A 243,793-nucleotide genomic window follows, 5' to 3' on the forward strand; every position below is an offset into this window, starting at 1 on the left:
AATAACGAGTATGTTCGAAGGGGTTCTGTATAATGGTGTCGGCTCCTTTCTCACTTTTAGTAAATTAAAGAGCCATGTCTCGTGGGTTCTGCAAGAGTTGATCTCTTGCAAAAGATGGACATTTTTTTTTTTGCTGAAATAAGCCTGTGCATTAATTGGTTATGGAAGGAGTTTAAAAATGGTGTCCTTCTGCCCCTCCCTGCTTGGAAGGAGTGCTAAAAGCAGTCTGGAGTCTGGAGAGCCTACTGCTCCAGGGAGTGGTCAAAAGCAGATTTTGTAAAGCAAGGGTTATGGAGCTGTGTTAATTTCCTCAGTGATGGTTTTAGTTTTAGGTGGATGGTTTTACCATGTTTTTCTATTAAATTTGAAATAATTAATTCTTTTTTTTTTTTCCCATGAGCTGCGGTGAGCCTTCCAGAGAAGGAGGCTATAGGGTGTTGTTTGAAATTATTTGTAGCTTCTGATTCATGCCATATTATTTTGAATTTACTAATGATTCACATTTTTAGTTTAAGAACTAGTTCCTGTCTGTTGGGAAAAAAATATCCAGCTAGATTCAAAGGTTGACAGAAAGAATTTTCTTTTTTTGCAAACTAGCCCTTTGTTGGTTTTTTTCCCTCCACTCAAATTTTAGAGAGATTATATGAAGGGTTTATGTCATTTGTTGTTGAAATCAAATCGGAACAAGGTTAGAATAAGTGGCTCTCCTAGAAGAGGATTTCGGAGCCACTTTGTAACTTTAAGTGTGTTACTAGTTCTTGTAGTAAGTTGTCTGCTGTATTTACTTGAGGTTTACCTGTATGTGACCGTTCAGTGAAGTAATGTTATATCTGAAAACTTGGCTTCTTGTGTTTTAGCTTTCATGGTCTCACAGTCTCCTTTTTTTCTTCTTAGAAATGATGGAAGAATTGCATAGCCTGGACCCACGACGGCAGGAATTATTAGAGGCCAGGTTTACTGGAGTTGGTGTTAGTAAGGTGAGTGAAGTCTTGATCATGAATACTGTTCATAGTCTAATTTAAACACATTTGAAAAACAGTTGAGCAATTTGGGTAGACCATACTGATTGATTGCAGAGGAGAAGATCTGGCTCATGGTTCTAGTGAACTTTTAAATCTTACCTGTCATTCCAATTTAACAGCCTATTTGAAGGTTTTCTATGTGGGAGTCTACGCTTCTTTCCCCACACACTTTATTTATTTTAAGATTGATTTATTTATTTATGCACACAAGAGCTGGGGTACAGGCCAGCGATATGGGGGGTGAGAAGATTCACCAGAAACAGAGTGGGGAGCAGAACAGGCAGACTGACTGAAATACACTGCTGAGGGGAGCAGCGGGTAAGACAGGGGAGGTCTGCTGCGCCGTGTGGGTTGCTCCCTGGCTGGCCGGGGATGGAACTCGTGCTGCAGAGGCTATGGATTGCTTCATAGTGCGGTGCTTAACCCCTTGCACCACCAGGGAGGCCCTCCCCACACACTTTAATATGGGAGCGGTTTCCCATGAATCTTGTTGCAAGGATTCTAATGGGATGTCTCTTTAGATTTTATGCCCTGTTTTGTCAAAACTTTCCAGACAGAAGAAGAACTGTTAATTAAAAGATATTGACATAGCTTTATTACACTGGCTATTTTGCATAGGTATAAGGTAGAGTTTTGAAAATATGCCTCTGCTTCGTCTGTTGGTTCTCCTGATCTGTGGCTTGGCAGATTTCTCTTGGTTACACCCCCAGACTGCTTTCTTTATCATATTTTTTCCTTCTTGTGTGTTTATGCTGGGAGCATCAAACAATATCAAGCCCCTATTAATGGGTGGGTGTTGAACACTGTTACAGCTTCCTGTGTGGCCTTCAGTACCTGCTACTCCACTCCTTTACTTATGGGATGATTTTAGTACAGTATGTAAAATATTTATGATTTTATACAATATGTAAAATATAGCCATACTGTTTTATTTAAACATTTTAAAAGGTTGTTGCATTATTTAGGCTTGAGACTTATGAATTATTGATCTTTGACTTCATGTGATATATTTCTTTCTGTACCGTTCAAGAAATCTTACTTCTCGTGGTGACCTAGACGTTAGTCTTAACGTTCTGGTTAATAACTTGTTAGATTTAGTTGAAAAACTGACTTTTTTGACGGGTCTCATAATTTTGGTAAGTTGGAATAACTTTTAGTTTTGTTCATTCAACAAATACTAAGTACCTACTACAGGGTATTAGGGCTGACACCTCTAGCATAGTGCCTCCAAGCCCCCAATGTAGAGTGAGCCAGAGAGAGGACTCTGTCTTGAGAGTTGTATTAGAACTATGACATGGTACTGGTGGAACCCAAAATATGCTACACATTTTGTAGTTCTGGTTTTCTTTTGGCCACCGTCATTAAATTTTGTGGCACTTTGGAGAGGCTCTACTCTACTGACTGATGTTACATATTGAAATTACACGTACAAATGTAAATTCTCTCATCTAGGTGAAGTAGCTGGAAGTGAGCAGTGTATTTGAGTATTAAATTGATGTCTGATTTAATTGATTACCTGATAATGACCTTTGATGTGTCTTTTAACTTGAGAATTCATCAGGCTCAGATCCAAATCTGTTGTTCAAATACTCACTTACGGGGTTAGAATTAAGTTAGTATTCAAATTGTATACAGTTAAACTCCTCAGGTTTCATTGTTAGGATGCTTTTCATTCCGGTTTTAGGTTCTGATCGTACATCCAGTATGTATTTTTGATGGGGTAGCGCATAAGTGATGAGAATGAGTGACATTGTGAAATAGCTGTCTAGACCCCACTTAAAATCATGTAAGTGAGGTGTCAGGAATCTTTACTGCAGTAATCGCTCCGATTAAGAAGAAGTTCTATCTTTTATAAGTACATAGAGAAAGAAATTCATTTACATTTGCATGTCTTTATGCCATTAATTGAATGTTATTCTGATATTTCCAGTTGTGGTAAATACTGATATGTTGGTTATAATGCGTATGGTATTTTAGGGTTAGGAGGAGAGTGTTTTTTTCCTATAATAGAGAAACTTGGGAAGAAAAGCAAGTGAATTATTCTGTAGTTTGTTTGCAGAGTTAGGAAAAAGAAAATCTCCATTTTGTTTTTTTACTTGTAAGACATATCTTCTGGATCACCAATTTGAAATAGGAGTGGGGAGGGACCTTAGCATTAAGAGAAAAGGTGCTTTAGGAAAACCTCCTGTTCCTTGCTTTGAATCCTCATTATGGGTTATAATTTTTCAAGGGGATGGCACTGTGTTGATGACAGCTTTCAGTTTTGCAAAGATCAAGAGAGGTTTCAGCCCTTTGCTGATGGAGTGTGGGAGAGCAGAGTGACTTTCTTGTGATAGTGCCATCTAGTGGGATTGCTGCAGCCTCTTGCACTGTCTCTTGAGTTTCTCCTGACCAGAACATTTTCAGTACTTTTTGATGTCCATAGAAGGAAGAAAGTCATTCCACTGTGGATTCTTTCTTAGTGGACAAGAGTGTTTTAAGTAGCTGCAGTCTTTGAACTTCCTGGTTACTGTAGAGCTCCTGTCACATTTCTTCAAGTTTTTTATAACTGCAAATTAAATATACATCTCAAAATTTGGTCTAAAACAAAATGGCCAGGGCACCACATTTGTTACTTACATTTAATTTGTGCTACTTACATTTAGGTTTTTCTATTTGTAGATTTTTATTTTCTTGCATATTTGTTTATATGCATTGTTTCCCTTTTACTAGCATGTGTTATTTAGAATACCTGGTAGACCAAAAATCATTTATTTTGAATTTTGGGATGCATTGTGTAACTTTTTGTTTAATAGAGTGATGTTTTTCTGTCACTTGTGAATTGATGATAGAGGAAGTAAGTATCCTGATGTGCACTGAGAAGCTGTGGCTTACATTCTTCCTCTAGTTTAGCTGCTCCTTGTTAGGATCTCTAACCAGTCATCTTCTTAGCATTTTTAAGGTGTTAATGTTCAATTGGATTGTGCACTGTCTTCTTTTCTTGTTGACCTGATATGTGAACTATCCCACTTCTTTAAGATCTCTTCAGTTAGCACTGGAGAGTTTGTTCCTAGTAATGTGAAACTGTAGTATCTTTTCGTTTGTTTTCAGTGAGGACCTGTTTCTGTTTAGCTTCCCTTCTCTGCTCTCCCTTAACAATTTAAGTATAGGTTGAGTCTGTGATTCTGGAGACTATGTAAAGTAGGTAAACTTCTACCCTTGCATACACTGTTAGGTGTTCCTAGTTGAATTTTAATGCTATCAATACTATAATAATAATTACTTACAGTGTGTCAGGTATTGTTCCAAGTACAATAAAAGGTGAATTTAGATTTTTTGTATCAAGGATCCTAGTCTTAATAAATCTCCATTCTCTTTTATAAGACATACTGATTGCCCATTGTATTGTTCCTTACCAAGAATTAATTTATGACAACTTGTACTTACAATTATATAAGTTATTACAAAATTGTGTATACCAGTGAAATATGATTGCAAAATAAAATAACTGTTGAGTCTGTGAAGTCTAAGTTAACTGCCTTGGAAAGACTAAATATGAATAAGGAAATTTTTTTTTTTTAATCTGGAAAAAATCATCACTTAGATCCTTGGCAAGTATCTTTTTTTTTTAAGTTCTTGATTCACTTAAAGAAAGCGAAACTGGAAACTAGAGGATGCAGAGTAGGTGTGGTCTGTGAGACTGTGGAGCTGCAGTCAGTGGATCTGTGACTCAAAAGACCAACGACGAAAGACTGATAATATATGTTTATATGTTTAAGTAAAAGAAAATGTTCATGGGGTCATTTTTTCTAGTTTCTCCTCTAAGCTACTGTTCTGATTTTGGTGATACTGAATTAAAAGGATTTTGCAGTATACTGATGGCATTAAAAAGGAGCAAAATGAGAAAAAGTGGGATTGTCTATTTGGGACAATAAGAACCATCATTTTATTACACCTGAGGCGAGACTATATACTTACCTATCTGTTTATCTATGTATCTATCTATCTGTGTGTCTATATACACACATAAATGTCTTCTTTTTTAAAAAAAAAAGATTTATTTTATACAAGAATTGGGGTACAGGCCAGATATGCAGGGGGTGAGAGGATTCACAGGAGACAGAGTAGGGAACAGAACAGGCAGATGGACTGAAGTACACTGCTGAGGGAAGCAGCGGGCAAGACAGGAGAGGTCTGTCCCGCCCTGTGGGTTTCTCCCTGGCTGGCTGGGAATCGAACTCCTGCTGAAGTGGCTGAGGATTGCTTCATAAGTTGCGTCTTAACCCCTGCACCACTAGGGAGGCCCCCCCATGGATGTCTTCTTAGAGACAATGATCTCTTTTCTTTCCTTATAAATTTATAAGTAAAGGGAAGAAATTTGACTCTAAAAAGAAGTTTAACCAACTTATTGCAGCAATTAGGTTTCAGTTATGTATATCTAGTGTAAACTGTTTCATATGCCAGTTCCAGTAGTGGAAAAAAAAAGTTTGGGTATTTTATATTTAATACATAGTTAGACGGTGCTCAGGAAGCATAAATACTGAAAAATAGTCTACACTTTTACTGGTAAAGTTTAAGGCACTATTGATAAATTTATTAGTGTGTTTACCTTTATGTTATGTTCTCCCATTTCATATGTAATCAAATAGTAATTCATGGCTTTTCTTTCTCTGAAATTTCTCAAGCATTTGTGTGTCCCTATTACTCTTGCCTTAATCCAGACCTTTATCACTCATAATTGTCATAGCCAGTCCCTCCTATCCCATTCATCTTTCTCTAAACTGCCATTGGTTATATTGGTAAAAATACCAATATTGTGTTACTCCCTTGCTTTAAAGGCTCCTGCTGCCTACTAGATAAAGTTAAACCTTCCTATTCTAACTTTTGGACTTCATGGCCAGTTGTCTACACCTCTCTGCTTTGCTCTGCTACTTCACATTATGATTAATGCAAACTATCATGGGAGCCTGAGTAGACTTGTGCTGTTTCCTCTAGCTTTCCTCTTTTATTTGCTTTATGCACTTTCAGTTTACTTTTCACAGCGTATCTTCTTTTGGACTTTTCCAGGTACCTTCACCAATCTATCTTATCAGTGCTATCATTTTAACACTTGATAACCTACTTTTACTATAATAGTAACCATGTTTTCCCTGTAGTCTCCTTGAGAACTTGGATGCTCTGTCTCTATTTAAATGTTCAGTACATTGTATAAAGTGAATACATTTTTGTTGAATTAGAAAAGTGTATTGAGAAGATGAAAGCAGAATAAATTAGCCGTCACCCGTGTCAGTTAATCTTGGTAACTAACATTCATTCTATTCTTTTAAAGTGAATCTCAAAACTGTTGTTTTTTTAATTGGAAGATTTAGTTCATTTACATTTAATGCAATGACATAAATTTGGGCTTAAATCTTCCTTACATTTCTTTTTAAGATTTATTAATTCATGCATACAAGAGCTGGGGTGTAGGCTAGAGATGCGAGGGGTGGGGAGGGTGATGAGATTTACCAGAGACAGAGTGGAGAGCAGAACAGGCATATTACTGAAATACACTGCTAAGGGGAGCAGTGGGAGACACTGGAGAGGTCTGCTGTGCCATGTGGGTAGCTTCCTGGCTGGGGATTGAACTCGTGCTGCAGATAGCTTCATAGTGCTGAGACTTAATCCCTTGTGCCACCAGTGAGGTCCTTCCTTGTGTTTCTTTTAAAATTCTCTTACGCTCGTTTTTCCTTCTTTTTTATTTTTAAAGATTTATTTATTTATGCTTATAAGAACTGGGGTACAGGCCAGAGGTGTGGCGGGGTAAGAGGATTCACCAGAGTGGGGAACAGAAAAGTCAGACTGACTGAAATACACCGCTGAGGGGAGAAGCGGGCACGACAGGAGAGGTCTGCTGTGCCATGTGAGCAGATCCCTGGCTGGCCAGGGATGAACTCATGCTGCGGAGGCTGTGGACAGCTTCATAGTGCTGTGCTTAACCCCTTGGGCCACCAGGGAGGCCCTTCTCTTACCTTCTTTTGGATTTTTTTTTTTTTTTTCATTGTTGACTAATTCTCTATGAGAGATAAAGAAACATTTCCATACTTTGTTTTTTTCCTTCCCCTGCCTTCAGAGTTTTGTCAGTTGTTATTTGAAATGGTTATTTTTAACGTGCCATTTCCCCCTCTTCTAGCTTGAAAACTATATACTCTTCCTATTTTGTTTATTACCACAGAAATTATAACATGTATCCTTAACTCATCAAAGAGTAATGTTAGTATCTTTGCCCTCTTTGTCAGTATAAGGGCCTTGAATATTTAAATTCATTTATTCCTTTCCCAATTCACATGCTGTTTTTTTGCTATGTTTAATTGTAATATATATACTTAATTAATAGACTAGTTTTTAGAGTAAAGTTTACAGAAAATTGAGCAGAATATTACAGAGTTCCCCATATGCTTATTACCCCTAAACCCAGTTCCCCCTGCTGTTAACATCTTGCATTAGTGTGGTAGATTTGTTTTAACGGGTGAACCAGTATTGATACATTATTATTAACTAAGATTTAGAGTACAATTTCATGAAATTTGGATAAATGCAAATATTTGTCATGTGTCATCATTTGTGTGGTGTGTGTGTACATTCACACATACATGTTTTTTTATCTTACACCTTTTATTTATTTATTTGTATTTAAATTTTATTTTTATATTTCCTATGCAATTACAACCCCCTTATTTTGACCCCAAGCCCTCCTTTCCCTGCCCCCCACCCCCCATAGAGTGTCTCTGGTTCATAGTTGTTTGTTGATTTTGGTATTTTCTTTCTTATGGTTATTCTTTTTCCTGGTCCCTTATTTAAGTTTTCTAGATTCCTGCTATAAGTGAGACCATCCGGTATTTTTCTTTTTCTTTCTGGCTTATTTCGCTGAGCATGATCCCTTCCAGCGCCATCCATGTTGCTGCAAATGGCATGTGTTTATCTTTTTTGAATGCTGAGTAATATTCCATGGTGTATATGGACCACATCTTCTTGATCCAGTCATCTATTTTTGGGCATTTGGGTTGTTTCCAAAGCTTAGCTATTGTAAATAGTGCTGCTATAAACATAGGGGTGCAATTGCTGGATCATATGGAAGCTCTATGTTTAGTAGGTCAAGAAATCTCCACACAACTTTCCAAAGTGGTTGGACCATTTTGCATCCCACCAACAGTGCAGGAGAGTTCCTTTTTCTCCGCATTCTTGCCAACATTTGTTGTTGCTAGTTTTTTTAATATGTGCCATTCTCACTGGTGTAAGATGGTATCTCATTGTAGTTTTGATTTGCATTTCCCTAATTACAAGTGATGTTGAACATTTTTTCATATGCCTGTTGGCCATTTGCATTTCCTCTTCAGAGAAGTTTTCTTTTTAGCTCTTCTGCCCATTTTTTGACTGGATTATTTTCTTTGTTTTTGTTGAGTCTCATCAGCTCTTTGTAGATTTTTGTGATCAGTCCTTTATCATTAGTGTCACACACACACATATTTTTTAGAGTCTACAGGTTATTACTAGATCAGTATTCATTTAGCGCAACCTACATACTGACCATTTTATTTGTTTTTCACTCCTTTTTGCATTTCTGCCCTTCTATCTAGAATATTCTTTCTTTTGCCTGGAATATATTCTTTGGAATTACTCTATTGTTGGTGTGCCAGTGATTATTGCCCCATTTTATCTGCTTAAAAATCTTATTTAAATTTTTTAAAAAGATTTATTTATTTATTTATTTTTTTATTTATACAAGCACTGGGTACAGTCAGAAGCGCGGGAGGGTGAGAGAATTCACCAGAGCCAGAGCGGGGAGCAGAGCAGGCAGAAGGACCGAAGTACACTGCTGAGGGGAGCAGCGGGCGGCAGGAGAGGTCTGCGCACCATGTGGGACCCTCCTCCGGTGGCCGGGGAGCAGCCGGGGATCGAACTGCGCTGCAGAGGCTGCGGGCAGCTTTGCGACCCAGCGCTCAACCGCTGCGCCACCGGGGAGGCCCTTACTTAAATTTTTTAAAAATGAAATTAACATTGTTTTACAACTATATATGGGTCAGGTATATAGCATTATAGTTGATATTTATGTGTGCTACATTTTGATTGCTACCAAAAGCCTAGTTTCCATTGGGCTTTTTTTCTTGAATGGTATTTTGCTAGGCTTAAAATTTTCAGTTGGCTGTTATTTTCATCTGCACATTGTTCACTGTTGTCCACTAATTTCCTTTATGTCCTTTTTATTTTTAGTCATGTTACCATTCTTTAGAAGGTAATCCATCTTCACCTGTTTTTGAAATTTTCTTTTTGTCCTTGATTTCCTGTACTATAATGCAGGAACAATATGGAGATGGGAGAAATATGTAGATTGGATTGCTTTTTAAAATTTTTTTCTCCACAGGCCTCTCTGATGGTGTAGGAGTTAAGTCTCAGTACTATCACTGCCTGGGTGCCTGAGTTCTTTCCCCAGCCAGGGAACTCATCCACACATGGCTCAGCAGACCTCTCGTCTTGCTTGCTGCTCCCCTCAGCTGTGTATTTCAGTGGATCCGCCTGTTCTGTTCCCCACTGTGTTTCTCTTACCGCTGCCCCCCACCCCCGCACCCATGGCCTACACCCCAGTTCTTCTATGCATAAATAAATAAATCTTTAGAAAATTTTTTCTTTCCTTTTTCTAATTTTACCTTTTTTTTTCTTTTTAATTTACTTTGTGGTTTTTTTTTTCTATTTTTTACTTTTTTATGCTTTATATCTGAATATTTTGGGGGAACTGAACATTTTAAAAATATAGATTTTATTTTTTAGAGCAGTTTTAGGGTCACAGCAAAATTGAGTGGGAGATACAGATACAGACTTTTCCCATGTATCCCCTGCCCCCACAACTGTGTAGCCTGCTCCTTTACCAGCATTCCCCATGAGAATGGTACATTTGGTTACAACTGAATGTTACATTGGTTACAACTGATAAGTCTTCGTTGATACATCATTGTCACCCAAAGTCCATAGTTTACATTAGGGTTCATTCTTGGTTTTGTGCATTCTGTGGGTTTGGTTAAATGCATGATTACTTAATGACTATGTCTATTATAGTATCATACAGAGTAGTCTACTCTACTCAACTGTTCTTCCTCCCTCCCTCCACAGTCTTGATTTTTTTAATTAATCTTTTTATTGTCTCCATAGTTTTGTATTTTCTGGAATGTCATATAGTTAGCATGTAGTGTATAACCTTTCCAGATCGGCTTCTTTCACTTGTAGTTTTTTTCCTTTTCTTTTCATGGCTTGGTAGCTCATCTTTTTTTTTTTTTTTAAAGATTTATTTATTTATGCATACAAGAACTGGGATACAGGCCAGAGGTGGGGGGAGGTAGAGGATTCACCAGAGACAGAGTGGGGTGCAGAACAGGCAGACTGACTGAAACACACTGCTGAGGGGAGCAGCGGGTGAGTCAGGAGAGGTCTGCTGTGCCATGTGGGTTGCTCCCTGACCAGAGATTGAACTCGTGCTGCGGCGGCTGCAGATAGCTTCATAGGTTGCGTCTTTACCCCTTGCGCTGCCAGGGAGGCCCAAGCTCATCTTGTTTTTAACATTGAAAAATATTTCATTGAACGTACCACAATTTATCCATTCACCTGCTTTCAGGTGAAGAACATCTTGGTTGCTTTCAAGTTTTAGCTGCTACAAACATCTGTGTGCAGATTTTTGTGTGGATGATTGGATTACTTGAAATTCACTGGGTTTTTGAATCTGGATTGTTTTTCATCAGTTCTAGAATACTCTGTTGCCTCTGCTCTATTTCTGTCTTCTCCTCTGTCATTCCATTTAACCATGTGTTAGAATTTTTCTAAGAAAGATACTCACTGTGTTTTCTATGCCTCTTATCCTGTTTTCTGTATTACAGGGTTGAATACTGGGTAGTTTCTTCTCATCTATCGTCACCTTTATTAATTGTCTCTTTAAATTTGTCTGATCTATATAAACCCTCTACATTGAGTTTTCATGACAGCTGGTTTATGTTGGGGTCGCTCTTATCTTGAAAAGATAGCCCTTGTGTTCCTTGTATTTAAAATATGGGGTGAGTTTTCCAGATTCTCTGCATTGGGCAGGTCCTGGGCTATGACTTTATTTTCTCTTTGTACTCCCCAGACCTCCTAAATTATAATTAAGTTTCAAAGCTTTTTCTTTAGAATTATATCAGCAGTTGCCTTCTAATAGAAATAATTGTGTGTGCGTGCGTGCGCGCGCGTGCGCTAGACTTACCTTTCTGAGTTCTTGTCGTAAGGATTTTAGTACAGTAGTTCCTTATTTCACTGTTCTTAGGCAGTAATATAAAACTATTTAGCACTTACAAAAAATGCACAAGCTCTTGTGCAGTGCTGGCTAAGGAATTCATATCTAGTTTCCCCCTTGGGATTTTGCACTTCTCATCTGCTTCCTTCCTTCCTATATGTGGTTGGTACTATTGTTGTCTCTTCTCACCATTAGGGTCTTTTATGCTAATTCTTTTTTTTTTTCTTTTTTGGATCAGCCAAATTTTTTTGTTCATTTCTTGCATTTGCAGTGTTCCTCAATGACATCCTTGGCTTGAGATGCTTTGCCATAGTCCTTAACTACCAAGCAACTGCAACCAGGCGCTTTACAGGGAGTCCCTTCTCTGTCGGTGTGACAGAGGCCTACCCATTTGCCTAGTTTTTATTTGTCATCAACCTTAATTAAGTTGATCGGGTGCTCAACAAAAAGGGCCTCCACCAACTTGACAGATGCAGGTTCATCACAGTTGGACATAAGCACACAGAGATGGGCTTGGCGCTTGTCTAAGGCTCTGGCAGCTTCGTGAACTCCACATGCTAGGCCATCATGAGCGAAGACAGTCTTCAGCCCCTCTTGCAAAGCAGTGGTAATGTCCATAATACTTCCAGCAGTAATGCCTTCCTCGGCCGTGGCGGTGGGTTATGGATGGAGCTGAAACTTCAATGTACTAGAGCCTCTACCAGATCTGAGGGCGACTCAGAGGCCTGAGTTGGAAAGAGGATTTATGTTAATTATTTTCTTTGTTTACTTCGGTTAAATAAAGATTCAACTGAAATTTTTTTTAGCTATTTTTTAAACAGTAAGAAGGAAAACAAATAAGGTATATTATTAATGCTTTAATTAATATTAATATCTGAGTCAAGGGGTGATTTGGCTTGATCACTCTTGTCCTTCTCTCCACCTTGTCTGGGTCTTAGTGGTAGGTTTGATTTGGTGCTGATGCTACCATATGTCGTGGAGTGGATGAGTTTAGAATTTGCTTCCTAGTATGTTAACTATGACAAAGTGATCTTGGGCAATTCTCATTTTTTTATGGTGCAGTTACCATGTTTTCCTAATCCAAAAAGAGACTTGGCTTTTTTTCATCCCAGATATTCCTCCCTTAGGCTGTAGGCACATTATAAAGTCATTCCTGGAGAACTTGGTGCCTTTGACCTGCAGAAGGGTTCACCTTTTCATCTCTGTTCTGTTTGGTTCATTGGGAGTAACCTTTTGGCTTTACGTGGGGCCACAGAGTTTCTATTATAGAGTCGTTGGTCCTGATGCCTGACCTGGTCCTGATATTCTGGTCAGCTTTTTTCCCCACATAGGAACTTTCATGGGAAATCTTGTTTTATAATTTGGGGTTTTTTTGCTTCTCTACCCAGGCAACATTCCTTTGCAGATTAGAGCAATCTGAAGGATCCGGAGTGCTAGGGAAAACTGTTCTCAGTTTGGTTTATTAGTTTTACCTGTTCGCTCCTAGTATCTAATTTTCTTTCCACTCCCAATACCTAATCTTCTAGAACTTTATCTTTACTATTTAACAACAGACCATAGTCATTCTACAATAGCCACCAGATATAAGAGGTGCCATTTCCTTAACAGGTAATACCTGTGCTGAGGAATGCTAGTAGTCAAATGGTCATAAGAGAGAATTTTGATTGGTTTTGAAACTTAATTGGTAATTTTCTGTGCAGTTTGGGATGCAGAGCTAAGAATGGATTTTTCATTATAGTTGTATCTTACTCTTTTAACTTGCCGATTTTTTAAAAAGTGCATGTGCTCTAACAATAGATTGAAATTGGAATAATCTGGTTTTGTTACTTGTACCTTTTAAGATGTAACAAGCCAGGGTCTCCCTGGTGATGCAGGGGGTAAAGTCACAGCACTATGATGCTATCAGCAGCCACTGCGCAGTCACTGTGGGACATGAGTTTGATCCCTTGCCAGGGAGCTGATCCACATGGCGCAGCAGACATCCCCTGTCTTGCCCACTACTCCCCTCAGCAGTATATTTCAGTCAGTCTGCCTGTTCTGTAGACTGGTGAATCCTCTCCCCACCCCCCACTTCTGGCCTACACCCCAGCTCTTGTATGCATAAGTAAATAAATCTTTAAAAATAAAAAAGATATTAACTAGCCAGAGCACTTGGAGGTCAGTTCAGCTCTAGGCATGTCCAAATTAAAAATTTATTTTCAATGAGCTACACCAAAAAGGAGAGCCATATTTGAGGTAGGGGATAATAAACTTCCAAAATCCATTTAGACATAAATGAGTACCAAAGAATGAATAGTGGAGTTAAAACCCTCTGGAGCAAATGCTACAATAAAATCTTGCCAAAATTCTTTCCTTGTTAAACCCTTCATTTTATTTGTGTATGCTTTTGGGAATTTGGGTTGCACAGAATAAAATAATGGTGGTGGAAAAAGTACCATAGGAACAAGACAAATGCTTTCCCCAATAAGTGTGCTCTGAAGACAGCAGTGAGGAAAATAGAAGGGGAGCAGTTTTCTAAGAATATTCACAAAGAAAGGGTATCTATTCCTAATCCTAACTAGATGAGGAAGATAAAGAAGTTGGTCATTAAACCTCATTTTTTATTATTGTGGTAAATATACTAACGCAGGGCCTCCCCAGTGGCGCAGCGGTTGAGCGCTGGGTTGCGAAGCTGACCGCAGCCTCTGCAGTGCTGGCTCCATCCCTGGCCGTGGGGGCGGTCCCACATGGCGTGCAGACCTCTCCTGCCGCCCGCTGCTCCCCTCAGCAGTTTATTTCATCAGTCTGCCTGTTCTGTTCCCTGCTCTGTCTCTGGTGAATTCTCTCACCCTCCCGCGCTTCTGACTGTATCCAGTGCTTGTATAAATAAATAAATAAATCTTTAAATATACTAATGCAATTTGTCATTTTAGCCCGTTTTTTAATAGTGACATTAAATATAGTCACGTGGTTGTGCCGCTCTTGTTAGTGGGCAGAATGAGGGGTACTCCTGGACTCCCAAACTTGCGTGCTCTTAATATGTTCTGCCATCTGCTCCTTAAAGACAAAGCATACCCTTTTTAGTGTGAAAGAACTTTAATAGAAGAGAACCTTAATAGGATTAGTGTGCATAGGAAGGAAGAAAGGATAAAGTTTCCTAATGAAACACCCCAAATTACTTATCTTCTTGTGGGTAAATGCCCAGCCAAACAGGACTGGCCCAACGTGGGGCTACTGAGGCCCAAAATCCTGCCATAAATCTAAGGTACCTTCTGGCAGGGAACCATAGGAAAGGGACAGAAGAAGCCAGGCCAGTCAGGGATGAAAAGAGCGAAGTCAGAGTGTAAATCAAGGTAACAGCTGCTATTGTCAGCCTCCCCAGAGATCTCTCAACCAGTTCTCTTCCTAGTGTCTACATGTCTCAACTCCATATGTCTCCTTCCATGTCACCTAAGTACCTGGTATAAGTCCAAGGCCCAGAAACAAGCATTTCTTCACATCTCCGTTCCACATGTCTCCTCCAAGTCTTCATCCAAGTCTCCTTCAGCTCCTCCTCCCCTCTCAGGCAGAATAATAACAAGTGACTATACAAATTTGCTGAATTAGAATTTTTTTTTTGATAATGGTTACACATCACTGTATGTTTTGTACACATGTATTTTGATGTATGAATTTTTGACTCATCTATTAATGAATTTTATTTTATTTATTTTTTTTAAGGATAGATTTGGACTTTTATTTTTATTTATTTTTTTAAATATTAAATTTTATTTTTATATTCCCCCATACAATTGCAAACGCCCCATTCTGACCCCAATCCTTCCCCTCCCGCCCCCCACCCCCCTGAATTAGAATTTTATTTTAACCAGTATTGCCTCCAATGTTAAATCCTATGAAGACTGTTAATGTTGCCCACATAAAGATAACAAGGTGCGATGTCTGTTGTAATGGATGTGACCTGTATTACTGATAAGTTGGCTTCTGCAAAGGATAAATATGTGACTTATCTCATAAATTTCTGCTCCAGTTGGAGTTAATTTTGTTTCCATTTTGCCCGCCTGACTTCTGAGGAATAGCAAGAATTATTTGTGAAATTAAAACGTAATGCGAATGGCCAGTTTATCTCAGGAGATGGTGCCTTCAGTTTAGGATATTTTCTGTTACATTAATTAACCTTAGCAGCCAGATTTAATGTTCACATTTAGCAGAAGCTACTAGCATCAAACCAAACCTAATTTATCCAGTTTCTATTATATTAACAATCGACCAGTTAGAGCCAAGACATAAAATATCCCATCAACTTTTGAACAGCATTTGACCTGCTTATATGGTAATCTGAATAAGATGAAGGGAAAGAGACATAATAGCTATTTGAAATTTCAGTGCTGTGTTTTTTAGCTGTTGAGTTAAACCAACTTTTACTGAGTGTGTACCGTGTCTAGGTATTAGGAAGGATTAAAGAAAATCAGTCCGATACACTAAATACTTTAGAGGCACTTATAATCAGGCACACATGGATCCAGGCGTCTGTGGCACAGAGCTGATGGTAGATACAGTGATGTGAAGTACTTTAGCCAAAAAGAAGACCGTGTAATTTAATTTGCTCAGGGGTCAGATTGTGTGTAGAAGGATGGGACTTTTCTGTGTTGCTGAGAAATACTACTATAGGTAAACAACCTAAGAAAAAATTCTGATAATAATATTATAACAAATAAATCACAGAATGATAATGCAGAATAATTTGCTCCTGAAGCTTCGCAAAAGAGCTTAGTGTCAAGGGCAGAAGTGTTAGTTTTTAATAATTAATTTTGACTAGGTAATATATTCACATCATATAAAATTCAGTAGTCCAAAATATACAGTGAAATATCTCCTGTATGCTTTTTTTATATCTATCTGGTTGCCCTCCCTGTAAACAACTACTATAAGCAGTTTTACTTTTTGTTTATATAGATAATACATATATGTGCTAATATATGTGCACAAATGCATACATATATTTACCCTCCCATTTTTTTTTAAAGATTTCTTTTATTTATGCATGTAAGAACTAGGGTGTAGGCCAGAGGTGCTGTGGGTGAGAGACTCAGCAAAGATGGAATGGGAAGCAGAACTGGCAGATTGACTGAAATACACTTCTGAGGGGAGCAGTGGGTGAGACAGGAGAGGTCTGCTGCACCGTGTGGGTTAGCTCCCTGGCTGGGGATTGAACTGTCGCTTTAGTGGCTGGTGATAACTTGACAGTGCTGAGACTTTAACCCTTGCGCCACCGGGGAGGCCCTACCCCTCATTTTTTTAAAATACAAAGACAAGCATGTTATATAGACACTATTATGTATTTCACTTTTCATGCTTAAAATTGTTTTGCTAATGCATATAGAGCTTCTTTGTTCCTTTTTCAAGGCTGTTTACTATTCCACTGTACAGATGAACCATCATTTAACCAGTGTCCTGTTAATGCATACGTTTTATAGTAACATTTGCTGTAATGGGATTCTGTTTTTACTAACAAATTTTCATTTTTATTAACTTTTCATTGCAATGAATTTTTGACATCAGGCTATGTTATTAATTTCAGTAATCAGATTATTTGAAGGAAGGCAATGATAAGTTAAATATATGTACCACTAAAAAAATAATAAAGATAATAGTAATCCCTTAGTGGAGATGAAATAAAATGCTTAAAAAATATTTTTCAGTCCTAAAGGACAGAAAAGAGGAAAAAGAAACAAAAATAATATGACAAATAGGGAAAAATTAGCAATATGGTATATTTAAACCAAATTATATTAATAATTAAGTAAATTATAGTCTAGCACTCGCGTCGAAAGGAAATAATATTTGTTATACTATCCCGCTATATGCTGTCTACAAGAAATCCATTTTATGCTTAACCTGTATCTTTACATTTTAAAAGAATGTGAAAGATACTATATAAACACTAAGTATGAAAAGAGTGGACTGACTATATTTGTACTAGACAAAGGAAACTTCGGAACAAGGAGACTATTGTAAGAGGTAACAAAGCACATTTCATAATGAAAAGAAGATCAATTAATTGAGAAGACAGCAGCCTTAAATGTGTATGCATCCAATAATAGCAAAGCAAAAACTGACAGTCGAAGGGAGCAATAGACAAATCCACAATTATGGTTGGAAATTGCAACATCCTCTGTCAATAATTGGTAAAATAAGCAGGGAGAAAATCAGCATGGGATATAGATTTGGACAGTACTATCAATAGACTATACCTAATTGACATTTATAGAACATTGTGCTCGCATTCTTTTTACGTGCCCTTGGAACATTTACCAAAATAATTAATATGCTGGGCTATAAAACACGTTTCAACAAATTTAAAAGGATTGAAATCATATGGAGTACTCTGACTGTAATAGAATTAAATAAGAAAAATAAAATTCTCTGGAAGATCTCCAAATATTTGGAAGTTCAATAACATACTTTTAAATAGCCTTTAGGTCATAGAAGATTTTACAAAGGAAATTAGAAAATATTTTGATATTGGCACTTTGGTGGTGGGTGTGGTAACATGTTTGAAGATGTGTGAACCTGTACCCCTAAAACATACACAGTGTTGCAAACCAATGTTACCGCAATGAAAAAAAGAAATAGAAATTTAAAACAAAATATTTTGAACTGAATGAAAATAAAAACACAGAATTTGTGTGATGCCCCTAAAAGTCCTATAGAAAGAAGCAGAGCTTCAAAAAAATCTAAAATAATTGATCTAAGCTCTGCCTTAAGGTAGAAAAACAACAAACTAAATAGAAGGAAAACGCTGAAATAAAGTAGAAAGCAAATCTGACTAACTCCATATTTACTAAAGAAATATGATTTGTAATTAAAAGCTTTACCACAAAGAAAAGACCAGACCCACATGGCTTTATTGGTGAATGCTATGATATATTTATGGATAAGTAAAAGCACGTTTTCCACAAATTTCAGAAAACAATTGTGAGACCAATATTCCTTGATACCAAACCAGACAAAGACTTTAAGAATAAAGAAAACTACAATTCAATATTTCTCATCATATAGATGCAAAAATCATTAACAAAATATTAGCAAATTGAATCTAATGCAGATGTTAAAAGGATAATACATCATGACCAATTGGGTTTTATCCCAATTACAAGGTTCATTTAACATTAAAAGTCAATGTAATTCACTGTATTAATAGAATAAAGGAGAAATGCTAAGTGACCTTGTGATAGATGCATAAAAAACATTTGAACAAAGTTCAACACTAATTTGTGATAAAAGCTCTTAGCTAATTAGGAATAGAGGGAAACTTCCTCAACCTGATAAAAGGAATTTATGAAAATTCTACAGTGAACCTCACACTCGTGAAAGATTGAATGCTTTTAGCCTAATGTTTCTAACTAGTTAAGGAGATTCATTCTCTTCAGTGTGCTCTGTAGGCCCTAGCCTGGTGCAATAAGGCAGGTAAAAGGAGTAAGTTTATAGGTGGGAAAGGAAAAGTAAAACTGTTTATTTTTTAGATGTGTCTTTAGCAATTTTTTTTTTTAAGATCCTGTGTTTATTTATGCATACAATAACTGGGGTGTAGACCAGAGGTGAGGGTGGTAGAGGATTCACCAGAGACAGAGTGGGGAGCAGAACAGGCAGACTGACTGAAATACACTGCTGAGGGGAGCAGCAGATGCGACAGGAGAGGTCTGCTGTGCCATGTGGGTTGCTCCCTGTCCGGGGATCGAACTCATGCTGTAGTGGCTGGTGATAGCTTCATAGCAATGAGACTTTAACCCCTACACCCCTAGGGAGGCCCCGTTAGTAATGTTTTATTTATTTATTTTTTAAAAATTATTTATTTATACAAGCACTGGGTACAGTCAGAAGCGTGGGAGGGTGAGAGAATTCACCAGAGCCAGAGCAGGGAGCAGAACAGGCAGAAGGACCGAAGTACACTGCTGAGGGGAGCAGCGGGTGGCAGGAGAGGTCTACGCGCCATGTGGGACCCTCGCCGGTGGCCGGGGATCGAACCGGCGCTGCAGAGGCTGCGGGCAGCTTCACAACCCAGGGCTCAACCGCTGCGCCACCAGGGAGTCCCCTGTTAGTAATGTTTTACACATACACGTACACACTTATCTGACAAATCGTAAGTAATATATAAAAAACAACTAAAATTTAGCTAGGATACAAAGTCAATTTTTGAAAACTAGTTGTATTTCTGTATAACAACAATGTACAATTAGAAAGTAAAAATTAAAAAGCAGTGCCATTTACAATAGCATTAAAAAGTATAAATATGAAAATATTCCCCCAAAACAGAAGTGTGAGAATATTTCTTTGTTTCTTGTAATAGTAGTTACCTTGTATTCCATTTCATGGATGAGGACATTGAGGTACAAAGGAATAAAGAACATTAATTTTTTTATGAGCACACCTTTATTAAATACTGAGTATGTAATAGATACTGTGTTAAGGTTATAGTAGTATGTGGAAGTGAATAAAAAAGATGATCCCCGCCCTCATGGAGTTTGTAATCTAGTGGAGATTGACGGGTGAAATAGAACTAGAGTGCTGAGTTTCCATCTTGGGCTTAATATTTTTGATTTAGATGAGTCAAAGCCTTTACACTTTAGATTTTCTTTTCTTTCTTTAAGATTTATTTATTTAGGAATAGAGGAACTGGGTTGTAGGACAGAGGTACGGGGTGAGGGGATTCACCAGAGACAGAGTGGGGAGCAGAACAGGCAGACTGAAATACACTGCTGCGGGGAGCAGCAGGCGAGACAGGAGAGGTCCGCTGCACCAAGTGTGGGTTCACTCCCTGGCCGGGATGGAACTCAGGCCACAGTGGTGATGGTGTGGTAGCACTGAGACTTAACCCCTACGCCACCGGTGAGGTCCCCTAGTTAGATTTTAAATGTGACTTGTTGATTAATAGTGTGACCTCTGTGTGGCAAACCTTTTTTTTTCTTTTTCCTTTTTGTAATACGTGCTTGACAGTTTATAGGGTGGTTAAAACTGGTTGGCTTGATTTGTTCAAATTTCATGTTAAGGGGTGGTGGATGCATATCCTTCCATACTTCCGTATGGGGGGAGGAGGTACGAGTTTTCACTGAGCACCAGTTGTATTTTAGGCACTGTTTAACTTCTCTCCCCAATACATCGTATTAACTTACTTAATGTTTGCAATATTCCTAAGGTGGGTGTTTTTTTCTCTTTCATCAAAGATGAGAAGACCAGAGCTCATAGAGCTTAAGTGATTTGATTTGCCCAGTTTAATTCAGTGGTTCAGTCCCACATCTGTCTGACTTAAACTGCCAGTACCAGCAGTACATTTTTCTCTTGGTCAGACCCTTCGGGCATCCCGTTCTTTCCCATACAGGAAATGCAAGTAAGTGAGATTAATTTTTGTAGTGTTCTGAATCTATTCTTTATTTTAAAAGTAAGTCAGTAAGAAGAAAAAACAAACTCTCAGTGACATAACTTATGGTACTCCTCATAGCTGATATGTCAAGACACCAATTTAAAAATGGCTTTAGTGCCTCCTTGCTGGCGCAGGGGTTAAAGTCTCAGTGCTATCAAGCTATCCCCAGCCACTGCAGCATGATTTCGATCCCCTCCCAGGCCAGGGGCTACCCACATGGTGCAGCAGACCCCTCCTGTCTTGCCCGCTGCTCCCCTCAGCAGTGTGTTTCAGTTGATATGCCTTTTCTGCTCCCCACTCTGGTGCCTTTTCTGCTCCCCACTCTCTGGTGAATCCTCGCCTCCTGTAACTCTTGCCTATACCCCAGTTCTTGTATGCATAAATAAAATAAATCTTAAAAAAATAAATAAAAATGGCTTTAATGCACCTTAATCCAAGTCACTGTTTAAATTGCCACTTAGTTTAAGTTTAACCCTGAGCGATATTTTTCTTGGAAAAGGTGCATAAGTAACAGTAATCTGGCTAAGCAACTATTTAGACTATGCCAAATGCACTATTTGGTGATAGATTAGTGGTATAATATTTGGAACTGAGAGTTAAGCATTAGGTATTGCCATGCCTTGGTGGAATATCTCCCAGTCTCACTCTCAGTCCCTGGTAGGTAGAAACTGGAAACACCTAAGATCTGCGTGTAGGAGGTGGAGTCATTGACTATATAAAATTAAAGTTTCTAGCTTAAGTTCTAGCCCTTGAAAGGGCATAAAGAGCAATAGTGATATCTGCCTAACTTTACAGGCAGGAAACTGAGACCCAGAGGGCAATTGATTTGCTGAAGGTTGTGTCACAATCAGTAAGTGGCAGAACTGGAATTTAGATGCCCGCCGCCTGCCTCCTGTCATTAGCCGGTTGGGCTCTACAGTGGGAATTTGTTGTAGTGTTTCTCGTGGGAGATGGCGCTGGGATGTTCCTTACAGATAATTGTTTCACGACAGTAAAAGCCGGAAACCTAAACCTTCTGGTCTTGAACTTTGAGTGTTATGTAATTCTGGGATATTTAAAATCTAGATTATGTTGATCTTTATATTTTTGTTGTTATGACCATATCTTTGTTTTCTTTACTGTGAATGTGTTCTAGGATATTGTATAGTTTCTCTTTTCTACCTGTAAATAAATATTGACTTTGTAGTTTTTAATCTGTAAAGGAGAATTTTTTTTAAAAGGATGAGGAAAAAGCAAATAGCATAAATTATAAGCCTTATAATGAACTAAGTAGTAGTGGATATGTCTAATGCTTCTATATTTAATGAAGTCATTGTCATGTTCCTTAGGATTGTATTTTTTGGTGATTAATATTCACCTATATAAGGGATATGTGTATTTGTAATAATGGGAACTGTAATTGCTCTGAGGAATTTTTATCTATCTAGATTTTAGACTGTACTTATCCATTTGAAGTGCATATTTTACCCATAGAAAAAAATGCAGTGCTGATTTTTTTGTGTATGTTTTTTATAAAAATTGAATCATACATTTATTATCTGCAACTTGTTTATCTTTACTCAGCAGATGATTTTTAAGATCTGTATAGATGTTACAATATGTAAGCTGAGTTTGTAACCCTGTTCTTTAAACAATCATTGTATAAACACATTTTCAGTACAGCATTTTGCCACTAATTTAAGTGAGATAAAGGGTTTGAAAATTAGAGGGGAAAAACACTAACCAAATACTTTCACAGATGAGTCGGAAGCTCTGGATGGCAAGATTATGATTGATACTCTTTTGTACCCACCATAATAGCAATTTAGTATCATGATTGTAAGTACTTCCTGTGTCAATCATTATCTATCAACATGCACTGGATCTTTTCTTTTTAACATCTTGATTGAGATATAATTCATGTACCATGCATTCACTCACATAGTCCAATTCAATGGCTGTTGATTTATTTACAGACTTGTGCAACCATTACCACAGTCTTAGATAATTTTTATCCCCTCGAACTCAGCTCTAGTGAACTGCTAATCTACTTTTGGTCTCTAAATTTGCTTGTTCTGAATATTATGTATATGGAATCTACAGTATGTGGTCTTTGTGACTGACTCCTTTCACTTAGCATCATGTTTTCCAGGTTCAGTCACGTTACAGCGTGCATCAGAACTTCATTTCTTGTTATTACCAAATAATAGTCCATTGTGTAGATAACCACATTTAATTTATCCAAATGCCCATTTGTCCAGCCCAGTAGACATTCGCGTGGTTTGCATTTTTGGTGGTTATCTATACTGCTGTGAGCATTCATGTACATGTTTTTGTGTGCATGCGTTTTTATTTCCCTTTGGTATGTTCCTGGGAGTAGAATTACTGATCCTGGGAGTCTTAATGTTAAGAGATACTCTGTTAAAGACGACCCTAGTATAAAACAAGGATCTTTCTTTTAGTGATTAGTATAACCTTTTGAGGAACTGCCAGACTGTTTGCCAAAGCAGCCTGCCATTTTATATCCCCACCAGCAGTGTAATGAGGGTTAAACTTTTTCCATATCTTTGCCAACACATGTTGATATTTGTCTTTCTGATTATATGTACCAGATCTGGACCAAGTTATGTAAACTTCCATAGGCATGTTTCCAGGAGAGAAGACAGTTAGAGAATGTCTTGTTGTTATTGCTAGACTTGTTTGTTCTCTGGAAATGGATGTTATTAAATTAGATTTGACATGACTGAAATAGTACTAAAAGCCATTCATATTACTTAAGGGTTTTCTTGATAATTTACTGCAATGTTTCTTTGTTGACTAAAACACAAAGTCATTCATTTAAAATCACCCCATTTTTGGTCAAAATTAAATGAAAGTCATAAATGGACTTCATCTTCATATCTATGCCACCCAAATGTGTTTGCTACTGTTACGATTAAAGTTAAGCCAGTGAGTGACTCAATTGAACATTTCTTCTGGTTTTCTAGATTAGTTAACTTCACTTGGTGTCAAGGTTGGTTATAGTAAAAGAACTACTTCAGTTACCTTGGTGCTTGTAGTTGTGAAAGTTGTGTTAGGCTAGAGTGTGGCAGTATGGCCAGCTTTTAAATAAGTCAGATTTCTTTAAAAATTTTTCTCTTTTGAGAGGAGTGTTTCTGAGGATGCTTTCGCAAATTAAACGTTTATCATGGTATCTGTGAAACTGGAAATATTATGGAAGTCATGTGGGGATTCTGCCAGTTACTAAGTTTGCGTCAATTCCAATTATGCAATTTGAAACTGGGGGGAAAATCACAGAATGGGGTCAAGGGCCTAACTGAACCCACAGATGTGCTGAAACTTCATTGATCACCTGACCTTCATGAGCACCTGTTCTGACTGGTGGACCACAGTGATGGCAAAGCAGGCGGGAGGGTGCCTTGGAATTGGTGTTAGTCAGAGTCAGTGTCTGGTTATTCTTGAAAATCTTTGATTATATCCTTTCCCTCAGTGCACAGTTACCCTGGTAAAGGACCATAAGGCCTTTTGGGGAAAGGCTGGGAGAAAGATTTAACTGTAAATTTTTGGTAGCATGATAGCATCCTCAAGGAGATTCATCATTCAGTGGGTTCTAAGCCTTACAATTGATTAAAGGACATTGGCTCTGTTTTTAATTATTCGAGTTAGGCTTTTGTTCACTGGATCTAGAGCTCTCACACAGATGAGCTGAGATTTCATGCACTGTCTATTTCATTGGTAGGAACTAGCCAGTGCCTTGGGTTTCTGTGCATTGGATTGTTCCCAGAGTGCTTATCTGACTTTTGTGGTGGTGTGAAAATGACTGAAAAAAATGTAGAGAGACCCTTAGTTTTAATTTTACATTAGGTCCAACCTTTAATGGAGTGTGTCTTTACTATTTCAGGTAGTTTGACCTCGTTGCCAGCTGTGCGCCTTTTTTTAATATATATATATTTATATATATTTAAACATATTTTAGCTATTTCACTCGTTATATGAATTTTTTTAAAAAGATTTATTTATTTATTTATAGAAGCACTGGGTACAGTCAGAAGCGCGGGAGGGTGAGAGAATTCACCACAGCCACAGCAGGGAGCAGAACAGGCAGAAGGACCGAAGTACACTGCTGAGGGGAGCAGCGGGTGGCAGGAGAGGTCTAGGGAGGCTGCGGGCAGCTTCGCAACCCAGTGTTCAACCGCTGCGCCACCTGGGAGGCCCTGTGCTCCTTTATATTTAATCCATTTTAACTTTTGTGCTATGGTCTCAAGTATAGTGCAAGAAGAAAATGAAGATTTTAGAAAGTCAACAAATGTTGATATGTGAACTTTCTACAAGTGTGAAAGGTTGATATAGGGGTCAAAAGGTTGACCCCTCCTTTTACAAATTTTACTTAGTTTTATAGGAACATTATTCGTGTGCTAGAGGCTTACTGTCAATGCTTATAATCTTAACCTTAGTTTTTTTTTTAAATATACTTTTTTTTTTTAAAGAAGGCCCGTTTATTTTTTTATTTATTATTATTTTTTAAACATGTATTTATTTTTTTATTTATACAAGCACTGGGTACAGTCAGAAGCAAGGGAGGGTGAGAGAATTCACCAGAGCCAGAGCGGGGAGCAGAGCAGGCAGAAGGACCGAAGTACACTGCGGAGGGGAGCAGCGGGCGGCAGGAGAGGTCTGCGCGGCATGTGGGACCCTCCTTCGGTGGCCTGGGTGCCGCAGAGGCCGCGGGCAGCTTCACAACCCAGCGCTCAACCGCTGCGCCACCAGGGAGGCCCTCTTAACCTTAGTTTTCATGTGTTTATACAAAGTTTTCCCTAGGCTTGTCACTGAAGTATTTTTCAACCCTCCCTCCCCCACCCAGTGCATTTTAAATATATTAAAACTGTGTTTTATTTTACTTTTATAAACCATAGTTCTTTAAAAAAAACTTTTTTTTTTTAAATAATTCATTTAGTGTTTTATTTTTAAAAAAGTGATTAGCAGGAGACAGGGTACGTAGTGTAAATGTTCTCAAAAAATGGAACTTTTAGGCCTCCCCGGTGGCGCAGCGGTTGAGCGCTGGGCTACTAAATTGACTGCAGTCTCTGCATTGCCAGTTTGAGCCCTGGCTGCCCCGTTCCCTGGAGGCCCACATGGCGTGCAGATCTCTCCTGCCGTGCCCGCTGCTCCCTCAGCAGTGTACTTAGTCAGTCTGCCTGTTCTGCTCCCCGCTCTGGCTCTGGTGGATTCTCTCACCCTCCCACGCTTCTGACTGTACCCAGTGCTCGTATAAATAAATAAACAAACAAACAAACAAACAAACAAATAAATAAATGCATCTTTAAAAAAGGGGGGAACTTTTACTGAAGACTCTTACACTTCATTTTTTAGAAAGTTATTAGTAGCTTCTCTTGAACCTGAGGCGACTCCTTGAAGCGACAGTTTTCTTCCCCAGTGACTTAGATGCTAGTAAATATTCTCTTAAATAGTGATCGTATATCAGTCAACAGATATCAAGTAACAGGCTGTTATACTTAGGAAATAACATAGATGAAAATGCCTTGTAATTGAACTTACATAATGTAAACAAAGAAGTACTTAACATACAAGAGTATGAGTTTACCATTCAGTTCAGGGTTTTAGAAACAGTAAAAAAGCCAAAAGGGGAAAAGTAATTAAAACAGAAGAAATAAATACTTGCCAAAATAGAACAGGAATTAATTAATTCATAGTTGCAAATCAGGAAACAAAAGGAAAAACAGAGGGGAGTAGATTGACTCTAACAAAAGATGGAGAGGCTCTATGTAGAGAAAAGACTGGAGATGGATGCTGTTACATGATATTAACATGATAGTCTCAGTAGACATATTAAGTTGAAGTAGATAATTTCACTGAAAGATGGATGTTTAAATTCCATTGTAAATACTAATAAATGGCCACAGGAGATAATTCCTTTATTTTGTTTCAAATAGTTAATCTTAAGAAGGCTAGACATTATTTCAAAAATTCATTAATATGATTAGGGGTACACATCTGAAGTCAGATCATGTAGGCCCATATTCTGGCTCTGCTTCTTACCAGCCGTATGACCAGGGAGTTTATTAAACTTGTTTTGCAGCTTTCTCTTCCATAAAAACTAACAGTAGCAGCTATCTTTCAAGGTTGTGTGTTAGTTTGCTAGGATGGTCACAACATACATTATATGACTGACACAACAGAAATTTGTTTTCTCCAAATTCTGGAAGCTAGAAGGCTAAAATCAATGTCAGCAGGTTGTGTTTTTCTGAGGCTTGCAGGTAGCCCTGCCCCTTGCTCTGTTCTCGTGTGGTCTGTCCTCTGTGCTGAGCATATATGTTGTCTTTCTCTGTCCTAATTTCCTCTTTTTGCAAGGTCATTTTAGATTGTGACACACCCTAACAACCTCATTTTAATTCACTTACCCTTGAAAGACCCTGTCTCCAAATACGTTTTGTGTTACGGGGAGGGGGTTAGGGTTTCAGGATATAAATTTTAGGCGTTTACAGTTAAATACATAACAGGTTGTTACCAGGATTAAATATGATACAGAGTACTAAATACTAGTTATCATTATTATTTAACAGTAGCAAGGAAAATACAAAAAATAAAAGATCTCTATACATAAAAAACAAAAGATCTTAAAAAACACAAGATCTTTAATTCAAAGTAATTACAGATTCACAGGAAGTTGCAAAAAATAAAATGTATCCCTCCTCCTCTAGTGTGATCACCTTGATTAATTATAATACTCTATCAAAACCAGGAAATTGGCAGAATTCATTCAAATTTCACATTATACACGTGTGTATATACTTCTGTGCAATTTTCGTCACTTGTGTAGCTTTTACAACCACCACTACATACTAGAAGCAGAATTGCTCTGCCACGTTTGCTCTCTCCTGCTACTCCTTTTAGTTATCCCACCCCCTCACCTGAAACACTAACTGCTGACAACCACTAATTTTTTTCCACTTCTAAATTTGTTAGTTCAACAAATGTACACACACAGAGATAATAATACACTTTATGACCTTTTGAGATTGGCTTTTTCATTTAGCACAATATCCGTGTTGTTCGTATATAAACCGTTCATTTCTTTTCGTTGTGAGCAGAAATCCATGCTATGGATATACCACAGTTTGTTTAACCATCCACCTGTTAAAGGATGTTTTGTTTGTTAAAAGTTTTAAGTTTAATATCTTGATCCATTTTTAGTTTCTTTTTAAATAAGGGTGTGAGGTTTACCTCAAGGTTCATTTTTTCACCTAAGGATGTTTTAATTCCTCAGGAGTCATTTGTTGAAAAGACGATTGTATTGCTTTTGTATCTTTCTCAAAAACCATTTGGGCAAACTTGGGTCTGTTTTTACTAGTTGTGAGAATTAATTACAAGCCTGACTGTTAGTATAATAGCAAGTAAATAAATTAATAATTTAAAAAATGCATTTGAATCAAGTATTCATCCCTATTTTCTAATTGGGGGAAAAAATAGTTTTGAGAAATTTTAATTGTGAGGGCCTCCCTGGTGGAGCAAGGAGTTAAGCACCACTCTATGAAGCAATCTGCAGCCACTGCAGCACGAGTTTGATCCCCGGCCTGCCAGGGCGAGACAGAAGATGTCTGCTGTGCCATGTGGGAATCTCTCTGGCCGGCCGGGAATTGTACCCACGCTGCAGAGGCTGTGGACAGCTTCAAAGCGCTGCGCTCAACCTGCTGTGCCACCGGGGTGGGCCCAGGTTTGCCTTCCTTTTAAAGGCTGGATAATACTCCGTTGTATGATATACCACGTTTCATTTATCCATTCTCCTATTATAAGCATTTGGGTTGCTCCTACTTTTTAGCTGTTATGAATAATGAATACTGCTATAAACATGGGTGTGCAAATAACTCTTTGAGGTCCTACTTTTAGGTCTGTTGGATATATATCCAGAAGTGCATTTGCTATATCATATAGTTATTCTATTTTTAATTTTTTGAGGAACCAACGTAGTTTCCATAGTGGCTGTACTATCTTACATACCAACCAACAGTGCACATGGATTCCAACTCCACATCCTTGCCTGCATTTATTATTTTCTTATATAGTGGCCATCCTAATGGTGTAGGAGGTGGTATGGTATCTCATGGTGATTTTGATTTGCATTCCCCGGTGACTAGTGATGTTGCACCTTTTCATGCACTGCTTGATCATTTGTACATCTTTGGGATAATTTTTAATCAAGGTCATAGCCAATTTTTAAAAATTGGGTTATTTGTTGTTGGTTTCTAGGAATTCTCTGTATATTCTGTTACTAGTTCCTTATAGCTGCATGAAATTTGCAATTATTTCCTGTGATTTCATGAGTTGCCCTTTTTCTTGTGTTTTTCACAGAGTTTTTAAATTTTGATGTAGTCCAGTTTTTTTGTTTTGTTCCCTGTGCCTTTGGTGTCATCCATTTTGAGTTAAATTTTTATATGGTATAAAATAGGGTTCATCTTCATTCTTTTGCATGTGATTATCCAATTTTATCAACATTATTGGTTGAAAAGACTTTCCTTGCCCCTTTAAAAATGTCTTAACAGTGTTATATAAAATCATTTTATGTCAAGTCATTCTGTCACCTTAAGAGAACTGTATGTCAGTTATATCTCAAATAAAACTGATCAGCAAGGAAAAAAAAATTGGAAAAAGAAAAAAAATTTGATCTTTCATATGTACAAATTTATTTCTAGCCTTTCTACTCTATTCGATTGTCTGTATATCTGTCTATATGCCAATGCCACATTGTTTTGTAATGAACTTTAAAATCAGGAGGTGGGAGACCTCCAACTGTTGTTATTTTAAAAGATTGTTTTAGCCATTTGAGGTCTTAATACAGTTTTTAGTGGTAAAACACTAGAGGAGTTAGCATGTAAAAGACTAAAACAGTGTTCTCTACAATGAATGTTTTATTCACTGCAGTAAAATATGAAGCTAATAGATATCAATTGTGGAAAATAAGATGTAAGCTTTTTATTTGCAGTGCTATGATTTTAATAGCTAGGTAACTAAATCAGAAGGAATAAACTGTAAGATGATTAGAAAAAATAACGGTTAAGTGGAATGAGTGACTAAATGAAATACATGAAAGTTCCATAATGTCATCAGAAAAATAAGAAAAAAGTGGAATGGAATCCTAGTTTTATGGCTTCAGGTACATGAAGTTGTCACGTTGCTTAGTAGGAATTTGATTTTGATGGCCCATTGACTCTCATGCCTTGGGGTTTAATTTACACCTGAGGGTAGTAATTGAGGCTGAAGGTCTGAACTACAACTGTATGAAGTTGGGAATTGGGAAGGGGCAACCCTGTTTACAAACTCGGACTAGTAAAACTAGCCACTGGTACAGGATATACGACAGAATCAAGCTATTTAACTTTCTATTGTGGCTGTTAAAAGTCACCTGCAAGAAATGGAAACTCCAACCTTGTATGGAAATCCTGGGCAGGAAAGCTAATATAATGTGTTTGGAACTGAAGAATGTTATAGGCACTGGCAGAGGCAACCATTAAAGTGCCACTGGGACTGCCCTTAAATCCCTGAAATGTGAAGGACTCCCAAAGCTGACAATGAACTCATACAAAATTTACAAAGTACCTCAGTTAAAAAAGATGCAACAAATAGGGAAATTTATAACTGAGAAACTGATAAAAATAGATTTGAAAGAGGACTTGATTATTTAATATACAATCCATATTTAATTTCTGGGTTTATTTTTACAGTGTTCTTTATAACTGTTTGGTTTTGCTATATAGGGTTATATCAAGGATCATATATTGAGTTTATTTATGCCTTTTTACCCTCTTAATTTATTTTAGCATCTTTGTTTTTATGATTGACATTTTTAAAACATAACTTTTTTTTTTCATAACATCTTTTGCTTGGCTCCCTTTTACTCAATAGCATGTTGTTTTGCAACAGGGAATGTATATCATTTATCTTTGCTAATTAAATTTAGTGTAATGATTTATAATAATTTCAAATGTTGTGCTTCAGAAAAAGACAGGGGAAAGAGGATTCAATAATTCTAACTCCCTTTTCCTTTTGGATAGACACATACCCAAGGAACCACAAGGATTAATATTTCAAACTCTATAGTGTATGGCACTGTTATGAACACTTTATGGTTTATTTTAATAATTACTAATAAGAAATAGGTTCTTCATTTCTCTTTTGTCTGTATTAATCACCTTACCATTTTCTTTTGAAAGTGAGGGACATATGGTTGGTAAATGGAGAGTTAAAATATATGGTCTAGGGCTTCCCCGGTGGCGCAGTGGTTGAGCACTGGGTTGCGAAGCTGCCCGCAGCCTCTGCAGCGCCTGTTTGATCCCCGGCTGCTCCCCGGCCACGGGAGGAGGGTCCCACATGGTGCGTAGACCTCTCCTGCCTCCCGCTGCTCCCCCCAGCAGTGTACTTCGGTCCTTCTGCCTGCTCTGCACCCCGCTCTGGCTCTGGTGAATTCTCTCACCCTCCCTTGCTTCTGACTGTACCCAGTGCTTGTATAAATAAATAAAAATAAATCTTAAAAAAAAAATATGGTCTAGGGCCTCCCCGGTGGCGCAGCGGTTGAGCGCTGGGTTGCGAAGCTGCCCGCGGCCTCTGCGGCGCCGGTTCGGTCCCCGGCTGCTCCCCGGCCACCAGAGGAGGGTCCCACATGGCGCGCAGACCTCTCCTGCCGCCCGCTGCTCCCCTCAGCAGTGTACTTCGGTCCTTCTGCCTGCTCTGCTCCCCGCTCTGGCTCTGGTGAATTCTCTCACCCTCCCGCGCTTCTGACTGTACCCAGTGCTTGAATAAATAAATAAATAAATCTTTAAAAAAAAAAAAATATGGTCTAAAATATAGTGTACAGTTTAATTACTGTCTCAGGAAATAAATGCATCATGATGGTCACACTAAAGGTATTTAATGAACAGAATTTTAAGTAGAAACATTCAACTTAAAGTATTGTGAAATTCTTAAGTAAATAAAAACATTTATTATTTTTATTTTTTAAAGATTTATTTATGCATACAAGAGCTGGGGTACAGGATGGAGATGGGAGGGGTGAGAGAATTCACCAGAGACAGAGTGGGGAACAAAACAGGCAGACTGACTGGAATACTGCTGAGGGGAGCAGTGGGCGAGACAGGAGAGGTCTGCTTCGCCATGTGGGTTTCTCTCGGGCCGGCGGGGGATTGAACTCATGCTGCAGAGGCTGCGACTGCTTCATAGTGCGGTGCTTAACCCCTTGCGCCACCAGGGAGGCCCGTAAATAAAACATTTAAGTCATGGAACTCTATCATTGGAAACAATCTTTTGATTTATGTCACTAGGATCATGATTTTATTTTATTTTTCCTGGTTTTATTACTATGAAACTCTGGTATATTGTGTTAATTATAGTTTTAAAGTAGTGCTTTAAGATACAGTGAAAGGAATACTTAATATACCTTAATGGGGATGCAAATTGTTTCTGACACTAAGCCTAGTAACTGTTATTTCTTTTAACAGCTTTATTGAGATATAATTCATATACCATTCATATAAATCATGTACAAATGTACAAATCAGTGTTTTTTTTTGTATATGCTCACATACTTACAAATATCAGTACAGTTTTAGAATATTTTTATCACCTCAAAAAGAAATCCCATACTCTTTAGCTATCACCACTATATCTACCCCCTCCTCCTTTGAGTAACTAGTAATTGACTTTCTGTTTGTATTTGATTTCTGCATTCTAGATTTTTATATGAATGGAATAATTTGATATGTGATCTAGTCAAACAGACTTATTTTACTTAACAAAATATTTTTAGGTTTTATCTATATTGCAGCATGTATTAGTACTCGATTCCTTTTTATGGCCAAATAATATTGCATGGTATGGATAGGTCACATTTTGCTTATCCATTTTCAATTGATGGAGACTTAGATTGTTTCTACCTTTTTGGCTTTTTAAATAATGCTGCTATAAACATTTGTGTCCATATTTTTGCTTGCATGTGTTTTCATTTATCTGTTCACCTAAGAGTAGTACCCTCAGTTCTGTGTGATTTGACTGCAAGTTGGAGATTCCCATGAACCCGTCTTCATGTTTGGTTAATTTGCTAGAGTGAGTGGCTCACAGAACTCAGGGAAACATTTACCTTTTCCAGTTTAGTAAAGAATATGATAAAGGATACACATGAACAACTAGATGAAGAGCTATATAAGGTGAGGCCTGGGAGGGTCCCAAGCAAGGACACTTTTTTCTCCAGAATTGGAGTGTGGCATCTTCCTGGTGTAGATGTATTCACCCACCATGTGGTGGGTTCATCACATGTACATGATTGATATCTAACTCTTATTTTCAAACCTTCTTCTCCTCACACAAATGGGAGGGAGGGCTGAAAACCCCAAGCCTTCTAATCATTGTTTGGTCTTTCCAGAAGCCCATCAAAAGTTCCCTTATTTCAAAACAAGACACTCCTATCACCCAGGAAGTTACAAGGGTTTCACCAGCTCTGTGTCAGGAGCCAAGGGTCAAAGACCAATTACTTGGACAAAAGATGCTCTTATTATCATTTAGGAAATTACAAGGGGGGCTTCCGGCTCTGTGCCAGGAGTTAGGAGCAGAGGCCAATATGTATTTTTCATTATCGCACATAGTTAATTTCTTAGAATTTTTTTTTTTTTGGTATTTTTCACAGCATAAGTTTTATTCTTTATTCCTAAGTATTTCATCATTCATTGTTTTTGATACTAATGCAAATAGAATTGTCTTAATTTTATTTTTAGATTGTTAATTTGCAATTTATAGGAATGAAATTGCTTTAAAAAGAAATAAAATTGATTTTGTATAGTGATCTTTGTAAACCTACAATCTTACTTGAAGTCATTTATTACTTCTAATAGTATTTTATTGGCTCTCTTAGGATTTTTGTCATTTCATCCATGCACTGGAATAGTTTAACTTGTTCCTTTCCAATCTGAATGCCTTGTATTTGTTTTTCTTGCCTAATTGCTTGACTAGAACCCTTGGTACAACGTTGAATAGACTGATGAAAGCAAATATCCGAATATCTGTATCTTATTCCAGATATTGTGGGATGGGTACTCCTTTTCACTAAGTATGATGTTAGCTGTAGTTTTTTCTAGGTACCCTTTGTCAGTCTGAGAAAGTTCCTTTTTTGTTTTGAGAAAGTCTTTTCTTTGCCTTCATTTTTGAAAGCACCCTTTGCTCAACATAGAGGATCCACGATTGACTTTGTTTTTCCTCTGAGGACTTTGAATATGTTATCCTGCTGCCTTCTGACTTCCATTATTTTGGTCAGAAGTCAACAGTTAAATTTTATTGAGGTTCCCTCATAAGTTGTGCATTGTATTTCTGCTTTCAAGATTTTCTCCATGTTGAGGTCAAAATAAGGGGGTTGTAATTGCATGGGGAATATAAAAATAAAATTTAAATTAAAAAAAATAAAATAAAAAAAAATCACACACACACACAAAAGGGAAGGAGTGATTATATCTTCATTTATGGAGAAAACAAGGGACTCAGACAGGAGAAAAGCTTCTCTTCATCTTCTGGGGCCCTTACTACGTTCAACTTAAAACTGTCCACATTCTTAAAAATAACAGTAATGGCTTTCTAAATTCCTGCTATGAATGAGACCATCTGGAATTCAGAAAACCTAAATAAGGGACCAGGAAAAAACTAATTATAATAAAGTAAAAATCAAAATCAACAAGCAACTTATAAACCAGAGACACAGAGTGGGGGCGGAGGAGAGGGTTTAGGGTCAAAATAAAGGGGGTGGGAATTGTTTGAGGAATATAACCAAGATGAAAATGGATACATTGTGAAAAAATTAAAAATGATGTAAAAATATATAAAATTTAATAAAAAAATTTAAAACAAAACAAGAAGATTTTCTCCGTGTCTTTGTCTTTGAACAGTTTTTGAATGATGTGCCTGTTTGTGTGTCTCTCTTGTTTTTATCCTACTTGGAGTTCAGTAAATTTCCTGCATGTGTAAGTTACTGTTTTTTAATTAATTTGGTAAGTTTTCAACCTTTATTTCCATGAATAGTTTTCCTGTTCCTTTCTTGCATGATGTTGTCTGTAACACTTTACCAATTTCTCTGAACTTCTGTTCATTTTTCTTGTTTTCCAGCTTGTATAGTCTCTATCTTAAAATTTGTTAATTATTTCTTCTGCCTATGCAATTCTACTCTTTGAGCCTCTACTGGGGTACAGGCCAGTGGTATGGAGGGGTGAGAGTATTCACCAGAGACAGAGTGGGGAACAGAACAGGCAGACTAACTGAAATACACTGCTGAGGGGAGCAGTGGGCGAGTCAGGAGAGGACTGCTATGCCCTGTGGATAGCTTTCTGGCAGGCGGGGAATTGAACTCATGCTGCAGAGGCCGTGGATAGCTTCACAGTGCTGTGCTTTACCCCTTGTGCCACCAGGGAGGCCCCTACAGTGAATTTTTAAATATCAGTTATTGTTCTTTTCAACTCCAGAATTCCTATTTGTCTTCTTTTATATATATACAGTTTCTGTGTCTCTATTAATATTCTGTATTTGATGCAATATTGCCATTCATACCTTTCTTCAATTATGGTTTCCTTTAATTCTGTGAACATATTTATAATGACTATTTTGAAATATTCGTTTAAATCCAATATCTGGTTATTCTTACAGGCAATTTCTGGTCTCTGCTATTATTTTCCCCCTTATTTCCTCACATGCTTCATTATTTTTTATTGGAAATTGGTCATTTTAGATGATATATTATAGCAACTCTTGGTACTGATTTTTCATTCCACCCCTTGAACTTGTTATTGTTACTTCCTTATTTGTTTAGTGACTGACTGAATCTCTTCTATCAGTTGCCTTTTATCACAACCTCCACTTTTCTTGGAAACACTCTCAGAATTAAACTATCCCACACTCTGTTAGCAAAACATCTGAGCCAGGATACCAGAGCTGGGGGCAGGAACAGTGTCAAGCTTTTCTGTGAGTGACATTCTGGTTCTAATTACTGAACCCCATGGGAGGAGTCTGAGGGGCATGGGCAAGCAGCCTGTTGTCTTCTTGGGTTGTCTCTCCCACGGTGGAGTACCATTGCTTGAGCTGGGTGAAAGGCTTGCTGGGGTCCTAGTATTCTCAGTGTGCCTTGCCTAAGGTAGAGCCTCTTGTTCCATGACTGGAGTTGGGCATAAGGGAGTCCCTACCTTTGGTGACACTTGTTTGGGACTTAGCCTCATCTACTGAGAAACCTGAGGTCCTGCTCCTTCCAGGAAGAAAGTCCTTCTTGGACTGAGAGCTGAAGCAAGAGAGGGCCCATGTCCTTGGTTGCAGTCGTCTGAAGCTTAGCCGAGGTGCAAGTGGGGAGGGAGGCAGTAGTCTTTGTTCAGATGCCACAAACTTTCACTTTTCAGACTCAGTTTTCATGTATTTTATCAAATAGTTGTTTCTTCATTTTGTTTGCCCTGAGGGACCATTTCCAGAGGCTTTAGATAGTTGATTTTTCCTATTACTCTCACCAGTTTTACTGGAGCTCCTCATTCTTTTTGCCAGAAGTGAATCTCTTTTAACTTTGATTTTTGAGCAAGCAGTAACACCTCCTTAAGGAAGGGCTCAGAAAAGCATTTCCATCATTGTCACTTCTGACCACCCCCATAAGGATCCCTTAATGCACTCAACTTTCAGATATTACCCAAATGATAAAATAGGCCTAGAGAATTGACTTCCCTGCTTATTTTCCTTATTTTCCTTAACGTCCTTAAAGGGACGTTTCCAAGGGGAAATCTGCACAAGTAATGAGTTTGTAAAGGAAATGGAAATAATAGAAACGAGAATTGTAACACTGGGGCACAGTAGTATAGTAATGCAGTTCTTTTCAAGTTGGCTTGAAAGTGTTAGAGTTAACTCCTGGCTTCTTTTTTACCAGATTTAGGCATTAGAATCAACGGGCTTCTTGTTCAGTTTTGCTGTCATCTTAGTTTCTTTTGATTTTCTTGTTTTTCCTTCCAGGGGCCACTCAATAGTGAGTCTTCCAATCAGAGCTTGTGCAGCGTGGGGTCCTTGAGTGATAAAGAAGTAGAGGTAAGAAGCCACATCATTGTAAGACATTTTACATTCTCACACTTTCATTCTGGGTTAAAAGAAAACACTGCATAATCCCAGAGGTGCTGTTAGGGTCTCTGAATGACTCCCCTTTGGGTTGTGTGCTCTCTGTGTCTGCACAGCTGAGATGCAGCCATGATGGGTTTTAAGAACATTTAAATGCCAAGGTGCTACTAATAATAGCTGAATTAGCTTAGGTGCCCTTGAATTTTAACACTGTCTGTTCTTAACAACATGGGTCAGTTTAGCCTTGCTGACTTTAGTGACAGAATTTGAAGATTTTTGTTTCAAACCTAAAGCTGCATGAATATGGGTCGAAATCCGCAGCCACCTACTTTTCACTTAAATAGAACTTTAAATAAATTAGAGCCAACTGATTGATTATACACATCTTTTTAGAAAAAAGGGATTGGATATAAAGCTCTTTTAAGTAGAAATACTGTAAAAACTGTTGTCTACTATTTGTGCTACATGCATTGTAAAAATATCTTATTGAAGCTTTTTAGCAACCCTGATTTACAGATGAGTCAAAGCTCCGATGTTGTAAGCAGTTTGTTAGGAATTGTCTGGATGTTTAGGCTGCAGACCCTGTATTCTTTCCACAACCCTGCTCCAAGAGCAGGGCACTAGTTGAATTTCTTCAAAAATGTGATATTTTGTATATATTCACTGTTTTTATAATGTGAAACACTTAACAAAATGCTAATTGTAATGTATATGGTATTTAACAGACTCCTGAGAAAAAACAGAATGACCAGCGAAACCGGAAAAGAAAAGCTGAACCATATGAAACCAGCCAAGGTAATAGTAATTTCACAGCTTAAAAATACTAAATTCTTCTGTATGTAGAATTTTCCAGCTTACACTGAATAATTAGTTAGTATATTGGGATTCCTAACAAAGGCGATTTGTGTATCTTAAGGGAATATCACACTGTTTATTATAGACTTACTATTTGATATACACTTGACAAAACAGTGTCAGTTCTTTGGGGACTCCTGTTTTCCCTGTTGTAAGTTAACGATCTTCTCACCACAGGTTTTTCTTCAGACTAATGGTGTATTGTACAAAGAAGAGTTTACATTGGAGTTTTCACAGTCTTGTGTTAAATCTGTGATTTGTTAATAATAGGTGACCAGAAACAGTTTCATTAAATGACTGTCTTTTCCCCTTGCTCTTCTTCCCTGTCAATTATTTAGTTGAACATTGGCGCCCAGTGAAATAAATCTGTAAATATGCTGATGATAATGTCAAAAATCTTTATATAATTAAAGAATAAATAATTTGGTTTTGTTCCCTTCCCACCCCCATTCCAAGAAATGGAAATCTTTTTTACATTTTTCTTATGTTTTTCTTTACTCTGCAAACATTTTTTACTTTCTTGGGGAAAATTGTCCCAAGTGACAAGATCACATGAAGTTTTTTTTTTTTTGGTGTGTGTGATATAGAATAGAACAGAACTTTTAGTACTATACTGTTTGTTTCTAATTGTTCTCTTAGTTGGGGGTGTATAGATTAGTTTCATTTTTTCTCATAATTGTATCATACTTTTTTTTAGTGTATGTCAAGAAAGATTAGTGAATCTTAAAAGAAAGCAAACTGAAAAGCTCTTCCTCTCTGTTTATTAAGCCTTTATAATATGGAGGAAACTGTCTCTATTCTTATGATATGAGTATCCTGGTTCATTTGCTAAAAGTAAAGCTGACACTTGAATTGATAACATATGCAGTTATTGAATACATAGTACATTTTAGTGGATGGTGCTTTACATGTGTGTTGGAAAATCGATACTTACTTTGGTTTCGTTTTCAGGGAAAGGCACTCCTAGGGGACATAAAATTAGTGATTACTTTGAGGTAAGTTAAATTTTTGGAAAAAAAATCTATAGTGATTTTTAAAAATCTAAATCCTCTGTTCATGTAAGGCTTTAGAAAGCAATATTTTGCCTTTGCTTGTTCTCCTCCCCATCTTCATCGGTCTAATGCTGCCCCCTCTCTCTCTTTAAGAGGAAACTGCTGACTTCCTAAATTTAAATTTGCTTATTATGTGTCTTTCTGCGATGATATAAAAATTCACAAATGAGGTGATTTTTCTTTTGGCCAGACTAGGTTTCGTGTCTGACAAAGATTGCAGTGGAATGGCTTGGACTCTTCTTTTGTCCTCTTCCCATTAGCCCAGTGGAACTTGTCTTTAGTGGTTACTAAAGAAGACGCTAACATCCACTGTACCCCTGTATTCCTGCTTCATGGATCTTGAGATAAGAAGGGAAAACACTCTTTTCCTGTGTCCTTTCAAAACCATGTGTACCTTCAGCTTTCTAGCCATATTTTCTTTGTATCTTGGTATGTTTCTGCTGGAGCTCCTTCTTAAAAAATCTCGTTGAAAAGACAGCAAAATTTGGCTTACCTGGCATTTTCTCTCTGGCATAAGATGTGTGACTTAAAGGGGCCATGTATAATAAAGAGCTGTTTGTGTATTAATCTTTTACTCTCCTTATCTAAAGCATAGTACTGTTTTGAATTATTCATATCCATTTTTCCCTGTTGGCCAGTTTGCTGGGGGAAGCGGGCCAGGAACCAGCCCTGGCAGAAGTGTTCCACCAGTTGCACGATCCTCACCGCAACATTCCTTATCCAATCCCTTACCGGTAAGCATTCACCTGGAGAAATTTGACACCTGTTGTAGGAGATGAGAAGTCCAGGAACACTCAAGCGAAGTTTCTCTTCTAATAGTTACCCAAAGGGAAAGAGGATTTAAGGCGAAAAGTTCATAGTATCACTTAAGAATCCCTTACTAGGTTCAAATTGAGATCAGTAATAAGAACTAAACCCATTCTTCCAGTATAATGTGTTACTGTAAACGTGTAGCTCATTGTTCTGTTAAGGAAGTGGTTTCTAATCCAAATATTAGGTTAGGTTTTTATCTTTGTAAAGCTCATATGTTCCTATAACTAAATTCTTTTTTTTTTTAAATCCAGTCAGCTCCTGGCATTTGAATTATCGTCAAGGTTTACTCAGTGATGTAGTAGAGAAGCCAGTACTATACTATTTGAGATAGGTTTGTTCTATGCTTGTGAGACACACGCCCTCCTCCCCAGTAACAAAGAATTATCTGATCTAAAATGCCACTAGTGCCAAGGTTGAGAAATCCTGAGCTGTCTAGCTAATGTAAATTTTGTGTCAGTTTGCATGAGTGCCTTCGGAGAATTTGTTGATACTATACAAGACCTCTGTTACTGTATTCAAGAGTATACTCTATCCATTGATGTCTCTGGTATTGCTGTGGCTTCTTGGGGAGGTGGGGGGTCTTCCTGAGATCACAAGTTTTCATCCTAGGTCTCTGTTTAGGAGAGTTGCTTTTCTCTGCCTTAGCAGAGTTGATTAATATTGTTCTTAAATGATTTAGTTTTCTGGACTATATTTTAAAATGCTCTTCTTCCCCTCCACCGTCTCATAAAAGTATGCATTCATTAGAGTGGTTCTAATTATTAGAGCACTTACAAAGATGAACTGAACTTGAAATTTTTGCTATTTTGTTATCCATGCCATATTTCAAATGTTAGAAATGTTTAATGTAAACATCTGTTTGGTTAGGTTGAGCGTGTTTGTTAGATAACTGTTGAGGAGGCCTGTGTCTTTATTTTCCTTAAGTTTTAAATCAGTTAAAGTTTTTAAAACATTAAATGAAATTGCAGAATTACCTATTTGGGGCAAGTATGTTTTGTAGCACTTTGTCGTCGATTACTCTTGTCTTTCTGAAATAATTTTTTATTTGTTTTTTTATGAGTGTGTGTCAAATTAGATCAAGTCTGAAAATAAAATACACAACGATCTGTAGACATGCCTGCCATTTATATGAATGGTGACTGGGCCCCATCATCATTATGTAAATCTAAGTGTATATTAGGTGTTGAAGTAGGAACCAAGCTTTAATTTCTCTTTTCCTTTACACTGAGCTCTTTAACTTCCCAACTTGGTAGCTGTGCTTCTTTGCTATAACCACTGATTTTTGAACACCCCTGAATTATCCCTTCCCCCCACTCACTCTCAATCATACTTGCCTGGAAAAACTCAGCAATGGTTACATCTAATATTCTGCCTTTCCCTTGCTTGTGTCTAAGCAGCTCAGCATGGTTAGAGGAAAACCCACATTGAGTGATCTCACTTCAGGTTCCTGACAATTAAACCTCATGTGGACCCCTACCTGCCTGCCAATCTTACTGTGCTTAACCTGGTTAGTTCCCACTTCCAAATGACTATATCATGTTCCCTGCAAGCTTCCAGCAACACTTCCTCCCCCTTTACTATCTCAGCTCATGACTTTGTTTTTTCATTTTACTGAGAAAATAGAAACTATCTGAAGAGAACTTTTACATGCCCTACAACAAGCTTACCAAGCCATCAGTAATCTCAACTGCCTTTTAGGATGGATGAACTTTCCATCCTTCACTTGGGCCCAGGTCTCCCTGATAATTATTTACCCAACTTTCTACTTGACATTTCCACTTATATATCTAACAGACAGCTTGAAATTGTCCAAAAAGGACCTTTTGCTTCCTTCTCTTTTATTGCCGATAACAACAAACTGCTCTTCCTGCAGTCTGCTCTGTCCTGATAAAATGAAAGTTTACTTGTCCAATTTTTCAGGTCATAACCTCAGGCTCCATATCTAATTCATCAGTAAATCCTGTTTTTCCTTTGAAATATATCAGAATTTGACCACTTTTCTATCCTCTTGGCTCTCTGCATTAGCTTCCAAAGTGGTCTCTCTGCGTCTACCCTTGACTTACTCTATTCTTACTACAGTAGGCAGAGTATTCGGTTAAAAAGGTAAGACAGATCCTGGCACTCTTCTACCTGAAACTGTCCACTGGCTTAGTCCATCCTCTTTTACGTGGCTTAAGAAACTCCTGCCTGTCATGTGCTCACCCCCCCTGCCTAACTCTAACATCTCCACGTGTCCCCTCTCTCTCGCGCCACTGCACCGAGCTGGCCTTGATGTTCCTTGAACTCTGCAAAACACTGTTAGGCATCATGACTTCCATATTTGCTGTTCTCTCATTCAGATACAGCGTGATTAGCAATCTCTTCATTAGGTTATTCCTTAAAAATGACTTTATTGGAAAGGTCTCCTGGTCAGCTTCTCTAAAACCTGCTTTATTTTCATTCTTAGTTATTGCCACTTGACATAATTTTGATAGAGATTTTTTTCTCAAATGTACAACTTAAGAATTTTCATAAGCTGTACAACCACACAAGAAACAAAATGTTGCCAGCTCCCTCAAAACCACCCCCTTATGTTCCCTTCCAGATAGTCCCCCTCCTCCTCACCTCCTGAGACCCACTAGTATGCTTTGGGTCTACCAGATATGGAAACAACCTAAATGTCTCTCACAGGATGAATGAATAAAGAAGACGTGATTCTGCTTTAGTACTTTGTATGAAAGAAATCATACAGTATGTACTCTTGTGTCTAGTTTCTTTCATTTAACATGACTTTGCTGAGATTCATCCATATCATTGTGTGTTATTGTAGATCATTGTCATTGGTGTGTGATATAATTTTAATATTTGCATTTAACTTTTATATTTTTAACTCTACACTTAATCTGTTTACCATCTTCACTCACTAGAATGTAAATCCTGTAAGAGCAAGAATTTTGCTTTGTGTTGTTCACTGCTATTTTCCATTTCTTACAGTACTTATTACTTAAAGGTGTAATTCTTTTTTTTAAAAGATTTATTAATTTATTTATACAAGCACTGGGTAGAGTCAGAAGCGCGGGAGGGTGAGAGAATTCACCAGAGCCAGAGCGGGGAGCAGAACAGGCAGAAGGACCGAACTACACTGCTGAGGGGAGCAGCGGGCGGCAGGAGAGGTCTGCGCGCCATGTGGGACCCTCCTCTGGTGGCCGGGGAGCAGCCGGGGATCGAACCAGCGCTGCAGAGGCTGAGGGCAGCTTCACAACCCAGCGCTCAAACCGCTGCGCCACCGGGGAGGCCCAGGTGTAATTCTTGTAAATACTTTACCCACTTGACATGGGAGAGGTAACTTGTTCAATTTAAAAAAAAAAAAAAAAATGCATGACATACATTGGGTGCTTAAGATTGTTAAGAGGGAATGGTAGATTGAAAAAGAAATACTTTTACTTTTGTTCCCTTAAGTGATTCTTTTGTATTTTTTGTTTAAGGATAAAAAATGCATAAAAGATTTAATGTGGGAATTGGTAAACTCCTTAGCTGGCAAACTGAAAATAAATTTTAGATTTTTAAAGAGTTGTAGAGACAAAGAATATATGACAGAGATGATGTGATCTAAAAAGCCTGAAGTACTTTTTGTCTGGCCTTTCATAAGAAAATTTCCAGGAAATCGTTGTAACTCTTAATCATTACTTCAGTCTTGAAGTAAAATATTTAAATATAAATATAAATAAATATACTCCTCCCCCACCTCCTCTAATTTTTGTGATTATCATTTACTTTTCCTTATATTGGACTGTTGGAAAAGTCATGACGTGTTTTTTCCTGTGTTTTTCAAGCAAAAATGAGTTTGACTTTTCTGATAGCCCATAGTTTGACCATCCATATATGCAATCCTAAATAGAATTTTATTAATCATTGTGGTTGAGCATAGTGTTTCAATCTTCTGTATCCTGATTTTTTGGCTGTTTGTTCAGTTACTAACATAGCTATATTCATGTCTCATGATTATTTAGGTTATCTATTTCTTTCTGTATTTATGTTTACTTCATATCTTATTTAGTGATTTTCTTCATCTCCTCATTCTCTTCATCTCTTGCTTTTTGTTTCAAGTGCAGTTTATCTGACTTGGATATTTAGTATGTCCAAACCATCGTATGGTAAAAATACTTTCATTTTTATGCTATCAAGTTTTCATTGTTACGTTTCCGGTATATCTAACAGATACCTACTTGGAGTTTTTTCTTTATTTGGTCTAAATTTTTTTTTTTAACGTCAACATTTGTCTTTTTTTTTTTTTTTTCTTTGTGGAAATATTTATTTTTCTGGTGTAAATTTTATTTTTTTGTATTAAATTTCAATTTGAACTGGCCACATTTCAAGTGTCCAATAGCTACCTGTGGCTACTAGCAATTATATTTAGCAGTGGAGTGGATGAACCCCCACGAGGTCAGTCTTCTCCAGTATTTTTCCCAACATTGGTGCTATTTACTTTTAATATAATTATCAATATACTGGATTTAAATATACCTTCTTTTATGTTTTCTATTTATCCTATCTGTTCTATTTCCTCCTTTCATTTGGATTTTTTTTAAATCATTTTATATATTCGTCTTCTAGCTAGACTCTGTTTAATATTTTCCTTAGAAATTACCACATGCATTTTTAAAAAAAAGATCTATTTATTTATTTATTTATTTATTTATACAAGCACTGGGTACAGTCAGAAGCGCAGGAGGGTGAGAGAATTCACCAGAGCCAGAGCGGGGAGCAGAACAGGCAGACTGACGAAGTACACTGCTGAGGGCAGCTGCGGGCAAGACAGGAGAGGTCTGCGTGCCATGTGGGACCCTCGCCAGCGGCCGGAGATCGAACTGGAGCTGCAGAGGCTGCGGGTAGCTTTGCAGCCCAGCGCTCAACTGCTACGCCACCTGCTGCGCCACCGGGAGGCCCCACATGCATTTTTAATATATCAAAGTTTGATATTATTAGTGTCTTTATCCCCTTACCAAATAAATGATGACCTCACAACATTAACTCCATCTACCTACTGCTGACTTGGTGCTGGTAATTAATGTATGTTTTTATTTTGCCTTTTTTTAACCTCATGATACAACATAATTATTTTATACTCCGTATTCATTTAGATTTATCTATATACTTTGTTTCTTTTTTTTCAGACTTATTTATTTATTTATATAAGCACTGGGTACAGTCAGAAGCATGGGAGGGTGAGAAAATTCACTAGAGCCAGAGCGGGGAGCAGAGCAGGCAGAAGGACCGAAGTACACTGCTGAGGGGAGCAGCGGGCGGCAGGAGAGGTCTGCGCGCCATGTGGGACCCTCCTCCGGTGTCCGGGAAGCAGCTGGGGATCGAACAGGCGCTGCAGAGGCTTCGGGCAGCTTCGCAACCCAGCGCTCAACCGCTGCGCCACTGGAGAGGCCCTATATACTTTATTTCTTTATAATTATTTCCTTTTGCATCTTTTTTAAAAATTTGAAGTATAATTGACATATAACATTTTAGTTTCAGGTGTATACCATAATGACTTGATAGTTGCATATATTGCAAAATGATTACCGCAATAAATGTAGTTAACAAATTCATCAGACATAATTATAAATTCTTATGATAAGAACTTTTAAGATCTACTGTCTTGGCAACTTTTAAATATTCAGTGTAGTAACTATAGTTACTATGTTGTACATTACATCTCCTGACTATTTTATGATTGGATGTTTGTACCTTTGACCCCTTTCTCCATTTTGCTTGCCCGCCACACCCTTGCCTCTAGCCAACACCAGTCTGTTTTCTCTGCTTCTGTTTTAAGCTTCCACATACAAGTGAGATCATGTGTTATTTGTTTGTCTTTGTCTGACTTATTTCAGTTAGCATAATACCCTCAAGACCCACCCAGATTTTTGCAGATGGCAAGGTATTCTTTTTTATGACTTAAGTAATAATCCCTTTTGGCATCTTACACCCAGGGGCACATTCCTTCTACTTTGAGTACTCCTTTAGGATTCATTTAGTGTGTATTTACTGGAGTTTAACTCTTTAGTTTTTTGTTTGCTTGAATAACATTATTTTACCCTTATTCTTGAAAGATATTCTGCTTTGTGTATTTCTAAATTGACATTATGTTAACACAATTGTGTATGTCCATCGTTACCATCTTCTGGCTCCATTGTTAGTACTGACCTTTATTTGTTATTTATTTCTTTGGAAGTATATGATTTTTCTTCACTGATTGCTTTTAAAATCTTTATCTGTGGTTTTATTTTTGTGCAGAACACAACACTATCTGTGCAGTTTGACTATTATGCATCCTTTTATTTTCTTGTTTGTGATTTGTTGGGCTTCTGGCTTCTGTTGAGTTGGTATCTTGCACCAATTCTGGATCTTTATTAGTCATTATCTCTTAAATATTATCTTTTCTTTGTTCTCATTTCCTTCTCCTATGATACTCCAATTAACCATATGTTAGACTGTTTCACTTTATCATCATCTTTTTCCTATTTTCTAAATTTTTGTCTCTATGACTGGATAATTTCTTCCCTTTCAATCCCAGAATTCTGTTTTATTATGTCTAATTTCTTGTTAGATTGAATTTTAAATTTTTGGTATTTTATATTTCATGAATATATTTCAATTCTTTTATTAAAATCTATTTTATAATCCGCATGATAATTCTGGTGTTTGAAATTTTTTCAATCAGTTTCTGCTCTTATTTTTCATAGTTATTGCTCAGGGCTTCAATTGTCTTTTGTTTTGAGGTTTGTTTTTACTCTGTGCTGCCCACTGTTCTTGAAAAAATGATTTGTGAAATTTCCTGGAGATCTGGTACGAGGGTACATTCTTCCAGGGAGACTTTTCTTTGCTTCTTTCAAGTGCCTGCACAGTTCTCTCAATCCAGTATTAAATTACTGAATGTATGGCATGCATTTTGTTTGTATGATTTGTTTATTTTGTTTGCTTGTTTCTCCTACCCTGATAGTACTGATTTGCATTGTTAATATTTTTGGAACCCTACCCTCTGTACTGTCAAGGCAACTTCCTATCTATAAAATCCTTGCATCCCCTAAGAGTAGAGGGCATTTTTCTTATTGTTTATATTTTCTCTGAGATTGTAGCCTTTTGGAAGCCTAAATTCAAGTAGAAAAGGTTCACTATTAAACCCATTTGCCTGGGTGGACTTTGGCCTGTGACTACTTGGCACCGTGGTACACTAGAAATGGGAAATCACAATCTGCAGGTACCCGTAGTTAAATGTGCGTTAGGCGGTTTTGTGTTCTTAATTTTCTAAGCTTTGCCCTGACAGATTCCTACTCTCTTACTGGGTTTGATATTTTTATCATCTATTATTCATATTTGTCTTTTTTCTATAGTTGTTTTCTAAGGGAAGGTAGTAGGTTCATACATCCTAGTCTGCTATAATTCCAAAAGTGTATATAAATCCTTCAACCTTTGGCAAATATTTATTGAATACAAACAGAATGATTAATTTTATAATGTGGCTTCATTTTCCCAAGCAGTGAGAATATTGTTGTGAAGGGTTAACAGATATTCTGGAGCTTGAATTTTTTTTTTTTTGGAGCTTGAATTTTAACCATTGTATTTGGTGCGGTAGGAGGGTTGCTGTTGAGGACTCTCCTCGCTTATTAAAGAACTAAATTTCTTTGTCATTCCAAGATGATTTTGGTTAGTTTATTTTACTTTTTTCCCCCTAAAATGAAATGTTAAATAGTTTTTCGTGGTAAAGGGATACATGCTCATTGTGAAAGTTCAACAATTCAAAAATGAAAAGAATTATTTGAAAGTTTAGTGGGCATATATGTATATGTATCTATATTCATATGATAGATTTCTTAATTTCTGTAATATTAATTTATCTAACAAATAAATAGTGCTATAATGAATGTACTTGTATGTACATCTATACTTTTGCTTTTTTTTTCCTCTTTGCTTAAGTTCCCAAAGTATAAATCCCAAATCAAAGAATATGCTCACATTAAAGTATCATGACATAATTGCTAATAGGTTATCAACAGCTTGAGAGTTCCAGTTTCTGCTTACCCTTATAATACTGAATTTTATCATTGTAATCTTTGCTAGTGAGAAAAATACCTCGTTTTAAGTTGCATTTCTTCATTTGTGATATTAAGCATCTTTTCATATGTTTAATAGTTCTTTGGATTTCTCTTTCTGTGTTTGTTCAGGCATTTATCTACTTACCTATTTGAGTGTTTGGTGGTTTTTTTATTTTTGTTTTTTTACTGATGTGTAGGAATACATTGTTTGTTATGATTGTTAATTCATTGTCATTTCAGTTGTCAAATTTTTCCCTCTTTGTAATTTTGTCTTAACTTTATGTTGACTTTTACCATTCAGAAGTAAAATTATTTGATGTAGTCACATTTATCAATTTTTTTCCTTCATGACTTACTCATTTTTATGTTACTACATGCTCCTATATGGTTTGTATTTTCAATGTTATGTTTAAAAAGCCCTTTACCACTAGAAAGTCATAAAATCATTTTTTAATTTATATGTATGATATAAAGGAGGAACCTACTTTTCCTTTTTTTCTAACACAGAAACATCCTACCAACTCTTTAATAAGTTTCCACTAATTTGAAACTTTAATCACAAATCATATATCCATAGTATATGGATCTGTTTTAGAATTTTCTGTTCTATGCCACTGATTGATCTGTCTGCTCCTATGCCAGTGTTATAGTGATTACAGTGTTTTAGTTAATGTTACTTTGTTGTAAGTTTTAATAGTGGGTTAAGTTTCTCTGATATTCTTTATCAAAAATTATGTTGCTAATTTTAATTATTTTTCCAAGTGAACCTCTAAATTAATTGTAAAATTCCTCAGAACAACCCCCAAAGGGGAGCATGACACAACCTAGATGATTACTATGCCATTGTACTCTGTCTTGCCCAAAAAAAAATAAAGAAAGAAAGAAAGAAAAGAAAAGAAAAGAAAAGAAAAAGAAGAAAAAACAAAAACCCTAAATTCCTTTTGGGAATTTTGACATTTACAAAATTAATACAGGAGCATGGTAATGCCAGTTATTAAGTTAGAGCATCAGTGAAGTTACTATATTTCTTTATTTACAATCTGCATATCACTAAAGTTCTAAATATTTTACAGATTTTGAAAAATTTGAATCTCCCTTTTCTTCCACTACTTGTTTTAACTGTTTATAACCAATTGTTGGTATATGGGGAAGGTGTTGATTTTTATATTTATTTTGTATTTGGCCCTTTTAGTGAACTCTTGTTGTTTTCCAGTTAACTTGCTCGGTTTCCTTTGTGAATACTTATATCATCCAATAATGACACTTATTAATCTTTAATATTTTCCAATGTTTGTACCTTGTATTTTTTTCCTTATCACATTAGCTAAAACTTCTATAATAATGTTGAATGATTGTGATATTAATATGTTAACCCCTATTTGGCTCCTAACTTTAATGAAATTCTCTCTGGTATAGCACAATTAATTATGGTTATGTTGATTTCATGAAAAACAAAACAACTCTTTGTTGTATTGAAGAGATGGGTACTTCAGTTTTTGTTTTTTTTTTTAAAGAATTACCCAACAATGTGCAAACTCTTTTTAGCATCTAAAGAGAAGAATCTTAATCTCTCCCCCACTTCCAACATTAATATATGACTTTAGTAGTTTTGCTAATAGTGAACCATTCTTTTATTTTTGGAATAAACCATACATTAAGTGGTATATTCTATTAATATACTGTTGAAATTGTTTTATGTGTATTTATTCTAGATTTTTGCATCTATGTTTAGTATAGCAAGATAGAATAACTGTGAATTAGTTCTACCCTAAAGTCCTGGGAGAAATGTCTTAACCTTCATTTACCTGCAGGATATAAATAGCATTTCCTTTGTAGGGTTGAGGGAATTATGAAGTTGATATGTTGAACTCTACAAAACAACCTAAACATTCAGAGTTATATAAATACTAGAACCATTGAAATGTCATTTTATAGAATTTGATTAAGATATTCAGGTTTATATGTAGGTTATAATCTAGTGATAATGTTGTGTTATGTTCTCCATATTTGTTTTCAGAGAAAGTGTTTTTGAAAAAAAATGTTCTTAAATTACATCACTGTGCTTTAATATTGTATGTTTTGGGAAATTATCAGATTCCTGTTCTCATGTAAGTTGTGTGTTTTCTTTAATGTTTTCCAGCGGCGAGTAGAACAGCCCCTTTATGGTTTAGATGGCAGCGCTGCAAAGGAGGTGTCAGAGGAACAGTCCGCTCTGCCCACCCTCATGTCGGTGATGCTAGCAAAGCCTCGGCTTGACACAGAGCAGCTGGCGCAAAGGGGAGCTGGCCTCTGCTTCACTTTTGTTTCCGTGAGTACTCACCAAGTTTGTGTAGATTCTTATTGCCATGGATGAAGTTGGATTGATTATTTAGGGAACGAGATGGTGACATTTTTAACTTGTCACTTCTTAGTACGCTTTTCTTGCTTTCCCCTTGGTTCGAGCTGCCAAGAGAGACTGCTTAGTTAAAAGTCTGAGTATACGCTGGGAAGGAAAATACAATCTTAGATTGACAAAGAAGTAAAGAAAATGATGTTACATTTCTTTACAACCAAACTTGTTGCTTGTATGATTAAAATATAAAAATTCCAACTTCCAGCCATTACTTATTTAAAGCACTATTCAGGTTGGTGAGATTGGAGTGTGCCGCCAGGCACTTTGCAGCCTGCATGCCAGTCGATTCTCCCGCTGTGGTGTGGGGGTTCTTGTCTTCTCTCACGCTTTCAGAGGATTGATAGTTACTTTTTCTAGGGATATTTGACTGCTTGTTTATTTCTTTCAGTTTGCTTTTTTCTTCTTGAAAAATAGGAGTTTGAATATTATGAAAGTTTGACCCCATTTGCCAAACTGTAAAACAGTTTGACTTAAAAGTTGTTATTTTCCTTGGTTTCTGTGCCCTAACAGGTGCCTGTTTGTTGCTAACGATGGCATAAGCAAGAGACAGCCATTGCCCTAGTCTGCCATTTTAGGGATATCTTTCAGAGCTAAAGCTACCGTTGATCCAAATCTCTTCGTCTCGTGCTAGTTCATTTTCTCCAGCTATAGTCTAAACTTTATTTGCTCTGTGGCTTCTCAGTCTCTTATCAACATGTAACTATATTCAAAACAGTCATAAAAATGGAGACTATCCTAAAGAAAGGTAATAAAAATAGTAATTAGATAGGGAACCATTATATTTTATTAGGAGTGCTTTCTTATAGAGTTATTATTTATCTTCAGAGAGAGGTAATGTACTTTCTAAAAACCAGAATTTTTTTTTAGATTTATTTATGCATACAAGAACTGGGGTGAGAGGATTCACCAGAAACAGAGTGGGGGGCAGAACAGGCAGATTGATTGAAATGTACTGCTGAGGGGAGCAGCAGGCGAGACAGGAGAAATCTGCTGCTATACCAGGTGGGTTAGCTCCCTGGCCGGGCATCAAACTCAGGCCTCGGTGGCTGGCGATAAATTGATAGTGCTGAGATTTTACCCCTGCGCCACCAGGGAGGCCCCCAAATCAGAATTTTCTTATGTTCAAAGGAATGGAGAAACTTCTTGGGTGAAGCTAGTATGATTATATCCCTGGGCGGCAGAGGAAACCCAACCTAAAATGGGAGAATTGATCAATAAAAACTGGGTGGGCCAATTGGCAGCATGAACTAGTATGAGAATGCAGCAGTTCTGTATAGTATTGTTTTACTGAATGTGCCTGTCTGTCTATTTATTTTATTGTGTGCTTATTATTTACTGATATTTGTTAAATCTTTGTCTTAGATCTAGGTTTTTGAATCTTAGAGTTTTAATTTCCCAAGCAAAACCTTAGGTAATTAGGGGTTTACTGTCTTTTTATTCCTTTTATTACTTTAATAAAACCTACCTCCTTTTCACTGAGGAGAGTTCCCTTTGTTCATCCCACAGATATTTATGTGACAGACTTACAGTTAGATAGGATTTCAGTCAGTAAGATCTTAACTCCCCTAACGTAAACCTTCTGTAAAGAGTGTGGATTTGCAAATTTGCAGTGGGTATACATAAACGACGACCACCTGCTCAGTCCTGTCAGCTAGTATACTCAGACTGTCAGAGGAGTTGCAGATACAATCAGATTGTTCTCGTGTTGAAGAGAGATGGTGGGGGACGGGGGGGGGGGCGTTGTGAGAAAATAATCATGTCTGAAGAAGGGACGTGGAAATAGTATAAAAACCAAATAAGTGCTTTGGTACAATTCCATTTCTCTTTGCTTCTCTGCAGTCCCAGTGAAGAGATAAGCTTAGTAATATAAAGGATAAAAACAAGACTTAGCATTAATATATAGCAAATGTGTGACGCAGTTGATAAAGGCAAGCAGTATCCTTAAGAACTAGGCCAAGGGCTCTTCTCTTTTATTCTTTAATTCTGAATCCAGCAGCAAATCTTACTGATTTTATATGTTCAAAATTCTACCATTTCTAACCCCCTTTACTACTACCACTCAGATTATCCCCCACTTAGTATGCATAACCCCCTAGCTGGGCTCTGCTTCTGTCTTTTTTTTTTTTTTAAGATTTATTTATTTATGCATACAAGAGCTGGGGTACAGGTACAGGCCAGAGATGCCGGGGGCGGGGGCGGGGTGAGAGGATTCACTAGAGACAGAGTGGGGAACAGAACAGGCAGACTGACTGAAACACACTGCTGAGGGAAGCAGTGGGTGAGTCAGGAGAGGTCTACTGCACCATGTGGGTAGCTCCCTGGCAGGCTGGGGATCGAACCCATGCTGCGGAGGCTGTGGACAGCTTCATAGTATAGTGCTTAACCCCTTGTGCCACCAGGAAGGCCCCTCTGCTTCTGTCTTTGTTTCCTTATTATCTGTTCTCAGCAGATCAGAGTGATCCTGCTGAAACCTGAGTGCAGATGCACCCCTGTGCAGAGGTGCTTACCGGGGCACAGAAGGCCCTCCCTGGTCTCTTTGCCTCCACTGTACCTCTCACTTCTGTTTCCTCTGCTCACCAATTTCCCTCCGTACTACCTTGCTTCCTTTAAATACTACTTGTAGGACTTGGGTTATTTCCTTTACCTTAAAATTCTTCCTCCAGAGAACAGCCTGCCTTACTTCTCAGTTCTCTCTGATCTCTGCTTAAATTTATCCTGCAAAAGAGGTCTCCCACCTTGACTCCCTGTATAAAATAGCAACTCCTTCCTGCCCACCTCATGCACATAATCTGACTCCTGTGCCCCACTTTGTTTTTCTTGTGAATCATCACCAAATTGATCTACTGTGATTTACTTCTTTGTCCAACTCCCCTTCCCTGTCTCTTCCCTCTTTCCCTTCTCTCCTCTCCTCTCCACCCTCTCTCACAAGCTCTGTCAGGTCAAGGACATTGCTTTGCTCTCATTTGTATTTCTGTGCCAGAACAGTGTCTGCTCTAATAGCTGCTCAGTATATGTTGCATGAATTCATAAGCCGCCCTTCATATATAAACTAGTTAAATGATAATACATATATGAAATGGAATGCTATATAGTTGACAAAAGTGAGATTTATATATATATATATGCTAACAATGAAGCATTTCTAAAAGCGTCAATGACTAAAAATAGGAGTCAGATTATTGTGTTTGATCCTTTAAATGTTTAAAATTATAGTGTTCACATAATTTTAATGCTTTAACATAGGGAATTTGATTTTTTTAAACTATATGCATATACTTTTCTAAATTGTAAAAACAATATATGTATATAACGTCCAAAAAAATTGAAATGATGGAGAAGAGGAAATTTCTTCACACCCCACTATTGATAGTTTGTGTTTCAAATTGCCTACTGATTACATTTTAACTTCAAATAATAGATTTCTTATTTAGTCAGCTTCAAACAAGATCTTTTTATTCTCCAGAAGAGATGACTATAACATATTTCGTAACTACTACATTTTCCTTTCTCATCTTTTAATTTTTAAGTCAGTGTTACATTATAAGTGTGTCATATTTAGTTATTTTGCCTAGAATTTAATCTTACCTGCTTTATAAATTATTCTAAGACTGGATAACACTGTAAGGAGCATTTTCAATATTATGGTTGTTTCATTATTTGGTATTCAAAACCAAATGATTTTATTGGATTCACTGAGAAGAAAGCAATCTAGTCATTGAATTAGTTTTGATTGAATAGACAGTCTGGTTGCTGAGGTCTACTGGATCTTTTTTTAAAAATGCCAGGTCTGTTACTTTAAAAGCTATGTTTTTTAGTTTGTAAAGCTTGATTTTTATAAAATTTTTTAAAATGCTGAAATATTTCAAAGTACATTTCAGAAATCTTGACCTCCTGCTTCTAAAATAACAGGCATTTTCTAAAAGATAATAACATTTCCTTGATAGCCAAATTAGTATCACACTTTTATTAGTGTCCATTCTTTTGTAAAATAGAACATTGCTCTCATATGGGGCTATACCAATATATAGTTCTACTAGAAAGGCAGGTTAAATGTTTCTTTCTTTCCTTTAAATTACTAATTTTGATTTTATAAAATAAAAAAAAAATGAGTAATTATATCAAATGGTGACAAATAGCTTTTCCTATTTTATTATCATTGTGGTCTCATGAATTTTCATGGAGTTCTGTCGGTAAATGTAATCATTCTTTTTGGTGTTCATTTGGTCACAGCCTTATTTATCCCTTCATCACTTGATGGCCTTTTGGACTGTTTCTAGTTTTGGATCATTAATAATGCTACTGTGAACATTCACATATATGTTTTTGTGTAGGTGTAGGTTTCATTTATTTTGGGTATATATACTGCAGAGTGGAATTGCTGGTCAGATGGTTAACTCTTTGAGGACCTGCCAGTTTTTGCAAAGCACTTGCACCATTTTGTGAGCACAGCAGCAGTATGAGAGTTCTCCAATTCTCAGCAACATTGTTATTGTCATTTGGATTATAGTCATTCTAGTGGGTATGAAGTGAAATCTCATTGTGGTCACTCACTGATTTGCATGTCCTCACTAACGATATTGAACTTTAAAAAAAATTTATGTCCATTTGTTTATCTTTGCAGAAATGTCTATACATCCTTTCCCCATTTTTTAATTTGATTTTCTTTATTGTTGAATTATAAGGATTCTATGTAGTATATGTATATGATTCTATGTAGTATATGTATATGATTTACAGAGGTTTTTTCCTGTGGATTGCTGTTTTAGTTTTTTAATGGTAACCTCTGAAGCACAAAAGGTTTTATTTTGCAAACGTCAAATTTATTTTTTCTTTTGTTACTTATGCTTTTGGTATTATAGCTAAGAAAGACTTACCTAAGGACATGAAAATCTGCTATATTTTCTTCTAAGTGTTTTATATTTTTAGCTGATATTTTGGTCTGTGATACATTTGCGTATGGTGTGAAGAGGGGAGTCCAGTTCCTTTCTTTTGCATGTGAATACCCAGTTGTCCCACACCATTTGTTTGAGAAGATTGTTCTTTTTCCAATATGTTGTCTTGGCACTCTTGTCAAAAATTAATTGACTGTAAGTGAGGGGTTTTGTTTCTGAACTCTCAATTTTATTTATATTTATATGCCTATTCTTTTGCTAGACCCATACTACCTTAATTACTGTAGCTTTATGTAATTTTTGAAATCAGGAAGTGGGTGATTTCTCCAAGTTTGTTCTTTTTTTTTTTTTGAGATTGTTTTGGTGGTTGGATCTCTTGCATTACTTTGTGAGTTTTAGGGTCAGCTTTCCAGTTTCTGTTTCAATTGCAAACAAATCAGCTGGTATTTATAGCAGTTGTGGTGAATGTGTAGGTTTGGGAAGTATTTTCCTCACAAACACATTAAGACTTCCAACCCATGAACATGAGATACTTATTTAGGTCGCTTTAGTTTCTTCTAGCATTTGCAATGTCTTTCTTTTGTTAAAATTATTTCTAAATATTCTTTCTGATGCTATTTATTCTTTCAGATACTATAACTTTCTTAATTTTATCTTCAGGTTATTTTCTACTAGAATATAGAAATAGAATTGCTTTTTGTACATTGGTCTGGTATCCTACAATCTTGTTGAACTTGTGTTTTACTCCTAATAATGTTTTTTAAGGTCTTTCTCTGTACAATATAATGTCATCTCTGATTAGAGGTAATTTTGCTTAATTCTTTTCCAATCTAGATGCCTGTTATTTTACTTTCACTCCTAATTGCTCTGGCTAGAACCTTTAATACAATGTTGAATAGATATTATTCCAGTAAAAAAAGACAACAGGATGATTCAAGTGGACATTCTTTTCTTCTCTTAGAGGAAAAGCATGTGATCTGTATGTTTTTCAGAGATGACCTCCTTAAATTTTAAAAAAAAAATTTAAAGATTTTTTTTTTTATTTATCCATATATGAACTGGGGTGTAGGCTGGAGGGAGTGGAGTGTGAAGATTCACCAGAGACAGAGTAAGGACTGAAACAGGCAGATTTACTGAAATATACTGCTGAGGGGAGCAGTGGGCAACACAGGAGAGGTCTGCTGTGCCATATATAGGCTAGCCTCCAACTGGGGATTGAACTTACGCCGCAGTAGCTATCTATAGCTTGATAGCTGAGACTTTAACCTTTGCGCCACCAGGGATGCCCCTAAATTTTTGTTTTTAGATTGAGGAAGTTCGCTTCTATTCTGAGTTGGTTGAGTGTTTTTGTCATGAAAAAATGTTGGGTGCATTTCTACACCCCTTGAGTTGATCATATGGTGACTTTTTGTTCTTGACGTCTACCCATTATCCTTTTCCTCCATTAGTAATGATGCTTGTCATAGGATAGGTTTTAGCTTGTTAAAACTGATCTTTTTACTTCAGAAATTTTATTTTGCTGTTCTTTATTTCTTTCCCTCCATACCTTTCCTTTGCAATGTTGATTAGATAGTTCTGGAGCTAATTTATCTCTTTTGGACTTTTTTGTTCTATCTTTTGGGAGACTTTCTTGACTTTGTCTCATCTTACTGATCTGGTATTCAAATGTCCCATTTTGTTATTTAATTCAGTTATTCAGTATTTAAAATTTTTTTTAAAACATTTATTTATTTATGCATGCATGCAAGAACTGGGGTACAGGCCAGAGGTGCGGGTGGTGAGAGGATTCACCAGAGACAGTGGGGAACAGAACAGGTGGATTGACTGAAATACACTGTTCAGGGGAGCAGCGGGCGAGACAGGAGAGGTCTGCTGTTCCAGGTGGGTAGCTCCCTGGCCGGCGATCAAACTCTGGTTCTTGATATCCCCTTGTTTCTCAGTGCTATTATGATTTCATTTTTAAAATGCCCTGGCATATCTGTAGGACTCTGGGTGATCCAATCTGTCCTTATGAATTAGAAATATTGCTTTAATAATAGGAACAAAAAATATAGAGGACTGGTAGGGAGAGAGGATTTTGTTAGATAAGGTCTGGACTAAAGTACAACTGCAGACCTGCTTAGCAAATCCTCCTTCTGTTCTCTTTTCCCTAGGACATGATTCTGTAATTTTTGACTTGTTGGGAGACTGTAAACTCTGTTTTCCAGTTTTGCCTTTCTAGACTTTACACAGGACAAGGCTCAGAGGTTTACAATTAAATACTGAATGAATGGTCAGAGTTGAGAGCCTTTTTTTTTTTTCTTCTGTGGACTCACTTGTCACAATAGGTCCTGTTACTTTTTGAAAATATTGTTTTCATTCATGAGAATTTTCTACCTTCTAAGCTGTGTCCTACTTGCTAAGTTAACTTTTTGGATTTTCCTTCTTATTATCACTGGGCTATTTATACATGTAGTTTTACAGAAAGCTTTAATTTGGAAACATCCCACTGAATCATATTCTAGCACCCTTAATTTGCTGGAGGAAAACTTAGAAAATGAGCACATAAGCAAAGTGGACTTTTTAGCAAAGTCCATATACCAAAATCTAGTTTATTGAAAGGCTATTTAGTTATATTCGTGTGATTCTTATTGGCTCTTATCAATACAGTTCAAATGATCATATTCACTTACAAGGAGACGATTATAGGAGCAGTCTATAGTGACTGGAAACACTTTTAGTTATTTAGACTCTATTCTTGGCTCTAATCTCAGTTCTGCCACTTACAGGCCATGACATTGTTAAAGTTTTAGGCTGCACCTTAGTTTTGGCTTTCTCGAACCCCGTATCAGTTCTGTCTTAGAGCGTACTTGTGTTTCCCATCTGCAGTGACCCTATCATCATCTCTCTTTGACTACGCATTTCCTTCAGCTCTTAGCCCTGATACTATTTCCTGAAGTGTGATCCTGACTCTTCAGATTATGTACCTTGTTACATACTCACACAGTTCTTACCCTAATTGTAACTTTGCATTTATTGTATGATTACTTAACAGTTTCTTTGAACAAATATTTGTTGAATGCTCTGTATATCTCCTTGGATTGTAAGCTTTGTTAAGGCAGAGTAATGGCTGCATCTGTGTTTTTGTTTCTCTTTTTCTTAGTCCAGTGTCTCTAGCACCTAAAACAGTACTGTCATAGGGTGTACTCAGTGAGTGGTTGTTGAATGACTGCAGTAAGGTGGAGATAATAATACTGCCTACCTGCAAGGCTGTATACACTTTCAGTGTGATAATGTGTATGAATTGCTCAGCTTATACATAGTGGCCAGTTCATACAATACCTGTAACCGCCGACGAGAGGCACCAGTCTGCTCTGGTGACTGAGAGCAGTTATTATGGATGCAGAGAGACCTCAGCTCTATTCCTCTCTTGCTAGTTCTCTGACCCCACATATATGCTTAATAACTCTAATTTACATTTTCTTTATTCATAAATGGAAATAATAATAACTACCTTAGTGATTTGTAAGGATTATATGTGATCATGGCAATTACGCAGTTAGTTGTAATTGTTCAATAGATGGTGGTGATACCATTGTTAATATGTTAATGAATAAGGGAAATAATTGAAGGAATATATAAGAAGTATTTCATATAGTTATTCTTTTTCCTGGTCCATATTTAGGTTTTCTAGATTCCTGTTATGAGTGAGACCATTCGGTATTTTGCTTTTTCTTTCTGGCTTATTTCGCTATAAGAAAGGAAAAAAAAAATCAAAATCAACAAACAACTATGAACCAGAGACACTCTTGGCGGGGGAAGGAGGGATTGAGGTCAAAATCGGGATTGCAATTGTATGGGGAATATAAAAATAAAAATGAAAAAAAAAAGTATTTCAGAAAACAGTTCTCATGTAAGAACAGTGTATCCTCTGATGCAAAGTAGCTTTGTTTCCATTAGCTCATAATCTTAGGAGTATTTAACATTTCTAATTATATCTCTGATGGGTTGTCCTATGTTAGTTGTAGTCTTGTTTTAAAAGGACTTTTGGGAGTATATATTCCTGAATAGTTGAATTACATTAAATACTAAACCTTGTACAAACTTTATGTAATGGTCACATTCAGCAAGTAACTGTGTGGATACCGGAAATGATTCTAGATTTTTGGGTGTGTTCATGTGTAATATTTGTGGATTTAGGAGACTGTTTTGAACATTGGATTATAGTCCTTTATGCTGGAACCTTGAACATCCACTGTATTTCAGATGCATCCTTTTCTCACAAAGCATGTTAAAATATAGTGTGGAAGGCTTGTTATTATAGGAATAACTTTTAATTTTCTCAAATTTACATATTAAAAAATTATTTTTGAACATTTAATATTTAAATTGCTTTTAGGAACATCATCCAAGCCACTATGCCTAGCCCTTGTTTCTCATTTAAATTGTTTCACTTTTATCTTGGCTACATGACTGTGACTTCTGACTTTAATCAGAAAGGATTTGTCTTATATAGTCAATTATTTACAGTCATACAAATATGTGGAGAAAGATGCAAAATTTCCTTATGATTGATGGCATACCTTTATTATAGGCTCAGCAAAACAGTCCCTCTTCTACAGGATCTGGCAACACAGAGCATTCCTGCAGCTCCCAAAAACAGATCTCCATCCAGCACAGACAGACCCAGGTGAGTAGATGATAAACAGAGGAGGAAAAGATCTGTCTGGGAGCTAACACTAACCCCATGGAAAATCCTAGTCCCCGTCAGGGTTCCCTTTACTTCTCTGACTTTGCCTCATTACTTGTGTAATGTTCAGAACTTGCACTGTGTGTATTTAAAGTTTTTTGGGAGGGGCTTTAATCTTTTCTAGGTTAAATATACCTACCTGGTATATGGTAGCAGAAATGCTTATTCTGTAGATGGTCCTGAGGAAAGAACACTTGTTTTTGAAGACCTTTAGGTCTGGGTTTCAAATTCTGACTCCATCATACATTTATCATTTTGGATCTTAGCTTTCTTGACTATAAATGATTTGTAAAATGTGGTTGATCTGATCATCTCAGACAGTATACAAAGTGTTTATTGGGATGGTACATAGGCTTCATGAATGCTAATCCTCTACTGTATGAAGGTGATTAATTTATTCCTTGTATCTGCTTAATTGGACAAGATCTAGCCAAACTTTTTTTTTTTTTTAATGTGGCACACCAGCATTATCTCTTCCTTAAACAGTCTTCAAAAATTCTTTAATTTAGGCAGTGTTGTGAATATTCGAAAATAATATCTGAAAAAGATAGTGGATACAAGCTCCATTTTAGGCTAATAAATAATATACTGGATTTCCTTGAAACTTCTTGGCACTGGGTTGCCTTCAAGATAGGATGCTTTCTTAAATTTCAAGAACTATGTGACCCTCTGGAGCAAATTTTAATTTTATTTGAATTACCAAGTTTGGTAGTTGAGCATTCTGGTAACTCCACCTCTTCCCTTTTGATTGCTTTTTGTCTCCAGTAGGTGGCATGTTTGTTCTTTAGACACCCAAGTGATATTATCTGAAGTCCTTTTTTAGTCAAAGCTAGTTCATTTCTAATGTGGTATGTTTCTGTATTGTTCAATGTACAGTAGTTTGAGAATTCGTATATTCCAGGGTTAACGTGTTTTAAAATGTGCAGATGTATCAGAATATGACTTGAAGAATGGGATGAGAAAAGCATATTTAATTTCTAGAGCCATCTAATTCCAGGCTATTTGTGTTAGTAGTTGGCTTCTTTTTTCCTAGAAAAATGATAAAAATGTGATAACATATTTTTGAGATTAATCTTAAATTTGTTTTGTCTTTATTTTGATAGTCCGACCTCACAATAGAAAAAATATCTGCACTAGAAAACAGTAAGAATTCTGACTTAGAGAAGAAAGAGGGAAGAATAGATGATTTGTTAAGAGTAAGTATTAAAATGTGGTAAGAAGTTTGATGACAAGCACTGACTGATGTTAGGTATAATTGGATTATGTGTATTGCATAGAGATAATTATTATAGCCATGAAAGATGTTTGGATATTTTCATTTAATCTGAGAGAATCTAATTAGGAACTAGGATCATTATTTTCTCTGCATTATCTTTAAGCTGGAAATCTTACAGAATTTTAATATTAAATATGTACTCCAGAAATAGATATGTGGAGTATTGCATTTTATCTGAAAATGTGGGAATAAACATAGAGTATTGTTTTCCCATCCCAGAGAAGTTATTTTAATATTTTTGAATTTTTGAAACTATTTCACAAAAACTTTCAGTTCTGGTTTTGTACTTGTGTATTTTTATAATATAACCTATTCATATCAAGTATTTTATGCTTATAAGAGAAACTTTTAAAATAGCTAATCAGGAGTTTAAAATACACTTCTAGAAAATACACCATTAAATATACCATATTTTACTTTTTACTTTTTCTGCAGGAAAAGAGGGTTTATGGACTTGGTGTAACTGATGAGAGTGAGCTGGCTTCAGGCACTCTTGGAACCAGGGCTCAAAGAGTATCTTAAAGCTTCTGCCTTATTTCGTTGTCACTCTACTTTCTCTTGTGTGGGATTTGTTCCCCTGCAGGTTCTCATCACATGCTGCCTGGAGTGGCCACCAGCAATTCTGGGCTGGCATTTCATAACTTACTAGAGGGGCAGCTTTTCATGGTGCTTATCTGACTGAGGACTGTAATTGTAATTGCCCCTTGCACTGGCCTGGCACTGCCTACTTTCCAGGAATGCTGGCAGTACCTTGCATATCTAGAGTACGCTTATGGGACAGCCAGCACCCACTCTGGCACCCATATCATGATTTCCTGGCTCCCATATATCATAATCCCTGGCTCCTGTATCATGATATTTTTAAAATATATTTTGGATATACAATTTGGCATGACTAATTTGTTCTTTAAAAAAGTTCAGAATGCTTATTGTTTTCTTATAAAAGTAACACATACTTTTTATAATAAATTCAGAGAATATTGAAGATAGGACACCTATAATTCTATTAACTGGGCTAAAACATTGAGATATTTTTGTCAAGAATTTTTTGAACTATTTATTTGTACATATGTGTGTATACATACATATTACTAATTTATAGAAATAGAAATATTACTAATTTATAGAAATAGAAATAGCTAGCATTTTAATCTTCAGTGATTTAAAAGGTGTAGGTTTGATATTTATTTGTACTAATGCAGTTGTTTTCATACTGACTCTGTGGAACCCTGAACTTTCTGTAGAGGAAATCATGGTTCCCATGACACATGGGGTGGGGATCCACAGTTTTGCTTTTATCTGGTTTTCTTATTGGGTAAGGCTTTCTTTGATTAAAGGGTCTATTTAATAATGCATGTAGAAAACGTCACAGTATTTGTAGTTATTTCCCCTCTAAATTTTTTTGCCTATATTTTTGTAATTACCAGAATATGTCATAAAAATGTAGTTTTGATTCCTACTTATGTAAAACCTGAAATTTAGTACGTATCTCTTTCTTTTGAAGTGAACATAACCTTAAGATTTTATTGTCTTCATAATAAACAAAAGATGAAACCTAGAGCTGGACACTTAGCCCTCTCTAGTTTATCTCCTTCCAGCTCAAGCTGCTTGCATCTCTGAATCAGCAGCATTCTCTTAGATCTGCAGTTGGGCTCAATGAATTCAAGTCTCAGCATAATCTTCTTTGTAGTTTTAGGCTTTTTCCGGATGTTTGGCTTAGTTCGCGTACCATGGCCACTCTGCTTCCTGTCATAATGCTGCTTTCCCTGGCATACCAAGTTCTTCCTTGCTCTTCCTGTACCGGGTCACTTCCGTGGCTGATACTGGCCAAGCTTCTTATACACAGGCTGGCAGGTTAAGGAATGGTCACCATGCTTGTGAGAGCACTTTGGACAGGGAAAGCTTTAGTGCTCATCTACACCATCAGCCTGAGCATATAAGTAAAATCTGATTTTTGAGACTATTTTTAAATTACTATGATTAATATTTCATGTGAGGATAATTCTTATACTTGCAGTCAGCTTTATGATAACATTTATAATTATTAGTTGCTGGTTCCAAAGCTCATTGACAGGTTTTTTAGTCACATCTTTTTCCCTTATCTTTTCTCCTGACTAGAGTACATTTTTAAGTAATTTTTAAAAAAAGATTTATTTTTATTCATGCATAGAAGAACTGGGGTAATAGGCCAAAGGTGCAGGGAATAAGAGGATTCACCAGAGACAGAGTGGGGAGCAGAACAGGCAGATCTACTGAAACACACTGCTGAGGGGAGCAGTGGGCGAGACAGGAGAGGTCTGCTGTGCCATGTGGGTTAGCTCCCTGGCCAGGGATAGAACTCTTGCTGCAGTGGTTAGTAATAACTTGATAGTGCTGAGACTTTAACCCCTGTACCACTAGGGAGGCCTGTAAGTAATTATTTTTTAAGAAATACAGATCCTTGTTATATTTTCTAAGCCCTTGTAGAGCTTGAAAAATCTTTCCCATATATAAGATAACACTGTGTGTGTAAGATTTTTGTGTCAAATGGAATTTTTTCCAGGGATACAAGAATGGTTAACCATATAAAACCAATTAATGTAATTTACCACATAAACAAAGGAAAAGATAAAATAAGATCTTATCAATAGGTACAAAGCATTTGATGAAATTCAACATCCAGTTATGATACGAACTCTCAGCAAAATGGTGGTAGAAGGAACAGGCCTCAATAACATAGGTCAAGTTTGGGTATAAAACAAAGATGTCCACTTATACAATAATATTCAACATGGTATTGGAAGTCCTAGCTAGAGCACTTGGGCAAGAGAAAGATATAAAAGGAATCCAGATTGGAAAGGCAGAAGTAAAACTATCACTATTTGCAGACAGTATGATAATATGCATAAAAAACCCTAAAGACACTATTAAGAAACAGTAAACCAGTACACTGAAGTGGTAAGCTACAAAACCAGTATACAAAGAACTGTTCTGGTCCTGTACACAAGCAGTGCATTAGAAGAGAAAGATATCAAGCAAACAGTCCCATTTAAAAAGAAATCAATACCTAGGAATAAACTTAACAAAGGAGGTGAAAAAACTGTATAGTGAAAACTATAAGACACTGTTAAAAGAAATAGAAGACACAATGAAATGTAAAGATAGTTCATGCTCAGGATTGGATGAGTTCACATAAAGGGCATCTTACCCAAAGCAGTATACAGATTCAATGCAATTCCTATCAAAAGTTCAATGGCATTCTTCAAGAAAATAGAACAGACATCACTGAAATTTGTTTGTAGCCACAAAAGACCCTCAATGGCCCAAGCAAACATGACAAAAAAGGAGGCATTAAATTTCCAGACTTCAAACTATATTACAAAGCTATACTGATCAAAGCAATGTGGTACTGGAATAAAAATGGACACACAAAGTAATGGAATAGCATTGCGAGCTCAAGAAATGAACCCACACTTATATGGACAGTTAATTTATGACGAAGGAGCCAAGAGCATACACTGGAGAGAGGAAAGTCCCTTCAGCACATGATATGGTAGAAATTGGACATATCCATATGCAAAAGAATGAAACTAGACCACTATCTCACACCATCCACGAAAGTTAATTTAAAATGGATCTCAAAGACTTGAAACCATAAAAATACTGAAGAAAACAGGTCAAAGACTGCAGCATTGGCTTCAGGGATGCTTTTGAGAACATGACTACAACAGGCAGGGAAATAAAAGCAACAAGAAACAAATGGGACCATATCAAATGGAAAAGCCTTTGCACACTGAAAGAAACAATCATTAAAATGAAAAGATCTACCGAATGGGAGTGTTACTGGGAGCTAGAGATATTTATACATAGTATGTCCAAGAAGGTTAAAGTCCAGAATTTAGAAAGAGCTCATAAACTTCAACAAAAAACAAGCCCTGTTAAAATATTTGCAAAAATGACCTGGTTAAAAAATGGACAGAGGCTCTGAGTAGACACTTCTTCAAAGGTGTACAGTTGGCCAACAGGCACATAAAAAGATGCACTTCATTTCTTCTTACTTAGGGAAATGCAGACCAAAGCAGCAAGAATAGCTAATACCCAAAAGACAAGAAACAAGAGTTGAGGGCCTCCCTGGTGGCGCAAGGGATTAAGCACTGCACTATGAAGCAGTCTACGGCCTCTGCAGCATGAGTTCGCTCCCCGGCAGGCCAGGGAGCAACCCACATGGCGCAGCAGACCTCTCCTGCCTCACCTGCTGCTCCCCTCAGCAGTGTACTTCAGTCATTCTGCCTGTTCTGTTCCCCACTCTGTCTCTGGTGAATCCTCTCACCCCCCACATCTCTGACCTGTACCCCAGCTCTTGTATGCATAAATAAATAAATCATTTTTAAAAGATTTATTTATTTATATATGCAAGAATCAGGGTACAGGCCAGATGTGTGGGAGGGTGAGAGGATTCACCACAGACATCTCTGGTCTGTACCCCAGCTCTTGTATGCATAAATAAATCTTTAAAAAAAAGATTTTTTTTTTAAAAAAAATCTTTTAAAAAAAGGTGCGCGGGAGGGTGAGAGGATTCACCAGAGACAGGGCAGGGCACAGAACAGGCAGACTGACTGAAACACTGCTGAGGGGAGCAGCGAGCGAGACAGGAGAGGTCTGCTGCGCCATGTGGGACTCTTGCTGGCCGTCCAGGATCGAACCGGCACTGCAGAGGCTGTGGGCAGCTTCACAGCGCGGCACTCTACCACCTGCACCACCAGGGGAGGCCCTAAATAAATCTTTTTTTTTTTAAAAAAAAAACAAGAGTTGGTGCACATGTGGAGAGAAGGGAACCATTCATGTACACACTCTGTTGGTGGGGATGTAAATTGGTGCAGCCATCATGGAAAGCAGTATGGAGAGTCCTTAAAAAAACTAAAAATAGAAATTCCATGTGTCCAGTTATCCTACTTCTGGTTATCTGCTGGAAAAATACAAAAACCTGTAATTTGAAGGGATATATGCAGCACTATTTACAATAGGCATACTATGGAAACAGTTTTTTGTTTTTTTTAAAGATTTATTTATGCATACAAGAGCTGGGGTATAGGCCAGAGATGCAGTGGCAGGGGCGGGGGGGATGGGGGGTGGGGTGGATGATGTGAGAGGATTCACCAGAGACAGTGGGGAACAGAACAGGCAGATTGACTGAAACACACTGCTGAGGGGAGCCATGGGCGAGGCAGGAGAGGTCTGCTGTGCCATGTGGCCATGTGGGTTGCTCCCTGGCCGGCCAGGGATCGAACTTGTGCTGCAGAGGCTGTGGATTGCTTCATAGTGTGGTACTTAACCCCTTGCGCCACCTGGGAGGCCCTGGAAACAGCCTTAAGTGCCCAATGTCAGATGAGTGGATTAAGTGTGTGTGGGGGTGTGTGTTTGTGTTCACATGGATTATTACTCAACTGTAAAAAGAGATGAAATCTTGTTATTTATGACAACATGGATGGAGCTGGAGGGTATTATGCTAAGTGAAATAAGTCAGAAGGAGAAAAATAATAACAGATGATTTCACTCATGTGGAATATAAAGAAATAAAGCAAAGCAACAGACAAAACCAAATCAGACAAACCTTGAAATCTGACTGTAGAACTGAGGCTACAGAGGGGAGTGGGGGGAGATGAGGAGCAAAGGTAGAAGGGGACCCAGTGGATTATTGGTGCTTTGGTGGTGGGCATGGTGCGGTGGCATGTTTTGGAGGATGTGTGAACTTTTACCTCTGTATACAACATACAACCTTGTAAAACAACATTACTTCAATAAAAAAACAAAAAACAGCCGACATTTGTGTTATGTTGATTTCTCTTGTCTCCCTAATATAACCACACACACACACACACACACACTTTTAAATTTTACTAGCATTTAATGTTTTTGAGAGGATTGTGACCAATGGAACATACATGTCTTCTCCATGATAAGCATAGGTTTTCATGCCTTACCACCCCTCCCATCCCTACTTTATTCTTCTATTTAAAATTTTTCCAGGGCCTTCCCGGTGGCGCAGCAGTTGTGCGCTGGGCTGCGAAGCTGCCCGCAGCCTGTGCAGCGCCGGTTTGATCCCCGGCCGCCGGCAAGGGTCCCATATGGTGTGCAGACCTCTCCTGCCTCGCCCACTGCTCCCCTCAGCAGTGTGCTTCGTCAGTCTGCCTGTTCTGCTCCCCGCTCTGGCTCTGGTGAATTCTTTCACCCTCCCTCACTTCGGACTGTACCCAGTGCTTGTATAAATAAATAAATAAATAAACAAACAAATAAATCTTTAAAAAATTAAAAAAAAATTTCCAGTGTACATCTGTATATGGGTCTCTTTATACTTATTCTGAAAATGTGTGGTTATGCTTAACTATTGTAATTTTCCATTTTCTACTCAGTTCTCCCTTGGTTTCTAGTGAGGATCTCTGGTTGCTATTCCTTACTTCTGTCATTTTATGTTTCATTTAATGATTTTACCATTCTTCTGAATCTCATTAAATGTTAATTTTGTCTTTCACATATTTTCTGTTATTTACTGCAGCTCATGTGAATTTTTACTCTATTACTGACATTTTTTATTTACTCACTTTTGCTCCCTTACCTAATTCATTTTCTTATTCCACCCTATATATTATTTATGGGTGTTGCCTCCTGTTTCATAGATATTGTGTCTTTTTGCACTTTATGTTGTACAGTATCAGCATTCTGAAATGTTCTTTTGATTTCTGTAGGGAGGTCATTTGCATTGTTTTCACACTAATGTTCTCTTTCCTTACTCAGAAATATTTCCTCTGATGTGTACTCGTTTATTTCCTTTTCTCCGTCTTTGAATGGGGAGAGCATGTTTACACTCAATACTTGTCTTTCATCTTTCATTGTTAGCATATATACTTGCTTTTTTGTTAACTTTGGTGCTGGCTGAGTTTTCAAGATTTATAATTAGATAAATTGTGAGTTTAAAAAGCTCCTAGCCCAGTTTGGGAACTGGCAGGCTTTTGACCGGGGTACATCTGGAACTGAAAAAGGATCAACTCATTTTCCTTCATCACTCTTTAAAATTGAAATGATAGAGTACATGAAAAACTTGAATCCTGATTTAGTATTCTTTTGGAATATGAAAAATAAGTCTGCTTTCATTTGCTTAGGGAGCAGTATACTCCCTTCACTTATTACCCCCTGACAGTTGTAGTTTTTCTGAAGGTTGTTTTCTGAAGGTTGTAGTTTTCCTTTGGATATAGAGTGGTACAAAAGGATTGGAAATGTCAAAATGCAAGAAACAAAGCGAAGGGTGACTTCTTTCAAAGTATTTAGAATTTATGTTTTTGATCTGGAAGGACAATGGGAGAAAGACCATCAGTCTTTACTATGGGTCATTCACTGAGTTTTTCCATTTTAGTGAGGTGATGGGTAAGACTGTATTAGGAGCTGCTGGCCAGGTGGTATTTTAAACATGAGTAAAAAAGTTCGTTTTAGAAACCACAAAAATTTAGCATTCTTAAAATTTTAAGTAAGCTTCCATAGATTGATTCCATACGTTTGATTACAGATTTTAAGGAATGAAAGTAGAATTTCACATAAGCCTTATATAATCTTTGGCTTACAGATTATTTAGATAGTCACGTTTACCCTCATGCACTTTGCCATTGATGATGAGGTCTCCGGAACTCTTAAGAAAAACTAATAGGGAGAACTCCACTGAAGAATTTGGAGGTGGAAGCTGTGGTACGTGGGATATGAGTGAGCTGTAAGATCTTCCATCTGTGCTTTTTACTGTTTCAGAAATACTTTTATGATTTAATTGGGAGATACCAGATTTTTAAGATCATTTTTTCCCAAGTTAAAAAGTAGCATTTGTTTGTCAAAAGAGTAGAGCTCTTTTTTTTAACCACAAGAATAAATGCAGGACTTAGAAGTCAAAATGGACATTGGCTAGTGGTTCTTCTCCTTCTCTGTTATTGTAGAACTCTTGAGTTTTCTGACCACAGCTAAATTTACTGTGTATATACTTTCTGGCCTTGAACCAGGACTTGAATTTAGCTTGTTTCCTAGTGCTGTCTTACGCAGTCATGGGTGTGCTTGGCTGCTTGGGTAGGGATGCTTATGTCATTCCATGTTTCTTTTTCTTTGGAAACAAGAATAGAAAAAGAAAAATTGAAAAGAAAGAACATGTGGTTTTAAGGAAAATTCTTTAATGATTCTGTAAGTGCTTAATTTCCCTTTGTAAACTATTTTATCTGTAAGTGCTTTGTCACCCTTTGTATGTATTTTAAACCTCTCATTGATTTTTTTTTTTTTAATTTTGTGGCAACTTAGGTATATATGATGTACTAGATTTAGCTTTTGGGAGGATAAAATATAATTGGTAGAAAAAGATACCCACTTTTATTAACAGAATTCATTGTTAATAAATAGATGTTTAGAGAGAATAAAGGAATGAAGTAACCTTTTTGAAAAATCTTAGCAAGACAAAGTTACACTTACCTCTTTGGTAAGTTATTTTTAGCTCCTCATGAACCTTAGTTTTGTTTTTGATTTAACAACAAATTATATTTTTACTCCCTAAAATCTGCTTTTATATTAATATATCTTCCTTGAGCTAATTTTAAAAAATTATATTTATTACAGGCCAACTGTGATTTGAGAAGGCAGATTGATGAACAACAGAAGATGCTAGAGAAATACAAGGAACGATTAAATCGTTGTGTGACAATGAGCAAGAAACTTCTTATAGAAAAGGTGAGAGATTAATGGTGGCATGGACTTTGTATCCCCAGGTGTATGTCCTTGTTGTGACTTCTTAGTCCTTGCTTGAAATGAAAATACTTCAGGAGACTTCCTCATTAGCATTATTTGACAATTTAGTGTTCTTTCTTACATGGATGCTGGACCAGGCATCCAAAGTGATAATTTGGGATATTTTTCCTGAATGTGTGTTGCTTTGATTGTGATATTGGTTGGACAGGAAAAACTAATCCTGTTCAAGTTTATTTGGGCTGTTGCTCTGCTAAATTCTTACCAATTCCTATTAGTTGAAGTGAGTATCCTAGAATACTAGGATACTAGTATCCTAGTACTCTTACAGAGATTTAGCAATAGTTACAATCTGTTTCAGAGTTGGTGTTCTAGGTAATTTACATGTAGAATAATGTGATAAGTTCTTTGTGCTTATAAAAAATGAAGTAGGAGCATACTTGTATCTGATTAATTTGCTTCTGTCTTTTTTATAGTAATTGATTAATTGCAACTTGCCTCTAAAAGTTATTAGTAACTATTTCTTAAAAGTTTATTTTTAAAGTTTATATGTTTTAAAGTTTATATGTCCAGTACTTGTTTTATATTTAAAGTTTTAAGATGACAGTATTCCCAGTGAAATTACTTACAAACTACAAGTTTTGTACACACTTGTGGTTACTTTTGCTAAAATCTTGAAATGCTGTTAAAAAGACAGATAACACTGATAAAGGTGAGTTAGGTTATTACTATCAAAGATAGTGAAGAGAACTTGCTTCATCTTTTAATTCATTAACCATATTGAAAGGAAATCACATTTTTCTACTTTTATAACAGAAATATTAAGCCATGTGCTAAATACACAGAATTTAAAGTGTAAGGTACTTCATGAAGTTGATGTAAATTCAGCTATGTGTACTATACTTGAGAGGTTCAGTAATGAATGATGCTGTCTCTCAAAAAATAAGAATGATGCTATCTCAGTTCTCATAGGAAAATAAAATTTTTTTTGTCCTCTTTTCCTAAGTCAAAACAAGAGAAGATGGCATGCAGGGATAAGAGCATGCAAGACCGGTTGCGATTGGGTCACTTTACCACTGTCCGGCATGGGGCCTCTTTTACTGAACAGTGGACAGACGGTTATGCTTTCCAGAACCTTATCAAGTAAGTGAATGATTAAATGGAGGATTTAATAGTTGGTTTGGAATTCTCAGGTTTTCTTTAATTATAGTCTTTAGAAATACTAGTAGTGGTGGTAATCTTTTCATTCAGTCTTAAGGTACCACGTGTATTTAAAATACAGGGAACAAAGGTGAGTCCTATTAAAAATAACACAAGTAATCAGAGCAGTAAAAGACAAGTTTTACATTAAAGCTTCAAAGAATTGCTGAAGCTAGCTAAGGAAGAAATTCTTCTTGGTATCTTTTAAATTATGTAATGAATTCTTATGAGGGGTTGACTGCATCTGTTCTGAAATGGACAAGGACCTAAGGAAGAATTTCCTGAATTAGGTATAAAAAATAGACCCCTAGAAGAATTTTATAGTACTTGTCCCTAAGGAGAACATTAACCAGTCAAAATAGATAGCCACTTCCTTGAAGTCAAATACTGACCAGTAATCAGGCTGGTGACCAGTCCTGCTATCTGGGCCTGTCAGCTACTTGGAATCTTGAGCACCCCATTGCTTTATCATAACTTTGTTTGAAACACTCCAAGGAGGGAATTAATATTAAAGATCCTAAAATTTCAATTGTGTTAAGTAGCTAGTATTAATTCAGCAATTAAAAAAAAATAACTTCAGGTTATAGTACATTTTGGTGTATTTATTTTGATTTGCTCTGTCATTTTCATCTAAGACTAGGGGGCATGTTATGTTTTAATCATGGATTTTCAAACTTTTGATCTGCAGATCATTCATTGCTTTTCCTAATTTTTTATTCTTGCTGAAATAACTTATTGAATATTAGAGTGTGGGAATGCTTTTGAGTAGTACTGAAACATAAATAACAAATTTATGTCTGAAAGAAAAGTACAGATATTGATGTTATTAACACTTTATAACTAACATCTGGGTTACACATTAGTAATCATTGTGATACATTAACTGCCATTATAAGTTTAGGTGTGTTTTTGCTTTCAAAATAACTCGAGTATGTGTATTTTGGTGTGATAAGAGATTGTCAAGTTAAAGTCTTTTGAGTTAAGCCAGGTGCCAGAGACTCAGAGCAGCATCCACTGTGCATTCTAAGCAGGGTGTCTGGTGATAGCAGAAGTGTACCGGGGCACAGAAGCACACAAAGGCAAGACAACCTTTCCGTAACACTGCCCAGTACATGTAGGTTGCCCCAGAAGTGGCAAAGCATCCTTTTCTGTAGAATGGGATCAGAAGATAAAGCTGATTACTGGGCAAAGCCACTTAATGCTCAGACTGAGTTCCAGATGTGGTCGTGACTCCTACAGCCTTTTGACGGTGGTTACTCTTTAGATGGCACTCTTTAAATGTCTGTAGACATTTTTGACCCAAAAAGATAATAGGTTTTTATAGAAATGTAAAATATCATTAATTTTAAGAAGTAATTACAACTAACATCAAATTATACTTTCATTTTATATAAGTCTTAGGCAATTGTTTTGAAATTCCTTTTGGCTCAGTAATTCCTTTATTTTGATTTTAAATTAATCACTTGTTGACAACCTTGGAAGTGTAAAATATGACAGCTTTATTTGAAGTCAATTAATTGGCAAATAAATTGAATAAAATGTTTTTGGGGGGGTTCTTTGTTAATTTATTCCAATTAAATTCAAAATCCTCATCTCTTTGCTGAGCTGTGGAAGCTCTGACTTGGGACATCTGGCAATAAATATCAGTAAATCTCTGTGTTCACTTTTGTAAGCTTAGACTTAGAGAACTGAATGCCCGAAAACAGAAGATAGAATGCTAAATACAGTAGAATCAAAATGAAGTAGCCCCATGAGAAAGGAATGGGACAAACTTTTTAAGTTAGGAAAAATATTCCCAAGGACCTGTTTCTAATCAGAATTGGCATCTGTGAGAAATATATTGGGTAGATTTTTTAAAAAATTATTTACGGTTTTTGATGATAATGGCAGTATTTTATCTTTTTATTCTAAAAGTAGCCTGACACCCAGAGGCTGTGGAAATCTTATACAGTTAGAGTACAAAATGATGACCTTGGGGCCTCCCTGGTGGCACAGTGGTTGAGCGCTGGGCTGAGAAGCTGCCCGCAGCCTCGGCAGCGCTGGTTCAATCCCGGCCGCCGGGCAAGGGTCCCACATGGCGCGCAGACCTCTCCTGCCGCCCGCTGCTCCCCTCAGCAGTGTATTTCGTCTGTCTGCCTGTTCTGTTCCCTGCTCTGGCTCTGGTGAATTCTCTCACCCTCCAGTGCTTCTGACTGTACCCAGTGCGTGTATAAATAAATAAATTTAAAAAAAAAAAAAAGATGACTTTGCTGTAGAGCCATGAGATCCAAGAATTGGGACTATCTAAGTAAGATCCCAGCCAGAATTGTTCCTCCTAGGTGGATAGTATTTTTCATGATTTTAAGTCGTATAAGGAGTAGAATATCTATCTTTTCTCTTGGGTAGCTGTTTCTGGCTGAACCTGTTAATTACAGGTATTTGCATTAACTAACTCCCTTTCTCACTGTTAATGCAGAAAATTAAAATTCTCCAGTTGTAAAAGGCTAGATATGATATCCACACAAATGACAAGTCTCTCTATATAAGAAATTCTATGGCACATAATTTGGTGGGTAAGGTTGAATATTGGCGATAGTACTGAATTTTATGGGAACAGACAAACTTCAAGACATTTAAAAATTTAATCAGATGATTAAATGTAGTCTCAGAGTAGCCTAAACACAGTTTTTTTTGTTCTCATTTTGTTCCTTGACTCTTTTTCAAGGGATCTTTATTAATTCCTAGAAACAGAAGATTTGCTGTCTAATAAGTCAAAAATATCAGATTATTAAATTTTCCTTTCCTAAAGCATGTTAAAAAGTAGCTTATTTTATAATATTAAGAAAGTAGTTATGTTAAATACTGGTGTTATTCAGTGTGCAATTAAAAAAAATTAAGTCTCAAAATCTCAGTCAATGATAAGGCACTAACAATTACTAAGATTTTGTTTATGTTGAAGTGAACAACATTAAAGTAGTGGGATTGGACCAGCATAAAAATTGTGGTCATTTAAGATGTGGATTATCAGAGGGAGTAAATTGAGCTAGTCTATATCCTGATGTGTAAAGAATTATAGAGTCCTGGGGCCTCCCTGGTGGCGCAAGGGGTTAAGATGCAGCACTATGAAGCAATCCACAGCCACTGCAGCATGAGTTCAATCCCCGGCAAGGGAGGTGACCACCCACATGGTGCAACAGACCTCTCCTGCCTTGCCCGCTGCTCCCCTCAGCAGTGTATTTCAGTCGAGCTGCCTGTTCTGTTCCCCGCTCTGTCACTGGCGAATCCTCTCACCCCCACACCTTTAGCCTGTACCCCAGTTCTTGTATGCATAAATAATCTTAAAAAAAAAAAGAATTATAGAGTCCTATCTTAAGGTGATTACTTGTGAACCATGTGACTTTGAATTGCAGTTCTCCCTCGGGTAGTCCATAGAGTTTCACAGTTTCTACTACACGTAGGTCATGTAAATCCTGACAATCTTTTAAAAACATATGTAGGGTATTCAGTTTTCTACAGATGACTGCATAAATTTTTTTGGTTAAAATAATGCTTGAGGGCCTCCCCAGTGGCGCAGCGGGTTGAGCGCAGTGCTGTGAAGCTGTCTGCAGCCTCTGCGGCGCCGGTTCAATTCCTGCCCGGCCTGGGGAGAATCCCACATGGGGCAGCAGACCTCTCCTGTTTCCCCCACTCTTTCCTCAGCAGTGTATTTCAGTCCTTCTGCCTGTTCTGCTCCCTGCTCTGTCTCTGGTGGATTCTCTCACCCTCCCACGCCTCTGGCCTGTACCCCAGTGCTTGTGTAAATAAATAAATCTTTTAAAAATAAATAAATAAAATAATGCTTGAAAATTTGTGAAAATTTTGTATAGTGTGATTGGAGTCTGAAATATTCTGCTGTTGAAGGTGCCTGCTTTTCAATTCCTAGGAGTAATGTAACAAACATCATTAACTAGGGGGTTTCAAACCATAGATACTGATTCTGTCACAGTTTAGGAGGCCAGAACTCTGAAATCATGGTGTGGGCAGGATGGTGTTGGCCTTTGCGACCTCTAGGGAGGAGACTTTGGTGTTCTGTGACTTGGGGCAGCACAGCTTCAGTCTCCACCTCCATCTTCACCTGGTGTTCTCCCTAAGTGTCTCTGTGTCTTCTTAGAAGGACACAGTCATATTAGATTAAGGGTCTACCCTACACCAGGATGACCTCATTTAAATTAATTAACTAATTAATTAATTATATCTTCATTGACCCTAATTCCAGATGTCATAATCTGAGGTACTAGAAGTTAGGACCTGAACATATCTTCTTGGGTGGATACCCTCAAGGGTACCTAAGCCTGATTCTCTTGTTTTATAGGTAGTAACTTTTATTTTTATTTATTTTTTTAATGGATTTATTTATTTTTTTTAAAGATTTATTTATTTATTTATTTATTTATACAAGCACTGGGTACAGTCAGAAGCGCGGGAGGGTGAGAGAATTCACCAGAGCCAGAGCGGGGAGCAGAGCAGGCAGAGGGACCGAAGTACACAGCGGGTGGCAGGAGAGGTCTGCGCGCCATGTGGGACCCTCCTCTGGTGGCTGGGGAGCAGCTGGGGATTGAACCGGCGCTGCAGAGACTGCAGGCAGATTCGCAACCCAGCACTCAACCGCTGCGCCACCGGGGAGGCCCGGTAGTAACTTTTAAAGTAGGGTTATTTAGATTTGAGTGAGATGTATTTACGTGTTGGTTAGAATTATTGTAAAAGTAGAAATACTGTCTTTCCATAAATGATGAAACATGCACATTCTTTTTTTTTTTTTAAGATTTATTTATTTATGCATACAAGAACTGGGATATAGGCCAGAGAGAGAGAGAGAGAGAGTGTGTGTGTGTGTGTGTGAGTGTGTGTGTGTGAGAGAGAGAGAGAGAGGATTCACCAGTGATAAGAGTGGGGAGCAGAACAGGCAGAATGAAATACGCTGCTGAGAGGAGCAGCGGGCAAGATAGGAGAGGTCTGCTGCGCCAAGTGGGTAGCTCCCTGGCTGACTAGGGTTCAAACTCGGGGATCGAATTCGTGCTGCAGAGGCTTCAGACAGCTTCACAGTGCTGTGCTTAACCCCTTGTGCCACCAGGGAGGCTCAGCATGAACAATCTTTAAAGTTGAATCAGTGCACAAAAGAATCAACTCTGTAAAAGAATCTGCCATATGTTGTGATATAAGGGTTGATAAGATCTGGTTATTGTTTTAAGAGAAGTTAGTTTATTGACATAATCTGAACTTTGTGCTCCCAAAATAAACTTAAGTGAAGTATCACTGATACTGTTTTTGGATGCCTTAATTGTAAGTATCAGTAGCTTGATAAGTTCGAGAACATCAAGAATTAATGTCGGAATCCTGACTATAACGTTGGTCTCTGATGCATCACTTTTCATGTGCGCGCTTGCTCTCTCACTCAGAATGTACAGTTTAAGATTATCCCAAAGGTTTTTCAGTGTACCCTGTGCTTATGATTTTAATATATACAATGGCTGTGGGTATTCTTTCTTGGTGACTCTGCAGACATTAAATGTGTGAATTCTCCCTGGAACAATAGAAAATCAGTTTTAGTTTAATAGAGGCGATTGCTAAAATCTCAATCTCCGAAAGCAGCTGGTCCCCAAAGACAATGTTGTGGCGCCTCTGTAGCCCGCTTTAGTTTCCCTTGTAACCTGTATAGTGTGTGGTTATCTCCAGAGATTTCAGACTGCCTTGCGCTCAGGGTGCCTCAAAGGGTAGAAATGATTGGAGGCTCACATTCAAAGAAGGTAAATGTTTTCAGGGACACTCACTGAATCAGGAGGACAATTGTGATTTTACCTAAGAAGTCTGTGTCACAACCCAAAGTTCTTTCAAGCCGTGAATTATTCATACACATGTATTTTACTGATGGTGGGATATGTCGCTAATGATAAAAGATTTTTTTCAGAGAAAATTCTTGAATTAAAATTCCCATTCTGCGTTAAATTGACATCTAATCAGCCACTCAGCTTAGCTTGAAGCAAAGGGTATCGTGTTATCAGGTGATTGCTTATTTACAGTGCCCTGGTTAGGTTAGCCTTGCCAGCAGTATTACCCTACAGATGGGCAGCATGAGCTCAATTATGGGCATCTACCCAGGAGTATAGTTTTGTTTTTCTGGTTGCCTTTCTTTCAGGAAAGATATACTGAACCTGAAAATGTCTAGAAACTGAAAACTGTGATGTCAGGGATGAGGGCAGAATAGATTTCCTTTGAGAACAGGTTAAATTGCTTTATTACATATTTCTGTAAATAAAGGTTGCATCAAGAAAAGGACATGGGGAGGCGTGATAGAGAAGGCCAGGCAGTTGAGTACTGACTATGACAGGTAATTTACATTAAAGATTTTACTTTGTTAAGTGGTTAATGTCAAGTCTTAGAATATTTTTTTGATTGATTGATTGATTGATTTATACATACATACATACATACAAGCACTGGGTACAGTCAGAAGCGCGGGAGGGTGAGAGAATTCACCAGAGCCAGAGTGGGGAGCAGAGCAGGCAGAAGGACCGAAGTACACTGCTGAGGGGAGCAGCGGGCGGCAGGAGAGGTCTGCGCGCCATGTGGGACCCTCCTCCGGTGGCCGGGGAGCAACCGGGGATCAACCAGCGCTGCAGAGGCTGCGGGCAGCTTCGCAACCCAGCTCTCAACCGCTGCACCACCGGGGAGGCCCCAAGTCTTAGAATATTTTTCTATACCAAATTTATAAACCTAATATCTGTTAGATGGTAGGATATAAGAGAAAGTGATTTTCTTAACGCTGGTATTTTTGTTGATTCCTAATTTGTAAACCAGCTTGTTACAGAAAAATTTGGTATCATCTTAGGAGCTACTTCAGTGGTGGTGGTGGTGGTAGAGATCAGAAGATTATTTTTTGTTAATTCATTTTATGTGCCATTCCCTAAGGAGTTTGTACTAGCTGCAATGTTTCATTGCACTTTCTCTGGTGTATTTTTTTTTTTTAAGAGACAGCTTAGTTTAGGTTTTACCATCTCAGTGAGTGGTAATGGTTCACTTAGAAGAGAATAAATGATGGACCTAAAAAGAAAACTTTTTTTTTTACATCGTTTAGCATCTTAAAAATTTGGTTTCTTTCTAGATTGAGGAAACTTTAAATAGATAAAAAGGCATTTGGATCCTTTTGTACTTTTCTTCTTATAGATCTTTAATGAACTCAAACCAGAAAGTTCTTTTCTTAGCTGTTAAAAAGGAACCAGAAAATTATTCCTTTTGAGTCAAAAAAAAAAAAAAAGGTCACAATACAAATTTGATATTATTCTTTGGTAACTAGTATCCTAAAGCATAGGCTCTTTCAAAAAATTCTTTCTGTTACCATTTATTTGCTCCTCCAACCTGCAGTTGGAATCAAATCTCTACTTGATTTAAAGAGGCTTTTAAAAAAAAATCAAATTTGCAGGTTACAAAGGTATTTTTGTTTGTTCTATAAATATTCTAAAAGTTTTCTGACCTTTTTCCTTTGTGCAATGTCTTTTCTATCTCTAGGCAACAGGAAAGGATAAATTCACAGAGGGAAGAGATAGAAAGACAACGGAAAATGTTAGCAAAGCGAAAACCTCCTGCTATGGGACAGGCCCCTCCAGCAACCAATGAACAGAAACAGCGGAAAAGCAAGACCAATGGAGCTGAAAACGAAACGTATGTTCTTTCTTGAGCTGAACTGTGAGAGACCACATTGTCTCCTCTTACACGTAGTCCTTGCCGTCGCCCACCACCATAGTCTCGTGTGTTCTTCTCGCCTCTAGCCTCTGTTTTGAACCCGCCCTTCTCCCCTCCTCTGTGCCTCAGATCTGTGGTCAGCTTGCAAGAAAAACTAGGTTATAAACACAAAATATTTTCTTTCAAAAAGTCCAAGTAGGAACCAAGATTTGAAAGATTGTTCAGGCAAACGTGGTACGCATGAATCAATCGTTGTTGTCTTTAGTGACTCATTTTTTGTAGCAGGTCTCGACATGAGTGATCAACCCTTTGAGAATTGTGTTTAAGTAGCATTTTACAATTGATAGATTATTTTTACATTCTTATTTAATAGTCACAACAACTTTATTAGATATCATTATTTGATACATTTCTAGGAAACTGAAACTGAAGAGCTTAAAGTTGCTTTCGAGGGTCATAAGGCCAATGGTACAAGTTGTACTTGGAGACCTAGTACTTGGATTCCAAATCCTGAACTCTTTCTACTAGGTCACTTTTCCCCTTTCTGTTGTTGCATCAAGAATTATCAGATCCATTGGCTTATTATTTTACCCTTTAGAAACGTTTAAACATACTTATTTTTCTCATAAATTAGACTTGTGACTTTGAATGCCGCCTTTTTTTTTTTTTTACGGTTTTTACAAATATTTTGTTTATTTTAATGAAGCTGGTACAATGTCCATTTAAAACCCATATCCCAGGCCAAAGAGTACAAATAAAATAAAAAAGAGCAGTGTTTTGCTGCATACACTTCTGCATGAATAACTTTAACTGCTAATGAAAACTTTTCTGGGATCTTCTGACAATTTGTTCTTTAATCTTAAAATGTTTTCTCTTCAGTGAAGCCAGCTTTGGAGTTAGTCATTATTCTCACCACATCTGTTATCTCCAACCTGATATTCCTCTTCTCTTGGTCCAGGACCCTCAGACTTCTGAAGTAGCTTCAAGTTAAGGAAAGGTCATTTTTCCACAGTTCGGTTCTCTGAAAAACTTCCATCTCCCACTGAAAGTCATAGTCTAGGAGTGAAGCAATCACCTCCTAGAACTTCAGGGCTAATTGGAAAGTCATTATGAACACTCGCATTGGTTGATCTTACTTATCACAAGCATGAAAATGAACAGTCCTGGAAAAGGTGGCCTCTCTGTACACACGTGTCATTTTTTTTGAAGGAGAGGGCATTATGAAGGGGGCTGAGGTTTGAGCACCAAAAATCAGCACAATGAAAACAAACTAATGAATAATGGGCACTAAAATTCAAATTTCCGGGTGTTTTAAAGAGATGGGGTGCCAGTTTTCAATTGTTTGAACACCACATTACAAAAGAACTATTTTTAAAAATAAAAAAGGATTAAGGGAAAAGGAAAAAAATAAAAAGAATATCTAAACCTTTGAATGACCCCCGTTTGTTCCCGATTAACTTCAATCATATCTTCTTCCTCCATTCCCAGTTCTTTTGGAGTGTGATTATCAGCAACTCTCTGACCTTCAAAGAGAAACCTGAGTGAATTCATTGGAACTCCCTGTCTTTGACAGTACGATTCTTGGAGTTTCTTGAGATTTGTCGTCATTTTCACTTTGAAGTGAATCTCACTGCTATCCTGTCCAATAACTTTGAGTTTAATGTATTCTCCTTCCTTCTTATCGCCCAAGTCCTCAGTTGAAGGTTTTGCCTCCTGATCAGACATGGTGACGGCAGCTTTACCCCGGTCTCCGCACAGCAGCGGCCTCGGGCTGGCAGAACCTTGCTCCGGGGTTTACAAATCCGTCTCTCTTGCCCACAGCACACCACCGTGGCTCTGAATGCCTTCTTGACATTACATCTAATATATTACAGACTTTTTTTGTCAATGGACTGCAGATAACCTGTCTTCTAGACAAGTAAGGGATTGACAATACAGCAGTACAGTAGAGCTTGTTTCTTACTGAACTTTCTACCATTATTTTCCAGGTTAACATTAGCAGAATACCATGAACAAGAAGAAATCTTCAAACTCAGATTAGGTCATCTTAAAAAGGTAAGTGTAATGAAAAAAACCTGTCTGGAAAAATACAATTTTTGATTCACATTTGGTGTTGAAGCTGTTTGGTAATTTGGGCAAATGTAATTGTCTCACACACCTGCAAAAATTTGAGTATTGTCACTGTCAAGTCTTATTTTAGTGGTGGAATTTGTTTATTTTGAAATCGGCTCCAGCCATTGAGTCAGTCAGAGTGCTTTTTGCACCAGTGGTATACTAGTAGATAATTTGTACTCTTCATAAGGGTTCATAAGTGGTTAACTTTACAATAAAAATTAAATATAAAATAAGAACAGATGATTCTAAAATTGATACTAAAACTCATGGTATTTAGAATCACATAGCAGCTTTTAACTCTTGCCCACACTAGCTAAGAAGAGAAGCTCTTACACCAACCATATTGTAATACAAGGGCACCTGTATTTGTTGTTGACGATGTTCTTTGAAGCTTCTTAGATGTAAATTGCTAATCTTTTAAATTTAATAGTCCCTTTGTTTTGAGTGGGTGCTGTTTTCTCAGATCTTGTCAAATCATTGGAATTTAAGACACTAAGTATAACCTGTACTTACAGAACATAACCAAATAGAGAACCTGATTTTTGTAAAACAATGATTGTGTACCTATGTGTATATATAGCACGTTTCTTGAAAACTGCAAGAAGCTCAACAGTTGTTATATCTGGAGAATGGGCAATAGAGTGCAATGAGTTGGGGGACAGATGACTTTTATTATTTTGTTATAGGCTTGTTTTTTCTGATTAAAATTCTAATTCTGAGAAAATATCTTTTTCATTAAAAAATTTATCTTCCTTTAGCTTTTTATAAATATACGCTATTACTTTTGAAATGAGATTGTATCTTTTGAGCTGTTTCTTTCTTTTTCAATATAGGAGGAAGCGGAGATCCAGGCAGAACTGGAAAGGCTAGAAAGGGTTAGAAATCTACATATCAGGGAACTAAAAAGGATACATAATGAAGATAATTCACAGTAAGCAAATTGGGGGTATACTGGGCTGGAGATTGTTGAACACTTTCTGACATGATCGTGAATGATGTTTTTGCTTCGATTCTAGAGTGTTTAGCTCTATTGTAGGGTGTAATAAAGTTTTATGAACAAAATTGTAATTTGCTTTAGTTAAAAAAATATTGTGAGCTGTTTGTGTGTGTGTGTATCTGAGACAGCATTTTGCATGAACAGAGGTCATTGCAGTCATAGTTGGGATACACTGTTCAGGTTTTCCTACAGAGTGGTTAGACAGTGCAGAAAGAGTATTGGGTTGAAATGTCACCCATTTTCAGAAAAGAAAGTGACTTTCAGCCAATTGACTATTGAGGTTTTTAACAAGATCCTTTTAAGCTCAGCACGTTTGTAGATAAATGTCCACTTTTGTTTAGAAGTCATTTAAGGGGTTTAAACTGGGAGAATTAGAGTGTAGGAAATGGTTTCTATCTGTAGTTTGTTCTTTCCCACATTTTTGTGACTCTGAAAATTTTTGTTATATAACTACAGCTTTTTTGTTCATTGTGAGCCACGGAATTTCTTTCTGTAAAATGCCAGGCAGCAGTAGTTTGGATTCCTGAGAACTCTGTGCCAATCATAGTACTCTGTGCCTTTATTTAGTTTTCTTTCATTTACATTTTACAGTAATCCAATGAGGCAGCTCATCTTTAATATTTAGACTGAGAAACAGGCTTAAAGAACTTGAGTTAACATGATCAGAGACACATACCTAGTATGACCAAGCAGTTAAACTTGGATCTGACTCCAGAACTACCGTTACAGACACCATAATGTCATCTCCCAGGCATGCGGCTGTATCAAAATTAATATAAAGTAGTTCAGTATTAATAATTGGGCTGCATAAAATCAGGAACTAGGTAGAAATATTTTTAAACTTATTTTGCTTGGAATCTCATTTCCTTGTATAGAAAATGATACAAGGTGGAAATCCACATGTGGGAAACAGTTTTATCATGAATACTTTCTGTCTTAAAGAGAGAAAACAAATACACATAGAACATGTGACTTACTTTTTAATCACATTTGTTTTTAAGGACATGTAAAATATCATGGATTTTTTATTCTGCATAGTTTTGGAATGGTGGGAGCACATGGCTGTGAAATGTTTGCAGGAACCAAATTGTACAGTTTAAAAATCCCTGATAAAATGTAGTCTGCCTCCTCACTTTATAGTAGAAAAGAAAGGAGGGAGATCAAGATAGGTCACAGATCTAATTGTGACTCTGCTGACACTAGCACTTCTATCACATGGCTCTACTGCTAATGCTGTTCGCTATGATTTTGCTGTCTCTGAACTGTGTAATTTTATGCTTGTAATTAGCTATATTGGTATTGATTGCCAGACAGTAAGCCCCCACTATAGAGGTGTGAGTAACATATTAGATGCTCTGGGAATTTTGCAAATATAGAAGATTATGTAGGCCTTGACCTCAGATTGTGACATATTCTTTATTTTACAGATTTAAAGATCATCCAACGCTAAATGACAGATATCTGTTGTTACACCTTTTGGGTAGAGGAGGTTTCAGTGAAGTTTACAAGGTAAGTATGAGGAATAAAGTTTAAAGATTTAAGGTTAAATATTTGTTATTACCAAGTTGGAAAACATTTAGACTAGTGATGACTGTGGATTGATGTCTATTAGTTGAAAAATGAAAACTTCAGGAACGTTTATGTTCTTAAACTTATTTCTTCCAGTAAACTTAAGGGACTGAGCAGGATACAATAATTTACCCTCTTATCAAGTTTGAAAAATAAAGATTTTTTTTTTTTTTAAAGAAAAAAGTAAGTGCTCGTTTCTAACTAGTAGTGGAATTTCATTGTATTTTATTCTGGCTTTGTACTTACCGCATCATCCACATTTGCTAGAAATGTTTTAACTTTATTCTCATAAAGTCCCCCCCCCCCAACAAAAAATATACTCATTGAAATTGTTATTGAAAACCTGCTTCTTGTTTAAAAAATTTTTTTCATCATCTAAGTCAGTGTTTAGTAACCTGGCATTCTGCAGGCAATTGGAGGCCATCCACCTGGTCAGCAGAGTATGGATACTGTGTTCCACCAATGGATTTTTACCAAATGAGAAATTTAGCCATTTTTATATAGCTACGGATCTATAACAAGTTCACCAGCCATGGTTTCCATAAATTTTTCTAGTTGTTTCTGGTACCTGGCTTTTAAATGTAAAATTGGTTTTTTAAGTGGTCTAAGTGCAGCTTTTACTTATGATTCAGGTTATGTTTGTATGACTTCGTGTTTGGGAAATTTTGAGTAAAATAATTAGCTTTCATTTCAAATAAAATCAGTAAAAACTAGTTATATCTTTTAATTTTTTTGTTAATTATGTTTGTTGTGGCGATAAATACATAAAATTTAGCACTTTAGCCATTTTCTAGGTGTATAATTCAGTGATACTAAGCACACTCACAGTGGTGTACTACTATCATCACTGTCCATTTTCAAAACTGTAACATTCTTCATGTACATCTGGGTTCATTTTCTTGATATTTCTTAAGTAGGATTGGCCCATAGTTGTTTTTGTATGCAAGTGGCATTGTCTAGCTTGAATGTCATAGTTATCCTAGGACAAGTTTTCTTTTCCTGTGTCCTGAAATGCATTGTCTTATCCAGATTGTTAATTCCTTGACAGCTTCTTAGAGCTGACTCATAAAACCACTTGAGTAGGTATCATCTTAGAGGAAGATATTTGACCAGCTTTTCAGTTCCTTATACAAATAGTGATCTGTCAGATTTTTCTCCTTCCCTTCTTAAGTCAGTTTTAGTAATTTTAAATATTCTGGAAATTCTATTTCAACTTGATTTAAAAATATTACCCATATCTTATAGACCGTAGGTTAATCATTTTTCTTTCCTCTGTGAATCAACTTTTTATTTTGGTGATCATATCTACTGTTTGATTTTTCTGTTTCATTACCTTCTGCTTTTATTCCTTTCCTCTGCTTTTTTTGTTTTCATTTTTTGAATCAGATCCTTTATTTTTTAATTTTTGCCTTTAATCCATTTTGAGTTAATTTTGTATGAAGTGAGAGATGGTGATCTAGTTTCTTTCTTTTTTTTTTTTTTTTTTTGGCATGTAACTCTTCAATTTTCCCAACACCATTTATTGAAGAGACATTCCTTTTTCCACTGTATAGTTTTGGCTCTTTTGTCTTAGACTAGCTGTCCATATATGTGTGGGTTTGTTTGGGCTCTCATTTCTAGTCCATTGGTCTGTGTGTCTGTTTTTAGTCCAGTACCATACCATTTTGATTACTGTAGCTTTGTAGTATAGCTTGAAGTCTGAGGGTGTGATGCTACCACTTTTCTTTTTTTTCTCAGGATTGTTTGGCTGTTTGGGGTCTTTTATGGTTCCATGTGAGCTTTAGTGATGTTCTTTTGCTTTGAAGCCTTTATAGAGCTTTAAAGGATTTTTAACAGTGTTGATTATTTCAATCCATGAGTGGAGAGTATCTTTCTGGTTTTTGTATCATTTATTTATTTAATTTTAAAAAAGATTTATTTATTTATGCATACAAGAGCTGGGGTACAGGCCAGAGATGCGGGGGGTGAGAGGATTCACCAGAGACAGAGTGGGGAACAGAACAGGCAGGCCAACTGAAATATACTGCTGAGGGGAGCAGCGGGCGAGGCAGGAGAGGTCTGCAGCACTATGTGGGTTGCTCCCTGGCTGGCTGGGGATCGAACTCGTCCTGCAGAGGCTTCGGATTGCTTTATAGTGTGGTGCTTAACCCCTTGCGCCACCCGGGGGGGTCCTCTTCTATTTTTTTTAGCAATGTCTTACGTTTTCATTTTATTGTATAAGTCCTTTGTTAAGTTTAATGCTAGGTATTTAATTCTTTTTGTTGCAATTTTGATTTCTTTCTCCTCTCTTTTGCAACTGATTTTTGTAAATTTATTTTGTACCCTGCCACTTTACTGTATTGACTTACTATTTCAATTGGTGGAATCTTCCTTTTTTAGTGGAGTTTCCAGGGTTTCGTATATATATTATCACGTTGTCTGCAAATAGTGCTAGTTTTACTTCTTCTTTCCTAATTTGGGTTCCTTTTATATTCTCTTGCCTAAATTAAGAGGTTTTTAATTTTTTTATAATGGCTTGAAATGGTTTTCTGGTATAAAGCCATGATGTATGCTTGTAGGTGGTCTTTAGACTCTGAAAGAAAAATACAGTTCAAAAGCATTTATCTATGGACCTTCCTTGTGGTGTAGGAGTTAAAGATGCAGTGCTGTCAAGCTATTGTGAGCCACTGCAACATGAGTTCGATCCCCAGCCAGGAAGCTCACCCACATGGCGCAGGAGACCTCTCCTGTCTTGCCCACTGCTCCCCACAGCTGTGTTTCAGTGCATCTGCCTGTTCTGTTCCCCATTCTATCTCTTGTGAATCCTCTCACCCCCCCACACTTCTCGCTTATTACACCCCAGTCTTGTATGCATAAATAAATTTTTAAAAAATAATTTTAAAAAAGCATTTATTTTTATGACATAAGATACTCTGAATGATATGACCTTTGTACTTTAAAGGCATACTGGTCTAAATTTAGAATAATTTACATATATAATGTAGATGATAAAATATGTAAGATATATAATCATTTACAAGCAGCTTCTCTTGTATGCAATACTTTTCTAGAGGTAGCCTACATTTTAAAAGTTCTATGGAACAATCATCACCACTGTACATGGACTATATATCCTGTGCCTTTTACCTTCCTCTCTTCATACATTTGTGAAAACTGGAGATAGGTGTTGAAACTACAGTAATGTTTTTATTTTTTTTTAAAGATTTATTTATGCATACAAGAGCTGGGGTACAGGCCAGAAGTTTAGGGGGGTGAGAGGATTCACCAGAGACAAAGTGGGGAACAGAACAGGCAGACTGACTGAAATACACTGCTGAGGAGAGCAGCAGTCGAATCAGAAGAGGTCTGTTGCACCATGTGGGTTGCTCCCTGGCTGGCTGGGGATCAAATTCATGCTGCAGAAGCTGCGGATTGCTTCATAGTGCAGTGCTTAACCTCTTGCACCACCAGGGAAGCCCTAAAGTAATAAGTTTTTATTTTATTTTTTTGTTTTTGTGTTTTTATTTTTTTATGCATTTTTTTAACATTTTTTTTTAAAGATTTATTTATTTATTTATACAAGCACTGGGTACAGTCAGAAGCACAGGAGGGTGAGAGAATCCATCAGAACCAGAGTGGGGAGCAGAACCGGCAGACTGATGCAGTGCACTGCTGAGGGGAGCAGCGGGTGCCACAGGAGAGGTCTGCGTGCCATGTGGGACCCTCGCCAGTGGCCGCAGGTCTGGAGATCAAGCCGGCGCTACAGAGGCTGCAGGCAGCCTCGCAGCCCAGCGCTCAACCGCTGTGCCACCGGGGAAGCCCCATCGTTGTTCATTTTTAAACAATGTTTGCTTTCCCCGTCTCCCTCAGGTGTAGTCCTCATAGAATTTCCTTTACCAGTGCACCCGTGCACCATCATCACAGTCCGCTGTGCTCCTTCCACCCTCCCTCTGATCCTTCTCCTTCCTCCTCCTCTGCAGGATGTCTCTGATTTATAATTGTTGGTTTTTGTTTTGTATTGTTATTATTTTTCCCCTAATGTCTTATTTGTTTGGTTCCCCTATATTCCTCCTGTAAGTGAAACCATCCAGTATTTTTCTTTTTCCTTCTGACTTATTTCACTGAGCATAATTACTTCTAGCTCCATTTATGTTGCTGTGAGTGGTATGAGTCTATTTTTTTGATTGCTGAATAGTATTCCATTGTGTATATGTATCACATCTTCTTGATCCAGTCATCTATTTTTGGGCATTTGGGTTGTTTCCAGGTTTTGCCTCTTATAAAATAGTGCTGTAGTAAACATAGGGGTACAGGTATTTCTTTGAATCAATGGTTTTATTTCCTTTGGGTAGATCCCTAGGAGTGAATTGCTGGGTTATATGGTAACTCCATTTATAGTAGACTGAGGAACCTCTTGGTTTGTTTTTTAAGATAGCTTGTTTTAAGTTTGAGAGTGTTTTGTAGAGGAAAAAGTGGCCTTTCCCCCCATGTCTTTGGACTTTAATATGACTGTTAATTGCATAGAGACAACTTTCCCAAAAAGATCAAGAGCTTATGTTCAACATTGCTTATCATTAGGAAAGTGCAAATCAAAACCACTGAGATTTCACCTCACACAAGTTAGAATGACTATTACCAAAAAAGTCTAATTATAAGTGTTGGTAAGAATGTAGAGAAAAGGTAATCCTTCTGACAGCGGATCTTTATTTTATTTTATTTTTTGAGTTTGATACTTAGAAGTACATTAAGTTTTAGGTTTTTCTCTGGTTTTTATTTTTTTTTTTTTTTTACATAATTTTTCATTTTTAAACAATATTTGCTTACCCCCACCCCCAGGTGTAGTCCCCATAGAGTTTTTTTTTTTTTTTTAAGATTTATTTATTTATTTATACAAGCAGTGGGTACAGTCAGAAGCGCGGGAGGGTGAGAGAATTCACCAGAGCCAGAGCAGGGAGCAGAGCAGGCAGAAGGACCGAAGTACACTGCTGAGGGGAGCAGCGGGTGGCAAGGGAGGTCCGCACGCCATGTGGGACCCTCCTCCGGTGGCCGGGGAGCAGCCGGGGATCGAACCGGCGCTGCAGAGGCTACGGGCAGCCTCGCAACCCAGCGCTCAACTGCTGCGCCACCAGGGAGGCCCCCCCATAGAGTTTTAAAGTAGTAAGTTTTTAATCTGAACTTCTAAAAACTGAGAATTTATTGAGTTTCTCAGTAAATTCTTTGTTATGAGGAAGTCTGTTGTGTTGAAATGCTACTTGTCAAATTTTGGTTTACACCCAACTTCCTAAAAACTGGTATGTTAATTTTTTCCATACCCTGATAATAGCACTACCTAGCTGATCCTGGACTTTGACAGTGATGGCTTTTGAGAGAAAGTATGTCCCTTTCTTTGGACAGTGTTGGAAAATTGATATGGTGTGACTAACTTCAGATCTTACAGGAACCAGAAACTACTCTTCATATACCCAAAGGCAGGACTTTTTTGTTTTTGTTATTTTAATATATACAATAAAACAAGTGACAAGGCTGTTTTCTTAACAAATTCAAAGAGGTATATCTTTATTTCTGAAAGAGGCAGAGAGTCTAGGTTCTTGGCATTTCAGAAGTGGCAGGACTTAATGCTGGAGTGTCAACTAAAGGGAGAAAGGTCCCAAAGGAAGGGTAGATGATGTCCAGAAAGAGAATTGTTTTTAAATGACTGTTAAGGCAGGGGTTGTCTTTCTGTTTGTGGTTTATGCTTGGTTTTTTTCCTAAACCCCTTGGTGCCAGTGTGTCTGGAGACTTCTGAATTATCTGATCGCAAGTTTATTACTTTACAGCTGTGATACAAGTATGTGATGTATTGTCCACTGCTGTTTTTATTTAATAGTGTATTTTGGATATCGAGTGTGTCGAACTGTTAAATAGAAGCTTCAGGTCAGTTGCTTGTAATTCTTGTTAGCTCTTAACCACAATGTAATTTGTCCTTTTCTTTATAGGCATTTGATCTAACAGAACAAAGATATGTAGCTGTGAAAATTCATCAGTTGAATAAAAACTGGAGAGATGAAAAAAAGGAGAATTACCACAAGTAAGTGATACTATAGTATCTGATTTTTTTTTTTTAATTTAGTAATAATAACTTTAGTTTGGGCATAGTGTTAAGACCTTCACATGTATAGTTGTTTGTATTTACTCCTTATAACTATCCTAGAAAGAGTAACTGTTCTCTTACTGATAAAGAAACTGATACAGAATTTGAATACCAGTTACGAAATGGTTGAGCTGGTATTCAAATCAAGGCTTTTTAAAATCCGCAACTCATGCTCTTAACCTCCCTTCCATGTGTGGCTCAAATTAGCTACAGTAGACAAGTAAAACCTTGGAAAAGGGGCTCTGAGGGGCGTCAGGTGGGGCCTTTTCCAATGTTTCAGACATTTCATTATGGAGGAGGTGGTAGAAGACACCTGGTGTGCCTCAGTAGTTCTTGTTTGACTTGTGTAGCCCCTTAGTACTGTGCTCGCCTCTCCCATCACAGCTCGTTCATCCCACAGTCCATGTGCAGGTGGCCCTTAGTCACTTCTCTCAGTGGGCTCCGCTACCAGTGGCCCTCATTTGTGCTTGGGGGAGGTGGTTTCCTTAGAATGAATAGTTATCACATGTGTGGTGTAAATTTCTTTGAACTACTAATGTCAGGTCCCTGTCTTTCCCACAGCCACTCACCCACTTCAGAACATTGGATTTCATAGCTCATTTGCTTTGGAGGCCACGCAGACTGGATTTGCTGTTAGGATCCCTACTGGGCTGAATATTATTTCCTTGTTTAGGGAAAAATAGTAAACTAGACACGCCCTTTCTCTGGAAGGAAGAGACACCCCCTTTTGACTTAACAATTAGCCTCCTTTCTATAAAATAGTGTTTTTGTTTTTTTTTAAATAAATAGTACTTTGGATACAAATTTTTAAAAATGAAGAAAAAAATTAAAAATATAGTACTTTGGGGGCAAAAAGCAGACTTTGAAGTAGTCTTTTAGTTGGCTTTTAAATTTCAAGGGGAAAATAAAGCATTTTTAGATCATCAGCCAGTTCTTGGGGCATGAATCAAAGCAACTCTGGTTTTATATGTATTGTTCATCAGAGACCCAGGCCTGTTTCTCTTTCATACACATTGACAATGTCACTTAGCTCTAGAGAAGAAAACATACCCTGAGGAATTAGGAAAAATAGGGCTTGCTTAGCAGAGGTAGGAATAGGGTGATAGGTGGTTTATGTGTGGCACACTACATGTGTATCTTACATGACAGCCAGCTGTAGTCCAGATGCTTCTGAGCAACAGTTACATTAGCATAAGAACGCTCCAGCCACTCAGTGCACAGGGATGTATGGCATGCTTCAGTAAATGCCAGGAGCACTTCAGAGAAGGAAACCCCATGTTCTGACCAGCTACAAATGAGAAATGGCCCCTCATATTGAGATGAGTGCCTGAGAGTGTTGGGACAGCACATGACTCCGTAAAAATGCCCCTCCAGCTATCCTGGAAGCCCTTCTATGCATTGGCCACTGAAGACCAGTTGAATCTACTAGGTCAACCATGAGAAAATAGTTTCTGTGGTGGGATTTGTACATATTTGGCCTAGTCTTCGTATTCAGCTGTTAGGCTGACCTTAAGTAGAACTCTGGAGTTGAATCTGGTGGTAGGTGGGCATTGTGTTCATCCTTGCTTTTTGCAACAGTGGGTTATTGCAGCCAGGACCATGTACTGCCTTGGTACCTTTGGCAACCAGTTTGAGTCGTGGTGGGTATGGATTGCATATCTTTCTCACATTTCTGTGCCAGGCAAGACAAGTAAAGGGAATGGCCTCATTTTTCTGAGCCCTCTCTGAATCCAGCTTCAGACTCCCTGTGGTACTTTCTAACTCTTTGTTTCTTCACCAGAGTTGGAATCATGGTGCCTGAGCACCATCTGTGGAGCAATCTGGGTCATTTCCCAATTGACAGACACACTGGGGAGGGGAGGGGAGATGCAGAGTTCTTGTGATCTCCAGTCATTCTTGGGGGGAAATTCTTAAGCATCTCCATCTTTCTTGGGAAGATTTTGCTTGCTACACGATGTGCCAATCAAACTGATGAAGTTTAGGCTATAGGTAATAGTAAATCAGGAAAATGTTGCTAACTCCTTTGAATTTAAAGGAGGCTTTATCAAGCACATGACAGATTTTAGAGAATGCTTTAAAAATTGAATATTAAACAAAAAGCAATACCCTTTAGTGATACAACATTATAAAATATGAAAATATTTCTGTTACTCTGCATAGAGTTCTGATTGGGGGTCGTGACTTCTTAGTCCCATCTGGAATCAAGACACTTACTGTGGTAAAAGTGTAGGGGAAAAAAAATCAAAGAAAATGAAAGGATTTTTTTTAGTTTTGAGATCTGTACCTCCTTTCCTCTCCACCCCTCCCCCCCAGACTCATTGTTTTACTTTTGCATTGTGAAAATATTAATAGGCGGGGGCATCCCCGGTGGCGATTATTAAATTCATATATATAAATTGTCATTCTAAGAAAACTAGGGTTTCCATAATTTCCCATTTCCTTGGAGAAAGTAAAGCTAATAGCCCTCTAGGTCTTTTTTGTAAGGAATGTAAAGCACTGTTAATTGTCTTATATAACCTGTGATCCTTTCACCCAAGGAGTTTACATGCTAAAATTGATTCCCTTAGTGTAAGCCCAGTATATAAACATTTCTAGATATGAAGAAGAAAAAAAAACTTTCTAATATTTAAATCTGATTATTTGGTGATTAATGTAAAAGGTGAAATTGTCATAGAACGTGAACTTGAAGGCAGTTGCAGCCATCATTGAACAAACATTTGCACACATACTATTTTCTTAACAGATTGTATAGATACTTAACAGGAGGAGGATGTGGAAGCATAAGGAGACCCTAGAGATGTGAATGGAATGAGTAGGTGGGAACAGTGGAGAGATGAGTATCTTTGAAGAATATTTTTAGGAGTATCCTTGAAGAATTCTCAAAGGCCAAAAATACAGAATGTTTTAATTATCCATTTTGTTTGCAGGCATGCATGTAGGGAATACCGGATTCACAAAGAACTGGATCATCCCAGAATAGTTAAGCTGTATGATTACTTTTCACTGGACACTGACTCGTAAGTCCTGTGCCATTTTAGCTTAGTAGTTAATGTTTTTTTGCTGCATGTTGACTACTCATAAGTAGAGTTTAAATCTGAGTCTAGGAAATAGTTTGTGAACAAGCCAGATATATTTATTTGTGGGCAAATGATCATATGTGAATTCAGATTTGGGCCATGAAAACATCTCTTAACCACAGGATGTGTGCAGCTGGGTGGGGAGAAGGGATGAGGCTAATTTATAGTATTTACCAATTTCTGTGGTATAAATACTTCCAACATATCCAATTTCAAGCTACCAACTTGAAAAAGGAAAACAGCTTTATCAAGCTATAGTTTACATTTATCGAGCTATAATTTACATATAGGTCTCCCATCTAAAGTATGCAAGTCCGTGGTTTCTATTGTATTCACTGCCCATCACAAGTCAAATTCAGAATTTTCAGCCCTCAAAAAGAAACCTTGTACCTCTTGCTGTGTCCCTTCTTCCCTCCTGTTCATTCCTCTAACTCTTGTAAACACTAATCTGCTTTTTATCTCTATGGATTTCCTTCTCTCTACATTCCTCTGAATGAAATCATGCACTTTGTGGCCTTTGTAACTAGCTTCTTTCACTTTTTACGATGTTTTTTCAGGGCTCATCATTGTTACATCGTGGTCAGTACTTTACTACTTTTTATGACCGAATATGTTCCACCTTTTCTTTATCCATTCACTCACTGATGGTTTAAGAACCAGCTCACAAAATTCCCTAAAATTTAACTGTCAACTCTTGAAAACAGGCACACATTGGTGCCAGAATACCACTGACATGCCCCAGTGAGTGTGCATTGTTCCAGAGTCCCTACCTGACTCTGGAAACTCTGATGAACACTGACAGGTCTTTTAACAAAGTACCAGAAATGTGATTTTTGCCTAGAATGAGAGAATGAATGTGGCACAGATAGATCATAGCCCAATGCTGCCTGTCAAATACAGGCTCATGGGCTGTTCCCCTATTAAAGCATATAGTTTGTTGGCTTTTAGCATATGCACAGATAATTGCAGCCATCCCAGTAGTCAATTTTAGAACATTTTTTCTCAGTTCAGGCTTCTCACTTGATAGCTGGAGTTTGAAGATCAGAGAAGTGGCTTGTCTGAGATGTTTGATAACCTTAGACATTGATGTATTTTGTTACCTGGTACAACTAAGCCCTAGTACCTCTGAATTTATCCAAGAATTTATAGACATTTCAGTGTTTGAAAATGTCTTCTGTGTCAAAGTCTGAACTGTGACAGAAGAACATACCCTTGGTATATTCACCTGCAGGTGTTCCTACCAGTGTGATTCTAGAAGTTACTGATCTGTTCCAGACAGCAGCTGTCTCAGAGATTGCTATGCAGAGAACTGACTCACATTTAGAAATGACCTCCAAAAGAGACCATAATTCCTGATAAAAACATGAGCTATCTCCTCTTCCGTCTGCTCAGGAATATCCTCTTTCCTGTAGGGCGCCCTGTACCAGGCGTAGTCATGTGTGTTTAGCATGGTGTGGGGTTCAGAAAAAAATTTAGAGAGCAGGTCTCCACATGGTGGTTTTACTGTTTTGAGTTAAATACTTGAATACTACATAGGCCCATCTCTCCCATCTGAAATGTAAATACAAAAACCACTTCAAGGGTAGTAGAATGACTTGGATGATCTGCTGTTTGGAATTACATATACACTTTGAACAAATCAGATAAATTTAATTGATTCTGTGGTCTTCTTGAGTTTATGTTTACTTTGCCCTTCCTATTGTGTGTCTGATGATATTTTACCAAAAAGGAGTCAGACCATCATTTTAGAAGTCTTATGAGAGTTGCTTAGACATTAAAGGTGAGGTTTTCATTTCTAGCTTGCATTTGGGTCAAAGAATAAATCCACAGAGTGTGAAAGTTTATCTCAAAATTCATTGTTTCAGATGAGAGAATATAAATTTCATGCACTAATTCTCGAGTAGAGAGTTCACATGTTTACCAGAAGCATAAGCCTGTCATTCAGTTTTGGGCTCCCACAGGACTGTGGTTGTCCACATTTCCTTTTTGAAGGCCCCTAATTGCCCAGACACCTATCGTGCTGGTCTCAAACCTTGTTGCTCTCGGGTCTTTCCCCAGTTCTGCGTTTTAGGTGAGTTTACCAGTCTCATGTGTCAATATTGTTCATCTAGTTTCAGCCAGTTAAGTGATGGAGGTGGCAGTAGGTGGCGACCTCCCCCTGCCCAACCCCCAACACACACAGTGTGTGGTTCTAGTTTCCCTTAGTAACCCTTAATTCTGGTTGTGCCATCTCTGCCTTCTGGCCTTTGGGTGCTAATGGCTCCTGCTCTTGATGGTCTCTGGGGTGCCTCACTAGCTAGTTTATCTTGTCAGCTCTTCATCATCTATGTGATCAGTTCTCCTAATTGAAACCTCTTTGTTTTAAACACTCATGCGATTTTTATTTCTTGAGTGATAAGATCACATTGTTACAACTTAGAATAGCTTGTTTATCAGGAATATTCAAGCAGTGTGGGACACCTTCAGTTTTTAATTGCCCTGGAAGACATACATGACCCTCAATGCCATGAATGATATACAACCTTAAATTTGGGTCTTTGTGTTGTATTGATATAAGTGAAGCAAAAAAAATCCATACTATGTAATAAACAAACTTGTTAGAACCACAGATACCATATTTTTAAAACTCATATACCTGTTTTAGCAAAGAGAAATTATAGTACTTTTTTTGTGTCAAACTTCCAGGGGCAATGAAGAATGTAGCCCGTCCTTGAGACCCTGTCAAACCCTAGATTCTTCCTCACTGTCATCACTGAGGGCCGTATGAAATGTTTGCAGTGAGAATTGTGTACCCAGTATGCTTGTTTAGAAATGGAACATGATGTTGGTTATGTAAGGTCTGAGACCCTTTCAAAAAGTTATCTAGCTTAAATATGTTACAGTTCTTGTTAGTGTCCTCATTGTCTGCATTCAGGAAGAGGTATGCCATGGATGGACTTTGGCACAATAGACTTGACTGGAGGCTCTCCACTAAGAGTAAGCCATGCAGGTAGCTAATACTGAATAAAGAGTAGAAGAATATTTCAAGGAACAAAGACAAAAGAAGCGAGAAGATAATGAACTCAGTTTTTCTCTAGGGCTGGTTTAGGTAGATATAATCATCTGCTCTTATTCCTTGGTCAAATATTGGTTTATTTGTCTTTAGGTTTTGTACAGTATTAGAATACTGTGAGGGAAATGATCTGGACTTCTACCTGAAACAGCACAAATTAATGTCGGAGAAAGAGGCCCGATCCATTATCATGCAGATTGTGAATGCTTTAAAGTACTTAAATGAAATAAAACCTCCCATCATACACTATGACCTCAAACCAGGTATGTCTAACTTTTAGGAAACCATATTGGTGGCTTTTCTTTGGCTTTATAAGTGATTTAAAGCTTTATAAAGTTGGGGACATTGGCAGAAGCCCAGAAAGCATAATTAACATCTGACTTTGAATTGCCTGGGTAGGTGTGGGAATGAGTCCCGGCCATGCAGTGCTGGATTCAGAGGGTGGGTTGTAGTAAATGCTCTGAAGAAACAATGCTCTTGTCTTCAGAGCCAGGGCAGGCTCATGATGTCAGTCTGATTAAGAAAGAACTGTTTTGGCAAGCTATACTTTGCTCTTTCCCATTACTCATACTGTGTAGCAGTTCCTTTGCTCCAGGTCCGATAAGTGCCCAGAAATTAATGACTTATTTTGCACATATGCCCGTCATTAAATCCTGAGCAGTTTTCCTTCCCACCCCCCCTCCACCCCTCCCTTGGTCTGGTTACTGTCCTTCACAATGATCAACATGGAGTAGAGGGCAGTTAGGGCAGTTAGATTTCTTACCTCCCTTTTTTTATTTTTTGTATTCTCCACTGTTTTTTAAAAGTCTCAATTGTTCTGCTTGACATTTCTAACCAGCTTAGTTAGCTTAAGGGTCAGGAGGATGATTTCCATTTACCTTCTGATATGGATAGTTAACTTGCTTTACTCTTCTGGTAGCTTCATATGGAACTCACCATTTGCTGTTCATAATTTTTCTAATTCAATTTAATTCCATTTAAATGACCAAAAAAAAATCATTACAATGAAGAGATTTTTGAAAAGATGGCAGTTGTGTGATTAGGTCTTGCATCAGGGACTCCAGCATGTTTCCTGCCATCATGGCTGTAGGTGGCGCTGTGGCACTAGCTTTGATTCCTTTGACTATCACCCCCCCCCCCCCACAAAAAAAAAAATCTAAACAGGGTGGTTTAGAGATCCTCACTGAAAGTTCAGATGAAACTTTCCCACCATTTTTGACCAACTGTACAAGTGATATTTTACTTTGGTGGGTTATTTTTTTCCTGCTGCTCATAGTAGTGGTTTTGGCACATGAAGCATGTGATTCTTGGAAAACAGAAGTTTGCAGCCAGACACTGAGGACTCTCCTCCAGCATTTGGAGTCTGGATAGTTTTGTTCCAGGGATTTATGTTGTGTTAGTTTAGTTTATAAGCCTGTTTTTTTTTTTTTTTTGGTACAAATTAAGAATCATTTTATATTATAGCTTTAAGAATTTTTAAAATGTATAATTTGTTATATTTAGGATTATTTAGACTAAGTATGCTTTTTAATGCTGATATGGTTACTATTAAACTCTACACAAGTCATTTTGGTTTTCCCACTGGTCAGCAAAGGTACATCTTAGACTCAATGGAGTGGAGTAAAGGAGGAGGTATCACCGTTAGGGCTTTGTGCCTCCGAAAGTATTGATACCTATATCTTTTTTCACACAAGAAAACTAATTGGCCATAGACTTTCTAATTCATGGATTTCCCCATTAATTTTTAGATGCACATTTTCTTCTTCTGGCATTTAATATACTAGAAGATATAAATTTATTTTTGTTCCTTTCTGGTAACTACTTTGTGTTCAAAAACCTTTCCTCACCTTGCTCCTGTTAACATTTTTAGCATCTTTTCTTTTAATTAAGACTTTATATTTTAGAGCATTTTAAGGTTCCAGCAAAATGAATGGGAAGGCAGAGATTTCTCCTGCACCTCTGTTCTTACCAGTGAATAGCCTCCTCGATTATTAACATCCCCATCACAGGGATACTTTGTTACAGTTGAGGAACCTGCATCTCTGGTTACATTATTGTTCTCTCTTGGTAGTGTACATTCTGTGAGTGTGGACTGTGTTTAATGACATGTATCCAGCGTGGTAGTATACAGCTTATTTTCACTGCCCTGTATATCCTTATTCTAGGATTTAGATGTTGCTGTTTCATAAGAGTTTGATTTTAGTTGTCCCCTTCTTGTCTGTTATTACCTTGAATTTTTTTCTTGAATAGTGAATCTTTTTTTCATGAAGATTTTTATCTTTTTAGGTAATATTCTTTTAGTAAATGGTACAGCATGTGGAGAGATAAAAATCACAGATTTTGGTCTTTCCAAGATCATGGATGATGATAGCTACAATTCAGTGGATGGCATGGAGCTAACATCACAAGGTGCTGGTACTTATTGGTAGGTATCTGGGAGCCCTACCAGGCTGGCTGGTGGAGATGTGGCCATGCTGTGCTTGAGCATTAGTGGTTAATGATTAATACCTGCATCCTGACTGCTTAGGTACAGCTGTGAACCAAAACATACTTTGTTCCCCAAATATTTCTGTCCTTATAGTAGCTTGGCTCTATGTATTTATGTTACTTTGTCTTTATTTCTCTTTTCCTTCCTTGAAAACCATTGACAGAGATTGTATGTGACCAGACATTTGAGCTGTGTGTTTCCTCCCAAGACTGGCACCACTGAGTAGGTAGAGAATGAGTTGTTCATATAGATATGAAGAATGGCTTTGTGAAAAGTCAGATGGACCTTGCGGGCATTATGCTAAGTGAAGTAAGTCAGAGAGAGAAAGACAATACTGTACAATCTCACTTCTTATGTGAAATAAAAAAACAAACCCACACACACATACCCCAAACTCACAGATACAGAGAACAGATTGGTCGTTGCCAGAGGCAGGGGCTGCAGGTTGGTTGAAATGGGTGAAAGGATAGGGGTCAAACGATAGGACTTCCAGTTTCAAAATATAAAAGTAATGGATGTAATGGAGAGCGGGACAACTTACTGCGTATGCTTGGGGGTCTTGGAACATATTCCTCTGGATTCATGGGGGTTATTGTAATGTTGTATGTCAACTAAATCTCAATTTAAGAATTTTTATTAAATAAATAATAAATAGGGTAATGCCAGCATAGGAAAAGATAGACTAATGGAACAAGAGAAATCCCAAAATACCTAGGACTATGCACATGCTTAATATAGAAGGGTGCATTGCAGATCATGAGAAAGAGAGGACTGCTTTTTAAACGTCTTCCATATACAATTGTTAATCTATAAGAAACCAAATGATTCTAGAGATTACTCAGCCAAAACAAAAACACTGCAGTAAACTAGAGTCTCAGGCTGGCGTGAGACTATAATTGTCATTCCTAACAAGGGTTTAAAAGGTTTTCTAAATTGTATAAGCTTCTGTAGTACAATATAGGATATATTTATGCTGTTGTAATCCTAGTTGAATTTCTTTTACATACTTATGTTTCATATTAGATTTTAGTTGAATAAAATGCCATCTGCCAACTTGAATCTCTTATCTAGCAGATAAGCAAATCCAGTCCAGAAAGGCTATGATGTAGCCTTGGCAGGACAGGCTATGGGTAGCTTGTCCAAGAAGAAAGGGTTAGTCAAATATGATGGGATAAAAAATTTAAAAACTTCCTTGGATAATGGTATTCCTTAAAGCCCTTCTCTTTCATTATCTTGATAGTAATCCCAAGGGGTGGGGAGGGGGCAAGGAGAAGAATGGCCCTAATCTCTTTTTAGTACAAATGCAGGTCTTTCTCTTTGTGGGTTAATAGGATGAGGGATTCATTTCTAGAGTTGCCTGAGGATGATGGGCCCTCAAGAACTGAGGAGTTGTGAAGATCAGGATGTAAAATAACCGCAGCATTCCCTTGAAATCTAAACAGGAAAAAGTGAGCACAGTTTGCTAAGAAATTTATCCATCCTTGTCAGCCATGTTCTACAAGGTGTTGAGTCACATTTCCTCCCAGCCGTTGTCTCCCATCGTCCCCAGCCACTTCTCCCTTTGCCGGTTCTCCCTGCCTAGTCTGTGACCTATCCTGCTTCTCCCAGTTACGACTTTTTTTTAAAAAAAAGATTTATTTATTTATGCATACAAAGAATGGGGGTCCAGGCCAGAAGTATAGGGGTGAGAGGATTCACCAGAGACAGAGTGGGGAACAGAACAGGCAGATTGACTGAAATACACTGCTGAGGGGAGCAGCGAGTGAGGCAGGAGAGGTCTGCTGCACCATGTGGGCTGCTCCCTGGCCGGGGATCGAACTCATGCTGCAGAGGCTGCGGTTAGCTTCATAGGTTGCACCTCAACCCCTGTGCCACCAGGGAAGCCCCAGTTACACTTTTGATGGTGAGAATCATAAAAGATACTTATAGCTCAGGCATTTTATTTAACCTTGTGATTGTAAAGGTGTGTAACAAAACTTCCCTTTTGCTTCTGAGGTGGTAATGCAAAGTGCCTTATTGGAATGTGTGATTCTGAACACAGAGTCTCCAGTAGCACTAAAGGAAGGGTAACACATGCTGTTACATCCTGGGATCAGTTGGCCAGATCACTTAACTTTGGGACTGAAGGATTTACGGGCCTTAGCAGAATAGTCACTGCCTGGGAATGAGGGTGTTGGCCCAGAGCAGGCAGAGAAGAGGAGGTTGTCATTCACCAAACAGCCCTGTTTTCATCAGTTAGATCTGATGAGAAAGAATTGGATGTTCCTGAAAAGTATATGTATATAAAGTTTCTATTTTCTCTTGTTCCTTATTGTTAGTGAAGGTGGTACCTATAGTGAAAATCTGTCTCTAAATTAAAACTATGAGATTTTAGGTTTAAAATAGAAGCTACATTTACAGTGTTTATTCACTATGGTGGTTATTGTGGGTTAGTGTTCTTGTCACTAAATGATACAAAAATATCTGCTGTTGGAAATTCTGGAAGCAAGTCTATATGCCTCTGCTATATACATTCACTGGAACTTGGATTTGAACTTTTTGCTAACTTACTCTGTTTTAAAAAGGTAAAGCTTTTTCACATTGGAGTTAGTTATCTCATTGCTACCTGTTAACTATTTTTGCTAAGCTGTAAAGAGTCAGTAATTGAAATTTAAATAAAAATTCCACAATATTTGGAGCTTGCTTCAAAGTAATCTATTTGGGTGTAGGGAGAAGAAGGATGTATATAAAGAAGATTGGCCATGTATTGATTACTATTGATGTAGGATGATAGTTACTTGGAGGTTCATTTTACTGTTCTTTCTACTTTGGGTTATATTTGAAGAGTTTTTGCAATAAAAAGTAGAGAACTGCCAAGAAAATGAAATGTTGTGGGTTTCTATGAAGATTTAAAAAGTCTCTACATTGGTAGAAACATGGTCATAATCACCATTTCTAGTATCCTCTTACCATGTCCCAAGAGGTATAAATAGGATGAGAGGACATAATAAATTTTATTGATTGATTGATTGATTTAGGATTTATTTATTTATTTATGCAAGCACTGGGTACAGTCAGAAGCGCGGGAGGGTGAGAGAATTCACCAGAGCCAGAGCGGGGAGCAGAACAGGCAGAAGGACCAAAGTACACTGCTGAGGGGAGCAGCATATGGCAGGAGAGGTCTGCGCGCCATGCGGGACCCTCCTCCGGTGGCCGGGGAGCAGCTGGGGATTGAACCGGTGAGGTGGAGGCTTAGGGCAGCTTTGCAACCCAGCGCTCAACCGCTGCGCCACTGGGGAGGCCCTGACATAATAAATTTTAATCGACTGTTTGCAGTATTTGGTTATTCAGAATTCTTCTGCTTTGAGTACTTATTTTTTAGTTTTTAAAAGATTTATTTATTTATGCATATAAGAACTGGGTTGTAGGCCAGAGGTGCAGGGGAGGTGAGAGGATTCACCAGAGACAGAGTGGGGAACAGAACAGGCAGATCCACTGAAATACACTGCTGAAGGGAGCATCGGGCGAGACAGGAGAGGTCTGCTGTGCCATGTGGGTCAGCTCCCTGGCTGGCCAGGGATCAAACTTGTGCAGTACTGGCTGGCAACAGCTTGATAGGGCTGTCTTTAACCCCTGCACCACCAGGGAGGCCTCTGAGTACATCATTGTTCATTTTTGTACAATGTTTGCTCTCTTTTCTTGGGTGTAGTCCCCATAGAATTCCTACCACCAAATCACCTGCGTACTGTCACCATTGTCCCTTGTGCTCTTCCCACCCTTGTTTTGATCCCTCTCCCTCCCCCTCTCCTGCAAAATGTCTCTGATTTATTGCTTGGCTATTTTTTTTTTTAATTGTTGTTATTTTTTTCTCTGATCCCTTATTTGGTTCCCCTATATTTCTCTTATAAGTAAAATCACCTGATATTTTTCTTTTTCCTTCTGACTTCACTAAGAATAATCCCTTCTAGTTCCAGCCGTGTTCTGTGAATGACATTAGTTCATCTTTTTTTGATTGCTGAATTATAGGGAATATGTATTTTTTTAAAATAACAATTTACTGTAGTATCATAGAATGAACTGTCTTCTGCTCTCCCTCCTAAAAAAAGCCTTTTTAGGTAACTAGAATTCTTGTTACTTTCAGTATTATTTCGGTAAAGAACTTATTTTTCATTTTATAGATGGGAATACTGAGACCTAAAAAGTGGGTATCAGGCTTAACTATCATGTGTCACTGCCTTTTGTATTCTAAATATTTGCCTAGAAAATTACTCTTCATTTGGACAAGTTCAACAACTTCAGTTCTTTCCCACAACAAACAACTTCTGTTCTTCCCTGCCTCCTCCATTAAGAAGTTATAATACATTGAAGTGATCATTTTAGAATCAAGGTGCTAGTTACTTATTTAACATCATTCTTAAGTTATGTATTTGTATGTATGTATGTATGTATGTATGTATGTATGAATGAAGACTCAAGAACAGTGAAAACTAGGACCCGGGCAGGTCTTAGTAGAATTTGGAAGAGCTGGCCTTTTTATAAATTCTTCATCCTATATTTTAATTTCTTTGCCTTTACTATGCTGCGTGAGTTCTGTACCTATATTTCCAATGTTCCAATGTGTAACTTGACTAAAAGTCTTCATTTCCAGATAATCTATGTCAGAGGTCTTAATCCAAAAATGAATGCTAAAAATAGCAAAGAATGCACTTCTTTTGTGCTGCCCCCCCCTTTTTTAAAGTTCAGCTTTATATTCTTATTTTTATAAAATCCCAACATCTCAACATTTTCTACCTTTCAACCCTTGTGATTCCAAGCTTTAAATTTTGATTTTTTTTTTATACCAGAAGCACAGCAGGGTCTAAAACAGTTTTTCATGGAATTGAATTTTGCCAGCATGAAATCACAGACATTGATCTATCATCTTCAGAATACTACCTTCCAGCTGTGCCATGACTAAGATCCAGGCAGTGGGGAGAAGCATATTTGTCTGGTTCCTAAATGCCAGTAGGCACTTACCTTTCACACCATACAATTTGGTGTGGTTGGCAGTTCAGCTTGTCTTTTTAGAGGCCAGGGATGGGTGGGGAGAGAATGAATTCAGATGAGGGTTGAGTTGTGCTAACAACTAGTTTGTTTAGTTTTTTTCCTCTACATTCTTTGATAGCCTTCCAGTAAGCTCCTGATACCCTTAAAGTAGAAAGTGAAAACTATCCTGGTCCAGCTTTCCAAAAGAGGCCACTTTAAAAAGACAAAGTAGCCTTGCCCCTTAGAGAATTGTGCTGGGCCCTGAATTCATTTAGACTGTGAAATAGTCTTCAGCTAACATGAAAGGAACCCCCGCCACTCTGGTTACAGTTATTGGTGCAGCTATGGTAAAGGGGTGCACTTCTTTTATACTTCCCCTCCTCACACTTAAAACTAGGTTGAATGACACCAATACTATGCATGGACTTGGAAAAGGAGGCTGGGGTAGGCGAAGTAGGAACTAAGAAGAATATTTGCTTCCCAGTTAGCTGAGGAATGTATTTTAAGGCTTTAAAAGACATTACTGCCTCCTTAAGTTAGTGTCTTTTTCATTGATTTCTCCAGCTAGATCTGAGTTGCTTTTGCTGTTGAAATTCACTTATTTTTATTTACAACAAGGTTTTCTACTTTGACTTTGTGTGTCTTAGACTTATACACACTGTTCTAAGAATGTGTATTTCCCTTTGTGCCAGGTATTTACCACCAGAGTGTTTTGTGGTTGGGAAAGAACCACCAAAGATCTCAAATAAAGTTGACGTCTGGTCAGTGGGCGTGATCTTCTACCAGTGTCTTTATGGAAGGAAGGTAAGGAAGGGCATACAGTGGCTTGACTTCCTGTCTTGGGTGGCACCTGTAAACTGTGGCACAGTTTGGATTATTCGCTTGGAGTTAATCATTGGGTTCCACAAAATGGAATCCTGAAAGTTGTGGTTTGAAGAAAGTATAGACTTAAAGACTTTATGCATATGCAGAAATTTTCAGTCCTAGGGCACCTAATGAATTCTGCTGGGCTGCTGAAACATGAATTTTTTGCTGTTCTCAATTAGATCCAGGACATGTTTTGATTCTGTTAATATGTGTAGGGAATTATATGAAGTAGTTTATTAAAGTATAATTTCCCAAGGGTTATTTTTAAAGGCCCTAAGAACTGAAACTTGAAATATCTGTAGGGTCTTCTATTCCCAACCACCCCGTTAGTTAAAGCTATTATTAATAAAAAGCATACTTTGTATTTCTGTTCTGGGGAGGGAGTATCATAAATTGTTCATTGTTATCTCTGATCAAGAGGATACATCATTTGAACAAGTAATAGCCTAGTTAGTGAACTATCCCTAATAAATTTTCACATTTTTTTCCCCTTGTGAACCCACCTTATAAATGTATATATTAGGGTGCGGTTATGTATTAATGTTTGTATTTCTGCCTACAGTGTGTCTGTGTCTTTCATGCCTCCCCATTAGGCTGTGGTTATCAGCCATTTGTGAATTCTCCAACTTCCCTGGACTCCTAATGTTTTGATTATAATCTCTAGGCCAGGCTTTTAATTCAGCTTACCACTTCCTCTTTAACTTCCCTTTGGCCTGTCTTTCTTTATCCTACCTCTCTAAAATGAGGAAATTATTCAGAACTAGTAGGGGTTAATTATTATTTATACTCTGTAATAATGTGGGAGGACCACTGATAATGGTGGCGGAGGTTATCTAGAAGAAAATTGTTTATAAGCTTTTTTTTTTAATATTTATTTATTTATTTATTTATTTATTTATTTATTTATTTATTTATGCAGGCACTGGGTATAGTCAGAAGCACGGGAGGGTGAGAGAATTCACCAGAGCCAGAGCGGGAGCAGAGCAGGCAGAAGGACCCAAGTACACTGCTGAGGGGAGCAGTGGGCGGCAGGAGAAGTCTGCGCGCCATGCAGGACCCTCCTCTGGTGGCCAGGTTGTAGCCAGGGATCGAACCAGCGCTGCAGAGGCTGCGGGCAGCTTTGCAACCCAGCGCTCAACCGCTGCGCCATCGGGGAGGCCCTGTTTATAAGCTTTTAATAGAAACTATGTAGAGATAACATTACACTGAACTTATTTTTTAAGAGTTTACTGGAAAATGGCAATTTGAGGCATAGAGGAAGCCACTACGTAGTACCAAAACTCTTCTTTCCCCCTCTTTGTTCTTGCCCCTGCTGCTTCTTTTTCCATCCCCCTTCACCTGGGTCTTGGGTCTGCTGGTGGTACCCATGAGTACAACTTAGGCCCACACGTAGCTCTCAGGGCAAAAGAAGCTGCTGCTTGTCACTCTGAATCCTTTTCTTGGCTATATGCAAAGCTAGCAGAGGGAATACAGACATGGCAGATGCTGGTTCTAGTTCCAGCTCTGCGTTAGCCTAGGTGTTGGGCTCTGAGTAAGTACCTTAAGCTCTGAACCTTCTACCCTTTATCTGTAAAATGGGAGCATTAGTTGTTCTAGCAGTCTCACTGAGACATGTCTTTCCCTTCCCTATGATTTTGAATTGTGTTCTCTATCATTTTAACCAGGTACCCATCTTTGTTTCATTCATTTGTTTTGTTTTTATCTGATAGCCCTTTGGCCATAACCAGTCCCAGCAAGACATTCTACAAGAAAATACTATTCTTAAAGCTACTGAAGTGCAGTTCCCGCCAAAGCCAGTAGTAACACCTGAAGCAAAGGTAAGGTCTGGCTCCATGACCAGCAAAAACAGTTGCTTTGTCTTCTGTTTTATTTCTCTGGGTAATAGTGGGTAGACTATTCAATACAAATTTCATCAGTTAAAAAATCCTCCTTCTAAATATATTTCTTCAATCCTTAATCTTTTGTCCCATCTCCTCCCATGACAATTATTTATTAAGTACCTGTTAAACACTAGAGACACTGTTCCAGGCAGTGGAGATGGAACTGTGAATCAGGTAGCCGTAAATGACACAGATGAGGTCCCTGCTCTAAAGGAATTTACATTCCACTAGGGGAGACAAAACAATAACTAAAAACAGATAGATTCCAGATGGTGATAAATGTTAGGAAGAAAATAAATCCAAGTATGGGGGTGGAGAGGTGGGAACCCCTTTTTTGACGGCATGGGCAGGGAAAGCCTCAGCAATGAAGTGAGCAATTGAGCAATCATGAGTGATGTGAGGATGGGAGCTGTGTGTAGAGTTGGGAGAAGAATAATATTCCAAGCAGAGAGAGGTGAATGAAGCTCTGGTGTGAATGTGGACTTGGCAAAACTGCAGGGCAGAGTGGCAGGAGAGGCAGCACAGCTGATCGTGGGGCATGAGGGACTGCTGAAGTAAGTTTGATTGGGGCAGCCATGTGAACCCACACTGGCAGATGTGTAGAGAGAAACTTCAAGGTAAAAGGAGTTTATTTGACTGGTATCCAACCCAAGATAAGCTGTTCAGCTCCAGTTCCAGGTATCTTACTAAAAATGGTTCTTTTTTAAAGACAGAGGATTCTTATGTTCATTTCTGTGAATTTGTTTATATTTTCCAAATGCAAACAAATCAGCAACTACCTATAGGTGTCTTTGATTTTGAAGAGCCAGGATTGGTATTATACTTTGTGTGTTTGTTAATTAAATATGGAAAAAACAGAAAATAAGTAGCTCGTTTCTAAATAGATCTTTTTGTTGTTTTTTAAGAGCAGTTTTAGATTCACAGCAAAATGGAGGGAAAATATAGCATGTCCATACACTTTCCATGGGCTGAGCCAAGCCCCCTTCCCCCACTGTCAATACCCCAGAGCAGAGCGCTGTGCATTTGTGCCATTAGTGAACCTGCATCAGACATTATCGTTGCCCCACTGTAACGTACAGACTTGGATAGTTGGGTAGTAGTGACATTTTATATTTTTAAAAGCTGGTCATTTAAAAATAATTACAAGACTGATTAAATAGAGTTCTCTAGTTAAAAATTAGGAAAAGACTGATAGTCTCTTTAAGGACTTTCCTAAGAGCTGTGGAAACTGACACCAGGTAGCCCTTGTACTGAGGCAAAGGAAACCTCTATGTTGGCAGAAATTAGAATTTCAAGCCTAGCCGTACTCACAGAATGTCTCTGTAGTCCTCTCAGGAGGCAAGTCCTGTTCAGGTTTTCTTTTACTACATGCCTGTGTACCCAATCCTTTGCTTAATGGCCTTTCGGGAGAGGATGAGACACAAAGGGCAAACACGCACCAGTCTGTGACACACTGTATTGTGTCCCCTCGTCTGCGTCTGTGGCTAGTTTGTCATTAAAATGTCTACTTGCTCAGGAAGTTCACCAGAGGCCATGGTTTCTAGATCCCAAACCTTGAAGTGAATGTGCCTGTGCAGACCAATCGGCGGAGATGATTGTGTTGGTCTTTCTCCTTTGGGGCAGCGGCAGTTAGCAGTCACGCCCCTGTTGCCCTCAGAAATGGTTCAGCTGCCTCTTTGCGGGAAGGAGTCAGTGGGCACAGAGAGCTGCTGCTGCTGCTGCTGCTGCTGCTGCTGCTGCTGCTGGTGGTGGCACACTGTGGTGCGAGTCATCCCCTCTCCTCTGCTTCTAGCCATGGTTTCCAGGAAAGGCCCGAAGCCCCTTTTCTAGGAAATGTTTGCTCTGGGCACTGGCAGCTGCTCCAGAGCCTCTAGTTTCCTTTTTGGGTTGCCAGGATTATCTAGTTCAGGCTACTTCAAGAAACTTTCCTTTCAGGCATTTATTCGGCGATGCTTGGCCTACCGAAAGGAGGACCGCATCGATGTCCAGCAGCTGGCCTGTGACCCCTACTTGCTGCCTCACATCCGAAAGTCGGTCTCCACGAGTAGCCCTGCTGGAGCTGCTATCGCGTCAACCTCTGGGGCATCCAATAACAGTTCTTCGAATTGAGACTGACTCCTAGGCCACAAACTGTTCTACACACACAAAGTGGACAAATGGCATTCAGCAGCGGGTTTGGAACATAGCGAATCCGAATGGATCTCATGAAACCTGTACCAGGTGCTTTTATTTTCTTGCTTTTTTTCCCATCCATAGAGCATGACAGCATCGATTCTCTTTGAGGAGAAACCTTGGGCACCTCTGGTCCGGCCTCATAGGAAAAGGCCCCGCCCAAGATTCCGGCGTCAATGGCCACTGCGTGTGGCTGCTCTGAGTGAGGAAAAAATTAAAAAGAAAAACTGGTTCCATGTACTGTGAACTTGAAAAACATGCAGACTCAGGGGGGGCGGTCCCTGATGCAGTGCTTCAGATGAAGAATGTGGACTTGAAAATACAGACTGGGCTAGTCCAGCGTCTATATTTAAACTTGTTCTTTTCTTTTAATAAAGTTTAGGTAACATCTCCTGAAAAGCTTGTAGCACAAAGGCTCAGCTGGGGATGGTGTTTGACTTCGGAGGAAAAAAAGTTGCTATTGCCCGTTAAAGGCACTAGAGTTAGTGTTTTATCCCTAAATAATTTCAGTTTTTAAAAACATGCAGCTTCCCTCTCCCTTTTTTTATTTTTGAAAGAATACATTTGGTCATAAAGTGAAACCCGTATTAGCAAGTACGTGGCAATGTTCATTCCAATCAGATGCAGCTTTCTCCTCCGTCTGGCCTCCTGTTTGCAGTTGCTTCCCTCGTCTCAGTAGGGAAGCTGAGTGGGAGCGTTGAGACTGCCGGTTTTTGCCATTGGACAAAGAATGAGGCTAGAAGACTGCAGCTTGGAGTCTCTAGGTTTTCAACTATTTCTTCACAATTTGAACACTTGACGGTTGTCCCTTTTAATTTATTTGAAGTGCTATTTTTTTAAATAAAGGTTCATCTGTCCATGCAGTCCTCTTGGATTCTCTGAATGTGGTACCTATGGAATCTGTTCCAAAGGTAGGCAGAAAATGGGCTTGGGGAGCCAAATGCTCCAGGGATCAGGACTTCCTTCCACAGTCTCTGTGTGCTTGCTAAACGGTGTACATTTCTTGTTAACCACCTTATTAAAACTTGATCGGCACATAAGCTTTCCTCTGTTAGATCTTTTGGCAGGAAACAACCTCCAGTCCTGTTTTGTGGGTGTGTGCTGGCATGTGTGTCGTGTGCGTGTGTGCACACACTCTGTCTCTCACTTTCATAGGTTCCTCACATGCAGTTAAAAATCAGTCTCCAGGGAAATAGGTATTTCAAATGTGAACATTCTTTTAGAACTTCCTTTTTTTAAACTTGGTTGTTTCTGCGCTGTGTGGCCAGCTGAAATGGGAGCTGCGTGCCTCGCCGTGCCCGTGAGACAGCAGAGCGGTCGAGAGAGGGAAGGAGGCCAGAGCCTGAACATGTGGTAGCCAGCTTGGAATGTTACTGACATATGTGGCAAGAGGGCTCAGCCAGAAATATTTAAAGATGCAGCATTCAGGCATGCAAGTTCCCTGGCCAGGGAGGAGGGAAGTAAGGCTGGGTGGAGAGCTCGTAGCTAACCCCTGACAAGTATTTATTTTACGTGTGAAATATGCCACCGATGACACATTTTCGAGGACCTTTGTTGGTTTTGTGGACATCCTCTTCTCTCCCCCGTATCAGGTGATCTTCAGGGAAGATGGAGCATTTCCGGTTAGAGAGAAGTTCCTGGGTCGGTATTGTCTGGTGAACTCCTACTGGAAGGAAGTCCGCCCAGAGAGCTCGGTGCCTCCAGCTTTCCAAAGCCATGTTACTGTCGTCTGTATTTGTACACACACGCATGTCTATCCACACATGTGATATATACGTGTGTAAAACTTCTTTTTTCACCATTGCTTTCAAGCTGCTAAGCAGAGCATGTCCGTGGGTCTCAGTGGTTGAGCATCACATTGAAAGGATGGTGGCTGCATGTGAAGAGATGAAGTTGAGATTGTGTTTAAACTTACGCAGAGCAATTAAGTTTCATTCCTTTTTTCCTCCTTCATATTCACTGATCTTTCAGAATTTTTTTTCCACGCGTTTTTTTTTTTAAGCTTCAAAGAACGTGGCATCTTTAAGTCTTCCCTCTTCTGACTTCCCACCTCCTTTTTTCCCCCTTGGGGGCTTGTCACTGAAACCATAGGATTTTATTTGTTGAGCTGCCTTTTCTGCTCCATCCTGAAGGAAGGGCTGCCCTTCCCCCCACTTCCCCTGGGCCCTCGGTGTGTCTTGAGTGACCTGGACTTGGTTGAATGTGGGGAAGGCCTCTGTCCACTGCATGGCCACACCCCAGAGAACATTGCAGAATGCTGAGCTTTGCTGGACTTGTAGTCGGTGAATTTAGAGGGGTTCTTCCATGGCACATTTTGTTAATATGGGTTTCACTTTTTCCAAGGATAATCCCTGACTGCCACAATGTTGATTGACTTGAAACAATGACCAAAAAAACACATTTGTAATTAAACCCCGCCAGACTGTTCTGGCCTTTCCTAATTTGGCGGGTGGGAAGGGCATTAAAATAAGTTTTAAGAAGTGAGTTTCCCAGCCTCTTGGTTTTACTCTAGTTCTCATGCTGCAAACAGAGCTCTTGCAAGAGAGGGTCCTGGGAGCCGGCTGAGTCCCAGGGGACAACGCAGGCTTGGCGGGAATGTTTTGTTCGTGCAACCCCTTATGTAGCTCTGATGCGCGAACACGGTGTGTGTTGGTGGGAATATACCAGTGTAGGTAAGTTCCAGCCATCAATTCACAGTCCAGGGCCGAAGGCCCCGGAGCCAAGGAAGGGATGGAACCCAGGGACGTGAGGGGGAGGAGTTGGTCTCTGAATCTTCCGCCATGAGATGGGCACCTTGAAATAGAGACCCTCCAGTAGGAACCTCGAGCACCCCACTTCTGTGGCTGCCTGGATACATTTGCTGTCTTTTTAGGTTTGTTTGCTTCCTTCTAGTCGAGGGAGGACGGTTTTCCTCCAGTTGAGATTAGCATCCAGGGAGCACTGGTGTTTCTTAATTTAGATAATAACTCGGGGAATCCTAGAGCCAGAAGCAGCAGGTCCTTGCTTAGAAGGATTAGCACTTCTAAGAAGCAAATTCTGCAACAAACTTGACCTACCCTGGCAATTTTTTACTTTCTGAGAGTCTTTCCTTCCCTCCCTTACTCATTATTCTAATTACTCAAGCTTTTTGTGTGTGTGTAATTAAATTCTGCCTCCGGTGAGTGGGAGAGAGATGCGATGCACAAACTAGTTGGGGTATGGGGAGTCCCTGCTTTGTAAAATGATTTTCTGTTTTAGTTTCTTAAGGCAGAATCATGTAGAGATTAAGAGCCTGGGCCTTAGAGCTAGGTCTGGCCTACCTCCACTTCTGTAAGCTTCAGAGTTAGCTCCTTGCATGGTTGTAGTCAAGAGGAGAAATAAGGTATATAAGTGCCGGGCACATAAAAGGGAAATCAGAAACGTGGTTTGAAAAAGATCACAAGATCTAGTAAGTTTAAGAGCTGGTCCTGGAACCCCCAAGTTTGCTGGTTGAGGGTCAGAGCCTTTCTGCTCACTAGGGGAAGTACAAAACTGATACAGACTTTTGGGGATCTTTCCCCTCTGGCTTGAGATTCAGTATCAACTTCTGTCCTGTGAGAGTCAGCCACCTTCTTCTACCCAAGATTGCCTGCCTGCAGCTGAATCCAGAAGGCCTATCTCAGGTCCCGCCAGCAGCAGCAGCAGCAGCAGCAGCAGCATGACCTGAGAACCTGATAGAAACGCACATTCTCAGGCCCCGGCTCTGTCTATCTCCCAGACCAGTGCAAACTCTGAAGTCACAAGTCCTGCTAATCTGTCAGCTGCTGCAGTAAGGGTGAGTAGTGGGAGAGGGTGGCTGTTGGGCCTTGCCTAAGCTTGCCCAGCTGGAAGACAGAGATCACTTTTATTTATTTATTTTTTCAAAAATAAAAATCTAACTTAAGCTCTGGGACCTAGGACCAATATCATACATATGTTCCTTCATGGGGATCCCCAGGAGTGTCCACACTATACATCGGGTATACAGGTGTCTCGTGTTCTATCAAAAATCATTCACTCCTTGGGGCAAAACTTCTCACCTGTGGCCTCCTCTTAAAATATATGATAACTCATTAGTACCTTATTGTGACTTGCTGTGTCTTTCACCTGAGGGCCCAGGGCTGCGGGAGAGAGCTGAAATCTGGATCTGCTGGTGAGTGCAGCCTGCTGTCTGGATCAGGAATGAGGAGAGGCTGCTTGGGGCTGCAGCTCTGCAGAGGTGGGGGAGGAGAGGGTGGAGAAATTGCAGGAGGAGGGTTAGGAGGGAGTGGTTAGGGACTCTGGCTGCTGCTGGGCTCTGTGGGTGGGTGGGGGAACCTGCCAGAGGCTGGGAAAACAGTCAGGCCTGGGAGCAGGTCTGAGACCTGGTGGGGGCAGGGAATACAAGAGCCCTATTGTGCTAGGGGAGCTCAGCAGGGGCTGGAGACAGACTGGAGTCAGTGAAGGGGTGTGTAGGGATGTGTGAGGCGCTTGGGCTAGAGACCCCATGGTGAGAAAGGGGTCAGAGAGCAGCTGGCTGGCTGACTCAACCCCACCCTGCCAGGGATCAGACCTCCGGGAAGTGTCCAGCTAGAGATCCAGGTGGCCTCAGCCTCAGCCTCCAGGGCAGCCTACTGGGATGGCCTGCTCTACTGCTGTCCAAGCCTTTCACCCCGAAGCTAGCTTGGGAGGGGCGCAGAGGGCAGGATCAGCAAAGGGAATGGGCTTACACTACCACCACGCAGGAAGTTGCTGCTTCACAGCCCAGGGGTAGGCAGAGGAGCATTCTGGCTGATGTAACAGGTGAGGAAACTGACCCAGAGACACTTGGTGACTGGGGGTAGGTGGAGCAGGGTTGGATGGGGGACTGCAGGCATGAAGATTTTGTGGGGTGGAGTCCCTGTGTGTGGGTACAAGCTGCGCCTCTCCTACTAGAGGCACATCTTGCCCCAATCTCAGGCTCCATCCCCCAAGCCGACTTCACTGTGACCCTTTCCACCCTCATGGTTAACCCTTAGGAAAACCCGACTCTTTTCCCAGCCTCTGGCAGGCTCCCTCACCCACCCACGGAGCCCAGCAGCAGCCAGAGTCCCTGACCACTCCCTCCTAGCCCAAGGGAAATCTAGCTAGTTGCTGGCCTGCCCAGCAGTCCTGGCCTGAAATTGAATATAAGTGGGGAGATGGGCTCATGCGTCACAAACTTACCTGCTTCATGCTGCCTAAGCCATCGATCTTGTCATCTTGCGTTATAGATGACCAGTCTGCACTGCCCAGCCCCGGGCAGCTCTGTCTTTTTGCTTCTCGTACCCTAGTAGGCCCTCGGCCTTGGCTTCCTCAGGGTTCCTGTCAGGCTTGAAGGGGGCAGGAGATGTGAAGATGCTTTAAGCCACTGAAAATGTAAAAAGCAGAGGGTGTTGTTAGATGTTTCCTCCACATAGGGGCCCTGGAAAGCTGTCTGCAGGACCTGGGAGGCCCTGGTGCAGGCCTGGCCTGTTCTAGAAGGAAGCCTATCATAGAGTCAGAATGGAGCCCTTTAGCGTGGCTTCCACACCTTAAGGGAAGGGCACGGCTCTCGGAAGGGAGATAAGGAACGTTTTTCCCTGGAAATTGATGTCAGGAGCCATTGCTTCTTTACATCAACAGACTTTCAGAACTCTCCCCACAACCTTAACACTACCCTTGCTCTTCAGCCCACATTGACTGGACAAAACTGCCCAGTTTGGGAATTACAGCACAAGATGACAGTAGAGCGCCTTGTGAGGACCGTGTTCAGGTCCCAACTCTGAGCTTGCTGTATGACCTTTGCTGGGCGCTCACAGGCTGAGCCACAGATCTATAAACTTCATCACTCAAAACATCGATCGAGATCCTTCTGCTTATTATGTGCTGGGCTTGTAAAGTAATGTATTTGGGAGCTGGTAAGTTCTGTCAGGGGCAAGAGGAGGCCCCTGGGGCCTAGAGGGGTGATCCTGCACCTACAGAGCCACTTCTGGCCATTTTGCCTCCAGGCCAAGATCAGTGAGAGCCTTAGAAGCCTGTTGGCAGGGACCAGTTTTGCCTGGCTCTGGGGGGGTCGGGTACTGAGAGTGGAGAAAACATTCTGCTTTTCTTCCCTGAGTTGGGAGGAGGAGGCAGGGCCCATGGAGCAACCCCTGATGGCATCTTGAAAAAGAGAGAGGGAAGAGCCAGAGCTATGGACAGTGTAAGTCTAGTCGCAGTGCAGCTCCAGGCTGGGAGCCGCTCCTGTAGAGCTATCCAGGTGAGGTGACATCCTGCTCCCAGCAGCTCTGGCAGCAGCTGGGCAGGGCAGCAGAAGGTTCTGGGAACTATATGCTGCACAACTGCAGCTGGTTCTTCAGTTCTGCTGCCCCTTCTTCCTTGGAGTGCCTCAGGCCAGCCTCTGTGCCACCTGGCTCCTGACCTAATGCCTCCTGAGTGGAGGCAGGAGCCAGTGGGGATCCTGGAGGCATGGGATTTGAGACCCCTACTTCAGGGCCTGCAACAGCTGCACCATTATTGGGGTGATTCCTCCAACTGGGAGTTGGCATCCAAACTCCTAGACTCAGGGGTAGGGAGTCTGCACGCCTGCTTCTTGGACGGGGTCATAAGGTAACTATCCCCTCCTCCTTGGGAAAGGAAAGCCGGGCTTAAAGCCGGGTTCAGAGTGGCCCTCCTGGAATGGGGGCGGAGTGCCAGGAGGACCCTTCCAGGTGTTTTTCAACCAAAGACAGAGAAAGTGGGCAGGGTTTTTCCAGGTTGTATTTGTGGCCATCCTGGGGTAAACCAGACAGCAGACAGACCCTCCGTAGAACACCCCAGTGCATGGGCATGGGGCAACAGCACCTTGGGCTGACTGACTGTCCCAAAGCCCTTCACACCCGAGCTGTAGCTACCACTTCTATGCACTTCATCCGCTGGAAGAGGTGAGGCCAAACCGTGACACTTGGGTCTGAGTCCCAGACAGCTTTCCTCTTTGGCCCAGTCCCTCCTGGGGGGGTCTCTGTGCTGTAGATGAGGGGCGCCATGTGGACTCCAAGAGCAGATTTCCTATGTGGTAGCCTAAGGGTTTGAGGTGGAGCAATTTAGGAAGAGGGGAGAGGAGGAGGATCTACCGAGGCCAGCCCCATGCTTGGGCGACTTCCTCCCTGGCTTGGAAGGGGTGATTTGGGGGGAAATCTCAGCAGCCCTTGGTGCTCACATCTCTAGTTGTTTCAGGTAACGACTGACCATGTCTGTCTGTCTGTCTTCTCACCTCATCTGGCCATCCAGGGGCATTCTTCCTGTCTTACTCTCTTTTTCTAAGCTTTTGATGTAGGCCCAGCCTGCCAGGGGTGTCCACAGCCTTTGCTCTGCTTACCTGAACACCATCTGGCTGGAGAGGCTGCTGAGCCCCAGGACCAGCACAAGAGGAGCCCTGAACACAGTGAGTAGTGACAGCAGCGCTCGGACCTGGAGGGGCAGCTCGTACGGGGAAGGGAAGTGAAGTGGCTTGGGGCTAGCAATTGGCAGAGCTGGAATTCCAATTCAACTCTAACCTCAGGCCTGGCACGCCCCACTGCCCAGGCTGGGCATTTGTGGACATGCATTTATTATCCAGCCCAAGTGAGCATCGGCGTGCTTTTACCTGGCCTTACGTATACTGCAGAATACCACTTTCGTATACCGTTAAGGCAGGAGGTGCTCAGACGAGAAGAGGAGGTTGTCTCGTCCTCGCGGGGAAAGGAAGCACCCAGCGTTGCCACGGTAAACTGATAACTGACTGTGCCGCTCTGGTGGACAGTGGTTGGAGGGGGGGTTTGGAGAGGCAGGGCGAGGGTAAGGAGTGAGAGATACCCTGGTGTCCGGATGGCAAAGGAAGATGGGAAGCAGCGAGAGGCTCACATTCCCTGAGCAGGCCATCCCTTTCCACTTGACATTTATTTCTCAAGACAAACTGGGATTATTTTGCCATTTACACACAGGAACTGGGAGCTGGGAGAGCTTAACTCGCCAAAGTTCATACAACGAGAGTAAAAGTGGGGGAGCCAGGAATTCTAGCTGGGGGCTCTGACTCCAAAGCGTGTGCTCCTTACACTAAGCTGGACACCTACAGTGCCTGTTGCTGGGGAAGCGCCAGTGCCTGAAGGAGACCCTCTGTCAGCAGCCGTCCCACTGGGGCAGATTCCCTCCCAGCAAAAGTCCTCCGGGTGGGTCATGGGCCTAACGAGTCCCCGGCACCCAGCCTGATGCCTGGCATGGGGCAGCCCTTACGTAGCTGCTCAGCTGAGCTTCAGCAGGAATGGTGAGAGGCTGTAGGCACAGAGAACCTCAGCCTTTCTTTGGAAGGGGCGAGGGTCTGGATGCTGGTGAGGGGTCCCTCTGGAAGTATCAGCCCTCACAGTACCCCAACATTCCTGCGTGACCACATTCTGTCAGCAACTGATCCCACACAGGGCCTTTAAGTAGTGGGATACTGGGATGGTTTCTCCATAGGGGAACTGCCCAGATGTGGTCTGCTCTGCCCTGCGAGCTCAAGATCGAAGACAGATAGTGGCCACGGATGTAGGCCCAGACAATCAACAGAAAATAACGTGTAATCCTGGCCTGCGAGAGCAGGAAGTCTCGGCCTTGGCAGAGACTAGGCCAGCCTGAGAGAACTTGAACAAGCATCTGTCCCTTCCAGTGCAGTGCACTTCCTTGCTCCTCAGCCTGGAGTAGAGCAGAATTTTTGTCCATTTCCCCACTAAAAAAAATGCTTCTCAGGCTGTGACTGCTCCCGTCTCTCCAAAGCAGCCGGCATGAAGCTGGCCCGCAGTGGTGGTTGCGTGGGTGAGTGGAGAAGAGAGCCTCTCCCATGAGCGGGGCACTCGGTGTGCTCACGGGGGCCTGCGGGGGGCTTTCTGGACCCACGTCATTCAAGGGTGATGTCAAGTAGTTGACTTTGGCCCTGCTAGCGAAAGGCCAAAACCTTCTTGGGCTGGGGTGAGGGAGATCCTATCCTCCCCCAGAAGCTGGAAGGCTCCTTGGGAGCCCTGCCTGACTTCCCCTCTGGAGGAGAGGGGACCCCTGTGGAAGGCCTGTGGCCAGCATGTCCAGAGATAAGCAAGTAGAGCTCGTAAGATGACTGGGAGAAGCAGCATCCTGTGTTCCGACTACTCAGAGAGGGAAAAGGCCATTTGCTAAAGCCAGCAAATCCTCCAATCCCACACGGGGTATCAGAATAGCGCGAAAGGGGAGGCCTAAAGGATGATCTGAGGCCGCCTCAGCTGGGCCAGTGGCCTGCAGGGCAGTGGAGTGACACGTTCCACCAAGAAGTTGGATTTGGGGCCAGTAAAACTTCAGTCACAAGCAGGGACTTGGCTCTGTGACCTGCCCAGTTTGGCATGGACTGCCTGGATTGCTGACCATTTTTAGGGCCAAAGTGTGGATAGAGGGAATCTTCCTAGAGGACAGTGGGTCCTTTCCCCAGGTGCTCACTTCGGGGCCTCATAGGCCTCTGGAGACTTATATTCTCTAAGAATCTTAGCCTAACACCCTGGGGAAATGATTTACTGCTCCCTGGTAAAAAAAAGGAAAAATATGAATTATTTCCAAAAATAGCATGGAGGTGGACAATACAGGAAACAATAAAATTTATAATACAGTTTCACAGTGTGTTTATTTGATTACTCCTGGTGGGGGGATGTGGCTCCTCTTTGCACTTAGGGTCTAAATGCCCCAGCCCAATGCAGCCTAGAGGTGCCAGGCAGCTTTTCCAAGATCACTCAGGGAGAGAGAGGTAGCCGTGGGGCTGAATTCCAGGCTCCCCATCAGTGCTCTGCGCTGTGGTGACCTGTTGCATAATGCGGAGTAACTGTGGGTCGTCTTCCCTCAGCACATTTCCACGTGGTCCTTGGCGCCTGGCCTGCAGTCGTCTGTGATGAGGGGTGATCTCTGACTGACGTCCAGTGGTTGGATTCCCTAGGTTTCTGGATGGAGCCCCACATAGGAAAAACACCACACCCCTTTGCGCCGGGGGCGCCAACTCGGGGTCACGCAAATGCTAAAACAAGACACGCAAGTGTTCGCGACCCGCACAGGGCACCCGGGCCCGGCCGACCCTTCCCCCACGCTCCTCCGGCCGCGGAGCCCGACGTCCCGCCCCTTCCCCGCCAGGTCGGGGCGGGGGGGGGGTAGGGGGGGTCCTAAGCTTGGCGGGAGCGGGTGCTCGGCGGCCGGAGACGTGGGCAGAAAGAGGCTGGACGGCGGCGGCGGGAGAGTGGCCGCTCGGGTCAGCCGCGCGCCCCCGCCCCGGCCCCGCGCCGCGAAGTTGGCGGAAAGTTTCGCGGTCGCTTCCCCGCCCGCGCCAGCCGGGGCTGTGACGCAGCGTCTGAGGCGCCCGGCCCGGTGCGCGCGCGGGGAAGGGGGACGGCGGGGAGACCGCGCGCCGGGCCCTCCCGGACCTCGCGGCTCCCGCGTTCCCGCCGCCGCTTTCTCTCCCGGCCGGCCCCGGCCCCGCGCCCGCCCGCGCCTCGCCGCTGCCCCTCCCACGCTGCCCGCTTCCCTTCCCCTCTGCCCCTCCAGCCCTCCTCCGTGCCGCGCTCCTCCCCCCGCCCTCCCTCCGCCCGCCCGCCCGCCTGCCTCCCTCCCTCCGCCTCCCTCCCCTCCCCGGGAGGCATCACTCCGTCCCGGCCGGGAGGAAGACGCGAGCCCCTCGCGGGCCGTCACCGCCGCCCAGCGCCTGGGCAGCCGCCGCGCCGCGCCGCGCCCGTGCGCCCTGGTCCCCGCGTCCCCGCGCCGCGCCGCGGGCATGGGGCCCGGCCGACCCGCCCTCGCGCCCCGGCCGCATCACCTGCTGCGCTGCGCCCTGCTCCTCGGGGGGCTGCGCCTCTGCCACCCCGGCGCCCCCGGGGACACCGCCGCCCTCCCGGGTAAGGCGCTGCCAACTTGGCCAACTTTGGGGTGCGGGCGGGGGGAGCGCCGGGAGCGGGCCTCTCTCGGCTTTTCCCTCCTTTTTCCCCCAGAAGCGTGTGTGCGTGCGTGTGCGTGCGTGTGCGTGCGTGTGTGTGTGTGTGTGTGTGTGTGTGCGCGCGCGCGCGCCTGGGTTTTTAAAAATCGTCTCTGATTTTCTGAGAGCGGGGGAGGAGCGGGGAGGGCGCGCGCCTGGAGGTGGGGGAGGACCTGAGTGGAACCAGATGTGGCGCGCGGCGGGGGAAGGGAGCCCGGGGGTCTCGAGCAGCCTCGGAGGAAGAGGCGGGCTCCGCGGCGACCCCGCGCCCGCCCTCCGGGCCACCCGGCGCCCGCCCTGCCCTCCCCTGGGGACCCGCGGCGCGCCCGGGGGCACCGGGGCTCCCTTTAGGGTCTCCGGGCCCGTCTCTGCCGGCGCGAGCCTGACGTTATTGTTTCCAGTTGCTGGAGGGCCGGGGCGCCCTTCCTGGCTTCTCCGGGGTGTTTATATTTTCTTTTCGGCGCCGGGTCTTCAGGGACCCCTCGCGGCAGCAGCGCCGCTGGCGCGGGGCTCAGGGGGCGGGTCTGTGCCCGGGACGCCGCGTCGGGCCGGGCACGGCGCTGTGGGGGGCGGCGAGCGTGTGGGTTGTGCGCTGTGGTGGCTCCGGCCAAACTGGCCCCTTCCCCGCCCCCCTTTCCCGCCCCCCGCCCCCCGACTTGGACGGCCTGCGCAGCAGAAGCGCTGCCGAAGGTGCGAGCCCGCCCGCGGGAGGCAGGACGCGGCCGCGCAGCCCCCGGCCGCGCAGCCGAAGGTGACAGCCGCGAGTGGGGACAGACAGCCAGCCCCTCGCCGAGAACCCGCGCTGAGGGGAGAGCGCCTCCGCTCGGGGGCTCGGGGGTGCGGGAGCGGCACGCTCGGCCGCGGGGGGCCCGCAGCCCCGGCGCTGGCCCGTCGCGGGGGCGCAGCGCCGGTTTACTTTGGGGACCGCCGGCGCCGCGCGCGGCCTGGCGAGCCCCGGGCGGCTGCGGGCGGGCGGGAGAGGGTCTCGGCCTCTCGCGGCGGCGGGGGCTGCGGGTGGGCCTCCCCGTCGTCCGTGGGCGCCGGCGACCCACTCAGCGCCCCGCTGCCGAATTCCACACCCGCCTGGGACCGAGCCGCGGACGAGCCAGCGCGCGGCGCCCCCTCCCGCCTCCCGCCTCCGGGAAGCCCTCGGACGGCCGCGGGCGGAGGAGCCCCAGAGCACGCCGGAGAGCCAGGCTCGGCGAGAGGCGGCCGGAGCGCTGACTCGGCCTTTCGGCCGAGGGGCTGACGCGCCCGGGGAGAGGCCCGGCCGAGGAGCACGCCCCGCCCCAGGCCCCTCGGCCTCCGCCCCTCGCGCCCTCCCTGCGCTCCCTGGGCTGCGTCCCGGTGTTTCCAGCCCCCAGCCTGAGGGGCCTGAGTTGTAGATCTGCGCCGGTCACGCCGAAGAAGCTGCGCTGTGGGGTGGGGGGCTTGGGCTGGGCTGGGGGTGCTGGTCTCCAGGTGGCGGTGGGGCGAGCACCGGCCCTGACTGCGCCCTCCGGCCAGAGTGTGCGCCGGGGCCGCGTTCCTGCTCCGTCCCTGTACCTGGTCCCTGGGGGGTCCCCCGGGAAGGAGTCACCAGCTCCCAGACCTCAGTGGAAACGTGCGCGAGAGGATCCGGCCAGCGCCGCCAGGGATGAAACTCCGGCGGGCTGGCCTCTGGCCACCAGGATGGGGGCCCTGTGACACAAGTGGATTGGGGGGGGCAGAGCCTTCTGGGGCCCGGGAGCATCTTCTCCACCTCTGGGTGCCCCAGGGTGGGTGGCTCCTGGCCCCGGCTAGCTGCGGCGCTACTGCGTTTTTGCCCTTTGCTGCGCGGCGCTGAGCCACATACTTGGGGAGGAGGCTGGGCGCCCAGGGTGTGAGGCGCAGCTCGGAGAGCAGGAGATCGGGGTGTTGGAGAAGGAACAGTGAACTGAGCGGGGAGGCAGGATTCCCAGGCGGGGCGTGCCCGCCGGACTCCGCAGGTGCCCTTTCTCACCTAGTTGTGGCGGCCGCAAGGAGACCGGTGTTATCTGGGGCCGTTTTCAGTTAGGGAAATAAAGCTGAGAGGGCTCTGGTCATTCGCCTGGGTCACACAGGCAGTGACCTTGTGTCTGGAGATGGAGAAACTGGGGCAAAGGGTGGGCACGGCTCTCTGGAGGGGGCCGGATGGGACCTGGGAGGTGGGCTGCGCGGGGGTGAGCTCCCGAATGGGGTGGGGAAGAAGCCACCTGAAGGAGGAAGCTGGCCTGGTGCCTGAGGGGCTGAAATGGGGGGGAGCCCTGGAGAACTCTTGGAGGCTTCTGAGCAAAGGAATGGGGTGCAGATGGGAAAGAGGGCCTTGGGACCTGGTGTCCAGGTGGAGGAGTGAGGACCTTGGGGAATCTTCCTGAGGGGCAGACTCCGCTGTGCAAAGGACAGAGAGGGAGGCGTTTCTTTTGTAAGGCCTCAGGACAGGAAGAGAGGCTTCTGCCAGAGCCAGCCAGCAGACCTCCCGCCCCAGCCCAGCTCCTGGCGAGTCAGGGAGCGCGAGCACCCAGCCTCCTCAGACCCTCCTGTCCCCCTCCCCAATACCTAACCTTCCAGCCTCTCACCCAGGGTTCACCTGGGCAACCTGAGGGTGCAGGCAGGGGTGGAGGAAGCTCAGCTTTTGGTCCCCACTTGCCCCCAGAGAAATCTTGGCTTTCACGTGCTGCAGTGACTGGGGTGATGGGGTTATTTCTGAATGTCCACAACTCCGTGTTGTGAGGCGCTCACACTAGTGCAGTCAGGGGGCAGGGCCTGCGGTCCCCTGCACATGGCTGAAGTGACCTCTGCGTGGTGTGGCTGCCGGGCCCTTGGCCTAGCGCTTCTCAGGAGACGACACTTTGGCAAAGTCCACCTCACGCCTGCAGCTGGGACTGGAGCTGTAAAGGCATTTTGCTCAAGACCACTGATATGCCAGCAAGGCACAGAGCAGGTCCTTTATGGTCCAGGCAGACAGGAGAGGAGATTCCTGGGGCCCTCGGTGGCTTTTTCAGGCGTTTAATGATCTTTCTACACCATTTGCAGTGACACAGCCCGGTGCAGGGCAGGGGGTGGGGCAGGAGGCTGTCAGGCTTCCCAGCCCCCACAAATCTTCACTTTTCTGGGCTCTCTGGTGGTCTCTGCTGCACCCCACTGCACGGTGCTCCCCCCGATGTGAACTCTGCTGCCACGCTCTGCTCTCTGCTGCGTGCTCTCCGCTCAGGTGCGCCCACTCACGCAAGCCCACACCCTACTCCAGGTGCCGCCATCAGGCGCTCGGGCAAGCCCACAGGTGTCATCACTGCTGCTAAGGGCGGGGGCGGAGCAAACCTGATCACTTCCGTTTACCCTACAACCACCTTGAACTCAGGGTGTTAGAGGGCCCCTGGGTGAAAGAATTCACCAGAGTAGAGGACAGAAAAGGCATTTATTGACTACACTGCAAAGGGGAGCAGGGGGAGACCGGAGACATCCGAAGAAGGGGTGGGGGGCTCCTTTACAGCCTCTTTTCCTTGCCTTCATGCGTCAGTATGTCTCTCTGTGGGTTGTCCCTGCTGGAGCCTCAGGCTCCGGCCATACAGGAGGCACGCCACGCTCACCATAGTCTCTTGGTCAGGTGGACCCCTGGCTCGGCCAGGCCCACCTCATCAGTTTCCCTTTCTACTCTGTCTACTCCCAGCCCCCACAAATCTTCACTTTTCTGGGCATTTTCAGCTGAGCAGAGTGAAGAGACTGAGTTGTAACTCTGTTAACGATACCCCAGGCCCCATGCTGCAAAGTGGTGACATGGGATCTGACCCCTGGTGTGGCTGCTGAGCCCGAGCACTTCTGCCTGGGTTAGGTGCACCCCTTCAACACGGCGGGCTGTGGGGGGGCTGTGGAGGGCGGGTGGGAGAACTTGGCAGTGTGGGTCTGCGCCCCACCCCCGCAGCTCCCAGCACTCCAGAGCAGCCTCCTGAGAGGCACTGACAGGGAGGGGGAGCAGGCCACCCGGTCCAAACCCTGCTGTGTGGGTGCTTGTTTCTCCCTAATCCCAGGGGACCCACGAGCCTGGGACTGAGCCCCCCTCCATGGGCTAAGGATGCCTGTAGGGTGTGTCCGGAGGAGGAAAGGGACCTGTCAGGAGGAGCCTGCCCTAGGCCCGCAGCGGTCAGGGGTTCAGATGTTCATTCACTCACTCACTCACTCATTCAGGGGGTGTTCACTGGGCTCCACTGGTGCTGCAAGCACGGGTGACATTGGCCTGCCCTCTTTTGAGCCCACCTCCCCCTGCACCTCCAGTGGGGGTCCCTCGTCTTGGCGGGCCTGGGCCTTGCTGACAGGAAGTGTCTCTTCCTGTTTAGTCCTTCCTGAGATGGAGAGGGGCCACTTTCCCATGACTAGATCCTATAAATCTGGGTGGGGTGGGCCAGCAGGGTGGTGACGCAGCTCTTGGAACACAATCCCAGTCACTCCCCAGTCAGGGGCTGTCTCCCTAAACAGGCAGGCTGGATGAAGGCCGGCAGAGGCATCTGTTGCCAGGGGAACCTGCAGCATCAGCCAGCTCCAGCCCCTTGAGGGACAGATTGGGTGGGCGCCCCCAGACTTCACACATGGCCCATGTAGAATCCATTAGGTCCTTTCCTGCTCTTCTTCGTCTTCTCCCGACCTCTGTCCCGACCATGCAGACCCCTCGGACCCCGCTTGGCTGGACCCGTGGCCTGTGCCTACCCTGGGGTTCCTCTGTGCATTCTGCCCCCCAGCTCTGCGGTGTGGCTGGGGGATGGCCCTGAAACCTCAGCTGTTTCCAGGTCACCCGCCGCCCAGGCCTCCCACTACTTTCTGCTGCCCCTTCCCCAGAGATCCCGAGGACACGGGGACACTGGTCAGAGCCTCAGCCCAGCCTGAGAGGAGACGGATACCCACAGTGCTGAGCCCAGAATGGGGGGCTCTTCTTATCTCTTTCTGGGGGATCACTTCTGGGAGGACATGGTGAGAGGGTGAGGTGGGCTTAGGGCTCCTATGGGGAGGCCAGTCCCGGGCCTCTTCCGCCCTCCTCAAGGGGTTTTTGGAGGGGACGCAGGGGCGTGGTGTGTCTGCACCTGCCACCCGCTGGAGGCGTCAGTGCGAAGGGACCAGGGCTTGGTGCTCTCGCCAGCTGTGTGACCGTGGGCGGAGGCTCAAGCTTCTTCATTTGTCAAGTGGTAAAATAAAATAATCCTCCCTCAGAGGGGCTGCGAATGACACAAGAGTGAGATAATATAGGTGTGAGATACACGTCTGGTGCCATAGTGGACAGAGGAATTTCTTAGCAAATAATACTAAGTCGTCGCTGTTGTGAATGGAGGAGAACACAGGGTTGTCAGGGGACTCCATGTCGGCTCCGATGTGGTCACAGTCAGCACCCAGCCAAGTCCCAGCTCCAGCCACTGGGTTTTGTCGAAGCAAGTCTAGACGCCTTACTTCTTGGTGACGCTTTGCCAACTCAAGTGCCTAAGAGTAACCTTCATGCTTTTTCTGAGAGTAAATTGAAATCCGTGAGAGAAAAAAAAAACCCATCCTCAATTTTCTGTCCCCCTCAAACCCTGCAACGTACCACCTCTGCCATCGCTGCACCCTGCGGCTCCTCCAGCTCGGCGTCCCTGGGGTGGCCCCAGGAGCTCCCTGTCGCCCAGATTCGCAGTGTGAGGGGCCCAGGAAGGCGCTTCCGACCTCCCCGCTGCGGTGGCCTCAGGAGTCACCTCCCAGGGGTGGAGGTCCCGGGTCCTCGCCCTGCAGCACAGCCCCATGGCAACCTCTGGTTGCAGTGTGTGCTCAGGGAGATGCTCAGAAGTAAACCGCAGAGAAGTGGAGGCCTCCCGCCCCTCAGCCCGCATCTAGCCGTCCCCTCTGGGGTTCCTTCAGAGTAAGCGTTCACGTGGCGTGGGCCTGTGTTGCACACGTTAAGTTCTCCTTTCACACAAGTGGGACCCCCTCCTCCCCCGTCCTGTGTAACACTCGCGGTTCTGTTTTGCGGTATTCCTGGAGGCCTGTCCGGGACAGGCTGCTGAGCTGCCTCATTCCATTGTGAGGATTGATTGTCTTTTGTCTCTAGCAAAAAAGAACTGCTTCCCTGTGGGTGGACACTTGGAAAATTCCCTCTTCCTCCGGCCTCTGGGATGGAGTTTGCGTCTGTGGTCTCTGCCCCGTCTTTCCCCTCCATCCTCAGTCCAGAGCTGGTGTTGCTGCCAGGTTTGGGATGCCAAGGGCAGCCATCACCGGGACCAGCATAACGTCTAAACTTCCCAAATGGAGACTCAGGCCTTTACGTGGTCGGGGCCTCCCTTTCCTCTGGAGCGAAAGGGAGGCTGGTGCAGTCACAGGCGAGGCTTGTCCTGGCCAGGGGCACCTGGTCCCACAGGCCTGCACCCTTGCTCTTTACTGGGGCCTTCAAATGTCCTCCGCTGGGACATTAGCTTTCTTTGCTGCCCTAGCGTGGGTCCGCCACCTCCTCCCTATCCTTACGGGCTTCCTCTCAGCTCAGAGCAAGGCCACGGTGGCAGTTAGTAAATATTTGTACAGACAGAAAGGAAGAGCAGACAGGTGTTTTTCTCCCCCAGTCTGGTTGAGATACGATGACATACTGCTGTGTCTGCACCAGGGGTGCAGCCCTGACAATATGGCCACTGTGAGTTCAGTGAAGGCCCCTACCTCACATAGTTACCAAAAATGTTTTTTCTTGTGATGAGAATTTTGTTGAGTAGACAGGCAATGAGGAGCATCATCCTTCCAAAGTTTCAGCTGATGTCATAGTCATGGAAAACATGTGGCCTGCAGCAAAATAAACAGAAAAAGACCCAGCGAACTAGGATACGTTCCAGAAGTGGGTTTAAGCTGTTAGAAAAAGTGAATGGGAGGCACACCAGCAGCGACACGCTAATGGGGAGAGAAATCTTTACCTTTCAGTGTTATTGGAACAAACAGGTTCGAATTCAAACTTTTAATTTCAGTTTATAGCTGATCACATTTGAGGAAGTTCAGATATCCGGTCATCACATAGAAAGGGTAAGCGTCACATTTCACGAGGAATGAAAGAAATGGACTCTCCTTCCATATGTGATGAACTGGTCAAACAGAGGCAGATCTTGGCCGAGCTGTGAGGAAACCAGTGTGGGTGAAAGGACACTGAGTGGGTTGTATTTAGGGGTCAGTCTTTCGGACAGTGTGTTAGAAACTGGATATGTGGGACTCCATATCCTTTGCCCTCATCATCCCACATCTGGAAATTCATTAGGCATTCATTCCAAAGAGAGAAAGAAATGTTCACTGAAAGGCTATTTAGAGTAGCAAAACAAATTGGAAACTGTCTAAATGCCTAATCATAGGAGCACAGCCGAGCTAACTAAAATATCTTACACAGCCGGCAATTTATGTAGCTCGGAGTGGCAAATAGACAGCTAATGTCAGCACAGGGCAGTATGTCTAAGAAGGAAAGTTCTCAGGGCCACATCTTACAGCACAATATGCATGCAGAATAGGAAGGGGGGAGGATGCAGGGCACTCTCATGCGTTCATTCGCTGGTCTGTTTTCCTGAGCGCTGACGACGCAGTGGCCCGGGCATGGTGTCTGGTGCCCAGGTCCCCGTGGTGAACCAGCAGACATGGTTCCCTGCCTTCCAGAAGTTTGTACTTTGAAAGAACTACTCCCCACCACCCCCCAACCCCTCATGCAGAGAGAGGTAAAGGCAACTGTTTATTGATTGCATTTTAGTCATGTTTTTAAATTCATTAAAGATGGAAACAATAGGCTGCTCTGAAGTCTCAACCTAGGGGTAGGAGTCCAACAGCAGAAGGAACAGCTCTGAGTGGGAACAGCATGGGGCTCAGGAATTCAGCTGGAATAGCCTTGCAGCCAGTCTTACTCCCCCAGGGACAGGGTTTTCTGGGAGAATCCCAGAGACGATTAACTTCTCTTCTGAAGGGTCTGAGGATATAAGTGCGTTGGTGGTGTGGAAACTGCGGGGAAGCCAAGTTTCTAACAGCCAACACAAAACAAAAAGGTGTACACTGAAAGAAATAGGGATCAACTACAGAGGATAGCCACACAGTGAAATAGAACGCAGCAGTGAGCTCGTGAACCTCAGCTCTGAGCATCGATGGTACGTGATTTTGAGGGAGATGAGGAGGGCATGTGGGATTCTACTCATTCTCAAACTGTTGAAAAGTTGGAAAAAGAAATGCAGTGAGGAGGCCCTCGCTGGTGGCACAGGGGTTAAGTCTCATTGCTGTCAAGCTATCGGCAGCCACTACGGCATGAGTTTGATCCCCGGCCAGGGAGCTGACCCACGTGGTACAGCAGACCTCTCCTCTCCTCAGCAGTGTATTTCAGTAGATCCACCTGTTCTGCTCCCCACTCTTTCTGGTGAATCCACTCACCCCCCGCACCTCTGGCCTACACTCAGGCTCTTGTATGCAGAAATAAATGAAATAAATCTTTAAAAAAAAGTAATGCAGTGAGCACCCACATACTCTCACCTGGAAGTACCAACTGCTAATTTTTGCCACATTTGCTTTATGCGTGTGTGGTGAAGCTTCAGTCAGCTGTAGACATGCAATTTCACACCTAAATACTTGCCATTGTATCAGTCACCATGTATAAAGCCAGACATTTTTGTATATAACCATAATACCATAGTCACATTCAAGAAATATAACAGACATCATGATTTTTTCCCCACTATGCTGAGATTTCTCCAGTTATTCTAGTGATGTCTTTGACAGCTGATATTAATTTTTTATTTATTTTTTTCAAAGATTTATTTATTTATGCATACAAGAGCTGGGGTACAGGCCAGAGATGCGGGAGGTGAGAGGATTCACCAGAGACACAGTGGGGAACAGAACAGGCAGACTGACTGAAATACACTGCTGAGGGGAGCAGCGGGCGAGACAGGAGAGGTCTGCTGCGCCATGTGGGTTTCTCCCTGGCCAGCCAGCAATCGAACTGGTGCTGCAGAGGCTTTGGATTGCTTCACAATGTGGTGCTTACCCCCTTGCGCCACCAGGGAGACCCCAACAGCTGTTTTTTAAACCCACGATTCACGTCAGTGTCATGTCCTTAGTCTCCTTTCATCTAGAACATTGGCCTTTTTGTCCTTTATGACATTGCAATTTTGATGACTCCAGGACAGTTGTTTTATAGGTTGTAGTCTAGATTTACCTGATTAGGTAGTCATTAGATTCATGTTAGACTTTTTTTTTTAATTTTTGCAATAGAAGAACTGGGGTGTAGGCCAGAGGTGAGGGATGGGGAGAGGATTCACCAGAGACAGAGTGTGGAGCAGAACAGGCAGACTGACTGAAATACACTGCTGGGGGGAGCAGCAGGCAAGACAGGAGAGGTCTGCCGTGCCATGTGTGTCAGCTCTCTGGCCAGGAATCGAACTCAGGCCGTAGAGGTGATAGTGCTAAGACTTAGCCACTAGGCCACCAGGAAGGCCCTAGGCGTTTTTTGGAAAGAAAGCTACATTGGTGTTGTTCTGCTCTTCCCACGGAATCATACTGATGTCGGCTTGTTCCTTTATTGTGACGCAATCTTTGATCATTTTGTTCAAGGGGTATTTACCAGCGGCTCCACTAAAAAGGTACCTTTTCCCCTTTGTATTTAGTAGATAATCTTAAAGCGTTTCTACTGTGTCTGTTCTTTAAAAAGCAGTCATTCATGGCATCACTATTCATAATAGCCAAAAACTGACAACTTGCCCCAAACTGAAAACCACCCAAATCTGCTGCTGGGTCAGCAGCAGCAGGGTCCCAGCTGGTGGGTGCACACGGCAGACTGGAGAGAACAGTTGGCTCTGCCTACATCCCAGGGATGGGGCTCACAGACCCCAGCAGGTTGCAGGGACCCCAAGACTGACTATGTAAAATGCAAAAAGGAAGCAAAATGCCCTGTACTGGTAGAAATCAGGACAGTGGTTACCCACAGTGGGAGAACTGAGACTACTAGAGGGTGTCTTCCCCAAAATGTAAAAAGAATGGAGAAGTCATGTCTGTGATGGGTGGGGTGAGAACTTCACGTAAGCCACAGAGGAAAATACGGGAACCAGTAGTTTATTTTTTTTAAGATTTATTTATTTATGCATACAAGAACTGGGGTACAGGCTGGAGGTGTGGGAGGGTGAGAGGATTCACCAGAGACAGAATGGGGAACAGAACAGGCAGATTGACTGAAAACACTGCTGAGTAGAGCAGCGGGCGAGACAGGAGAGGTCTGCTGCACCATGTGGGTCAGCTCCCTGGCTGGCCAGGGATTGAACTCGTGCTGCAGAGGCTGCGGATTGCTTCATAGTGTGGTGCTTAACCCCTTGCACCACCAGGGAGGCCTGGGAACCAGTAGTTTTAAGGCACCAGGACAGAATAGGTAAGACAATAAAGACAGTGGATAGAGTTTACAAAGAAGTGATGCCCGTGTTTAGTAAACCCAAGAAAATGTCCAGCAGTATTAGCAATCAGAAAAAGGAACCGTCCTCACCTCTCAATAGTACCATGGTTAACACATTCTTCATTGGTTTTACGTTGAAGTCCAATAGCAGCGAGGGAGGGAGTGAGTGAACTAGGATGTGTGATATCATGGAATAACATGCAACCTTTAAAATGATTTTTAGAATTTTTTTCAAAGATTTACTTATTTATGCATACAAGACCTGGGGCACAGGCCAGAGATGCGGGGTGGGGGAGTGTGAGAGGATTCACCAGAGACAGAGTAGGGAGCAGAACAGGCAGACTGACTGAAATACACTGCTGAGGGGAGCAGCGGGCCAGACAGGAGAGGTCTGCTGCGCCATGTGGGTTGCGCCCTGGCCAGCCAGGGATTGAACTTGTGCTACAGAGGCTGTGGATTGTTTCATAGTGTGGTGCTTAACCCCTTGTGCCACCAGGGAGGCCCCGATTTTCACAATTTTTTTGAAGACACAAAAATCCTTTCACTGAAATACAAAGTGCCACAAGATGCAAAAACGTGTGCGTGTGCGTGTGTGCGGTGTATTCTGGATACACATATAGGAACAAAAGCTGCATTTTGTGTTTCCAGGTCAAACTGCTACCCAAACCACACCAACATCTAACCCGCTACTGATGTCCTGTCCTGTATGTGCTGGGGACTCCGCGGGGCGCATCAGACCCCCGGAAGGGCGGCCCGGCCCGGCTGCGGGAGGGGACCTCGCTTGGGCCCCGCGGGGACCACGTGGGCGTGGGGCTGGGGTCCCCAAGACCCCACATCCCAGCTGCCCAGCCGGGACCGTGGCGCGCGCTCCGGGGCCGCCCCTGCCCTGGTTTGTTAACACAAGCAGCTGGGTTGGGGTCCCCCCTCGCAGGCGGGAGGCGGGTCTGGGGGCGTCAGCCCCCCCCCCCCGCCCGCCCCCGCGTTTCCCCGACGTGCCAGCGGCGAGGGCGGGGCGCGGGTGCGGCTGGCCTGCCCGCCTCGCGGCTCTGGGCGTTGACATTGACATTTCCAGGCCAGGCCGGTGCTGCCCGGGCCGCGAGTGTTTGCAGAAGGGGCGCGGGAGGGGCCGGGCCTGCGGGGCTGCGGGCCGGGATGCTGCGGGCACCGCGCGGCGGGGGCGCAAACAGGCGCCAGGCCCGGCCGGGGCTGCAGACGGGGGTCCTCCTTTTAGGGACAGAGACGGAGTTTCTCTAGAACGTTATTTTGCAACAAATGAAACGTGGAGCCGCGCTGGTGACCGCTGAGCACTCGCGGTCCGCAGGGTCAGCCCTAGGCCGTGCCCGTCCACTGTGTTTTTATTTTATTTTATTTTTTTTCTTTTTAAAACATCTTTATTAAGATATAATGTATATACTGCACTATATTTTTTAAAGAATGATTAATATCTGAATAATGAGCCATTCCCAAGCAACTTTTTTAGTAACTACATTATAGATGAAAAGGAAAATGGTGTCCTGTCCTCTCTCTCTCTCTCTCTTTTTTTTTCTTTTTTTTAAGATGTGGTCCATACACACCATGGAATATTACTCAGCATTCAAAAAAGATAAACACATGCAATTTGCAGCAACATGGATGGCGCTGGAAGGGATCATGCTCAGCGAAATAAGCCAGAAAGAAAAAGAAAAATACCGGATGGTCCCACTCATAGCAGGAATCTAGAAAACTTAAATAAGGGACCAGGAAAATGAATAACTATAAGAAAGTGAAAATCAAAATCAACAAAAAAATATGAACCAGAGACACACTTTGGGGGGGGGTGGGGAAAGGAGGGATTGGGGTCAAAATAAGGGGGTTGCAATTGTATGGGGAATATAAAAATAAAATTTATCCACTGTGGTTTTGACCCCGCCGAGGGGCCAGAGCAGGCGACCAGCGTGGACTGTTTGGTGCCTGCGTGGTCTTTTGTTTTAAATAAATAGTCACTATAATGTGAACATTCTTTTTTTTGAAAGGATTGTTATTTTTTATTTTTTAAATTTATTTTATATATTTTACATCATTTTTCATTTTTGCACAATGTATGCATTTCCATCTTCCTCTTCATGCAATTCCCTCCCCCCTTATTTTGACCCTAATCCCTCCTCCTCCCCCGCCCCCATAGTGTGTCTCTGGTTTATAGTTGCTTGTTGATTTTGATGTTTACTTTATTATAATTAGTCTTTTTCCTGGTCCCTTATTTAGGTTTTCTAAATTCCTGCTGTGAGTGAGACCATCCATTCTTGAGCCCAACACTTAATCGGAGACAGAGGCCTGACAGTACTTACCCTGCCCGCCCCACCCCCCATCTCCAGCCTCAGTTTTGTGTTTACCCATCGCTCTTCGAAAATGTTTAATTCTCGGCATATGATATAACAGGAAAGTGACCACATCGTAAATGTTCAGCTCAATGAATTTTCACAAACCTAATCTCGTAGCCGAGGTTCAGATGCAGTGATCCGGCGGCAAGTGCTTTCAGGTAGTTTCTGAAGGCTTAGGAAACATGGATCTTTCTTTTTTGGTGAACTGTGTTCATATCCTTAATCACCTCGCCTCTTCAGGTTTTAAAGATTATTTATTTATTTATTTATTTATACAAGAACCGCGGTACAGTCCAGATGCGCGGGAGGGTGAGAGAGTTCACCAGAGAGAGAGAGGGGAACAGAACAGGCAGACTGATGAAATACACTGCTGAGGGGAGCAGCGGGGGCAACAGGAGAGGTCTGCGCACCATGTGGGACCCTCGCCAGCCGGCAGGGATCGAACTGGCTGCAGAGGCTGCGGACAGCTGGACAGCTTCACAGCGCGGCACTCAACCACCTGCATCACCAGGGGAGGCCCCTCTTAAGGTTTTAGTGCCTTAAAAGAATCGGGGTCAGGGCCTTCCTGGTGGCTCTGGGGGTTGGGATGCAGCCTATGAAGCTGTCCGCAGCCACTGCAGCATGACTTCAATCCCTGGCCAGGGAGCTACCCACATGGCGCAGCAGGCCTCTTGCACCCGCTGCTCCCCTCAGCAGTGTATTTCAGTCCATCTGCCCTGTTCTGTTCCCCACTCTGTCTCTGGTGAATCCTCTCACCCCCGCCCCCCACCCCCTACACCTCTGGCCTATGCCCCAGTTCTTGTATGCATGAATAAATAAATCTTTAAAAAAAAATAATCGGTGTCTCCATATTTTCCTCATTGACTTGTTGACAATGTTGCATACTTTTTCCAGGATGAGAATATACTATTGTAATGGCAGAAATAAAATTGAATCTATAATTTTTTATTTTTTGAAGATTTATTTATTTATGCATACAAGAGCTGGGGTACAGGTCAGAGGTGCAGGAGGTGAGAGGATTCACCAGAGACAGAGTGGGGAGCAGAACAGGTGGATTGACTGAAATACACTGCTGAGGGAAGCTGAGATAGGAGAGGTCTGCTGCGTCATGTGGGTAACTCCCTGGCTGGGAATCAAACTCGTGCTGCAGAGGCTGTGGATAGCTCCGTAATGCTGCGTCTTAACCCCTTGCGCCACCAGGGAGGCCCCGAATCTATGAATTCTTGCCATATTTGTTACAAATTTCACTCCCCTATTGGTTGCTCATATCAAATTTTTGTTTGGGACTTAGCTTTTCTGTCTCCCTCCCTGCTACATACGCTGGGGCCTCCTTCATGAAGTCCACAGAGCCCTTTGGGGAAAGATGGGTTCTCCCCTCAGTGGTGTCCCCACCTTTTCTGTTTGATTCTCCCTCCTTCCCTCCTGCCTCATAGCACATCTGAACTTGCTGGGACCCCTTGTTAGTAAACGCAGGTGAGACTGTAAAAAGACAGCGCGACATATTTTTTTCCAGGATGAGAATACACTCTTGTGATGGCAAAAAAAAAAAAATGAATCTATGAATGCTGCTTCTCAGTAGACAATTCAAGTCATAGAAAACGTCCCCGGCCTTTGGTGGCAATGTGGGTGGAAGGTGAGGGGATCGTGCTCAAGTCCAGTAAGTCACAAAGTGAGAGACAGTGATGGGATGCTTTCTCATGTGGAACTAGAAGTAAACAAACTCACAAATCACAACAAAATACTCTTAGATGGTGAAAAATATATTGGGTACCGGGGGAGGGGGCTGACCTGAAGGGGGAGGCCACTGGAACTTTGGTGTTGAGCCAGGTGAGGCTTAGACACTCAGAGGTGAAGATGTGTCCTGGGAACTTCTATAGGTTTATAAATCGCTGGCAAATCAAAAAGTAATAATTACCCCAAAGGCAAAATTACCTGAAATTTCACCACTAAGAAACAGCTAGTTTTGGAGAAAATTCCAAATTTCATCTTTCCTCTTCCTCCCTCTCCCGGTGTAAAGCTCACATAGATATGTCATGTTTTATGACAGTCTTCATGTGCCGGTGTCCTCGTGTGTGTCTACGCAGCGCTCCCACTGGCTGTGTGGGGTCCCCCATCGTAACTTTGCCCTTGCTGGACAGTCAGGTCACTTTGCATTTTCACCAGCATAGACACCCCTGGGTGCATCTTGGCACACCAGGGACCCTTGCTCAGGGACCGGGTTCCTGACCTGGGGGTAGGGGTTGGCTTGACCTGGGTCAATGTGATGCCTCTGAACTCACCTAGTGTCTCTGGTGTCAGAGCCTCTGTTCTTTGGCATCGGGACTGAGAGGTTGGTCTCTCCCATCTTTTTTTTTTTTTTTAATATTAAAGATTTATTTTATTTATTTATGCATACAAGAGCTGCGGTGTAGGCCAGAGGTGCGGGGTTGGGGGTGGTGGTGAGAGGATTCACCAGACACAGAGTGGGGAGCAGAACAGGTGGATCTACTGAAATACACTGCTGAGGGGAGCAGCGGGCAAGGCAGGAGAGGTCTGTTGCGCCATGTGGGTAGCTCCCTGGCCGGGGATCGAACTCATGCTGCAGTGGCTACAGAAAGCTTCTTAGTGCTGGATGTTAAATCCCTTGCGCCACCAGGGAGGCCCGCAGAACAAGGACTCTTTCCTCCTCCCCCTCATTTATTTATTTATTCCCCCCCCCCCCACAATGTTTGCTTTCTTTTTTCAGGTGTAGTCCCCATAGAATTTCCATCACCAAGTCACCTGTGCTCCACCACCATAGTCCCTTGTGCTCTTCCTGCCCTCATTTTGCTCCCTCTCCCCACGTCCCCTGCAGGATGTCTCTGATTTATAGTTGCTTGTTTATTTTTGTTTCGTTTTGTTCTTGTTATTATTTTTCCCTTGATCCCCTATAGTCCTCCTATAAGTGAAACCATCCAGTTTCACTTTTTCTTTTTCTTTCTGACTTATTTCACAGAACACAATCCCTTTCAAGTTCCCTCCATCATACAAGAATTCTTAACACACTTTCCCAGACTTGATTTAGAAGAAAATAGCAATTCGTTTTTTCCCCCAGCTGTAATGTGAACTTCTGTCCATGTCCAAATACTGTCATGAATTAATTTCATTACAGCGTATTGAATAAACTGCGTGGATTCTTTGATTTGCATGTATTTCAGTTTACTCTGTCAGCGCCATACTGTTGGATGGCGTTGATTAATTCTCCCCCACTCGTTGCTATTGTAAATAATGCTGTGCAGCTAAATCTTTGCATACATTCTTAATTATTTCCTTCAGGTAGATTCCTCAAAAGTGAATTCTGAGGTCAAAGGGTTTGTGCTTTTTGAAGGCCTTTGAATTAAGTTCCCAGACTCTCCTCCAGAAAGGTTGTCTCCCTGCCCCCGGCCCCCCGGCTAGTAGACCGTGTGTCCACTCTGTGTGGGGCAGCGAGATGAGGCTGTTCATTCGGTCTCTGCGTCCTGCCAGCCACCCAGCGGGCAGCACCAGGCACGGCTCCAGTAGGCGTGATGTGCGTGAGCACCAGGAGTAGCTTCCCTGGCAAGGTGAGGGCACTGGGGGTGCAGGCCCCATGGACTCGGCCTGATCTCCAGTACCCGCATGCTGTTCACCAGGCGACTCCTTAGTATCAGTGTGGAGGGACAGTGACAGTTGAGGGAGCAGTTTTCCCATAGGGTCCCCCAAATATGGAAGAAATCAGGTAAAGGGAGTGAAAGAGAGGTGATTTAGGGGGGACCCACATACATTCCTCTGTAGGTCAAAGCGAAGGTGTTATTGTGGGTCCAGGTGACCACATCACTGTGTGTGTGTGTGTGTGTGTGTGTGTGTGTGTGTGTGTGTGTGTGGTCTGTCTGGGGCAAAGCAAGTTAAAGTCATCAAACACTGAGCACCCAATGGGGTTCTGTGGGAAACAGAGATTTGAGTCCTTCAAAGATCTTAAAATGTCCTCTGTGTCGCCGTTCCTTTAGTTTTATTTACTCTAGCAACTCAATAAATGATAGCATAGAAAGTTGCACATTATCCCAACCTCCTGCTATAACAAATAATTCCGTGTTTCCTTATTCCCTCTATTCATTATTCACCTGGAGATCTGTCTTGAGAGGCGGATACAATTTAGAGAATGGCAAACCTTCACCCCAGGACACAGGGTAGGCTGCCGCCCCACTCCCCAGGCCTCACTCACCTCAACATGTATGTGTTGAGCTCCTGCTGTATGCCTTGCACTGGGGAGCTCCAGCCCCTGCTCTCCACTTGCTGTTTAATGGGGGGACAGGCCTGTGCAAGATCATGTCAGTATCCCCCTGGGTCTCTGCCTGTCTATCTCCTCAGGAGCTTGTGAAGCGGCTCCTGAGGGGTATTTTTATAATTCAGTCTGCAGGTAAGAAAAGAGAGTCCCCTGAGGTAGTTCAGATTGTAAATGGCAGTCAGAACCTCACCCCGTGGGCTGGGGCCCTGTTCTCAGTCCCCACAGCCCCCACTCCCCTCCTCCTCCCACTCCTGGCGGTGAGGGAGCCACCGCCAGGTGCCTGCTGTGTCCCAGCCAGGAGGTCCCACGCAGGCTCCATCCTCCTCCTGTCCCAGCATCAGCAGCCAAGTGGACGCCACCCCACCTCCTCCTACACTCCCTTCCAGCCGCCTCTTTGTGACCTCATTTTCCCTTGGACTTTGTTTCTGCAGAAGCAGACTGTGGCCAGGAGAGCAGCACACCCCAGGCTGTCCTCTCCCTCCCAGAAATCCCCCCACTTCCCCTGACACTCTCCAAAGCCTCTTCTCCCTGCACCTCCCTCCCAGGCACACCTGAGGCCGGTGCAGCCCACACTGTGCTGCCTGGCGCCCATGGGAACTGAGGGAGGGGCGAGATGGCGCATCTGGACTGCGCGTTTATTTTTCTTGTAATTCTTCTGAAGAACAGCTTAAACACTCCAGTCCTTGGCCTTGTTTCCTCTTATCGTTTCCTCTTATTCAGATCGCAGTGTCTGCTAAGCCCGGTTAACAGGCTCTCTGCTGGGAGACAGATTGTTGGGGCAGGGGCTCTTGTTTAAATATCGAAAGGTAATACTGGCCTTCTGTTCCTGAGTGCCAGAGCATCTTCAAGACTTTCCTCCTTTAATCCTCCCAGAAACCCAGCAGACGGGTCGTCTTAGTGTCTTCTCCACGGCGAGCTCTGCAGAAATGAGGCAGCCAGCCCCTGGGCCACGCGGGGGATTTGAACCTCAATAGGTCCAGATTCCCAAACCACACTTGTAGCCCCTTGATGGAAGTGCCTCCCAGGGATGTCCCATCAGCTTGTTAGAGGGCTCAGCAAGTGATTGATCTTCACTGTGTAGTCTGAGGGCAATCCTGAAGGTTCCCAAGCTGGAAAAGATCCTGAATTCAGTTGGCTTTAAAGTCTGCCACGCTGAGTGGGAGACAGGCCAATCGTTGGCTCCAAGGTTAGCTCACTTCTAGAGGCATCACAATAACTTTGCAATGCTTGACCATTGAGCTCAGAGAACAAAATAGACAATGGAGCACTCTTGAGGACCTTCTACTTGAAAATCTTAGTAGTGCCATGCTTGCCTTCAGAATCAAACAAGTCACCCTTGAATGTTACCATGTCAAGATGAGGGAGTTGCCAGCAAAGGCTGGTTATGAAATGCGTCGGGATCTCTCGGAACCCTACTTTGTTGTGTTTCAGACACGCCTTGTGAAAGAAATAGCATGTCACAAGGACATGATAGTTGCCAGGCTGGTAGTTGTGGAGTGGAATTTAGAGGACTCATGTCGCTTTTATTTTCCCCCCCACTTACTTGAAACAGGGACAGTGTTCTTAACAGAAACCAGGGTACTGAAGAAAGTTTCTTCCCTCGATGGTGCAACAGGGTAACATATGACCACTCTCATTCTACCAGTGTTGGGGTGGGGACACAAAAGGGATGGGTGGGGACTGTGGCAAGGGAGGTGAGCCCTCCAGATGGGCAGCTCCCACTAGCCCCGGTGACTTGTTTAGTGTTGTCAGACCTCCCAGTGTTTCTGAAAGCTGGAAATCCAGATTTTTATGTGAAATCTCTCCAGTTTTAAATGTTGGCTCGCTTTCATGGACTATGAAGGTCAAATACAGCTTACCTATGGGTTATCCATTTAAAGTACTTGGAACAATTGTTTGGAGCTCAGATCTTGGAACAATTTTCCTGGCTTCCCATCTGAACTGTGCCGTTATTCAACTGTGCCGTTAACTTAATACAGTTAAGATATTTACATACAGATATTTATATACAGTCAAGATATTTAACTCTGTTGTTGAATACCTCAGTTTGCAAAATACAATACTCTGTTGTTGAATACCTCAGTTTCCTTGTCTGTCAAACAGAGAGAGGAATTTTACCTACTTCTGAGAGTTGCAGTGAAAATTAACAAGAGGAGAGAAGTAAAGAGAGAACCTGGGCACCCAGTGCCTGGTACCCAGCAAGCACATGGTAGCTACTAACTTATGTGTTCACTGGCATTTCTTTCCCTAAGTACAGGGTGACCATAGTTTGTCTGGGACAGTCCTGGTTCACGCTTGTGGTGGTGTAACTATTACCAGCTCCCCTTTTCATTCTCAATATTAGACAATAAATTACATGGCCAACATATATGGGGTAACCCCTATTTTACAACTCTTGTTGAGGTGCTTTAGCTTTTACAATTGGCCTACACCGGTACCTGATTTGCTAACCAAAAGAAATCAGGAGAGGATTTTGCTTTTCCAACCAAAGGTGGAAGGCAAAACAGTGCTTAACATTTGTTCTGCAATAAGCTCTTACAGAGATACACCCACCCTTCTCTGGGGACTGCTTTGTACATTCTGTGTATATCATATCATTCCTGCTTTTACTGTGTGTGTTTAGGTTTTATGTGTTATTTGGTATGAGTTGGTAGGTTATTTTGGGGGCTTACAAAAGGTTTCATGGCAACAGGAACCTGTAGAAGGAAAACCTGGTGTTATGCTGTTTATGACTGTCACAAATTTTAGCCTTCATGAAAAAGTCATTGTTTCTGTTATGTGTGTATCCTTGCAGGCAGGAGCCATTTAACCTTTCCCTGATTCAGTTCCATATTCTAAAGGACTGGTAAAATAAATACTGAGCTCACATTCATTCTGTCATTTGACATTTACCCTCAGTCCAGACTATGCCAGACAAAAGCCCAGACCCCAAAACAGCTGGAAACAGAACCTGGTTCCTCATGGGGGGTCCTCCCCATGAGAACCTCCTGTTTTTCAAGGGTTATTTGAAAGGCTGTAGCTAGAAATTGCTGTTTCTTGTAACTTGAGTGTTTATAATTGAAGCTTCAATTTTTCTTCTAAAATTTATTTTATTTTATGCATAGAACTGGGGGATAGGCCAGAGGTGAGGGGGTGTGGGGGTGTGAGAGGATTCACCAGAGACAGAGGGTGAACAGAACAGGCAGAGCGACTGAAATAACACTGCTGAGGGGAGCAGCAGGCGAGACAGGAGAGGTCTGCTGCGCCATGTGGGTAGCTCCCTTGGGGGCGGGGGTGGGGGGGTGGAGCTCAGGCTGTGGCCGTGAAGGCCCTGAGGGCGCTGAGACTTAACCCCTAGGCCACCAGGGAGGCCACAAGAAGCCTCAATTTTTCACACATTATTCCAATTCAGTATAATTCACATTTCTTTTTTTTTTTTTTTTTTTTTTTTGCATGGCTGGGGAGCTACATTTTGCAAAGACGTATTTCACTATGGAAGACACGGGAAGGCCCGAGGAGTGCTCCACAGTAAATAGAAGGGACCCTCTAACATTTTAGCTTCAGGATACTCCCCCAGCCCACGCCCCCTGCAGCCACCCTGTCGTGCAAAATAGAACAAAATCGCCCCCCGCATGTGCCTGGGCCTCCCCCAGCAGTTTCTCAGGGTGCTGGGCCCCTAACCAGAGCGCGCGGCCCGCCGGCTCCGGCCGTGCTCCGTGAACTAAGGTGCTGCGGCCCGTCGGCGGCGGGGCGGCCCGGGGCGCCACGGCTGCTCTGGGGTGCGGGGCGCGGGGGGGGGCGGCGGCCCGGCGCCCCGTGTGGAGCGTCCCGGGCGCGCGCCTCGGGGGGCCGACGCCGGCCTCGGGCTCCCGGGCTCCCTGCGCTGGGAGGGGTAGGGGGGTGGGGGTAGGGGGGTGGGGTGGGGGTAGGGGGGTGGGGTGGGGTGGGGGGGTGCGCGCCCAGAAAGCCGCTTCCTGCCACAGCCGGGCGGGCGGCGCGGGGGAGCTGCTCCCCCCAAGGAAGTGGCTTCGGGCTGTTGGTTTTGGCTGCGCGCTGGCCGCTGGCGCCGGGGGCAGCGCACCCGCGTGGGCAGGGCAGGGCTGGGGAGCCCCCCCTGCCCCCCGGGGCCTGGGCAGCTGGGGCTGCAGTGCCGCGGGGCGCCTGGCGTCAGGGGGCGCGGGCAGGAGGCGGGGCGCCGCGGAGGGGGCGCGCGGAGCAGTGGGCTCTGCGGGTGGGGTCCGCTGGGGAGGGGTCCGCTGGGGAGGGGTCCACTGGGGAGGGGTCCCCTGGGGAGGGGTCGCAGGCGGCGTGAAATCTCCGAAGTGCGAGGGCGGGCGGGGCGAGGGCATCTGGGGCCAGGTGTGTGCGCCCCTGGGGTGCAGGGGCAGGACGTGGAAAGGCGCCCCAACCCTTCGGGGAGCGGGCAGTGCTCCGACCAGAGCACTGTCCGGGCTCGGCGCACCCCCTCGCCTTCAGCCTGCAAGATGGGGCCCCCGGAAAGGACCAGCGGGAAAGACGGTGCTGCCTTGGGCGAGGGGACAGCGGCCAGCAGGGCTGAGAGCAAACGCGGGACACGGGGGAGCCCAGGGCACAGCTGGTTCCCGGGGAACCACGGGGTGGGGTGGGCCAGTCCGGCTCAGCCAGCACCACCTGGGGCCCCAGGGACCCGACAGGGCCTGGGAAGAGGTGCAGCAATTGCCACCCGCCCTTTCTCTGTGTCCCTAGGCGGCGACAAGCCACCTCTGCCGCCAGGTCCCGCATCCTCCCGGCGCGGCACGTCCGCGGGCCAGAGAGACGCCTTAAGTGGGGAGAAGCATCCCTGGAGGTGAATAGAGGCAGCTCCGCTGACTTGGAGAGAGGGAGACGGAGGGAGGGGACCCCGCAGGCCGCAGGGGTCTGCAGCCAGCCCAGAGGCCCCCGTGTTTGGCTCGGTGGCCTGTGTTTAAGCTGGACAGGAGCAGGTTGTCCTGACTGGAACCCAGGGCTCTTGGGGCGGAGGGCGAGCTGGAAAAGCCAGGCTGGTGGAGACTGCGTGGACGCCCACTGTAGCCCCGGATTGGGGCGGGGAGATCACAGTTGGGCCCGGGGTTGGGGCTTCATGTCACCTGATTCTGCTCCCATGGAAGGGATACCCTGCCTCCCGTCTCCCCGCCCCACCCCCCAAGTGCGTGCCTAGGCATGGACAGAGCCTCTAGCAGGAATTGGTGCTGGGTGGGGACCTGGGTCCCCAGGGTTGGCCCCTCAGCTGGGCGGGACTGGCAGCTTCTGCTGACTCAGGGACATTTCTCTGCCTGGCCTCGGGGCCAAGTGGCTCATTGGAAACAGCTGCTCCTCTTGGCTGGTAGCCCTGTGGGCGGCCCCTGGCTCTCCCTGGGATGACCCCTCGCCTCTGCGTGGCCGGGGAAGGGGGGCGGTCGGGGGAGAGGCCCAGCGGCTGGAGGCCATCCTTCCCTGCCCTCCGGGACCAGTTCCGGTCAGCCTGCAGTCTGGCCAGCTGGCCTCTGGTCCCCAGGAGCTGAGCCAGGCTGGGTCGCTCGGCTCCCAGTCTTTGCTCCTGCCGTTCCCCAGCTTGGAACACCCTTCTTGTCCTTGTCTCTGCCTGCGCCTCTCAGGGTTTGTTCAACAAGCCTCTCATTCAGCAGATACTTGTTGAGAGCTTGCTGCATGCCAGGCGCTGGGCTAGAATTAACGTCTCATCTATTTCCTTCAGCAGCGACGTCTTCAACTTGTAATGGAGAGCAGCCGGCTTCTCCAAGGTCAGGCCTCTGGCTGCCTCGGCTGCTGAGCCGAGTGCAGAGACAGCTGCGCGCTCTGCTCCAGAGAGATTGGGAGGCATGCCCTAGCACTCAGCCTCGACCCCACCAAGCATTGCTTGTGCCTCAGGCAGACGGTGACGGTCACAGGGAGGGAGGACAAGGGCCTTACTCAGTGGAGGCCAAACAGCTAGTTGCTTCTGAGCGCAGGAGTCAGTTTCCAGGGTGAGGACCTGGATGTCTGAGAAGGAGGTGCGGGTCGTGCTTCTTTATTTGGAAGCCCCAACCCCGACCACGTAGTCAGGGTGACGGGACCTCTGTTCTGCACGCTGCTCCATGTGCTGCTTGTGGCCCTTCCATGGATGGCTGGAGAGTTCTGCCTGTCTGGCTTCATGGGAGATGTCACAGGGCAGAGGCCACACATCTGTAGGACCCTATGTGGTGCCTCACAAATGCTTGTCCTCTGCATGGGTGGGAAAGCCCCAGGCAGCGGCCCAAGGGTGCTGCAGCGAGTACAGCCTCCAGCCACCTCCTCTGACGAGGCCCAGATGCTCTGAGGGCCCAGCGGGCTCGTTCCCCCTGGCCTGACCCTCAGAGAAGTTCCTGGAGCAGCTGCCTCCCGGGAGGAAGGAGAACAAGCCAGGGCTCCAGACTGTGAGAATGACTCTGACCCGGAAGCACAGGGTTGTTTGTTTGTTAAGATTCTTTTGGTTGCAAGGACAGAAACCCCAGGCAAACAAACTCTGCGAGGAGGGGCGTAGAAGTGCCCGAGTGGCTATGAAGGGCCCTGAGTGGTCTTGGACTCAGCAACCTGGTCTCACTTGCCTCCTTCCAGCCCAGCTCTGCGCAGCTCACTCTCTGCTTTGTTCTCCGTTCTCCTCCTTCTCGCAGAGAGCAGAAATCCTGTTCCTCTGGGAGGGGCCCTGGTATTGCAGCCCCGGTTTAGCAACCCAAACAGAGAGGGGCGACTTCACACAAGCAACCTGTTGGGGTTTGTGCTCAGTAACTGTGGCCTGGGGGATGAGCACTGTTACCGGCTGTGAGTGAGCCTGTGTGAGCCCACTTAGCCAGAGCTGCAGGGGTTTTTTTTAATAAAGATTTATTTATGCATACAAGAACTGGGGTACAGGCCAGAGGGGCAGAGGATTCACCAGAGACAGAGTGGGGAACAGAACAGGCAGATCTACTGAAATACACTGCTGAGGGGAGCAACAGGCAAGACAGGACAGGTCTGCTGCGCCATGTGGGTAGCTCCCTGGCTGGGCATGGGTGTGAGTGTGTGTGTGTGTGTGTGTGTGTGTGTGTGTGTGTGTGTGTGTGAATGGAACAGTAGCATGAGATAGCTTCAGAGTGCTGAGACTTAACTCCTTGCGCCACCAGGGAGGCCCTGCAGGGGGATTCTTTATTAAGTGAGGAGAGGGGGTGGGAAGGCCAGAGACTGCAAGAGCCCAGGGATGCTGTGCTGTCTCCGTCTCCCGCAGAGCCCAGTGCTCCACAGCCAGACGCACCGGCTGCCTGGCGTCTGCATTCTCCTCTAGCACCACGCCTGGCACCCACCAAACCCTTAGTAAAGATTTGATGGATGAACGAATGAATGAATGAATGACATCGGTGTTCCACGCACTTTCTCTGCCTGGCTTCATTCATTTGTTCACGCGTGAGTCATGTGCGTGAGAGCCGCGGCTCAGCGCCTGGCCCTGTCTGGACGTGGTCTGGTTGTCACCAAACACCAGGGTCGTGTTCATCCGTGGTGAGGACTCCACCAAGATGCCAGTTGGGGGGCACCTTGGCCTCTGGACTGGGCACATTCACTGTTTCACTCACCCCTGAAGCTCAGGCATGTGGAGTGAGACCGGAAGGCGGGGGGCGGGGGGAGGTTGGAGGCCACGTTCTCCTGATGGGGGCCTTCAGGCCTGCATGCTTTGGACCGAGAGCGCAGATGCCAAGAGCAGAGTCAGTTCCTCCCTCCCTTCCCTGAGCCATTCCATCTCAGCCAGGCCGGGCCTGCTCTGTCCTCCTCTGTGCCCTGGAGACACACCCTCCTTTCCTTGAGGCCACAGCTCCACCTTCGACTTGGGGTGGGCCCCTCACCTACGACTTGGGGTGGGCCTCTCGGCCCTCAGCTTGGCAGAGTCTCCACGACCCACCTCTGAGAAGCACCCCCCACCTCCCCTCGGCTTTGTCCCTCTCCTGCAGAGCTCCTTCTGCTCCCAAATTCCTAGTCTTTTCCTCATTTGCTGCCAAGTCACTTCTCTGCCCCTCCCCCTGCCTCCTCCAGACCCTATGTGTCTTCAGATCTCTGCCCTGGGTCTGCTCTGCTCAGGGAGACCCTGTCTCCCTGCCCCGGGGGAGGTGCAGCTCCCTCCCAGGCACCCGGGATCTTCAGGACTTGGTGGCCTCATCCCTGGCCCGGCCACACCCTGCATTCCTCTTGACCGAGGAGGAAGCTGCCGCGTGTCCTGGTGGCACCAGTGTTGCAGGGACGTGCCGCACACATGGCAGGTGCTCCGGGAACACACGTGATGTGAGCCCAGAACCTAGGACTTCGGGGAGATGGACCTGCAGCTGTGGTTCAGGAGCCAGAGGGGGATTGGGGGCTCGGCAGGAACACCCGAATGTCTTCCTCTCTCTGGGCCTGGGCTCCCTCACCTGCCGAGTGAGCCAAGAATGGGCCCTCCTGGCTGCTGGCACCTCTTTCCCACCCCATAGCCTTGTGAGGATGGTGCAAGCTGGCTGCAGTGGCTCTCGCCCTTGTGTAGGTTTTCTGATTGGGGACGAGGGGAGGCCCCTGTCCCCTGCTCTACGCAGGCTCCTGTGAGCCTGGTCCGGCCCCTCTCTGAGAAGCACTAAGAAAAACAAGTACGACTTTCTCCTTTTTCCGGTCTCAGGCCCTCTCCCTCCCCCCTGCCAAAGGCCACTTGCCATTTCTGGTGACTGTCCTCGCCTGAGTGGAGTTCCTGAGTGCGGGCAGGCCTGGGTGCAGGCAGGCCTCGATCAGGTCCTGGGGCAGTTCTGGCACGTGGCTGGAAGGGAAGAGCAGATGGAGAAGAGAAGGCAGGATGAGCCATGGAGGTCACCTTCATCTTCAGGAAGTCATCCCTGTCTCGCCCCCAGGGACCCTCCATCCAGTGCTGTGAGAACGGGGCGGGGGGGGGGGTGGGCAGAGTCCCTGACCAGGCACCATCCCTTCCCACTGAGGGGTCTTGCACCTCAGCCACAGGAACTGTGAGTGCTCTTGTTTTAGGAAAACTAACTTGGAAGCTGGGACAAGGAGCTCCCAACCCAAGATAGATGGGTTGGCTGGGATTATTATCTCGGTATGAGATTCAGTCAGCATTTATTAAGCACCACTGTGCGTCAGGTATGGGAGTTGGAGACAGAGAAAGTCCCACAAAGCTTGTGAACGAGAGGGAAGTGCAGAAAAGACGCAGAAATGACAGAGAATGAGTTCTGGTTCTGGAAGGGCAGGGTAGGTGTTGTGGTTTAGCTCTCCCGCTGAGCGTGCTGGTAGGCTGGGGTGAAACAGAGAGCACGGTGGCTTGAAGGCACCGGAGAGCAATCAAACCAGGGGGATGATGATGAGGAGCTAATGCCTACAAGAAAAGAAGGAAAAAGTGACCCATGGCAGATGAGGTGAACCCCCAGCACTGCCTGGTTGGAGGGGCTCAAACAGAATGTAGCAGTTTTACTGGATAGAGGTTGGAGCTACCAGAAAATCTAACACTCAAGAGGGAAAATCTTGGATAGGACCTTGAACCCAGCCAATAACAGCAGCTGGAAGGCAGAATTTTCAGTTGCTGCCTAGTCTGGAGAAAACAGTTTGGAATTCAAGTTCCACCAAGTTGGAGGGGCTCAATAATTGCCTGTGTTTTTCCTTTGAAACTGCAGAAAGGCCTCAACTTGTGATTAGACCCAAGGCTAGGGCCACACCCTTAGACTAAAGGCAGAACCAAAACAGCCCCACCCCAGCAAAGCCTGACACCAAGCCTCTACAGGATCAAGGTGAGCACTGCCTGCCAGAACAAAACTCAACATTCTTTTCACGAAGATACAGAAAATAAAAAACTAAATAGAAATAATCCAAGCTCCTTGTGACATATCATCCATAACATTAGGAAACTGAAAAAATAAAAATCCAACTCCTTATAACACCAGCATCAATGTCCAGTATATAATAAAAATTACTAGACAGGCAGGAAGCAGGAAAAAGTGACCCAAAGTCAAGTGACAAATTGGAGGCTCACCTGACTAGACGATGAAAAAAAGTCAGCTAATAAATGCTGTGAAGAGAATTATCATCAAGGGATAGAGTGACTGTGTGGCTTTTCAGGCGGGGAGGTCAGAGACCATCTCTCTAAAGGTGTGACTTTTCGAAATGTGAACTGTCAGGCAGGAGAGCTTAAAGAGGGCGAGGAGGTCAGGTGACTTCCGCAGGGGGCTAGGATGATCCAGGATCAGACTAAGAGGCAGGACCGGATCACTCGGGATCTTGTGGCTCATGGTAAGGAGTTTGAATTGCATTTGAAGAACGATGAATCATCTTTGGAGGACTTTAAGCAGGGGAGAGGTTTATTTGACTTAAGTTGTTTTTTCCTTTTACTGTGAATGAGACCATGACTTCAGCTATTTGGGAGTTAATTGCATTTTGTTTTTTAAAGCTCTGTATTCATGCCTTTTACTTGTTTTCTACTGAGTTGTTGATATTTTCCTCGTAATTCATTCTGTCTGGGTAGCTCATTTAATGTTGGAGAACTGACTGTTTGCCCCTAATATTTTTGTCATTTGAATTTTCACTTTTTTATGGCATTTTTCTTGTAATGCCAAAGGTGATGATGTCACTGAATTCATCATTGTTTTCTTTATGTTCTTCAGCACTCCAAAATTTTTTCTAGTCTTACTTGTATTTTTAAAGGATCATCTGGCTGGCCATGGAGACAGACTGTGGAGGGATGTTAAGGCCACATGGCAGGCAGTCAGCTCCACCTCTTACCAGCCTTGAGGCTCAGGTCAAATTGTTTCAACAGAATTCCTCAATGTCTTTACTTGTAACATGGAGTAGTAGTAATAAGAATAACAGCATATATAGTATTCTGACTATGCCAGACCTCTTCCAACCACTACGCTACTATCTCATTTAACCTTTCCAAGTCTTCTGATGAGGAGGCCCAGTCAAAGAATTAAGCAACTTGGCCCAAGAACCACATTAACTGGCAGGGCTGGGATTTGAACCCTGGCAGTTGGATTCACAGTCTCAAGGCAAGAAGATTGTCCTTGTAACAGGGTGGTCCCCAGGAAAGGGGGAGGTTCCCTGCCCCACCCAAGGGAGGGTGGAGCTGAGCAGGAAGAGGAGAAGCTGCAGAAGAGACTGAGGAAGGAAGCAGGATGGAGTCAGTCTCAAGGCACGAAGATTGTCCTGAGGAGCTAGTGGCTGATGGAAACAAGTGTTCTTTGGTGCTAGGATGCCTGTGCTTGTGTGTTGTGGCCAAAGAGGTAGCTGAGGAGGGTGGTGAAATGTGGGTGTGGGGGAGACCTGGGTTTGCTTCCTGGCTGTGGGGTACTTTAAGATCATTTCTTGTCTCTAAATCTTAGCTTCTCTCTCCAGCTGAGATAAAATTCACACGTCATGAAAGTCACCCATTGAAAATGTTCCATTAATTGAGTTGGGTATGTTCACAGGCTTGTGTGGGACCGTCTAATTCTAGAACACTTTCATCACCCCCCAAAGAAACAGCATGCCCCTTAGCAGGGACTCTCCGTTCCCCTCACCCCCGGCCCAGGCGACCGCTACTCTACAATCCGTAAATGTCAGTGTTGGTGTCTTAATCTGTAAAGCTGGAGTGTTGGGAGGCTGGTTGGATTCCACCGTCTTCCACAGAAGGTATCCGCTTCGTGAGGTGATGGATGAGAAGATTTAAAACTGGGGAAACCAGAGAGCTAAATGCTGTGTAAAAAAATGCTGAGGAAATGGTTACTGGGGGTGGGTATGGGCCGTGGGGGTGGTGAGAGATTTGGGAAGACTCTGGGAGGGAGGAAAGATTATGGGAGGAAGGGGCAGAACCATCGAGCTGAGCCGCCGAGGAGAAGAGGGGCAGAACGAGCCCAGGCTGGGGTGGGCTGTGGGAAGAGCTGTGCGTGTGACGAGATCAGGCCAAGGTCTCGCTGCTTCCCCAGGACTCTCAGAAAAGTACATAATGTTACGGAGCAACCCCGATATAAAACGGGTGGCCTGGCTGTGGGTCCTCAGGCGCGCGCTTAGAAGGGACTTACGAACACTCCACTGCAGGCACACGCGAAAGGGTAATAAAAGGTTTATTTACAAGGGAAGGGGAAATGAGGAAATGGACAGCTCAGGGAGAAAATAGGGAAATAAAGTCTTTAATGCGTCCTATCCGATCCGCCGACCTGGAAACCCAAAGGCACTCGGAGAGCTGGCCTAGCACCGCGAGCTGGCGGGAAGCCAAAAAAGGGAACCCCACCCCCGCCAAAGCCCACGTGTCTGGTTTTATACCAAACCTGGCTGCTTAACCCCACCCTCAGGTCCCAGCCACCTTCCCTTTGGTGGTGACGGGATTTGTCTCTCCCGATGTCTTTTGGCTTTGGCCTGGGGTGGGGGTGGCGTCCACACAGCCTGCATGGGATTAGCTCAGGACATCCTTTTCCCCCTAACAATAAGACCCAACTTTCTGGGTGGAGTTGGGTTTGCCTGTGGAGGGGAGACAGAGTTTTGCCTCCAGATGGACATGGGGCTGGAACAGAGACTGGCCATGCCCACTTGCCCCCGACTCCCTCCCACCCCCCCAGCACAGGGGCATCGTGGCGCCTCTCACCGCAGTTGGGAGGGCTGAGTGATCTCACGGGAGAAAGGCTCTCTGCCCAGCTCGGGCTCACAGTCTGTCTATAGGCAGCACTGGCCATTGGGGTCACTCCCTGTCCTGCCCTCTCTTCCAGAACCCACCGTCTTCCTCATCTACAGCCACGGACTGCAGGGCTGCCTGGAGGCCCAGGGTGGGCAGGTCAGAGTCTCCCCGGCCTGCAATGCCAGCCTTCCCGGCCAGCGCTGGAAGTGGGTCTCCCGAAACCGGCTCTTCAACCTGGGCTCCATGCAGTGCCTGGGCACCGGCTGGCCCAGCACCAATACCACGGCCGCCCCGGGCATGTACGAGTGCGACCGGGAGGCGCTGAATCTCCGCTGGCATTGTCGCACGCTGGGTGACCAGCTGTCCCTGCTGCTGGGGGGCCATGCTGGCAACGCATCCAAAGCCAGCGCCCCCGAGCGGGGTGACCAGACCCGCAGTGGCCAGTGGCGCATCTACGGCAGCGAGGAGGATCTGTGTGCTCGGCCCTACTACGGTGAGAGGCCGCTTGCAGGGGAGGGGCCCGGGTGTTGGGGGCGGCGGAGGGGGGCTGGAGTTTGGCCTCCGCGGACCGTTAGCGGTCACGTCTTTAATTGCAATGGGAAGACTTTTTGAATACTTAAGAAAAATTAACTTTGAAGTATTTAATTTACTTTTTAACAAATTAAAATGCTTGCTATAAAGACTTCAAACAGCACAAAAGTGTATACAAGAGAATCCTTTCACCACAGGCCCGTTCTCCAGGGGACACCCCCACCCTATAAACTCTATAGGGGTCTTGATCCCCATTTTCAGGGGTGAAGGGGGACCAGAGTCATGCAGAGGGGAACGTCATTGTTTGAGAGGGGCCTTTCTGGTGGGTGGCTCCATCGTGGGGTGCTTTCCCTGGAGGCAGAGATGGACCTTAGGGGGGGGTGCAGGGAGGCAAAGACCCCTGTGCTGGGCTTCCTCAGGGCTCAGACCTCTGAGGGTACTTTGGAGGCCCCTTCACCCAGCTGGATTCTGAAGGTGTTAGAAGCACGGATGGAGCTCCTACCCCCTCCCAGCCCTATGGTTGAGCACCAGGACCCGCCCCTGGGTCCCTGGGCTGACCCGCCCAAGAAGGAGGCTTAGAGCCACCCTCCCCCACCGCTGCTGGCCCGTGCCCATCCCTGGCTCCTGGGGCTGTAGGGGTTCTCCCCCGGGATGAGCGGGCTGGGCAGCCTCTGGGGTGCTGAGGCCAAGGCCCGGGCCCCCTCTCCGCAGAGATCTACACCATCCAGGGCAACTCCCACGGGAAGCCGTGCACCATCCCCTTCAAGTATGACAACCAGTGGTTCCACGGCTGCACCAGCACGGGCCGCGAGGACGGGCACCTGTGGTGCGCCACCACCCAGGACTACGGCAAGGACGAGCGCTGGGGCTTCTGCCCCGTCAAGAGTGAGCGGGCCGGGCGGCCGCTGGTCCCGAGGGAGGCTGGCCGGGGCTGGGGGGGCTCGGTGTGGGTGGCAGAACCTCTCGGGCTGGGGTGAGAAGTGCCCCTCTTCGTAGCGTGGAGCAGCCTGCGCGAGGTCCCCATACCCGAGGAGCCCCTGTGTGGGCCTGAGGACAGGACTGGAGGGACCCACACGTCCTGTCGTGGCAGGTAATGACTGTGAGACCTTCTGGGACAAGGACCAGCTGACCGACAGCTGCTACCAGTTCAACTTCCAGTCCACGCTGTCGTGGAGGGAGGCCTGGGCTAGCTGCGAGCAGCAGGGGGCGGATCTGCTGAGCATCACGGAGATCCACGAGCAGACCTACATCAACGGTGAGGGGCCGGGCGTTCCCAGGGCCCCGGCAGGCTGGCTGAGGTCTGGCCCACCCTGAGGGTAGAGCAGGGTGGCAGTCCCCCGAGACCTGCTCCCCACCTTTGGAGAACGCTGACCTTTCTACTTGGAGGTGTGACCCTGGGGGCGGGAGGCTGGAGGGTGCCGCTGGTGGGGACAAGGATGGGGTGCCCCTCCTCACGACCCCATCCTCCTGTTAGGACTCCTCACTGGCTATAGCTCCACACTGTGGATTGGCCTGAATGACCTGGACACCAGCGGAGGCTGGCAGTGGTCAGACAACTCACCCCTCAAGTACCTCAACTGGGAGAGTGGTGAGGCGCAGGGACTGGGGTGCAGGGAAGCCTGGGGACCCCAAAGGCAATTAGCCTCCTATCTACCCCTCTCCTTGCACTCCAGGTGAACAGTGTGGGGAGGGCCCAAGGGCTGGGCCCCTCTAGGGGCCCACAGAACCTGGGGAGTGGACAAGACTCCACCCCGTCACTCCTGCGGCCACAGCATTGGGCGGTAGCCGGCAGTGCCTGGCCAGGGAGGCCCGGGTGGTGTGGGCACGGGTGCTGGGCAGTGGGTTCAGCACTGCATGGGCCCTGGTGAGCAAGGAGGGAGGGCTGGTGTTCTGGGGTGCAGGCTTCCAAGGGGGCAGGAGGTTCTGAGATACCTCCAGGGGCCGGGGTGTGAGTTTCTCTCTCCTGGGGTGCTGGCGCCCTGCCCTCCCCACAGATCAGCCGGACAACCCCAGCGAGGAGAACTGTGGGGTGATCCGCACTGAGTCCTCGGGCGGCTGGCAGAACCGCGACTGCAGCATCGCGCTGCCCTACGTGTGCAAGAAGAAGCCCAACGCCACGGCTGAGCCTGTGTCTCCTGGTGAGGGGCTCCCGCGAGGGCGCGGGGTGTGGGGAGGGGCTGGGGGTGCCGGGCCAGAGGCCCTGCTGGTGCAGCCTCACCTCAGGCGGTGACCGTGAGCCTCTGTTTTCCAATTTAATGGTTGCTGTGATCTGAACAAATTGCAATGCACCGACCCCTCACTCGGGAAACCTTGGCTGAGAACTGTGTAAGGTGCTGGCTGGCAAGTCCTTGTGGTGGTCATAGTCGGCGGGGGTGGGGGGGGTGCAGGGGGTGGCAGGCATCTGCTCACACAATTGGAATATCCTGAATTATAAAAACTTGTATAATAAATTGAGAGAGGAGCTGCCTAGAGGAGACATTGATTAGATTTCTGAGATTTCAGGAGGCTTGCATGGAAGTGAGGTTTGATTTGGGCCTTTGAGGTTGAGAGTAGTTTTAAGAGGCATAAGGAGGCGTGAGGGAAGGGCTTTCCTGCCTCCTGTGCAAGGGCGTGGCGGCTCACAGGTTTCGGCGGGTTGCTGGCGGCCAGAGAAGCCACTGTTTACCCACAGTGTGGTCCTGGACCAGTGGCCTGGCCGTGGGCAGGTACAGTTCGAGAAGCACTGGCTTGGACAGCAGGTGAAGGGAGCAGCTCAGAAAGGCAGGTTGCAGCTAGTCCCTGAGGGTCTTGGCTGCTAGATAGCTCCAGGGGCCTCCAAGGAGATGGGGCAGTGGGCAGCGCACGCTGCTGTGTGGCCTTCAGCTGGCAGCGCAGGGAGAACTGACCCTTTGCTTCTCTAGGGCTGTTGTAAGACTGGAGACCGGGAGGCCCTTAGGCGCGTCTGGGCGGGGTGGGGGGGGGGTGCGGATATTTATTGGTGTAGGCTGGAGCTACCACAGTCACCCAGTAGCTGTGGGGATGGGGAAGAGGGAAATTTTACAAGGAAAATGCAGCAAAACCAGAAAGCAATCCACAAGCCCCCAGACAGTGACGAGCTTGCAGACTGAAATGTCTGCTTCTGACCGTTAAAATGTCAGACTGATTTAGGGCTGCCTGTTCCTGCTTTCTCTCTGCACCCCCTAGGGAGTGTTGGGCACAAAGACTTAAAGCATGGACACCCCAAGTCTAGGGCACCTCACCTCTAGCTGGAGGGAGCTTGGAGCAGACACCAATTCTAGGTCTGTCTGGAAGGGACTTTCTGAAGGAAGGAGGCCCCGTGTGGCCTATCGTGGCCCCCAGGTCAGGCCCCTCACCCAGTCCTCTGTCGCCTGCATCATCCCCCCGTGTGGCCCCTGTGGAGGCTCCTCCCGGCCTTCATGGACCTGGGACATTTCTCAGGTCTTAGATTTCCTCTCCATTGTCGTGTCCATATTTTGGGCAACTCTGGGAGGCTTTTGCCTCCCAGGTGTCATCACTCAAGGCAAGTCATTTTGAAGGCAGGCACCATCATGCTCCCAAAGCATCCTCAGCCCACAAGGCCTCAGCTCCCTTCCTCCCACAGCCCAAAGAAGTCCTCTGGGGTCCAAACACCCACCAAGCTCCCCTTTTGTCAGGGGCTGGCCACCTGGGGTCTTAGCACATTGGCGGGCAAGAGATGATTGACAGGTTGTGAGGCCAACGGAGAGCCCGCTCAGGTTCTCAGCCCGCCCCGTTGGCCTGTTCTCCCGGAAGAGCATGGCAGACCCTGGAGCATCTCCCAGAATGGACTGGATCCCAGAAGCCCAGTCAGGGCTGGTGCCTCCAGCAGGCACATGCTTTCCCACCTCACCCCGCAGGCTCCTGCCGGAGCCCGATGCTGTGGGTGGTTTGAAGTCTTGTTTTCTCTTGCCAAGGCCCAAGTGAGGGCTTGTTTACCTCAGCTGCCCTCCGACCCCAGCCCCTGGAGGCTGAACCTCAAGTACTGGAGGAGCTGGGCCGGGTGGGTTTCTCAGCTGTGGGGTTCAGAGAGAGGAGCTGGTGTGGGGGAGCCAATTAGTGATTTCACATGAGGCCGACTTGGTGCCCCCACTTCCCCACTCCCTGGGTCTTGGGCTGCCGGGCCAGCATGAGTCCATGGGCACCGCGTGTTACTTGAGAGGACAACAGGGTTTCATTCAGTAAGCAAGGTGGACACGAGCTAAGTTTGACTCTTGCAGCAGGCACCCCACTTGTAGAGGGAAGCAGAGGCTCCTGGTAGTCTGTCCTGAACACCCCACCCCTCTCTTGCTGAGCACCCCAGCAGGGGTGCTGCTCTGTCTTGGGTGGAATCTGCAGCACCGCTTGGCGCTCTGCCTCAGGGCCTCCAGCCGCACTTCAGGGGTCTGTCTTTTCAGCATCAGTCAGATTCGGCCCTGGCTGTGGGAAGAACTGATGTGGGTCAGGTTTGGGGAGGAGGTGACCTTAGGCCCTGCCTATGTGGGCCCCCAGCGCTCAGTGCCCAGGCTGGGCTGCTGTGTCCTGAGCAGCTGCCACGCGGGTCTCCGCAGACATGTGGGCCAACGTGAAGGTGGAGTGCGAGCCCAGCTGGCAGCCCTTCCAGGGCCACTGCTACCGCCTGCAGGCCGAGAAGCGGAGCTGGCAGGAGTCCAAGAAGGCGTGTCTGCGGGGCGGGGGCGACCTCCTGAGCATCCACAGCATGGCGGAGCTGGAGTTCATCACCAAGCAGATCAAGCAAGGTGGGGGTGCTTGCCCAGCGTCCGCGGAGGAGGGCAAGGCCCTCCAATGCCACCCTGTCCTGCCCTGCCCGTGGCTGAGTGACCTCTCCATGTTCTTTCTTTCCTGTTGCACCCCCAGAGGTAGAGGAGCTCTGGATCGGCCTCAACGATTTGAAACTGCAGATGAATTTTGAGTGGTCGGATGGGAGCCTTGTGAGCTTCACCCACTGGCACCCCTTTGAACCCAACAACTTCCGGGACAGCCTGGAGGATTGTGTCACCATCTGGGGGCCGGTGAGAACCCCCTTTCCTTATCATGGGGCCCTAAAATGCACCCCTAGCCTCCTGGTGCTATCCTAGCTGAAGAACCCCCTCCTATTAGCTCTGCCCTATATCACCACCCTATGCTTCCCAGAAGCTCCGTCTTCCCCATACCCTTCCCTGGAGAAATTGCCAGGGTTTGAATCTCCTCTCTACCCTCAGCTCACTTGCCCTGGCATGCCACTTAACTTCTCTGGGCCTCGGTTTCTTTCTCTGTCAATGAAGCACCGGAAGTGCCAACCTCAGGGGATCACTGGGAAGATTAATTTTTGTGAAGCCTTAGGACATAGCCTGGCACCATCTCAGTCTCCTGCCAGCTGCTTTCCCCCACCGGCAGGTGGCATCAGAACCCACATCACCTAGACCTGCTCCACAGGTGGGCTGGTCTGTGCCAGCCCTTCCCAGTCCAGGGTCCTGCCTCCCCAAGAAGTGATGTCCGTTTACCCAGGCTCTGGCCTGGACTCTGCGATCCATGAGGGATTGGTGCAGAGCTTCAAGCAGAGATAAGAGACCCTTTAAAAAGGGATGCAGCCATTGGGACACACTACCCTTTTGCCCTGAAATACTGCGAATAGTACCAGGGACCACAGAGGTAGAGCCATCTGGCTTAGAGGATGCGATTTAAAAATTCCTGAACTATTATTTGTTGCAGGTTTGCTATATTCTCCTGGGGGCTGCAGCACAGGCGCTTCTGCCCTGGGAATGGAGCTTCATAGCAGACAAGCTGCTGGCTGGGGTGTGGATATAGGAAGATTAAGGTGGTAGTGGGACCAGAGTTAAATCCCCCTTTGGCTCCATCAGCTGAGATTCCGGTCAAGGTACTCAGTCTTGGTCCACCCTGGAGCCAAGGTTCTGGAGCGACCGCTGGCAGCCCTGGGAGGCTCGTCTCCCGTGGTTACTTGAACAGTGGTAGCCAGTTTGCCCTGCATGTTTATGACCTGAGCCGAAAGTCCCTGGAAAGAGCACCTTCCCCCCTTGGACAGCCCTTGTCAGAGTTTCAAGGCATTTGCACATCCGCCCAGCCAGGATTTTAGAACAGATCCTGCTCTCTTCATTTTATAGCCTGGAACACAGAGAGGTCAAGTCTCCTGAGGCATGGCCAGGTCTAGAAGCCAGGTTTGCTGAGGGCTTGGGAGATTGGAGGGAGGGAGGCTGAGCGTCCCCTCGCCCCGTTTCCCTAGGAAGGCCGCTGGAATGACAGCCCCTGTAACCAGTCCTTGCCGTCCATCTGCAAGAAGGCGGGCCAGCTGAGCCAGGGGGCCGCCGAGGAGGACCACGGCTGCCGGAAGGTGAGGGTGCTTCTGGAGCTGCCCCCGGTGAGGCTAGCCCTCCGAGGTCCCAGGGAAGGGGGGAGAGTGGAGCCCCCTGGCCTCCTCCCCTCCTTGAGACTCTCCTTCCTCCTGCTCTCCAAACTTCTGTTCCAGAAGGAGCAATTCTGGATGAGGTGGGTGGGCAGGACCTGCTAGATCCCAAGCCCCCTCTCCATGGGGAAGTCATGTCCCAGAGGCACAGAGAACTAGGGGTGGGCTTGGGTGGGCCCAAGTCTGGCCAGTCATCACCTGTCAGCCCAGCATGCACCTGCTCTATCTGTGGAGGAAGGAGGCCGTGCTGGGCTCTCCCTCCCTATGTTTCCAGCCCCAGAGGTTTCCAGAAGATGTCCAGGGAGGGAGGGGGTTCGGACCACAGATAGGAATAAGTGAGTGGAAGACTGAGTGTACAAATGAGGGGGTGATAACCCATTGGCCTCCCCAGGCCCTCCCAGGCTCCCCCTCCCTCGTGCCAGCCCAGTAGGGGTGTGAGTGAGTTAGATACACATGGGAAGGTTTCCACAGAGGACACTTTGTGGCGCTGTGGCCCCTGACAGCCCCATCTGCTGAGGCCGCGCTCCTCCTGCCAGCCCCTTGCTGCCAATCTGGCTCTTCACTCCGTATTCCTGTGGATTGAGCTACCTTACCACACCCTACCCGCCTGCACCCCAGACTCCCCCAGGGGTGGAGCAGGGAATGCCAATAGACATGACCTCCAGCGAGGAGGGAGAGATGGCAGACTGGGGCCAGATGGTCAGAGATGGCCCAGGCTCTCTGCCCTGGCTGGAGGTGGAGAGAGTCACTAACCTCCCTGGCACCAGGGCTGCCTGGAATGTGTGTGGGGTGTGGAGAAGCCACAGTTAATACTTAGGAGAGCCAGGGATTTTAGCACAGCTCCACTTCTGCCCTGGCTCCTGCCCTCCTGCCCAGGGGGCTGTCTCTCTCACCCCCAGCTTCCAGCCCGCCCCAAGGATTCCCACTTCAAGGTCCCCTGGAGGTCACGGCTCTGGCAGGCACCTGGCGTCACTGTGGGGAGGGCAGGCGCCGCTGTGCGGTGCAGGTTCACGTCCAGATTCCGCCGTGTACTGTCTGTGACCTTGGTTGGGCAAGTCGTAGTTTCTCATCTGAAAGGCAGGAACAGAGATTCCCCGGATGGCCAAGGGGAGAGGGTGCAGGTTGGGGTGCAGAGCAGCTGCTGGGGTGGTGGTCTCTCTTCTGCAGCTTGGCTGAGGCTCTGCGCCTAGCCCTGGGCACACCCGCCACTCACTCCAGGCCTGAGGCCTGCCCAGCCCCCTCCACATCCCGGCAGTTCGCCCAGCTTCCTGGCTCTGGTTTCCCAACCAATTGGCAATTTTCCAGTTCGTCTCTTGGCTTGTCTGCCGAGAGAGGAGTCTGTTAGGCCACTTGTCTTGCTGTGCCAGGCCACGGGCTGGGTCAGGGGCCGCCCCAGTCAGCCATCCTGGGGCCGTGCTTCCCCCGGGTCTGGCAGTGCTGGGCAATGGGTGGGGGCATGTGGAGTGACAGACGCAGCATAGGAAGGCCATCTCCGGTGTCAGACGGTCCCCTCTGTCCTGCGCCCAGCCTGTGGCACACTCAGCCCTGCCACAGATGGCATTCCTGTGGGGGAGGGAGGGAGGCAAGTCCTGCCCACAGACACCCCTCTCCTGCCCACTCTCTCGAGCCAGGGTTGGACATGGCACAGCCCATCCTGCTACTGGCTGGGAGAGGACCAGGCCACCTACAGCGAGGCCCGCCGCCTGTGCGCTGACCATGGCTCTCAGCTTGTGACCATCACCAACAGGTGGGGGGCGCAGGGGCAGCCCTCCCACACTCTGGCCTAGCGGCCCCTCCACTGAGCAGGGAGCTTCCTGCTGTTCATGTAGAGGGACCTGAGTGCTTTGAGCTCAGCTGGCCCTCGGGGCTTTTTCTAAAACCAGCGCAAGAATGACTCTTGTTCGTTAAGTGACTCCCGCGCGGGGCGGGGGCTGGTGTAGGTGCCGTCCGGGTGCTCTGGAGATGGGCCAGGGCTGTGTCTGATTTTTCTACTTCTTAGCAAGAAAGGGAGGTGTAGCCCTAGAAAGGGGAGTTGGGGTGTTGTGGGGCAAGCTGCCCTGGGGTTCCCACTTCCCTGAGCAAGCGACTGGTCGGGTGCAGCCCCCAAGCTCCCGGGCAGGGCATCTGGCACGTGGCCCAGGGAGAGGTGACAGGCGAGTTCCTGCCTTCACCAGCCTCTGCGCTGCAGGTTCGAACAGGCCTTCGTCAGCAGCCTCATCTACAGCTGGGACGGCGAGCACTTCTGGACCGCCCTGCAGGACCTCAACAGCACCGGCTCCTTCCGCTGGCTCAGTGGGGATGAGGTCATGTACACCCACTGGAACCGTGACCAGCCAGGTGGGCCCTCCTCCTGCTACTCCTTCTTGCCTTGGTGAGGCCGAGAGGCTGCTGTGGCCCTGCCCCGCCATTTGCAGTGGGGTGAAGTGGGTAGGAGCACGGGCCCTGGTGCCAAACTGCCCAGCTCAGCTGCTGACTTGCTGTCTTGTTAGCTGCGTGTCGCTGAGCCTCAGTTTCCTCATCTGTAAATGGAAATTACGGTACTTTCCTCATAGGGCTGATGGGAGGCCCAGGGGGTTAATAGATGTCAAGCTCTCAGAATAGTGAGCACATCCAAGTGCTTGCGTTGTTATTATTTCACATCCGTTATCTTTTTTAACCCTTTTAAGATCGTAATGAGGAAGATGATGAAACAGGCGCAGAGAGCTTAAGCAGCCTGCCTGAGATCTCACAGCAGTCAACACAGACCTAGGCCTGTTTCCGTTCCCTTCCTCCTGCTGGGCCCCTGCCCTGCAGGGTGTGGCCCTGCAGAGATGACCGAGCTGCAGGGACGCGAGGGGGCCTAGGCCCCGAGTCCTCCTCAGCACGCAGGTCTCCTTCTCCCCTTTCAGGGTACAGCCGCGGTGGCTGCGTGGCCCTGGCCACCGGCAGCGCTATGGGGCTGTGGGAGGTGAAGAACTGCACCTCGTTCCGGGCTCGCTACATCTGCCGCCAGAGCCTGGGCACGCCGGTGACGCCCGAACTGCCTGGGCCATACCCCACCCCCAGCCTCACTGGCTCCTGTCCCCAGGGCTGGGCCTCAGACCCCAAGCTCCGGCACTGCTACAAGGTACACAGCTTGTGGGATGAGGGTGAGAAATGAGCCAAGAGGCAGCTCAGCTGGGAAAGGGGTCTCCATGGGGTCCAACCATGATTCAGACACTCCCTCACAGAAGACTGTAGACAGACTGGAGAGTGGTGACACTCTTGCCAGTGGGATCCAAGGCCTGGGCTTAGCCGGTGCTCAGCAAACATTTGATGACCCAAGGAAGCCATAGACATCATTGGTTTCTGAGGGTCCCAAATGTTGGGCCGGACTGGCTGCACCATGGTGACTGGAGTCTGTAGGTTGGGGATGGGCCTGGTAATCCATATTTTTAAACCCCATCAGGCTTGGGAGCCACTGAGCTAGTCCAAGGTCTTTTGTTACATGGAGAACTTGAAGTCCTGGGAGACACAATGACTTGCCCAACAGCCAAACCAGTTGTGGCTAACAGGGGAGGGAGCCCAGATCCTCCTGAGGTTAGGGGGGCCAGAGGGGAGTTCTCCAGGAGCTGACTGTGCCAGCTCCCTCCCCTGGGGCTCATTCTGTGGTGAGCAGAATTGCCATAGTTTGCCTGGACCCTTTTCCACTGAGCTCCCCTCCACGGGAGGAGGCAGGTACCCCTTGGGGAAGTGGCCCGTGGGGACAGCTTGGACAGGTGGACTCTGCTCCTGTAGGTGTTCAGCTTGGAGCGGCTACAGGACAAGAAGAATTGGGTCCAGGCCCAGGGGGCCTGCCAGGAGTTGGGCGCCCAACTGCTGAGCCTGGCCAGCTACGAGGAGGAACACTTTGTGGCCAACATGCTCAACAAGATCTTCGGGTACTGAGCCTGGGGCAGTGTGTGGGCAGGGGGTAGGATGAGGGCCGTTTGACCCCAGTGAGGCCTGACTGAGGGCTTGGAATGACCTGTGTATCTGCTCATATGCCAGGACTGTCCTGTCCTCCCTCAAGTAGCCCTCATCTCCCTGGAGTCAGGGCCCCGTGGTGCCCACCAGCATCAGAAAACCTCATAACTTTTACCTGAGTAAAAAGGAAACTTTTACCTAAGTAAATGCCCTCCCCACCCGCCATCCCCAACACTGCAACATCTTCTATAGGCTGATCTGAGCATCTACCTCCCATCCGATAATAACCCACAGTCCTCATTAAGCAGCTTTTCTGAGAGATAGAAGGAGAAAGGCTTTAAATGTGAGGCAAACAAATGTTTGCCCATGGGGCTCTCTCCTGGACCCCATCTTCATCTTGTGGGCACCAACATCCTATGATACACAACACAACACAACCCTTTGCAACAGGACAACTCCAGAAGGATCCAGGCTTCCTGAGATCTTAATTCCAGGCCTGTGTCCTCCCAGCACACATCACCATTGCATTATCTGACTAGTGACAGTACAGCTCACATTACCGCTGCTCACCCTGCACCAGGCCCTCTACTAAACATTGTAATCCTCATCGATTCCCTCACCTGCCCTAGGAAGTAGACATCATCATTGATCGCTGTGGGTATATATGGAATTGGGTTATTGGCCTAAGGTCACAGCTGTCTTGGCCTGATGATGGAATCCTAGTTTATCTCATTCCAGAACCACAGGTTTCTGCTCCATTCTCACTGACTTTTTTTTTTTTTTAAAAAAAAGATTTATTTATTTATGCATATAAGAGCTGGGGTACAGGCTAGAGGTCTGGGGTGTGAGAGGATTCACCAGAGACAGAGGGGGGGTACAGAACAGGCAGACTGACGAAATACTCTGCTGAGGGGAGCAGCGGGCAAGTCAGGAGAGGTCTGCCACACCATGTGGGTATCTCCCCAGCTGGCCGGGATCGAACCCGCACTGCAGAGGCTTTGGACTGCCTTTTAGTGCGATGCTTAACCCCTTGCGCCACCAGGGAGGCCCCTCTCACTGACTTCTTAAACTCCCTAAGGTGAAAACCTGCAGGGTTTTGCTGGCAGGCAAACCCTACCTGAAGGGAAGCAAGGGAAAGGGACAGTAAGGGCAGTGACCCGCAGTGTGCTGCTCGGTGATGTATGCCCAGAGTGGCAAGGGGCAGGGGGTGTGTCTCTCCATCCCCCATCTCTTCTGCTCCCACCCCCACCTTGTGCTGAAGTGAATCAGAGCCCGAGATTCAGGAGCAGCACTGGTTCTGGATGGGCCTGAACCGGCGAGACCCTGGAGACGGACAGAGCTGGCGCTGGAGTGACGGTTTGGGGGTGAGGGCATCTGGAAGAGGTGGGGCAGTGGGGCGGGCCAAGCCGGGAGGTGGGCGAGGTTCAGGGGAGGTTGGGGTGCCCCTGGCCTGAGCTGGCAGATAAAAGAAATGGGAGGAGGGCCTCCAGTCCAGGCTGGGGGTTCCTGCTCAGGCCTGGACTCTTGTCATCCTTCCTGGGCATGGGGGGCAGCCTCGCCTCTCACCTCAGAGTCCATTCCTTCCCGACCTCCTCAGTTCTCTTACCACAATTTCGACCGGAGCCGGCACGATGACGATGACATCCGGGGCTGTGCAGTGCTCGACCTGGCCTCCCTGCAGTGGGTGGCCATGCAGTGCGAGACGCAGCTGGACTGGATCTGCAAGATCCCTCGAGGTTGGGGGGCGCGCTGGGAGAGGGAAGATGGGGCTAAGGGCGACTGGGCTCAGGATCCGGGGAGCTTCGCTGCAGCATCTCTGTTCCCATTGACCCCATAGGTGTGGATGTGAGGGAGCCTGACGTCAGCCCGCAAGGTGAGACCTGCTCCCTGTGGCAGCCGGGGTGGGGAAAGGATGCAGCCTCGGGTGGGGCAGAACGAAGGGGCAGAGGGGACTCTAGTCTGCGGAGTCTCTGTGCATCAGCAGCCCAGGGCACCTGCGTCTCCGAAGGGGCAAGCCCTGGCCCTGGAGACTGGAGGTGCCCGTGGGTGTCCTGTGCATGCACAGGCCTCTTGCTGCCTTCCCTGGCCCTACCCTGGTGGTGCCCTCCCCTCGGCGGCCGCGCCCACACCCCTGCGCTGCCCCGCAGGCCGGCGGGAATGGCTGCGTTTCCAGGAGGCCGAGTACAAGTTCTTCGAGCACCACTCCACGTGGGCGCAGGCGCAGCGCATCTGCACGTGGTTCCAGGCCGAGCTGGCCTCCGTGCATAGCCAGGCTGAGCTGGACTTTCTGGGGCACAACCTGCAGAAGGTGGGCGTGTGAGCAAGCGGGGGACGGAGGCCAGGGGGAGGGCAGGCGGGACTTGGGCCCCCGCCAACCTTCAGTTATCTGCCCAGCTTCCCCAGTTCTCCCGGGGCCAGGAGCAGCACTGGTGGATTGGCCTGCACACCTCGGAGAGCGATGGGCGCTTCAGGTAGGAGCCCTGGGGGGTCAGCAGGTATGGGCGGGGGTGCCTGCATGGATGGCTCGTTGTGTCCCCAGACTGGAGCTGGGGAGAGGACACAGCACACAGAGACAGGTAGGCCTGGATTTGATGCTCACTGCCTTGGCCCTACTGGCTCTGTGACCTGAGCAAGGGCCTTACCCTTTCTGGGCCTTGGATTTCTCATGTGAAAATGAGAAAAAATTTTCTCATTTCTCATAGGATTGTTGAAAGGCTTAGAATCAGGGATGTGAAGTCCTTAGCACAGCATCCGGCACATGATTGCGCACCAAATAATGGCAGCACATGTTATGCTGGGGGCCCCTCTGAACATGGGCAGGCACATGGTGGTCCCCGGGGGCCTCTGTGTTCAGTCCCCACCTATCAGCCTGGTGGGGTGCTGACTCCTCCGGGGCCCTTAGACTTCTTTTCTAGCTAGAGAAACCCAGGGAGCACCTGGCCTCACCCGGAGCCACCAGGTCTTTGGGTCCCTGACTGTACCCCCAATCCCCGTCTTGCAGCCACCAGGCCCCTGGATGTGGGTCCTTCCTGACTGCATGTGGGGGAAGCTGGGCCCAGGGCCAGTGCTGGAGTCACCCCAGGTTGGTTTTCCTTGCAGGTGGACAGATGGTTCCATCATAAACTTTATCTCCTGGGCACCTGGCAAACCTCGACCCATCGGCAAGGACAAGAAGTGTGTGTACATGACGGCCAGCCGAGGTGAGGGCAAAGGGTGGGCAGAAAGGGCCCAGAAAACTGGCGAGAAGGTCGATACAGAGGGCAGGGAAGGCTGGGTAGAGCCATCTGTTGCTTCTCCTTCTCTTCCCACAACTCAAGAAGGGCGTGACCCAGAGAGGGGAGGCCTGTCCCCATGGCCCAGCAGCCACAGAGGATTGAGTTCAGAGCTGGGCACAGGGCCAGCCTGAGTTGCCCTGCCCTGGGGTGACTGCCCTCCCCTCCCTTCTCTGCAGAGGACTGGGGGGACCAGAGGTGCTTGACAGCCTTGCCCTACATCTGCAAGCGCAGCAACAGCACCAGAGAGACACAGCCCCCAGATCTGCCACCCACCGCCCTGGGGGGTTGCCCCTCTGGCTGGAACCAGTTCCTCAACAAGGTAGGAGGTGGGGGGCTCCCAGTGGGGTCAAAGGAAAGACTGGGAACCTCAGCAGGCCCTGCTCTTTGACAGGATCATAGTCATGGTCTCTTGTCCGTGCCCACCAACCTCTCTCCTGCTTGGCTCCGGTGCCAGGGCCGGGCTCTTGGGAAATAACTCAGTGTGGTCGCCCCTTCTGATCCCCCAGGAAAAGGGGTGCTTCACAGAGTTTGGTGAGCTTCCTACATCAGTGGTCGCCAAACATTTTGATCATGATTCCTCCTAGTAAAACAAAATACTGACCATATGAGGTATGTGTGCATGTCAAATATAATAAAATCTGCACAAGGACAAAGCAATATGAAGCGTGAGCTAAAGGTTTAAGCATCGGACAGTATTTCTAAGGTAAACTTTTTTTATCAGTGATATGAAAAAAATTTGTGCTCACTCCAAAATCATCAGCTACACTCATTAATATTTAAGTAATGTTAAAGAGCAAGGTGATTGCATATTCATTTTTTTAAAAAACTCTTCTCCTGACACTTTATGATTCATGATTCACGGGCCTTGTTTGACGTGCAAATTATTTCAGAACATGGATTTAATGGTTGTTGTACATGAAAAGATTGCTCCACCAAGACAAATAGATTGAAATGAAAAAAGTTCATCCATCATTGGCCGTGCCTTTCAAGTCTTTCTCTCCATTTTTCAGTCCTGATTAACTGAATTAATGAAAGGTTTGGGCTTTAAAATTGTGTGGAAAGTGGCAGCGTTTAAAACAATCTGCCTCAAAACTAATCAGTCCTGATCGAGAGGGTTGAGAAAAATATCTTGGGCAGATTTTTACAAAACATTTAGAAAAGTCCCTTCCCAGGTGTCCTGAGTGTGCAGGTAGGAAGGAGTGTGTGTTTGGGGAAACAAAGTTCGTCAGTGCTCTGTGTAGAGGATGCTATTACCTTCCCGTCCATTTCGGACATGCCAGCTCTGCTGAGACCGTCCTGGCTGTGTCCTCGTGACTGCAAAGAGCTTCTTCCAGGAGAAGATGTCCTCCCTTGCTTGTGCTGTATCATCACTGTGAGCCTCAACCCACGCAGGATTTTTTAAGACCGCCTCGCCTGGTGGTGAGGATTAGCTTAGTTAACACCGAGAATATCATCTGTAAGTCTTTGTCAGACACTGGAGTTCTTTCTCTCAGAATATTCAGGTGGCTGTTACACCTTTTATACCTTGATGAAAAAATAAGTTCTTTGGGGGTTTCCCCCTCTGTTTTCTGGGCTTGGAGTCTAGCGGCATCTCTCCAGAAGCTTTCCTCCAGCACAGCCTCTGGCAAGGCTAAGCTGTCTCAACTCCCTGGCATTTGAATTGTTTACCTTTATATCTAGAAGTTTGGCCAAACACCCAGATCCTCATGTGGCGCGGGCCCAGGCCGACTGGGAGGGTTGGTGGTGTGAGACCGAGTGTTCTTTCGAGGCCTGCGGGGGTTCTGTGTGCCAGATACGTCTGTCACAGGGTCTAGTGCACCTTCCTTATCAAGGAGCAGAAAAGGGTCGTGTAAGTGTTGAAGGCACAAGCATGGTCAGAAAGCTAAATGAAAGATGACGCTTTGTGAGTAATTTAAAAAAAAAAGTCAGTGTTTCACTGAAAAATCCAGAAAGAAAGGAAACTCACCTCTCTCGCCAGAGATAACCACTATCAATATTCATTACTCCCCTTCCTGCCTTCTTCCATGTAGTTGACATCATACTAAATAGTACAACTTTGTATCTGGGGTTTCTTTCTCAGCATTATATTTTGAACATTTTCTCATGTTCTTACATTTTTCTAGAAATTTCTGGTCTGGCTTCTTCCACCCAATATGAAACCATATATTTTACATGCATAATGGGTCCCAGCACCTGACAAGCCGCTTGGTACACCTGCTGTGGCAGGCAGCCCAGCTGGGCCCAGTGGGACATTCCCCTTCGCTGTGACTGAGCTAAAGGGGCTGCCCGTGATGTGACTTTGCTGTTTCTAAGTTGATGACTAACCTTACTAGTTTTTAAAGTGAGGCCTCTGAGTGGCTCTTGAACTACTTCTGTGAAATAAAACACATGAGTTTTGTGACAGTTTCCAGAAAACGCTTGCATTATTTCTGGGCTTCCGGTTTTCTACCGAGAATCTGACATCTGCCCTGGATCTAATCACTCATCGTAAGGGCCCTCGCTTGTGAAGCACCTACTTGCATCATGCGTTGCTCTCTTTGGCCTTTAAAGGGATCCCAAAAGACAGGTTTTTAAAATTTTACTTTGCAGGGTCTCCCCGGTAGCGCAGCGGTTGAGCGCTGGGTTGCAAAGCTGCCCGCAGCCTCTGTAGCACCAGTTCGATTCCCGGCTGCTCCCCGGCCACTGGAGGAGGGTCCCACATGGCGCGCAGACCTCTCCTGCCGCCCGCTGCTCCCCTCAGCAGTGTACTTCAGTCCTTCTGCCTGCTCTGCTTCCCGCTCTGGCTCTGGTGAATTCTCTCACCCTCCCGCGCTTCTGACTGTGCCCAGTGCTTGTATAAATAAATAAATAAAAAAAAAAAATAAATCTTTAAAAAAAAAAAAAATTCTACTTTGCAAAAGAATGAGTTGAGGCCAGAAAGATGAAGTCAGGGCTGGCCTCTGACCCGCACCCGTCCCCTCCCTGCCTGTCTTTGTGACCCTAAAGCTTCCTTCTGTTCTTCCTCCCTCATCACTGTGCCTTGCAGCAAAAGATCGCTGGAAATCATTCCCAAAGAAAGGCCTCACTTGATAAAAAATTGCCCACGTAGGGTTCTCTCAACCCCTTGGAAGTAGTGAAGTAGCGAGACAAACTAGAGTGTTAGAAGCTGCTGCTTAACAAAGAACAAAGAGCCTTCACAGATAAACAGAAATGAACATGCACCTTTGAAGGCAAGATGAGAGATTTCAGACAACACTCAGGAAGCCGATGAGCAGAAAGTGAGGCAGACCTTGTCCCGGTCCCCTCCCCCTCCCTGGGTCCCCCCAGAGCTTCATCCAGGTGCTATTGTTATGGGTAGAAGAGCCTTTGGTGGCCCAAAGAAGCCCTCCCCACAGGAAGCCCTTCCCCCAGGATTCCCAGCGTGAACCTGCTGTGCCACCACCTGGCTGCCTGGGACCCTGGGTCCTGGTTCTGATATTTTTTCACTCCCAGCCCTCAAGTCTCCCCCGACCCGTTGCAGAGCGGTTTGTGGGTTTGTGGGTCAGGAAGGTGGAACTGGACATCATGTCTCCCCTCCCCTCCAGTGTTTCCGAATCCAGGGCCAGGACCCCCAGGACCGGGTGAAGTGGTCAGAGGCACAGTTCTCCTGTGAACAGCAAGAGGCCCAGCTGGTCACCATTGCAAACCCCTTAGAACAAGGTAGGGCCAGCCTTGAGGATGCCCCAATGTCCTCTGACAGTCCCCCCAAATGGCTGGAGCAGGGCCACCTGGGGGCTCCCGCTCATAACTCTCTCTTTGGGGGGACTGTAGCATTCATCACAGCCAGCCTGCCCAGTGTGACCTTTGACCTTTGGATTGGCCTCCATGCCTCGCAGAAGGACTTCCAGTGGGTGGAGCAGGAGCCTTTGCTGTACACCAACTGGGCCCCTGGGGAGCCCTCCGGCCCCAGCCCTGCTCCCAGCGGCAACATACCGGTGAGGATGCACCCCGCCCCCCCACCCCAGCAGCTCCCCTCACCGAGGCTGTGGAACTTGCCTTCATTACCTGGGTGCCCCCCTTCCAGCCCCTTTATTCATAGCGCAGCCTTCTGGGGGCAGTGGCCCAAGGGGGGCAGCTGCTGGGGCTCCCCTGAGCAGCTCCTCCCCCCCAGACCAGCTGTGCGGTGGTCCTGCACAGCCCCTCAGCCCACTTCACTGGCCGCTGGGACGACCGGAGCTGCATGGAGGAGAGGCACGGCTTCATCTGCCAGAGGGGCACAGGTGCGTGGCGCAGGGAGCGGGAGGCCGGGGACTGGGCTCAGGGCATTGAGCCCTGCCAGGGAAAATGAAACATGGTCCCTGACGTCAGGGATCCAGGGTCACCCCTGGAGTTGAGTATCTGCTTGGAAAGCAAATGGGCCAATCAGAAGAAGAGGCAGCAAGTATCCAGGGGTCTCAGAGGCAGGTTTGGGGTGCGGCAGGCTGAGCAGGGAGGCCCTGGGTATGTGTTGTGTCAGGAACCTGAGGTTTTGTGTCTGACGCCCCTTCACTCCACACATGGGTTCCTCTCTGCTCCCGGTCCCTCCAGTCGCAGCAGGTTAACACTCAAGCTTGCTTGCCTACTTCTTAGCAACGATGTCTTATTAACACTAACAGTAGCAAACCTCACTGCCAGTCTGAGTCCATCTGTCCCAAGCACCGTGCCCAGCGCAGATCTGGGCTTTGCCTGGCGTCTGTAGCTCCCCTGGCCTTATGCCTGGGAACGGGGTGTGGCGGCTGAGCCCCGCCTGAGCCCTGCCCCCTTCCCTGTAGACCTGTCCCTGAGCCCATCCCCAGCAGCGTCGACCCCCGTCCAGGGCGCTGAGCTCTCCTACCTCAACGGCACCTTCCGGCTGCTGCAGAAGCCGCTACGCTGGCACGACGCCCTCCTGCTGTGCGAGAGCCGCAACGCCAGCTTGGCCCACGTGCCCGACCCCTACACCCAGGCCTTCCTCACTCAGGCCGCCCGAGGGCTGCGCACACCACTCTGGATTGGGCTGGCCAGCGAGGAGGTGGGCCCCTCACCCTCGTCCTGGCACTGGGGCTGGGCCACTCCCCTGATTTCCCTCCTGGCCTCTCCCAGCCCCTGCCTTACCTGTCCCCTTCTCCCCACCCTCTCGGCTCCCGCCTGCCCAGGGCTCCCGCCGGTACTCCTGGGTCTCGGAGGAGCCTCTGAGCTACGTGAGCTGGCAGGATGGGGAGCCCCAGCAGCCGGGGGGCTGCGCCTACATGGATGTGGACGGGGCCTGGCGCACCACCAGCTGCGACACCAAGTTGCAGGGGGCTGTGTGTGGCGTCAACAGTGGTACGTGCCCACTGCCGGGGCAGGGAAGGGCTGCAGTGGGGAAGGGTGGAGGCAGTCTCAGGGAGGACCCAGGCCACTTCCTCTATCCTGCACCCCACAGGGCCCCCTCCTCCCCGGAGAGTAAGTTTCCACGGCAGCTGTCCCCAGGGCCTGGCCGACTCTGCCTGGATTCCCTTCCGGGAGCACTGTTACTCCTTCCACATGGAGCTGCTGCTGGGCCACAAGGAGGCGCTGCAGCGCTGCCAGAGAGGTGGGCACGGCAGGGGCGGGCACACACTGGGCATTTTTTGTGGTACCCTTTGTCATGGGCACTCACAGAACCCATGAATGCAGTCCCCATGCTCCACGATACCCCTGGGTAGGACTCACAGAAAGGCTCCTGGTGCATTACAGAGACCGAGTGCAACCTCACAAGTCTACCCTTGCACACACAAGTGCACGCAGACTCCGTGCTGTCCTCTCCTGAAGCTGTGGGCTCTGCGGCCCCGGGGAGACCTTTGTCCTAACATGGGCCTCCCTTGTGTGCAGCGGGCGGGGCAGTCCTGTCCATTCTGGATGAGATGGAGAACGTGTTCGTCTGGGAACACCTGCAAAGCTTTGACGGCCAGAGTCGGGGTGCCTGGCTGGGCATGAACTTCAATCCCAAAGGTGGGTGCCGAGGGTGTGTGGTGGGGAGGGTCAGGCCTCAGGCTGCAGGGCCTGGCGGGGGTGAGGACTTGGGGGAGGGGGAGTTGGTCTAGAAGGGGCCTGCTCTCCCCACCTGCTCCTGCTCCACCTTGTCTCCCCTCCCTGGGCCCCCTCAGTGCCGTCTTTCCCCTAGGAGGCACCCTGGTCTGGCAGGACAACACGGCTGTGAACTACTCCAACTGGGGGCCCCCCGGCCTGGGCCCCAGCATGCTGAGCCACAACAGCTGCTACTGGATCCAGAGCAGCAGCGGGCTGTGGCGCCCAGGCGCCTGCACCAACGTCACCATGGGTGTGGTCTGCAAGCTCCCTCGAGGTGCGCACCCCGGCCCTGACCAGCGGGGAGGGAGAGGAGGCTTCAAAATTAGAGTCAGAAAGGGAGAAACACGAAACACGACCCCATTATCAGAGAATAATTGGTTCTCCAAAGTCAAACAGTGTGGCGGCTGCAGGGAGAGGCCTGATGCACAGACACATCTGAGGCCACACCTGCAGCCAGCGCACCTGCGGCCAGCACACCTGCGGCCAGCACACCTGCACTGCTGCATTATGGCCTTGTCTGCTCGCACTCTCCTCACTCATGCTCACGTTAACCGGGGTGCCCCGGCAGACACCCCTGCCTACTTCCTCTGCCCCCCAAGCAACTGGCTCTGGTTCTGCAGGCCACGCTGTAAATGGGGGGCATGAATTGACAGGCCAGGACCCTCCCCGGGGTAAATGTCTGTAGGGAGAACTGACCAATTAGACGGGCTTCCAAATTAGCGAACCCCTGTCCTTTTGGTGTGGTTAAGCGCAGACGGGGTTCAAGCCCCGGCCACACCACGTACAGCCCTGTGGCTGTGGGCACGTTAGTTGAGCGCTGTGGCCTCTGTTTCTGCATATGCACATTGGGCCCGGTAACAGTCCCCACCGGCTGAGGCGCATTGAGAAGGTGGCTGCGTGTGTGTCTGCTTATTCCCTTTACAATGGCTGCTGCTGCTACTAACCGGGTTCGCTCTTCTCCACAGCTACGGAGAGCAGCTACTCCCCATCATGTGAGTGGACGTGGACGGTGGGACTGGGGCCAGCCCTGCCCCTCCTTCCCTTCATCCTGGTGGCGGGGGCGGGCGGGAGGGGGCGGCGGCGGGGCTCCTCCACGGTGTCTGTCCGTCCTGCCACAGCAGCGCTCCCTGGGAACCCGGCGGCCCTGGTGGTGGTGCTGATGGCTGTGCTGCTGCTCCTGGCCCTGCTGACCGCCGCCCTGATCCTCTACCGGCGGCGACAGAGCGCCGAGCGCGGGGCCTTCGAGGGTGCCCGCTACAGCCGCGGCTCCTCCGACCCCGGCGAGGCCACCGAGAAGAACATCCTGGTGTCGGACATGGAAATGAATGAGCAGCAGGAGTAGAGCCAAGCGCGTGGGCAGGGCGGGGGGCAGGAGGAACTGGGTCAGCTGGGCCCCCTGCTAGCTACCCGTCTAGCTGGCCTGTGGAGGGGTGCCCTGGGGAATCGCTGTTGGGAGCTGGGCCTGAGCAGGCCCCGAGCAGGTGGGGTCCCTCCTTCCCGCGAGGGCCGGGCTGAGACCGGGCTGAGCACAGTGCGGAGTTTCCCATTTGGGGGGGCCTGAGGTCTTGTCACCTGGGCCTTGTCACCGTGCCCCACGGTAACCAGAGGCAGGACAGGAGCCTCATTCTCCCCAGAATCCTCTGCCCAGGCCTGCTGGCCCTGGCCCCGGGACCCCCTTCTCACTGCAGAGCCTGAGGGGCCTCTGCTGAGCCCTCGGCCACCTCTGTCGCTTCTCTCCTCCCCACCTGCAGCCTCAGCTCTGAGTCTCCCGCCCCACCCTCTGACCCCCTTTCACCTAGCCCTTCTGAGCCAGGGCCCTGGGGTTCGGGGAGCCTTCTTTCTCTTGGTGGGGGTCAACGGAGGGGCCAAGCACCCATCACTCCCATACCTAGGGGGTGGCGATGGGGAGGCCATGGCGGGAGGAGCCGAGGTGGGGCCCGAGAACCAGGACACTCCTGTAGTGTCAGCTGAGCTGGAGACAGGGCTGGGGAGAGACACCCCAACCTCCTGGGGATGACCAGGCTGGGCGGCGGTGTCATCTCCTGCCGCTTGGGGAGCTGACACCCTGTCCTTAAAGAGTCCCCTGTGGGGACCAGAGTAAGTTCCCTCAAGTTTCCAGCTCCTCGCTCTGGTTTGGAGAGAGGCGGGGGTTGCCAGTCCTGGGGGCCTCAGAGAAGTGGGAACCCGGGTCCCGCCCTCTAGTGGGGCCCAGAGGAACAGCACGCACCTCTGGCGCGGCCCGCGCTGGGGAGCTGACCCAGTGCCTTTCCCCGATGCCAGCGTCCCAGCCCCCTGGTGCCACCGCGTGGGACAATGTGAACACAGACTCAAAGACATGGGCCTTTTTTTGTAGTTCTCAATTTTTTTAATGTGCCATTATTGTTAAAAAAAGCAAAAAAGAAAAGCAAACAAATAAAACACCTTTAAGAGGCTTGAGAGAGAAGAGCCTTGAATTCCTCGCTCCCTGCGTTGCCACGGAGGCGAGTGTGTCATTGCCGGGGCTCTGCACCCCACAGTCGGCTTCCGTCTCTGGCCCCAGGCGGACCCTCTCACTGGTTCCTGCGGGGACTCCCCATTCCTGGCCTGCTCGCCCTTTTCTGCCTCCGGTGGGCGCGCAGCCCCCAGCCAGCGTGGCTCGCCTGTAACCGCGTGTCCGCTGGAGACCAGGCTCCACCGCCCTTGGGCTGCGTCAAGGGTCGTTGAGAGTTACATAAAACTCCTCTGTGCGAGGTAGTGAGCAGGGCCCTGGGAGCTCATGCAGCGAGTACCCCACAAACCCAGCTGTTCTGTTCTTTCTGCGCTGCGACTCCCAGGAGGGCGAGGTGCCGGGCCAGCCCGTCACCGTCCATCCCGGGCAGCCTCCATCCCTGCCGCTGCGCTGGAGAAATCGCTTGTCCGGGGGGAGCTCGGGCTCTGCAAGGGCGGCCTTGATTGCCGCCTCTCCCTGCCCTGCCGGCCTCCACCTGCTCCTTGTCAGGATATGTGAGCTGGAAACAAAGCGCAGAGAAGGCCCTGCCCACACGGGACTAGCGACTGCCGGGTGGCCCAGGGGCTGTGAGGAGGCCCAAAGCAGGAGGCGTGAGGCGGTGGTAGAGGATCTCGCCAGAGGGCGCTCGGCGGGAGCCTGGAGCAGGTGAGAGAGCAAGGAAGACATGGCCAGGCCGGGTCCCAGGCGCGGGGCATGGGAGGCCCAGGCTGTGCTGGCCCTGCCGTGGGGTCCTGGTGCTCCGGAGGACCAGCCGGGAGGCCTGTCTGGCTGGAGGCAGAGGAAGGGGATGGTGGAGCCGCCAGGTCAGGGAGGTGACGGCCCAGCGCCTTGGCCACAGCAGCGGGTGAGCTGTGGTTTTTTTTTGGGGGGGGGGGCGTCGTCGGAGGGGCTACCGTACCCGCTAGGTCAGCGGTTTGGGTGGGGACTGCAGCCGGGGTCGGGTCCTGGGCGCCGCACATGTGTCTGGTTTGCTTTGTCCGTGGTTTTTAAGGCAAGTTTCTACTTTTCTGAACAGGTGATTCCATCACGTGGCTCAAAGCCCGGCCACTATAAAAGGCCTCCCTTGAGAAGCCTCTCTCACCCTGCCCCCAGCGCTGCAGGGAGGCACCTGCCTCAGGTCCCACCGTCGCTGCAGCGCCCGCAAGGCACAGGGCAGCTTGTCTGTGATCCGGGCAGACGGGTCAAGGAGGGTCTTGGAGCTCTCGGTGGCTTTTTCAGGCTTTTATTGAGCTTTTTACATCATTTGTAGTGCGGCAACCAGGTGCACAGCAGGCCTCCTGGCCCCTGGCAAGTCTTCACTCTTTCTGGGCTCTCGAGCGTTCTCTCGTGGTCTGTTTCTCTGCTGCCGCTTCCGCTGCTCCATCTTTGTGCTGCTCTCCTGGCGCGTCCCCTGACACCATCCCTCTAAGCCCAACCTCACAGCCCCGGAGCACCACCTGTGCAGGCCCACCCTATTCTGTAGGCGCCCGCCGGCAGGCCTGCGTGTAGGACCGCAGGGATCTGTCATTAATGCTAATGGCAGGAGGGCGGGAAAGCCTAACAATTTCTTTGACGCTGCAGTCGCCTTGTGAGCTCACAGGCACCCTCGAAGGCCCATGTCTGCAGGGAGGGCAGGTGTGTTTGCTCAGCCCTGAGTGTGCCGGGAGAGGACGGAGGCAGGGACGGAAGGCGCCAAAGGTTGTGGCTGACAGCCCTGTAGCCCACATCAGCTCTCCTGACAGGCAGCAGCAGAACCCGTGGGGGTTGGGAGAGCCCTGATCCACTTCACCCTGAAGTGATTCGCTCTCTGGAAGGGCAGGAGGGCACTGTGCAGGTTTTCTGATCCAGAAGACCGGGGTGAAGGAGGAGAGAGTCCTGGAGGCCTCAGTGGCTTTTCAGGCTTTTATTGGGATTTACCAGGCACACGGCAGGCAGGGGGGCTGGGGGGCCGGGAGGCTGGCACGCCTCCCAGCCCCCAGCAAGTCTTCACTCTGTCTGGGCTCTCTGGTGTTCTCTCTGCTTCTCTCGTGGTTCTGCTTCCCCTGGCGTCTCCGTGACGCCGCCCTTATAAGCCCAGGTGAATCCCATCTACCTGTGCCCACACCCTACGCCAGGTGCCCGCCATCAGGCATGCATTCGGGACCACAGGGTTCCCTCATCTGTCCTAATGGCAGGAGAGCAGAAAAGCCTGATACTTTTCCCTACCCTGCACTCTCCAACTGGAGACAGCGTCCTGTGTGAGTTAAGCGCCCTGCCCCTGGCCATGACCAGACTGTAGGGGAGCCATCTGGGTGATGCCCCCTGGGAAGCCCAGTCTGACCCTTGCCCTGGAGAGAAGAAAAACTGAGGGCTGCAGGCAAGGTCACGGGCTCCCAGGGGCCGGGCGGGGCAGCAGAGGAAGGAGGACCCAGACCCCCAGTGCTGCCTGGGGGCCGTGACTGACGAGTGTCCAGAGGTTTAACTCACGCCAGAAACTTCCTAGCTTCACTCTGCTGCTTTCCTTGGGTAGCTGGTGTCCTGCACCCAGCAGCAAGCATTTCAGACACCTTCCTAGGCACCTGGGCCCACCCCAGACCTTTTTATAAACCTCTGCTTGGGGGCTCCTGCCCCAAGAAGGGTAAGGGGTCCTCTGATAGCTCTCCTTGGGGACAGGAGGAAGTCTGTGGGCTGAGGCCTTTGTCTGTGGCTTCAGGACAGCGCTGTTCTAGAAAAGACTAGGTTTAGCCTCCTTTCTTCTTCCTTATTTAATGCGGCAAGCATTAGGCACCTCCTCCCCATGCCCTCTTTGCTGGGTAGGGTGCCCTGAGACTTGTCCTGGGAGCCCTGGGCCAAGTGGCCAAGTAATAGGCCAGTCCAGCCAGCCCCCTGGACGGTCAGTGACACCTCACTGATCCAGGAGTGAATGGCGGGGGATGGAGCTGCTTTCCAGCGAACTGTGCCAAGCCTTTTCAGTAATCTCTTCTTGTCAGGCAAGCCAGAAATGGCCTCCTCCCAAGAGTCCTGGCAGAGCCAGTCTGGCCCGGTGGGCAGCGCCGTGGGGCCGCGGGGTGAGGAGCTGGCCAGCCACACCACGTGGCTGTCTGGGAACGGAGCCGCCCAGGCCCTGCCAGGAGCTCTCAAGCCCCAGGGTTTGTGTCTAGCAGGGACAAGGTAAAAAATCACATTTCGAGGGAGGACCCCAAGAAAGGCAGGCAGGAAGAGGGAAGAAAGGAGGGGCCGCGGGAGCATGGGCAGATGAAAATGCCCAGACGTTCAAGTCGGGCCTGATTTTCCCCATCATGGAGGCCAGACCCAGAGAGGCCCCAGGAAAGGCTGACTGACTCCCTCTGGAATCACCCCCCCTGGAGCTGCGGATTCAGTCCTTCCTTAGGCAGAGAAGTGGGCGGGCAGGCAGGCAGCCAGGCCTGGAGGAAGGGATGGAGCAAAGCCACAATAGGGGCTTTGCCCTTGAGATGGCGTCTCCCTTGGCAGTCAGTGCAAACCAGGGACTCCCAGTGCCGACTGGGGGCTCCCGGCTCCCCGTGCAGTGACCCCATTCCAGCCAGCTGCTCCCCCTGGCCCTGTACCTGTGTGTGCCAGCCCGTCCTCCACTTCTGCCTGCCGAGGCTCCCCCATCCTTCAAGGCCCTTTTCTCTGCCCTGTGGCTTTTCTTTTCTGCACCACACGGCCCCTGTGACCCCCTAGTCCTGGTTTCCGGGGCTGGTTGAGGATGTTTCTCCTGCAGGCCGGGAGCTGGGCCTTGACAGGGCTCCTTCCCTGTAAACTTGGGTGTGTCGATCACTAACTTCCCTGAGGTTACGGATTTTGTGGTGGCCCAGTTTATGTGTTAACCTGACTGGGCTAAGGGATGTCTGGGTTGCCGGTGAAACATTCCTGCGTGTGTGAGAAGAGATTAACCTTGAACTGGTAGACTGAGGTAAGAATACTCCCCTGCCTCATGTGGGCGGGCGTTATCCAATCTTGAGGACCCGGATACAATAAAGGGGAGGAAGGACCAGTTTGCTCTCTGCTGGAGCCGGGCCATCATCCTCTCCTGCCCTGGACCATCATCACTTCTGCTCTCGAGCCTTCAGACTGGGACCGGGACTCAGACTACTGGTGCCTGGTTTTCAGGCCTTGGGGTCTGAACTGGGGCTGCACCATCGGCTGTCCTGGGTCACCAGCTTGCAGATGGCAGGTTATGAGACTTCTCTGCCCCCATGACCCCTCACAATAAGTCCCTTTGTCTGCATCTGCATATATCGTATAGGTTCTGTTTCTCTGGGGAACCTAATCCGGGTTCCTCCTGTGTAACCAGAAGGAATGAGGTGGATAGTGTCTGCTCCCGGGCTTGTTGGGAGAGTCAGGGTGGGTGTAAAATAACCATCACCAGACCCAGCTCATAGCAAGTGCTGAAAGTGGCACCGTTAGGTCATAAGACCTTAATTTGACTTTTTCTATGTACATCTGTATCAGATGGGGCTCCAGGTGGGTGGGCATGGTGCCTGTTCCCGTGTCCTCACACCTGGCATGTTGATGGCTAGTAATTGTTTGAGGGTCTTGACACCATTGCCCGAAGAGCCAAAAGCTCAGAAAGACACGTGTCTCCGCCTCTACCAGACTCTGGCACCGTGTGCCCAGTTAGAAGGGGTCAGCTGCCTTTCCAGCAGTGTCTTAATCAGTGAAACTCAGTCTTCTGGCACCAGGCCTGAGCGCCCCACAGGGACCCCTGGGCTGTAGCCATGTTGAATGAGGTGCAGGTGATGTCAGCTGCCTGCGGGCTCCCGAGGGGGCACTGCTGGGTAGGGGAGTGAATCTTTGAATTCCTTTCTACAAACCTGGGATGGGAGTGGGGCAGCTGCCCCCAACACTCCACATCTTCCTGGGGATCCCACCCCAGGATGTGGCCACACCACCTCAAATTCCATCACACGCTCTATAATAACATGACTTTTTAAAAGACGCATTGTTCCCGCTGAGGCCTTTCTCAGTGTTGGCTCCGGGACACATTTTTTTATCTACTGTTTTTAAACATGTTAAAAACAGACTGATTATGGTTTGGGGCCTCTTTGGGAGTGGAGGAGCTTGAGGTTTCAGGATTTTTGTTTCCATCACGGAGATATTTTCAACCTGAATGTCTCTTCTAGAGTCTTAGCACGATGTTTTCATGTGTCTGTAGTTCATTCCCTTGTTTTTTTGACTGTGTCCGTCTGTCTGTCTCTCCTAGTTTTCTTTTCTCACTAGCCTTCCCTGAGCTTTTCTTTCACCTCAAGTCTTGACCTGGCCTTTGGGCTTTAAGACATAACTAGGAGGGGGTGTGAGTGCACATCCCAGCCAGGTCCTGAGTGGGTCCTTATAGGGGTAGCAGGCCTCCGGCCTGTGGGGGTTCAGGATGTGTCATCCCTCATGGTGGTGATGGTCGGGAGCAAGGAGACATGGAGGTGGGCGGGGCGGGCTGTGAGATGTCCTTCCTGGACTACTGGGTTTGGAGCCCCGCGTCTTTGTCTAAGGAGGTTGAAATAACCACAAGATGAAGCTGGGTGAAAAAAGCCAGTTTACTGTACACGCGGCTCGATCCCGCTGGGGGTGGAGTGAGGCCTGAGCAGGCGCCCTCCGCAGGCCGCTGGGCCTGTTAAGACTGCTGGGGCCCCTGGGCTTTGGCCTGAGGGGCGGCAGCAGAGCACCCTGGGGGAGCTCGGTGAGCCCAGGCTGCTTGGCCTGTGCTGCCTGGGACTGAGCTGGTCTCTGTCGTTCTGTCGGTCCTCAAGACAGACCCCAAGAAGAGAGTGGCTTAGATGACAAGAGTAACTGTGAACATACTGGTTTCAGTTTCAGAGAAGAGGAGGAGGAAGGGGCTCGTGGGTACATAGCAAGGGCGACTGAAGGGAGAGTCTTGGCCAAGCTCCACGGCCAACTCCCTTGCTAGACGACCCGGCTGTTGCTTTGATCAACTCTGCTTTCATTTTCATCTCCCAACTCGGAATCTGGAAAGCAAGGAGATCTCTCAGGCTTAGAGCCAGGGCAGAGGGGATCTGTCATGCAGGAGGAGTACGGCCCTTCCTGCCCCCACCCAGGTGCAGCCACCAGCCCCCTCCCCCCATCCCGGAACAGTGTGGGGAGCAGACACGACCTGAGGAATCCCCCGCTGGCTGCCCTGGGCCTTCGGCCAGGCCACAGTGGCTGGACTGTAAGTCCCTCAACCAAAGCATCTCGGCCACCTTCACATCCCCACCATGGCCTGGTCTGCAGATGCCTGCAGGTTGAACGGCTGGAGGAGTCTTTGCCTCGCCTCGGGGGAATGGCCCCACAAAATCTCCCACTCCTGAACTTGGCAGTAGGGAAGGGGGAATTAACCCAGTTTTTCCAGAAGTCTTTTGGCCATTAATCAGCTGAAGGCAGGGGGTCTTGTGATGGACGGAAGGAGCGCGAGGAGCCAGTGGGCCTGAGCAGAGGAGGCAGAGTGGGGCATTGTTCTTTATTCTTGGGCGAGGACTCCTGTTCTGGGTATGTTTCTCCCCATTGGCTTGAGTGGGTGCCCCCGATTTGGAAGTGGTTTCTGCCTGTTGAAGACGGCCAGGGAGTGGGAGCCATTGCTATCCCCTCATGCTTTCCCGGCCCTCGTAAGTTTCCACCTCCTCCACCCTGTTCTTTCCCCAAAAGCAAGTTGCCTCGACTTGTGCGTGTGTGCATGTTTGGGGGGAGGGTGCTCTGCTCTGCCCCAAGGGCCTCTTGCCTGCCCTGCCTGTCCACACCCACACTGATGACGGCAGGAGGCATCGTTCCTTTCCCTGGCCTTGAACCTGGCTGTGTTGACAGTCATCTGTGCCAACTGGAGAGCAGATGTAGGGGGAGGCTGGGTCAGTTGCCCTCACCTTGGCACCACCTGTGGCACTTGTGTGTATGGCCTCTGTTCCCAGGTGCCAGGGAGGGGTGCCCGGTGAGCGGGTTGGCAAGGGAACCGCAGAGTCACAAAGAGGCTGGCATCTCTTTGGGCCATCTGGTGCGCCCTAGTGTTTTGCCCTTCCCCTCCTCCCGGTTCACCTGAACCGAGCTAGGGTGGCAGGTCACAGCTGTGACTCAGCTCTGGCAACCTTTCTTAGCAAAGGCTGCCAACCAGGTGAGTCATGCCAGGCTGCTGGGGACCAAAGGAGAGTGTGGCCCTGGGGAGGACGCCAGCCATGTGGCTCTGCCCTCTGCTGTCCCGGCTCTTGTCTGGTGGTGGCTCTGGCAGGAAGCCAGGCAAAGGCTGCCTCTGACCAGCTGCCAGGACGCGCCCTGGGCAGGGCTCGCCCGCGTCTGGGGCAGCGTGCAGAGCTGCAGGCAGAGAGAGAGGAATCTCACCCACGTTTCCAGGGGAGAAGTGGCTGCTCCCCATTGCCGCCTGGAGCCAGGGCAGCAGCAAGCGCGCAGGGCGCTTGCAGGCCCCCCCCCCCCCCCCCCCCCCCGCGGCGGCCCCTCCGCGGAGATTCCTTTCTAGGGTTAGGATGCGCTTCTCCAGCCTCCAACGCCAGGCGCGCGCCCGGGGGAAAGGCTCGCGCGCGGCCAGCGCCTCCGGGGCAGCAGGGCGGCCGCGCCCGCGGCGGTCACTAGGGGGCGCCCCCGGCTCGCCGAACCCACCGAGCCGCGGGGCCCGCGAGGTCCCGCCCGGGGAACTGCGCGTCCCGGGTGGGGCGGGGAGGGCGCCCGGCCCGAGTCCTCCCCCGCGCGCCCACCGAGGCGCCCCGGGGCTCCCTGTCGCGCCCCCTCCCGGGCCGGGGCGCTGCGGGAGGCCGGGCTGAGGGCCTCGAGGGGGGCGCAGCGGCGAGGGGGCGCCGGCTCCGACGAGGGCAGCGGGTTCCCCTCCCGACGCGCGGCCACCCGGCCCGGGAAGCGCCCCCTGCGGCTCTGGACTCGGTGCGCCCCCGCCTCGGGCCGCGTGCCGGGAATACTAAGTGGGGTTCGCTAGTGCCAGAATCTGGGCCCCACCCTGCGGAGATGTGGGCTGGTCCAGCCCCTCGAGGCCTGTGTATTGGGGTCCCCTAGAGCATCATTAGACCCGGCTGCGTTGGGGGCACGAGGGCCGCCCCTTGGGGTCGCGTGGCCTGGATCGAATCTCTGGGAGGGGCTGAGAATCCTTTTCCTAAGTTCCCCAGGTGAGGCCCCCGGTAAAGCCCGCTCGGGCATCACTGTTCCAAGTCTTTTAGGGGAGACGCTTGGAACCCCTGCCCTCTCCCCGCCAAGCCCTCTCGGGGGACGGAATTGCCACCCCGCGGCCCCTGCTAGCGCCTGCGCGCCCTGCTGTGGGGGGGTCCCCGAGGGCCAGCGAAGCACCTTCCCTTCGGGTGGGGTGTCCATGCGATAACGGGGCGTGTGAAGACGGCCGTCCTGCCACCTCAGAGGGGCCTTTCTCAGCAGCCCGTTCTCCTGCTGAATGTCTGAACCCAGCAGGCCCACTTGATGGGGGGATGGTGAGGGGCCCAGGACTGTCCTCTTGGGTAATGGCTGAACAGCCCCCTTCCAGGGCTTAGCAGAAAACCTGAGAGCCCCCCCTCACCCCAGCCCTTGAGAACCCCAGCAGAGGAAAAGGAGAAAAGCCCGCTGCAGTCAGTCACCCCCTGGAGTCACCTGCGCCCCAGAGGACAGGCCTCCCCTTTGTGGGCCCTTTTCCTCTTCAGGATGACTTAAAACTCTCATCTGCACTGCACCCAGCAGCTCGGCAGTTTTCCCAAGCTCTGCGGGGCTGTTTCTGCCCCTGGGGGGTGCTCCTTCCTTCCGCCCCCAGCCTTAGGGGTAGGGCAGTGACAGAACAGAAAGGCGCACACCCCCTCAACGGGCAGGCGACCCCCGACCTACTTTCATTTTCTTCCGGTCTGGGTTGTGGGTAATTTCTTGACAACTGTGAGAAAGAAGACAATGAAAAGTGAATTGTTTTTCCAGAGCAACTGTGAACAGACGCATGATCCCCTGGTCTGGGGAACGTTCTAGGAATCCCGTATTCGCCTTAAAGGGCCAGGGAGGCCGGGCGAGGCGGGAGGTGCTGGGGCAGAGTTATATTTGGCACCTGCCCGCCTCAGCAGCCTTCACCCGGGTCACCTTCCCTGGTTCCGACTCTGGCAGCGAACAGACTTGCTTCCGCTCAGCAATTGATCTGAACAGCCGAGCCCGTCTGACCGTCCCAGTCACGGCCACAGGCTGCGGGGGTGAAGGCGGTGCTAATTGGCCACTTGCCTCGCCACTGGCTTTTAAACAATCGGTTGTATTCTCTGCCTGGCAGGAAGCAGCAGGCCCATCAAGGCTCTGGATCCCTCTTTGTTCTGACTTTATGGCATTTTTATGCCACAAAAAGAAACACTGTGTACTCCATGGAACCCCATTGTGCCAAGCTGCCGTGATGGGGCTGCGGTGCCGTGGGCTGGTGTTCTTCCCCCAGAGAAGAAGGCCTTTGTGACAGGCTGGGGGACAAAAGCTGGGGTGCTGGACACTGTTACTGGGGCAACTGCCTGGCCAGTGTGGAGGCCAGTTTGGCCTCTAGGTCCTTTCTCATGCCTGAGGAGCAAGAGGAGGAGGAGGTCCCTCTGGCCTCATGCAGAGATGGGTGGGTGGACTGTGGCTTTCCCAGGTCAGCGACTGCCCTGCCCGCTAGTTTCCTACACATGAAGGTTTTCACGGAGGTGAAGAGTTACTCCAGCACACCCGGCGAAGACAGGGCCGCCTCCTGCCCAGAAGCTTCAGCGCCTAAGGATGGGGAGGGCCCAGCTGGCTTCTCCCCCTTCGAGGCGCTCTCTGCAAGGCAGTGCCAGTTCTGCTTCCAAATTGCAAACCTCCTGGTTTACAATCCTGGGGTAGAAATCCAGGCATGCAAACCCTTCACGTTCGCTCCCTGCCTACGCCTCCAGGCTCACTTCCTGCCCGTCCCAGACACACTCAACTCCTTGACTTTGCCAAACAGGCAAGTCTTCATATCTCTGCGCCTCTGGGCTTCCTGGTGCGGAGAATGCCTTTTCCTTCCCCACCTACTCTTGTCCATCTGCTAAACTCTCTACGACTTGCATCAAACATCACCTCCCGAGCTGATCAGCTGATGGCAGTGATCGTGGAAGCAGCTCTGCCTTCAGGTTCCTGGAGCAGTGGGGAGGCTGATGGCAAAGAGTCCAACCTAGCTGAATTAAAAAGCAAGCCCTGGGCCTCCTCTGTGGTGCAGCGGTTGAGCGCTGGGTTGCGAAGCTGCCCGCGGCCTCTGTGGCGCCAGTTCGATCCCCGGGTGCTCCCCGGCCACCAGAGGAGGGTCCCGCATGGCGCGCAGACCTCTCCTGCCACCCGCTGCTCCCCTCAGCAGTGTACTTCGGTCCTTCTGCCTGCTCTGCTCCCCGCTCTGGCTCTGGTGAATTCTCTCACCCTCCCGTGCTTCTGACTGTACCCAGTGCATGTATAAACAAAACAAACAAATAAATAAATAAAACATGCCTCTATAAAATAAAAAATAAAAAATAAAAAGCAAGCCCTGAATGTCCCTGAAGCTGTGGCCTGGAGCATGTCCTGGAGGAGGAGGAGGGGGAGAGAATGGAGTCTAACTCTCCTCTGCATTCCTCTACCTCTGGGTCCATCTTCCATGCCAATACAACATCCTTGGATAGTCCCACTTATACATCTAGTCTCTCTTTAGACTCTGAGTCCCTTGCAGCAAGAGGTGTCTTATTCATCTTGGTTTCCAGAATGTCATTGAGAACCTGGCACACAGTAGGTACATAGTAGGTGTACAGGAAGTCTTTGACTAAATGAATATACCTTGGGCACGGGAGTGGTTCTTTTGCTAGAATACCTTCTCTGCACTGATGTGTACTGTCACTTCCTCCAAACACAACTCAGGGCTTGCCTCGTAGAAGAAGCAGGTTCTGGTTCATGAGTTCACTGTCTGAGCATCAAAGTTATTGAGCATGGGCTGCGTGCCAGGCATTCCCTAGGCCTGTGGGACACAGAGGAGATAAAGCCTCCACGCCCAACTTGCTCATAACCACCCCCTTCAGACCATGCTTTTATCTGGCACTTTTGTGCCAAACTTTGGCTAACCCCTCTTTGGCTAAACCCTCAATGCTCCTGGCACCCAAGGTTCTGGGGGCACGGGCAGTGGTCTAGAGTGGGCCTCTGTGAGGCAGCCAGGTGTAGAAGGCTTCACTTGGCCTTCAGATGGCTCATGGCCTCACTGGGCAGACAGCTTGTCTGTGGGTTCACAAGAACCCTCGGGAAGCCCCAGCCCGAGAAGACCTTGTGTTGCCAATTTCACAGCCTCTGAGAATTCAGTAGGCCCAGCGGGTCCTCTTGACCAGGTGCAACTTCCCAATTCTTTTGCTGGTTTTATAAAGATGTGAGTCTCATCTCTCAGCTGGCCCAATGCCTCCTCCAGCAAAGGGACATCATGGTTTTGAGTGTGGCAGACGCATCACCTGAGGCCCCTCTCGGCCCCTGGCTTGGTGCATGAATCATGGTCCTCACCCTGTATCTTGAAGGCACAGGACCCAGAAGCCTGGCAGCGGGAGGGGAGAGGGAAGGGGATTCTCTCCCGATGAACCTCTCTTTGGCTAAACATTGCCCTGAAATCTGGAGTGTTTTCCATGAGAAAATCCGGAAGAGTGGGAACTTGACAAAAGCCCCATGTTTTCCTATTTGTGTTCCTCTTCCTGGTGATGTGGGCCGGGTTTTGCTTGGTGGTTGAAGTGGGTGAGATCTGTTTCCTCTTGCTCACGTGAAATGGAGGCCCGTGGTGCAGGCCCGACAGTGCTCCTCGGCCTGTCTGCTTCCTTCCGCCCTGGTTCCCAGCCCGGCCTCGGTGACACCGACTCCTTCCCTAGGATAGTTTCACCAGAAGGTTCTGAAGAGTCAGGGCTCTGGGCCTCGGCGGTCCCCCTGGGGGCTGGTGGCGTGTCGTCTCTGGAGTTTGCCTTGCGGCCCCGGAGGCCGCCGCTGTGTCATCCCGCTGCCGCTGCGGCCATCTGCAAGCTCTGTCTCCCCCGGGTGCGCGGCAGCTCAGCGTGTAGTAAAAAAGTTCATTAGGGAGATGTGGGATCATGAAAATGAGGTTACAGAAATGCTAACAAAGGATCATTTCCTGCTTCCTGTGCTTTTGAAAATGGATTTCTCTGTGGGATTTATGTCCCCGTCCAAGCTGTGGAAGACTTGAAGGGAAGACTGGCCTGGGTCACAAAAAGGGTGAGGTTCCGGAGGAGCTGGGCTGGCGCAGACCCAGCCTGTTCTCTTCAGGAAGAGCTGACACTCGAAGGGGAGAGTTTAAGTCAGAAAACAGAAGGGGCAAATGGAGAATTCTCTGACTCACAACTTCAAGCCCGCATTCCTAATAGAGATGTGACCCATGTGGCTCAACACAGCCTCCGGTCCTTCGGGGTCTGTGGCCACGCAAGGACACCCGGAAACCCTTGGGCTCCAGCCTCCAGGCGGTGATGGCGCTGGCCTGGCCACTTGTCCACTTGAAGTAGAAGAGGAGACGGACAGGGAGGGAAGTGGGGGTGGGGAGGACCCCCTGAGCTGCCTCATGGCATGGGGGGTGATGGTCCACGGTCGCCCCGGCTGGCTTTCCTGGGATGACCTTCTGGTGTGAGCAGAGGTCAAGTTTCAACCCCAAGGGTGTTCTGGGAACCCAAAACACTAAATTTAGGTCAGCACCTAGCATGACCTCGAAGTGAGGCAGGTGCTCCCCCTCCCCTGCTAGGCCTCAGAGAGACATTTAACCAGGGGGACGTTCCTCGGGGTTCAGGGATCTGCTGTGACAAGGACCGAGGGGGCATGGACACTTCAGAGGCTGCCCGCCCGCCTCCCGCATCCGGTGGCTGTTGCTACGACCAGGCTCCGGCAGCTACAGCCGCCCCCTCACACCACGCAGCTTCCTAGAGGGCCCTCGGTCCTCTTGTTGGGGGTGGGGCTGGCCACAGAGAGCAGCCCTGCTAAATGCACCCTCGCGTCTCTCATGACACGTGGGGACACCTCTAGCACCTTGATTTCTTGGCACAGGGAATCACCAGAGGCTGGGCGGGCACCCCGGGCTCCAAGGCAGACCGCGCAGGAGTCCTCTGTGTTTAAAGGGTGCTCCTTGGGGGCCGGGGCCTGCAGGCTTGGGCAGTGGGCACGCCCACATATCATGCACCCCCAACTCCAGCCTTCCTGCCGGTCCATCTTGGGGACGGGGAGGACATCTCTAGAGACGCGCTTGCTTATATGGCCCTTGATGACTATTCCATTACTCCTCCCGTTTCCCGGCGAGCAGTTAGGAGATCATGGCTTTTCAGCCAAGGGCCACGGTGCACACGCTTAGCAGACACCAAGTCTCCGGCCTAACGGTGACAGCGCCACTCTCCTACCAAGTGATCCTGAGCATCTCCGCAGAGTGCACAGCCAGTGAATGGGGGGGTAGGGCTCGGTGGGGGTGGGGGGGTGGGGGTGCTGCCGGGTGGTGGGGCGGCGTCAGACTTACCCTCTCGCGCCTGATGCGGTTGTAGTTGAGTCTCATGAGTTCCGCAAACCTCTGCTCGTAGAGGTGCAGCAGCAGCACCAGGTACAAGCCTGAATTCATCAGCTCGTTCTGTGCCTAAATATGGAAAAGGAAGCGGTGACATTTGTCAGTAAAATACCTATTCATGGTCTCCACTGTGGGGGGAGGGTAAAGGCCGAGAGGTGATGAGAAATGGCCTGCTGGAAGGTCCCCAGACCTGGTCTTGGGGAGCACAGAGCAGGAAGGGATGAGGTGGGGGTCAGGGCAGCCATCCTGGAATTCTTCGCTACCCAGTGGACAATGCTCTGAGAAAGTTCCAGGCTTAATCCCACGCCACGAACATTTATTAAGCAGTTCCATGCACTGAATCTTGTGGGGTATTTTGGGGAGCAGGAGTCCAAGTCTCAGCAGCTCCCATTGGGATCCCGTTATCTGATGAGGAGAGAGAGGCTTGTTCATAAACGGCGGGACCTGCCAAGGGCCACACGGGCTGGTCCGGCAGGGGGTGTCTGGCTTCTTGGTGGTTGTTAAAGGACAGGGGCGGGCTCGGGTAGGTGGCGTGAGCCTTTCAGACAGAGGCGCCGGCGCAGCGCAGGCAGGGGAGGCGCGGCGAGGGCAGAGCCCATGTTGGGCAAAATTCCCGAGTCACGGTGAGCCTGGGGTGGAGAGGGGGGCGTTGCTCTGTTGATCTAAGAAAGCGCTGGCATGGCGAGAGGGCGCGGGGGGCTGTGTGGGGCGGAAGTGAGGAGTCGGGCCGTCGTGCCCCCCGCATGCGAGGAGCTACTGGAGCCTGCCAGGGAGTAGACACGACACACGGCTGGCCCAAGCTGGGCGGGCCTTGCTGTGGGAGGATCTGGGACACAGGTGCCAGGGGGGCGCGTTCTTTCCCGGCTCCCTCGTTGGCCCAGAGCAAGGGCTCAGGCCTCACTCCTGCCTTTGCAGTTGGACTCAGTGTCCTCCCTGAGGCCCCTGCCCAGCCTGGCCTGTTACCATTGAACCCCCCAGAGGCGTGTTCCCCGGGCAGGGGCTTGGGTGGCAGCGTGACCCACAGGGCCTTTGCTCGTGTTCTCCCTGCCTCGCTCTGGAGCTGACTTCTGTGCCTGTTCTGAGTGTCCCTCTGTCACCTTCTACCAGGCGGTGTCCAGAGGCCCCACCTGCCGCTCATTCCTTCACCCTCTGGCGCGGAAGCATTTGTCTGTTTCATACGCTGCACCCTGCACGTGGCCTTCTCCTGGCGGGTGGGTTGCGTCCCATGTTTCTCGTGGGTGCTTGGCAGCTGGGAGGTGCCGCGGGAGGAAGCGCCCATCTGGCTGTCCACAGCTGCTTTGTCCGCAGCTGGTTTGGGGTCTCTGCTGTGATGCCTGCCCCTTTGCACCTTTCGCAGATCTTCAATAAATTAGCGGCATTAGCAACCCCACTCCTTCCTCGCTGCTGCTCTAACCCCCATCTGTCCTGTGCCAAATCCCCACCGTGGTGGGAGGCTGTGGTGGGCAGCCCTGGTGCTCAGGAAGCCCCGAGGGGAATAAATTCGCAGCAGCGGCTTGGCCTTTTTTCCACAACAATTGGGAAAGGTCAGAACTTGCCTTTCTTCCCCAGGATGACCAAAGTTTGGCCTGATACAGCAAACACTTCAGTGCCCCTTCCTTCCGCGGTAGCCTGAGGGGCCTCGCGGCTGTGTTCCTGGCCCAGTCGATGGAGGGCGGCCCTGGAAGCTGGCGCAGAACACACCTCTTCCAGGGCAAAACAGCTGCCTGAAAAGGTGCCCTTGTTGAGCAGGATCGATGGGCTCCTCCGTCTGAATTGGGGCCAACTCCAGATCCTGGTCTCAGCCAACCCCTTCACTGAGAAGGCCCGTCCGCCGCGCCACGGTGCTGTCTGCAAAGGCTCCACTCAACTGTCCCTCCAAGTGAGCTTCCTATTTGCAGCCTTTGGTCACCTTATCTATGCTCTCTCCAACCTTGGCTTAGGGCAGGCAGAGGAAGTTGCTTGTTTTCCTCTTCTTTTTTTTTTTCCTTCTGTGTTAATTGTCTCTTCCCACTCTTGTCTCAAGAGTTATGTATCCTTAAGTCTGTCTTGCAAGACACCACGTCTGGGAAGCACTCCTGACTTACCCATCAGCTGCTCCTCACAAAACGGTCCTTGTCTCCCGTTTGCTTGCCTGGGCCTTGGCCCCTGCACATGCGCGGAGCTGCCCCTGGTCGGGTCTCTCTCCCCGGGGTTCTCATCAGTGAGCCTTTATGCGCAAAGACACGCTGATGCAAAATGGCAAATCAATCAGCTAGAAAATGGCTTGGAACGATCAGGTTTGTCAAAGCATTCGGGGAAATCATTTACTTTTTATGACTCAATAAGGCCCAGAGGCACGCAGATGGGAAAATATCCACTAATGTTTTCTGCAGATAATTTGAAAAGTCACTTCCAGCAGATTGTGCCTCTTCTCTGGTCTGTGGGAGGGAACGTGTCGCAACGGCGCCATCCATCTCCCGGGTCAAGCTCCTTTTTGTAGGCTGGGACGAGCTCGCACTGCCCACCGGGGGCCCAGGGCCAATCAGAGCAGGCGGTTCAGAGTCCACGCCCGGTCATCCTCATAGGCCGAGCCACAAGTGGGAGGGACTTGTTTGCAAAGAAAATTCCTTTCCCAAGTCCCGCAAGGGCAAAGTGGGCTAGGTTTGGAAGGTAAATTTGCTGGAGACTCCTGCTCTTCCTGATCCACCCCTTCCCTGACCTGATGGCCTCCTGTGGGAAGGAGCAGGGGTGGGGTAACTTAAAAGGGAGCAGGTTGTGAGCAGTGGCAGCCCGCCTGCCAGATGTTTATCTTTCTTTTCTCTTGCTCCTCCCCACCCCCAATTCATTTTGTTAATATTCATTTTGGCCAAAAGCTTTGCTGCGGGTGGAAATTCTCCATATAATCCTCTCAAAGAACCAGACAGCCTGGCTGAACTTTCTACCGAGTTTTCAAGTATGTTCAGGAGATGCGCCCAGGTGTGAGGGTGATTAGGTGACTGCGTGTGTCCAAGGGCATCTGTCCACGGCTGAGATGGAGCCGGGCCAGGGCTGTGTTCTGGAGCAGTGATAGCCAGAGGCCCGCTGAGACCCTCCTGTGTACCAGGCAAGGCTGGCAGAAGCATCTCTATCACACAGTGGGCGTAGGCCTCCAGGGTGGGCAGCCTGGGCTGTCAAGCACTATGACTTTGGACAGAGTTTTTACTGTGCATGATGAAAGTGATTCCATTTACAAAAGGGGAGAAGATAAGCTGTGTTCTGCCTATTTCCCTAAGGCATTATGGCAAAATGAGCTCATACAGTGAATGTGGCATATACAGAACAAAAACCTCCTACAAGAGGATAGAATCAAAGACAGGATTCAGATCAGTTGCCTGGCAAGGACCAAATCTGCCTTGCTTGTTCCTGTGTTCCTAGTGTCTACCCCAGTGCCTCGCAGGCTCAATAAATACATGCATAGATCAAAGATGAGAAAAACAATATATGCAACTTTGGTCTATTCAGCCATGATATTTGGCCCTAGTGGCTCCACATTTAACATGCATCAGAATTAACTGAGCGGGCCCCAGCCATCATACCCATGTGTACATGACGCCCTGACCACTGCCAGCCGCCCAGCTACTCCAGCCAATTTCCTACAGCCTCACCAGTTAACTAAGAGCCATGCTAACTCCAGCAGTTAGCTGCCCTGCTGACACCACATGCTCCACACCACTGCCTGTCCAGCAAACATCAACATGTCAGGGAGTATAGACACACAGATACATGCCTGGTAGCAACTTTAGGCAGCCAAACACCAAGATTCGACCTACAGCATCACCTACTATGCATAACTGAGTCCAGAGCTGAGGCTAAACCCCAACAATGCACTACTGTCTGATGGGGCTGACAGCCCGACCCGTAGTGCTGCACTGGCACAGCAGACAGGAGGTAGGGCCCACAAAGGGGATGCAACTTGAAGGGTTAATTTGGGGAGATGAGCTCCTGGACTCCATGTAATATCACCTGTATAAAACCAAACCCACAGTATTCAAACAGAAGTGTTGCCTAAAACACAGAAGTAATCACAGAGAACCTGGCAAAATGAGGGAGACAGAATAACAAAACAAAACTCCAAAACAAAACTCTGGAGAAAGACCCTAAAGAAACATTAAAAACTACTTGAGGAAGGACTCAAAGGAATGGTCATAAAAATGCTCACCAATCTTAGAAGAAAGGAGAAGTAGAAAATTTAAGGACAATCCAAATAAGTCACAGAACTGAAGACTATCATAAAGAACTAAAAATGCAATAGAGGGGGCCGATAGCAGATGGATAAAGCAGAGGAGCAAATAAGTAAGTTGTAGCACAATGTAAGAGAACTCCCCTAGACAGAGCAGCACAATGAAAGCCTTTTAAAATTTTTTTTTAAAAAAAGAAAACCTGAGAGACCTCTGGCACAACATTAAGAGGAGTAATATTCACACTGTAGGAGAAAGAGTAGCAGAAGAAAAAGGTGGAGGCCGGGAGAAGGAAAGAAAGGGGGAGGGAGCGGAGAGGGACAGAAAGGGCTACGAAAAAATATCTGAGGAAATAATCGCCAAAAACTTCCCTAATCTGGGGAAGGAAACAGATACCCAGGTGCAAGAGGCCTAGAGAACTCCAGAGACCCGTATCAAGACAGATTATAATCTAAATGGAAAATATTAAATCTAGAGGATCTTACAAGCAGCAAGGGCACATACAAGGAATGAGATTATAAGACTATCAGCAGACTTTTCAACAGAAAACTTGCGTGCCAGAAGACAGTGGCAAGACATACTCTAAGTGCTGAAAGGAAGAAAACTTTCATCCAACAGTTCTATACCCACCAAGGGTGTCAATTAGATTTGAAGAGGAGGAGCCTCCCTGGTGGCACAAGGGGTTAAGCACTATGAAGCAATCCGCAGCCTCTGCAGCATGAGTTCGAGCCCCAGACGGCCAGGGAGCAACCCACATGGCACAGCAGACCTCTTCTGCCTCGCCCGCTGCTCCCCTCAGCAGTGTATTTCAGTCAGTCTGCCTGTTCTGTTCCCCACTCTGTCTCTGGTGAATCCTCTCACCCCCTGCATCTCTGGTCTGCACCCCAGGTCTTGTATGCATAAATCAATCTTAAAAAAAAAAAAAGATTTGAAGAGGAGATTGAAGATGGGGAGTTCTCCAGAGGAGCAAGAACTAAACAAATTCATCAGCATTTAACTGGTATTGCAGAAATGCTAAAGGGATTCATTTAAACTAAAAAGGCATTGAATAAAGCAGGAAATACCTGAAACAAAGAGAATGTAGGTCTTGCCTCTAAGCAAGCCTGGTGTCTGAATGTATCAGAGTAGGTTGGTTCATGTCTAGTTGTTAGTTATGAGGTTTCGTGTGACTTAACAACTTTGGATGTTATTTTCACCTGTAAAATAGGAAAAACATGCCTGCCCCTGCCTATCTTCCAGAATTATTGAGAGGGATAAATGAAAATTTATTTATGACAACACTCTGCAAATTAGAGCGCCATGTAAAAGTAAGTTATTGTTATTTTCCTAGGGAGGAAAATCAAGAGAAGAGAGTAGGCAAAGAAAATAGAAAAAAGAAGTGGAAGGAAAGATCATGGTGTTGGACAGGATGGCTTCAAAGAAATCTTTTAAGTCCAAAATTCTGTGGTTGAATAGAAAAAGAGAAAATAATAAGGTATCAAAACATATATCAAAAATAGCCATCTGCGCAGCGGTTGAGCGCTGGGTTGCGAAGCTGCCCGCAGCCTCTGCAGCGCCGGTTCGATCCCCGGCTGCTCCCCGGCCACCGGAGGAGGGTCCCGCATGGCGCGCAGACCTCTCCTGCCTCCCGCTGCTCCCCTCAGCAGTGTACTTCGGTCCTTCTGCCTGCTCTGCTCCCCGCTCTGGCTCTGGTGAATTCTCTCACCCTCCCGCGCTTCTGACTGTACCCAGTGCTTGTATAAATAAATAAATAAATCTTTAAAAAAAAAAAAAAGCCATTTGTCCAATACCATGATTTGGAATTGTCTACTTAAAAAACATAGTCTGATATAAGCCTCTCTGCACCCTTGAAGACCGCTGACAGTGCTGACGGGGCCCCAGTGGGTGGTCACATCGCCAGTGAGACATCTGTTGCAGATGTCTCGGGCTTTACCCCCCAGGGCACATGGATGGAGGCCTCCCACCTCCATCTCCTCCCTCATCTCAGTGGGTTCTCTGGTCCTGAGAGCAGGTCAGCCCCTTCGGTGGCTGTTCCAGCAACAGCCCACCCACCCTTACTTAGATCCTCCAACACCTCACTTTTTGCTCTCTTCAGGACCCCAGGCCGCTGGCAGTGTATGCATGGCCTCTGATGGATGGCAGGCATCCTGTAAGTGCTTTTCAAGTTAACCTCTTGTGTGCATGTTGCTACACTTAAAAAAATATTGGCACTTGGTCTCATCCCAGACCAATTAAATCAGAATCACTGGGGGTGGGCATTGGCATTTTAATGGGAAGAAAAAAAGACACACCACTCAATGTTGATTTTAATTATGTTTGTGATTTTCATGATTAAAGATAAAATAAAAATTAAATGAGAAAAATGGGTGAGAAATCAGTGAGAGTGTAGCCGGAGGTCAAGGGAGAGCCAGACTAGGCTGCTTCTTTGCCCCTTTTTTGCCTGCGTCTTTATCTGGCACCAGAGAGCCCACTTCTCAGGAGGGGAGCCTGTTTGCCAAGGAGTGTACAGCCCTGAAAGTTGGTTGGGTCATGGGTCCAGATGAGCCAAGGTTTGGGAGTCAGGGGAGGGGCCCGGAACCCCAGAAGTGGACACACGTCAACTCTATGGCCAGGCCAGGGGCCTCCCCAGTGGGGACCAGCTGAGGTTGTAAAACTCCATCTTGATATTTGTGTTAAACAGCAGCCCCTTCAGTCTCTATCCGTGGAGAGTTTCTGAACTTGACTAAGTCAAGCTTCCCTGGTGGCTCAAGTTTAACTCAGACTGTTAGCAAACAGACCCTGTTAAATTCCCAACGGGCTGTCGGAACAGTCAGGGCTGCTGTACAAGCGCGAGCCCTCGACCGCTTTCCACTGGCAGACGACTGTTGTGTGTGGCTTCTCGGGACCGTGGTTTTCCCACCAGGGTGGGTCTGTCAATCCAGTTTCTACCTGTGATTATAATGAAGGGCATTTTCAAAGGCTTCGGTGGCCTGTCAAGTTCTCACTGAAACCAATTTAAACGTCTTTCTGCTTCCACATAGAGTAAATTATGGGGCAGGATATTTTCCATGTCCCCCTCCAGATCCACTTGCCGCCCTGCTCTGTGGCCTTGAGGCTGATCTCAGTGCATTGGTTAACTCGGCCCCTGGTCCCCTGGCTCCCCATTGGGGCTGCCCGGTGGGAGGTGCTGGCGGGAGCCAGAGGCAGGAGGAGGCAGGCAGAGGGAATGCCCACGCTGTGCCCGCTACACTGTGCAGCTCCACCCCTGTCCTCGTCACTGCAGACCTGTGGGGCACTTTGCTGGCCTCTGCCAGCTTGGCCATCCCTCCTGCTTGCTTTCCCTGTGCTCACCCTTGCCCTTTGTCCAGCTCCAGCACGCTCTCCTTGTGCCATTCCTCTCTCCTGCCCAGACCCTGGTCGTCACAGTTACCTTCATGGTTCTCTTTAGAATGTACCTGCTGTGTCACCCGCCAGGGTGCAGCGAGGCCAGCGATATGCTTCACCCTCTGTGGGGTCTTGGCTTTGTCCATGATGGCCACCAGCCTAGTAGCCTGGAGCGAGAAGCTTCTCCCTGGACTGCGATAGTGGGGCTTCTCTGTGGCCGGAACGTGGGGTCCTCATTGACTGGGACTCTCTGCACGTGCGCCATTGTAGGTGAGGCGCGGGGGCTTCCCTACACCCAGCCCTGCAGGTGGGAATGCTCTTCCCCGGGCTTCCGGCGAGAGAGCTGAGGTCCAGAGAGTTTATGACCTTTCCCCAAGGTCAAGGTCACCTGGCAGCGGGGCGGGGATGGGTCTAGGATGAGGTTTACATCTTAGTCAAAGCAGGAAGGCTGCTTGGAGTGGGCCGCCAGAGGAGCACAAGCATTTACTAGTGTTATTCCTTTAGTATCTGTTTGGCGGAGTTTCAGGAAAAGGACATTTATAATCAGAATTTTGTCCAGTCAGTTCTTCTCCCAGCTAGGCCTCACTTTCTGAGGGGAGCAGAGGACCTGGGTGGGGGGCCCTCGCCTGCATGCTGCCCTGTGCTGGGGAACAGAGCTGCGTGAGCGGAGGTGGTGGGGGGTTCCAGGAGGCCAAGGTTCCAGGCAGCCCCCGCAACAGAACAGACCCCAGAGAGGTGCAGGGCACCCTGTTCTTACCCTTTCTTTCCCAAGTTGCTCCGTTTCCACCTGGGAAGAGCTCGTCGCGTGGGGGAGGCCACCTGTCTGTCCCCGCGCCCCCCCTGCTCTCCAGGGCAGACACTTCAGTACAACTGGAAATGCTCGGGCCAGAAGGGGTTTCCTGAGACAGGCCCCGGGCCCCACAGCGTCCGCGATGCCGGCAGGCCACGCGTGTAGTTTGAACATTCCTGGTAGCCACGTGAACGGACTATTTGGAGCAAAATTGGGGACCATTTGCTCCAAGACCCTGATTTTTCTCTCTCGTGGCTGGCAAACTTGAACGACATCAGTAAATCAGGGTGTGGAGCTTGCCAGACTTGGCTGTGGCTGCGTGTCCAGTTGGCTTCTGCAGTTTCCTGCTTTTGTCCCTGACGGCTTGGGGGGAGTCTCAGCCCAGAGCCCTGGCCTTTCCAGTCCTGTGACAATGTTCTGACTTAGTAACAGCCCGTTCTCAGAGAAGGGAGCTGAATGGGCGCTCCCAGGCCGCCACCCCCACCCTCCTGCCTTCCTTTCTGGCCTGGCTCCCCTCACTGACTTCAGCCCTGGGGCTGGGTGGGTGGAGTGTGGGGGTGGCCTGTGAGGGCTCTTACCCGGGACTGCTGGTGCTTGTGGTAAAGCTCCGTCACGTTAAAGTCGTCCAGGTCCACCAGCAGGCCTTGCTTGCACATCTCGCAGGTCTTTATGGCCCCCAGATCAGCTCCTGAAATCAGACACAGAGCTCTTTTGGCACCACAGCTCAGGGCCTCTCTGTGCCGACACTTGGGGTGTTTTAATGTTGACATTTTGCAAGTGGACGTGTGTGCATTAGGAATTCTGAGTTTCGGCAGCCTGCAGCCCTTTCTGCAATCACTTCTGTGGAAAATGACCTTGAATCTAGATCTGAAAAATTTCCTTTGTAATCACGGACATTATTATGCAAGCTTCATGTCAGCAAAAGTCCCATGGCCTTCAGGTCTCGCTTTCTGTTTAAATATAAACATACTGGCTCATAAATGGGAATTGCTAGGTGGAGGCCGAGGGGCTGAGGGGCTGTCATGCAGGTGTTTGCAGGAGTGGCTGCTGGGCTTGTGCTGTGTTTTCTGGCCAACCTAGGGCAGGTTCATGCAGACAAGTCAAGACCAGATGATAGCAGAAGCCTCAGTCTATGGCTTATGCCCTGGCTGCCATGCAGGAGAGTGAGGCCCAGGCCATGTGTGGGTCCTAGCGCAGCGTCCCTGGGCCAGCACCTCCACTGAGCCCAGACTCCTCTGGGAAAAGAAACATGAGGAGACTTGCTTTGCTGCTGTTTGGTGGTTATTTTATATATATATATAGGGTATTTATTTATGCATACGAGAACTGGGGTGCAGGCCAGAGGTGCGGGGGATGAGAGGATTCACCAGAGACAGAGTGGGGAACAGAACAGGCGGATCCACCAAAACACACTGCTGAGGGGAGCAGCAGGTGAGACAGGAGAGGTCTGCTGTGCCATGTGGGTCACCTCCCTGGCTGGGGACTGAACTCAGGCCACAAACGTTCTGCCCAGCATTCTTTTCCCCAGTGAGGGGGGCTGCATTTTGACTAATGATGTGCTGCTGTTTATCTTAAGCAGGACAACATAGAGGACTAGTCAGTTACCTGCATTTATTAGGAGAGATGAGCTGTGTACTGTTTTATGCCCCAATTCTACTTTTCCCCAGTGGGGATCTAGAGGGTGAACAAAAGAGAATTGCAGAGGACAAGGAGGACCAGGTACCCCCTTATCTGCATTTTCTTTGCTTGATTTTTCTTTTAGCTTCACTCTTTAATGCTTTGGGCTATGCTGCGCTCCTGTGTCCTCAGCCTCATCCTGCCCAAAATACCCCCACGAGCAGTGGCATCTGCCCACCCTCAGCTGCACTTTCATCCCACAGCCAAAGCACTGCCTGGCAGGGCCAGTAGCAGTGGGAGTCCACTCCTTCGCCCTCCGAGGGCTGAGAACCCTGCTGACGATGTGGACGCGTCTGGGTGGCTCGGGCAGGGGTCCTTCATTCTTGTGCTCGGGAACATGCAAACGTGGAACAGGGACTGGGGTGGGGGGGTGACATGGTCCCCGGGCTCAGGCTGGGATGAGACGGAGTGCCTGGCCAGGGCTTGCGGCCATGCCCCCGGGACAGGTTTTGCAGGCTTCCTGGAATAATGGCGGAGGAGAACAGGGAGGAGGAGGATGTGACTCTGGGGGAGAACCTTCGGGAGAGGCCTGTCTGAGAGACAGCTGTTTTCTCAAGGAGTTGTTCTTTGCACTGAGGTTCCATGGTTTTTGCTTGTTCAAGTAGTTCGCACTCCTAAAACCATGTCTGGAAGACACCTCTTGTTCTCTGCTGCGGAAACCACGGCTGACTTACTGACGTCTTAGGTTATAACCTCCCCAGGGGGATGAGAAAGTTGCTTCAGGCCCAGTTATAAGGTCTGTTAAAGACAGAGCTGACAAAACCAGCACGTGGGACTCTCTTGCCTAATATGGTTCTAGAAAATCAGATCAGTGCTCTTTCCCGACCTCCACTGCAAATGGCAGCTTTGCTCCCTTTTTCGGGCGATGTCTCCCCACCCCCACCTCGGATCTCCCCACCAGGGCAAGGAAGCAGGACTGTTGGGCTGGGTGTCTCCTTCTCGCATGGCTGTTGAGTGCTGTGGGGTTCAACCGTGGACCCACTTCTAGTTTCCTTCCTCCTGGGGAGGTATCTTAGCCTCTCTGCTCAGCCCCCATGTAGGGGTAGAATTCAGCAGTGTCGGGTTCCAGATTCTGCACTCAGACTGCAAAATAATTCTTGCCCCTCCCCTGCTTTGAAGACAGCATTTAGCCCCACTGCTGTCTGTCGGGGCTGGGAGCCAGGGTGCAGGGCTGGGGGCCATGGGGCTGGGGGCCGTGGTTCCCCAGCTACTGCTCCTACGAGAGCCAGCGGCTGTCAAGGCCAAGGCCGAGTCCGGGCGGTGGCGCCGCCTGTTAATTAGATGCCGTGGCATTTGCTGCTCTTCTTCCCACCTACCTGAGGTTATTTTCACTTTCAGCCACTTTTTCAGGCATTCTTGATGAACAAACTGCAGGCTTCCCACACAGCCACACGGCTCCAGGAGGGGGTTGGTGGGGGAACCCCCAGCTATCTGACAGATGCGACACGAGTCTCCCTCCTCCTCGGAGTCCTCCTCCAGGAGACTAAACAGAAAACAAGCGCTCGTGACCAGAGTCTGCACGTCCGCAGTGTCCGCACATATCAGTTCCCAAGGGGCTGGCGGGGGAAGGAGCAGCCCCCTACCCCACGCCCCTCCCTCCGGGGCACCTCACTGTTCCCTCTGACCCTTCAGAAAGGCCCTCCCAGGTGTGGGTACAGGTGGTGGGGTGAGGACCCCTCCTCAGGCTCCACTGGAGTTAGTGACGCAAGCTGGCCAGGAGAAGACACTGGTCCCGTAAAGCAAGAGGTGTGGGACACAGATGGGGAGCCCCGTCCCCGCTGTGGCCATAGCGTGGGGGTGGGTGTTTGGGGATCTGTGGTCGGGGGTCTGGATTTGAGACTTGCTTCTAAACTTGTGAGTTTGGTGACTTTGGACAAGTTACTCAAGCTCCCTGGTGTGTTTCCCCGTCTGGGAAGCCATGTGCTAATCTGCTGCCAGCCGGCTCCACGTGGGCAGACGGGCAGCGAGGACGGCAGTGAGCCAGTCCTGCCGGGTCTTCAGTGCATCCCGTGTCCGGCATGTATGTGCACATGGACATGCCTCAGTAGATGTTGGGTGAGACAGAAAACCAGCCAGGGCATCTGGGCATAGCTCCCCAGGACACCACACTTGCCAACCAAGTGTACCAAGATGCCCAAGTGCAGCTCCCGGCGTGTGACGCACGCACGAGGAATGAAAATGTCAGTGGATGCAGTTGTGTGTCATAGGTGGTGGGTGGGGAAGTGGTTGGTGTTCCTGTATGGAGAATTTTAAGATGTGTAGATTATTTTTTTTGTTGAGAGTTCTTGAGAGTCTTCATGTGGCTGGGGGCTGTCCGGTCAAGGAAGGGAAACTATAGTGAGGGACAAAAAAAATCAAAGACTAGGAAGAGAAGGGTGATGCTTGGGGCATAGAAGTATAATAGTCACTTTCTTGGAGACCTCCTTCCCCAAGAAAGGGGGGGTCAGTGAAAAGGAACAGATTTATAGTTTTCTATGAGGCACACAAACGAGAGATAGTGCCATGTTTATCACAGAAAGACTCACTATTTCCCACCAAATCGATTGTCCTCGGAGTAATCTATACATTCAATGCAATTCCAATAAAAACAACAGTAGAGAGTTGAGAAGAAAATAGGAAGACTATTGTCTTGATCAAGATCGCAAGATACAAATCGCACCATCTGTAAAAAAGATGGGTACATTCAACTATGTCAAAGAAGAGTGTGTTTTTGTTAAAAGACATCAAGAGACAAACTGCAAATTGGGAAAAGCTATTTCGAACACGTGACTGTCAAAGGAGTAGATGAGTAGTCAGAACATAGAGTTCTTCAGAGAAGAGGATTCTAAAAGAAAAATGGGCAAAAGTATTTTACCGAAGAGGAAACACAAATGGCCATTGAACATTTAAAAAGGACATAAAACACCTGACGTCAGTAGTAGTCATGAAAATGTCATTTAGGGCCTCCCTGGTGGCGCAAGGAGTTAAACGCAGCACTGTGAAGCTCTCGGCAGCCTCTGCAGCACGGGTTTGATACCAGCTGGCCAGGGAGGTACCCACCTGGCGCAGCAGACCTCTCCTGACTCGCCCGCTGAGCCTCTCAGCAGTGTATTTTAGTTGATCCGCCTCTTCTGCTTCCCTCTCTGTCTCTGGTGAATCCTCTCACCCCCTGCACCTTTGGCCTGTACCCCAGCTCTTGTATGCATAAATAAATAAATCTTTGGGAAAAAAAGAAAATGTAAATTAAAGCCACAACATCCTTTTACTCCCATCAGACTGGAAAACACTGGAAAGACCCAAAGCGTACAAGTGCTGGCGGAGATGGACAACGGTACATGCCACTACTCAGAACATGGATTGGCTTTCTTTAGCATGGTGGGAGGGTGCTCCCTGCCATCCCAGAACTACCGGGTCAGTGTCCCATAAAATGCAGCTCAAGTGCACCTGGAGACACTTGTGAGAATGTTCATGTGGCGCTGCTTGCAGAAAACAGCAAAGAAGATGGGAGAAGGGCTAAGCTGTGGCTGACTTCTGTGATGGGATACTCTGTCCGGCTGCGAGCGAGTGAATTAAAGCCAAAACTACCAACAAGGATGCAGCTCACGAATGCTGTCAGGGGAAAAAAGCAAGTCATCAAAGAACAGATTGTATTTCTACAGAGCTCAGAAGTAATAGTCATATTTCTGTGGAACTGAAAGTATCCCCAGTCTATTGCTTGGGACACACACACACACACAAACACACACACACACACAAATGGTAAAACCACAAGGCAGAATTCTCCAACAACAACAAAATAGAAGGCAAAGGAATGATAAATGCAAGGCAGGAATGATCTCCTGGGGGCCAAGGGAGTTTTGGGGATGGGGGCAATGAACCCACTGGGGTTCTAGCAATGCTCTCGGCTGGAAGGTGGACACAGAAATGTCTCATTCCCTAGGCTATATGTGTGTTATGTACTTACTTGTGTGTATTATAGACAGAGGCCAAATTTAAGATTGTAAGTGGTGCTGAGAAATGGGCTTGAAATATCAATAGAAGGCATATTATAATATGTGAACCAAAGCTTAAAAAATTGCATCTGTATGCAATAGGAAAGTGGAAAGCTGTAAACAGTGCTTCTCTCTAAATGATAGTTACAGATAATTTTTAAGTTTATATATATATTTTTTAAAGATTTGTTTATTTATGCATATAAGAGTTGGGGTACAGGCCAGAGGTGTGTGTGTGAGGTGAGAGGATCACCAAAGACAGAGTGGGGAGCAGAACAGGAAGACTGACTGAAATACACTGCTGAGGGGAGCAGCAGGCAAGACAGGAGAGGTCTGCCGCGCCATGTGGGTAGCTCCCTGGCTGGCCGGGAATCAAACTTGTTCTGCAGTGGCTGTGAATAGCTTTATAGGTTGCATCTTAACGCTTGTGCCTCCAGGGAGGCCCCTAAGTTTATATTTTTAATGGTTCCTAAAATGAGTATTTTTTGAAATAAGAGCATACTTTTAGTACATACAGAAAAAAAAAAGTGATAATAAGCAAAGTACGGAAATAATAGCTGCTGAATGCAGTGGATGCATTTCTTGAAGGAATCATTTGGGGCATCACTTTGGGTTGGGGGAACTCCAGACTCCTGGCAAGTGGGTCTGAAGCTGTTTTTTTGGGTTGGGGAGGACTGGTGTGTGCGAAGCCCTTTGATCCTGATTCATGCGCCAGTCTTTTGGTGATTTGTTTAAAGTGAGAACGAAAACCCGCTGCTAACTATACTATAAGGATATTTCACTCCCGCAACTGAGTGAAAGCATAGAGGAGTGTGGGCACATCTGTGTTCCTCTTCTGCATTTCTAAATCATTGCCAAGAAACTTTCCTCCTTAGAAAGGAATATCAACAGGCTAATGAATAGCCCAAATGAGCCACACTAAATACACAGAGAGCTCGCATTCAGAGAATCAGCTTCCAGGTCAGAAAGGCAAGCTCAGGGCCCGGTAAACACCCATCGTAAACCAGACGGTAGAATCCCGAGGTGGAGTTTAATGATGGCTTTAAAAAGTATCCGATGTCGGAGTTGTGAAATACCCCAAGATGGCCTCCCAAGAAGGGAAGGATCAAAGAAAAGGACCATTTAAAAAAGATCAAATTTCTCTCTCTCCCCTGCATTTGAAAGAGCACACAAAATGGAAGCAGTGGTTACCCCAGAGGCCCGTTGGGGAACCCAGATAACTATGGTAACTGTTTGGGAACAGCCTTTTGGTTTGGAAGATTCAGATTCTAGAGCTGTAGTTTGGATTCACACAAAATCCCCCTATGGAAAGCTGGTGAACTTCAAATGCTGAGCGGCCCATTCTCTGGGGAGATAGCAACCTCTCTCGTGCAAAAATCTCACTGGTGAGAAGTGCTATCCCCTAGGGACAGCCAGATACACTTACATGCAAGTTACGGTATTCAAGGAACACTTTGGGAATACCGAGGAAATGCAACCCCCAACCTTTCCTTATATACATGTATTTTAAGAGCAATTAGATCATATTCTTGATAAAAGCAATCATTAAAATGTCAAGGAAGGCCTTCCTATGGTTTAAACACCCCTCCATCTTCTAATCAAAGTGTTGGTTATTTTAGCACTAGGATGGAGTTTGTTTTTTTTTAAAAGTGTACATATCTCTTTATGAGACGTCCTCACCTTTCTTGCAATTTCTTGAGTTTCTCAGGGTCAGCTTTAATTTTTGTGTCTTCCTTATCTGTGGATCCAGACACTGCCATTCTGCTCCCACTGTCACTGTGACTTGGGAAATTGGACACTGTAAAGAAGGTCAAACGTATATTTTCCTGCAGGGACCCCGACACATGCAGGTGGTCCTGTAAGTTCTCCATCCTCTCAGATGGAGAGGAACTGGAAGATTCCACCAGGGATGAGCTGCTTTGAGGATTTACTAAGAGACTTTCGGTGTATAACGGTGCCCCCTGAGACTGGTTTCTCAAAGTCGTATCTTCTGCTCCCCTGCCATCAAATTCAGGCACGTTGTCTACTGGAAGATGACTGTGGTGGTCAGTCCTGGCCAGTGGGTTCCTATTTCTAATGGGGGACAGTGGCCGACGCACACTAAATCTTGAGTTCCCTTCTGCGTCTGAACTGTGAGTGGAAGTAGGTGGTGCCAGCAGGTCCCCTGGGAAATTGTTGCTCAGAGCAGAAGGTATTAATGACCCGGGAGTGTTGTAGGGGGAGCTCATGGGTGGTCTTGGTGGTATCAGTCTACCCGAAAGAAAATAGTCCAGGGAACTACTAGAACTGTTTAAATAGGCTTGCCAGTCTCTTTGGTAATTGTTGGGGCTGGGCCTGCTTCCCAGGGGAGAACAGTCACTGGGCACACCTTCAGCACTGGGCTCATCCAGTCTGGGCTTGGCCTTGGTGTCCCACGAGTCAAAGGCCTTTCCCTCATCTTCACTGTCATCACTGCTGTTCTCTTTAGCAGCGACCCCACAGGACAGCGCAGGCTCTGGGGCCATCCTTGGCCCGAGAGGAAGCTGCTCAGGCACAGGCTCTGGGGCCTGGCTTGTTCTCAGTGAGCTGTGACCAGACTCACTTCTCACGTCATGAGCCCTGCAGTTTTCAGGATGTCCTTCGAAATTTTTGTTTTTGCCCAGAGTGGCGGGAGCCCCAAGAACTTGACTTCTCTTGTGACCGGAAGGAGAGTGGAGGGCGTGCATGCCAACCAGCAGCAGCTCCTCCTCCACCTGGGTTTCCTCGTCAGTGTCGTTGTCTTCTCCCCCAGCATTGAGAGATAAAATGGAATAGAAGTCTTCATCTCTGAACCTAAATGGTGCCCTCCGAGGCCCCCCCACGGCAGCCATGAGCGGTGGCCCCAAGGACTCGCTTGATGACGAGTGAGAGGAATTTGCTCCCAGGAAGACCTGGGATAGGGCTGGAGGGGCCTCGCTGGGGGAGAGCGCACTGGGGTCTACTTTTCGGGCCCTCTCGGGGGTACTGTCAGGCACCATCGTTTTCTGGGATGACGGGACCAAGTTTCTTCTCTCTCGGGTCGTCCTCTTTGGCTTAGTGTCACTTGTCCATGTCGGGCTTTCTTGTTGGGCTATTGGATCTGCGTGGAGAAAAGACACACCTGGATGAAAGGTGCTCATGCTGGAAGGGATCACGCTCAGTGAAATAAGCCAGAAAGAAAGAAAAATACTGCATGGTCTCACTTATAGCAGGAATGTAGAGGATCCAAACAAGGAATCAATTAAAAAAAAAAACCCTAATTGTAATAAAGTAAAAATCAAAATCAACAGGCAACAAGAAACCAGAGACATTCTGCAGGGGGAGAGAAGGGAATAGGATCAAAACAAGGGTGGGACAAGCACAAGGGCCCATGGTGAATGGTCACGGGTGAATGGGTGGTGGGAATTTCATGGGGACTATAACCGAGATAAAAATTCATACATTGCACAAAAATGAAAAAGATGTAAAAAAAAAAAAATCAGAAAAAAAAAGAATAAGGTGCTCATGGGTGAAAAACATCTAACCCCAAGAGTGAGAAGTCCCTGAAGGCAATCTACAAGCCCCTGAGAGCCCGGGGTCATGGGGTACGAGGGCGCGCTAGAGTTGGCTTCATTTTGTGGCTTCTGACTCCCCCTCCGTGCACTTATGGATCTCACGTTGGTTTGGGGGAAGCAGGGTGAGGACACAGATTCTCTGCAAGAGCTTTGAGAAGCCTGTCCAGCCCCATGTCGCGGTCAGTCGGTCAGGGCTGATGACGGTGCCTCTCAGAGGGTGGGTCTCATCCGGTGTTTATTGATGAGCAAAACCAGCCCTCAGGAGTGGCTTCCACAGCCGCCTCCAGCGCTTTCTCACCAACGTCATGCAGCACACGCCCACGAACTCCTGCTTCCCTCAATGCTTATGAAAGCACAGTTGACCTTGGCAGCTTGGGGGAAGGTTCTAGAAGCTCTTGCTCAATTACACCAATGATTGCAGTTACATAGATTACTTCGAACAAATAAAACTTATATATTGCTCCTGAAATCACGATCGCTAGGCAGTGTGAAGCCTCTGGCTCTGATAGAACCTTCCCTCCATGCCTCCTGAATCTAAAGTGTGTGCAGAGGTAGAGAGAGGAGAGGGGCAGGGTGCTCCAGGGAGCAGGGATTTCTATTTGGTGAAATCATTGGGTCAAGACTTGCCTTATAAAAATAACAAATCATTGGGGCTTGTAATGTCTGTGTCACACACTCACACTTGGGCCTCATGGCCCAGTGGAACAGGTACCTCAATCACACACTTGATAATTGAGGGTCCCCGGCTCAGGGAGGTCACCCAAGATCCTATGATGGTTTGTGTTCTAGCCCCTATCCTGTGCTACCCCTTAAGAAACCTGCTGAGCTTCCAACTTCCTGGTGAAAATGAAAATCCATTTAATTCAGTGTCATGCAGTTACTCGAAATTTTTTTCCCCACCCTCTCACGTGGACAGGACACTGCAAGAACGTCTCTAATCCTATTTATCTTTATGTCCCCTGATACTGGCCCTCCCCCCTCTACCTATCTCTGGGGACCCTGCAGCATCTGCTGTCCTTCTGCTTCTAAGTGGCTCACTCCGGAGAGTGGACAGGACGCCACCGGTTCGGGAAGGCCCGTGTGATACAGCAGGTGACCAGCAAGTCCTCAGCTCGTCAGGCTCCCACTTATTTTAATGGGGCGCCTCCCAGGGAGTGTCACTGTGAGTCTCTAAGGTCCTGGCACTCAGGAAGCCTCTCTCTCGACTGCAAGGACAGTTGGTGACATGGTGCGAATCCAGACTCACGCTCTCTTTTAGACACCAGCGAGGCTCCCTCCTCAGACCCCATGTGGGCTTTAGAACCCCCAGGAAGAGCCCTATTGCCAGCAAGTCCAGGATGCTCTGAGCTCAGGCTGTGGCTGTAGTGAGTGGGCCTGTGTGCCCTCCCCGGCCGGGCTGACCACCCGACAGGAACAGAGGCTCTGCCCAAACAACGGAATTCTCCTGAGTATTTTTATTTTGAGAAAAAAATTGGGAAGTGTGGGCTCCAGCGGATGGCTTTCCACTGGGGAGTTGATGAAGGGGCTCAGAGATAAGCTCTGGAGCGCAGGAAATGGAGCCTTCGGCAGACACAGTGTGCCAGGTGTGGGGCAGCCCTCAGCCGGGAGCTGGCTCAGCGTGGCTTTGGGAGGTACCTGCCAGGTAGAGACTTGGCCAGGGCGGTTTCTGAACTTGGAACCTCAACAAGAGCCATAAGCTGATTCACAGAAGCCACTGAGCTGTCACCGGTGACACTGGCCTCCAGGCAGCCCACGGCGCTGGCCATGTGCCCTGCTGAGCTGCTGTGGGGCCCTGGAGCACCTCGGGGTACAGCCCCACCCTACCTCGGCCCCCCTTCCTCTATGAAAATCCAATCAGCACTTCCTTGTGCGTGAGTGTGTGTGTTTTCCCCAAAGGTGGCAGACGGTGCCATGCTATATTTATGCTATTTTAATCCTATTTCTTGTGTCTATCAGATAGGGAGCAGATTTCAGTAGCTCTGGGGCTGGGAATAAACACCCAGTTTGCTATGCCCTGGACCTATTCATAGCACAGGGCCCAGCGGGCTGTGAAGGCCTCTCCCAGGCAGGCGTGGCTCCAGCTGTGGGCGGCGGGCCTGCCGATTTGAGAGTTCAACCCGGAGCAACTGAATGTTCTAGGGCCTGTGAGCTAAACTCAGACAAAGCCTCCATCTGCCTAAGACCAGCCCTTTGTCTAGGCCTCTGCAGGTGCTTGACCAATGGGTCCTGCATCCCCACAGTCATCTGCTTTCCATGGTTTTTCTCTGGTTCTAGTGTGGTCAAAGTTCCTTGCAGAAATCATGAAAAGGATGAAGACATAAAAATCATCCATCTTCCAAATTCAGGTGGCCATAGCTGCTGCTCTGGAATGCAGGGTGGGTTACTAACGCAAGACCTCAGGCTGTTTTCCTCCTATGGAGGTGCTAAGGGAGCATTTGAATTCTGGGTAAGGCCTTCAGGTGGAGCCCTTTGGTTCACCCCTCACTCCCAAGCCACAGCCCTGACTCTGTACTTCTCTGGCCAACTTCCTTCCCCTTTTGTACCCTGAAGGCATTTGAATGTACAACCCAGGGCTCTTTTATCTAGAAATACATGTAATTTTTGTAAAACAAAGTTGGGATATCTGGGCATATATAACTTTATGTCCTGCTTTTTGGTAAGCATTATCTCTGGTCATTAATTGTTCTTTAAAAACAAATCCCATAGTGTAAGTGTTCAGCATATAATGCATCATTTAATTCTTTATTGTTGGGTACATCAATTGTTTCAGGGGATTTGTTGACATAACATCACAGGTGATAAGCATTCTTGCTGGATAAGGTATCTTTTAAGTAGTGGTCTCAGGGCAGATGGAGGCTTTTTCTGTTTTAGCTCATCTCACCTGGAATAATCAGTTGCACCTAGTTGGCTAGATTTGCTGGTGTGAAATTGCTGGGTCAAAAGGTATGAATTTTCTAAAGATTTTTGACACTGCCAAATTCTGGTGACTCCCATAATTGTGTTACCAGTAGTGAGGCCAAGGGCTTGGGCGTTAAGAGCTGCCCCAACATTGCCCAGGAAAGGTTAACTGTAAGTTTCCCTATCAGTGTTGAATGTTACTATAAAAGCCTTAGCCAACTTGGTAGACCAAATTTATCTCATGCAAATTTACATTTTAGTGAGGTTAAATTTTTTTTTAAGGTCCATTAGCTGTCTGCATTTTGGCTTCTGTTACATTGTCATGCCTCTTCCCCTTGGTTCTGTAAGGTATTCATGTTCTTATTGATTTGTAAGTGCTTTTTACATATTACCTCTCTGTCATATTTGCTTCAGATCTCTCCTGAAACAATTCAAATGTCTGGCTCCTATTCCAGTTTATGCAATCCGCTTTAGGATACGAGAGAAAGAACTAAGGAGAGTCTAGTGAGGAGATAACTGGGGAGCCTTGGCTATAGTAGAAAATTAGGACAAATTCTTAGCAGATCTCAGGATAATGCAAGACATCTTCTGAGTATAGATGGAGGATGGTATGAGCCTCATGGGTTCAGGAATATTTAATGTGTGGGGAACCTCACCTTTCAAATAATATTTGGGAGTTAGTTGGGAGGTGGCAGGAGAGAAACTACCAGTACTGTGTTGTCTACACAAGCCAGGTGCTGCTCAGAATGTTACTTCATTCAGTTACTATAGCAATGTATTGAGGTAGATTTCATTATCCTTGCTTTAAGACAATGAATGGTGTCTGAACCACCCAAGGGTCCATCACTGGGAGCAAGAGGACTAGAATTCGAAGTGAGGTCTGTCCTTCCTGACCGGAGGCCTTCCGTCATGGCGGCAGGGGGCTGGAGGGAGACTGTGGGTGTCTCGTTGCTACAGACTCACATTTGCTCTAATCACCCCGAATTCCAAGCCACCCAAACACTGCCATGTCCCCCATCCAACCGTGCACAGCATCTGTGAAAATAAAGGCTCTTGTGTTATTGGGTGTTACGAGTGTGATGCTCAGGGGCTTCCCAGAGGGGAGGACAGGCTGGGGGCAAGGTTGGCCCCGCCCTTGAGTCTCGCAGGGGCGCCTCTGTCCCTGCTACGGTGGGAGAGGGTAAGACGGCCAGCAGAGCGGCTTGGCTTTGCTTGGGATGAACACTCAGGACCGTGAGAGGATGTGGCCTTCCACGTGTTTTGAAATCAAGCGTATGTTCTCTTTGATGTGATTTCTTGCACATTAAGATCTTGACCTTGGGCCACAGGGGAGAAGGTGTCCGTGGGAGGTGAGCTGTCTGCTATTCACAGACGCCCATCATCCCGCCTGGGAGGTGGGGCAGGGTGCGCTGTGCCAGGTGAGACCTGCCAGAGCTGCTGGCTGCTGCTCCACCCCACCTGACGCACCCGGCACCACCACCCGCCACCCACCACCCACAGGTCCCCTCCAGTAACCGGATGGCCTGCGTCCACTCAAAAACCATGCACAGTCACACTCAGGAGCCATGGCAGAAAAAAATTTTTTGAAAAGTGCCCCTTGGCTTCAAGGCCAGTTTTCTATCCTCCAAGTCTGCCTGTTCCCACCAGCCTCTCTGGGAGAAGGAAATAAGATGCAATAGTTTGCTTTGAAAACCATTTAAGCATTTCATTTTAAGGTATACGCTGCTTCAAATAAAAGCACACGTGTCCAAAAACCACATAGAATTCATTAGGCCACAGCACCAGTCAGGTCTCCTCTCTGAGGGCCAAGATGCGCGATCAGGGGGTCCTTACCTGCTCTCCTGAGGGCTGGCGCTTTCGCTGGCTGCTGCAGCTTCTGCCTGCCTCGCTCCCCAGATGCTCTCAGGCTCTGCATTTCTGGGCTGACTGTCAGTCTCCCCAGGTTTGGCCTCCTCTTTTTTGATAATATCTGTGGCGCCTGGGTTGCTGGAAGGTGTAAAATCTTTTCAATAATTAAGCTTTTATAGGAAAACCTCTTCTATAAAGAGGTTCTTGTATAAAGAACACTCAAAGGGTCCAGCCATGGGGCTGGGAGCTCAGACAATGGCCCCAGGGCTGGGAGAGGTTGGAGATGAGCTGGATTTGCCACCTGGTTTCACCATCTTGTGGCATGTGAGCTTGGGCAAATTGCTTCACCTCTCAAAGCCTCAGTTTCCCCATCTGTTACATAGAAGTCACAAGAGCTATTCCCAAGGCTGTTATCACCACACAAGAGCACCTGGGACACCAGCCATCACCTGGGGCTCCTTTTGCTAAGAAGGTTCTCACTGTCAGTCACCAGCGTTGGGACGGGCTGTTGGTAACACTGTTGAGAGCCTTCTACCGGTGGGACACACCGGGCCCCCCAAGGGCTCAGCCAAGTCAGCATCACACCTGCTCTGGACCTGCACAGTCATGTCCTCAGGTGGTTTGCTAGCAGCTAACATGGCCTTCAGGAAGGTCCCAAGCCTCTGGGAACACACGCCCTTTTTCAGCTCACGTGCCACCCACAGGTTCGCTGGGCAAGGAGACAGGACCTGGGGTGCTCTTGGGGTTTGCGATCCTAGTGAATATTTTGTAGAGTCCACATGTTGAATTAGGTTGCTATGAACCATATCATATCAGTTCTTTTTCACGTGTGTTTAGCATTAGTGCTGGTGTGCTTTGGTATTTTCCACGCCTCTCCTCAAGTTCACACGGCCCTTAATTGAGACTCTCTGGACTAAACCCTTGAGACAAGTTGCTGGGTGTATCCCTTCCAGACAGTTCAGGGACTTCACAAGTAGCCGTAGCCTGTGGGCCACCAGGCCTCTGTCTGGGTCGGGGCCCTGAGTGGTGGATGAGAGGGCCCCTCTCCTGGCGCCGGGAACAATTGGATTTACGTGGCAGAGTCTAAGTTGTACAATATTTGCATGAAAAGCTCTCACCTGGGTTCTGGAAAGGAGTGTGAGCTCTCCTTGGTGGCCAGAAGCCGGTTTATCACAGTGATTGAGTCCTACCCATCCTGACAGGCCCCAGGAGAGGCTCGTGGGCCCCGGGGAACTTCCCGGAAGAGATGGCCTGCTGGTGGGTATGTTCCAGCCCAGGGCCAGTTGTGGAGCCCAGAGAGGCTGTGGACATGACCAGAAAGGCACAGGAGACTTCTCCAGAAAAAGAGGATGTATTATTTGGAGGGTGGAGGGTTAGGAGGGAGAGGAGAATGTGAGAGGAGGACCAGGGCCTTTCCAGAGGACACGTTGGAGCGTTGCATTCCTCTAACCCCCAGCTTCTGCCTCACCCCACCCCAACTCTCAGAAGGCAACACCTGCCTCTCCCCTGACAGACAGAGGAGGAAGGAGCAGGAATCTTATTTGTTATTACCGAGGAAGAAACAGAGAGAGGCTCAAGGAAGGGGCCTGGCTTGGGCTCAGGCCATGTCCAGTGCGTGTTCAGGACGTGACCCAAAGGTCTGGTCCGTTGGATCTCACTTTGATTCCTAGCAGGAACCCCACCTTCACACCCAGGCTGCCCAGCCTTCCACGGCCCCTGGTCTCCAACCTCATACACACCCCTCGCACCGTCAGGCTGCTCCTCCCTCCCAGAGGCCTTCTCTCCCCGGCACCCCCCGCCCCCACCGCCTGCACTGGCCAGCAGGCCCTTTGAGGCCAGTTTTACATCCTTCAAGTCTGCTCTGACTCTGCTTTGGCCAGAGCTTTTGGGATTACTATGGCCTTTAGCATTTAAATATCCTAAACTTGCCTAAACTTGGGTGGGTCTTTATCACCCGCCCGCTGTTCACTCCTTAAAGATGAAGATGCTGTGTGTTGCCTGATACTGACCACTAGCCGATCCCCAGGGCTCAAGGGGAGGCATTTGGCTCTAACTATGGGTTCACCCAAAAGCAGAATCAAGTTCTTATTGTGCAAAACACCCAAGGTGGCTTACAATAACAGATCCGTTTGTTTTCTTGTTCTAAGAAGTGCTTTCTTCAAAGCATCTGTCTCTGAAATGAGTTCCAAAGTGATACCCGTGACCATGTCTGTGCTAATCCAGTGTGGGGCAAGTGAAATGTTAAGGCATTAGCTGGGTTGGAGGCCCTCTGACTGGGGGTTTGAACTTGCAATTGTAAAATGGGACTATTCCTCTCCTGTTGAGTTATTGTAAAGCTGAGCAATACATTTAGTGATTCTGCATAGCGATAATAATGCTAATAATGCTAATAGTAATAATAATAATAATGGAAATCTGTATTCACTCCCATGAGAGCCCTGAATTTGACCAGAGACTTATTGTTGTGTGGGATTTATAGGTTGAGATGAACTCATTTAGCTGCGTTTATTCCCATGTCATTCTTGCTGTCTCTCCCTCATCCTTTCATAAAATCCAAAAGGCAAATAGCAACTTTTTTTTTGGTAATTTGTTCAACAAATACCTGTGTGCCTTGGTTATACAATAATTTGAGGGTTCACAGAGATGAGTTAAGACATTTTGGTCACAATATGAAAGATTGTAATCTGATTTGGCTGCACAGCTGACGTCTTCCTTGTGATGTCCTTCAGAGTCTATGGAAAGCAAACTCTTGGGAAATCTTCCTTCTCCAGCTGCAATTACAGTGGTTGAGGTGACCTGTATGTCATCCTTTGTATATCCATGGGCTCAACAGTTTCAGTCAACTTCTATACGAGCTCCTAATTGCCTCGCCCACTCAAAGGTGAGCCAGACTTGGGGTCTTTCTAAGGTGATCTCACTGAGGCACATAGAATAATCTGCAGGAAGACCAGGTCGTGTTTGCGTGGGGAGATGAAGTGTAGCAGATTCTTTAGCTGTAGAACAGACCCTGCACCCTACAGAGGGGAGGCGATTGTGTTTGGGACTTTTGTCCCCAGAAAATGCAACATCCTTAAGTTCGTTAGTGGATTCTGGGAAGTCTGGGGTTTGCTTTCGAAGACACGACACCTGCACCTTCTAGAATCTGAGCCAGGTGGCACCTCCAAGAGCAAAGCAAGCAGGCAGCAGATGTGTCTGCCTCTGTCCTCTTAACAAAGCGGGGACAGGGTCATTGTTGACTGGAAAATTCTTAACTTGACCAGACGGGAAACAGGTGGAAAACTCATCTTTATACAGGACCCTGTGAGCTAAGTATGTTGACTGGTGGTGTTAACACCCTGGCCCTGGTTATTGTTCAGCTCCTGCACTCACGTGCCACATGCAGATGTGGTCTTGAACAGACAAAGTCAACAAGACAAACACAATCCTCTCCTTTGCTCCTTCCCCACACTAGCCTGATTTGGGTGCCTAGGAGGTGCCAAGAGTCTGTCTACCAGATGCCTTTTTGGTTTTTTTTTAAGATTTGTTTTTTATTTATTTATGCATACAAGAACTGGGGTGCAGGGGTGGGGGAGGGGGACGAGAGGATTCACCAGAGACAGAGTGGGGAGCAGAACAGGCAGATCGACTGAAACACACTGCTGAGGGGAGCAGCAGGCGAGACAGGAGAGGTCTGCTGCACCATGTGGGTCAGCTCCCTGGCTGGGGATCGAACTCATGCCACAGTGGCTGGTGATAGCTTGATAGAGCTGAGACTTAACCCCAGGGAGGCCCCAGAGTTTTTTTTGAATCAGTGCATGGCTCCCCTCAGTCCTGGGCAGAATTGCAGCTGAATCGCAGAGCGTGCGGCCTTGGTGGGACAAGCAGCTTTCTGTGCCATCGCAAAGAATAGGCCGCGTCTATTTGCCTACCTGGGTGTGCGGGAAATGAGTGTTGTCTCACGTGCCCAGAGGAGATCTTAATGAAAGCTAATTATGTACTATAATTGTGCTGCATTTTGGAACCCGGGAGGTGGGATTCTTGCTCCTGGGAAATGGGTGCTTCATAAGCAGGCAGGGGAGGGAGTGCAAGCAGTGGCTGAGCCCTGCCGGGTGCTCTGGGCAGGTTTTCAGTTCCCACGAGAGCTTTCTGAGGGGCCTGCCCGGGGGGCCCGCCCTCTTGGGGCCCAGGGCGTGATCAGACACAGAGGGGCCTGCCCCGTTTCTGGCGGTGACGCCCCCAAGTGTGCCAGACACAGGAGTGAAGAGAGCAGAGGCTTCTCGAGAGATGACGGGATTTTATTGGTCACTCGCTCCTCAGCGCCAGAGGACGGTGGAGTCAGTGGCAGCGGCTGGTCTTCCTGCTCCCCGCACACCACACCTCCCGGTGCCGCTGGTGGTCCTGCCCTCGGGCCCCCTCCCGTCCCCCTGCCTTCTGGAAGCCCGCAGTCCCCTCTCCCTGACTCCGCCACGCTAGGGCCTCACCACATGAGGTAAATTCTACTGGGCCTTCTGGGGCCTGGCAGGCACAGCACAGGGGTCTCCGCCTGGGTGGGGCAGGAGACGGGGAAGTAGCACAGGGAGGCTGGGGTCTGGCCCAGGGAGGAGGTGGCGGGGCTCAGGGGAGAAGGTGGGGTGGGGACCCGGAAGGAGGGAAAGGGAACTGGAGGGAAGTGGGGGCGAGGGTCCTGGGCAGCTGGACAGAAGGCCGGGGAAGCCGCTGGGGAGGCCGCCGGGGAGGCCGCTGGGGAGGCCACCTGGGTGGCCGCCGGGGAGGCCGCTGGGGAGGCAGCTGGGGAGGCCGCTGGGGAGGCTGCCGGGGCGGCAGGTGGCACTAGCGGCAAGAGGAGGCAGCAATAATTGGTATTGGGCTGCAGGGTAGGGGAGAAAGCAAAGACGGAGCAGTAAGGGGAATATTCAACACAGAACAGGGGGTGCTCGCTGTTGTCACCTGCACAAAAGAAAAAGAGCAATCAGGAGCCGCGCTCGAGGTGGGAAAGGATAGTTCAAAAAAAAAAAAAAAAAGCCCGTGAACGAATCAAATCTCAAAAGTTGTTCCCGGGGGCTGGGTGCCCAGGGGAGCCGGCTGGCTCTCACGCCCCTGCGGGGCTCGCCGAGGGCAGGGCCTGGCGCCCACACCCCGCACCAGCCTGTCCCGGGTCCGCCAGCCGCAGGGAGCTCTTTCCCCACCAGGTGCCCCGGGGAAGCTCCGGGCCCTCTCGCCACCCACAGCGGGAAGCCTGGGAAAAGAAAGGAGCTGAGTCGTCGGGTGGGGTCCCAGCACAGGGAGGGAACAGGCGGGAGGAGCAGCTAGGGGGGCTGTGTCCAAGGGAAGTGAACGATCCGCTCTCCGACCTCACCCGCCATCAGCCAAGCTTGTGGCGGGGCAGACGACGGGCCCTGACGCAGTGGAGATCGCGGGGTCCCCCCGGCATGACAGGGCTCAGCGCGGCCACGCACGTGGGTCACCTCGGCCCACCGCTTACTTCGCTAGCCCGGTCTTCTCTTTTGCAAAGCAAGGCAGGGCTTTTCCCACCTCGCTGCTCCCGGGGGGCCCTGACCAGCAGCATGGACGTCACCTGGGGGATCCTAGACACGCGGGTCTCAGCCTGCCAACGCCTGCCGAGCCGGCACCCGCAGCTCATCAAGGCCCGGGGTTTCCTCAGGAGCTTCACAGTCCGAGGGGCGAGGCTCGGCCGGCTCACGCCTCTGGGGTGAGGGTCACCTGCTGGGCTCGTGGGTCCCGCTGCTCTGGGTCGGGCGTGGGGCCCAGGGACGTGTGTCTGCATCAAGCACCTCCCAGCTGATTCTGAGCATTCCCGGCCCTGTGAGACAAGCCGCAGCTAAAACCAGCTCCAACTCTAAAATGCCACCGGGCCTCCTCGTGGGAAACCAGAAGCTCCCAGAGGATCCGCCGCTGTCACTCACTCCCGCTCTCCAAAGGCCGCCCTGGCTGCTGGGTGTTTCCTGCTGGCGGGGCCATTTCTGTGCTCGCCTTACCCCATCTTGCCTTGACTGGCCCTATTGTCCGTGGTTCTTCCATGAACTGTCTCTTCCATGTGCTCGCTTGATCCAGCCACCTCTTAGCGGAGAGCCTGGCATTCCTCCTAGCAGCCGCCTCTGCCTGCTCCTCCAAGACATGCCTTCAGGACCCAGTCCCTCCTCTTTCTCAGTCTCAGTCAAGGCAACCTGCGTTGGCCTGGTGTTCTGGGCCCCAGCTCCGAGTTCTCTGACACCCATCAGTGCCCAAGTTCTGCCACCTTAGCCTGATCCTTAAAGAACCCTCAAACTCGGGCCCCCTTCCCTGGCCCCTCTGCTTCAGCTCTGGACCAAGTCCTCCTCACTTTTCTCGGTATCCAGTGTAGCCACCGCCTGCTATCTCTCAGCTATATCTGGCTGCCCTCCCCCTCCCTGCCAGCCCCTTTGCAGCCAGATCAGCTTCTTTAAGTGCCAATCTGTTTGCATCACTTCCTGCCTGGACCCCTGGGAGGAACAGACGTTCTTTAGCCCCAGCGCTGACAGAGGCCCCTGGGAGCCCAGTTCTTGCCTACCTGCAGAGGGTGCACTTGACACTGCACACGTCCCAACCTGTAGCCTGACCCGAAACCAGAGCTTCTCAAACTCAAATGTACCAACAAGCACCCCAGAGATATTCAACTGGTAAACGCAGGCTCCAATTCAGCAGGTCTGCAGCTGAATCTCTGATCAGTTTGCAGGTGACACCTCTACTCCTAGACTGCAGACGCCATTGCGGCACAAGGCCTGGGACTATTTTGATCACCTTGATGTCTCTGTCTGTCTCTCCCCCACAATTCCTCTCTCCTCCTCCATGCCGGGCACACTCAGTACCAACTGTTGGGCGAATCGATCTTGCTTCCTCCTATCCTTTGGGACTTTTGCCCACAAGCTCTTAAGACACTCCTCGCTGGGGGCCTGTCGGTGGCCTGCCCTCATCTTGCCCCTCAAATGTCTCTTCTAGGCTGCTATTCATATAACTATTTCCCAGTTCAAAACAGGCCACAGTTATTTTAGATATTTATCTTTATAAATCTGGGTTTGCTGCTTTTTCCTAGTTTTACAAGAACACGTCTTGACAATAAGCTGCTCTTAGGCTGAATGGACTTTGCTTTTTCTCTAAGTCAGTGTCTGCTAATGGCTTAGGTTGAACCTGCTAATAAGTGAGGATAATTTCAGAAAACGTGGCTTTGTTTTAAAGAGCAAGATATTGGAAGCAGGCTCACAGGACTCCATCCAGAGGCATTTTCCTGGCACAGAACTGGGGGACGCTGCTTGAGCTCTAGGTGAGGGGAGAAGGCAGCAGAGGGCACCCTTATTTCCCATGCCCCTGGCAGGGATGTCCAGCAGCCAGAGCCTCACGGCATGAGGGCCTTTGGGGGCCTCCACTTGTGTTGGAAAGGAGAGGTGACTCCTTTCTGACCCAGGCTGGGGCTGGGAGGGGTCTTGGGAACAGGCAGGAGTTGGAGACCACTTTACCCCCCGCCTTCGTGTGCCTGCTCCCTGCTCCCTGCTCTGCTTCTCGCCGATCTGCACATGAATGTGTAACTTCATGTGCGTGGCTTATTTCTCACCCCACACCAGCATTCGCTGTGATCATGAAACAGGATTTCTGAGGATTTTGACTGCACACCAGACCCAGCTGCGTCTTGACTCACTACCCAAATTTTCCATGTCTTTTTGGAGATAAGCAAACCTCTGGCTGGGTGAACTCCTTCTGATTATTCATCTTTTTTTTCCAATTTGGTGTTTTGTTTTGGAAATTCAGGGTGCAGTCAGAGTGTCTGGGCCTGCATTTATGTTAGGATTAAGAAAATTTGTTTCCGATTTTCAGTAAAGGAAAACAAGACTGGGGAGAAGGGACAACATTAAGACCAAATTTTCTAGTCTGCTCCCCCTACATACTAAATAAATACAGCTCTCACACACCAGGTACCATAATGCTGTTGCGTGTCCAGGGCTCACAGTGTCAGACACTGTTAGAAGGTCTGAGCATATATCTTAGCCTGAATTTTTGTAGAAATCCCAACAGTAGATCTATTTGGACCCTCCTCTCCCTCATTTTACAGATGAGGAAACTGAGGCACAGAGAAGTTACCTGCCCAAAGTACACAACAAATAAAAGAGGGACCCAGATGACCACTTAAGCGTTTGGACTCCAGAGCACCTGCTTGTAATCTGCACCCCCACAGGAGGGAGAGAGGAACCAGGAGAATCACCAGCCCAATCGTTGAGACAGTTCCAGGGACTATATGCTCTTAGTATAAAGTGCGCGGGGGAGAACAACGACCAGAGGACACCCTCTCAGTCACTCGTCTATATGTAGAGGGCATGATGGTCCCTGTGTTGTAGGGAGCCACTTTTAGGGGTACTTGGTGGCAGTTCACATGTCAGGGGAAACCCTTAGTGGATTGGCACGTATGTGAAACCACCGCCCCACCCGCAAGTTACATGACTTTATTTAAGAAAAGCATGGCGTGATGCCGCTGGGAGGTCAGTCTGCTGGGCAGATGCTGCAAATATTTCTCTGTGTCTGATGCTTCTGTTTTGCACAGAATCTCAGGTCTGATGTGGGGGAAAGCTTTGGTGACTCACTGCCAGCTTTTGATGTCCACCCCCCAACCCCCAGTCCTTTAGGAAGATATTTCTCTACAGGGGTGAAGAGAAGTAGGAAACTGAATTTACCTGGTGAAATGGATCAGCGTGACCAGATAACAGAGGCCCCGCATCCCCTTTTTCTGTACCAGTAGGGTATTTATCTGGATTTCTGAGTTGTCCACACCCTTCAACCTGACTTCCCAAATAGGCTCAGCTGGAAGTCTTGCTGTGTCTCTGGGCTGGGGTTTCCTTTTGCTGATCATGGGCCCCTGGGGGTGGGGTGTCTGCCTATGGGAATGAGTGGGTCTTCACACACTCGGGCTGGCTGGTGCCAACCTGGTGACCCACCCAGTCAGCCGCACACCTGAGTGGCTTCCACGGCAGCTGACATGACAGCCAGGCCATCAGACAACAGAGCTGGCGCTTTTGAAAGACTTGCTGCAAGTAACATCCCTCCTTTGATGACACGGATCTCTTTCTGCCAACTTGGCTCTCTCGCCTACACGTTGGTGTTTTCCAGTCTAGTAATTCTTCAGATGTGATGTTTTAGGGAATGTAAAGGGAACGAGTCCTCCCTTTTTGTCAATGTTGTAAGTTCCATATGGGGTTGGCTCGGTTTGGAAAACATCTGTATTAATCAGACAAGCTAAAAATCACCAAGTGGGCATGAATGGCTCAGGGGAAAGATTTTTCTCCACAGACGACAAAGCACACGGTGTGGGCAGCCACCCCACTTTAGCAAGCATTTTTAGAAGGCTAAAAATTATAGCGAGTGGATGGGGTTGCATTCTTGAAACGCAAATGCAATTTTCTTTTCCTATTGAAAACACCCTCCATTTAATAAATTACAACACGTATTTTGAAATATTTGGGGGATGATCTTATCAGCCCTATTTCATTCTTCACCACCCAATAAAAAAAAACCCAGTTCCAAGTAAAAATCTTCAAGATGAAATACTGTCAGGTGTGGAGATGCTTTCCTCTGGCTCAATCAGGGCAAAGAGTTGGGGCTTTGCCTGAAAGGACGTCATTTCAGCAGTCAATTTGTTTTTTTTTTACCTCATTAGAGCAATAAAATGTGGGTGGTTAAGCTGAGTGAAAGCTGCCATATTCTAAACGTGCATTAGGACTTTGCTGGATGGGCCCGAGCTCGGCAGGAGCTAGTTAGGATTAGAAAGTCGTTGTGATTTGGATTTAAATGAATTGCTCTCGCTATTGGAGAATTCTTGGGCGGTTAATTTGGAACATTTCCATTCCAGCGCAAACAGAAGGCTCACCTTTCTGCCTGGTTATCCCAGCTCCGACGTGGGCCCCCAGGGGGTTTGTTACGACAGATGTTGGCTTCGACAGGGAGAAGCCCAGGGGACGCAAAACTTCCAGTCGGAGTTCTCCCCTTTCTGGATACTATTAAATCATTCCTGCCTCGAGCGCAGGGCTGGTCTTTGCTTCAAAGGCAGCTCAAGAGTGAATTATTTACCAAATTGCACAAAAGGGAGGATTTATCAAGCCCCTTTTCTCCCAGAAAGGACAACCCCAGAACTGGAAGACTTTATTACTCCCTTTCTTTGGCTATAAATTATGCCATTCAGATGCTTTTGAAAGCTTCTCTTCATGCTCTCGCTTGAGTCATAAAACTTGATACCTGGGGCCAAATGCCTTTATCCTCCCAGAAGGGTGAAGAAGATGAAAAGGCGGCAATTCTGGGCGATTTGGCAGAAAACGTGTGCAGTGGAGATGGCTACTCTGTGTGATTTGCACCTCCCTAAATGCCAGTCTCCCCTGGAAAGAATTTTGCCACTTGCATAAGGTCGTCAGCCCCTAGGAAACCTGAGTCAGGCGCTGGGGAATCTCCAGGTGGAACCAACACGCCCCCTGTGATGCCTGCCCTTACCTTTAGTTCACAGGCGCGAGATCTGGTGACTTTCACTAAATCCGCCACTCACCTGTGGAGGGTTTGCTGGGGCCTGCTTTCTCTGGTTTCCTGGGGGTCATGGTGCTTTTATGTTTCTGCTTGACTGATGTTTGTTCAATGGCTGGAAGTCTGGAATCACTCTTAGCCCCAGAAATCTTGGTAGGTGATCTTGGTTCCTCGGCTTCAGGTTCTTCCTCTTCACAACTCTACCGAAAACGAAAGGTGTCTGAGTATGACGAAAGGTGTCTGAGTATGAAAGGCGAGGAGGGTCACAGCTTCTCTGGGCAGAGGGAAAAAGAGGGAGCCAAAGGCGGGGGCCCCTTGAGCCATAACTCGGGAGGCTTCTGCTGGGCTCAATGCCCCCTTTCACCAGGGGGACTTTGATGGATGGGGCGTATCAATTTAGAAATGATAGCAACGCTGGTGAGTCTATTTCATAGAAGATTATGAAAAGAATGTGCTTGTGTGAGTCTATCTTATAGAACATAATGCAAAGAAAGTATTTTTTAAAGATTTATTTATTTATGCATACAAGAGCTGGGGTACAGCCAGAGGTGTGGGGGGTGAGAGGATTCACCAGAGACAGTGGGGAACAGAACAGGCAGACTGACTGAAATACACTGTGGAGGGGAGCAGCGGGCGAGGCAGGAGAGGTCTGCTGCGCCATGTGGGTAGCTCCCTGGCTGGCCGGGGGATGGAGCTCGTGCTGCAGAGGCTGCGGACAGCTTCATAGGTTGTGTCTTAAGCCCTTGCGCCAACAGGGAAGCCCCAAGAAAGTATTTTTGACCTCTAAGTAAGTTGATGACCAATAGCTATTCACATACAAAGCTACATATGAAAGCAGGACACATAATCAGCGCTGTCAAACTTCTTGCTCTTTGTTATTTGAACCACTTTGGGGGAGGGAGGGGGACGTGGGTGAGGAAACATGTTCCTTATGCAAATCATCTACTTGACAATGAAAATTTAGATGGTGTATTGGTACTGAAGAAATCCGACCTCAGTATAATATTCTGAATTATTTCATATTTAATATTCTGAAATAGTGGGCGCAACATCCGACAGACAAGAAGCTTTTCAAAATCCCCCTACAGGTCAGCCCGACATGTCTCTATTCCTGCAGAGTCGGATCATCTCAACACAGCTTTGCAGCCAACCATAAAAATCCTGCAAAGGTTTTCATACTTTGTCATATTTACAGAGGAAAGCAATGTCTACAGGTGACCCACACTTGAAGGGCTGTGGAAGTGCCACGGGACCATCCGGGTGTGAGTCTGCAGACCCTCAGCGCCGAGGCTGCCCCCCAGACACCCCCTTCCTCCATGTCCCCCACGCTCGCCACCTGTGCCAGTTCCTATTGATTTTTGTCCCTCGTTCTCGCTGACAGTTGTGGCTAGTTGGGGCATTTCCATTTTGGAGGCCCCTGACTCAGGAAAACACCCTGGACAGTTGGGAATGACTGGGCATGACGTAAGACAAGCGCAGCTTTGAAGGGGTCCCCTAAATGCCTGTCTCCCCCCAAGGGACGTCTGCGCATGTCTGCGGGGCGGCCAGGCCGTTATCCTCCTAGATTATAAATCGTGTCTTGTGCCAGAGAGTCTGGATACAGTCTTCAAGCAAATAATTATTGCTGCTCCCCCCATCTTCAGAGAACGGAGCACCCCAGAGGAAGGGACAGGGAAAGGAAAGGAAAGAAAGAACTGGTTGGTCTTCCCTTTCCCTTTCGGTTCTGGAATGTAATAGAAATCCTTGGAAATGATTCTGAAACTTCTGAGGTGAGGCGTGAGGCCACGGGGGCTGAGTCAGACTCTCCATCCTCAGAGAAGGAAATGTGGACAAGCTGTCATGGTGCCGTGTCAGGCTCCCAGCAGCTCTGGGCGGGGGCGAACTTTCTTCCACACACTGCACATCACTGGGGCAGGGGGTCTGCTCACACGGTGGCGGATCCATCAGTCCTTTATCTCCAGCCAACAGAAAGGCAGAAAAATCCCTCTGGGCTAAGCCCACCTGATATCTGTGGGCCCAGCATCAGGGCAGGTGTCCACTATTAGCTGTGGGCCCATCCCAGGCAGCCCCAGCCAGGGCGAAGGTTCTCTGCTGGCCGTAGGCCGAGGTGAGGTGGGACGAGTTGGTGAATTTTTTATTCATCCATTTTTATGGCGATATTGACAGCTTTATTGCGACGTGACATCCAGTATTGTCGAAGTTCAGGGTGAAGGCTCTTTATTAGGAAGGGTGTTAAGTCATGTTTATCCTTTCTCGACCATTCATTACACCTCAAGCCTTTAGCAACAGCGAAGAGGTGAAAGAAAGCTTGGCCAGTGAAGCCAAGCCTAGGAGGCTGTTGGTACTCATCCTCGGGCGTCCAGGAATTACAGCCGGAAGTGGGAAACTGCCAATAAAACTTCAGTGTGTGCACCTGGGTCTTTTCCTCCTTGCTTCCTTGAGTAATCTTCAGCAAATCCAACTTTATGCAGCTTTATTCAGGTCCCCACCCCAGTCTCTTCTGTCCCCCCTCATGGAAACCCATCATTTTGTCTTGGGAAGTTGACCTTGACGGGAGAAGTGGCAGGACCTCATTCTGGCATGAAAGGGTCATGTTGAAGCCTCTGGAGCCCGCCTGCTGGGACCCAGCCTGGCACTTTCCTGCGGTTGTTTGGTGACCCGGGGTTAGTGTTAGTTCTTCTCTCCGTGTCGGGTTTTCTCATGCCCAAGTAATGGCGTCTCCCTTTTGGTGGTTCCGCGAGAATCAGCACCGTGGCTGGCACACAGAAGCTGCCAGCCGAGTGCTTAGCCATTTCGCAAATGCCTAAACATAAACCCCCCATTGCTGAAAGCAAAACCAAAAGCCCCAGACGGAAGGTCCCATGGGTGTTTTCACCTCGTCCAAAGAGACAGGCACAGTTGGTGGCCAGTTCCTACTCAGACTCTGGGTCTCTTCCCAAGGACACAAAAGTTAGAACGATCAGTCAAAATTGATCTAGTTTGAAGAAAACCTACACTTTCTTTTCCAGACAGTAAAACTCTGCTGGCAGATAGCTGACATTTTAAATATCAGTCTTTAAATTATTTTGGTTTGAAGTTAATTTTGCAACGATGCCTTTTCTGTTGAATTTTGAACAGGAACTTCCATTTTCATTTCCCCCCTCATGTATTCCTGAGTTGAAACATCACGTGGAGGGAGAGACAACAGCACGTTGCTGTTCTGTTGGGGCGAAGATCAGCTCTGGCTTTCGAAATCAAAGCCTAAGTCTTTAGAAAGCCATTACACGGCACATGTGTAGACTTCACGTCCCCGATTGGGCACTGGAGGAGGAAGCTCCAAGTAAAGCCTTGCTAACTAAAATAAGTCATTGTTCAAATGAATCATGACTTTTTGGAGTTGAGTCTGAAATGGCAAGTGACAGAGCGCAGAGCCCAGGACCAGAGCCAAGACTACAGCCGTCAGGGCAGAAATGACAAAGTCATTTTCCAGTGCTCGCTGGATGGCTCCTTTCCAAGACCCAGGAAATTGGTTCTCAATTGGCCTGGCTTCCCGCCCCCTGCCCTCCCCCCAAGATGTGCAACTGAATTCTGATAGACTTGTTGTAAGGGTCAGGAATGGACACAGAGCAGGTTTTCTAGAATCCCATGCAGACAGGGTAAAGGAGGAATCAGAGTTCTCAGTGGTTTTTTGCAGGTCTTTTATTGGGGTTCACCAGGCATATGGCAGGCAGGGGTGCTGGGGCATATGGCAGGCAGGGGTGCTGGGGGGCCGGGAGGCTGGCAGGCCTCCCAGCCCCCAGCAAATCCTCACTCTATCTGGGCTCTCTGGCGTTCTCTCTGCTTCTCTGCTCTTCTGTTCGTTCTGCTGCTTCTTGGCTTCTCTTTCTGCTTCTGCTGCTACTGGCGTCCCTGTGACGCCGCCCTTAAAAGCCCAGTCTCAGCCCAGGTGAATCCCATCTACCCATGCCCACACCCTACTCCAGGTGCCCGCCATCAGGCATGCATTCAGGACCGCAGGGTCCCGTCATCTATCCTGATGGCGGGAGGGCAGAAAAGCCTGACATTTTTCCTTACCCTACACTTGTACAAAACCCACGTTTCATGTCACGTGCTGGGAGGCTGAGCCACGTTGCACGTCACTGTGTCTGAGGACACAGTGTAGCTCAGGACACGACGTGGTGTGAATACGAGGGAAGAGGCAGTGGGGCGGCTCGGCCCGGGGCTGAGGGAGACTGTGTTTATTGCATCTGAAATAGGTTTGGTCTCATGGGATGATGAAAGACAAGGATCAAGGCGGCGAACCTCAGTGCTCCTCACGGTAACGACAAGGGAAGGGTGTCCGAGGGGCTGTACGTGCAAATGAGTGTCATCCCCCAAATGCACATTCAAATTGCACCTCAAATGCAGGAGCTGCCTCGGAGTGGAGGGCAGCTGGTGTGCAGAGCTCCTGGGTAGGATGGCTATCTTGACGCGTTCTAGAAATATAAAGCCAGCATGTTCTATACAGAGGCTGCTGTAGCACAAAGTGGGTTGAACACTCCCTCTTATCTAGGACAAACTCTAAGAGCAGCAAAGTCCTTAGAGGCGCAGGGTAATTTATCAGAATTGTAAACTTGAACAATAAGAAGAGAAAGCATCAGGAGCCTTTTGCCTTTATTTGGCTCAGCTACCACTGAATCCAAACTGCTGCTTAACCCCATTTGTCTCTCCCACCTCGAGCCAGAGGAGGCTGGGTTGGGTCAGCAGGAGAAACCATTGCTCTCCATTTTACCCCAAGATGCTCTTCGGAGGCAGAGGGGTGGTCACATGCATAAATATCATGGGCACCTGTCTCTGCCATCCTATTCTGTAGAGAGCTCTTCCCCCTGGCTGCCCTCTTTCTGATTCTCGTGCTAATCTGAGCGCACCAGTGGCCTCGGCGATGATAGTCTTTGTGTTTGGTGACCTTGGGGCCTGCTTGCTCTCTGAAGGGAGGCCTATGGGGTTTCAGAACTTGCTCCAGGATTCAGGCCGTCCCACCACTGTAAGCTGTGGAAATGGCCATGCGTTCTGACACTTGCTGGGTATTTCTTTTCCTTTTCTTTTTTTTTTTAATGTTTACTTTTATATGGCATTGTTGCTTTTCTTTTTTTTAAGATTTATTTATTTTTATACAAGAGCTGGGGTACAGGCCGGAGGTGCGGGAGGGTGAGAGGATTCACCAGAGACAGAGTGGGGAGCAGAACAGGCAGACTGACTGAAATACACTGCTGAGGGGAGCAGCGGGTGAGTCAGGAGAGGTCTGTTGTGCCATGTGGGTTGCTCCCTGGCTGGCCAGGAATTGAACCCGCGCTGCAGAGGCTGAGGACAGCTTCACAGCGCTGTGCTCAAACTGCTGAGCCACCAGGGAGGCCCCTTGCTGGGTATTTCTTTTAATAGCAATTATTCCCCTACATGCTGCAGAAATCGAGTTGATATATGTGGCCGGGGTCCATGTATTTTCATGCCTCAGGGGATGCATGTATGGCGTTCTCTGAGATGGAGCTCCATGTGGTGGGCAGTGGGAAAGGAAGTGGGTTGTGGCCAGAAAATTGTGGGATTTTAAAAATTGTTGAGTGGTGCATTGAATCTACCTCAAGCTGGGTTCCTTTCAGATATGGTTTTATCATAATGCGTTTCTCCTTCATCTTTGATTTGAATTCAGATTCCCCTTTAACTTGAGAGGAGCATTTGAGAAACAGGAAAGACTTAGAGATCATCCATGAAAATACTTCCTACTCCAAATAATAGTCACAGATTGTGGGGACTGAGAAGTCTCATAGGCACCTATTGTATCTTCAGCCCCACACTTCAGTGTCTTGGTCTGTAAGCTTTCAGTGGGAGAGACAAGAGTAAGATGCAAAAAAACATTTAATTAAGTGGTAAATCAATTCTAAGGGTGCAAGGAAGTCACTGCACAGGTGAGAAGTCATGGAGGGGCTTCGCGAAGGAAGTGATGTTTTCTGGGCCCTGAAGGATGAGTAGGAACTGGCTTAGACTGAGGTGAGCATGTGAGCCAAAGTATGGACAGAGTAACAAGTGGGCCTGATTCTTGGACACGAGGCAATAACAGCATAGGGGTGGCCTGGCTCCTGAGCGAAACTGAAGACAGAGCAGATGAAGCAGAGAGTGGGTAGGGATGGCCAGATCCCGGGGTGCTATTCAGCCATAGGATGGATTTTGGTTCCCGTTCTAGAAGCCACAAGGAGGGGCTAAGCAGGCCAGTCAAGAACAGCCTCCATTTTCGAGTAGAAAAAGGCTTAAGGTGGTATTTAAGATGTAGCTGATAGGTTTCTTTTTGCTGGAAAAGACAACGCATCCTGCATATTTGCCAGTGAGATCATCTTTTTGGAGTTTCTGTGGTTTATTTTTGCAAAGCGCGAAATTCTTTATTACCAAAGAAATGCATGCGTGTAATGGGAACAATAAAGGCAAGCATAAAGGAAGAAAATTAAAAACATCCCAAAGTCCATTAACCTTGAAATAAAAACTGCAAGTAGCTTGGTCTGCATGCTTCCCTGGTGGAGGATACTATCGAAATTTCCACCGAAATCCTTGCTAGGGTTGAGTTGAAGCTGGGAAGTGGCCGCCCGCCTGGACCTGAGCGTTTTCACCACCACTGGGTCTCAGCAGTGAGCTTGAGTGGGGAGGGTATGGACAGCCGGCTTAAGAGGCCACCTCTGACCGTGCCTCTCAGCTGGAAAGGCCACCACTGACAATCCCGTGGCCAAGCAGGATTGTCACCAACCCAGGAAGTCAGAGTAGGGGAACCTTCCCTGAGGAAGGGGCCTGAGCTGGGAGCTGGGACAAGGTGGGAAGGCAGGTGAGCACTGCAGGAGCAACTTGCAAAGACTCTCTCACAGGAGGTGGCCTGGCTCCTGAGCGAAACTGAAGACAGAGCAGATGAAGCAGAGAGTGGGTAGGGATGGCCAGATCCCGGGGTGCTATTCAGCCATAGGATGGATTTTGGTTCCCGTTCTAGAAGCCACAAGGAGGGGCTAAGCAGGCCAGTCATGATCTGAGCTGCACTTGTATCAACATTACCCTGCCTGTGGAATGAAACGGGGGGTTCATGGGGGGGCATCAGGAGGCCCCCGCAGAGACCCCACTTGGCCATTAATAGCACAGAAGAACACACGGGCGGATCAGAATGAGATGGGGAAAGGAAAGTTGACAGGACTTGGCGATGAGTTGAACATGGGGGAAGGAGGAGAGACTGTCAGATTCTGATGAAACGTCACAAAAAGGAGGACAGAAGGGCACACTGGGGCCTTCAGCATCAGGCCCGCGAGTCTGAAGGGTCTTTGAGAAACCCAAGGGGAGCTGATTGCATCAGCAATTGGCTGTGCAGACCCGGAGCTCTGCAGACCTGGAGGTGTCGATCTGGGAGTCCTGGCAGGGGACAGCTTGACTTTGGCAGCTACGATGTGGATGAGGTGACCTAAGGCGAGTGTGCCAAGGCTGCTAAGGGGCAGGGCATGAACCTGGGTGGCGAAAAAATTACATCTTCATTTCCACTACCCTCTAAGTGAAATCTAAGCTTATTTTCATTTACGAATACAAGCAACAGAGCACGGTCGTATTAGCAGTACCTGTGATTTTGTAGCCAATAGAAATCACAGATATTTTCACATTTCATTAAATTTGTTGCTGATGTCTCAAAATACCCCTTGCACCCATCACTTGTTATTTAATGTGCTAATAAAGAGGCACATAGATTCCTGAATCACAGATTTCTAAAAATATTTCGGAGACTGTGTCAGTAAAAGTAGTTTCCTTTGAGGTCTTCAGTATCTTATTTTATGCATTTGAGCATATTATTTTGAGAAGAGGCTCCAGAGAACCCACCATCCCGCCTCAGAGGTCTGTGACACAAAAATAGGACCAAACCTCCAGATGGAGAGAGGGAGAAGAGAACCAAGTCGAGGAATTCCAGGATGCAGAGACTGGGAGGAGGAGGGAGAGACGAGGCCTCCAGGGACAAGGAGGAGCCCCAAGAGGGTGGTTTTAGGGACGCTCAGGGGCGCGTGTGTCGAGGGGGAGCGAGTGGCCAGGCAGGCAATGCTCTGAGCGCGCAGGCCCAGGGGGACAGGAGAGACCTCTTGCCTCGGACGTGGAAGTCACTTGACGAAGGGTTGTTTCTGTGGAGTGACGAGGCTGGACGCCAGATTGGAGTGGGCTGAGCTGCGAGGAGGAGGCGGGAGATGGAGTCACTGGGTGTAAATAATTCTTTGGAGCACTTTGGCTGTGAAGGAGAAGAAATAAGTGGAGAGGATGCGGACCAAGGAAGGGCTGTTCTGGTTTTTGGTTGCTGGTGGGTTTTTGGTGGGGGCCCTTAGATCACGACTCGGGTGATGGCGCGGGAGGGAGGCGCAGGCAGGAAGGGGTGGTAGCTGGAGTACAGGTCCCCAGGAGAAGGAGGTGGGTTCCTGGGCACAATGGAGAGGCGGGTAATGGGTGGGAAGAAGGGGAGGGTGGTGGGCAGCCGTGAGCTAAGAAGCTTCTGTCGGAGGACCCCTGTGGCGTGGGGTGAAGAGAGGAGGCCTTGGCGAGTGGAGGCAGGCAGGGGGTTGGAGGTGGAAGAGAGAGTTGACGAGAGCAACCAGGCGGTGGGGAGGGATGCCAGGAGGTTTGTGGCTGTGATCTTTCAATGGTGCCATTTTTTCAAAGTTGGGTGACTTTTATCCAGTTACCCAAAGTCGGGTGACCAGTGCCTGGGTGTGGGCCCAGGGACCATGGAAGGGGAGGATTTTTCCAGAGAAGTGTGAACAAAAAGGCAAAGGGCAAGGGAATTATTAAGAGGATCAAGCTCGGGGTCTGGACTGCTGTGGAACCAATGAACCAGAGGCCCCACAGAAAAGAGAAGTTCTGTGTGGCAGATCTAGTTGAGCAGAGAGCTAGAGGCCTGGAGACCAGTGTGACCAGCATGTTTGGAGCTTGGGGGGGGGGGGGTCCTTTTGGTTGACCAGGCAGCCTCAGATGTACTGCTGGCAGAGAGGTGGGGCGCTGAGTAGAATGGTGGGGGGCACTCAAGATGCATTGAGCAGGAGAGCTGGAGGCCTGGACCAGCACATTTGGAGCTGGTGGATCCTTTTGGTTGACCAGGCAGCCTCAGATGTGCTGCTGGCAGAGAGGTGGGGTGCTGAGTAGAATGGTTGGGGGCACTCAAGATGCGTGGGGAACGAGCAGCCAGGATGTGGCTCGTTCTCCAGATGGTGCTGCTGTCACCGAGGCCAGTGGGGCATCAGAAGGTGGGCTGCGCAGAGACCCAGCCACCACAGAGTTGTCACCGAATACAGAAGCAGCCAGGAGACCGGCGGGGATGTGAGGGAGAGGGGTGGTGGATAAAGCCCCCACCGTGATACTGGGAGCAAGAAGGACAGCCTCCTACCTCCTGATCTTGAGGGGGGATAAGAATAGTGCCCCCTGCCTCAAAAGAGGGTTGCTCTTGAAGTGAGGCCTGAGGCACCATCACTTCCCACCTGTGCAGGTCTCCCTTGACGTCCCTCTATCCCAGCTCCACACCCCTACTTCCAGCTCTCCAAGTCCTGTCCCTCCTGAAGATCTGTGCCCTCTATGCAGTCTCTCAGCACCACCCCACCCACGACCACCACACTCATCAGACACTCAGACACTGCCTGGAACTGCAGCATCTATGCCATGCCTTAGTTGACCAAATAAGAACCTGGGGGTTCATTCTGACATTCCCAGAGCATCTAGCACAGGGTCCTGGAGATCATTTCCTCATGAGGAGAGCAACATAAAAGCAAAACGAAGAGAGGTTTTAGGGTGAAATGCTGTCATAGTGTTAATATCTTCAATGCAACTTCTCAGCTATCCCGCAACTGAAAAATTCTTAAATTTCAATATCTGAAATTTAATTTTGTTTAATAAGTCATTTGGTTATAAGAGTTCATTGGAAGCATTGTTTAAAGGGAGGGAATTTTAACAAAATGTCGTAAACTGAAATACAAAGCATAATGTAAACTGCGAGAAAGCCACTTTGGTAGAATCTTCTCTCGTGCCCATTTCTGAGCTAAGCCCAATGAACACGGGACTCTCTGGTGCCCGCTCTGACTCCTCACCCTCAGCCTCACTGAGCCGGAGTAGCCACCGGTGTTGCTATGACCCGGCCGCGGGGCAGAACCACCCCTCAGAAGGGCCGGCTTTTAGGCGGTCTTGTTCATCTGTTGCAAAGGGCAGGGCAACATTCTGGAAGTAGCTAAAGTTTAAACTGACAGCAGCCCCGTTTTACTGCCAGGCCCTAATTTCAAATGACCTAGTGGGGCTCAGTAAGAGCACAGGAAACAAGGAGGAAGCGAGCACCGCTGACGTGGTCTGAGATAAAGTTATTATTCATTGGCTCTGTTCATGCTTTTGAAGGCACCGGCAGCCTGTTCTCCCCACAGGGCGTTCAGTGCCCAGGCACTCAGATTAGCCCAGGGTCATAAAGGGAACGTCCAGTTGAGTCTGGTGAGTCGTCTGGCGGAAAGTTCAAACGCAACAAAACCGCCTCTGTTTTCAGGTACAGCCGTCCGGGGCCTGCTCTGGGCTGCTCCGAGTCGCCTCTGTCCATGGGGAGCTGCAGGCCAGGATCTCCCGTCTCTGTTCTCGCCTCCCGTTCGCAGAAGGAACTTACCCGCTGCTTCGAAGACGTCCTTGTGCCTTGGCAGGGTGTCAATGCCAGGGAATGGAGGCTCTTCAGCTGGTCCTCTGGTCACCACTGGTCGGGAGGTTTCCAAGGGGTCGGCTGGAATTTCAGTCAAGCCCCAGCTGGTCACTGTGCACAGGCAGCCCCCAGACACTCTCCTGCCTGTCGTTTCAACCCAGGTCTGGGAGTGCCCACCACTGCGAGGGGCAGCATCGCCTTCCTTCTGCTCAGGGGGAGGATTCGGGTTCCCGCTGTTACCGCCCCATTGCTGTGGCTTCAGGATGTGCACGTTCCAAAAATGTGCTCGCCACAGGCTCAGGCAGCCGTCACTCAGGCACCGGGCTCCTGCCGTGTGGCGGACTTTGGAAATGCAACCATTGGTAGCATGGGCTCCCAGAGGGAGGAGGCAGACAGGGAGATGACTTGAGCCCAGAGGCTGTGATGGGAATGCCAAGGAGTATGAGAGCAAGGTCACCTGCCCCCCAGGAGGAGCCCTCTGAGCTGAGGGCCAGGCCAGCAGGGGCAGGTGTTTGAACTTGATCCCAAAGACAATGGGGGTCCATGAAAGGATTTTAATGGAGGAGTCACAGGATCTGAATGCTTCCAGAGGGATAACTTAAGACAACCTAAAGACTAGAGGGAAGAAGAGCTGAGGTGGAGGCAAGAGGACCAGGGAAATGACCCTGGCCGTAATCCAGGCCCTGGAAAGGGAGGTGCCGCAGACACATTCAAGAGAGGGGTGATAAGACACTTGACTTTGGGGCCTCATTGCGCAAGGCATGAGCGGCAGCAGCACCAGCAGGAGGGGGGTGGGTAGAAGGGGTAGGAGGAGCAGGGGGAGGTGCATTTGGGCAAGAATAAATCCAGGAAGAGGGATCACAAACTTGAGGGGCGAAGATGATGCATCCAGCATCCTGAGTCTGAGCCCGAGGGGCTCGTGGGACGCACCATGGTGAACAAACTCAGGTGAAAATTCCCACAGACCTGCATTCAGGCGTGGGCGGCGCAGTCCCTGTCTGCTCTGGGTTAAGGCTCAGCTGCACCTCGAGGGCGCGGAATCCAAGCAGGAGTCAAGGGGGTGGCTGTGACAGACGCCATGCCAGGTGTGAGAGGTGACTCAGCCTCCCAGGGCGGCGCCCTTGGCAGTGAGAACCAGCGAGCAGGCAGCACCTGCCTCAGCCGCATGCGGCCCGGGGCCAGAAAGCAACGAGGCCCGACCCACCTGAACCGCAAGGGACGAGCAGAAGTCAAGAGAAAATGCAAAGCGTGACTCAGGGTACGCGCGCGCCTGCCAGGTGCTGAGCCTGTGGCTGCTTCATGGTCCCGTCCAGGGTGTCGGAGGGCTGACCTTGACAGGTTAGTGGGAGGGCAAGTCCCCAAGGGCCGGTTTTGAAAGTGGAGAAGCTGAGGGCTGCACAGGTAGGATGGGCTGAATAAATAGGTAAGGTGAGCCAGGCAAACACGACATGCAAATCACCCCCCCTGCCGAGGGCGGAATCTTGGAGCTACATCTGCAAGGGGCGGCAGCATCCAAAGGAGCTGAGTGTGGAGGATGCTGGGCCAGGTTCAGGGAAACAAAGCCCTTTCCTGGCCCACGGGGGCTTGTGTTTTTTGTTTGCCGGTTGGGTTTGAACACAACCCGCAGCGGCAGCCTCGACGCTCATCTGCACCGGCGGGTCCAATCTGGCAGCTGCAGACCGCGTGGGGCTGCGAGCAGGCGAAGTGGCTTGTGAGCAGAAGGAGCTGAGGGCCGCCCTTTATTTATTTTTTCTTTTCTTTTTTAAATTTTATATATTTTTATATCCTTTTTCATTTTTGTACAATGTATGCATTTTCATCTGTGTTATAGTTGACTGAAGTAGAAAGGCAAATAGCCCCGCCGGTCTGGCAGCCACTGTGTTGGGCAGCACTGGTCTAGAATCTTGTTACTCTCATGTGTGGGTGAACTTTCTGGCTTTTAAAGCCACTGCAGGTTGCATGAAGAGCATTTATTTATTTGTTTGTTTGTTCGTTTATTTATTTATTTTATTTTGAGCTCTAAAGTTCATGTGGGCTATCATAGGCAAAACAATTAAAATGTTTATGTTGAGTCACAGCCTTCACACTCAAGCTTACCTGGCCCTTTGGGAGGCTCCCTGCTGTAAACACCTCACTGGGCAGGGGTGAGGCAGAACAGCTGCCGCAGGGTGTCGGGTTAACTGCCCAGCCTCTTTCCCACGCAAGCTGGGTCCTTGTGACCCCGGAATCTAAATATTTCGTTGCTGGGTTGCTGATGGTGAAAGGACAATAATCCTCTTCCTATTAACAGAGCAAATGGTGCTCTTGAAAAACAGAGCTGATCTCCACCTTCTTTGCCAGCAAAATAGTTGCTGTGACAACGTGTCCTCGGGCCTCGAGGTCTGTGTACATGAGGCAGAGGCTCTTCCTGTGAGGATAGGGTGCCTGTGAAGAAGTGGAGGTCCGTGGTGTCTCTTCACAGGAGGCCGCTGCCCCCCAGGTCCCCCCCAGGTCCAGGGCTGGTCACTTCCATCATCCACGGGAATCGGGGTTCTTCTCCCCTCTGTGAAGGATCCCGGCGCCGTGTCCCTCCCAGCAGGCACCGTGCCTGTGGCTGTCCCAGGGGAGTTACTGTTTTCTCCTCCTGTCGCCGGCCTGATAAGTCATCCACTTCCTAGTGGGTTATGCGAAGCTGCTGTTTATTCTTCTGTTAAATTTTTATCTGATTAAACAGTTCTCATGTTTGTATGTAACTTTCAAAAGGATTTAAAGTTAAGTCACTGCATTAGGTTGGCTTTTAGAAATGTGACCTGTGACTCAACTGAGGCAAAAGAAGGTTCTGGAAGCCTCGAAACCGGCTCTTCCACAGACACCTGGTAGAGTATCATTGGCAAGACTAGTTGGACACCAAGACAGCTTCTGACGTCATCTGGTGTTAGTATGTCAGTTATGCTTCTCGCCCGTTCTCCCAGTGATCTCATGAGATATGATGAGAAGTGCCTCCGTGATGGAAGCTGAAGTGCTCAGCGGGAGAGTGGTTTGCCTGAATTCACACTTTAATGAGACACGGAGCTGGCCCTTGATGATAAGTGTTCTCTCTAGCGTTCCCAGGAACTAACTGAAATGTTTTTAGGGAGCACCACTTTAAAGAACCTCTCAGCACAGGCTTCCTAGTGACTGCTTTACCTTGGATTTAGACTGGACAGAACCTCTTCCTCACCGACCAGCAGTCACAGCCGCGGGTTGGATTGAGGAGGCTGTGCCTCCATGGAGCGGCCATCAGGCCAGGCCAACTACACTTGGCGACCTGCCCACCTGGAGGCAGGTGTCTGGAAAGGAGAGTTTGAGCCTGGGCCTGTGACTTGAGGGTAAATGCCTGGCTTGCTCTGGGCCCCTCAGATTTGTGCCAGCCTGAGTCTCGGTTGAGGAATGAATGAGTGATGGAAACTGCAATGCAAGCATCCGAATCGGCAGTGGAGGCATGTCCTTGGGGACTCTGCAGTGGGGATGTCCAGGGGTTGAGCAGTTCACGTTCATAGCCGCTCCGCAACCAGAGGATGAACCAGCCTTCGCAAACCAGAGGTAAAATGCCCCTTGGAGTTTTCCACCATAGCAATCTCCAGAAGGAAATTACTCAGGGGACGTTCACCCCGGGAGATGAACAGGGTTTGGTGGGGTTACCCCACCTCCTTCAGCTGTCTCTTTCTCCTGCCCCTTGCTGAGTGACGGTGGATCCTTTACGCCTCTAGAGCATGATCTGACACTCAGTTCTCTGAGCTCTGGAAATGGGATCTGCCCATCTGGGTTCTCTTTCTGGAGGTGCCAGCTTTCTTGCTCACACCCTCCCCTGGGAGACCAACTCTGGGGCCTCCGAGGCACTGGGGACGCTATAGAGGCTTGAGGTTCTGCATTTCCTCAGGATTTGAGATCTAGCACGGCAGCGCCAGGCTGTGAAGATTTAAGAGCCAGATTTTCATAGAGATTTGGGTAAGAATCCAAATCTAGGAGCGAAAATCTCCAAACCAACCCATGGCCCGAGGGGTTGAAGATGTCCAGGATCTGGCTTCATCTGTGCCACAGACAAGTTGAAGGACGGAGCCGGGAGGATTGGGATCCTGAGCACATGGGTCGGGTGGCTGTTGAGAGTGATGCATCCGGTGACATTTCCTCCCACCCTGCCCTTCCTGTGCTTCCGTGGCCAGAGGCCGACCTTCCAGTGTCCCCCCAGAGAGTACTGTGATACAGACAGCAAAGCAGAGGTGAATTCACTGTGGAAATTTCTAATACTGTCCTTCTTCCCCACTGAGAAGATGTGACCCTGAATGCACTTGTCTGCTCAAGGCCCATGCCCTTGGGATGTCATTATCTGGACAGAACTGAGATTATGTAAGCAACGTTGTTCTGAGTCCTCAGACACACTGCGTTGCGCTGACGTCATGCAAACGTGCAAAGTCCCGTTCTCCTAGTTTAGCAATTGCACTTTCATGCGCTTTCACCACATGTTCTTGTCTTGATTTCATAATGACGTATATGTGCAAGTATGTCCTCTTTAGCTGTGATCTGAGTGTTTTACGATGATGATTCAAAGAATGGATTATATTTGTAGCATGACAAAGAAAACGACAGGAGATTGTCACCAACCCAACTTTGTCTCCCAAACAAAGCTGGTGGAGAGAAGCATGAAAGTTCAAGTCCTTGGCTCCCCCAGATGTGTGAGGATCGCCGCGTGGAGTGGCTGCAGCTGTGTGCGCGAGTCTGCATGACAGTCGAAGAACCCAGCTGCCCGCTGGCTGAGTAATTCCAATCTAGGAAGAGGGCTGTGCGCTACGGTGCGACTTAAATTGCATTCTATGTATTTTTTTAATCTGTTCTTGATTTTTGTCTCTAAGTGCAAAAATGGGAGACTATCTTAATGCTAAAAATGTGCTTCTCTAGCCAAACCAGATTTAATTTTTGGATGAATATCACTGCCTAAGTTGATTCAGTGGCAGGCATTATATTTAGACCTTGGCTAACAGGAAAAGGTCCGGGCGACGTGTCCTTGGTGCTGCCAGTGTCGTGAGATTGGCTCCCAGCCCTTCAGACTCTGGGAGAAGTATTTTATCGTGTGAGTTTATGTTCTTTAATAGAGAATATAGATCTCTCCCAGGGATACATCTACCTCCATAAACATCAGTCATGGAGGTTTTTAAAGGTGTCCTTTGAACATTAAATAACCACAGTGTGAACATCTTAGATTAAAGAAGAAATCCCAATGAGAGCTTGATTGATATCAGGTCTCCAGGATCTATCTCAGGGATCCACACCACTGACAGAGCCTATCCTCTAGAGTCTATTTCAGGCATAAAATATTAACTAAGAATTCATGAAAGGCATATTAGTCATCTTAAATCAATTCACCATGCTAACAACCAGTGTCGAATGCAGCTTGTGGTATTTAGTGCTTACAGAGGACAAGTAAAATTCTTAGGCAGATAAGATCTGAAACACAAAATAAGATCCTCCAGCACAGTGGTTCACAGCTCCCTCTCTGGCTGCCTGGAATGGAGCTCCCCAGCGCCCCCAGACACACCCTGGCTATAAAATCTTAGGTAATGTTTCTTAACCTTTTTAAGGCTCAGTTTTCTCACTTATAAAATGAGGCAAATATATAGAGAGATTGATGAGAAATAAATAAACTAATAGACATCAAGTACCTAACACAGTGCGGGGACATCATAAGTATTTGAATAATGGTAATTTCTGTTCTCGTCAACATCGTGTTGCTTATTCTATTGATTTTATTCTTCTTATGATCCTAGATGAAAAAAATAGCCAAACCCTCGCTAGCTGTTGCATGATGCAGATGTTACTACATTTTGCTTTCTTACAGTAATAACTAGATAGAGTGATGCAAAGGATTAGGCGATAAGAAAAAATGAATGAGCTTCAGCGAGGATGAAAAGGTCACACGGCCGGGAGCAGGTGGGCGCTACCCAGGATGCGAACTCCTGGCTTGCCATGGGCTCCTGCCCCTGCCTTGGAGGCACCTACACACACGTGCACACACACACACACACACGTGCACACACAGGCATGCCAGCAGCAAGAGGAGAAAGGCTCCTAGAGATTCTAAGTACCTGCTTGGAAGATGACCCGCTCGAAAACCGGGATCTCTCATGATTGTTCTCTTGCCCCCAAAATTGATCGTGTTTCTTCTCATTGGAGTCTTTCCTGTATTCCTGTCGTCTCAGGCAAGCCTAGAGAGCAAAAAAAGGTTTGTCTGAGGTCTGTCGTCGGCTTTGACGGCTTTATGCCGATTTCTTCTGCTGGGGAACGTGACATGCGTGGGGATATTCATCCCTTAGTCCAAAGTGCCCGTCAAAAATATTTGTCATTGCGTTAATCACTTTATTCTTTGTGATAAATAAATTGTAGTCACCAATGCCCTAAGTGACATTTTGGCACGTGCATGCCCCACGGATGCGCATGTGGTGTTTGCATCTCCTCCGGGTCTCCTTCCCTTGGCCGCTCCTCCCTCACACTCGCCTGCACTCTGCTCTCTCCCTCGGATTATGCTCTAGTCACAGGCTAAGAATTTTCATTCGCGAGAGCTTTAGCCCAGGCTGTTCCTCCCACTTGGAATGCTGTTCCCGAGACGTTCTCTTGGGCTAACACCCAGGTGGCCCTTCTCCTCAACCTCGGCTGACCTGATTGCTCCTTTAGCTGCTTTGCTGGGATTAGGCACTGCCCCCCTCTACATTGTATTGAGTCATGTGATTTTTGAGCCTGTTTCCTCTACTGGCCCTGAGAACACTGAGGGGAAGGACCATCTCTGAGCTTTTGACTCCCTGACATCCAACGCCCAGTGTCAGTTGAGTTGCATTTTTGTTTTGGAGGGAAAGATTGAGCCCCAAATACAAAATAATAGAAATAAAATGACCAACTATATATATATATTTAAATGTAAAGAAAATCTAGTATCAAAATATTTCTCTTCGAGTGCTGGGATGGGACGCTCCCGAGGGTAGCGTGAGAGATGGGGGCTTGCACTGATATTTTAAATAGCCCAAAATAGTAAAACTTCTCAGGGCATTTCTAGGGATCCAGTGGCTGAATTCACCTTTCCCCGCCAAAACCAGTTACCCGCTGCGACGGTACAGCAAGGGGGGGTGGACACCTGGTGCTGCTGAACTACACCTGACATTTCCCTCTTCCTGGCTGGGTCGAGAAAGGAAAGATTCCTCTGGTTTTCCCCCGCCTATTAGAAAACGCATTTCCTTCCTTGAGGTAGAAGACAGGTCAGAATTTCTTGCCATGGGGAAAGCCTGGTACAGGGTTAGGAATAGAAATGACCTGATAGCATCAAAACATTTCCCACTTAGAAGTGTGAACAGAGGGGCTTATACTGAATCACGGGCTCATCTGCAGGGGGCGGGCTATTACCTGCAGCCACTGGAATCTGGGTTCCCAGGAGAGAGACGCAGATTTACCACCCCATCGCCCACCCCCTCTACCCCATCCACCTTTGCCTGGAAAGGGGACGTATGCCAAGATGGCTGCACGCAGAGCGGTTGCAGAGCGGTTGGTTGGTTTGCATCTGTCCCACAGTTAATCTCGTTTGCAAAAACCATGCCATACCGTGGTAAGCCGTCATAAATATTGGGCAGGGTTTGTTTGCATAAATAAACAAGAGCCGCACCCAGCTCCCACCCCTCCCCCCAAAAAAGTCTGAACAGTAACCATAATGAAGCTATTGAGCAAACACAAAATAATAAACCAGGAGAGTCAGCTGGAGCGCCTGGTGAAGTTTAGTTAAACTTCAACCTCCTTCCTCGTGCAGTGACTCCGGATTGGAGCTGTTTGTGGGGAGCCCTGGTGTGGGGCACTGTTTCCTGGAGCAGATGTCTGCCTTAGCCTGACCTCCTGGTACTACGGGCACATAAAGAAAATGCTGGCGGAGGAGCCAAGGCCGGGGAATGCACGTGGGACTGGGGCAGACTTTGCGGGAAGAAGGGAATTCTTAAGGGCTGAGTGTTTTTTGAACGTTCTTCCAAAAATGCATGCAGCTTCACTATTTCTTTACCAAAAGGGGAGGAAGAATAGAATGATTTGCACTGTTGGGAAAAAAAGATTGTTTTTCCCTCTGGTTCCTCTGTGCCAATCAAACATTCACCGTCCCCAGGGAGAGCTTTGCAGAGGAGAGAGCAGGCAGGCGGGGGCAGAGCCAGGTCCAGACTCCAGTCCTAGAAATAGCAACCCTTAACCACGCTCCCGCGAGGACTAGCATTCATGTCATTGGTCAACGTGAATTGTTTGTAGTTGATGCATGTGGGGTGCCCAGGTGACAGGGCCAAGGAGTGAAACCCACAGGCTGGGGAGGGGAGCAGTCTCTGTAATTCAGAAGCACCAGTGATCCTCTTCATCCCTCAGCACTTTTAAGATATTCGCCTCTCAATTTCACGTGTTGGAGTTAGACTGCTATAAATAAGTTTCTGTTCATGTGACGAAACTGGCTGCGGGCAGTCTTGAAATTGGATGTTCGGGTAATTTCTTATTTCCTCCTTCCGGGGAGAATCAGGGCTTCCTCCTGCACCCAAGCCCATGCCTCTGACTCCAGCACAGCCGTCTGTCAGGCTGCCTTCTGTGCAGAGGCTCCCACTGTGGGGGCAGGACACAGAATGTACAGATACTCCCGTGGGGGGATAGGTCTGTGGGGGTGACGTGGGCTTTGTGACTCACTGTAACTCAACATCGGTAAAGGCGGCAAACCCCAGCTCTGCCACTTTCTAGCATCGTGACCTTGGGCAAGCTGACTCCGTGGGTTCTCTGTCCATCCTCCGCAAGCGTGGGGAGAACACGAGGCACTGTTGGCAAGACGCTTGTAGCGACTGGCTCCTGGTGAGTGTCCCATAAAAGGGGCCCATCATCCTCATCCTCATCCTCATGGCCACCATCAGCATCATCTGCATCATCTGCATCATCAGCATGACGAGGCTTTCCATTATTCCCAAGCCTATTTCTTGGTTTACTCTTATTTCCCAAGTCAGCCTTGGCCAAACAATGGGACTGATCTTGGGCACGAAAGAAGAAAGACTCTTTCTTCTATCTAGGCCTGAGGGTCATGCTGGCCTTTCTGCCCTGGAAGGAGAGGTCTCTTTCCAAGCCTGCTCTTCCCTCACCCCCGGGTGTCTGGCTGCGGACCTCTAGCTTGTGGGTCCTTCTGCAAACTGTTTTCCTTTACTACACCATTGCAGCTTTCTGAATCCACTAGAAGTGTGTCTTTTATCATCCATCCCCTCCTTCTGGACATCACCTGGGCTCCTGGTGCTTTAGGAAGCCAAGTATCACAGCAATACTCCCCAGCCTCCTGATTCTGGCTACAGACCATCTTAACAGTGACCCAGCCCTCCATCCTGATCCATCATGGCTTCCGTAAGGTCGTTGCTACACGAGCTCCCCGAGCATTTTGGAAGCTGCCACTGACACTAGCTGGTGTTTTTGGTGCTGGTTCTCTTGATCTAAGGTGTATGACCCAGAGTTTAGGGTCCTGATCATCACTGGTGACACTGTTGAGTAAAGTTCATTCATTCTGAGGGGTTGAGGCATCAAAGACTTGCCATTTGTGACAACACGTATGGACCTTGGGGGAATTATGATTTCTTTCATTTGTGGAGTGTAAAGAAAACAAAACAAACCCCTGGATGCTGACAACAGAATGGTGGTCACCAGAGGGGACAGGCCGGGAGGGGAAGGGAAGGCGCCGAGGGGCTAATAGGTTGGCAGCGGATGGGACTGCACCCTTGGTGGTGGATGTGGTCAGAACACATAATTGTGGAAGCTGTACCGTGTCATAAACTAATATTAGCTCACTGAAAATAAAAAGGACAAAGAAATCAAAGGCAATAAGACAGTGTGCCATGACAGCCCCCTTGAACTAGTTTATTTTCCCACTTAGCTGTGAGGAGTAGAGTAACACACACCTCAGGCGACAGCAGAGCAGAGGAGCCCTCCCCTGACTCCCATGGGGAAGACAGAGCTCCACTCCCCCAGCCTGCTCCAATGCTTCCTCCCACTCCCAGGCCCTACCTACTTCAGCAGCACTCCCTGCTCCAACCCCCACTCCCAGGCCCCCTGGTATAGTCGCCCATCAAGTCCGCGAACATGTTTGATCTGCGCTCGAAAGAATCAGGATGAGTGTCAGGATGAGTGTCAACCCATTGGAATGCATGATGGATGACGGGAAATGGTTCTGCAAGAACCATCCTCGGTCTCTCTGGCTTCCAGTGGACATGAATGGCTCAGTGCTGCCTCGCGGGATATAAATACACTTGACCAGAAGAAGGGAAAACAGGTCTGCACATGAACACCCTGGAAGAAATAGAGCCAAACTCTAAGAGGGCATATAATTATGTGCTAGTTACCAGATTCTGAAATAGCATGTAATATGCCAAATGGATGTTTATTTCCTCTTGTTTTCTCAAAAGAGTCCCTCCCAGCCACTGAAAGGAGAAGCCTCAAAATAGCTCAGGGTGGGTTTAACCCTCCTCTCCTGCTCGACGCAGACCTGTGAAGGCGCCGCTGACTTGGTGCCTCCCGATGCCGCGCAGACTTTGAGAGGCAGCCGGAGGAGTGTAGACAGGAGGCGGCGAAGGGCTTCCATCTGAGCCAGCTCACCCAAGGCAAGTTAAGCACAGGAGGAAGCATGTGGCAGGTGCATGACTTGGGCGTTCCATCCACTTATCACTTGTAGCATTTGAGGCCCCTGAAATGCAGAATTCCTCGTGTCCAAGCAGGTCACTGCCCTGCCAGTGGAAGCTGGGGTTCCAACAAGGAGGAGCAGACTGAGATCAAAGACGACCAGCGGGTCCATGTCCACTCAGTGTCAAACCCACTGTAACAGTGTCATAACAGAGACGGGTGGTGCGTGGACCAAAGTATAAAGGGGTCCTTAAAGTCAGGCAGTTGGTTCTTAAATCATGATCTTAAATCCTTTCTGGAACAAGGCAAGGGGTAGTAGGTTAAATAACACAAGTCATGCTTCTCCCATGGAAGACATTTCTGTGGGTGGCTACCTACCTACCTACTTCAGCAGCACTCAGAACATTATGGACACAGCCCTATATAGTTTTTGCAGACCTGGCAGTGAGGGGTTTTGAAACTGCCCTCAGGGGCGGATGTGACTTTTAGGAATAGTGGCAGGTCAGTGGGATTGAGGACTTGATGACCAGAGTAGTGGTCAAGTTTGGAGACACCGGCTCTCATTAAGAATAAGCTGTTAGGGGCCTCCCTGGTGGCGCAAGGGATTAAGACGCAACCTATGAAGCTGTCTGCAGCCTCTGCAGCATGAGTTCGATCCCTGGGCAGAAAGCGACCTCCATGGCCCGGCAGACCTCTCCTGTCTCGCTCGCTGCTCCCCTCAGCAGTGTATTTCAGTGGGTCCGTCTATTCTGCTCCCCACTCTGTCTCTGGTGAATTCTCTCACCCCCCCCCACACACCTCTGGCTTGTTCCCCAGTTCTTGTATGCATGAATAAATAAATCTTTTTTTAAAAAAAGAAGCTATTGGAGGAGTAAGAACCCCCACCCCTGGCCCTTTCACAGCTGTGGTCCAGTTTGACGGGGGAGGGAGGGTCACACCTGTGGTGATTTCATGATTTCAAGGCAATGTCATAAGCAGTGGTGCCCTGGTACTGGAAAGATGGACATGTTCTAAAATGGGAGGCTGGGTGTGGCTGCCCATTTGGCAGGTTTTCTAAAAGTCTCATGCTCAAAAGTTAAGTTTCAACTTAACTTAAGGCCTTAAGTTTCATGCTCAAAACAGGTGCATTTTATGATAGGTAAATGACACCTCAATGGAGTTGTTTTTCAGAAAAGGGTGCCGTGGGGGTACAGAGGTTCCCTTTAGAGCACAGGGAAAACTATGGTTGTCACCACCCTTGTCAAGGAGCGAAGCAGTGGGAAGAACTGGCTGGAGAGGGGGTGCAGGGTTTGCTGTGATTCTTGCATCCCTCTTGGAGGGAGGGGGGGTGACGGAAGGCTTCCACCAGCAGAGTTAGATGCGTGTTTTGGGGGAGGCCACAGGAGAGCAGTCTGGAGGCAGGGCCCAGCCTTCGAGAGAAACCACGGAGGTCAGAGCCAGAGTGGGGGCGGGAGGAGGAAGAGGAGGGCAAGGCTTGGTGGCTGCTGGGGTGGGGGTGAGAGGGCAGAGGACCGGGTCAGGGGAGGCTCAGGTCCATCTCTGCAGAGGGGGCGTGTGGAGGAGGAGGGCCGGAGGGCCGGGGGGCGTGCACTGCAGATTTGCTGAATTTGAGGTACGGTCCAGACAGAAATGTCCCACAGGCTGGGAGTGTGTGATCCCGACATGTTGGAAGATTTGGGATTACAAGTCCTTGGTGCTGAAGTGATGCCTAGAACTGTAGGAAGGCATGAGTCACAAAGGCCTTGTGAATGATAAGAAAACTGGGCTGATGGCAATCTGGAGGATGAGCATTTGAGAGGCAGGGAGGAGTACGTGCGAGGAGCAGGAGGAAAATCAGGGGAGAGTGATGTCAGAAGGCCCAAGTAGCCCTGGTTCTGGATGGAAAGAGAAGTGACTTCACATGGAGAAAACGCTTCCAAAAACAAAGACTAACAGGGCTTCCGGTATCAGGGGGTCAGGGGAGGTGACAGGCGGGCAGGGGGCTATGGGAGGGGCAGCAGGGGAGAAAGCGGGGTAGGAATGTGTTGACTGGGGACCTCTGGACACTGGACGGTGCCGAGGCTGCACCTACAGGTCACATGGGACCCAGAAGTCTTTCTTCTTTTGTTGAAAAGATGGAAGGTCTGAGTATGTTTGTAGGCTGAGCCAGTAAGAAAAAGGGACATTTCAGAGACCCAGATGAGCACCCTGCGGGTGGAGGGGGCCGGAGACAGAGGCGCCTGGACCAACATCTTGGCCTGGATTGACTAGCAGCACAGTCACTTGACCCCTGCAGACGGACGTGTCCCTGTGGAAGGGAAGGGGAGGAGTCGAGTGGCTTCCCAGCCGTGTTTTGTGTGTGTGTGTGTGCGTGTGATATAAGAAGGGAAGTTCTCTGTTGAAAGTATGGGGATTGGAGGTTTACAAGAAAGTAGAAAAGTTTAAAATAGTGACAATGACAGAGGGAGCTGACGGGCAGTAAACATGTGATGTGAGTCCCTTCCTTCATACCTGTCTTTTCCTCCCTCCTTCTCTCCATCTACCAGCAAGATGTCTGTTCTGCTGCTGTCTCCTGGGTGGGAGCACTTCTCCCCATGCCCCCTCCCACCATCCTGGTTCAAGCACTGTATTTTCCCTCCTTGCTTTCTGTCATAACTCCCTTACTAGTTTTTCTGCTGCTTCTCTTGCCCCTTTCAGACCTTCCCCCGACACAACAGCCAGAGTGATCTTTTAAAAATGTATTGGGGAGGGCCTCCCTGGTGGCGCAGCGGGTTGAGCGCAGTGCTGTGAAGCTGTCTGCAGCCTCTGCAGTGTGGGTTCGATCCCCGGGGCGGCCAGGGAGAAACCCACATGGTGAGGCAGACCTCTCCTGTCTCACCCGCTGCTCCCTTCAGCAGTGTATTTCAGTCAGTCTGCCTGTTCTGCTCCCCGCTCTGTCTGTGATGAATCCTCTCACCCTCCCACACCTCTGGCCTATACCCCAGTTCTTGTATAAATAAATAAATTTTAAAAAATGTGTTGGGTTGTCGGAAAAGTCATGTGCAAAGCAAAAATACACCATGACTTTTCTGACAACCCAGTAATTCAGCTCTTAGCTCTTCCCTGCTTAAAATCATCCACTAATTCTCATGGTGATAAGAATTAACTCCAAATAACAAACTTTGTCCTGAGAGAGTTAGGATGACCTGGCCCTATCTACCACTTTCATACTCCTTTAGTCAAAGTGCCGCAGACACTTGGGCATCTTAGTTCCTGCCTCAGGACCTTTGCACATGCTTTCCTGCAGCTCAGGATGTTCTGGCTGGATCTTTCCCAAGATTTACCTCCACTGTCAAGTGTTCTTTCCTTAAAGAGGCCTTCCCTTCCTGGGGAAAGGGGCATCACCCCCACCCTGTTGCCTTTGTTTTACTTGCTTCACTATATGTATCAGTAACTGAAATCATCTTACATATTTACTCGTGGGCTGTTTGTTTTTTTGAGCCTAGAAATACTACCCCTGGGAGAGAAGGGACTTGGTTCAGGACATAGTAGGCGTTGAGGAAGGATTGTCATTGATAAGGACAAGATTGAAAGAGCAATTGAGATTGAAAAGTAAAACTGCAGTGGCTCAGAGTCCCACAGTTGTGTGATTTTCTTCTGTGCCTGACCTGGAGACAATTTCAAACACTCATTTCCAACTGCGGGCCAGGTGGCCGAGGCATCTTTGCGTAAAGAGGATGAACTCCTAGGGCAACCTGTTGGATGTTTACGTTCTTTACTTTACATTCCTTCCATCTCATAGTCTTGTGGGTGGGTTGGCAGGTGGTGGGAGGAGGAGGAAATTGCTGACTCCGTTTCCAGCCCAAGCTCAGCTGTGTTATACAGGGAAATTGGGTTCCTGAGCGAGGTCTGGTTTCCTTGGTGACCTGGGAGGTTCGGTTATATTTGAAATTGCTAAGAAGGAGAAAAACATGATGATAGCAGTTGCGTGTTTTGCGTGGGGAAGGAGTACTTTTCAGCCCTCCATGGAGGCTAAGGATGGGCCTCCTTGACCGGCCAGGGTTGACTGCTGGCCAGGCCTGCGGGCTAAGTGACACTTCCTCACTGCTCCCAGGATCCCACAGCCCAGTTTGGCAGGTTTGTCCCATGCCAGCTCTGGGTGCTGGCCTCTGGCTCCTCAGACTCCCTGCCTGCTTTGTTTTTGCATATAAACACTGTAACCAGGGTGACGAGTAGTTAGCTTACTGTAGAATGTGCTAACCACCTTTCTTCTGGCCTGGTGACAACAAAAGGGCTAGAGATCTTATACAGGGCAGGGAAACCCAGTTAACTCCTTAATGTCCTTTCTTGAGAGTCGCTTTGCCAAATTTAAGCCCCCGTGTCATTTGTTGATCAGGTCTGTGTTAAACTCCTCTCTCATTTCAGTGTTGTGATGCTATAGGGAACTGGGCCCTGTTACCAACCCCACACTGTGCAGATGAGGAAACTGAGCCTCAGGGAGGTAGAGCGACTTTCCCAGCTAGTGAGTGGTGGGTCTGGGAATTTATAAAACCGTTACTGCTTATCATACTGGTACTGTTATCTAAATTGTCTCATAAAACTGTCCGCAAAGGTGGAAGGTAATTCCTATGTCCTGCAATTACCTGATATTCAGAGTCCACTTTATGCTGCATGTCCCGGAGATATTGTACATCACTGACGAACTTCTGCCTGTCCTTTGCTTCGTGCAACATGATTCTTAATCCCCAACCTGCATATAAAAGATAAATAAACATGCTATGATAGGATCCTTTGTCACTTTCCCATATTTGAATATCCCTTAGAAGAGCTTTTATTCTCATATTAATCTAATGTCCCTCTTTTGGCAGCACAGATGTTCCTTTCAGACTGAAGGGGCTCTTGGTGTCCGTGTGTTGCTGTGCCCACCCCCCCCCCCCAAAAAAAAAGCAACAGCTGGCGTGGGATGCTGGCCTCCTTATTCACAGGCAGTTAGGTTGAGACACCTGATTCAGAAGCTGCTCTACAACGTGACAAAAAAGACAACCCAAGCACCTGGCTAAATTCGCAGTGACCCAAGTTGTAAGCCCCTGGTGGTTTCAATTCATTTATGTTGGCATTCCTGTTCCAGCCCCGGCACCCCAGAGCGTCTGGGGTCTGGGAGTCAGCAAGAACATGGGGCTCAGCCCCACCCTTGGATCGCGTACAAGCCAGGGTGGGGGACTG

General features: G+C 46.9%; 3 protein-coding genes and 2 pseudogenes across 11 annotated transcripts; 2 read left to right on the top strand and 3 right to left on the bottom strand.

Moving 5' to 3' along the window:
* Window positions 1-894: 894 nt before the first annotated feature.
* Window positions 895-107,763, top strand: TLK2 (tousled like kinase 2; the record flags this gene model as incomplete). 6 transcript variants are annotated; one of them, XM_084237590.1, is made up of 21 exons in its annotated part: window positions 895-977; window positions 36,689-36,760; window positions 37,513-37,582; window positions 38,594-38,637; window positions 39,333-39,428; window positions 49,711-49,878; window positions 59,428-59,523; window positions 60,687-60,779; window positions 69,476-69,586; window positions 70,608-70,744; window positions 78,323-78,475; window positions 80,485-80,551; window positions 81,445-81,542; window positions 83,036-83,117; window positions 89,132-89,223; window positions 92,214-92,303; window positions 95,509-95,678; window positions 97,702-97,840; window positions 103,600-103,711; window positions 105,484-105,591; window positions 107,590-107,763. In XM_084237590.1, 21 exons carry the CDS (start codon window positions 897-899, stop codon window positions 107,761-107,763), a joined length of 2,253 nt encoding a protein of 750 aa, XP_084093716.1. The 6 variants fall into 6 exon arrangements, with proteins under 6 accessions (XP_084093716.1, XP_084093717.1, XP_084093712.1 ...); XM_084237586.1 differs by having other exon boundaries at window positions 897-977; window positions 78,323-78,479; window positions 80,411-80,551; XM_084237591.1 differs by lacking the exon at window positions 39,333-39,428.
* On the bottom strand, window positions 11,433-11,934 carry LOC311174499 (small ribosomal subunit protein eS12-like; annotated as a pseudogene). The gene has a single exon. The product of its transcript is annotated as a small ribosomal subunit protein eS12-like (transcript).
* Window positions 79,868-80,221, bottom strand: LOC311173556 (small ubiquitin-related modifier 1-like; annotated as a pseudogene). The gene has a single exon. The product of its transcript is annotated as a small ubiquitin-related modifier 1-like (transcript).
* Window positions 107,764-118,570: 10,807 nt separating the features above from the next.
* Window positions 118,571-169,879, top strand: MRC2 (mannose receptor C-type 2; the record flags this gene model as incomplete). Of its 2 annotated transcripts, none has more annotated exons than XM_084237396.1 (30): window positions 118,571-118,691; window positions 148,457-148,858; window positions 149,608-149,781; window positions 149,987-150,151; window positions 150,371-150,484; window positions 150,891-151,034; window positions 153,462-153,650; window positions 153,769-153,923; window positions 155,132-155,239; window positions 156,943-157,058; window positions 157,500-157,648; window positions 158,200-158,417; window positions 159,068-159,210; window positions 160,497-160,599; window positions 160,833-160,971; window positions 161,073-161,108; window positions 161,383-161,543; window positions 161,639-161,706; window positions 162,335-162,435; window positions 162,687-162,829; window positions 166,074-166,188; window positions 166,300-166,463; window positions 166,640-166,748; window positions 167,280-167,518; window positions 167,643-167,811; window positions 167,912-168,061; window positions 168,340-168,459; window positions 168,632-168,811; window positions 169,503-169,529; window positions 169,659-169,879. In XM_084237396.1, 30 exons carry the CDS (start codon window positions 118,571-118,573, stop codon window positions 169,877-169,879), a joined length of 4,443 nt encoding a protein of 1,480 aa, XP_084093522.1. The 2 variants fall into 2 exon arrangements, with proteins under 2 accessions (XP_084093522.1, XP_084093521.1); XM_084237395.1 differs by having other exon boundaries at window positions 167,643-167,808; window positions 169,656-169,879.
* Window positions 169,880-176,905: 7,026 nt separating this feature from the next.
* MARCHF10 (membrane associated ring-CH-type finger 10) lies at window positions 176,906-243,303 on the bottom strand (the record flags this gene model as incomplete). Its single annotated transcript, XM_084238029.1, has 10 exons — window positions 176,906-176,967; window positions 179,816-179,858; window positions 184,443-184,556; window positions 193,415-193,524; window positions 195,830-195,996; window positions 200,165-201,581; window positions 206,767-206,919; window positions 217,313-217,487; window positions 234,052-234,171; window positions 243,214-243,303. 10 exons carry the CDS (start codon window positions 243,301-243,303, stop codon window positions 176,906-176,908), a joined length of 2,451 nt encoding a protein of 816 aa, XP_084094155.1.
* Window positions 243,304-243,793: the final 490 nt, after the last annotated feature.

Source organism: Talpa europaea, assembly GCF_964194135.1.
Source record: "Talpa europaea genome assembly, chromosome: 7".
NCBI classification, from domain to species: domain Eukaryota; kingdom Metazoa; phylum Chordata; class Mammalia; order Eulipotyphla; family Talpidae; genus Talpa; species Talpa europaea.